General features: G+C 44.6%; 13 protein-coding genes across 28 annotated transcripts; 5 read left to right on the forward strand and 8 right to left on the reverse strand.

The window, feature by feature from the left end:
• Window positions 1–1,757: 1,757 nt before the first annotated feature.
• On the reverse strand, window positions 1,758–197,901 carry LOC105182834 (single Ig IL-1-related receptor). Its single transcript, XM_025301198.1, has 7 exons — window positions 196,268–197,901; window positions 81,856–82,037; window positions 52,586–52,799; window positions 30,430–30,563; window positions 29,140–29,304; window positions 20,355–20,492; window positions 1,758–4,936 (listed from the first exon to the last, which is right to left on the reverse strand). Exons 1-7 carry the CDS (start codon window positions 196,483–196,485, stop codon window positions 4,485–4,487), a joined length of 1,503 nt encoding a protein of 500 aa, XP_025156983.1. The 5' UTR covers window positions 196,486–197,901; the 3' UTR covers window positions 1,758–4,484.
• LOC112589113 (uncharacterized) lies at window positions 50,996–103,472 on the forward strand. The gene is made up of 2 exons (XM_025301199.1): window positions 50,996–51,644; window positions 103,142–103,472. The coding sequence occupies exons 1-2, from the start codon at window positions 51,585–51,587 to the stop codon at window positions 103,391–103,393; spliced, it is 312 nt and encodes a 103-aa protein (XP_025156984.1). The 5' UTR covers window positions 50,996–51,584; the 3' UTR covers window positions 103,394–103,472.
• A 3,096-nt stretch (window positions 197,902–200,997) lies between the features above and the next one.
• LOC105182830 (probable cytosolic oligopeptidase A) lies at window positions 200,998–205,915 on the reverse strand. The gene is made up of 11 exons (XM_019841154.2): window positions 205,686–205,915; window positions 204,993–205,156; window positions 204,343–204,728; window positions 204,044–204,200; window positions 203,700–203,936; window positions 203,353–203,479; window positions 202,629–203,013; window positions 202,291–202,403; window positions 202,018–202,185; window positions 201,708–201,839; window positions 200,998–201,462 (listed from the first exon to the last, which is right to left on the reverse strand). The coding sequence occupies exons 1-11, from the start codon at window positions 205,769–205,771 to the stop codon at window positions 201,234–201,236; spliced, it is 2,184 nt and encodes a 727-aa protein (XP_019696713.1). The 5' UTR covers window positions 205,772–205,915; the 3' UTR covers window positions 200,998–201,233.
• A 681-nt stretch (window positions 205,916–206,596) lies between these two features.
• On the forward strand, window positions 206,597–208,934 carry LOC105182823 (transmembrane protein 64). Its single transcript, XM_011140538.3, has 4 exons — window positions 206,597–206,974; window positions 207,100–207,688; window positions 207,825–207,986; window positions 208,056–208,934. Exons 2-4 carry the CDS (start codon window positions 207,161–207,163, stop codon window positions 208,218–208,220), a joined length of 855 nt encoding a protein of 284 aa, XP_011138840.1. The 5' UTR covers window positions 206,597–206,974; window positions 207,100–207,160; the 3' UTR covers window positions 208,221–208,934.
• A 258-nt stretch (window positions 208,935–209,192) lies between these two features.
• On the reverse strand, window positions 209,193–215,127 carry muskelin (muskelin 1). The gene is made up of 12 exons (XM_011140526.3): window positions 215,039–215,127; window positions 214,757–214,826; window positions 214,532–214,674; window positions 214,237–214,441; window positions 213,961–214,153; window positions 213,647–213,882; window positions 212,962–213,242; window positions 212,539–212,713; window positions 212,232–212,435; window positions 211,971–212,162; window positions 211,642–211,884; window positions 209,193–211,157 (listed from the first exon to the last, which is right to left on the reverse strand). The coding sequence occupies exons 1-12, from the start codon at window positions 215,125–215,127 to the stop codon at window positions 210,918–210,920; spliced, it is 2,271 nt and encodes a 756-aa protein (XP_011138828.1). The 3' UTR covers window positions 209,193–210,917.
• A 355-nt stretch (window positions 215,128–215,482) lies between these two features.
• Window positions 215,483–220,183, forward strand: LOC105182793 (RUN domain-containing protein 1). 4 transcript variants are annotated; one of them, XM_011140497.3, is made up of 11 exons: window positions 215,483–215,576; window positions 215,687–215,762; window positions 215,865–216,052; window positions 216,442–216,535; window positions 216,610–216,777; window positions 217,338–217,518; window positions 217,606–217,700; window positions 217,795–218,586; window positions 218,673–218,770; window positions 218,936–219,030; window positions 219,097–220,183. In XM_011140497.3, the coding sequence occupies exons 2-11, from the start codon at window positions 215,760–215,762 to the stop codon at window positions 219,201–219,203; spliced, it is 1,821 nt and encodes a 606-aa protein (XP_011138799.1). In that variant the 5' UTR covers window positions 215,483–215,576; window positions 215,687–215,759; the 3' UTR covers window positions 219,204–220,183. The 4 variants fall into 4 exon arrangements, with proteins under 4 accessions (XP_011138799.1, XP_025156950.1, XP_011138791.1 ...); XM_025301165.1 differs by having other exon boundaries at window positions 215,868–216,052; XM_011140489.3 differs by lacking the exon at window positions 215,483–215,576 and having other exon boundaries at window positions 215,583–215,762.
• Window positions 220,184–221,792: 1,609 nt separating this feature from the next.
• Window positions 221,793–228,103, reverse strand: Nrk (Neurospecific receptor kinase). Of its 6 annotated transcripts, none has more exons than XR_003113281.1 (7): window positions 227,667–228,103; window positions 227,388–227,578; window positions 227,032–227,293; window positions 226,718–226,960; window positions 226,249–226,445; window positions 224,128–226,063; window positions 221,793–222,574 (listed from the first exon to the last, which is right to left on the reverse strand). XR_003113281.1 is itself a non-coding variant. In XM_019841230.2 (7 exons), the coding sequence occupies exons 1-6, from the start codon at window positions 227,728–227,730 to the stop codon at window positions 225,056–225,058; spliced, it is 1,965 nt and encodes a 654-aa protein (XP_019696789.1). In that variant the 5' UTR covers window positions 227,731–228,103; the 3' UTR covers window positions 221,793–224,342; window positions 225,023–225,055. The 6 variants fall into 6 exon arrangements, 4 of the variants coding, with proteins under 4 accessions (XP_019696789.1, XP_011138779.1, XP_025156948.1 ...); XR_003113282.1 differs by having other exon boundaries at window positions 221,793–222,382; window positions 222,460–226,063; XM_019841230.2 differs by having other exon boundaries at window positions 221,793–224,342; window positions 225,023–226,063.
• A 3,398-nt stretch (window positions 228,104–231,501) lies between these two features.
• Window positions 231,502–233,324, forward strand: LOC105182772 (tRNA methyltransferase 10 homolog A). Of its 2 annotated transcripts, none has more exons than XM_011140461.3 (5): window positions 231,502–231,734; window positions 231,900–232,209; window positions 232,280–232,426; window positions 232,491–232,602; window positions 232,688–233,324. In XM_011140461.3, the coding sequence occupies exons 1-5, from the start codon at window positions 231,595–231,597 to the stop codon at window positions 232,921–232,923; spliced, it is 945 nt and encodes a 314-aa protein (XP_011138763.1). In that variant the 5' UTR covers window positions 231,502–231,594; the 3' UTR covers window positions 232,924–233,324. The 2 variants fall into 2 exon arrangements, with proteins under 2 accessions (XP_011138763.1, XP_011138769.1); XM_011140467.3 differs by having other exon boundaries at window positions 231,503–231,734; window positions 232,491–232,596.
• A 473-nt stretch (window positions 233,325–233,797) lies between these two features.
• Window positions 233,798–239,640, reverse strand: LOC105182756 (uncharacterized). 5 transcript variants are annotated; one of them, XM_011140440.3, is made up of 7 exons: window positions 239,355–239,640; window positions 238,540–238,853; window positions 237,230–237,343; window positions 236,241–236,328; window positions 235,990–236,161; window positions 235,527–235,670; window positions 233,798–235,129 (listed from the first exon to the last, which is right to left on the reverse strand). In XM_011140440.3, the coding sequence occupies exons 2-7, from the start codon at window positions 238,851–238,853 to the stop codon at window positions 234,930–234,932; spliced, it is 1,032 nt and encodes a 343-aa protein (XP_011138742.1). In that variant the 5' UTR covers window positions 239,355–239,640; the 3' UTR covers window positions 233,798–234,929. The 5 variants fall into 5 exon arrangements, with proteins under 5 accessions (XP_011138742.1, XP_019696721.1, XP_011138733.1 ...); XM_019841162.2 differs by having other exon boundaries at window positions 236,241–236,316; window positions 238,540–239,620; XM_011140431.3 differs by having other exon boundaries at window positions 238,540–239,620.
• A 2,265-nt stretch (window positions 239,641–241,905) lies between these two features.
• mys (position-specific antigen beta subunit myospheroid) lies at window positions 241,906–247,229 on the reverse strand. Of its 3 annotated transcripts, none has more exons than XM_019841110.2 (10): window positions 246,849–247,229; window positions 246,346–246,526; window positions 245,933–246,242; window positions 245,619–245,847; window positions 245,449–245,533; window positions 244,684–245,331; window positions 244,239–244,550; window positions 243,693–243,893; window positions 243,054–243,557; window positions 241,906–242,751 (listed from the first exon to the last, which is right to left on the reverse strand). In XM_019841110.2, exons 1-10 carry the CDS (start codon window positions 246,878–246,880, stop codon window positions 242,686–242,688), a joined length of 2,568 nt encoding a protein of 855 aa, XP_019696669.1. In that variant the 5' UTR covers window positions 246,881–247,229; the 3' UTR covers window positions 241,906–242,685. The 3 variants fall into 3 exon arrangements, with proteins under 3 accessions (XP_019696669.1, XP_011138720.1, XP_011138711.1); XM_011140418.3 differs by having other exon boundaries at window positions 247,033–247,228; XM_011140409.3 differs by having other exon boundaries at window positions 246,744–246,932.
• Window positions 247,230–248,140: 911 nt separating this feature from the next.
• On the forward strand, window positions 248,141–275,194 carry DNAlig3 (DNA ligase 3). The gene is made up of 19 exons (XM_011140383.2): window positions 248,141–248,281; window positions 258,250–258,625; window positions 259,169–259,468; window positions 266,096–266,334; window positions 266,636–266,715; window positions 266,808–266,885; window positions 266,988–267,168; window positions 267,391–267,546; window positions 267,667–267,798; window positions 267,867–267,946; window positions 268,098–268,185; window positions 268,269–268,346; window positions 268,665–268,788; window positions 269,184–269,254; window positions 269,339–269,485; window positions 270,593–271,288; window positions 271,376–271,470; window positions 272,228–272,318; window positions 274,852–275,194. Exons 2-19 carry the CDS (start codon window positions 258,298–258,300, stop codon window positions 274,993–274,995), a joined length of 3,108 nt encoding a protein of 1,035 aa, XP_011138685.1. The 5' UTR covers window positions 248,141–248,281; window positions 258,250–258,297; the 3' UTR covers window positions 274,996–275,194.
• Window positions 250,320–256,150, reverse strand: LOC105182724 (uncharacterized). The gene is made up of 4 exons (XM_011140372.3): window positions 256,047–256,150; window positions 253,874–254,056; window positions 253,506–253,776; window positions 250,320–251,812 (listed from the first exon to the last, which is right to left on the reverse strand). The coding sequence occupies exons 2-4, from the start codon at window positions 254,033–254,035 to the stop codon at window positions 251,754–251,756; spliced, it is 492 nt and encodes a 163-aa protein (XP_011138674.1). The 5' UTR covers window positions 254,036–254,056; window positions 256,047–256,150; the 3' UTR covers window positions 250,320–251,753.
• A 271-nt stretch (window positions 275,195–275,465) lies between the features above and the next one.
• LOC105182736 (allatostatin C) lies at window positions 275,466–282,983 on the reverse strand. Its single transcript, XM_011140397.3, has 3 exons — window positions 282,742–282,983; window positions 280,479–280,611; window positions 275,466–276,555 (listed from the first exon to the last, which is right to left on the reverse strand). Exons 2-3 carry the CDS (start codon window positions 280,596–280,598, stop codon window positions 276,391–276,393), a joined length of 285 nt encoding a protein of 94 aa, XP_011138699.1. The 5' UTR covers window positions 280,599–280,611; window positions 282,742–282,983; the 3' UTR covers window positions 275,466–276,390.
• Window positions 282,984–288,358: the final 5,375 nt, after the last annotated feature.

Genomic DNA, 288,358 nt, shown 5'->3' on the forward strand with positions numbered 1-288,358 from the left:
TCATCTGGATACAAATTTATATTTCAATAATAACTTAATTCTGTTTTCGAGAGAAATGTTCTTTGTAATCCTGAGAAATTATTACTCAATTTTAACGATATTGTTCTCATTCAACATAATCGCATGCAACGTAATTCTTTTCTGTAATAATGTTTCTACAATTCTCAGGATATAAGATTAAGAAAGTCCCTTTTCGAGACGCGCCGTTCGCGACGTAGTTCTAATATCTATACTCTGCTTACTCGGCTCGCGATTATCCTAGCAAATGATCCTTGCTGGCATCCCGGCGAGACGAGTACACTAGTGTGTCGTAATACTGACAGTAAAGAGAATAATCGCTATAAATGTTAAAAATTAAGTTCACTTCCTCTCCCCCTCCGTCCCATTCACTGAGTGACAGTTCAATCGTCTCTCTAAGTTACAATTACAGCCACTGTTACGGTTATAATTACAGTTAACACTTACTCTCTACGCGCTTTATTCTTATTGTTACCGTCGCTTTTCCTTGGTATCACCTACGCGAACATACTTCTCTGGATTTTGTGCGGTGCGCTCAATTCAATTTCCCGGAGTGGGACCGACCGTCGTAGGTAAGTCGCAAAGTGATTAATTTAGGCGTGTAATTGCGACAGATACCCGATATTCAATTCATCGTTCACGCCGTTCACATTATATTGTACTTCCGCGTTCGATAAAATCGTTCGAGCGAGTCGTCCTCCCAGTTGAAAGATCGATCCTTGAGATCCACGAAAATTCGCGTCTACATGTGAAAATTAACTTATAATTCTAACCGCAGATTCTTAAATTTAGATTCTCTGAGAACGCGAAGTTCTTAAAGCGTGAATTTAGACAAACATTTAGAAGCTACAGTTTCAACCACAGAGGTGTTCCAATTTTGTATCAATAACGTGTTACGTATACGTTCGAAATGCAACGAAGCGTATAATGTAAACGAAACACGACAAAAGTATCGAACTTCTACAAATATACAATTTACACAAGAATAATGAATTCAAAATTCACGGATTTAAAAACGGATTTAATTTAATTATCGTCATTTATTATAAAACGCCAGAAACCTGGAATAACAGTCCAGTAGTCCGCGGGTTTAAAAACGAAACTTTCGTCACGCGCGCGTTGTAAGAGGAGTAAAAAAAGAAATCAACGAATCAAAGGGGAACTAAGACAAATTGAATTTGCAGAATCTTATTTGCGACTCCGAAACTTCGAGCATTTGACTGAACGTGAGCGAGACAACTTGTTTCTCTCTCTCTCTTTCCCTCTTTCCCTCCCTACTTAATATACGTAACAGAAAGTATCCGAAGAGGAAAGAAGGATCTCCGGGAAGCTTCTCCCACCGGGGAACGAATTGCTGCAACAATGGTTCAAGCAACATCTACCGATTGTGCGGGTGCATCGTGTCGCACACAAGGAGCGACACCAGCGACACGACAGACAGTCTCCGTCTATGCTTCACACGTATGTTCGTATATAAAACGGTATAAAACGCTTATGTATTAACGCACCGAGGCAGCTGACGTGTCCGGTCGTCGCGTCGAACAATATCCGGCGAGATCGCTCGCGCCGTTATCGCTCGGCGTCCGATAAACCGGATTTTAGAAGAGATTTCCCGTCGCGTGCGCGCGCGAGACGGAACGCGAGGTGCTCCACGAAACGCAATCTCATCGTGATTGCGTCGCGTCGCGCTGTGTTTGTGTGTGTGTGTGTGTGTGTGTGTGTATGTGTGTGTGTGTGTGTGTGTGTGTGTGTGTGTGTGTGTGTGTGTGTGTGTGTGTGTGTGTGTGTGTGTGTGTATTGGGCGTGTGCAATCGGATAACCCTTTAACCAGCGTTTACATGATCCATTAAGTAAAACGCGACGGTGCAGCGACTTCTTCCTCCTATCCCTATCTTTCTCTCTCTTTCTGTCTCTACTTTCCCCCCTTCTTCGCGCTCCGTACATCCGAAGCTACACGCTGCAAATCAGCGTCGAATATATATTCGCGTGTCTATATATAAATATAAAATATATATGAATACAAACGTCCCTCGACGCACTTAAGAAAAGAAAAATAAACGGAGGAAAAAAAATGGCGCGAGGTCTCCTCGGCGGGTTTCCGGCGGCGCTCTTGCGGAGCCGAGAGCCGAAGCGCGAAATCGCGCGAGAGAGTCACCTTCGCGCCACGATTAAAGGATTTTTTTTGCGGGAATTCTGCAACTTACGCAACGAAAGGAATTGCATAAATAACGCGTCTAGTTAAATAAATATACAGATTTGCGATATGTACAAAGTAGAGTGGCAAGTTGAAAAGAGGACACGACACGGCGACAGCGCAGTGCCGATGTGATAACGACACGTCGCTAATCAAACACTCGTCACGTTCGCGGAAAGGAAGACTGCGCATTTTTCCGTCTTTCGACTTCTCGTCCTCTCTCGGAACGGTTGGAATGCTCGGATGAGCGAACCGATCGTCGATCGCGGAAAGCATATTCGAATTCTCCTCTTTCACGCTTCTCTCTCTCTTTCTTCTCTCTGCCCTGTCCGTTTCTTCTCTCTCTTTCTTTTCTCTTCCTCGTCTTTGTTCTGTCCTGCTTTGAAAATCGCGCGAAGAATTGTACATTCAACTGCTTGTTGCGCGCAATCACACCGCCTCACCGCCCTCAGTCTTTTTACTCGCAGGATCGGCGCATACATCTCCGAGGATCCGAGAATTAAACATCCCCCCTCCCTCCTTCCAACCGTCGCTTGTCTCCTGACCAAGAGAGAATATCTCTCTCTCTCTCTCTCTCTCTCTCTCTCTCTCTCCCTCTCTCTCTCTCTCTCTCTCTCTCTCTCTCTCTCTCTCTCTCTCTCTCTTTCCCTCACCGTGCGCTTAATATCTGCTGCCCAAGTTTCTCGGAGCGAAATTTCGCTGAAAAAGGAGAGTGGTCACGCGGCACTTCACTCGAATTCGAGCGATTCTTTACTTATATGGAGCGAATCCTTCATTCTCAATAAGTAAGTACTTTCACTCGAAGTTGAAGAATGAGTATAATGCGTTCGCTCGGATCGATCGAAATATCCGCTCATATGGAGTCAGAATCCCCTCTCGGTTTCAGTGAAACAGTCACTCTTGTGATTTCGCGAGAGGCAGTATTTTCGCTATCGCTTCGGAGCGAAAGCACCGCCGCTTCTCACTCGTCTCGGACGAGATTTCACCCCAAAAAATTCACAAAATATCTGCTCGCAAATCCCTGCTGTGTATTATTTGCAGTGTAATATTTGCAAGTCTCCACACGGCCGATAAAAACACCGTCATCGCGAAGCGCAACGTTCGAAACGACCGAGCGAGAGTTGTTATTAAACAAACAGCCGTCCTTCCCCTCGCCCGTCGCCTTGTCGCCCTGATTCCTCATTAGCTTTCTCTCTGGAGTCGACTTCGCGATCGAATTTGCTCTCCGTCCACGACGACGCGATTCGCGAGGAAATCAGTCGCGACATGAGAACGCTCTTTGTCGCGGAGTACCTCTCCCTCTCTCTCTCTCTCTCTCTCTCTCTCTTCCTCGTCTGTACATATGTCTCACGCGATAATTCGAACCGCGAGAATCGAAGGAAAGATCGTTTGTGCACCTCGATTTCAACGTAGGCCTTTCAGCACAGCGTCATTCTCGTGCGCGTTCTTCGCTTGCGCGATTCGTTCGAAGGCGTGCACGCCTGCTGGAAATCGACATCAAGGACGCAGCTCGTTCTTCCGCAAGATCATCGGGTCGTCGGACCGAAGATCAGACTTACAAGTCCGAGATGGAGAGATAAAAGTTCCAGATACAAGCTCGATGTCGAAGCCGGGGGCGGAAAACGACAGGGCGATAATGTGAAGGAAATGAGGGGGGGGGGGCGGGTTGAAAACTGAGAACGAGGGAGGGGGATCAATGTTGATGAAGATATATATACGGAGAGCGAAACGGCTTTTTTGGGATTAGCGCTTTAAGAAGCTCTCGCGTCTCAAATTTCAATCATTCGGATCCAGGCCAAGCCGCGATCCGTGCGGAAGTCGAAGTATCAAGGACACGAGGATTCGCCTGTACTCATAGGACCCTCTCCTCGCGCGCCACCCAGCGGAGCCTTGTCGTCGTCGCCGTGATCGTCAAGAGATCGTTCGAATCGTCGGTTTCGCGTTTGTCCCGGGAAAGAAAAGCGAAGGAAAGGCGAAGAAGAATCGTCGTTAGGGACGGAGGGGGATCATCCGGCCGCAGGACACTCAAGTTGAAGCGTTGCCCTCGGGGGATGGGCAAGGAAGGAAGAGGGAGCTCTCAAGGTCAGGACGCGTAAAAGTTCTCACGCAGAGAAGCCGCGGGGATCGTCGGTCTCCTTCTCGCGGCTTCCGGCGAACAGGTGCAAGGAGGGAAGTTTCCCCTTCGTCCGCAGGTTCCGGCAGTGATCAGTGGTGGCGCGACGGCGACGGCAATGGCGTGATGGCGATGGCGTGGCGGCGAGAACGCGCGGCCCTAAACGAGGACCTCGAGGCTCTCGCGCGAGCGTGCCTTTTGCTGACCGCATTTACCATTGGCCTGCACTATCATCGCCACCGATTGGCAGCCGGTCTCGGACGCGACCGGCCGTATCGCCGGCATCGCCAGCCGCAGTTTGTACCAGAACTCGCGGCCGCCGTCGCCGCCGTCGGCGCCGTCCTTCCAGCGCAGGACCGTCAGGTGATCGAAGAAGACTCTGCCGTCCAGGATGCCGTCGCCGCGCTCTCGTCGCGATCGTTTCGCGATCGTCGCCGTGGTGCCCGGCATGCTCTGCAGCGCAACCACGATCGTGCGCGCCGGCAGCACCGACAGCTGCTTCAGCACCCCCGCGACGCTCGCGTCCGTCCAGACGTTGTCCAAGGACGCGGGGCTCAGCACCATGATGACGCGCCGGGCGGCATTCGCGTGCGAGCAGATCTCCAGGCTCCCTGCAACACGTGAGTGGTTTCTTTATGTCTCAAGGGTTTTGGTGTGGGGCCCTGCTGGTGGGGAACTCGGCGGAACGTTCACTCCGGAGACTTTGTTCAGCGAAATTTCATCGAGGAAACTGGTCGACATTACGCGTAAGAAGAATCACCGAAGTCCCGGGGATGAAAAGTGAATTTCAAGTGGCGACGTCCGAACGTCTCCATTAGGGGTTACGGCTAGCGAAACGGGACCGAATTATTAGGTGTGCAAATAAGTTCTCTATGTTGAAATTGGTTGCTTTATAAAACGTACTGAAACTCATTTCTCCCGCCATCTTGTATACGTAGCTCTGACATTCGTGTTTACACGATATAGGTTTCAGTTGTTTACAAGCTCTGTCGTTCAGTGTGTATCCAAATGTAAAGAGATGAATGTCAACAAGCAACATTTACGGCACTATATGTTATTTTGTTTTAAACTGGAAGAAAATGCAGCTGGAGCTACTAAGGTGATTAAGTTGGTTTCGGGTGAAAACGCAATAGGTTATGAAACAGTTAGAAAGTGATTTGCGAGATTTCGTGCGAAAAATGTTGGTGTTGGGCGTTTAATGGGATTGGAAGGGAATCATTCACTACAAACTTCTGAAACCTGGTGAAATTGCTACATCTGAACGATATCAAGCCCAGCTAGTCAAACTAAGAGACGCGCTTGAGGAAAAGAGAATATTTACGGGCAAAGGAACTCGAAAAGTGATTTTGCTTCATGACATGAAACCACCAAGTTTCTACCGCGAGGGCATCCGTAAGCAACCCGATAAGTGGCAAAAGACCATAGATAGCGATGATGAATATTTCAATTATTAAGCATTGTAACAAGTATGTTTTCAATAAACTTGAATTTTATCAAAAAACACAGAGAATTTATTTAGTATACCTAATACGATCGAGTGATTCCTTTGATCAGTTCATGTTTCTAAGCCCGGGTGGAGAGAGCCTTTCTCTCTCAAATAACTCTTTCAGTCACATTGACCAAAATCGAAAAGCCGATGCATCGTTTTCCCACGTCTCCGCGTGCGTATCAAACTGCGCGATACTAACTATTCCCCGATTAAAAAATTGACGAATAATATCTTATCAGCTATCAGAGACGCGAAATCGATTCTTGAAGGATGCACGTTCGTTTTTTATCGTGCGTGTAATTTACGATACGAGAGAAAGAAGGAGAAAGAAGGAAAGCGCGAATAAATCGTGAATTTCATCGAAAATGTCGGTCAGCGCGCTTTTTCGCCCACGTCGACGTTCGGTCCGATTACGAGACTTCGACTCGAATCAGCCAGCCAGCCAGCCAGCTAGCCAGCCAACGGGCCGATGCTGAATTTTGCACGTACACTCTTTTTTCGAGGGCACTCTGGAAATATTGTCCCGCCGGCAGGACGGCTGGATTTCACGGGCGATAAAGTGAAAGCAAACCGGCATTGGCGCGGCACCGGCGCACGAGCAATAAAAAGCCGGCCACCCGGTAATGTATGAGTTACCGCCCGGTACCACCGTGTATATTTCAGGCTCGATTGTGATGCAGGCGCGCGTTCACGTAGCTCGACAAAAACTGATCGACCGGATAGACGCCCCGGTGTGTTACGTCTCGTTGTTTCCGGAGGGAAACTTCGTTAACTGCACGAGTGAGACGTCGTGGACTGTCGTCGGATGTGTATGCACGGATATGTGTGCGAAGAACGAGCGTGCTTCCATTCGAATCGATTGAATTAAATCAGGTGTAAGATATGAGAAATTTAGTTGAGAGTGTAGTGTTTCGAATACACGATTTTATTAGTGGGAGACCTAAATCGATCTCACTTGACTTGCTCGACGTTCTCTCAATGATTTCTTTTGTAATTGTCGCATTACATTAAAATTGTACAAAATACCGATATGAGTATTCATTAAGGTGACTCAACTAATGTTGCCATTTTATTGTCTTTCATTGCCGAGGAAATGACTATATTTGAAGCGGCGTACATCATCATCATGATGTACGATGTTTTTCAAGTATCATTAAAATGCAAAATGATTCTTCACCAAGAATCTATCTCCGGTGATCCGCATTTATCTCCGGTGATTCGCATCACGGATCGGTCCGCGGATCCGTCAAGATCGGAGGCTCACTAATTTGTTACCTTCGTAAGGTGGAAACTTTCGGCAAGCCCTTCGCAAGCCGGGACGACCAGCCGAGTCGAGGAAAATTATAGCTTTGCTCGGACACGCGAAAGCAGAACTCGGACGCGAAAGATTCGTGGGATTGAACCGTTCGAACAGTTCCAGGTAAGAACACTTGTGTGGATTTCAACGGAACTAGCCTGTTCGATCCATTCGCAAAACTCCGAGAAGTCAGTCGTACAATTCGGTAAGATAAAAAGATACATGCAAGAACATCACGAGCAGAAAAAGCATCTTCCTAGTGGATTATATTCTCCTGATAATAAAGTGAGCAAAATGGGAAATCTTGAAACTACGAATTTTTCCGCCTGAAAGTCAGATTACTTCTTTAGGAATTATATTCCCCTCCGGGGAATTTTGAAACTTCGAATTTTCCTGCCTGGAAGACAGGTTACCTCTTTGCGGATTATATTCTCCTGATAATAAAATGGCAAAACGAGAAATCTTGAAAATCCGAATTTTCCCGCCTAAAAGTCAGAATACCTCTTCGCGGATTATATTCTCCTGATAATAGAATGGCAAAACGGGGAATCTTGAAACTCCGAATTTTCCTGCCTAAAAGTCAGAATACCTCTTCGCGAATTATATTCTCTTAATAATAGAATGGCAAAACGCGAAATCTTGAAACTCCGAATTTTCCCGCCTGGAAGTCACAATACCTCTTTGCGGATTATATTCTCCTGATAATAGAATGGCAAAACGAGGAATATTGAAACTCCGAATTTTCTCGCCTGGAAGTCAGAATACATCTTCGCGGATTATATTCTCCTGATAATAAAATGGCAAAACGAGAAATCTTGAAACTCCGAATCTTCTCGCCTGAAAGTCTGAATACCTCTTCGCGGATAATATTCTCCTAATAATAGAATGGCAAAACGAAAAATCTTGAAACTCCGAATTTTCTCGCCTGGAAGTTAGAATACCTCTTCGCGGATTATATTCTCCTAATAATAAAATGGCAAAACAGGGAATTTTGAAACTTCGAATTTTCCTGCCTCGTTGTCAGGTTACCTCTTTGCGGATTATATTCTCCTAATAACAAAATGGCAAAACGAGGAATCATGAAACTCCGAATTTTCCTGCCTGTATGTCAGGTTACCTCTTTGCGGATTATATTCTCCTAATAATAAAGTGGCAAAACGGGGAATTTTGAAACTTCGAATTTCCCGGCCTGGATGTCAGGTTACCTCTTTGCGGATTATATTCTCCTGATAATAAAATGGCAAAACGAGAAATCTTGAAACTTTGAATTTTCCCGCCTGGAAGTCAGAATACCTCTTCGCGGATTATATTCTCCTAATAACAGAATGGCAAAACGAGAAATCTTGAAGCCCCGAATTTTACTGCCTAAAAGTCAAAATACCTCTTCGCGAATTATATTCTCCTAATAATAGAATGGCAAAACGCTAAATCTTGAAACTCCGAATTTTCCCACCTGGAAGTCAGAATACCTCTTCGCAGATTATATTCTCCTAATAACAGAATGGCAAAACGAGAAATCTTGAAACTCCGAATTTTCCCACCTGGAAGTCAGAATACGTCTTCATGGGTGGAGGCCCTCTCGCTCCCGCGCATGGTTCGCGCCATGTGCGGGAGCGAAGAGGTGTGGGGGGAGGCGGCCTCCTTCTGCAAGGACATCATGTCCCGGAAGGAGGCCGCCGAGTGGGAGCGCCGCCCCTCCGACCGTCCTAGGAGACGGCGGAGGGGTCGGGCCTCCCCAGGTTTAGGGAGCGGGCCCGAGCTGGCGCCAGCCGAGGAGGAGCAACGATCTTCGGACAACCGAGGATCGCCTCCTCGGCCGCCTCGGGCCCGCATGCGGACGCGCGGGGGAGGGTTGTCGGGGGGAGGGGTGTAAACCCACCCTCGCCCTCCACCGGGCGTCGACGAGGTAGGGTAGGGGGAGCGGGGCCTTCTGGGAAAAGGTCTCGCTCCCCCGCCTCCTCCGGAGTGGAATCACTCACGAGGAGGGGGCGGGGAGGGAGGGTGGATGTCCCCTCTCTCCCATAAAGTACCGGAAGGCCAACCCGATCGGCAAGCCGATCGGGGCACCGCACCCGGACCTTCTTCGAGGAGAGGATCCACACGGGTGCGGTACTTGGGCGTGGGGCTCCGTGAGAGCCCTGGGGCCGGGGTGTTGGGGAGGGAATGATGGTGCAGTTCCCCCAAATCCCCCCATCTCGGTCCGACTGGTAGACATCCCGCAGGAGTTTTAGTGAGTAAGAGTCTCACATAACCCTCTGCCCCTCCCAGGGGGCGGAGGGTACCCATGATGGGTTTCTCCTGCGTTATCAAAAAAAAAAAAAAAAAGAATACCTCTTCGCGGATTATATTCTCCTAATAATAGAATGGCAAAACGGGGATTTTGAAACTTCGATCTTTCCGGCCTGGATGTCAGGTTACCTCTTTGCGGATTACATTCGCCTGATAATAAAATGGCAAAACGCGGAATATTGAAACTCCGAATCTTCTCGCCTGAAAGTCTGAATACCTCTTCGCGGATTATATTCTCCTGATGATAAAATGGCAAAACGAGGAATCTTGAAACTTCGAATTTTCCCGCATGGAAGTCAGAATACCTCTTCGCGGATTATATTCTCCTAATAATAGAATGGCAAAACGAGAAATCTTGAAACTCCGAATTTTCCCGCCTGAAAGTCAGAATACCTCTTCGCGAATTATATTCTCCTGATAATAAAATGGCAAAACAAGAAATCTTGAAACTCCCAATTTTCCCGCCTGAAAGTCAGAATCCCTCTTCGCGGATTATATTCTCCTAATAATAGAATGGCAAAACGGGGAATTTTGGAACTTCGAATTTTCCCGCCTGAAAGTCAGAGTACCTCTTCGCGAATTATATTCTCCTGATAATAAAATGGCAAAACGAGAAATCTTGAAACTCCCAATTTTCCCGCCTGAAAGTCAGAATCCCTCTTCGCGGATTATATTCTCCTAATAATAGAATGGCAAAACGGGGAATTTTGGAACTTCGAATTTTCCTGCCTGTATGTCAAGTTACCTCTTTGCGGATTATATTCTCCTAATAATAAAGTGGCAAACCAGGGAATTTTGAAACTTCGAATTTTCCGACCTGGATATCAGGTTACCTCTTTGCGGATTATATTCTCCTAATAATAAAATGGCAAAACGAGAAATTTTGAAACTTCGAATTTTCCGACCTGGATATCAGGTTACCTCTTTGCGGATTATATTCTCCTAATAACAAAATGGCAAAACGAGGAATCCTGAAACTCCGAATTTTCCCGCCTGAAAGTCAGAATACCTCTTCGCGAATTATATACTCCTTATAATAGAATGGCAAAACGGGGAATATTGAAACTTCGAATTTTCTGGCCTTAATGTCAGGTTACCTCTTTGCGGATTATATTCTCCTGATAATAAAATGGCAAAACGAGGAATATTGAAACTCCGAATTTTCTCGCCTGAAAATCAGAATACCTCTTCGCGGATTATATTCTTCTAATAATAGGATGGCAAAACAACAAATCTTGAAACTCCGAATTTTCCCGCCTGGAAGTCAGAATACCTCTTCACGGATTATATTCTCCTGATAATAAAATGGCAAAACGGGGATTTTGAAACTTCGAAATTTCCTGCCTGAAAGTCAGATTACCTCTTTGCGCATTATATTCTCCTAATAACAAAATGGCAAAACGGGGAATCTTGAAACTCCGAATTTTCTCGCCTGAAAGTCAAAATACTTCTTCGCGGATTATATTCTCCTAATAATAGGATGGCAAAACAAGAAATCTTGAAACTTCGAATTTTCCCGCCTGGAAGTCAGAATACTTCTTCGCGGATTATATTCTCCTAATAATAGGATGGCAAAACAGGAATTCTTGAAACTCCGAATTTTCGCGCCTGGAAGTCAGAATACCTCTTCGCGGATTATATTCTCCTGATAATAAAATGGCAAAACGAGGAATCTTGAAACTCCGAATTTTCCTGCCTGTATGTCAGGTTACCTCTTTGCGGATTATATTCTCCTAATAATAAAGTGGCAAACCGGGGAATTTTGAAACTTCGAATTTTCCGACCTGGATATCAGGTTACCTCTGTGCGGATTATATTCTCCTAATAATAAAATGGCAAAACGAGAAATCTTGAAACTCCGAATTTTCCTGCCTGGAAGTCAGAATACCTCTTCGCGGATTATATTCTCCTGATAATAAAATGGCAAAACAGGGATTTTGAAACTTCGAAATTTCCTGCCTGAAAGTCAGGTTATCTCTTTGCGCATTATATTCTCCTAATAACAAAATGGCAAAACGAGGAATCTTGAAACTCCGAATTTTCCCGCCTGAAAGTCAGAATACCTCTTCGCGAATTATATTCTCCTTATAATAGAATGGCAAAACGGGGAATATTGAAACTTCGAATTTTCTGGCCTTAATGTCAGGTTACCTCTTTGCGGATTATATTCTCCTGATAATAAAATAGCAAAACGAGGAATATTGAAACTCCGAATTTTCCCGCCTGGAAGTCAGAATACCTCTTCGCGGATTATATTCTCCTGATAATAAAATGGCAAAACGAGAAATCTTGAAACTTCGAATTTTCCCGCCTGCAAGTCAGAATACCTCTTCGCGGATTATATTCTCCTGATAATAAAATGGCAAAACGGGATTTTGAAACTTCGAAATTTCCTGCCTGAAAGTCAGAATACCTCTTCGCGAATTATATTCTCCTGATAATAAAATGGCAAAACGAGGAATCTTGAAACTCCGAATTTTCCTGCCTGAAAGTCAAAATACCTCTTCGCGGATTATATTCTCCTAATAATAGGATGGCAAAACAAGAAATCTTGAAACTCCGAATTTTCCCGCCTGGAAGTCAGAATACCTCTTCGCGGATTATATTCTCCTGATAATAAAATGGCAAAACGAGAAATCTTGAGACTTCGAATTTTCCCGCCTGCAAGTCAGAATACCTCTTCGCGGATTATATTCTCCTAATAATAGGATGGCAAAACAAGAATTCTTGAAACTCCGAATTTTCGCGCCTGGAAGTCAGAATACCTCTTTGCGGATTATATTCTCCTAATAATAGGATGGCAAAACGGGAAATTTTGAAACTTCGAATTTTCCTGCCTGAAAGTCAGGTTACCTCTTTACGGATTATATTCTCCTGATAATAAAATGGCAAAACGAGAAATCTTGAAACTCCGAATTTTCCTGCCTGGATGTCAGGTTACCTCTTTACGGATTATATTCTCCTGATAATAAAATGGCAAAACCAGAAATCTTGAAACTTCGTATTTTCCTGGCTAGAAGCTAGGATACCTCTCTGCGAATTATAGTTTCCTAATATAAATTTATAAGTTTCTGAAAATTTCAAATTCTGTGTTTCCGCAAATTTATATCAGGAAAATATAGTAAGCGAAAAGGTATTCAAAATAGACGTATGGGTGATATGTTGGGATGTAAATGAAATAAATGTATTATATTTTGATATATTTATTTTTTATGAGTGCAGTATGTTATAATACAATATAATATAAATAATAATATAATATAAAATAAATATAATATAATATGAAATATAATATAAAATAAAAATAATATAATATAATATCAAATAATATAAATAATAAAATATACAATATGAAATACAATATGACGATATGGTATATAATGTAATACAATATTGTATATAATAGTGTGTATAATTTAATATATAATTCGATATAATATATCAGTCGGGAAGCATAGATCTTTTAATTCTACATTAGGAAAAGAATTTAGTATCTCTAACAAAACTGTTTAGTTGTGGCATTTTTTAATAGCACTAGCACACTACAAACGCGCGCTACGCGCGCGTCATTTTAGCTTATTCATATTACTTCTAGTTCGGAATAAATATTATAAATCAAAATTAATCCCTGGAGTATAATATAAGTTCGATAATTTCCGACTCTAACATATGATGTATTAGGCGCATACAATTTGAAATTCCATGACACATATTTTCTGGATAGTAACGCGTAACCATATAACCAATGAAAATTTCGACGTTCAACATTTTTATCCCAGCCCATCTTAAGCTCTATCTCTTCCCCCCTTACTCTCTCTCTCTTTCCCTCTCTATCTTTCTCAGTCTCTCACTCTCTCTCTCTCTCTCTCTCTCTCTCTCTCTCTCTCTCTCTCTCTCTCTCTCTCACACTCTCTCCTTCAATCTCCTTCTCTCACACTCTCTCTCTCTCTTTCTCACACACTCCTTCTCCCTCTCACACACTCTCTCTCTCCCACACTCTCCTCTCTTGTACACTGACTCTCACTCTCCCTCGTACTTTCTCTCTCTTTCTCTCACACTCTCTCTCTCACACAATCTCTCTCACATACTCTCTCTCTCTCTCTCTCTCTCTCACACTCTCCCTCTCTCTCTCTCTCTTGCTCTCTCTCTCACACAATCTCTCTCACACAACCTCTGTCTCATACTCTCCCTCCCTCTCTTTCTCTCTCACACACTCAATCTCTCTCACACTCCCTCTCACTCTCTCCCCCCTCTCGCTCTTTCGCACTCACCCCCTCTCCCCCTTCCCCCTCTCTGGATGTTGAAACATGTTTTTCCTCTTTCTTTGTATACAATGATTTTGTATTTGTTCAGTTTTCTAATTTCCAAATGTATTTTGGAATGGAGTTACACTTATTTTTTTTTTATAAATTCTACGGGTAGAATTACGTGACGAACTTCTAGAATATTCTGGAATCTTTAAGAACTTTCTAGAATCTCTATCGTTGGCCGACGGTACAATCGTTGACCGGCTCGGTCGTCTCGCGCCGACGCCGCTGCCCCGCGGCCTCATTAGCTTTGCTACCATGATAATGGTCCCATGGACCATATATGGTATATGGTATGGAAAAATGATGGTCCCATGGACCATGTATAGTATATGGTATGGTACAAAAATGACGATCCATCGGCCATGTATGGTATATGGTATGGTGCCATCGACCATGTATGGTATATGGTATGGTATAAAAATGATGGTCCATCGGCCATGTATGGTATATGGTATGGTACAAAAATGATGGTCCCATCGACCATGTATGGTATATGGTATGGTACAAAAATGATGGTCCCATGGCTGATAGCAAAGCTAATGTGGCCGCGGTGCAGCGGCGCCGGCGCGAGGCGACCGAGCCGTGCGACGGCGACGCTACCTCGCGGTTGGTAGCGAAGCTAATGAAGCCGCGCGGCAGCGGCGCTGGCGCGAGGCGACCGAAACGGTCAACGATGTTGTACCGTCGGCCAACGATGGAGATTCTAGAAAGTTCTTGAAGATTCCAGAATATTCTAGGAGTTCGTGACGTAATTCTACCCGTAGAACTTATAAAAAGAAAATAAGTGTAACTCCATTCCAAAATACATTTCCAATTGATAATGCTCGGGTCGGTCGCCTCGCGCCGGCGACGCTGCGCCGCGGCCTCATTAGCTTTGCTACCAGCCACCAGCGAGGTGAATCCTCTGTTTTTCTCTCATTCTCTCACTCTGTATTTCTCACACTCTCACTCTTTCTCACATTCTCTCTCTCTCTCTCTCTCTCTCTCTCTCTCTCTCTCGTTATATTTATTACCATTACCCGAGAAAAGGAAATAAATTATAGCTTATTATTTTATGTTATATACTTGTTAATCTGATATATCCCCATTATTTTATTTTATAGCTTATTATTTTGTTATAAAATTGTTAACCTGGTATAACCCCGTTATTACTCCTTTCGTACAAACTGTCACTTGGCCGTCATTCACCGCAATGACAGCCGCAAACGGCACGAAGCCGGCTGCAATGCAACGTCGTCGTGACGACCAATCAGCGTTGCGGAAAAAAGGCTTCAATACTTCGAGAGATTCGAGAGATTTCGACTTTCGATTGACACGCACATTTTTGAAGAGGAACCAAATATTTTGTTTTATATAACAAAATAGTTAGTTGTCTCAACTAAATGTATTTTTCTGCTTTGTTCTCTTGACCAAATGATTTTATTCTTAGACTTCATATATAAAAATTAAGCATTTTAGTTATTTTATCCATAAAAATTATATAATAACGAAATATTATTTTACATAAACTAAAATAATGCCCAATGTATACTATTTTGTCTTTTTGTGCACTAAAATTTAGACTTTATATATTAAGAAAAAATTATAATATTTTTAACAAAATTCATATAGTTAATGCTTTTTGGTTGCTATAACAAAAGTATTGCCTTATACGAGCAAACCGTAATCAAGCAAGATATTTGTTTACAGGAACTAAACAGTTTTGTTGGGCATATTTTAAACAAATTATTTTGGTGTTACAACCAAATTTTGGTTCGCGCAACAATACATTTTTCCTAGCGTAGTACGCTCACGCTGACGATTCATCAAGTTTCGTTTCTGTCAGTCGTTTACATGTCAGTGAGATCTGGCCGATGTAAGATTTGATCCAGATAATAACTTCAGATCCATGCGAGAGGCGCGTCCGCCTGGAAATCCGGCGGACCGTGGCCGTGACACGCTTTGAAGGGGGTGAACTTTGTTCGCTTGAGCGTCTGTAGCCGGACATTATGAAATTTACCAGTCAAAGCCGGTCCCTTTTGCACATTTCCGCCGCCGCGGGCTCGGTTGCGGCCATCGCGCGATTCGCTGAATGTAAAGTCATAAGCCGTGCAATCGGGATATCGTAATTAGTGAGTAGGGAGATGTACACGGTGTGTGTATGCAGTATTATACTCTCTCGTTTCGATGCGGATTCGCATTCGGTTGCGCGAATATTATAGCCGCGATGTCTGATTTCACGCTCGCGCGCGTACGGTTAGTGGAGAACGATAAAATGTACTTTACGCTCGGTGCAATTGGTACAAATATGCACACATACATACATGTAGGGGGAAGATAGCGAGCCGGCTGGTAATCGGAGGATTGTAAATTGGCTTGTTAATGTTGCAGTTGTTGTTGTTGTTGTTGCTCCTACTGCAGCTGCAGCTGCAGTTACTGTTGGTTGTTGTTCAAGAGCAAAGCACATCGTAGAATCCAGGAAACGTATGAAGTTGGTCGGTGTTTGTTGCGCGACGCATGTACACAATGCGTTCTATACGTTTGGAGTGATTAGCCCGACATAGAACGATAAACCGGGTAGTAATCGTGATGCTACGGATCACTTTTGAAGTGGTAAGCGACGGTGAGTAAAGTGAGACTGGTCCGCTCGGCGAATCGCAGTATTCACCGCTCGATGACGGATGACGAGCTCTTCCTCGCGGACGATCGATGATCACTCTTTCTGCATCGTTCGTATTTCACCCTCGCGTTGATTTCATCATTTTTTTTTTTTTTTTTTGGATACAAGAGCCAGTCTGTATGTTAAGTTACGGATTTTGTATCTTGATTCCCGTTGAGACGATCGATAATCGCTCGTTACTTATATTGGATTGATTCTGAAAGCCTAAGACACACATACACATACTAAACACATACTAAAATACGTATTTTACTCACGTCAGCATAGTGAAATTTGTGAAGTTTTCCGTGTAATATTTCTACTTGGAGACTGTTTTGTTCGCATCGATATATTTCAATTTTTATAAGAAAAAAAGAAAATAAACCGTTGAATCAACCCAATATTATATTCATATTTTGCTTTCACCCCGTTCTGCGCCCTAATTTTGTCGAATAGAAAATAGTCCGCTTTATATACGGGTCGTGGACATTGTCGGAGTACCTTAATATCGACTCATACAACATGTTCCACCTTTGAAGGCTGTTAATTAATATTCAATCTACTCCGCTGCTCATCGATAGCCGGCAGTTCCTGCCGCTTTGAAGTCTTCGCGACCTGAGATTCACTACTTTGATATCATCAGATTATACCGAGCTCGCGCGGTGTATTAACGATGTATCAGTCCACGTTACATCTATCATCGCCGTTGACGCGACGACTATGCCACTCTCATATGGTCTCTCCTTCTCACACACACACACACACACAACATCCTCCTTTCTCAGTCTCTATGCTTCGGCAAGTTCGCGGCGCTGAAAACGAGGAGCTCGTGGTTGCACACGTGGCGGCTCCGCGGCGCGCACCTAATTCGATACCACGGCCGTCTCGGCGGAGACAAACGAGACACTCGCCGTCCGAGAAAGCGACCAACTTTCTAATTCAATTTGCCAAGTTGTACGTCGTGATTTCCCAACGAACCTGCTGGGATATCTCCATTACTTCCGGTCGCGACTCCGTCGCCGCAGCGCGGCGAATCATCCCTTGTTGACGATGACGATTCCTCCAGATCGGACTGGACTGGCTGGCTGGCTGGCTGGCTGGCTGGCTGACTGGCTGGCTGGCTGGCTGACTTGATTGGCTTTCCGCGCGCCGCTGGTTTCTTCCGTGACGGCCGGCGGGTGTTTCGCCAAGAGATTTCCTTTCGCGCGCTCGAACAAATTGCCCCGACAAACGGCCGCGTTCAAACCGGCGAAATGGCCGGTGGGCGCGTGAGCAGCGAAAAAAATTGCTGCGCCGTGCGACGGTTTCGGTGTGCATGTGCGTGCGCGCGCGCGCGTGTATTGCTACACAATTGGAGAGGCGGAACAAAAGGAGGCTCTCCGACCGGTGTTTAGATCGTTGTCTAGTTTCCTGTTGCACTCCGCGAAATGCGATCCGATTGTGCGCGCGCGCCTCATGATTCGGGGACCTTCGTAGGATCGTCGGTCGCACTCGTGCTTTCGCAATTTTCGAGGGAACTTTGAGGGAAACAGGTAAGGGATAAGTGCGTTTATTATATCGCTCTGGAGTCAGTTAATCCTCCAGCAAGAGGAAGCCTTACGGAGAGATCACGGAGTAGAAAAAGTAAAATAAAAAGGAAAAGAAAAGAAACGCAATCATACAGCGAAGACTTGGACGACAAGTATAAAAATAAATAGACCCTATAAAGTAGAATTATACGTTAGATATCTATGAGAGATTGCACCACCCAACGTAACGTTTAGTATCCCATGGAGAGTTTATATGGGATCCCCGGGAATTACAGCCAGGTCTGCGCTATCAATCTCTCTCGGAGAAGAAATTTACGGAGTTCTAGCTTAAACGCACTTCCAGTGCCTACACTTTTAATTGATGAGGGAAAGCCTGTTCCAAAAAGCAGCCGCCGTAGCTCTGGTAGTTAAATAGTATAGTATAGTAAAATAGTAGTTCTTGTACGGTAATTTCTGCGAGAAAAGGAGGGAGGCTGGGCAGAGAGCGAGAAAGGGAGAAAGGAGAAAGAAAAGGACATGCCACACGTGCATGTATCTCCGTGCAAAAATCGATCATCACGAGACAACGAAGATTAAAATAACTTTTTCGCAGCGCATCTTGCGGAAAATTAAAGAGGCAGAGGGCGACGGGGAGCCGTAAATAAAAATAATAAGATAAAAATAATACGCTCTCGGGGTGTATCTTCGAGTGCCGTTGCCCCTGACGAAATAAAACAATATTCTCCGGTTTTCCGCCGTCATTTGTACTTTTAATTCCCCGGGAGTTAAATTGAAGCTCTATTTAAATTGTGACAGGCGCGCGCTTTCGCGGCGGTCTCGATTTCAGCTCCGTGAAACGCGCACCCTCGCGCGAGATCCGCTTCCTCTCGTCGCCTCGCGGTCCAAGCACGTCGACGAGTTCCTCACGTGCTTCCCTCGTCCAGCTGCGAGTGCGAATCCACGGTCGTTCAGCTTCGGCCGTGTAATCCGCGCGCCCACGACGCGTTAATTAAATCATCCGATAGGACATAGGCGCGCGCGCGCCCGCTCGTTATACGCGCCTGCCTCTAATTTCAACCCTCGTCGCGTCTCGTCTCCGTGAGACCACCAAGATCGATCCGCGCGTTCTCGCACGTTCGCTGTGATTCAATCCGCCCGACGACACCGACGACGACGACGACGACGACGACGACGACACCACCGACGAGACTGATTGTCGGTCCGCTCGAATCGCCCCGCTCGCCGGCGGCTTTTATTTATACGTGATTCATAAACTCCAACCCCCTGTAAAATTACTTATCGACCCGTGCGCCTCGAGTGGAGCGGCGGCGGCGGCGGCCCGCTGTCGCAATTCGTGGCCCACATTCGTCGTTGAATATTTACCTCCCACCGGTGCTTATTTGCATGCCGCATGCGGGCCGCATCGCCGCGGGATGCGCCGCAAAATAAACCCCATAGGGATTCCATTGAGAGCGTCGCGCAGCTCTCGCAGTCCTTCTTTCTCTTCTCTTATCCTCCTGCCTCCTCCCTCCTCGCTACGTTGGCCCTCTTGCTCTCTTTTCTTCCGTCGTCGTCGTTGTTTCCTCTTTTCTCTCCTTCCCCCCTCCCACTCCCTCTCCCTCTTGTTGTGCTTCTCCGCTTTTTATACACACACACACACACATACACATTCTCTCCCTTTCTTTTTCCTCTTCTTTTTCCCTTTTCTTTTTAACCGGATTCACGTCGTCCTTCTTACATAACACGATAAGGATCTTCGCGTCGCCGCTACCGAATTGCACATACGGGGTGTCGCGAATTGAACACGCCCGGCACACATTTCGCCAGGTCGGCGCCAAGGCGAGGAAAAGTTCGGGGGACGCGTAAATTCGTAGGAAATTCGAAAGTTCGCGCGAGTACGAAGTTGCTCGATCCCCGACGATGCAGCGATCCGCCTCGTCGCGTGACTGAAGAACGGCGGTGCGTCGCCGCACCGCCGAAGGACGAAGAGAGATTCTCCTCGAGGGGACAGGACACTTTTCCGGATTTCCCCCGACGTCTCCTCGAGGGAACATTGCAGACATCGCGGAAAGATACAATATCGTAAATTTCACTTTCCTCTTCTGCAATTTGCAGCATTATTCGTCTATCGGGAGCGCGGTGAACTTTCGCCAAATCCAAGTCGCCGATTAATCTCGTCGGTTAAATTCCCGCGTCGACGTTAAAAATAGCGACACGAAGAACGGGGTGGGGTGGGGGAGGGAGGGTCAGGGGAGGGGCGGACAGGAGGATAGCTTTGTCTTCGTCAAAGAAAAGGCGGAAGGAGACTTCTCTCCTCACGGTACGGCACGACGAACGGTACTTCGGTATTCAGAGCGGTGGTCCCTCAAGGTGGTACTCCGCCAAGACTACGTAATTACACGATGACGGCGGCGAGGAGGAGAAAGGGGGGGAAGAGGAGGAGGAGGAGGAGGAGGACGAACGGGGTCGCAGCTAATTAGCGGGACGCGGGTACTTACAATTGTGATGCAGGTTGGTCAGCTCCAGCGGCGTGCACTTGTACCGATGCTTGGACTCCAGCTTGTATATCAGCTTGCCGATCACCAGGCTCGAGTCCTTCTCGTGGTAGCACACCAGCGCGTCGCAGTCCTTCCCGTCTGCAATGCACAGTCATGCGAGATCGTGATTGCGATGCAAAACAACACGTGCATTGATGCGCGCGCACACGCAGATAAACGCGAAGAAAAAGACGCGAGGAAACGGCTGTCCGAAAGGTGCTTAAAACCGCGTCCGAGAGGCGCTCTCCCCGAGAAACTCGGCGTAAAACGGACGTTCCGTGTCTAGGAGCGACAGGCCCCGCGAGACCGGCGAACGACTTCTTAAAGGCTTGTAAGTAGAACGAGAACCGTTACGGTCTCTTTCAGCCCCGGGGTTCTGAATCCGCGCTCCGTACGCGGTTACGATTATGAAAACGGCGATGGAGAAGAACAGCCAGTTAGCGTTTCTCCCGCTTATTAAACTCGCTGTTATTAAAAAGCGCAGCGGCGAGCCTCTACGATCACGCCGTCTCTGACCTCTCGCGTTGGGATTACACCGAGATTGTACCATCTACCAAATGGACCGCCACCCAGAAGACCCCTCTGAGTGCGCCTCCTCAGAGACGGAAAAAAACAGAAGATTGAAATAATAAAAATAAACGTAATGGTAACGACGAGAAGAACGACGATCAATTTCGCACCCCCACATTTCCCGCGCAGGACATAAAGTAAACGTCCCAATGTCCCAGTATCCGACCACTTTGAAGAAAAATATTTACCATTTATTTTAACAATGAATGAAAGTAATAATTATTGTAAAAAAAAAATTCCAATATTTGACAACTATTTATATCAAAACTATTCTTAATATTATATATCGTATTTTTTGTGACGACCTACACTAGGAAAAAAAATTTCGTATCTCTAACAAAACTGTTTAATTGAGGCATTTTTTAACAGCAACCAAATATGTTGTTTTATATAACAAAATATTTAGTTGTCTCAACTAAATGTATTTTTCTGCTTTGTTCTCTTTGGATCAAATGATTTTGTTCTTACACTTCATATATAAAAATTAAGCATTTTAATTATTTTATTCATAAAAATTACATAATAACGAAATCTTATTTTACATAAACTAAAATAATGCCCAATGGATACTATTTTGTCTGTCTGTGCACTAAAATTTAGAGTTTATATACTGAGAAAAAATTATAGTATTTTTAACAAAATTCATGTAGTTAAAGCTTTTTGGTTGCTATAACAAAAGTATTAAGTTATACGAACAAACCGTAATCAAACAAGATATTTGTTTGCAGGAACTAAACAATTTTGTTGGGCATATTTTAACCAAATTATTTTGTTGTTACAACAAAATTTTGGTTCGCGCAACAATACATTTTTCTTGGTGTACGCTTATTAAACATCCGGTTACTGCGACATTTACCTTAACATGCGTGTGATTCGCTCGAGGAAGAATGAATCGGAAATCAACACCGAGTCAACACCAAGAGAGAAAGACGCTCGGTATGACTCGTGTATGACGATAATTATAGTCGACGAACTCGTTTTTGTGGCAGGTATCGCCACTATGTGTACGTTAATGAGACAGCAACCTTGCAGCCGTATTGCTGCTGATACTTTTTCGTCAGGATAACAAGAAGAAATATACTTGGAGCGGGACAGCGCGACTGTAACTTTCGCTGGCTGTAATTTTATAAATTTTATAAACACCACCAATCTGCTCTCGATGTAAACGCAAAAGCGTCGGCGCTACCGACTGCAGAGAGAACAATCCTGTATCCACCTCCGTCATCCTCGGCGGTAATGCAACGTCGACGTCTTCGAGCATTGATCCTGAGGCTCGCCCGTCACGCTCATCGCGCACGCGGCAGGACAAATGAACCCCGCTTTTTAACCCCGCGATAAAAGGGGATGCGATCGCGACGTCCCGCGGGAAATTCGACGGGGCTTCTCGCGGCCGTTTTACGAATATACGAGGCTAATCCCAGAAGTACCTGACCTGACGTATAGATAGCGGTTGTTGTTTGAAAAGAATGACTATGGTAGAAAGTAGCAACCTTATAAAGCTTAAGTTTGAAGTTTGACGACGCTACGTTGTTTAGTATTTGTTTGGCAGCCATCAATAGTGAACGCTCTCAGTGAATTTGTAAACATGGAAAAAATTGGTCATCGTTATGTGATACAATACTTTCATTTGAAGGGCCTCAGTCCAACCAATATCAAAGCGGAGTTAGATTCTTCTCTGGGGGAGTCTGCTCCTTCGTTTACAACAGTAAAATATTGGGTGGCAGAGTTTAACCGAGGCCGTACACGAGCTGCCAAGACGAACATCGCAGTGATCGACCAAATGAGGTGACCACGCCAGAAATGGTGAAGAAAATCCACAAAATGGTATTGGATGACCGTCGACTGAAAGTGCGCGAGTTAGCAGACATGGTAGGCATTTCAAAAAGTGCTGTACATCGCATATTGACCGAAAATTTGGACATGAGAAAGCTGCGCGCAAGATGGGTGCCGCGATTGGCAACAAAAGCAGCGTCGTGAGGATGTTTCAATCGAGTGTTTGACGAAGTTTCGCCAGCAATAAAGCCAATTCATAACCATGGACGAAACATGGGCCCATCACTTCACGCCTGAGACGAAGGAACAGTCAAGACAATGGACCAAGGTGGCTTGATGGCTATTTTGAGGAGCTCGACGATTCCCACTATAAACAGGGTATCGAAGCTACTGAACATCGCTGGGAAAAGTGTATTGAGCTAAAAGGAGACTATGTAGAGAAATAAAGATATTTTTTCGCAAATTTTTCGTGTTTTCTCTGTTAGATCAGGTACTTCTGGGGACCGCCCTCGTAAAGCGGGAAATTCGGCGCTTCTCACGTACACGCGAGCCTCGGTACGGCCGAGAGAGGGAGTTCGCGGACGGGGGGGCCGCTAAGGAGGGCGACGAGGAGGGCGAAAGTGGGGGGATGGGTAATAATTCGCGCATTATCGCTTCCGTTTACTCGAAATTTATTCCGACGTAGTCGCGCGCGCAAACGGCGTAACCGTTCACTCCAGAAATAGATTAAATCGTTATCGCCGCGACCGCCATTATGCGCGCAAAGCGTCCCATAGAGATAAATAATGTGTGCCGTAATAGCGGCGGAGGCGCTTATATGACGCGTAACGCTCTCTCGCGCGCGGCCGATCGGCGGCGGTTAAGGAGATCGCCGCTTGCGACGCGCGTTTTCTTCTTCCTCCTTTTCGCTGTAATCTCGAGGTATTTATCAGATCACGCGCACGAGCGGAACGCATATCGAAAGACAATGTATGACGTCTGGGGGAAAAGCCGGGAAAGAGCAAAGATCAGATTGTCCGATCGGGCAAATTTCCACAACGGAGAGGGGGGGGCGGCGGGAGGGAATACTTGCAATGCAACGGTGTTGTCGAGTTATTCCGCGCGAAAAGAACGTAGCTTTGGCAGAAATTTTCGTCCTTCTTCGTTAACCGTGTTCGGGTCTTATTTGATCCGAATGTTCTTGAAGAATTCCAAGCACGGGCAATGCGCCCTCTCTCGTAACACCGATTTTGGTAATTTGTAGTAAGCACATTATTCGTCAAAACGTGGCCAAAACGTTACTGACGGTAGTCACAAGATCTCATATTAGCAGTACTTTAATATCGCGAGTATTTATTCTCAGAATGCTCGGGTCGAAAAAGGTCGGGAGGTTAATTTCTCGGATAAAATTTTCATAATTTCGGTAATCCGCCCTCCCACCTCCCCCTCTGTTTCTCTCCCTTTTAACTCGATCGGCGAGAACTTTCCACCTTTTTAATTTCCCCCTGAAAGAATTCCGTCGTGAGAGCGAGTTTTCACCGCAGTTCTCCGCGTAAACACGCATCTCAACTCGCGCTGCAACTCGCGCCACGGAGGGACGGGAAGTATTCGAGGCGGAAATGAAAGACAGAGAGGAAACGACGGAATGTCTTTGTGCGGGCTGGAAGAATGGGACGTAACAAGCGCGCCGCTTTATTAACTTCCAAAGCGAGCGAGGTGAGAATGCTGTCGGAGACCGAGCGAGCCATCGGCTCGCCGGTGTGTTCGCCGCAGCTGAGGTCCTCGGCCCTCCGCGAGGATCGATTATCGAACACGACTCGCGAAACATCGCTCCGTGTCCGAGGACGAACTTGGAAGCATCGAACGCCTCGGACGCCTGCATCGCAATTACAAACACGGACGACCGGCGTACGTCGCGGCTACCAGAATGACTCTCAAGACTCACCCCATTGAACCGTGTGACGAGTCGGGATTACTCCGGGAAAGCGAGTCGCTCGGCGGGAACCCGACTGCAACGCTCCCCCCCCCCCGCTCCCGTCCCCCAACGGCCGGCAGTCCCGTCTCGCACGTTTGACTCGAGACAAGCAAGGGGAGTCGAAGAAGAGAACGTCGAGCAGTCATCGTCGTCGAGTCGTCGTAGTCGTCGTCGGGCCCCAATTATCCAGGGCCGCAATTTGCGTAGCATTAGCCATGCAACGAGATATCATTAGCCGCGGCCGAAGCCGCGCTCCGGCCAGAAATGATACCGTCACGTCGAGGATCTCGCCGACGCCGGAGAAAATGAACCGACCGGCAGGCCCCTCGTCGTTCGCCTCGCTTTCGCGACCGGGCCCCTGCCTAATGGTGAAGCGCGCGTGAGAGAGAGAGAGAGAGAGAGAGAGAGAGAGAGAGAGAGAGAAAGAGAAAGAGAGGGATGTCTCGCGCGTTCCAGGAATCCGCCAGTAATCGTCGCAATTTTCTCCCAGGCCGCCGTATAAGACGGCGACGTCGTGGGACACTCTCTGCTCGTCGTGAGAGGCAGGGAGAGAGAAATCGAGCGCGACGTTTGCAAGGCAAAAGCTGGGCTTCCGCAAGCGAGACAAGAGGTAGGGTCTCCCGAAGAGACCCTTCGAGAGGCCCGCGAAGAAGAGCTTGTCAGTCGCAACGACGACCGTCTGTCGCGCAGACGCCAGCAAGGAACGGCGTTTCGGTGGGGTGTCTATCGGCGGCGGAAGGGGGTTTTGTCAACCTTCTGTACTCGTAATTATTCGCACCCGTGTCTGCGTGTCTTGAGGTTATGTAACCTTCTAAGAAGAAATAATCGAAACGCTCAATCAAGGTTCCTTAGCAGCACCTGCAACTGAGAGCGCGCGGCACGAGGGATTAAAAGTCGCAAAGTCCGAAGAAGGGGGAGGTCCAAGTGGGAAATACGATCTCAGAATGAATACGTATTCTCCCCCTACGTCGCAGGGATATATGATCTTCGGGACGCGTTTCAAAAATCACGGGGGAATAAAGAGACGAGAGAGAGAGAGAGAGAAAGGGAAATCCAACTGCGCCGAAACTGGATTCCCGAGGTTCGAAGAAAGAAACGCTATTCTGAGGGAGGCGATTTTGACAGAGGCGGGGGACGATTCCAATTCGCCTAAGTTACGAGCCTTTGTTGCGTCGAGCGATTCTGCTGCGGACGCCAAACCGCGCGCGCGCGCGCGGGAAACCGACGAAACACCCTCTTCTTCCTTCCTCCATCGCCATCTCCTTTTCACCACGCAAATTGCGCTCGTTCTACTCCGTGTCTTATCTATCTCCTTCCATCACTTTTAACGCATAGAGCGCGATTAAAGGTCGGCAATAGTCTCGTTTTAACTGCTGAGTGTCGTAATACGCAAGAAGAGAGCAAACGAGCGAGAAACAGAGAGGGAGAGGGAGTTTCGATGTAACGAGTTACGTCGTTTCACCATTCATATTACAGTATGTCTGAAATATTGAAGCACCTGGGAAGCGGCGGCATCGAGGTGGAGTCCGCGTAAAATCCTTTGAAAGTTCCTGCGCCCGGCAGGAATTAGCGTTACTTAAGTAAATTGCGAGAGCGGGAAGAATTAAAGTGCGATCGGCGGTGAACGAAAGAAGAAAAAACGAGAAAGTGTGTGTGTGAGAGAGAGAGAGAGAGAGAGAGAGAGAGAGAGAGGGGGGGGGAGAAAGCGGGGAAGAGGAAAGAAAAGGAAAGAAAAGGAAAAGAACGCAGCTCATTAAGCTCCAACTAAATCGAGGTTCCTATTTACGCAAACTCTTCCTCCGCAGAAACTCGTCCGGCGGCAATAAAACGACGCTGTCCCGTCTTTTGTACGTACAAAAATTTTCCTCCCGCTTTTCTTCCCTACCTCGCTGCTTTTAGAGGAATTAAAATTCGGCTGAATTCTAATTGCAGTGAAACTGAATGCAACACTTGCCAGCGAAGCTCTCCGCGCGTTATGCGGGGCTTTATCAATATCTCTCTTTTTCTCTTATAATTTCTAGTCTCTAAAACCCTTTAAATTTTTTCTACGTTTCTCTCTGCGAAATTACGTTCCTGTTTGAAAGCCTCGTTGTTAAATCTCAATTTTCGAAAAATCTTCTATCTTCCTGCGGGAGGAGGTCCTTCTCGGAAAAATTCGGGAAGTCTCTTTGAGAGGTTATGCCGAATTTTGTCGGTGCGAAAAAATCGGAAAGCCCGTTTTTCTCTCCCCTAAGCCGTTCGATAGTCTAACGTCTAAAAAATGATGTGGAATTTATTCCCGAGTAGAAATTTAAGGCGAGAGTTATCCAAGACAGCTTATAACGTGACCGGTGCACAGCGGTCATTAGCTCCCCGTATTGTATTTCCGGCGCGCCCTCGTTTTTTGACCTGCGTTCGGGTGAATCGGTATTTTTTTTGGAGGGTCTTTTCCCCAAGATATTATCTCCGGTATCCAGTTTAGTGACGAACTATTCTCGAGCGGTGTTCGGACGGTTTTTCACCGAGACTACAAAGAGAATTACGACACGTTCGTGTGGAAGATTGCCACGAAGTCGTTATTCAGCGATGCAAGAACATTTCGAACTGCTCCGCAAAAATCGCTGCCTGCATCTTCAATGAGGGGTTTGTATCTGTACGGTGGATTACGAATTGAGCATTTCTATCGGCATTTGACGCGCCACGACAGATTGGTCCTTTCTATATTCCAATGCATATTTATCTATGTAACAAAAATTTACTTTTACAAGTTATCTCGTTGTTTCGTAATAAATTTCTCGCCTGCTTAGAAAATAGTACTTAGATATTTAATTTAACCCTTTCAAATTTTTAATTCCCTTTAAATTATTACTTAATTCCTATTTTGGGGAGAAAACAAGACATAAATATATTCCAAATTATATTCTGAATTAGGATAAATTAATCACACATATATATGCACATACACACATCCTGAGTAATGTTCGTCGCCCGAAGTAAAATACTCATTGGTATTTTACAACTAGAAATTTAAAATAAAAGAGGAACTATTGCACGGTATTTCTCTCTTTTTCTTGCGAAATTACTGCAGGGTCCTTTTCTCTGTAACGCAAGCGACTAACTCCGTGGAGAAAATTCGTTTTTTTCAATTTGTAATACATAAGATGCCAGATAGTGCAGTTGACAGGAGGAAAGAGAAAGGACCTTGCAGGATCTTGAAACGCAAGCATCCAAGAAAGGATTACCAGAAGGACTCGACCAACCCTTTCTTCTCTCTATCAGCATTATTTAGATAAATCGGGGGATGAAGGTGGCGGAGGAGGTAGGTGAGACTGCAGGAAAGAAAGTCGGAAGGATTAAGGCGCAATCGACGGCGCAAGAGGGCGGAGAAAAAGGATCAAGGAACAGCCACTTTAATTTCCATGCTGGCGGAACGGAGTCGCAGGTACTCTCTACGGTAATTAAGAGTCGTAATTAAGTGGGCGAAAAAACGTCGCTGATAATTGCCGGCGACCTCCCCCCTCCCCCCTCACGCTGACCCGTCGTCTCACGTCGTCGCGGTGAATTTGTCGCTGCAAAAGAAAAAAAATGAGAACAAGGAAGAAGGAGGCGTCTTTCTTTGCCGGCTGCTTGGCGACACCAGCGAGGAGCGAATAACGGCGGAGACAAGGAGAGAGGGTAGGATCTTCGGTCTCCCATCGGGATCACCTTAGTCGCGGGATTAGAGAGAATCCTGTTGGATCCGCGCGACTTTGAGTTTTACGTCACGCCGTATACTCGTCACGGTGGCAATGAGATTCCCTCCGACGGCGTTTCCGGTGCCGCCAAATTGGCGAAGTTCGCGACGGAAGAAAATTGAGTCGCGAGCCTAGAAAATTAAATTCCCTCCCTTCTGCCTCCCCCCCTCTCTCTCTCTCTTCCTTGCTCTTCGCCCTTCGTCGTTCCTGCGATGTCATGGAATTTTTTTGGAATTCCGGAATTTTTCGGCCTCGCGAATTTTTTCCCGTCTCACGGCGGTGCGCCAGCTCGCTCCGTAATGGGATTCTTGTGTCTTGCGAATTTCAAGATCATGAGAGTTTTAAGTGCATACAAGAGCGACGAGGAAGGAGGGGTTTAATTCGCGTCGCATTGTATTCGCGTATCGTTGTGAGAATCGATCAACGTGCGTGACTTTGCGACGTTTTTGAGGATTACAGAGTCCTAACGCAAATTCCGAGCGATTGAACGAGCTGAATTCTTTATCCTAGGAAATTAAACACCGATCCTCGGTTCTCGGCAGCTTCCAGACCTACCGAGGGAAGTCCGAAGGAGAGTTTTTCTCCCCGGACTTCCCGGTCCTCCGGAAAATACAAATTTCCAAAGTAAATCAAAGTGAAGTAAATCAAAGATCCCAGAGATCGCGCAATTTGCCGGACTGCCGGCAATCAATCGACCGCCAATCCCGACCGGGTTGTTCGAAACTTATGCACTCACCGTTTTCCTCGAGACGACCGAACTTGTCTCTGTAAAGTAGCGCGAGCGGCAGCCAGCAGCGTGTATAAAACGCGACGACCGATACCAGCAGCACGACAACCAGCACCGCCAGCAGCAGCGTCTTCCGTTCCGAACCGTTCGGGAGGTGCAATACGAATTGCGGCTCTGTAACAGTCGAGAGGAAATACCTTGAAATTTTGCAGCTTCTCTGTCATATTGGGTGTTAATACGAGTGTTAATACGATTAAAAGTAACAATAATAGCGACATTATTAATAGTAACATTTAATTAGTTAAATTAATTTACATATACGATCATTGAAAAACTATTTTTCCTCCTTCTTCGGAAATTTATTGAAATATTTTTTTTCTGCTATTCGCGACAATTTTGTCGAGATTTAGTGGTAGAAATATGACAAAAAAAGCATAAAAGACTGAGTGAAACCCAATGAAATTATCCAACCCGGGAAATATTTCAAATTCGTTAAAAGACGGAAATTTCTCTCACGCGTAAAGATGAAGGGCGATTGCAACCCTTTTTTTGGATTTCTTTTTTCTAAAGTGCATCGACGTCGAGTGGGGAATTACGACGTAAACATCGCGCGTTCGTGTTATTAAATTTGGCGATAAATTAAATTTGTGTTCGATTTAAAAATGAAATTTTATCGATGCCGATGCCGTTCCGCGCCAATTTGTCCGAAACTAATTTGTATCAATTTCCGACGATACGTCGCGTATAATAATTAAAATCGATAAAAGTAAATCGCGCGCAACGGCGGTGCGCGGACACGCCAACCGTAGATATTTTCCGGACATTTCCGGCTATTATTAAAATGAATTCGTCGCTAGATTGTTTTCGCGCGAATAATGCATCGGGGTTAATTGGATGTATTTTCCGTAATTAACAATAACCGGAGCCTGGCTGTTGTAAACAACGCGTGAGATTATTTCACCTGCCGTCCGTATTCCATATTTAATTCCGATAAAGACTTTGATTTTCGGCATTAGATTAAAATAAAATAAACATATAAAGAAGGAAAACAGGCAGAAGAAAAGAGAAAAAACCTACGACAAAGAATAAAATATGAAATTAAGTGCGCTGAATTAACAATTGTACGTACAAGCATACATGTACAGGGTGACTAGAAAAGATCGAATCAACGTTGTCGAAACGCGAGATTTTCGGTTGGAGGCGTCGGTGTTATTTATTCGCGTAAAATTTTTAGCGCTCAGAGCGGATATATTCACGGCAGCGAGCGTGAAGCTGAAAATTTTATAAACTTACACTGACCTTGTTCATACACGTGAGCCGTCAATATGATATCCTCGTCGATGCTGTTGCTGATTATGCACTTGTACTCTCCGTAATCGGCGAAAAGTACGTTCTGGATCTCCAAGTAGGAACCGATTATCTGATTGTCCTCTCTGCAAAACAAACGCGCGCTTTCGTCCATTAAAACTGTATACACACGCTGCAACGCAGTCTCGGAAGAATTAAAAGTCGCTTTTAATTCTTCCAAGATTCACAGAATCGCTGGCATTTTGGCAGAAAGCTGAAGGTATTCGTATAACTAGTTTAGTTCTTATTATTAAGAATACTCGGCGACACATTTTCATCTGTCTCGACCGTACGCTTGATTCTCGTTAATCACAAACTTTTTAATTATGATCAACTTTTTTCAGAATTTACAACGACGCGAGAATCCCTTCGGGAGTGCCTTCCTGGATCCTCCCTGATCAACAAGTCAAATTATTCCTACGAGACAAAAGATAAACGAACTAGAAAATGCCGTGTAGAACTCGGCCGGTGTGTCGCATAGAACTCCCACGGAATCGCGGGAGAAATTTCGGCGCAGTTTTCGTCGCTCTGTCGCTCCTCGCTCGGATATTACGCGGCGCTTGAAAAAAAAAAAAAAAAAAAAAAAAAAACGCACGGTTGCATATTTATCGTACTTTGTTCGTTGCGGTCGCACATTCGCGAGCCGATGATGTTCGCTGAAACGTGCCCGCTCGTCGCTCGCTCGCTCACCAACGTGTGTACTTGTATTTCGCGACGTGTTGCTCGTTTTTGCGGTGCCGGGCGAGCCGCAGAAATAGAAAAAGGAAGGAACGCAAGGAAGCGAGAGAGAAAAAGGACCCTCGCGTTTCATTCGCGGCGCTTCCGCCGCGGCGGCTTGCGAAAAAGTCCCGCGTTCCGTTACACAATCATTTAACGCACGGAACATTTCGCCATGCTAATTTAATTACGAGCGACCGCGCGCGCTCGCGCCGCCAACGGGCGACTTATCCGCGCGCAATTAATTCCGGCCGCATAATTTCGTTCGTTCGTTCGTTCGTTCGTTCGTTTGTTCGGCCCTTTCGTGCCCGCTCGTTCCCTCTCCTTGTCCGTGGCGCGCGCGAATAACGCGGGCGCAGCAAACAAATAAATTTTCGACGTTTGGTGCACGAGCGAGACAGAGAGAGAGAGAGAGAGAGAGAGAAAGAGAGAGAGAAAGAAAGAGGGAGAGCGAGAGAAAGTGCGAGAGATATAGCATTACACTCCAATTAACAAGCAATATAACAGATTTCGTTCGGAGCGATAAGCGTTTAGCTGGAATAATTATTGGATTGTACAGCCGGATTATCATTGGATATTGTTCATGGTAAGGTAAATATCTCGGTGATGCCGAGGTGTAATTCCGCGTTTCTCTCCGAGAGCGTGAAAATGTTGAATTAAAGCACGGTTTTGTGCCCTTTCTCTCCCCTTGTTTCCCCCATCTCTGTCATCCCCCCCGAAGCGATATAAAAATAGAGGAATAAAACGGCGGACGGGATTTTTACGGCAACATGAATGAACAGAGGGAAACGTGCGCGCCCTACGTCCACGCGAACGGAGAAGACTTCTCTCGCGCGTTCAGAACTGCGGGAAATTGTATCGCGATTATAAAAAATAGACGAAACTGCGATCTTATTTCGCCGGCGGACTGAAACGCGCTGTTCACCATCCCGTAATTTCTCTTTCGAGAAAAAAACGAACTGCTTCTAAAGCGTTAAACGAGGAAGAGAGGAAGGAACAAAAAGGGAGGGGGAGAGAGAGGGAGAGAGAGAGAGAGAGAGAGAGGAAGAGAGCCAGAGAGAAGATACCAGTGCAATATCGGCCAAAAAGCGAACACGGTCGGTCGCGTGCATTTTTTATCCGGCTTTTATTACGGGCGTCACGACGCTTCACCTCGCGGCGTGTCGCAACGCACGCGCGCGCGCACGGCATCGTGCCGAATAATTAAAACGATCGGGTCGAAGTATGCAAATGCGCGAGCCGTGGCGCGCGTGACGAAGAACGGCGCAGAATGATATCCCCCTGTTTTAATAAATTTCCGGGCCTCTCGAAACGACGACGGCGCAGTGCGACGCGACGCGAAAAATATCGTCCGCGCCGCCGGAGAACGTGTAAATCACGACGAGGCGCGGGAGTGCTCCCGCGTCGCCCTCGATCACTCCCCTCCCCTCCGTCGCTCTGTACGTCCCTCTGTTCAATTGTAGAAATTGAAAACTATGTCGGACGTTATTTTGGCACATCGATCTGTTAACATCGCCGATTCGAGTGGAGAGGCACTCGTTGTGAAAAAAAAAAATAAAAAAAAAAGAGGAAAAGAGGGGAAATAAAATAAAATAAAAGGTCGAGGACTGTCGAAAACTTGTACTGACAGTGTACAAATATGTGTGTGTGTTGGTGTATGTGTGTGTGTGTGTGTGTGTGTGTGTGTGTGTGTCGATATCAAAATTAATTAGTGCGCCTTATAAATTTCAGTCTTTTTGTAATTGCAATTTCGCTTTGCCTTCGGTCGGTCGCCTCTTATCCGCGCACAGAGATGCGGTATCAAAGCCTTTTTGTACCGTCAATTTTATATAATCATTAATTTTATCCATTAATTTTATTCATCGTAATTGTAATTGTAATTGTAATTTTATCAATACCACTCTGATCCGTCAGATCCCGGCTCTGTCGCAGCCTCGTGTTATCAACAAAAATTTTATTTATCGCGTAATATGTCTAATTTTTTGCTTCCCCTCCCTCCCGCTTCCCCTTCTCTCTTCCTCTCTTCGCGAGATAAATCGCGAACTCGAAATTCACAAGCTCCCTCGCTTCCGCTCGTTCGATTTTCAGAACAGCGTTCGCTCGTTCGTTGATATTTAGCGGATCGAGCAGGGCGAGGGGCAAGAGGAAGAAGAGGAGGAGAAAGAGGAGGAGGAAGAGGCGGAGGGTACTCTCTCGTGAACGCGCGTGACGTTTATGGCTTCGCAATGACATTTATGAGAATCGTGCAGTTTGTACATCGCGAGAGCCGGCGCGCCGCGCTTTCTCCGTCTCTCGCAATTTAACAGCGCGGCCAAATAAATCGTGGCCGCGATACCCACGGCGTGGCACAGTCGATAGTATCGAGCGGAGCGGTAAAGCTGCGCGACCCTCGGTTCCGTCTGCTGTAACTGAGAGGTTCGAAATGCCACGGCTCCCGGATACCGTGTGTGTACACGGTGAGCGTTTTGTTCGTTCGTCGTCAAGTCCTCCTGAAAACGTGGCCCGTACATTCAGCTGACGCGCTTGGCACCGACTCTCCAGGCTGTGCTTCCGTATCGCAAGATGACACATAATATTCTATGTCGCAACATCCCGCTACCTTTCTTTTTATCCGTTTTAATATTTGCAGCGTTACAGCGTTGTTTCTTTTGTATTTTTATTGCGCGAAATGGAGAAGCGGGAAAACATGTTTAACGTCGGGCACGGCCACTCGACTCCCCAAGCTGCGTCGTCCTTGCTTCCCGTGCGTTGCGAAATAACACGTGTATAATGTCGCAAATATTATTTTGATATTTATTATTTTTTAATTTTTTCATATTATTTCAGCTGTTTTATTTATCGGCTTGATATTACTCTCCTTGTCCTTTTCTCCTTCCTTACATGTGATTTAACTTCAAACAGATCAGGTCAGCAAGACGCTTTTAACGTCGCAAAATTAAATTTCAAGGTACGGCACGTATCTCATTCTGTATCATAAACATCCTGATATTATCTTTTTTACCGATTAATATTTTCAAAGCCAGCGCGTTACACGTCTCTCGCGTTTTACACGTAACATTATATTTCAGCCAGAATATCGGGAAAGCGCGTTTATGTTTCGAAACTGCGGCTTGTATTTTGACCGCGAGTTTAACGTCAAACTTAACCGTTCGATTCCGCAGCTTTATTTGTCCCGCTTAACGGAGGTAGGCACTTACGATTCTGCTATTTCAGTACGACGAAATCGAATAACCGCGTTTAACATCCCGCTCGATAGTCGAATTTTCGACGAACTCGCGGCCGCAAATTGATCGTCTGAGTTTCACACGTCTCGCGACGGATTAAAAAGACAAAGAAAAAAACCGGAAAGAAAAGAAAGAAAAATACCGAACATCGTTGAAATACCGAGATCGTTGAAATAATACACGCGATTCGGAATGATCGCGGCTCGAGGTGATCGGGCTGTGTGCTTCTTCATGAGTTATCCGTTCCAGGTATTACGGCGGGCGATTTATTCGATTAGAGCGACCGCGTGTCATCGAGCCGTTTCTACGAATCGCTCTATAAATTCCGGGCCGTTAAGTTGATTAAAACTATCCTAATTGATGGGCATACGTCGAGTCTCTCTGTTCGCCGGCCCCCGCGAACTCTCTCACGCTAATCGATCGTGCAGTTGGTCGGTCGAGGGGAAAAACGAAACGACGCGCGGGGCGTAAAGAGATTCATTCTATCGCCTGGAGAGGAGAGGGGGAGAGAGAGAGAGAGAGAGAGCGCGTGTTGAAACATCAAAGAAAAATATTGAAATCGTCACACGCGCGGAGAGAGATCGGTATATATATATATATATATATGTCCATTAAAACAACGATATTATTATTTATTATTCCGCAAAGTGCCTCCTCCTCCGGTGGGAGGCTGAGCGCGCACCGTTAATATGCACGCACCCGCGAAAAATTTACAAAGGCGGTGATACCTTCACCGATTCACCAACGGTATTTCGTTATCGAAATAAATTAAACGAAGCCGCACGCCGCTCGCGCCCGTTTATTTCAGCGAGCTCGTCGCTCGATCGTGGGTAACGATTCGCCGGTGGAAAATGCCGCTCGCGACGAACGAGAGGCCCGCGATCACCTCGATCGGACAGAGCGATGATGCGGTGATGGAATAATAATAACAAAGGTGACTCGTCTTAACAATTGGCGATAAACGGCGGCCGATATGCGTGTGACAATTTGTTGCGATAACGACGGGTACTTCACGCGCCGTTCCTCGCCGTGCCGCTTATCGCAGTATCGTCGCGTTGCATGTGCGCTCCCTTCCCCCTCCATCAGATCAGATCAGTTCGCCGCAATTAACGGGCAATTGCCGCGGCGCAATTGTCGCAATTATTGCCCGATACGGTGCGAGCGAGCGAGGCGGTGTTTTTACTTAGAAAATTGCGCGTTATTTGCGCGCCAACGAGGCTCACGATCGGGGTGTGCTCGAATCGGACTCGATTCGCATCCAATTTTAGCGCATACATTCCGTCACTCTCTTTCCCGCTCTTTCTTGTCTGTTTGGCTCATCGATATAATTTTTCTATCGAGTAGCAGCGTTTATCGACTCGCATTTTCCGGAACATTCACAACCACGACTCGACGGCGGCGCTCGACGGCCATCGTGGGATCGACGCGTGCATTCGACGGTGAAGGAGAGGGAGGGGGGAGGATTCTACACACAGATATTTTTGTACGCGTTCCTGACAACTCTCGCATCTCTCGCGAATGGATGTGGTCGAGCTGCACATCTCGACGTCGACGTCGAACGCGAATAATTGCGCGATGATGGATCAAAATAGATACGACGATCCGTCGGGTGACGTACGGCTTGTCGCGAAAGCGCTCTGAGCGCGCACGTAATGTGATAACGTGTGTACAACATGTAATTTTACTCTTGCCACTTTCTTCTCCTTTACTTTCTCATCTGCCTATGTCATTTTTTCGATCGATCGCGCATAGCCGTTATGCGAAACGAAATTATCGGAAACGAAATTTACACATTACGCTCTTCAGAGATGGATTCATCAAAATCTCAGGAAAATTGTCCTATCATTAAGTCGATCAATGTTCAACATCCGTCAGTCGGGCAACGAGACCTTGCATATGTTGAATATTTATTCGCAGTAATATTCGTCATATCTTCGACCGACAATGTTTGAAGTGAAAAGGAGAAATTGGACGCGTCTAAACGTCCGCATATTCGTGCCAGAATCCTCGAGAAAGTCACAAATATACACGATATTTCCAGCCAAGTATGAAATATACTTGGCTGGAAATATCGGTGAAATATTCAATAAAAGAAAGAAAAAAAAATAAAGGAGAGAGGCGGCAGAGAAAAGACGCGTATGATATATCGACGATATCGTAAATCATTCGAAAGAAGAACGTAAGGACGACGACAAATAGAAAAGAAGGAGCACTCCATCGAGCGGTCGATCGGGGGGAAAGACCACGTCATGTGGGAGGCACGTGCGATTCTCGGTCGCGAAAGTAAATTGATCGTAGGACGTGTCGCGTGACGAATTAGTGTGTCTGTGGCCGGCAATTATTCACGCGCGAGAATACACGGTGACCGCACGCGATAATATTTCGCGATTAACGGCCGTGCGTTTAAATCCCATAAACTTTGACACCCGGAAACCCGGAGCACGCGTCGCCGCCGTCGCCGTCGAGGCTGATAACGCACCGCTAATTTAATCGCGCGTAATCGATCGGATTAGCGAGTGGAAATTCGATCGGTGAGTTGCAGAGTTACAGAGAATGTCTGACGAAATTCTATCGGCGGATTAACACGATGTGTTTTATTGAGCGCGACCGAGACTCGTCGTCGCCCTCGTCTACAAACGCTCGTCCAAATCCGAACACCGAGGAATTAGCGATAAGCGTTTATCCATCTGTCGGGGAAGCCGGTTCGGAATTGGTTTTGTGCCGAAAGCGAGGCTCCGAAAAGCGAGGTGCGCGATGGTCGCGAGATTGTTCAAGAATAGAGGCTTATTCTGCCAAACGGAGGAATTTAGGCGAATTAATCCACGTTCGGCGCTGACGGACTCTCGTCCTCTCTCCTCCTCCTCTCTTTTTCCGATTTTATTCGCGATTTTTCCAATTTCATTTCCTTGTCTTTAATTTCTCTATCTCGCCTCTATCCGTTAGTTAGTTTTTTCTCTCTTTTTTTTTTTTTCACCGATCAATCATGTATACGGTCTTTATCACGCGGGAATTTCTATTTAAAAATTCCCGAAGAATTGAATTTACCGCGAAATTCAATATCAGAGTCCGCACAGAAACACGATCGATTTCTAAGTGATCAAATCACGTCCGCCGATTTCTCTCGTCTTCGCTCGTCCGCTCCAGCCAGTTCTTTTCTCCGCGTGCCCAGAAATTGCAATTTCAATCTCGTTCTCTCCTTTTTTTTCTTCACGAACGCGCGCGCGAGTCGCGTTAATTTTCCTCCTGTTTTCGTCGCTCTCTCTCTCTCTCTCTCTCTCTCTCTCTCTCTCTCTCTCTCTCCCTCCTTCTCGCTACTCACCCTTTTTTGACCCTCTCCCAGCCATTAACGCGTCGAATCTCGTGCTGTTTGCGAGCCTTTTTCCCGTTCCCGGAAGGATTACGCAGCGCTTTTGCTACAAGCAATCGATAATCTCATCCTATTGAAGAGAAAAATAGTTTCGACGAGCGTAATCTACGAGCGGGGAGGAAGGACGGGAAGAATTGGCGGCTAAAGGGATGGGTATAGCGACGATACGAAACGTATAACGAATTTCACGAGAGACACCAGCCACGTGAAAAACGCGTACACCGACGGAAAATTACTTTCGCCAAAAATATCGGCCCGAATTCTCCGCTCAAGGCTTTTGCCCGCTCGTCGATTTTATTGCCGTCATTTCACCGTGGATTAAATTCTTCCCTGATATTATATACAAGTTGTGCTTCCGACCACTCGAAAGCAAGGTATTCGCATTCGCGTTGCAACTTTTCTCACCGGCCAAAATTATAAATAGTAACTATGCGATCAACGGAGATTCATTTTCGCCAATAAGAAGACATCGCTGACGAAATTAATTTCCGCCGATTGGAATATCTGGGAGAGAGAGAGAGAGAGAGAGAGAGAGAGAGAGAGAGAGAGGAGAAGAAAAAGAGAGAGAGAGAGAGAGAGAGAGAGCCTTAACATGGTTTCGCATCGCGAGTATATCTCGTGAAAAAGAAATTACACACGCGTAGGATTTATTCAGCGATCTTTCCGCCTCACCCACGTCGTTCCCATCACTACTCGAACAAGCGCGTTTCAATGTGCGCGCCAGCGCGCTTTATTTCGCCTGCCGTCTCCCATCGTTCCCTTTTTTCTTACTGTCGAGAAGCGGCATTAAATCTATTGTCGTGCTCGATGTACGTTGACAGAGTTTTAATTAAACTGCCCTGCCCGGCGCGTGTCCCGCCGTTCGCGACAGACTGATCTTCGACGTCTCGATTAATTAAGTCTTCTGCGGATTATCCGTCGAACACCTTATCGTCGCGTTACGCAACGGGCAACGGCGCGATGTTAACGCCGAAGTTATGCCGAAAGTACCGCAGGGACTTCAGCACTCTCCAGCGACACGTAGATTACAATCGTCCGCGGTCAACCTCCGATCGCTACATCGTCACGTTATTATCGCCATTATCTGTCATCATTATCGCCGGTACGCATCGCTATTAATGATTCATTATGTTCATTAAAATTTATACATTATCGTTATCCCCATTATCAGGACCGCGTTATCAAATCATTATGAGAGCGCAGACAGGCGCGATTTCCACGAAGCCCCCTCCCCACCTCCCGCCTCTGCTACTGCCCCCTCCTCGACCGTCTATCGCGCTTTATCATTATTTTTCATTCGAATCCGCTTATCTCGTCCTCCTCCTCCTCGAACAATCCTAAATCCACATCATCAAAGGACGGAGGATTACGCTTAAACTCACGCAGTCGCAAAACTACTCCTCTCCCCCTATTCGTCCCAACAGAACTTCCGTGGATGGAAAATCGCCATTTTACGGGAAAAAAAGGTCAAATGATACAGCTGGCGAAAATACGCGAGCGTCTCGTTCTCCCTAATAATTTCCGTTTCCCCATACACTATTTACTTGGATCCTACGCGTTATCGCAGACGCGACGTCGACGCGCGCGCGCGCGTTATCGATCCACGGAATAAATAAACTTATTCCATCAATCTACCACCTAAAAGCCCGCAAGGGTGGCAAAAGGGAGGGCTGAAAGAGAGGGGCAGAGGGGGGGGATAGGAGGGGTCCCATATCCAGGCTATCCCTTTCTCAAAGCTCAGGAGACGAGGGTCCGGCGCGACCGAATTACCGGCTGCTGCGAGTAGATACGACGCTTCGACGCCCGCCGCGCCGCCTCGCTCCCATAAATCTTGTCTTACCTAACCCAGCAGATAGAGATGAATTACTCGGTCCCGACGGCAGCGGCGGCGGCGGCGGCGGCGGCGGTGGCGGCGGCGGTGAGCGACGCGACGCGACGCGACGCGCGGGTCTATTAACGCAGATTGCATTCGAATGCAAATCGGAATGCGGATTATTTCCCCGCCGACACGCCGCGCCGCGACGCGCAACGGACGAATTGTCAGCGATTACAACGCGCGCGCGTGCACGGGAGGGAGGGAGGGAGAGAGAGAGAGAGAGAGAGCTGCGCTCTCGTAAACGGAGAGACGCGCGCTGAGATTTTCGCGACTGGCGCGTAATGTGCGATAAAATACAGCACAGCGAGATATAATTAAATCTGACATGTGTATGATACATACGAGTCGTATGAATAAATAAGGAAAAATATGATAACATTTAGCGCGCACATATCATAAAATATGGCGATATGAATATAACAATTGACGAAAATATGATAAATATGTAAACAACCATGGCGCACGTACGTAGAAATGCATCCCTATAATTTTTTATCATTACGATACGTATCTCGCGGGAATGTACTCGCGCAGAATGCTCGCTGAAATACAATAATCGAGCGCGAGATACGAGAGGCGCGTGCGATATCAGTATCGCTCGCGCGTAAACCCGCCGAGTTCGTCATTTTCTAAATGTGACACGCAGGATTACGCGTTCGGCTTCCGAGTACGGAAGCGTTTCCGTCACAGCGGGCATTCTCTGGAATCGAGCGAAATTGCGCGTTAATTCACACCTTTCGACGTAACAACGTTCGCCCTTGAGGAGAGATTAAGCGCGTGCGCGCGCGCTGATAATTGTATCTGGCAATTATTCTGCTCTCGTTATCAAACGGCCAGCAATCAACCGGTGATTATGGACGCGTCACGTTCCGCCGGCAATAATTCGCTGTCGCATTATTATTCATGTCTTTCCCGCAGAATTCCGCCCATTGAGAGCGTATCGCCTCGGCCGCTGCGCAGAGCGTCGCGGGGAAACACGTACATGTTTCCGCGGTAACATGTTGCACGGTAACAGACCGATGCGAGTTTCGAAGAAGGTTGATAACCACCGTCGGAAAATTCCGACCATTTGAGAAAATTGATCGGCTTCACCGATCATTCACCGATTCATATCAGCTCCTGCTCCCGCTATTTTTTATCTCTGATCCACCGGCGGCGCATTATGATGATCCAACAATGGAGTATAGTGCAATTTTTATTACTATTTTTATTGAATATTTTTTCTTGTTAATAATACACCAGGTGGTGTACGAGTATTTCATAAAAAGTCTCAGACTTCAGTCCGATAACGAGCGAGTTAAACTTTCACTTCGAATATCTCCAACTGTTACGCGATTTTACGTGCGCAGCGAGTGTTCCTCCGATTTAAGGAATTTCTGTCGCGATCCGAATGATATTACCGTGCAATAACTATAGAATCCGTAAAAAGATAATAAAATTCATTAGAACCCGCCCGATGGACTTCCAAGTAGCACGGTGCGACGCGATCGAGACCTTCGCCTTGATAAATAAGGATCGTTCCGGTCCAATCGCGCGTGATGTAGCAGACAGGACAAGTTTGGCAGGAGCTACAAATTTCGGTAGCTCTGTAGCTCATAGCGGTATCCCGAGCGCGAAGCCCATAAACTCGCGCCATTAATCATTTCGCCCGAGGAGAGTGCATATTACCGTGGGTTCTTAACCGATCGCTCCCGGTGATGAGTTATCGATATTACGTGCGACTCCTACCAACCGATACCGCCAGGGCGCTAGACGAGCGAGCTTTATGACCGAAATTTGTACGGGGTGACCTAACAAGACGTATGGCACTCTGGCGGAGCGGGATCCCCACTTCGCGAAGGACTCTGACAGCGGAGCAACTGCTTGAGCCGAGGTACAGGTCCGAGATTAAGAGCGAATCATTATTTCCTCTCAATCGTCGGATTCATCAGAAGGCACGCCTCTCTTCCTCCGTCCTTTGCTCTGTCGTTCTCGCCTGAGACGATCCTTGAGCGTTACTACATCGCAGACACTGAAGGACACCCGCGCGCGATGTGTCCTCTCAGGCACAATTCCGACACCGCGGTGATACATGTGACTTCACTCGTTCGGCACGCAGATCTTCATATCCTCTATCTGCCATGACTTAGACAAAGTAATTGCAAAACGGCGCTATCAACCGCCGACCAATCGCCAACTCACAATCCGGGATCGATGCGGTTTGTCAATTTTTCCCGTCGTTCCCGACTTATCCCACGGGAATAACTCAATATCATGTTACGCAATTTCTTCGTGGCCAGCCGGGGGAACGTAAGAGCGACAGTAAGAAAGAGAGAGAGAAAGGGGAGAGCTGAATCGCTTCCAAGTTTATCGTTATCGAGCAGCGTCGCAGAGGTGTTGCTTGTCGAGCCGCGAAAAGGCCGACCGTCCAGCCATGAGACGCGATTTCGCCGCTCCGACGCACAGCGATGCCTCTCGATGAAATTCTGACAAAAAATACTTATCGGTTTCCTATCGGGCTCTCTCTCCCTCTCTCTCTCTCTCTCTCTCTCTCTCGCCCAGGTAGTTGATACGGCGAGCGGGGGATTCAGGGTGATACACATTTTTGCCCGCTTTTATCCAAGATCAACTGTTAGCGCGCCTTGCGTGACGAAGAGAAGAGGAAAAGACGACGAAGGGGAAGGGGAAGAAGAAGAAGAAGAAAAAGAAGGAAAAAAAGGCTAAAGCAACAGGCGACAAAGAGAGTGTACTAATAAATGCTGACTAACAACGGATACACACGGTTAACGGGGTGACCGGGGTATCGCGCGAGTGGATCTTAATCTTAGTCGCGTGTAGCATTAGAAGCGTCGGTATGCCGAGTAATTAAACGTCTTTTTCGGTTACCGTCGTGCGCGGCGGCTGAATTCACTTAGCGGCGAGACAAGTTCGCGCGGGAGGACCCGACGCGACCCGGCAGAAAGAAGTTCCGGTGGGGCCGTAAATTTCTCGCGCAAAGCCGCATAAATTCTCGCGTCGCCGGCTAATCGAATAAATTAAACAATGACGCGGCTAATAATAATGTGCGGTAACACGGGCGAGAGCCGGGCAGCTCCCCGATGGCGAGTAGGTAGTGCTGCACCTTGTTATCGAAATGCCATCGATATTCCGGCAGCCTCGTTGGCCAACCGCCCGCGATGCGATTAATATCAATTTATGCTAATCGAGCTTATGGTACCTGCCCCGCGACACGAGTGGGAATATTATTCAACGGCTGTTCGTTTGCGCGTGTGAGAAAGAGACAGAATGAGGCATCATCAGCGAGGGAGAGAAGGAGAAGCGAGGGGGGGGGGGAGTGCAGAAGAATCGGCAGAAGAAGGGGGGAGGGAATTAGATAAACAATCGCCGCTGACAAGCGCGCGGTGGGAAAATAAAACCGCACTTGATGCAAATTTCGAGCGAAACAGATTATTCTATCGAGACGAGAGGCAAAGCTCTGAAAGCGGCGGGAGGTGAAAAACGGCAGGCAGGTCTTCCGGACGTGGACGGGAGAATAAATGGAAAATTATGCGCGAGAGAGACGTCGCGCTGCTATCGATCGAATCGCGATTCGAAATTATCATTATCGGCACTCGCGCCGATTGTGTGTGTGTGTGTGTGTGTGTGTGTGCGAGCGCGCGCAAGCGTGCATTAATTATCGAAATAATGTTTGTCAGGACGCGAAATGTTATACGCGCCGTAAAAGTGCCGCGCGGGAGAAAAGCCGTGCACAGCACTACTTTCGTTCGATGTAATAACAATCCAGTTCCGGCAACGGCGGTGCGTGTTTAATAATTACCGCGAAATTGCGCACACTCGCTGCTGGAACACGCGCGTGTTCCGTCACGTGAAAACGAGTGCGAAAAGCAAAAAGTTCCAGCTAACGGGAACAATAGCGCCAGCCGCCGTCAATGGACGGTCCAGATTTCCCGCGATTTACGCCGAAATCTCCCCCGGGCGCTCAGCACGTCGCGAATTTTTCAAGCCTCCACGGCGAGTTTAAAGCGACAAATACTCTGATCTACGTATCGTGTGTCTTGGAAGTCCAGTTGTCACCACTGCTCCAACTGCAGAGTTGCAGGGAGCGACAATTGTTTCGGTGTGTGTGTGTGTGTGTGTGTGTGTGTGTGTGTGGACGATTGCACAACCGGCAGGAAATTAAGAAGATATATGAAGACAAGCGCGTGCGATTCGCCCTCGGATTAATTTCCAAGCAGGCCTTCATCGTTTCATCAAGCTACGCTCGGCGGCATTTTTAGTCCGACCGTTACTAATTCGCATTTGCTACGCCTCAACTTTAATTATTATTACTTCGTTTTGTTTCTTCACGGCTGATTTTCCGCGATATTTTCTTTCGGATGAGATTTCATCGTATAACGGCGTGCGAAGATAAAATCCTCCCTCGGAAGTTATTGTCCCATCGCTAATTCACGCTAATTCAGGTATTAAATATTACCTCTTCGTGGAACGCGATTCTTTCGCCGGAGCTTTGATCGAAAACGTAATTGTGTAGAGAGAAGTCTGAGAGATCCGGAAAATGTAGGGCCCTCCCAGGGGAGCGAGCTCGACTTTGCCAGATTCAATCCGCAGCTCACTGCGGAGCAGAACACCCCGTATATACAACCAGGCGTCCTACCGCGACGATTCGGCAGATTTTTCAAACGTCACATCTCGCAAATGCCACTGGCACTTACGCTCATAAGGTTTCATTATGTGGCGCTTTCGCCGACGTGAACATATACGGACCGCCTTCTCGACCTTTCGCGAGATCGATGTCGCCCGGATCTCTTCGCTCGTCGGACTTTCCGCCATTTCTCTCGCGTGCGCAGGCAAAAGTGCGACGGCCAGAGAGGCACGTCAGCAATTTTCTTTCACCGCCCTGCGCTGAAGAATTGCACGATCCGAGCGAGTCGTTTAATTCATGTCGCCATTGCGACCGCCGGAAACGAACTCTGGAAGGACGCGAATTAATTATTCGACAGACACGACGCGCCGTTGCGGAGTTGCGGTGGCCATCGTTGATCGAAACGTCCAAGCGATCGCGATCGCGTGAGAGAGAGAGAGAGAGAGAGAGAGAGAGAGAGAGAGAGAGAGAGAGAGAGAGAGAGAGAGAGAAAAGAGCACGCAGAAGAAAAACTCACCCTACCTCCGGAAACGCGGTCTTGCGAAGATCACCGGCGAAGGGAGGATGCGCAGCGTCATCATCTTAGCGAATTCATCCGCTGCTTAATGAGCCGACTACATTACCCCTTCGGCACCCCCGCGCGTCGCAGCCACCCACGAGTGAGGCTCTTTTTCATGGAGAACCGCGAGAAGCACCATCCGCAAACACATCCTGATCGCCATTATCCTGGCAGTCCCTTCTGGCCGCTGGTACGGCAATCTTATCTAACCTAGGCTAGCCTGGCCTGATCCAACCGTACCTAACCTAAGTTAAGGAAACGTAGCCTAACCTGACTTAATCTGCGGACGACGTGGCTACTTAAAAATGGCGACGCGCCATCCGTCGTGTCCGATCCCGGCCGGCGGTCCACGAAAAAGGAGCGATCAAACAGAGACGGAGGGAGCGCGAGAGAAGGGACACGAGGGTATCATTAGAGTAATGACGGACCTCGCAAGGAGAGACCGCAGAAACAGAGGAGGATACCCGCGAGTTTCTTGCGAGCTTCGTCCCCTTCGTCATCCTCGTCTTCGTCGACAAAGTCGACGTCGTCGACTTCGTCTTAGCGTCTTGCGAAACACTTGCAGGAATAAATTACTCGCTCGGAACGACAGAAGCGGGTGCTGCAATAGCCCTATTTGACATTGTGTCTCACGCATACGAGGGAAACGCATCGGTAAGACGCGAGCGAAAGCGACAGCGGTGGCGGGGTTAATTGAATGGACGAGTGAGATCCGAGGGACCTGAGGACTTTGCGAGCTCGAAGGGGAGCCGAGGGGACGAGGAACTGTGCGAAGAATCTTCCTCCATTTCTTCCTGCGTGTATATACACAACGGGATTACTTTACGGGAAGGCTGGAGGAACAATCACGGTCCCGCCGGGAAGAAGACCGATCGCGAAGATGTGACTTCGAGTTCGCGAGTGATCCGCGGGTGATCCGAGAGTCCGAGAGAAGTGTACTCAGAGGATCTCGTATTTTCACTCGGGTCTGGAATTCGGAATTTGGCATGTCCCGACAGGTGTAAAAATACACGAAAATCGGGTCATCAAATATCAAGTCCCACGCCAATTCGCGCGCGCGCGCGCGCGTGTTCCCCGATCGACGAACGTGTATTTTAATCATGTTTTACGTCGGCAAATTTACATATTTACATTTAATACCCCGACATTTCTGTCCGAACGCTTCCCGCTCGAAAGCATGTTATTAATCTGTCCCGCGAATGCGCGCGTAGAATCCGAGTCGCGAGAGAACGTAAGAGCGTCGATCTGAGAAAACCGGCAGCCGCCTGATGCAACTCGAAGATAACCCGCGGCCGCAATCTGAGCCGTCAGGCCCGACGAAGAACCGCGAGAACTCGTGCCGGTCCCCCTCGCGATGCGAAATAATCCGTTTCGCCGATTCCACCCTGTCTCTATTTCTCTTTTTCTCTCTCTTCTTTTCTCTTCCTCTCATTCTGCCCCCTCCTTCCCGGCTGCTCTTGCTTCTCGATCGGGGGCCTCATCTGGCCGCAAGTCTGTCCCGCTGTTATTACGTGTATAATGTACCGCGCGGTGGGACTTGGCAAAAAGGCTAATCGACGGGCCCCGGAGGCGTGGTGCGGCCGGGGGCCTCCACGTCGTCGTCCCGCACGGGGACCAGCCGGGGCCCGACGGAGCGCGGCGGGGCGAAAACGCTTTCGCGGAACGGCGGGACCGACGACTACGACGACGGCGACGGCAGCGGGATGTCAATTGAAACGACGGGAACTCGACGATTTGCTTCCCTTCGTCCTTTTGCCAGGCTATGCAGTGTGTTCTGCGCTCGCTCGGGGGGGGAGGAGGGAAGTTGGGCCCTTTCAACACTCGCGTCGTCCGCTCGTCAAATTCCCCCTTCTGTTTCTTCACGAAATCTTCTTTTTGCACGAAACTTTTGCGGAACGCCCGTCTCGATGAATATTCGCGGATGCTGTTCGACAGAATGCGGAGTGACGAAATTTCGAAACGTTTCTCACACGCTGCCGATTTTTCATCTCCGCGAAAATACTGAAGACACTTCCGGACGTCTCCGTCGGCGTCAGACCGGCGGGATTGCCGAGTGTTTAAAATCGCGTTCTCTCGCGACGACGAAGGGGCTTTAATCGCGAGACGATTCCATCAGCTGAACGACTGCGATTCATTATCTCGCGCGAATAATCCCTCTCCGCGGGTCTTCGCTCCTTCCTCCCCCCCGTCCGACGTTGCCCTGCAGGCAACGTCACATTCCGCCGTAATCACTGGAAGAAAACGTAAATACATCCTCCTCCTCCTTCTCGCCTCGCTAAACGGTATAATTAAATCGGGACGGTGACAAATTAGCAATCAGCTCGACTCGCGAGAGACAGAGAGAGAACTTTCTTATTTAATAATAATATTAAATTTTCTTCTCCGTCTCTCTCGCGCGTTCTCCGTCGCACTTCGCGCGGGACGTGCAATAAGACGGGCGCGACCCAGTCTACCTTCTCTCAATTCCTCTCCTTCTCTCTTTCTGTTGGCAATCGGGCAACAATAACTTCTGAAAACTCGCTCCGCGATTTTTCTCCGTCCCGCCCGCGACTTATTCTAATTCTTCCGCATTCTCCGTCTCTCTCGTCCTCTCCCTTCCACTCCCCCGTACTTTCCGAATTTTACCTTTACAGCCATTTACACTCGCGCAGTTCCACTTCCGTTCTTTTTCTTCATTCTCTCTCCCCCCCCCACTCTCTCCCTCCCGTCACCCTACTGTACTCCGGACCTCTCGTTATCCGTCGTTTACTTTTCGCCGTAAATCGTCATGTAAGGGAAAGCTCGTTTTCGCGTCCAAAGGCGCGTGACGGTTCGCATTTCGCAAACAGGTCGGGCTACCGCCACACCACTTCTTCTTCGTTTCGGTTGCAGCCGACTGCACCCCGTCGCGCCGCGCCGCGCCGCGCCGCACCGCACCGCACCGCGCCGCGGCGCGTCGCGTCGCGCCACACTGTGCATCGCGTGACTGTTTAATCATGCTACATTGTCTCCATATGGCGTGGTCATGCAACATGCATGCGTGTCGCCGACGTTCGGTTGTCATAAACGTTGCCTACGGCTGCTCTCTCGGAGACTCTGTCTGCCTCTCTCCCTCGCCCTCTCGCTGTCTCACCTCGCGATCACATCTACCTGCCGCACTCCGCCGCGCAGAGTTGCAAGGTGGAAGAAGGTGGCCGAGGTGAGGGACGAAGGGGAAGGGTGGCCTGGGACGCACCGGACGCAGCGTCCGCTAATTGGGGGGCTGGTTTGCGGTTTCACAATTTCTCGACATTTTGTCGTGGGACATCCGCGAGAGCGCGCGCGCGCGCGCGCGCGCTCGCGTGCTCTCTCGTGAGAAACGCGGCAGGAATCGGCGCATCTGCGCCGCAAACACGATTACGCGGGCGAAATTGGGGAATTATCGCGGCACGCGGCTTAACCCCTGCCAATATCGTTCCGCGATACCCGCGGAGGTCCCGCGAGAGGATCGCGGTAATCGGGAATCGGTTACGGTAAATTGATCGCCGTGGAAATCGCACCGACCGTGGGGGACTTTTGCGCGGAGCGGGGACGCTCCGAGGAGAAGGAAGAAAGAGAACGGCGAGACAATATCAGTTAGGCTTGGCAAGAATTGGCGCGGCGCGAAGAAGATACCGTCGGCGGTTGCAGCTCGCGCGAGACGCGCCGGAGAATCGTCTCGAGACGCGATTGTTTATTTCGATCGAAATGCAAGCGATGTTTCGAGGATTCTCGCTGAGGAGGGCGAGTCGACTCGCGCAGTGATACTGGAGATCTCTCCGTTGGAACTGCCTCGATATTCACGGCGTTTCTCATTACCAGGTCTCTGCTACAGACTGGTTCGACAAAGTCTGCAACATAAATTCGCGTTGCAGATCCTCCGCTTTTAGCCGAGAAACATTTTCAAATCAGAGTGAAGAAACAGGATGAATCATTTGCGCGATATCGTGCGGAAAGCTTTTTTATACGAACTTTCTCCAAGAACAAACATGCGTTTCTCTTTCTTGGCGGTGCCAAGGAGGTGAAAGGAGACGCTGATAAGCCGCTCGATCACGAAGAGCACGTTAACGTTCTCTCTCTCTCTCTCTCTCTCTCTCTCTCTCTCTCTCTCTCTCTCTCTCTCTCTCTCTCTCATCGCATTCCTCGGCACGGCTTTATTTTATCGACTGCGTCGGATATGGCTGCCGACGCAGCTTCACCGGGGGTGTTAATTAAATTTAATAATCCGACCTCTGTGCGCGCGCGAATCTCCGGAATCTCCGACCCTTCTTCATATCCTTCCCTCCTGCTCTTTCCACCTGCCCCCTCCCCCCGCCCCGTTCCAACCGTCGGTCGGTCGGCAGGTCCTGAATGCACCTTCGCTTCCGTTTTCCGAATACGCGTTCTCGCCGTCCCACTTGTAAGTTAATTCGAGCCCTTATCTCAAGACAATGAGCGTCATCAATTCCCTCAAGTTCCTCCTCAAGAACGTGGAATTTCGACTCGCTCTTGGGAGGACGATCGAATTAACTCGAGAACGCGTCGGGTCCGCTTGTGAGGGTTCGATTTTCCCCTAACGAGCCAATATTTTCCGCGGAAATTCCGCGCGTAAATGTATGCACGCGCGTGTGTATCGAATTCGGAGCTCCAGCTCGGGAAGTGAAGACAAGGAATGAAACGTAGAAGAGGCGCGCGCGACGCGACGAAAAGACAATAACGAGTGGACAATAAATAATGAATGCACGAAGATTCAATTTTTTTTTCACAATGATACTTATAACTTCCCTCGCGATGGTTTTATATATTTATTATATTACTCGCACGTGTATTTTACTTTTCACTCGTTTTTTTTTCCATTTTTCCATTTTATTTTCGTATGGATTACATGAAAACATTACGTTTGCCGAGAATTATATTCGTTTTTATTCGCACCGAATATTTCTCTTGATCCTAAATGCGATTTTAAATGTCCTTCTTTCATTTTTCGTGATTATACGGGGAACACGTATTTTATTACGCATTCATATAAAACAAAAAAAAAACCCGAAAAAGGTATACATATTTAATTTCATTCTTTATTATTCGTGGTACTTGCACGGCGTTTTCGTCTTTTTGCCATTTATATCGCAAACTCTTGCGTATCATTTGTTACTTTTAGAATTTAAAATAGCGGGGGTTTCCGTTTTGTCTCTTCTCGTTCCTATCCTTCCTGTTTATTTCTAAGAAAATTTCCAAGTACTACTGTGTATGTGTATGTGTGTGTGCGCGCGTCTGACGGGTTATTGTTAAAATAAATCTTACTCCGCTCCGCTCCCTCTCTTCACGCTAACTCCCTTCGGCTTTTCCTACCTAACTCAATTTCCCCGTACCCGGTGTAAACCGCCGGCTCGCCGTTGATGTAAAGTCTAGTTTACGCGAACAACGACGTTCGGCCGGCGCGAGATGTACCGGCAGCAAATCCAACCACTAATTAAGGGACGCGGCGCGGCGCGGCGCGGTTCGCGCTCGGGGAATCCGGGCTCTCACCTTGAGACGAATGCGCTCGTTTCGCGAACGGCTATTCTTCGGCGAGTCCATTGAGAGCCCCGTCCGACGTGTACACGTACAACTACAAAAGTCATAACGATAACGGATTCTTATTGTCTCTCTCGCGCGCGCGCGCGCGAATCGTGAAAATAGCCTCGCAGGCACCGTATCCATCGCGTCGAAACGCTCGACAATTTTGGCATAACCCGGACAATTTCGGCAAACCTCGCCCGTTATTCGTTGACATTTCCAATTTGTTCGAGCGAAATACCGGTCGAATAGTGAACATTTCAAACTCCGAATTGGTGGTACGAGTTGGATGTATTCGATTGATAAAATTTTGTCTCATCAATTCGCCCATACACTCGCGTCGATTGAGAACTCAGAATTTCACTCTGAGAAATTTCAAGAGCGACATGACGGGTGAAATAAACGTTGCAAGTCGAGCATCGACATTCGCTTTATCACGGGAAGAGAGAGAGTGAAAATTTTCAAGACTATTACTCTCCGAAAGTTAATCAGAATTAATCGACGGAGCAATTGCGGTTCTTCAGATCCGTCTATCGCGTGCTTTAGAAAGAGAGAGAGAGAGAGAGAGAGAGAGGAGAGGAGGAGAGAGAGAGAGAGAGAGAGAGACGCGCAAGATCCCGCTGAAATCACGACGGTGAAACAAAGCCGAGCCCACGGTAAAAGCGCAAAGTCCACATTTCGAATCGAGCAGGCTCTTTCTCTCTGTCTCTCGGTGCTACGGAGGTATCCGCTGGAAATCTCCGTCGCCGAGGAATCGTGATTCAGGGATCGAACGACGAGAGCGAGCGAGCGAGTGGGCGGGCGAGCACGACGCCTCGGAGTCTGCGGCCCCCGAGGTGGATCCAATTATCCCGGAATAAAATTGCATTCGACGTAGGATCGTCCGCGCGCGTTGCATATACCACCGCCTCCTCCTCCTCGTCGTGCTCGTCTCGCTCCTCTCACTCCTTTTCGACGGGCCCGGGGAGTGTAATTTCGCTGTAATGTTGCCGGCGCGCAGCCGTGTTGTCGAGTCGGTGGTTTCGCTGTGCCGCGCCACGCCGCGCCGCGCGCCGTGTTTACCGTGGCGATGCACCGTGACGGTGCATCGTCGTGAAAATTGAGTTACGGGGGATGGAGTAGCTCTCCGCGCGACGACAGATACCTGTATACTCGCACGCGCGATGCGACGCCGCGTGGCGCGGAAGAATGGATCGCAACAGCCCGGCTGAATGTTCACGTTCGCCCGCCGCTTTCTACAGGAAGCCGCCGAGCTCTCTGCGTATACGCAGGTACGTATTTTCTCTCTCTCTCTCTCTCTCTCTCTCTCTCTCTTTGTTGATACCTGCTTGATGCATTGTGTATTCTCGAGTATGCCGCGAACACCGACGTCCCGCGGGCTTAAATTCGCTCTTACTTCCAAATCACCCAGAGAGCACCTCGAGTGATGCGCGCGCTCTCCCGATCGGAAAATGCAGATATACATCAAATACACATTCGCCGGAACCTTTTAACCTTCAACCTCGGCTCAAACTCGGAATCTTCCGCAAAAACTATCCCGCGAAGTTACGTCCTTTCGTTTCGCTTCTGTTAGAATATTAATCGCGCTTCTACCGAGTGTCTTAATGACAAGTTAAAATTTTCACTGAAGTCATCAAATTACCGAACGACGAGATGATAAAAGATATATAATAAAAGATATACAATAAACGAAGATGTAAAAAATTATAAAGCATTAATAAATATAAGATTCTTCAAAAATTTAACGAGGAGAAATCACGTAAAAGATATCAGAATAAAAATAAGGCAAGTAATAAAAGTGCAATTAAAGATAAGTCTTATGATATTGCGTATCTTTCACTCCGTTTCCACTGGTCTCCTACTTCGGCCGCGTAAGAAACTGTTTGTAGAAATTTGATCGAGACGAGAGATTTTCCGATGCACAATTGATCATGCCTTATGAAACACGGCGATCCAACGTGTCGTGCCAGAAATACCGTCCAACTTCATCCACGCGCTCTCGTCGTCGTCACGCGCGAACGACCGTTTTAATAGCTTCAATGATCCCTCAACAGCTTTCAACGGCCACTCCTCCGCCCTCCTCCGCTCCTCTGCTCCTCGTGCAACCGCTACCGCGCATTTCTCCGTCGCGATAGCATCGGGATCGTCGCCTCCGCGAGGTGAGCGATTAACTTCGGCGGCCGTCGTCATTGATCACTCTCGGATTACTCACCGGGACACTTGGTGCTGCGCTACTCTGTCGTCGGCGGGCAGGGTCACGTTGTTGCCGCTTTTCCACCAGGTGACGGAGTTCCTGGCGTCGGGCAGGTTCACCTTGCCCATGTAAGCCTCGCAGAAGAGTCTCGCGGTTCCCCTGAGAGGCACCAATTGGGAGGCCGGTCTGTACGTGGGCAACGGCTTGCCCGTGTAGATGCCGGATTCTTCATCTGCAATTCAGATCGCGCGCCTATGATGTGTATGACCGCGCCGATATGTAATTAATTTATACATTTATGCATTAATTCTAGCGCGCGCGCTTACACTAAGGCGGCGAATAGATGGATATAGGTTAGAGATTACCTATTACGCGGGAGAGGGGCCGCTCGTTTTTATTCGTCGTCGGGGATACAGGGGCTGCTTGATTTATCGCGTATTCAGTTGATTAACACCGGCGAGGCGGGGCGAGGCGGGGCGAGGCGAGGCGAGACGCGTTGCAACTCTCGACGCTTCTCTCTTCGATGCGGAAAACACGACGAGTTCGCGCGAGGATCAAGATCGCTTTTAATATCGCCGACGACCTCGCGCATTTACCCGCGCGGTCCGCATCGCCGTGAATCACCACGAGTGGCCTACATTATCATGAAATACGCCGACACCCCCGTTTATTGTGCCACATTTCATCCCGCGTGTTCATATCTAATGCGAAACTTTCGGCGCGGCGCGGGCGGTCTCTTCGTCTTCATAACACTCCTCTCAGCGAGCTCTCTTCGCTTCGACACAGGGTGTCGCCGAAAACGCTCGATCCGATTTTCCCCCTCGTCGAGTGCAACTCCCGTTGCAAAGCGCATCGCCCCGATATAATCCTCGGGAAATCTCGCGCAATAGCCAGTTTAATTAAACTTTAATTTCCTTTTTTCCGATTAAGTAATCAGAACTGTTCTCGTCTCGCTTGAGAAATAATTTAAATTTAATTAAAATCGGTTCAGTTCGCGCCTTGCGTTTTGATCTAAATTAATTCCCGAGAGGTATCTGTTTGATTATTATTAGTATTTTTATTGCGTAATTTATCCCAGCGCTTTGAGAGACAGATCCTCGCAGGTACAGACGCGAGGATAAAAATACATTTTGCGAAACATAATACCCTCCCTCCGAGGAAGGCTTTAAGAAGACTTGGCGACCTTTGCTAGCTCAGGCTACCTGCTGCGCGCACCGAACAGCGACACGCAGGTATAAAAGTAATTAAATTAATTAACGGAATTCACCCTCGCTACATGGGCAAGGTGGGAGCTTTGGAACGCGCTGTAGGATGCGGTATCAAAGTGCACGGGAGTGTGCAGACCGGGGCGCATCGAATGAAAGAAGCCGGCGGATAATGGATGGTGGATGGCAGAAGGTCACAGGTCGCTGGGTCGGAACGAGCGGCGAGAGAGGAAATGGAGACGGTGCATCGGGATGCCGCCGGGCGACGCCTGGGTAATTCAATCAGCACCGATGTGCGAAAAACTCCAAATCAAACAACTGTCTGTTAATTGAAGGAGCGAGCGAGCGAGCCAAGAGAACGCGCGCCACTCACACTCGTCCGTTGTGTTCGTCGTAATTGATTAATGCGAAGTCAAATCTCGCAGATACCGCGTCGCATCACCCGCTGCCACGGCCGAGCCGTTCAATTTTTCGTCGTCATATTACCGACAGACCGGTACTTCCCCCTCCCTCCCCTCGGAAGGTACGTGATATTAATATAATTTAAGCCAGTTCCGCAGCCAGTTGGAAGGACAAAGTGAAAAGTTTGCGAGGGCGACGAAGTAACGCGCGACTTGAGAGGTGTATTTTTTAATTATGCTCGTCCACGTGTGTGTGTGTGTGTGTGTGTGTGTGTGTGTGTGTGTGTTGGACAAACGGGACCAAGGCTCGTTAATCCCAGGACGAAAGTTTCTCCTCTCCGCGTATGTTAATAATAATAATAATAATACGTAAATACTTTGCATTCGTTATTATGCAAAAGATCGGCATATGTTCCTTCTTGAAGATCAAATGAATTCCTGCGAATTAAATAGATAGAGAATCCTCCAGAGTCCAATCAAATTCGTCCTCTCTCTCTCTCTCTCTAGCTCGCGGAGACGGAGACGGAGATCGGTCTGGACGAAGTATCGCAGCTTCCAAGTCCTGACGCGAACGATCCGTCGCCCTCGTTCCCGACTTATTCGCGGATCCAGGTTTAGTCGCGCCATCGCCGCAAGATCCACGTGAGCCGAGATAACCGGATGTATCGGCGGGTTCCGACCTCGTTTCGAAAAAGCGCCGCGCGCATTCAAACTATTTCGCCGCGCGTTAGTATGCGTCCGCGCGCGCTCCGCCGCATCCGGCATGCCGCATGCGGCATGCGGCATCCGGGCCGGCCGGATATTCGGGAACAAACAAACTGCTAACTAACCCCGGACTGTCGGGATTATGATACATAGGCCGCGGCGTGTCCATTGGCTGGCGCAGCCGCCATTTCGCTTTAAGCACGAGCATCCGCCGCGCTTCGGATCAGGTTGGGTAAGCTTGGGCTCGGATTAGGCTGGGTCGGGCTCGGGTAGGGTTAGGGTTATGCTTAGCTTGTGTTAGGTTAGGGTTAATATGCCGACGAGATCTGGAACGTGTCCAGCGGCTTCTTCCAATTCCGCCGCCTTATTCGCGCTATAGGCGCGATTCACATTGTGATTCGCGTGCTTGAAATCTCTCGGAAACAGAAGGCAAGCGGGGGAGAGGGGGGAGTTGGGACGTCACGTTGTCTCCTTGTCATGGAGGGAGGATATTTTATCTCGAAGGTGAAATCTTCTCCATTTATGAGCCTCCTTCATTTCGCCTTAGACGAGAACATCTGCCGGCCACGCGATTCGAATCAGGTTGGGTTTGCGATTGAATTAGGTTGGGTTTGAGTTAGGTTAGGTTGCGTTAGGTCCGGTTAATACAGTGGTACCAGCGCGATCTGGAACGTGTCCAGTAGCTTCTTCCAATTCGCCGTCTTACTCGCGCTACAGGGTGACTCGCATCGCGATTGGCGATCATCTCTGAGGGATGAAAGGGAAAAATTATTGGGACATTGTGTTCCCAAAAAACATTTTGGAATCTGTGAACGGGGTTGATAATCGAGTTCGCGCCAGTGGAAAGAGATAAGGGAAACTTGGCAGAGAGAAAGGAGAAAGAGAGGGAAAAAGAGAGCACACCTCACTTTTCTCGGCGACAATCTTGGCGACTCGCGCGTTGGACGAAGTGATTACGTGAAATATCTTCGTCAAAGACTGGTAGACGGGTTCAATTAGTCGGCAAGTAAACGGCGCTTAAATACGAACGCCTTAGGTAGAGATAAGTTAGGTTAGATTCGCAATTAATATCGCATAATCTCATCAGGACGACGACGGCGACGACGCTGTTCAACAAGCGCGAGGACTCAAGCGCCGTTAAATTTAGCGAGTGGCAGTGAGCGTCTTCAAAGCGGGCCGCCATTTTAAGTGCTGCAGGGCTGATCCTCGCGGCGAGGCTGCCGTAACGATTTAATTGCACCTCGCGGTAGGTAATTTTGCGAGAGATTAGGTTGGGATAGAACGTAAGTGAGCGCAGGCCGCGGGTCACGACGACGACGACGACGACGACGACGACGACGACGACGACGACGACGACGACGTAGACGACGTCGACAAAGACGAATCCCCGAATGCGCGTTTCCAAGATGGCTGTGGCTCGTCATACGGAAGGGACGGCGATTAATCTCGTAAAGCTCTCGCAGCTTTACGCCCGCGTCGATATTTATCGGGAACCGGCCAATTTGTGCTCGCCTAACAGCCTTGTCGCACCGTTCGTTCGCGCAAGGTTCGACCCGTCAGGTGATCCTTCGTGAAATATGGACATAACCTAACCTAATCCGACGCAATCTAACTCAATTTGACCCGATCTGACCGATACACGGCGTTTTATAAACGGGAAAATGAATGGAGACGACCGGCGAACGACAGGGTGTCGGTATTTACGGAATCACACGACGCGCCAAAATAAAAATAAATTAAATATTCAATCTTCACACTCGAAACTTCTTTCCCATTTTCCTCGGAAACTGCACGCTCGACAAGAGGAGGGAGCTGCAGGCGCGGATGCATTCCTCATCCAATTGGAAATGAATTTCTCCGCGGCGGCTCGTAAGACCCCGTGTGAAACTTTTGTAAAACGACATAATCAAGAAGGATCGTTGAGGAGATGTAACGAATTCCGACGCAAACAAAATATTTGCGTACAAATCAGCTGCAAGAATTGCAAAAGCTTTTTCTTCTCAACGAGTGTCGCGACGCGTTCGTATCCAATAGGAAAATGTTTTTCAGTAATTCCCGAAGGATAAATCTTCCTATCGAACACGCAATAACAAACGCGTCCTGAATCTCACGGAGGCAACGGAGCTCTCGTGATCGTGTAATTCCGCCGATCGACCGGTACGGTATGTGACGTATGTAAAGTTCGACAAAATAATTCAATCATCGAACTCATTTCCGCGCAGTCACTAACGACGCGACACAGGAATCACTGACCTGGCGTTCGTCATCTTCTCTTTCCATCTCGCGTCCATTCGCCGCGATCCTGAAGGAGACCACCGCTCCGTTCGCAACACGAGGGCCCCTTTTCCCAAAGGAAGATCTTTCACAGCGATTTCGAGGCCGCGTATTTCGAAGCTCTCGATCTGAGAGCAACGAGAGCGGAGCGGCTGTACGAGCGCGAAATTAACGCGAGGCGGCGAATCGCGTTCTGCACGGAGAAACGACGTAACGATCCGCGTAACTGCGACCCGATAATCGAGCGCAGCCGACTTGATTAAATCTCCTCCCTTCTCCACCTCCCTCCCTCCCTCTCTCTCTCTCTCTCTCTCTCTCTCTCTCTTTCCCCGCGTCCTCGCGCGCGAAGGTGAACCTTCTCTCTATTAGCTATTTCATCCTATCCCTATTTCTTGCCGTGACCCTACGTTTATGTGCGTCGTATGTACGTAATGCGAAGCTGAAAGGGATCCTGCCCGCACAGTATCCTTTCATCCCCGGATACAGAGCTCTCCGAGAGCGCTGCGAGAGGATACGCGGACGAACGGACGTTGTTGAGAATCGGCTGAGGCGAATATAATGCAGCGTCGTGCGCGCTGCGCTGGAGAAGTTCCGGACAAAAAGTCCGCGGCTAAAGCCTCAACATTTATCAGACCGCAACTCCCGACTGCACTCGGATATTCATTTCGTGCCTGGATATTCGTTGTTTATTTAATTCAACCTCTGTCGCAACGCGCGGCCACGCGCACACACGTGGAAGTGCGTAATACATTGTGACTGCCGTGATCACTCGGTCAATCCGTCATTGCGCGTCAAGCACATATCCTGACATATCATACGTTATAATACGTCAGACGCACGCCATGATATCATATATCGCCGTCTCGTCATCATATATCGCGTATCACCACAATATTTAGACGCGATGGGAACATTAGAGACCCACAGCTCAGCACCAACACGAGTTCAGGGCTGAGTAAGTGCCTACTATTGCTTCGTCGACGCTCAATGCATCGCAAAGGCGTACACGAGATCAAAGGCGCTTGGATTGAACGGACGACCGTCGTCGCTTCGATCTCGCGTTATTCTAATGATAAACTCGACGATAACTTTGGCCATTTCGTTCGTCAGCTGTCGCGGATGGACTGCCGCGAATACCGGCGGACAGGCACCGTTGAACCATTCGTAATGGTCAGAATTGAATTCTCGGCTCGCAGGGCTTCGCGCAGCCGGCTCGTGTAACACGGCTCTCCCTCTCTCCCCCTCCCTCCCTCTCTCTCTCTCTCTCTCTCTCTCTGTTCGTGTATGTTACACGGGACATTGTCGTTCCGGAGAAAGTGGCGATTCAAAAAGCGCCGCGCGCGGACGCTCTATCTACTCCCGGATATGTCTATTGCATACAATGTCCGCTGGAACCTCGCGGTTGCTCCGGACAGGCTCGTAATTTAGCGTGAAATACGTTTTCCAGCTGCCCGCTGCGGACCGCGTCCTCGCATCGTGTCGCTCGATGCACCGCGTCGTCTCGCGTTGCGCTGCGCTGCACTGCGCGCTGACGGCACGAACGCACGAACGAACGAACGAACGAACGAACGAACGAACGAGCGTTCGTTCTTGAACGTTGCGATATGCGTAGCACGTAGCATAATCTGCGGCGAGATAATACGATAGGGCCCGCCATCAAAGACGGACGCGCTCGCTCTCGCCCGAGTTACGTAGCGCGCGACTTTACGGCGCGCGTACGAGGAAGAGCCGAGCGGAAAATGCGGAGCGCGAGAGCGCTCCGGCGGGAGCGGCGGAGGAACTCGAGTAGAATGTGACCCGGTTACTTTGAATTAAAATACGAGGGGTTTATGCAGTTAATACATCACGGCTCGTTAAGCTCGTGCTATCCAAAGCGGAATTGCGCATTGTCAGACGAGGCCAGCGCGTGCGCGCACCGTTCCTTTGAGACGCGCTGAGCTTTCGGAGAGGCTCCGGAGCCCCCCGATGGGGATTTTATAACGTTAAATTCGCAGCAGCTCGCACCTGACATCTATCCATGCCGCGAGCGAGCCGCGTTCACACGTGTCTCCGATTTATTCTTCCGCGTGCGACCTTGAAAATTTCATCCCGCTGCCGGATAAATTTAGCCCCGATTTCGATATACTCCTTCCAAGAAGATCTCTCGGCCAGCGAGAAATGGAGAGACCGGAGAGAATAAAGTTAAAATTGGACGGTATCCTGGCTGGGTACTTCAACGGCACGTGATTCGACGACGGAATTGGAGACTCGTTAAAAGTCCATCGACGGATAAAGAGTTGAGGGGGAAAAAAGATTGGCGCAAACAATTTCGGCGACCGCTCGCCTATTGTTGTATCGCGGCACATGTGTGTGTGAATGAGTGTGTGTGTGTGTGTGTGTGAGCGCAACAATCCATCAGACGCGAAGTTCTGTCCGCTGTCTGTGTGCACAGCAATCTTTCGATCGCGAAGTCACCCCGGCGATCTTTAATACATCGAATCGCGGCGCGGCGATCGATCGCGGCCATTTGCAGTCCCGCCGATCGCGCCGATGATTCAACTTACATCGATCAGCAACATCGCCCGTCTATCTACGCTGACGCGTAAACGCGGCGGACAAAGAGAGCCCTTTTGCGTCGTGTGATGCATGTGAGAGAGCGTCACGTGTCGACGAAGTCGCGCACTTCGCCCGCCGGGGAGTCCTCCGCTCCGCGCGGCGCGGAGTGGAGCGGAGGACTCTCTCCGAGAACTTCCCCCGTGCGGTGCTGGCGACCGCAACGAAAAAAACCGCTGGCACGAAAGGTACGTCGTTATCGCTACGCCCGCCCGCGCGGTGTACGCATACGTTAAACCGGAAAGGTGCGGCGCGCACACCCCGATGAACGTCGAATTGATCTTTTCTCCTGGTGAGAATCCCGCAGCTGCCACCCCCCGTTTAGCCGTCAAGATGCGGTCTTATTTTCTTAGAACGAACCGCGAGAGGCGCGGCTGGCCGACGAAGTTAACGGGGAAATTTATTATCGATGTCTGTTAACGAGACAGAGGGGGAGCGAGAGAGGAAGAGGGGAAGACAGACGGAGACAGAGCGTGGTGGGTCGGGAAAGTCTCTCCCTCCCACTTTGTGCGATAAGTCACATCAAATGATAATTGAGAAAAGTATATAAGCATGATCAAGTGCATCAGGCACAAATATTTTCAATTGTAAAGGAAATATAAAAATGTATACAATGTTGTGTAAAGTTCTTTTCCACTCATAAGCGAATGGGGGAGGGGGGGTAGGGTTAAAAGGGAAAAGAGAAGGCGGAGGAACCTCACCGGCCGTGGGCAAGTTCGCCGCAGCGGGCGAAGAATCTAATCCGCGACATCGAGATCGGAGAGGAGCCACGCCCGATGAGAGATTATACCGACCTCGGTGGCTAATCTCCACCTGAATGGGGCGCACCTCTTGAGCAACACCGATAGGGCCTTAACGCCAGTCGAGAACTTGCTAACCCACTCGAGTGCCTCTCGCGCGCTCGGAAGTACGCGGACACGGAATTTCGATCGCAGCGAGTCACCCCCGCTGGGGTCTCGACGCGGCGGCGACTGCGAGGGGGCTGATATGGCGGCAGGACGGGGGAAGGAGGGGACAGGCAATGCAAACCGAAGTGACTCCGGAACCTTGTGGACCGGGAAAGTCTCTGGCCCCCTTCCACCCTCTTCCGCCAGTTGATCCGAAAGTTTTCCCAGGCCGCGCCGCAAACTATCGGCGAGGAAAAACAGAGGGTCGAACAAGCGAAGTTTCCGCCAATAAAACTGTCGTCGCGCGGGAAATCCGGGCGTGCCGCTGCCGCTTCCGTATCGGTTGTGTTTCTCTCGCGGCGACGAGACTACGGACGAAACTGTGAGGCTGTGAGAGGAATGGGGCCGAAAGGTGCGAAGGGTAAAGGGAGGGTTATTAGGCTTTGTAGAAAACGGCTGGAGGTTTGGACAATGACCTTAGCCTCCCTCGCGCGAGTTATTGAAATATATATATATATATATTAATTTAATAATTTTGAAATTTCCAAAGGTCGATAAGTTAACAAAAGTTAGGGTACTATTATAGTAATACATTCCTGATAGTAAATAAAGTAAAAATGTCTAATACTATTCTTTCTTTCGACGAATAGTTAGCGAGATATCGTAAGTTAAATGTTGAAAAAGTTGCCAAGTTTTCCTGGAATATTTCAAAAAAATTAGGCAAATAAAAAAATGTTTCAGACAGAAGTTGTTAAAATTAATTGGTAGAAAAAGAAGACATAGTAAAAAAAATTGGGCTTTCTATTTTAAAAAATTAAGTTGACCTTCAACTAATCTTGAAAATGCCCTCCAAATAAAAAAACTGATAATGCCATTCTCTTTCCCCTTCGAAATCATGGAACACGTGTTTCAGCTTTTTTTAATATCTTTCATAGTTTTCGAGATAATCAGCTGGAAAGTTTTCAAATGAACACCCTGTATATTGTATATTGTAGTATTTATCCGTCGCTACAAAGGTTCATGTTACGCACAGAGACGCCTCTTCTCTTTACTCTCGCGGAGATATTGCGATTTTTAGGGGTCCGGTTACTCAGGGAGGTGTTCCCGCAGGGTTTGAGGTTTCGAGCTTGCAACTTGAATCCACGTTCGGTGACGTCGTGCGTTTAATCTCGTGCGACAAATCGACGTTTTTGCGAGAGAAGCAAGCGGTTCCGCGAATCGCGTGTTTATTGCACGAGAGAATATAAGCGAAAAAAAGGCAAAAGTACTTCGCGCTTAAATGCACTTCAATCTCTCGTGAGAATGTTCTTAAGATCCACCAGAGCATCACGTTTCTTTTACACACACGTATACACACACACATTTCCGCCTTTGGCTCACCTCGAGCTTTTCTAAACTCGAAGAGGAACATACAAGAGCACGTTAATGGAATTCCCCGTGCGAGAAAGAACAACGAAAGCCATTTACATAAGGAGAGCCATAAGGATGGAATTTCAAGCAGGACGTCTTCGGTCCTCACGAGGATGTGAGGACACACAGGATACACCGGGACCCGATCCCCCAAGGAGCTTACAGCTTGTGGACACAAGATACCGCAAGTCGTGCATGTTATTCGTGAGCTCGTACAGACAGTCTCAAGGATCGCTGCACCGAGGACTCTGCTCGCTCTCGCAGGAAGAAACAATCACGTCCTCGGCAAATTTCGGATAAATCTCATCTCGAGATCTGAGAAACAAACGTTCCTCCCGTCACTCCCTCCGTCACTCTTTCTCCGTCAACAACGATCAGAGAGACTGCAGCCGCCTCGCTCACGCGAGCGTCGCAGCTGCCCGCGTTCGCGCACGAGTTGTTTCTGCAGGGACAGGTGTCGCGAGCAATTTTTCGCGGTCACGACATCAGGATTGTTGTCGTCCCCCGATGAATGCGCGGCAACAGTTCGCCGAACGCGCAAAATCGATCAGGGAGGTCGAACAGGCTCCGGACTCGAGGCTCAGTCCGATCACGTCCTCCGCTCGGTGCGGCCGAGGGATCAAGGACCTGCGGGAGGTGCACGACGCGATGTGGTTTCTCGAGGATTATCCTTCGTCCTGAGGGTACGACACCTGAGCGCGCGCAGGTGGACAGGTACGCGCAGCGCTATGCATTGTGCGCGCTGTGTCACACGCGCCGTGACAGCCGATATAACGCACGCATTTATTTCTCGAGAGAGAGAGAGAGAGAGAGAGAGAGAGAGAGAGAGAGAGATATATATATGTATTCACGTTTCTGACTTTTTCGCGTCGTCGGAAGAATCGGCGGATTTTCATAAAATTCCATTCCGTCACACGCCGCTTATATCCGGCGGATTTGCGATTTACGGGCGAGATATCTGATTTGGAGGTAGCTCCCGATGTTAATACCGCGTTGTTATTTGCATGTTATTATGCAACGCTTGCTCGTACGTACGTATATCATCCTCCTATGTACTGAGAGAAGAAATAGCTCGGAGATAAAAAGTACCTGGCGAATACTGATATTAAATTTACTCATGTGCATATTTTTACACTGAGAAAATATTTCCCCCCATCTCTCTTCGCAGTGTTTTATTAAATTGCTGTAGGATTATTTATAAAACCTCCAAGTACCATCTCTCCAGTGCCGGCTCGAAAGAGGCCAACTTTCCCCGCTCGGTTTTACTTTCAATAAGAATATTAATGTAAATTTTGAATTATAACTCAGCAACGCGACTAAAGTGACTCGGCGTCCTCCCGCGACTCTCTCTCTCTCTCTCTCTCTCTCTCTCTCTCTCGCACAGTCAGTTTCGTGCAGAGAGAAGAAACTAATTCGACCTACCTCTCACGAATACTCATTAGTCCCGCACTGCGCGCGGCTTCCCTTCTGTATTTCCTGCGATCAAATTTTTCACGACGATCAATATCTCACCGGAGTGCCGTGAGCCATCAGAGAGGTCGGCCGAAGACGTGCCTCTCGGACACGATGCGATCGAAATTAACGAGGTCGAGGCACGAGAAGGAGGGAGACGCGAGACGGAGGCTCGTAATGCTCGCAGGCTCCAGCCCGGAACGTATGAAGTCGTCGTACCTAAAGTGGCCCTCGGCGAATTATGGACCTCGCGAATTATGAAACGTTTACGGCGGGTCTCTCACGTCTCCCCTCTCTCTCTCTCTCTCTCTCTTCTCTTTGTCTTCGTCGTCATGATCGGCGTCGTCGTCGCCGTCGTCTCGCAGGGACCGGTGTGTTTTATTAGACGTATCGGAGCGCGCCGCACAAGAGCCCTCGGTGCAACGAGGTTAACGACCAATGGCCTCACGGGGACGTTAATCAATTAACCGCAGCGGCGCGACGTAACGAGGAAAGACGGGCAACATCCTCCGGTATTCTCCGGTAACCCGGTGGTATCCTACGGTAACCCATCATAGAGGTATAGCCCGAGCTGGGAATTTCCAGGCCGCGTATTTTCTTCACGACACGGCCGCAGCCACCACCATCACCATCACCATCACCATCGCCGCCGCCGTCGCCGTCGCCGCATCGCATTCGCATGGATATCGCCCGGCTCGGAATTCAATGAAATCTCGTGATACCGCGATGACTGTCGCGCGGAAGGAGATCGCGGGCTGACGGAGCTGCGAATGACGTAAATGATAACAATGATGGGGCGACAAACGACGGTTTCGTCGACGTAACGATCGCCCGTGACGACGAGCCAGGCGCCTCGCGATTACAGCGCTGTCGTAATAATGTTGTTTAACCCTTTAACGCCCGACCTTTTTATAAGTGTTTTAAGAATAAAATTTGAGTTCTTTTAAACTGAGCTTTTTTGAACTTATATTTACGAAAAACTACCTTTCCAATGTAAAGTAATGTAAAAGTAAAGTGTAAAGTAATAGTCTACTTCTGAACAAATAAATTTGTATTTTTTTTTTTGTAAATATAACGGTAAAAATGATAAACATGGACACACTCAGAGGTGGTTATCCAGATGGAAAAACTGTGAAACAATTACACGGAAAATCAGCATCAATCGTTTACTTCTGAATAATAGAATAGAGAGAATACAGAGAAAAATGAAGAGTAATCTATACGACATAACTCTGATAGTCAGTTTGACATTTTTGAACTGAAACTTTACTATATTTGTGAGTGAAGTTTATCATTCAGAGCGTCAAGCTTACTATTTCAGAAGAATATCTTACAGATCATCATTTAGATAGTCAATCGTCCCTTCATTTTTCGCCTATTTTCGCATAAAAAACTATAGGTCACCAGGTTTCACGAAAATAGGTTGATTTCTTTTCGTGTCCACCATATTGGATTCGCCATTTTGAATTTCTGTATTCCTTTAATTCTCACATTTTGCATCTGAGAAAGCTTCCAAGTGTATAAAATTATAACAGATACCAATCTATTCATTTATAGCGCACTTCTAGATCTCAGTAACAATGCTAACTATGCCTACTTGGAATTTGACAAAACATGTTATCATTAAAACTGAGCTAAAAACAGACTAAATCGAATTTACATACAATTTATATGCCATTTTTTAGAAGAAGAATTCACCTTTACAGTGGTGCAAAGAAAACGAAAATATCTCCTTCTTTCTCCTGACTAAGTTATGGATTCTTAAATGCGTTTCTGGTAACTATAGTTACCAGTAGGCGTTAAAGGGTTAAACGAAGGGCTGAGTCGCGCGTTTCGCGGTGTTCATTCGATCCCGCTTTCGAATTTGACTTCCCGATCTTGATCGCCACGTCGAACCGACGAACACCTCGCGAGTTCGAGCGATTATCTCGACTCGCGAGAGCGAGGCTATTCGTTCGACTTGAAAACATAGCACACGCGTCCTGACGGAGAAGTTTCTTCAAGAAGCCCGAGCTGTGCGACGACACTTGCGAGAGACACTTCCATTCTACAAACGAGACTCTACAGCAGTCGAGTAACAAGTATAACATAATACTCGTCGAGTAATTTAATAATGGCAACATAAATAATAGTAAATCAAATAAAAACCGTCCCGCCATTAAAATGCCGCAGGCCACACGTGGTGCGCCACGCGCGACTGTCCATTTGCCAGAACGCAATTATCCGCGGCCGCGGTGCGGATGAAAAACGCCCGAATTCAAAGCCCGCGGTAGGTAATCAATCGAAATGAACCGGAGCGCGAAACAAAGCACCTCGGCCGAGACCGGGGAGGGCCTCCGAAAATTCATCCGGTTCCGTTCCCCCGTCCGCTCTCCATCTCCGCCCCCCCCTCCCCCCCTCGTTATCCTGAACAGCCGGGCGAATAGCTAACAGCAGCTTCCGTCAAAACGGCGTCGACGTCGTTATCAAGGCTTATCTGCACGCGACGTGACGCTTCCTGCGAGGCGGGCCGATTAAACCGGGCCTTTATTGTCGGGGCGCCGTCAAAGTTTATCGCGCGTCGAGCGCGACAATGGCGCCGCCGAGCGCTATCGCGAGCCGTTTCGCGTGGCGAAGCCGGGCCGAGCACGTCGTTCCTGACGGCAACGTGCCGCCGGCCGTCGGCCGCCGGGGGTGCGCGGTGCATCGCGTATGACTACTCGCGCTCCGGATGATGATACGGGCGCGGGCTGACAGATAAGAAGCGGAGCGGGCGCCGCTCTCGGCAAAGAGATCGCCTATGCCGCCGGCCGGCCCTCAGCAAGCGCGGCTTCCTTCGCGAAAGAGAGCTGTGTGTTTCCGTTGTTCCCCACCTTGGCCGGTGAAAGCCTCGCAGCAGAGCGGCGTCCCCGCCGTTTCCGTGTTTTAATCGCGGGGAGCGTCGGTCGTAGGGATGCCGATTTTTTTTTAAACAGATCGATTTAGAGATCGATTCGAGTCACGGAGAGAAAGATCGATCTTCAAAAGATCGGTTTATAAAGAACTGATTGAAGAAAATCGATTTGAATCGGTACGCGTGTAGAGTGAACTCTACTCACTAAAGTATATTATCTGTCAAACTTCTACACTCTAAAATAGACTTCGTGTAATTCATATAGTTTAATATGAATTAAAGAAATTAAAATTTAATATGAATTAAAGAAATTAAAGATATGGGTATTCTTTTGGTGTGTGTTCTGTGTGTTCTGGGTGTGCGTGTGTGTGTGTGTGTGTGTGTGTGTGTGTGTGTGTGTGTGTGTGTGTGTGTGTGTGTGTGTGTGTGTGTGTGTGTGTGTGTGTGTGTGGCCAGAACAAAATAGAAAAAGATCTTTAAATCTTTGTGCTGAGGATTTAATTAGTTTGATTAAACGTCAATCAATAATTTTTAAACGTTTAAAGGTTATTAAATAAGAAATCACGTTTACTATTATATGCATATACATATGTATAGTATACAATGTATACTATTATATGGAGTGGAGCTGTGATTGGTTCGCGCGTTTCGTTCCGCTGAAAATTCCCGGACATCGGTCTAAAGGCAACATAATAATGTGCATTGTGCAACCATTGAGTGAATTCAAAAAGTTACAACTAGAAGAAGTAAAAGAAAAAAACTATATTATTATACTTATAGTAGAAACTGAAAAAATCGTGTTGGCGATTTTCAGAATTTATAGATCGATCCTTGAATCAATTCAGTTCCAGAAAGTCGACTTGAAATCGATCTTTTAGACTCCGATTAATCGATCTTCGATTAAGTCCATTTAAAATCAGCATCCCTAGTCAGTCGCAGCGCGAGCTGAGGCGCGATAGAAAGCGAGAGACGCAGAGCGCGAGTTCGTCGCGGAGGATCTGCGCTTGCATGCGCCATTAAGAGGACTGAATTAACTTCTGAAGTATCTAACTGACAAGTAGAGATGTGCGAACTATTCGAATTCGAATCGAATCGAATCTGATCGAATGTAATCTGATTCGATTCAAATCCGAATAATTCGAATAGAAATCAAATACATTATCGTTTGCGTACATCAGCTACAAAACCATCTGGTCCTGTGTATGTTTGAACCCTTAACTTGTAATTATTAACTTAATTATAAATTACTTTAAATATTTAAATATATATTTTACTTTAAGATGATACTGCAATATCAATATTCCCTTTCATATTAAAATCTTCCATCATTATTTGTATATTTAATAGTCGTGTTAAATTTTTTAACGATTCCATTCGATTTCATTCGATTCGATTCGAATTCGAATTTAAAAAATGAGATTCGATTCGACATAAAAATTCTGGATTCGCACATCTCTACTGACAAGGGACACCCGCGAAGTGTGTGTCTCCGATTTTGACGAAACTTGGCATATTTGTAGAATATGCTAAAAATGAAAGACCCATATTTTTTTTATCGGCAATGGTTCAGGTTTAAGGGGTGAAACTGCCTCTCAAAGTTTCATCCCCTCTATGCTATCTCCATAACTATCGCAGATAGGGAAAAACTTTTTAAACAAAAATTGTAAGGTTTTTTTTATGCCATATAATGCGGATGTTCCTTGTGAGTGTCGTCGAGTGTGAAAATAATCGAGGGAGTATTTCGAGAGAAAGGAGCATTGACTTCTCTTTTCTGCGAATTCGAGAATTCGGCTGGAGCCGAAAGATTCCGGAGAATTTTTGCCGTCAAATGTAATATTCTTTTCGGCATATCACACATGCCGTTAAATACTAAGTTGATTTCGGCGCTATTTCAAGTTTTAGGAAAATGGAGGAGAAATCGACGGCGAGATTAATGCGGAGAAATTATGTGCGCGAAGCGCACATAATTCTTCGACGTCGCTCGAGTTACATCGCTAGATATTACGATAATCTATTTTAATTTCATTAGGAAGTTATCGTAATTATATAACAATTATATACATAGCAATTATAGAGTAATTATATAGCAATTCGAAGAAAGGCCCTCCTGAGGAAAATTCAGCCGCGAGGAAAGTGCGGAGAAATTATTTTCCTGGCAAAATGTTACGCGCGTAATTCTCCGGAAGCGCTTGTTATTGCTCGAGCGACACATTACGTAATTAATAATTGTGTGACTGCTTGTTTTTTCCCTGCACACTCAGTCGACACCAGATTATGCGCTTAATTAATTTCAAGTGTAAAAAATGCAGAGAGCGCAGATGAAAAGAACAGACCTGAATAAAGAATCACCTGAGAAAAAGAATGAAAGACCGTAAGGCTGCGGGGGAGGGGGAGGGGGAGGGGGAGGGCGACAGGAAGAAAGAGAATTAAAAGGACTCTCGCGACGATTGATGGACTTTTACGATCGTCGTGGTTCACGTCGAGCTTCGAAGTTGGCGTGGCGAATAAATTTGTGTGAAAGCGTCGTGGCGATAAAATGGGGCACGGCGAGTGCGCGGAAAAATATCGCGTATGTAAAAATTGCGACAGGGTTGTACACGAAGGCAAAGGGTGAAAAGGTCGAGGGCGCGAAGGGGGGAGAGAAAGAGAGTGAGAGGACCGGCGTCACACTCGCCAGTGGTAATTCAGCGCCGGGATGTCGCCGAAGAAATATATCGCGTTTCGCTTTCTTTCCCCTCCTCTCTCTCTCTCTCTCTCTCTCTCTCTCTCTCTCTCTTTCGGCGCGTCGACAAATGGAAATTGCGACGGAGAGACGAAAGGGACTCGCTTAAACCCTTCGCACTCGCACCATTCGCAAATTAGAAACACGTATATACGGGGTGTACCGATCGTAAACGTATGAGGTATTTCTCAGAGAGAGATTTTCAATTCGAGAAACGTGTCTTGAATAGGCTTTCGCGCTCTTCTTCGCTTTCTCGTCGCGGCTTTTCAGAAGAAATCGCGATATATTTCCAAGAAGTTTGTCACGTGCAACTTTTAATACCGCCCTCAATCCTGCCGCGCGTTTTCATTACATTATGCGCTTTCGACGAGATTAACTTCCCCCCTCCCCGTTCCGAATTCTCATCGAACCAAGTGCGCGGAATTTTCATCCGATTATTTCGGAAGAGAATCCCGTCTCGCCTCGCTTGCCAACGCGACTCACTCTTTCATCGGACATTCCGCGTCTCAGAGCATCCGCGCGTCGCCGCGCATCGACCAGAAAATAATCGAGATAACGATCCCGGCAAATGTTGCCGACCACTTGCGCCGCAAGGATCTAAGGATCCCCCGTCGGCGAGGCACCGCTTCATCGCGGATTTTTCAGCAGCTCCGGTGCACGTTTGCGATTACACAACGTCTTCGGCGCATATCTCGCACGGAGGGAACTCGACCTGACGGTCGGGCGACGGGTGTGAGACGAGAAGCGGGCTCGAGAGACGAGGTGGTTTCACCGCGAGAGCGAAATAGCCCCACGCCACGAGCGTGTTAGCCCACGATGCACAGAGCGATGCACTAATTGCATCGCTCGCAGCATCATCATCGTCGTCGGTCGGAGCCGGCCGCAGCGTTTCCGCGGCGGATCGCACGAGCTCGCTCGCTCTCGTCTCGCGCGCTCGCCCGCTCGATGCAATTAGGCTTGAGATATTGCCCGGTACGAAGGCCTCCCTCCTCCTCCCCCCCCTCTGCCCTCAGCCCTAAATTGACGTACGGCTATTAATGTGGGTTATTAGAGCGATAAGCCGCGGGATTACCGGCTCCTCCTCGCCTGCATCCTGGAACACGCATGACTCCGCCACGTTTGCATCCGCCATCCGCCTCTCTGTTTTCAGAAACCGCGGGAGCGACGCGCGCGCGCGAGCACGGATGATCGACAATTTCCCCCTGCCTTCGCTGGCTTCCTTTCGCCACGAGTCTCGTCTCGGGCCTTTCAGAACTGTTCGTCAAATTTTCCTGCACCCGGCGTGTTTCATGAAAAAATCCACAGGCCTATTTAAACAATGACCCGCGGGGCCCGCGGGGAATCCCGATGTAACGGCGTTTTACGGCGATTCTCTCAAGTTTACGGTGAGATGGTGAGAGAGATCGTAAGGATAAATAGCGCCCACCTCTTAAAGTTCGCGCGTATCGTAAATCGAGTAACCAAGAGGCCGGCGGCGATAAAGCGGACGTCGCGTCGAGCTGTAAACCCTGCTGGCGGAGAGTGCAAATGGGGTTGCGAATGGAGGCGCTAACGGGAAAAGATCGGCGCGCACACAGCGACGGCGGAGCAGGCCGGCAGGTAGGTAGGTAGGTAGGGAGGGAGGGAGGGAGGGAGGGTGGTTTGACGCTCGTCGGAACGAGAAAGAAATTAAGAGAAGTGACGCGAAGGGGTGCGAGAGAAGTGAGACTCGCAGAGGGTGATCGCGTAAAAATTTATCGGGAGTCGTGCGACGGAGTTATGTCAACAGCGGGTACTTAACGCCCCGAGGAGAGTTGTTCACACCGTCGCAACGCCTTCTCTTCCGACCCGCGCCTCGCGATACCGTTCGTTCTGTGTGACGCTCGAAACGAGATGTGCTCTCGCGAGATTCCTCGCGATGTTGCATTTTTTATTTCCGCTTCCTTCATTCGGCGATTTGCGCTCAGTGATTATATTGCAGCGCTATGTACGCAGCGGCGTATCTGTGCGTATATGTACGTATTTATTTATTTCCCTTTTGATATATACGGGGTGATTCAAAACAACCTTCCATTATTAAAAGTATAAAATCCTGATAAAATTCTAAGACAACTTTTCCTCTTGCAAAATTTTGGCAAAAGCTTAGATTTCAAATTATTAACAAAAATAGTAGACCTATTGCGGGTCGGGTACGGGAGAAGTAGACAGGTGCGGCGCAACTCACCGTCAGACGTGGGCGCTAACGCGGAGTACCCGCAGCAATCAGCTGATCACACTACACATGTTATACACTAGCTACGTTCCACCAATATTCATTGCCAGCATAAAAATCTGTATTTTCTGTGACGTTAGGTGATTGTTATAACTGGCAAAAATTTTGGAAAGCAGCCAGGATTGTACGCGCACACACATGCAAGCACGTTCTCTCCGAGTCTTTCTGTCTCTTTCTCACTCATTCACTCGTATTCATTGCACGACCAATGCGAAGCGGCGGTCGTGCGTGGTGGGGGATGGACCGATGGACATCCCGCGACGATCGTATAAATGCGTTGAAACAATCGATGCGTTAATCAATAATCCTGCGGTTATTGGAAGCGTTTACATCAAGACGATATGGCAGCGTACACGAACGAAGAATATTATGACATGCTATTGACACTCGGAGCCTGTCACGGCCAGGTCGCCGCTGCTGCTCGAAGATACGCCGAGCTGTACCCCAACCGAGCAAGACATCCGTCGCACCACGTTACAGATACAAAATACAGATTTTTATGCTGGCAATGAATATTGGAACGTAGCTAGTGTATAAACATGTGTAGTGTGATCAGCTGATTGCTGCGGGTACTCCGCGTTAGCGCCCACGTCTGACGGTGAGTTGCGCCGCACCTGTCTACTTCTCCCGTACCCGACCCGCAATAGGTCTACTATTTTTGTTAATAATTTGAAATCTAAGCTTTTGCCAAAATTTTGCAAGAGGGAAAGTTGTTTTAGAATTTTATCAGGGTTTTATAAGGATTTTATAAGGATTTTATAAGGATTTTATAAGGTTGTTTTGAATCACCCTGTATATCGCGTTCTTGAGCCTCTCGCTTCGAAGGCATTTGACTTTCCATTCGTTTCCTTTGTGTGTGTGTGTGAGATACCTGCTTCCTGTATTATATACTCAAACTCCTTTTACTTTCTTGTAAGAATAATTTATTCTCCCGCCCGTACCTTTCTCCCCCCCCCTCTCTCTCTCTCTCTCTGACCTTTGCAATAATTTTTTCCGATTTATTTACGTAAATCGGATTATATAGAATATATTACATAAATTGCATCAGCGTGCTCCTCGCTAGCTTTGCAAATGTAACAGCGAGAGGGCACGCACGCTTGTGCACGCAAAAAAAGTGGAAATTATGCCTTTGAAATATTTCTACGTTTAGTACGTTTGGTAACGCCAAAAGCGACCCCTTTCGCCCAATTTAACTCAAGCACACGGTAAAGTTGCGTAACATTTGTGAAATTTTACAATAAAAAATATCTCGCCTCTTTAGCGCGCGCTTTAGTATTTACGGAAAATCGCATGCACGACGCGGTAAACGAATTCGAATTTACAAAAGGGAAATTCTGAATCGTTCCACAGTTTCCTCTGCTTCTCCTCTTCTGCTTCACATCTAGCTTCTAGGTGCATCGGTGCATCGTTGCGCGTATCCGGCTAATAAAGCGCAGCAGCAATTGCGATCCGCGTGCGCTTCCACGAAGGGAATTGATCGTGGATTCGCGGAACATCATCTATCTATCTACCTACGCGCACCTCGCGCGCAAAATGCGGGATTAAATCGACCCAATTCCCCGGCGCTGTAATTTACCGCGTAGAGCAGCGTCCGTAATACATGGGTTCATCTCTCTCTCTCTCTCCCTCTGTCGCGCGCGCGCGCGCGCGGACCGCAGCACGCGTGCCGCCCACCAGATTGTTGCGTACACGTACTCGCTTTGTTCCGTCCTGAGCAATGGCCCTTTGCAATATTTTCGGGGAATGAAAGAGAAAACCTGCCTCGGCGGTGAGAGAACCAAGGAAGTTTATAACCCCACCACCTCCCGCTGTAAAAATTCTTCAATAGCAGTCTGGAATTAATGACTTTACGTCAAACTTGCCTAATTTCTCCCATTTCTCCCTGTCTCTCCTCCGTCTGTAGAGACACAACCGCCTCTATAGAGATAGTGCTCTCTTCGTAAATATAAATAATATGCAGGCAACTACTCATGCAAATACAGTGTACATAAAGAGCTCTTTCGTAATACAAAAATAAAAAAAAGAAAAACAAATGCGATAAAAATTTAATACGAATATGGAAGTAGGGAGCTTTTCCCTGCGGGTCCGAATATAATGATGAGTAAAATTCTGTCGACGGCGAGAGAGACCCCTCCCGAGCAACAACGCCGAAGCATTAGAGACGGGGGGAAATTAGAGTAACCGCGAATTAATGCGCGATATATCGGCACGGTAATGAAAATTGCAACATCGAGATCTAATTGCAACGTCGAAGTCTAATATTGAAATATCGGAAACGGAATATTACATTTGACCCGGACCGGATAGATAGAACACGGGTAGAAACTTGCGACGCGCAGCAAATACACGCGGCCACAGTTATACCGCTATATTACGGATACTATACAATTTTGCGGTGTGCGAGAGATAATCTTGCGAATCAGCTTTCGGATGCTGCGCGCGTTCGGGACGCCTTTGTAACGACGCGAATCGATTCAGTTCTCGACGACAAAGAGACAGGGACAGGGAGCAAAGACAGAGAAAGGGAGGAAAGGAAGGAGGGAGGGAGCGAGGGAAGGAGGAAGGAAGGCCGAAACATGGCGAGAGAAAGAGCGAAATATTTCGCCGCGCGATCGCAATTTCGTGAAAATGGAAAATCAAATTCGCGGCTTGTCAGCGTGGGACTCGTCGGGAGCCCGTCGACGACGACGGAACGACAAGGGGCAGGAGGGGAGGGGGGAGGGCGGAGAATCGGGATGAGGGAGCGATTGAATTTCTGTTTCAGGGAATAATAACCAGGCGAGCACGCGCGCGGCGCGAATTTATGTGGTCGCGAACGGACTCGGAATGAACTGTAAATACTTGGCTGGAAAAATGGCAACACTCCACACACTCGACAGACAGTGATCGAAAACGCACTCGCGCTCTGTTTTGCATACGCGAAGGCGCGCGTCCGCGCGAATCGACACCGCCGAGGACAGCGACAACGAAAATTGTCCGCGGTGGAAACGCGACAATTTGATTGTCGGTCCCGTTGCCAATGTTGATCAACGCCGCGGCGAAATTAGTCGCCGTGACTCGCGATAATGCGCGCGAGTGTGGGCGCGATGAAAACGAGCGACTGTTATTCGCTCGCCGTGCCGTGGCGGTCGTCAACAAATATGTTTCTTTTCCCACCGAACGCGCGCGAGTTTAATTACACACGCAGCATTTAATAATCGTGTAAACGCCGATTACGCACGAGTGTCGGGTAGCGTTCGCGGAAAATCACACCGATTATCAAGAGTCTCTGGTGTTTTCGAATAATTTTTTCGGCCGACGTGTATTAATCGCAGATTCAGGGAGACCAGTGAAAATGACGGCGTGTCTAGTCAATATTTCAATCGATGCGACAAAATTATCGATGTATCATCGAAAGATGTAGCCGTGATTTCTAATATCGTCGTAAGATCGTTATTTACAATATCAATTGGGAAAAATATTGAAATTTCATGGCGATGAACACTGAATCTCTACGCCGCGGCCGGAGTATACGACGCGAGAGAGATTTGCTTATTCCTGGAACTGCAGGTCGTGCGGAAAATGATTTAAAGTGCGACAATGGTCGTATCGTACGGAATATCGCGACGGAGTGAGATATACTCGGCACGGGCGATAATCCAACGCGTTTATCGTCGGTGATAGTTGAACAGACGTCAAACGCACGGCGTCGCCTTTGTTTCGAGGAACCTCGATTAAAGTTTCCCCGAACGCGTTCCGTCGTTTAACGAGCGCTTTTAATGACGCCTCGAAGAAATAGGCCAGACAAAATAGTCGCTATAATGGCGATCCTGCGGCATTCCCATTTGCCATAGTGAGAGATGAACGGTGCAGCAACAAACGAACGAGGTGGGAATCAGGGCAGTCGTTAATATTCTTACCGCAGACACGCCATCGACAGATCGATCGGTAAATTGGGGAAGCGAGAGAAAAGTTAAAAATTAATTTCGGTTAAAAGTTAAAAATTAATTTCGGGAGAATAATGGAGTTTTTACACGAACACTTTTTCTCTTCCCAGCCCAGGATTCCTTTCGTTTTCGTTGCGACGGTGTATATAATTGTGTGTGTGTGTGTGTGTGTGTGTGATAAATATCTAACATATAATACGTAATAATAAAAATAATAATAATTCCCGATTCCTGAAAATTACTAATTATTGAAATATTGCGATAAAACAATAAAAAATAAGAAATTTGAGAGAGAGAGAGAGAGAGAGAGAGAGAGAGAGAATTAAAATATTGAAGAATAAATAGAATACGTAAAATGAGATCAAATACTAACACACAAGCGCGATAAAAAGTAAATTCGCACAGAACCTCCGAGGAATTTCAACGGTCGCGAAGAGAAATTTCTCCATAGAGTGTATGAAAAATTATCACGTCTCTTTCGAGAATTGTCTGTCAGAGAAATTCTCTTTCCCCGTCGTGGAAAGGAACAAATAAACGAGGCCACCTCTCGGCGTGTTTTGGTAGCGGGAGGAGGGCACCGAGAGAACACACCCTTTTTCGCAGTCGCTTTCGCGGAGATAATTCCAGACATTGTCCAGAGAGTCAAAGTGCGGCGCATGTGTGGCGCATCAGCGACCAGATGCAACGGTACATTCCGGCGAGTGCATTTTCCACGAAGGAGATTCGATTGGCCGTTCGTGGAAGCTGCTACCTACGCACCTCACGCGTAACGCACAGGAAAGAGGAAAAGAGAGACGGCGAGCGTGCGCGAGGGAGTGAAAGAGAGGCAGCGAGCAAGATCGGATCGCGCCAATTTTCCTGCTTCGCAATTTTCCGCGAAGCAACGACGGCGATAGCTTTCTCGACTCGTCTGACCGTGTAAGGAATTTATTCATTAGTCTGCCCCGCAGGGGATATACGGGAGGAAGCGTAAGCGATGCACTTTCGATTATCTCGCCTTGCCTATGGGTGTTGCCTGTGTGCTCACGTGTGTGTGTGTGTGTGTGTGTGTGTGTGTGTCTGTGTGTCGCACTCTACGATTTTTCCCTTAGCTTCCCGAGGACGACCGCCGCGTCCGACGGGCACAAGAATGGTTAATATTTCAACGACAGAGTGCTCGTGTTGAGTGAAGTCACGCGTGTGCATAATTTGCTTCGGTTCGACGAAGAGTGCGAGAGATTCGCGCAGTCGGTCGCGTAAATTTAATACACACATACGAGCGAAATTGTCCTCCGTGCAACAAGTTTTTTCACCGCGTACGAGTGCGTTAAACACGAATCCCCCCTCTTCGACTCGCCTCTTTGCACACGCGCGCGCGTTCGAAATCTCTTCCCGCCAAGACACTCGATGAGAGTTGACAATCTATTTTCCCTATTTTAGGGGAACGCGATCTTTCCCTCGGCCGCTCCTGTCAAGCTCCGACGTAAATGAAAGATAATTTATTCGCGGATAAAGCGGCGAAGAAACGTTTAACGCGCGGCAAGGGTTAAAACGCCGGCGGCTCGAAATTCCCTCGGACGACGACTTCTGGCAAGGCTTGCTAGGCGAGCAGTAAGTTGCCTGTATCGAACGGAACGAGGAAACGGTGGTGCACGAATGCGCGCTAAATCGAGGGGGTTTAGGAGCGTAGACGGCCGGATGCACGCGGTCGCTCCCCCCGATGAATATTAACTCGGCAATTCGCCGCTTTCGGCACTGCCCCCCCCCCGTTCCCAAACCTCGGAAAGACGACCGGGCGAATTTCCCAAAACGAGGGCGAGGGTAACCTCCCCTTCTTCTTCTTCTTCTTTTTCCTGCGCTCTTCCCCTTCTTCTTTCTCTTCTCCTGTCCCGACCTCTCACCCCCGTCTACCCTCCTTCGTTTACTTTCCCATTGAGTTCTAGTACGCGACCGCGACGATTTTCCACGATTATGCAACGAAATTTAACTTCTCGCTTCTCTCGCTCCTCGCTGAATAACCCGGATAACGGAAGCGAGCGCCTTTGAATTCCTCACATGTTGCTCTCTTCCACCCCTCCCTCATTCGTGCGTTGCTTTTACTCAACGTGTCGCGTCCCGCGTTGTTTAAGTTCACAACTTACATTCGAATTTTATAATTTGTAACGCGTAAATACGTCATTTCCCCCCCCCCTCTTTCTTCATGCAGTGTGCGTCTATGAATATTTAATATTATGTAAATATATTACTACTTGCGTCGGCGAAAGCATGAGAAATAACAAATTGGATTACGTAAAAAGAGAATCGATTAAAAAATTTAAAACGATTCACACGAAATTAAAACGAAGCTCGCATGAGAGAGACAAATAAGATGAAATTTATAGACTAAAATTTATATTATTTGCATCAAAAAGAGAAAAAGAAATAGACAGAGGAGGTTATGTGAATCCTGGAGTGAACGTGTATATGTATAAACATCTCTCACACATCCTCTCTCTCTCTCTCTCTCTCTCTCTCTCCTTCTCGTTATTTCTCTTTCCTTCCTGATTTTTCTATCAGAGTTCGAAAATTCGTCGACCACACCGTCAGGAATCCATACCGTCAGGCTCGTCGGCTTTTATTTTCTCCGAGATTGGAAAACTCCGTTGTCATAAAAATCGAGATGGACCATGCACGACACTTTTGTGCCGCTCGTTCCACGCCTCCCCCCGCCGGGTTTAACCCGCTCGTGGACGAAAAGCTCGCTCCGGAAAAGCGGCTGACTGCGCTCCCCCCGGACGGTCCTGCCTGCTCGAACCGGTCGGATCCGACGAGCGGCGAGCTTTAATTGAAATTCCGGGTCGATACATTGCGCAACACAGCGGCTCTGTTATCTCGAGTTATCGCGTCGCGGGATAAACGCACCCGTAACGACGACTTCCGCGAGAAAGCTCGGACCGGGCCGGCCGGCCGGCCGATAACAGGACCCGACGAAATTTTTCCGCTTAAAACGCGCGGTGATAACCGTATTTTTCGCGATACTCTTTTTCAGCGTACGCCCGTACGCGTTCTCGGCAGGATTATCTTCTATTGTTTCGAGGGATGCGATTGCATCGCTGTAACTTGGCAACGGCCAAATGCACGATTATTATTCGCCAAGTCGCAAGCTCCATGGCGAATTTCTTTCTCTCCGAGAGTGCGCTTCGTATCTTTTCAGGGGCGCGCTTTACGTTTTATAACTAGCAGTAATTAACTGGCAGCGAGCCGCTCGCGGGACACTTTTCTTTCGTTAAATAAAATCATGCGATATGTAATATCATCATTATGTTTTAGCAAAAAATTCCTCATTATAATACGACCTCGAGCGAAATAATTCTGTCACTGACTCTCGATCTCCAAAAGATAAGTGGATTGATCTTTTAATTGAAAACGTTCGTTAAATAATGGTGACCTTCGATATGTTGAGCGTTTGCATTGACCTTGATAATCGCTATAATAATGTTTGTTACACAATCATTAAAGAAAGAAACTTACAAAGTATCCATGCGTGTTTGCTCCGGAGAAAAATTGTTTCCCGGAGAAAAAAAAGAAAGAATCTCAAAAATCTCAACATGAATACCCCGCGTCACACGCGCGCGGACATTGTGTACCCTACAGGATAATGTTGACACGTGACAATATTACAACGAGCTTCTTTGACGCGGAACACGGTTATCGTTTCCTATCGGCGACGGCGATTGACATTTTGCAGCGCTTTCCGCGACAATTCGTCCCCTCATGGGGCATTTTCCGCCCCTTCCCTCTCTAGCCTCTTTTATTTTCGAATGGCGGGCTAGCGTCAAAAGCGATTCTTCAGTGAAATTATCCGTGGCTTTTGCGATTCTTTCTCCCTCGCAGCGACAGAGTCGGGCGAGCGAATCAAATCAGAGGCGAGTGCGCGCGCTTTTCCGATTTTTGTCATTGTGCGAACGTTTAACAAATTTCCAATCATTTCGCCCGAAGACGAACGTTTATTGGGAAACCTCGAGTCGTCCGATAAAGAGATTGAAGTGAAGTGACAACTTTTTCGAGAAAAGAAACATGTGTGTTCTTCTGAAACATGCGAAATCCGAGTCGAAATTTGTATGCCACATTAATCCTGCAAATTATGCCTAACTTGAAGAATTAATAAAGAATCTTTAATACTCTACAATCATTCTCGATCTACCTTGATGTGCTGCAAATGTCTGCCATTTTCTCGATATTGAAGAAGCTCAAAGAAGCGCTCGTTCAAGAGTTATTTAATATTCGATCGTCTCAATATTTTATTTTCGCGTGTAATATTTTGTTCTTGATTTTAACCGGCAATACATAAGTTGCGTAAATTATTCAACTGCACGTACAATGCATGACATAAGCAAATATCCAACAATGTAATCGAGATTTTAAGGTGCGTAATTTTTCTGTTTTTGTTTTCCTTCTGGCGTTGGAAATGTCCGTGAGATTTGTAGCTCTTAAAAGAGCTGATTGCAAAGACAAATATGACATTTATATGTCCAATAATGCTGTTTGACAATTGAAATTTAGAATTGAATTCCGTAGAACGACATGATTGAGCAAGAAAGTGAAAGAAGAGTGATCTAAGTAAGATGTTTGCAGATGTAAAAAAAGAATTACACTCGCGATTTGAGAAACATTATTGGACATAGACATCAGCATCACTCGCGAATATTAGATTCACGATTATTATATTAGATTCTAAAGTCGGTACTCACAGCTGCAAATTACTTGGAATCTCTTATCAAGAACATAATTACAAAGTTATATGAACCATTATAAGGCCGATTAGATTAAAATTTCTTTCGCGAAATAATGTAAAAAAAAAGTACCTGTTGATAGAAATCCATAAAACTACGATTGTTTATTAAATAACAACTAACTGCGAACGCTACGAATGCCGGCCTAAATTTCAACTCGATGATTTTTGGCGGTGAAGTTCGTCAAAAGCCCGGAAAATGAGAAACGGAAGAATCCCGTTTAATAAATAATTTCACATACGTTGGAAATATATGATGTATCGCTGCCTCCCCAGGATTCCCAGTATTCTGCGACCTCCTTCCTAGCTTTCCGATCTCGTATCCTGGCGCATCCTCGTCCTGACACTGACACTGACACTCGCGTAGATACGATTCGATCGAGGAAACACGTGTTAAGTAACGCGATGCCGATGAGAGACTGAGTATATATCCAAGGACCGACGCAATATTTTAATCACACGACGGGAATGATAACGATATACCGATACACTCAGCCCATGATGTGCGCGCATCGCTCGCCGGCTCGATAATGAAAACATCCAGAAAAACTCTCGACGCACGAAGGTAGATTCGAGCGCCTTCAACCTTCAAGGTCGGCGATATTTTGATAGCGCTGATTGTTGTCACCACTCTCGGCCGCGCAATGGTGGGGCGACAATTGCTATCGATTGCCGCGGGATATTTATGTCCCGTTTCATTATTTGGATATTGTCACGCGACGCGTACTTCGTCAATACCGACCGTTAAATTTACATGAACTTTTTAGCCCACTCTTGAAATATTTAATCAGACTCTGGATGGCATCACGTTGATTAACACGTATTTTTCCGATCAAGTCGTATTTACCCGAACGTCAGCGGCAGGAACTAATGTAGTATCCCAGGTGCCATGACAATGCAGCCAGAAATAGATTGTTGCACGGAAAAGCCAAAACGGAGGACGGAGATACATCATATATTTGCAGATGTATAAATATATATTTTATATACATACATTTCCAACGCCAGTACAAGAAATAAATAATAGAGAGATTACGAAGAAACGGAATTTATTTTATTTCTCTATTAATTAGAGAGAGAGAGAGAGAGAGAGAGAGAGAGAGAGAGAGAGAGAGAGAGAGAGAGAGAGAGAGACTTATCCATTAATCTTGAGTAAATTACTTAATATCTGCTTCTGGTACATATTCTATATTTGTAGTTGAGTAAGTAAATAATACATTTTTTACTGAAATTGAGAGTAAAAATTACCGCCTCAATGAAATATCGAGAGATACGTGAATAAAAAATAATTTTCAAACGGGTCTTTTTCAAGGATAATTCAATATGCATAAAATGGCATTATGCGCGATAGCATTGGGGGGGGGGAGGGGGGTAGGATAATAACCTAGTTATAGATTTTTCCAAATTCGATGGAATTTTTGTGCAAGTTTAATGTAAAATCGAAATTCAACTGAGGAAATTTTCAGATAATTCACATCCAGGCAGTTTTGCAAAAGTCAAATAGGTTGCAAAACTTCATGATAATAAATAAAGATATGACGATAATCAAAGTTAATGATATAAAATGAGAACAAAGGCATACACACAACAACGAATAATAATAATTAATAATAAACGAATAATAATTATAAATGAATAATAATAAATGAAATAAAATAATAAATGAATAAAGTGAAGATTCAGATTGGCGCAGAAGGGATCAAGACGGATCGACAGTTCTCGTAATCGTTCGCTATTAGCATAACGCGAGACTAACAGCCCCTCTCGGAAACGTGCTTCGAGCTTTTAATATAGGCTGATGGATGAATGCCATCAGCTTTATCCTAGAATGTCCTACTTACTGAGTACGGTGAGAGTGATGTCTCCCTCCAAAGTGGTTGTGTCGTTACGCGCCAGACAGGAGTATCGTCCTGCGTCCGAGGTTCTCATCTCCTGTGTGTAGATCGTTTGATTCGCGCTCTCCGGGTACAGGATAAAGTGGCTCGTGCTCCCCGGCCAAGGGTAGGCTCTATTATCCTTGTACCTGCGAAAAAAAGACACAGCAAAAACGTATTAAAAATTTATAATTTATTATTATATTTTTATATTGCGACATATTTTTGCGATGTTCGTGTATATATTTTCAATTCTTGTGTCAAAGATACAAAAGACTCTCCGCGATGACAGAGTTTCTTAATTGAGATATTTAGTCGGAAGTTTCTTTGAAATTTTCAGAATAAATACATCGCGCAAGACATAAGTAGAAAAAAAAACTCTGTCCTAATGTATCTCAAGAGAGAAACGTCAAAATTAAATTCAGACGGACGTCTCGAGAAGTTGCCACCAAATATAAACAGAATGATGATTTGATATACATTGTGGAATTTCTTCATTTTCGAAAGGGCATCGCCCGCGCGGGTAATTATAAATAAATATAACACGAAATAAGATATAATTAAACGGGAGAATGTAATCAAAAGGGCGGCAAGCGTCTTTAAAAAGAATGTTTCATATTTTATTTCTTAATCTTTTCTCTATTCAAGACAGCATATTTTCTTCCATAAATTACAACCTTCTGTGAAAAAAAAATGTCACTTTTATCTTCCCTATTTTCTGGGTTTAATCTTTCACGACGAAAAATAAGAACACGCGGCTGAATTTATCGGGTGGGAATTTTGAGAACGACAAAACAAGAAGACAAAATATATTTCAGGGGCGATAAATTATCAAAGAGGCGGTCGATCGCGTCTCGGAGTACGTCGCTCTCGAGAACAAGCCCGATATTTCCGGACGGGAATATCGATGGTTGTTCTTGAGAGCATTCGTTTCGCCGTAAAGATAAAAGTCGAGGGAACGAGCGCTCCTCGACAAACACTCGAAGGAAGAATCAGGAGCATTGAACCGTTCGCGAAAATAAATCTTCCGGACTATATTGCCGCCACAGCCGCGTTAATTTATCGCTGTTATTGCACCATCATCTACACCATTATGGTGAAATAACGCGTTTTGCCGTTAACGATGATCGCAACATTAATTATTCTTTATGCAGACACATTTGTCATCAATATGACACAGTGACATAAATAATGATAGAATATTGTATCATAATAAATATTTTACTTAATAATTCTGCATCTTTTCCTCTCTCTATTATTGATATACTGTTATTAATATATTGTAACATATATATGTGTATATATATATATATATACATATCTTTAATTTGTACGCACACACACACACACACACACACACACACACACACACACATATATATGTATAAAAGAAAATATTTATTTTTCGTTGATTAATTACTATCACAACATAATATGCAAACACCGCTAAAGAGTTACACTGCTAGAAAATGATACCATTATTTAGATTTAGTTAGTTATTTAGATTTTGTTACTCTAGTCCCATCGATTATTTTCTGAAAAAGAATACTTCACCGCGCGCGATTGTTATTGTTATCGTTTCAACGAGAACGAATGAACTTCCCCGAGAATCCCTTATCTTCAATTTCTCGCGACGATCGGATTTTCATCGCGATTTTTCATTCCGCGTCCGCTCGGCGCAATGAATGGCCCGTTACGAGGGAATTCTTTCCTCCCGCTGATGAAAGATCAAGGATTCGACGACGATGCGCGCTCCCGCGAGAGGCAAAGAAAACCCTCCACGTAATTCAATTTCTAGTGCACTACGCAAATCCACTTTCGTTTTGCCCGCGGATCAAAGAGACACCAGTCGCACGGGTCCTGCAAACTTGGGGTGAACGCCGGCGCGCTGCCCGCTAAGAGAGATCCTGAGAGAAGTTTCCGTCCTCGCGTCTTCCGAGTGTCGTCGCCGTCGCCGTCGCCGTCGCCGTCCCGGAAAAAGGATCTCTCATTCTTTAATTCTCCGATCTCTAAGTGGCTCCGGCTCTCCATTCTCGGATCCTGTTGCGCGTTAACCGCCAACTTGCCACGCGATTAGTTCCTCGCGTCTTTCGCTCTCCTGGTACTCGGTTTGATATTTTGAAACAAATATCTCGCCACCCCTTAATCCGCTAAAGACATACCCTTTATAATTAGAGAAGCGCGATCGACTCGTTTCTATTCTCAGGATAACGCCCTGACCTTCGTATTTCGGTTGATTGCAATTTCTCGGATTCGATCTCGGGCGCATCAATTATCAGGACTGCAATTTACCTTGAAAATTTGACGGATACGATCGTCCAAGTCAGACGTCTAACTCTCTATGATGGCTATCGTAACGTTTCAAGATTCAAGCATCTTCTCCTCTCAGTGGCCGCCGAATCCCGGCCTAGTTCGCGTCGGTAAACATTCAAAGCCACCATATGTGTGAAACTTTCATGTGAGATTTTCCCGTCGCCGTCGCGGTACGGATCGTCGTAAATAAAAGATCTTTTAATAAACCGAAGGAGACGACCCGTCGCACTTCGGGTTCGGCCGGAGCAGCGACATAGAAAGCAAGGACCAGCAATCTCGCGGCCGCCATTAAGAATTCCTTTATTAAAGCTCTTCCGGCATTGGCAGGACTTCTTTTACGAGCCTCTGTTACGGGTGGACTTTGAATAAGAATTTTTAATAAAGAGCGTTCCCTTCCCTCCCCCGTCGCTCTATCCGGTGACCCATCATCGGGCCGGCGACCGTTCGTCCCTCTTCGCCGAGATAATTTCGAACTAGTACAGATTCTAAGGAGAATTCTCCGTTCTGTAGCAAACTTCCGAAGGCTAATAAAGACACCGAGAAACATTCGAGGACCCGAGGACACGGGAAAAGTTCAAGACACTCACGGTGTGTTTCACAAAAGTGAAACACACCGCGCCAACGCGGAGTTGAAATATGAGAGACAGTGTAGAGTGAAATAAGATCCTTAAATTTTTCGCGACAACGAGCTAATATGCAAAACTAGCGCGATACGGGAAACTTGAGGACGCAGGATCAGAAAGAAAAATCGCACTTGAAATTGAAATTGAGTGTAAAAGTTGATTCAAGATTAATTAATTTCCGCAACCGACAATTTCAAGCGCAGCTTTTTCCTCTTATAATTCTTTTCTCCTAAAATCTTTATTTCGATCGATATCTTTAAAAGTAAAATAGGATATGATCGAAAATCTTCAAATTTTATATTTTGTATCATTGAATCTTAAAGATGTGCGATGAGCTTGCATCTTTTATTAAAGATTAAACGTTTTCAAGTGTTTAAATGTTCCATTCTTTTCGTATTTCGGGTATTTCTCTCTAATTTGTAAAAACTGACGTTTTTTTAATTTCAAAAATTTAAATGCGTAATGCATTTCACGATCGAGATGGTAGACGAAGATAATTTAGCCTCGCAAGTGGTAGGAAAATTGAGAACCGTCGAAACACCCGGACATAATTTGCAACGGGCGATTTGCAAAAATCACCGTTTAATTATTATTGTGCTCGCGAGAGTGCCTGGCGTTGTTATCGGATCGCGTATTATATTCAGCCGTTAAGCTCCATTTCCAATATGGAGCGCGCATCCTGAAAATGTTCGGTGATCACTGGCTGTCCTTAATAGCTGGAAATGTGGTTAGCTCGCGTAATTAAAGCGAATTTTATTCCGACGATCTATCCAGTCTCGCATTTGTAAAATAATCGCCCGGCATTTCCTTGCATTACGAGAGCACTTCGAGGATAATTAATTCACTATTGACACAATAAGAACTATGAAACGAGAATAAAGATCGATCGGATTACCAATGAAACGGTGATAACTCCAAAGTACGAGACACTTAATTAGAAAAGTAGATGTAACGAAACTACAATGTACAAAAATGAAACACTCGATTTAACGAGCGGGTCACACGAGAGATGCAGAAATGGAAAACAATTAACGGGAATTAAGAAATGCGAATCCAAATTGACGGAATTAAAGAGAGACGGAATAGAGAATAAATTAGAATGGATTGACGTTAATAGATGAGGGGAATTCGGTAAGACAGCAATTAAATCGACAGACAGTGTCTCCCGGACAGACGTGACGGTTCGTCTCAATTTTTCGAAGGTATTTCCGACAATTAACGCTTTATTACGGACGCAAAAGCAAGCGCCGTTCGTCACGATTCGTTTTGCAAGGACCCGATGACGCACGTCCGAGAAATAATCGACGTCCGCGCGCGTGCCGCGCGAGAAATAATTGCTCATTACTATCGTCGCATAAAAATCACGTCATCGTCGAAACGGCTTTTGTCCGTTCGATTGTACTCGCGCACCGGCTAACTTTCCGCCGGCTCATTGTTGCAATAATTGGCTGTTATCCTTTGTCCCATTCGACGTCCGCCGTAGCGCGCAATTATTTAGTTACATGTCGGGCGGAGTCCACACATTTTTTTACGTCGCCAAACACGAAATAAAAAAAAAGAGAAAAGAAAACGAAGAAGAGCGGGGAAAACAAAAGCCGCGCGAGAGCAAGTCGCAACGTTCAAGTCTCGCGTCCAACGATGGAAATCCCGCGGTGCGAATCTTATCGACAAGTTCGCCGTCGCGCTTATTTCCACCGTTAATTGCGCGAACACTTAATCGACGATCAAATTACTAAAGACACAGTGGAGAAACGTAATTTGAAGTGGACATTTCTTTTATCTCGTTTAATCTCTGTATTAACCGTGCGACCAATTTCCCAGATGCAATTAATCTCGCAATTAAATTTTTAATTGTGAATCAATTATATCTTACGCGTACACTCAGTGTCGCCTCCATTGATCGTACTCCAAAAGCTCGATTGCTAAAGACTCAATCGAGAAACTCGAAGTGGTGCAACGAGCGTGAGCTCGTTGAGATCAGCCGCGTTTTATCGAGCCGCGCGAGACGGACGCATAATTCATAGAGCCTCCGCGAGCCACGTAAATGGATCCATTAAATTGGCCCGAGAGCTTTAGCCGAGGCAGCGGTGCGCAAAATCGCGAATCGCGTATTACATAAATTAACAAGCATCGAGCCTGTCGGACGCCGTTCAAACGGCATCTCGAAACGGGCCGCACTGATGGCGGTTATTCGCGATTCGCAAACGCGAGTTGTGTTTCACGCACGATCGTGAATAATTCGCGATATCGCGCCGGCCAGCCGGAGGATCAAACAGCGCGGCGGAGATGACGACGTTAACAAACTCGGTAATCTCCTAGTCTGAAGGGAGAATTAATCGGCAAGAGATGTATACTCGTCTTCTCCGGAAAGAAAAATATTGTTTCCAAATAAGGAGGGAAGTAGCTTGTCAAACTTAAGTGGCCACGGATAAAGAAAGACAAACGAAATTCGGGAACGCGTCAGTTGCATTGCAGAATATAGCGAAAAACACTCATACAGTAAATCGTGAAATCAATTGTTTACCAATTAAGGTGAATTTAATTACCACACAGTCACTACAGTTATATTATGACCTGTCAAAGCAGATTGCTTAATCATTTGATCTCGAAGAGAAAATACCTCCGGATGAAAATATCTCTTGAAAATATCTCTGAGGAACATTAATTTTCTCAAAAGAGCTCGGCTTGATAAAGCCAAATGTCAAATATAGCGAAGGACGGAATAATTGATCAAATCAGTCTCTATTAGTCCCGAAAACAGGATGGTTGCCGAAGAAAATATCATCAACTCATTCGGAACGATCGATCGCTTCTTTTGGAAGCGCGAAAAGTTACGGACAGACAGTAGATGAAGAACAAAAACACATACTTGCGCGCGCGTGCACACCGCCGCCAAATAAAATGGTGCCAAAGTGTTGCGTGCTTCTGTGTTCAATGCGCTGCCGAAATTAATAAATAAATTAATCGATCGATTGTTGCGTGCGCGTTCATTAAGCGCGATTAATCTGCGCCGAGAACTCGCCGCAGATGCACTGCTATTTATCCCGATCGCGTTTAATTAATTTTCACATCAATTACGGCTGATCAATTTTTAATTAATAGGGAAGAACACAATAAACAATTACCAGATTCTTCCCTCAGATCACAAGATCTGAGAGAGAGACAAGACTTTTCTCTACCACGTTGAGAATGAATTTCTGAATTGAAAATGCAAATAGCTGTCCTCAGCCGCGTCGGCGAGATAAAAATTCGAGAGATATATACGGGATAGCGATAAAAGCGATAACGATTATAATTCCGCGAGGAGGAAGGAGGAGCAGAATTCCTCAACTAAACGTCGCGTGATATCAAGATAAACGTTGTCTCGCCGATCGCTTCGAGGCGTTTGAATTCGCGCGCGTGCGCGTATAAATCGTTCGCTTAAAGTTCCACGACGTCCGATTTACTTTCATTAAAATAGACGGGGCCAACAACGCAACGCCGCTAGTCATGAATTTCGTATCCACTTGCCGGATTTCGGCGGATTTGCACGCTAATTAAGGCGGGCGCGTCCGCTCGCTCGCGCACGCTTCCATATTTAACGCGGCCGCGCATCGACTAAATGTCACCGAATTTACCGTCGCACTGGCGCGGGTTTACACGCGACGAAACACGAATCTTCCGCGAACGCGCACGCGAGGCATCCAAAATATATTAACTCTGTGTCTCTGTCCCTCTCCCTCACTCTTCGTCGGTCGTACGACGCGGCGGCAGAACGCGACGAGCTCTCCGTTATCAGCTTATAAAACGACGCCAGTGTTGTGACATCAGTCGCGAAGGTGTTAATGAAATTTTCTCACGGAATGAGAACCGTCTGATGAGGAAAAGAGCGCGGTCGAATTCCGAGCGTCGAAATGCAAATCCCGAGACGAAAAAGAATGAACATTCTTCAGATGTAACACCGACCAGAGGAAATGATCGAGGAAATGAAAGAAGAAGAAAAAATGAGAAAGAACGAAAATGAAAACAAAAAATTGATCAAGATTGATTTTAAGAAGTAAAAAATTGCTCGATGAATTAAAATGAAAAATAAAGGAAGAGAGAGAGAGAGAGAGAGATCATGCAATGGACGAGAATCACTAATGCAGATAACACGTTACGGTTAGTCGATAATTAATTAAAATGGACATTAACGGGCGGGAATTGGAGACGCGCGGATTTTTATGTCTCACCTTGCATATCTCGCAGCGAGATCACCTTCCGTCCCAGTTCCCACGGAAATTCGCGCACTAATGAGCGCGAGGACCCGACCCGAGCATCCGGCGATCTATAAAGGGACTTATCCCGCTGCCGCTCGCGAACACCCGCGCTCGCCGCGAATTAATCTCGCCTAATCGTGGGAATAAAGGAGCGCGGGAGGATGGAGGAGGAGGAGGAGGAGGAGGAGGAGGAGGAGGAGGAGGAGGAGGAGAAGAGAAAGAAGATCGAGTGTCCGGATCGGGAGACGAATCTCCTCGCCGGACCGATGGACGCCGGTGTACCCCGGGGTCGCGCGAGTCCTTCGTCCTTCGTCCCTTGGCGAAGGAGGCGACCGTCATTTGTCCGTCCGCCCGCCCGGTGGTGGCTGCGAATGGCGGAAGCGAATGAGACATCGACCCGAGATTTGGAAAAAAAGCAGAGAGAAGGGGCGAGAAAAGAGGGCGAACGCGAGGGTTATGGAATAGACAGGAGGACGATTTCCTAATTTCAGATTCTCCCGCTGCGTCAGGATGACCGCCAGAAAGGGAGCCTCGTGTCCCTCGTACCGCCCGTCTGCGTCCCTTTCCCCGATCGTCGGCGCGCCGATGGCCGCGACAATTGGATTTCTGAAATTTGCGAGCACTCAGGACACACTTGGAGCACCGATTGGATTGGAAACTTGTAAATTTCCGCGAGAGCGCCATGCGCGCGGCGGGGAGCGCGCGAGTCGCGCGTAGTCGGGATTTTTAGCGGAGTTGTAGATTCCGGACGGTATGAGCTCTTCGGTATATCTTCGCGGAGCAACGGCGTGTTACCTCGGCGATTCGCCGGTAAGGACTATTCCGAACCGGCGCTTAAAATTTGACCGCGACTTCATTGGCGGCCGGAGGAAAGTGCACGTCGTTCGTGAACTCTCGTTGTTGCGAACGGCCGCGTCGATGATTTTCGCGGAGGATGGATGACGTGAAATTTCGCGACTCCCCGACGTTTCGGTTCTCGAGATGTCTTCGAGCGAAATTCCGCTCGAAAAGCAGAGCGGCGGTAGCAGAGTCACTCGGATTCGAGAGACCTTTCGCTCGCGCAGAGTGAGTTTCCCGTCCTGAATCGGCGAGCGAATATTTTCATTTGAAAGTAGAAGTAGAGTGAATCTGTGATGTGCTTCACCGTCGGGGGAACAAATTCACTCTAATTGATTGAAACATTCACACTCGCATGGATTATAAGAACCCATTCTCTCTCTCTCTCTCTCTCTCTCTCTCTCTCTCTCTCTGTCTCGCCCATTCCTTTCTCGCACTCTGAGCTTGAATTAAACATCCGCTCTTGCGTTGCCGAATGACGGATTTTTCGCTACCGCATCGAGTGAGTTTTTTCACCTGTTTCAAGAGATTTCAATAGAGATTTCACTCCACAAGAGGAATTAGGGAGTATCCTCCGAACGCTTCAGTACGAAAAATTAAATCGCCTCGATCGATTGGCTCATCATTCTAACCTCACAGGTTAGAAAACACAGCAAAATTCTCATAAAACTACCCTTACCAAGATATTCAAGATATTCAAGATAAAGAAGCGCAACGGAATAAGACGCTGATCGAAGTACCGCAAACGCGCATCGCGCTACCCCACGAATCCCCCCCCTCCCTCTCTTTCGTCTGCGGTGTTCCCGATACGGATGCTGCAGACGGGAAATGGAAGCCGAAAGCTGATATCGCGACTGGTATATCTCAGAGGGGGATGAAGGAGGAAGAGGAAGCGGATGGTTGGAAGAGGGATGGAGGAGGAGGAGGAGGAGGAGGAGCAGGAGGAGGAGGAGAAGGAGGAGGAGGAGGAGGAGGAGGAGGAGGAGGAGGAGGAGGAGGAGGTGAAGGAGGAGGAGGCGGCGGCGGCCAAGACGACATTTGCGTATTAAGAATCCCGGGCGTATATCGATTTCCCATAAGGACTTCTCCGAAGCCGTCGGCCGACGGGCTTACTTGGAAACGCGCGGCCACGTGGCCTCGAGGAATCGATTGCTTTATTACCGAGTAGAGGAGAGCGCGCGAGAGCGTGGAGGTGTACACGCGGCGCAGGCACGAATTTATCGCGAGCTCGGCGGCGCGGCGCGAGCTGGAGGGTTGCTTACTTGCTCGCTTGGTTGGGTCGAGTTGCCTTCCCGGCGATTCCGCGAACGCGATTAGGCGGGCTCAAGTCTGCCAGCCAGCCAGCCAGCCAGCCGGTCGACCGGCCGGCCGACCGGTCGGGAAAACGCCTTTGTGAAACAGCACACTCGGGGAAAATTCGCCGAACGTGAAGCCGTAAGCCACACATCGAGCTGTCCGAAGAGACCTTCCGCAAGGCCTTCGCGCGCTGCCGTAGTGCTATCGTATGGACAGTAAAGTCGAGCAGTTCTCGAAACGATCGGAGAACTCCCGACGTGCAGATTGATGTACGAGGGAAGAGGGAAAAAAGCACGGGCGAAAAGGCGGCGGAGGGAGGGAGGGAGGGAGGGAGGCAGGGTGCAAGAATCTACGGGTGCGGGTAGTGCCGTCGTAAAAATAGAACGTAGAAACTGGACGATTCGGTTCAACGTAGCTGGAAAAATGCACCCTTTCTCGTGCTGCAATCCGTCCTACAACCGCCCTTGCGCGCTTTCTCTCCCTCTCTCTCTCTCTCTCTCCCTCTCTTTCTCTATATAGATCGCACACGAACGACGATAACAAAGTTCGCGTAGTTCGCCTACGTAATGAGGTCAAATGTTACGAAAAGGAGAGAGAAAAAGAAAGAGAGAGAGAGAGAGAGAGAGAGAGAGAGAGAGAGAGAGAAAAAGAAAGAGAGAGAGAGAGAGAGAGAGAGAGAGAGAGAGAGAGAGACTTTACACACTTATATATATTGTCGGTAGACGGTTTCGATTTTTTATCCGGTCGGTCGTATCTGGTCGAGTCCGTTACGACCATTTATCTCGCTTCGGCTTAAAGGTGCAGCTGACTCACTCGGCAACGGTGAACGGTTTGGGAAAAGGAGGAGAAAAAGAGCACACGATAGCATTATCGCTTGACAAGCGACGCCGCAATTATTAACGCGCGTTACCGCGTAAGCGACGAGCGAAGTGACGAGAAAGACAGCCTTTGGATTCTTCAACGGACGCTCCCGATATAATCAAGTGAAGAATATCTAACGCGACTAACGCGACTGACCTGGAGATTCAGGCTAAAATCGAACCTATCTTCAAGCGTTCTCGATAACCGCAATCAGCTCCTCTCTTCACCTTCAGCATCGCGAGTAATCCCGCGCGCCAAATCCCACTTCACTCGGCGACTTACGACTATATCCTCTCGATCTCGTCTCCGACGTCTATAGTTAGCGGGACACGCAATTCTCAATTCCCGGATCGGGAGGGCATCCCCCAGCGCGCAACCCGTTCCCGTTTCGCTCCGATTCCGCGCTGCGGCGATCCTCCCTTCTCGCCCCTCTGCCGCCATGCCGTTTGACCCGCGACGCGAAGCCGCGTCACACGAGACGCACACGTCGACTCTGACGCGTGTAGAAAACAGGAACTTCTTCCGGGAAATATGCCCGCGCTCTCTCGCTTAGCAGTCTTATCGGAAAAATTCAGCCGGGGAAAGCGCGCGCGCGCGCGCGCGCGAACCCGATGGCGCCGGCTGTGGTCACTGCGGCGCTGGTTCGGCGGTGGTGAACGGTTGTCCGATTAACGGGGAAGCGACATCCGGAAGAGACGGGAGGTCAACCGGGCGGACGAGCGAGCGCGGTCGCGCAATTCCGGAAATTGAAAAGGACGCAGGTTCGGGTGAAAAGAGTTCTGTTATAAGTTCGGAGTAAACGCGGACGACACGGGACATACCTAGTTATCGATATATCTCGGACATCTTCCTACCGATATAGCGCGCAGATACTCTTCCTCTCCCACCTGCCTCAGCGCCTCCTCGCTCGACCTGGATTCTCGTTTCTCGCAAAACACAAGTGACATTGTTCGTCGAGATAATTCGGTCCTCAAACTGCAGGACGAGTTCCGAACCCGAAAAAGCGACCCCCCATAATTACCAGTCGTCGAAAATGAAATTTTATCGATCAAAGTTCTCGCGGCGGACTCTTTCTTCCGGGACGACTGGCACGTATCGATCGTTCGATCCCTGGGGACGAAATTACTACCACAGTGATATAATATTATCGCGTCGTTCCGCTCAGGTAGAAATAAAATGTTCCACATCGATTGTTCGTTCAAAGCGGATGATATCTCTGCCGAGTCGCGTGAGACTCTCAGAAACTGGGTGAATCATTCGTCGAGTTCGTTTAACGAATTACAACGTAATTCTCCTTCCTCGCCTCTCTTCTCGTTCATTTTCATTTTTGCTTTTAATTTGCTGTATGATCGAAAAATAAAAAGAATACGATAATTCAAAAAATTTCCTATATCGCAAAAAAGATTTAATTAAATAAATTAAATTTTACTCTCGATTAAATCGATTAATTTTTATTTAATTAAAAATTTAATGAAACTAAATATACGAAAAATTCATTGGAATTAAATAGAATTTATTGAGATTCAATGAGACATAAAATATTAAACATTTTTAATTTCTGAAATTATGAGATTATATATCCCCCCGTGTGTGTTAACTCGAGTCAAAAAAATTAATGAGTTTTTTCACCCGGATGACTTTTAAAAATAAAAGAATTTCTAATTTCATAATGCGCTCTCTCTCTGTATTTATCTTGATACTTTTCTTCATGCACATGTCTACGTTCTTGGAAGCTGCTAATTCTACAAGGGTCGTGGACGATCTGATGCACCTATCCACCTATCTACGTGTTTATCTACCTATCCACTTACCTACCTACCCATCTATATACCTATTTCTCTCTATTTCTCTCGCCGATTCCTTTCCGCGAAATCCCCCCAGAAAAGAAGTCGACTTGGAGCTCGTTGCGGGAGAGACGCGGTAGCTCTCCCGGTGAGCCAACCTGTGTGTGTGTGTGTGTGTGTGTGTGTGCGTGCCGGTCTTCTTGAATGCCAGGGCGTGGGCGTGCGCGCATCTCTATTTGGATAACTACGCTCCGCTTAGCTCGGAGCCAAGTCTGACGCGCGAGTCTTTCCGGGAAACTTTGCGCTTCGCCTTGACATCTATTCGGGGCTTCGGAGAAATTTCGAGCGGAAAATCGATCTCGCGACACACATGCTCATATTGTGCATGCATGTGACACGCGGCGCTGAGCCTTGACCGGGTGCACCACGTTCGGCTCCATTCGGAAGAATGGTGAACGTACGAGGGAGAGGAGGGGAAAAGCAAGGGTAGAGCAAACGGAAAACAAATGGAGAATAAACGCTGAACGTATGGGGAGGGGGGGGGAGGGAGAGGGCGGAGGGGAAGCAAACGGATGACGAGTAAATGAAAACAAAATAAATGGAGCGTAAGCGAAAAGCAAATGGGAAACGAGCGAGGGAAACAAATGGGGTGCTGGCTGGGGACAGACTGCGGACAAATGTAGAACGAACGAGAGATGAATGAGGAGTGCGAATGAAAAGTGCATCAAGTACGGGGCGGGTGCAAAATGCAAGGCAGAAGGAGCGACAAGTGGCGGGCAAGCGGAGAATACGCGCGGAGCGAGCGGAAGAACGGAAAATAAACTGCGAGACGCAGGCAGAAGACAGAGAGAACAAGTGAAGCATCGGTGCGGGAACAATATGGCGAACAAACGGAGGACAACAGTCGAGAGAGAGAGAGAGAGAGAGCAATCGCGTCCTATCACGTCGTGCGAGACAAAAGTCGAAGTGGGTATTCAGCGTCAAGGAGCGAGCATAAAAGGACTCACGTAAGAAAGACAGAGAGAGAGAGAGAGAGAGAGAGAGAGAGAGAGAGAGAGAGAGAGAGAGAGAGAGAGAGAATAAAACGCAATTACGGGTCTCCGCGAAGACGAGGAAGAATCCCAAGTGGCCGCGACTGAGAAAACCCGCGAATTCGCGAATTCCGCGTATCCTCGAACCGCAAAGGGCGGCGAGACGCACATAGCACCAGCACCAGCACCGAGGACCAATCAAAATTCGAGTTGCCGTTACGGAAGTTCGACGCGAATTCAATTTCCACGACGAGAGGCCAATTTATTTAACCACTGGCCGCCTCCCCCTTATCCGATCCGAAATTGGCCTATGGCCTCTGTTCTGCCTCCCCCCCCTCCTCCTTCGCCGCGAACCGCTTTCCTCGAAGCCCAAAACTCCCCCGGTTCTTTCTTGTGCCGTGATATACTAATTTGATCCTTCGTCCTGCCTCCTCCGCGGCTCCAATTACTTTCGTTCGGATGTGCCCTTTAAATTTGCGGGATATTAAGGGGAGAAGATGGGAGAGCGGGTGGTGGGAAAAAAATTCCCATCGCGTCATTATCTTGATCCGGCGAGGAAATTTATCCTCCCTCTTTCTCGCGCCCTTTCCCCCCGCCCCATTATCGTTACCCTCTGGTCGCGGCCAGAATACGACGACGACGACGACGACGGTGCCCCTCCGCCTAGTCCTCGGGGCTCATAATCATTCGGGATATTGTTGCATCGGCGTGTCTTGCGGCCAACTCGCCAATTATCTCACGCGAGACGAGCTCGCGTTACAAAAGTCGACCCGCCGCGGGATAATGCGCCGGCGATATTTCGTAATTCGCATCTCATCGTTAACTGCTAACTGCTGCTCACGGCGGGCTGAATCCCGCACGTGCGGATTGATAAGTAACAAGATACAGCATTAACGGGCCGCTTTAATACTGATGAAATGTTTTATCGATTATCCCTCGCGTTGCTTCTGTCACCGTTATTTTAATATATTTATCGCTGCAACAATGTTATTATCGTAATTCATTCTCATTCAACGGTTGTTACGTAAATGTCGCACACTCGCGTATCACGGAGAATATGAGCGCCAGTCTATTTCTCTCTCTCTCTCTCTCTCTCCCCTCTCACCTCCCCTCTCTCCCTCTCTATCTCTCATATCCGATATGCAGCGAAATATCGATATTAATAATAACATAAAATCCGCCAATGTAAATATTTATCGGGCGGCGACAGGGCCGTAAAAGTCACTTCATTTTACAACCGCTGCTGCAATGAAAGGGGATTTTATTTTTGCAAAAGACGGCAAGTACGATTTCAACGGGAGTCTCCCCTCTCCCCCTCCTCTTTCTCGCTCTCACGTTTCTATCTACTCGGTATAATTAATATAAAACCGAAAAAATCAAGCGGACCTTCGCTGAATAAAAACGAGCGTTGAAATATAGTCGGAGAAATAGAGGTGGTACAATTACAATGAGAGACGAGCGCGGCTCGTTTTTATCGCTCGATGCGCCAGTAACAAAGAACGAAGAGTGCACTCGGTACTATTGGTTAAAGTAGCGGTTCTCAAATTTCCAACTTTGACTCTGAAATCCGATAGATTCTCTCGCTTTTTCTTCACCGCTTAACCCCCCGAGCTCGAATTCGAGCTCGAACTCGACGGCAAAGCAATGAGCAATTCGGGGCAAAAAGTTCCTAACAATCTCGGAAAAATGTCACGAACTTCCTCCGACTAACCTTCACACAGTTATCGCAAGGGCATCGTTGCGAGGGTCGGTAATCGAATAAATGTCCGATTTTTAAATCAACTGAAAGCTCTCCGGTTCTTTTTCCAATTAACTCAATAATTTACTTTAAATTTTGATAAGTATATTAAAACTGCTAAAAATTATGCAGAGATAAATTGAAATGAATTTTTATGCCCGTAGAATTTTTTTGTGCGAGAATTAAAAATCTCAGAACGACTCCCCTCACCCCCCCAACGACTGTCTCCAATTTCTTCTCTTTTCCCTCGGACACTACACTCGTTGAAAATTCTCTCCAAGTTGCTCGGATTGAGAACCCGCGGATTAAAAGATCAGCTCAGACCGCCAACGGAACAATTCGATCGACGAGTCGTTCCGAAAGATACCGGCCAATCGTCATCGTTCTCCGATGTTATTTACCGAGACATCGTCCGACGATGGAACGGACGATTAAAATAATAAAATCTCCCACTCTCTCTCTCTCTCTCTCTCTCTCTTGAATAAAATGCGAAATCGATCGAGTCTCATCGAGCGCGATGGTCGTCCGCAGTCCGCCGTGCGTCTGATAAGATTGTTCTATTTCTTCTATCTCTTATTGTCGCGGCCCGAGAGCGCCTTCATCATCATCGTCGCGGATCGCGTACGCCGGTAATTGCTTGCCAATCGCGGAGAAAAATTGCCGACATCTCGATTCGCTTCGATTTTGTCTCTCTTCCTCCTCACCTCTCTCCTTACCGTCCTGATAAGCGCTCGAATCATCGTCGGGACGCCGTTAGCAGTGTGAAATTACAATTTCACGAGCAGTTTGTCGAGAAGTAAACGCGTTATAAACAAACAATGACAGACAATGTAAATACATAAATATATTATGAGTTTCAAATCAACGTGTGAAACTCGAAAGAAATTAAAAGAAAACAATATTTGCGCCTTTCTTCGAGGGATTCAGAATTTCTGGCGATTTGGTAGGTCAAGAATTCTTTCAGGATGCGTCAAGTCTCATTTCTCGCGCGTCACGATTCAGGTTTGGTCATTTCGCGGGAAAATTCGAAATCTCCAAGTACACACACTCGCGCGATATTCTCGCGCTGAGACCGCCGGCGACGAACGAGTGCGCTTCTTCGATTTCCTTGGAATTTACCTCGCATCGCGTTTCTCGCCGGCGCGGCGCGGCGACGTAACGCGAAGGGGTTAAGGTCGCGACCGACGTGCCGTGGCGGTTCGACCCACCGGCGATTGACGCGTGTGAGAGAGATGTGCGCGGAAACGTCTAGTCTATTTGCGTATAGTGTTTCAGGGGAAAAAAAGGGAATAGAAATCGAAGGTGGAAAAAACGGCCAACTTCGCGTTCGTTCGTTCGTTCGTTCGTTCGTTCGTTCATACATTCATTCGCCGGTTCCGATCGATCGCGCGTTCGCGCGCTCGACATGCTGTCGATGGACTTCCCAGAACACACGCGGCTGCGGTTGCAGTTGCACTTGCAATTGCAATTGCGGCGGCGATGGCTCGCGATGCCATCGTGTCGCGTTCACGAGCAATTCGCACCTGGACTTCCAGGTACACGTGGTCATAAGCGCCTCAACGTCCACCGCGTCGCGAACACTCTTCGTATCGCGCTCGTCGCCATGTGATAAAAAAAGAAAAGAAACGATAAAGCGGTCGTGATAAAAAAGGAAGAAAAATAATTTTTAACGATGAGCGGCGGCGGCGACGGCGGTTTCTGCGTTCGCGATCAACAGCCAGCGTGAACAGCCGATCAACGAATCTCAAGACGAACGCTCGAGGGGTAAAAACTGATTCAGCTTGCAAGAGGCCCCCTCCCCGCCCTCCTCCTCGCGAATCCGAACGCGGGGTTTACATCAAATGTACGGTGAACCGCGAGATCTCGCACATATCTCGTTTGATATTATTTTCGTGGATACGCTTCGGAAAAGTCTCCCTCTCTTTTTTCGATCTTTCCTTCGTTTCCTGCTTCGTCTTTTTATCGTGGCTCCAAGCGGAACGATATATCGCACACAGCCGACGAATTCGCGCATTCCGCTCGGCCGGAGATCGCTTAAAACTGTTGTACGGTAAAATCCGAAGAAAGTTCCGCGGTTAGCAACTCGCGCTTGTCACCGGAGAAAAGTTACACACGGTTCAAGCGGAGGCTTCTCTCTGTGACTCCCTCTCGCTCTCGCTCGCCCTCTCTATCTTTCATTCGTTCTCTTCTCAGTCGTTGCCTTTTTTCCAGTCGATTCCGTGAAGAGAAAAGTGGAAGATTAGCCCGCAGGTCGCTGCTGCGCTTCGAGATCGATTCGCGGTATGTAACTAAAGGCCGTTGTCTCACCTCCCTCCTCCTTCACCACACCGTCCTTTCACCCACTCCCTTGCCCCCTCACCGCCCTTCATCCGCTACATTCCTTTCTGGAGGTGCAACGATGCACTCTCTTGCGCGTTTCTCGCCGGTCGAAAGTGCGACTTCGCGCGGCCGGAAAACTCAACGCGTCTCTCGCCCGGGAAAAATTCCGCGCGCGGAGAGAAAAACGTGCAGAATTATGGTTATTCCCCCTCTCGCGAGGGGCGACTCCCCACTATATCCACTAGTTGTTTCAACATATACACTAGAAAAAATGTATTGTTGCGTGAAGCAAAATTTTGTTGTAACAACAAAATAATTTGGTTAAAATATGCCCGACAAAACTGTTTAGTCCCTGTAAACAAATATTCTTGTTTGATTACGGTTTGTTCGTGTAACGTAATACTTTTGTTAAAGCAACCAAGAAGCTTTAACTATATGAATTTTGTTAAAAATACTATAATTTTTTCTTAATATATAAAATCCAAATTTTAGTGCAGAGAAAGACAAAATAGAGTATCCATTGGGTATTATTTTAGTTTATGTAAAATAATATTTCGTTATTATGTAATTTTTATGGATAAAATAACTAAAATGCTTAATTTTTACACATGAAGTCTAAGAACAAAATCATTTGGTCCAAAGAGAACAAAGCAGAAAAATATATTTGGTTGAGACGACTGAATATTTTGTTATATAAAACAAGATATCTGGTTGCTGGTATCAAAAAATGCCTCAATTAAACAGTTTTGTTAGAGATGCTAAATCGTTTTTCCTAGTGTAGTGTAATTATTTTAAACAAAGAGAGATCTCACGGGGCTCTCGTGATAAACAACCGGGCGAGAATAATAAGAGCTATTCACGTTAATTCACTTTTTATCCAGTTATTTTAGCAGTGTCAATTATTTGAAGAAAAAGATAATAATAATAATAATAACAATAACAATAATAGGCAGGTGAAATTAACACCAGTGACACCACGCAGCGGCGGTGCAGCTGCTTCCTGGAAAAATGATTTTCCCCGACCGTAATTAGTTCGCTGTGCAATTACAGCCGCACAAATAGCAAGCGCTTTCTTCTCAGCGCACGTCCGCGTGTACGCCGCGGCGGCGTTCTCGCGGATGATCGATTCATCGCGCTGGGCTTTCCCGGGTGAGTTCGCCGAAGCGATAGCCACGTCGTCGTCGGCGACTTATGTTTCGTGCGACCGTTGAATTCGTCAATAGCGAGTCTCGGAAGAGCGAGCGAGAGAAAAGAAAGAAGAGCGAAAGAAACGCGCGGAATTCCGGAAAGAAGGGCAGCGCGCGCGCGCGCGCGCGCGTGATTAAAGAGCGCCCGCCCGAGAGGGGGAGCTTTAATGACATCTACTTAGTAATTATGCGAACGCTCATTAGCGAGTATATATAAAAAAGCTCCGCGTCCTGGCGGTGTCGGCCGCCGCCAAGGTGTCCTGTTCGCGAGTCCGCTCGGGGTATCAGGACGAGGCGCCCGGGGCGTCGAGCATTGTCATCGATCCGCCGTTATCCGGTATCGCGATTGGAATAATCGACTGACGCCAACCGTGACACGGAAGTCGGTCGACACGGACGTCGCCGGACACTCGACACCGCCGACAAATCCGCGAGCGATACTACGCAATCGCGTAGTAAATTAGCAGGGAGGCGACTTAGCGATCCGAGAAATGCGCCAACTCTCGCCAGCACTCGTCGCGATAAGTTTCGTGAGGAAATGCTTACTCCTGCTGCGAATGCTCGTTCCGATGGTTCTCATAAGATGGCAAGTTTTCATCGCTCTTACGAAGCTATGTACATTTTTCTTTCTCTTTCTCATAAAACACAACCACGTTGTAAAATAGTTGCTTAAATAGAGCTAAATAAGATTTGCTCGAAAGAAAGGATCGCGAGGATACCGACGACCGAATCCTTTCGCTCGTCTCGCTCGTTCTTTTTCTTCTCTCTCCCGTCCCCCTTGCCCGCGCACCTACTAACCTTCTCCCCGCCCCCCGCCAACGGCCACCGCGGAATCGACGAACCGCGACACGCAATTTTCCCGGCTTCACGCCCGTCGCGGAAACCGCGGTGGAACGGAATTTCCGGTCGCGCAAGAAGCCCCGCGCAAACACCGCCATTAAACGCGCGCCACGCAAAAACCCGCGACTTGCCTCCCCCCTCCTCTCTTTCTCTCCCTCTTCTTCGACCCCCTTCACGACTCGAGCCCCCTCATCAGCCCCCTCGAGAGGCGGATTTGCACGCTCGACCGGCCGGTTGCGAGATCACGCGCGGAGGAAGACAGCGACTCAGAACGCGAGAACGAAAAAGAGAGGGAGACCGAGGAAGGGGAGAAAGGAGAGTAAGGGGAGAGAGAACAGGTGCGATCCTTTCGCGATGGGAAAACGAGATCGCGAGAGATTACGTGGCGGCGACGGCGACGGTCACGTTGCGGCACGAGAAAAAAGAGACGGCGGCGGCGGCGGCGGGCGAAGGGAAGAAGGGCGAGAGGGAGGGTAAGTTGCGCGCGGCGTGGACGGAAAAGTGACGTCGCTAATTGGAGCGCAAAGCCGACCCCGTAATTGCGTGCGCTTCGCTTTGTTCTCACGTGAGAAACTCGCGGGTACATCTTGCTGCGCCGCTCTCTGACAAGACGGCGGGACAAGAGGATGATGAAGAAGAGGAGGAGAAGGAGGAGGAGGAGGAGGAGGAGGAGAAAAAAGTTCGCGAGATTCGAATGGAGGAGAGACGATTTTTGAGCTATCGGATTTCTCGAGTTTAGGACGGTGATGTTGTTAGAACCGCTTGGCATTTCTGCCAAAAAAGGACACATCGACAATCGCGCGTGAATTCCGATGGCTCTTCTGCTCGAGGAAGCTTCGCGATGGTGCGTTCTTTAACGTCCTGTATGCATAGCGCATACGCGCGAAATCAGACATGTTTCGTGTTTCATTCGTTTAACTCGACAGTCGTTAAACCGCGACGGAGAGGCGACTCCGGTTTATCCGGAAGCTGACGGGAGCGGTCGGAAAGTGTTTCAATGAAAATCTCCATTGCGCACCGCCCCGGAACAGAAGGACGTGTACGTCCTAGTCTAGTTGTCCTGGTTTTCCCTGCCTTCCTTCTGCTTTCCCGAGCTATCCCGAGAGCCGAGCAAGAATTTCACCGCGAAAGGACAAACGATTATTCTTGGCGTCCGCTGCGTAGAAAAAAGCAGCACGAACAAGAAGAGAGGAGTGGCAAAGGGAGGGAGGAGGACTGAGAGGGAGGAAGCTCTTTCCTTAGATAAACGATCGCTCTTTAGTCCTCGGCGCGATAAAGGCAAACGTCGCGGAAAATTCTTCCGAGATGGCCGGAGGACTTCGATCGTCAAGGTCAACGACGAATGCGTCGAGCGGTAAGGTCAATGCTTACTGGAGAAATAGATGCGAAAGTAGGAAATAGATGTGCAAGAAAAAATTGATTTTGAATAGCAGCAGCTGAATCTCTCAGCAGTTGATACGAACTTAGCTGAAATCGCTTCGTCGTCGTGAGAGCTGACAAGTAAACCTCGGCGAACGTCAGACGCCGATTTGTTTCCAATTTTCTATAGTTATTTTTTATGTCAAAATATAGAGAAATCTGTTATCATTTTTAGCTTAAATTAATCTTTCAATTTTTTTCGAAATTTCCGAAGTTTTCTGTCCGTTCTTGTTTCGTTCATTTCTTCATTTATTCATTTTTTTATCAAATTTTTACGTTAAAATGAGCTTTTTTAAAATTTGCTGGATAGTGAGCCCAACGTCGAATGTAGCGTAAAACTGAACACTTTTTCAACAATGACGTCGGCCATGTTAGATCCGTCATTTCGAATTTTACAAAATGGTTCTGATTCATAATCGGCGACATGTGTGTGCAAGTTTCAACAAATCGGATATATATATGTTTATGAAATATTGTTTTAAATATGTATAAAATATTGTACTTGTGCAAAACTTCAGAAATTTCGAAAAAAATTGAAAAAATTAATTTAAGCTGAAAATGATAACAGATTTCTTCATATTTGGACATAAAAAATAACTACAAAAAATTGGAAACAAATCGGCGTCTGACGTTCCTCGAGGTTTATTTGTGAGAGCAAGCTGCATTCACTGCGAAGCGACAACACACTTATCGGTGAAAAAATATTTAAATAAAATTAACTTTAAGATCTACTCTAGCGACATGTGAGTGATTGGTATTTGTTGCAGGTTGAAATTAAAAGCGCACGCTGGCGCGAGCAACACACGGCGCGTCTCAGCTGCCTCTTACTGATCCTTCCCCGGCACCGGGACATCAGGAACATCGAACCGAGCATCGGAATATTTCGAGCGCGGCTCGAGTCGTCGAACATGGCGGCCGCCGCGGACGATAGAATATCGTACATATCCGGAAGCAACATACATATGTACGGCCAGGAAGGATTATGCAGAGATGGAGGTCTTTTGTCCGCGTGGAAATAAGCGTGATGGTCCGCGACTCGCTTCCGATCGGAATCAGCTCGGGGTATCCTTCTGTCGGACGGACGATCCTTCGGCAAGAAAAGCCGAGGCGAGACGTGAGCCCGTCTCTCTCGAGTCGCGAAGATTTCGCCATCTGATTTCCAGGCCCTCCCCCCGCTTTTCCGGTGCGCGAGGATCAGGAAAACGGTGGCAGGGCAGGGGGCGGATGGAGGAGCGGCACAACGGAAATCTTCTTCTTCTTCTTCTTCTTTTAGCCGGGTGTAGTGAAGGTGAAGAATGGCGAGCTGGGCGAGAGAGGCTTTCGGGCTTAAAGCTACGCTCCTCGATGGACGGACGCGAAGGATCCGGTAACGTGCGAGGGGCGAGCAGCGATCTGAGGATCTTCGGCCCGCCGGCTGTCGGAAGGATACGGAAGGATTCGCGCGACCGAATGTTTAAGTGGCCGGGATCCGAGAAGCAGCAACCGAGTGGGTGCTCAAAAACGCGGCGGTCCGGTCCTACGAGAATTCGAGAAGCCGAGAAGGACCCGAAGATTCCGGAGATTTACGGAGATCCCCGCGGAAATTAGTTACTCCGGATTTATTTCGGAAACTCCGGTCCTCGGGAAATTGGATTTTGCGGCCGGTTCGAGTCTCTCACTTTAAGAATTCTCATTCCTAACCGTTTCGTTATTCAATCTTGAGTTTTGCACCTACGTTCTTTAATAAAGGCTCTATAATTACAACATCTCCCACTTCTCTCTCTCCCCCAATATATGTCTCACTCAAAGTTACCCAGGACGAATGAAAATGTGAAGAAGAAAGCAAAGATGCAAACAACGCCGCTCAAAGCCACAAGAATGGCTGTCTAGTTCAAACTTTGGGCGAATTTTCAATTCGCACGAGTCACTGTTTCAATTAATCAAAGTGAATTGATAGTGGAGTCCATTGAGATCCACTCTTCAACCTCGAGTGAAAATATTCGCTCAATAATTCAGAGTGGAAAACAATGAGAGCGAAAGATTGTTATGCTTTTCGAGAGGAATTCTAACCGAAAAAAAAAAAAAAAAATTGAAAAATAATACAATGATGTTAATAGAATTTCGTATTAATAATAATTTCAACGACGACAGATTCCCTTTATCCATCACGATTATCTTAAGGATTATAGTAACTATAACTATATATTATATACCGGTCACTGTATACACACGCAACTTCCGCTTGCAAATTTTTCCCAAGAGTATTTAACAATCGCCGCGCCGCGGCGCACTCGCTCGCAGAACAACTCGCGGCGAGAATCCTCGAACGCTCGATGGTATCTTTCGATTATCGTCCTCTTCAATCAGCCCGCCGACCAGAGTTTAAAGTATCACGCGTTGTTACCGACCCGCGCGAAAGGAAAAGAGGTCAAAGTTTGTTGAGCGCCGCTATTAATCGGCGTCGCGTCTGAAAGCCGAGGCGAGGAAAAGCGCCTTTTCGCGTCACGCAAACTCCGCCGTCTGATTTTTCCGCGGCGGCGTCCATTTTTCCAGCAGATGGATCGGCAGGCGGGGCTGGCAAAAGGGGAGAAGAGTGGGCGAAGGCGAAAGAAGAAGAAGAAGAAGAAGAAGAGAGAGAGAGAGAGAGAGAGGAGGGGGAGACAGAGGAGAACGGAAATCCTTCTTTTAGCTCGGTGCACGAGCGGTGAAGAATGACGGTGAGCTTTAGAGCTTAAAGCCGCGTTCCTCCGGACGCTTCTGCCGCCACGTCCAAAGCGAGATGGCGAACGCCGGAGGAAGAAGCGAGGGGCGAGGAGGACGGGAATATCCTTTCGGATCCTTTTAAGGTGCACACGGACACATGCGCGCTTATGAGCTACTGACGCACGTGAGGCTGCGAGATATTCGAAGCTTTGAGCTTCGAGCTTATTCATCCGCGATAAGTTTCGTTTGAAAATTATACAAGCTATTCATCCCGCTCTCTCGCTCTCTCTCTCTCTCTCTCTCTCTCGCTCCCGGTCTCTCTCGGTTTGCATCCGCGCCCATTATCGCGTCAACATTTAACCCTGTGTTGGCCTATGGCAGTGTTTGTTGCGAAATCCCACCGCAAATATTTATCTAAATTATCTGGATATTTTTTTGCAAGCAGCTAGTTTAGCCAGATATTTTTCGTCCTGACTTATCGATCCTTCACGGTTCCCGGTAAAAAAGTTTCAAGCACGATATGATATTTCGGGCAATTCTTCATTTCTTTTTCTCTTTCGTCTAAAAAATGTAAGGGAATTTAAAAGTGGAAGAGAGAACCAGCGGCTTAACGGTCAAGTTCTAGCGGATCCTTCGAGTACTTGCGACCGAATATATGTTCGCCGAAAATACTCGGGGGATCGATCGTTCCTGATGCTCAGGCGGCACTATCGAAAATGCGGCACGTTCCTTGCGATTTATATTTCACGGGTGCGAATGCAGCGACAAAAGTCGTGCTCGCCGAGCAAGTTAAGCGCATTAAGCGCGTTAAGCTTTAACAACAGGATCCAAGAAACCGAATATAGCGAGAAGTGATTCTGACGGTTAAACGTCTTCCTGCTTCTCCTGAGGTTTACGATATATCGTAGCTTTTAGAGACGCTTTTAGAGAGTCGTACAGGTTGCTCATAAATAATTTGCATCTCGGTCTCTCCGGACGACGCACAATTCAGATTTTATTCGCCTCTCGCCGAAATGACCGCTGACCCAAGATGGTGGCGCATGTAATTCGATGACGTAACGCGACCCACGAGGCGCTTCTCCTTTTAGTCAGCCCTGCACCTCCATTATCTTCGGATCAAAATATCACCGGATTGCATTTACGTGTGGCAAGTCAACGTCAATTCTACACATCCATCATGGGGCCAAAACGATATAATCACATCATCATGGTTCGTCGCTAAATTTGATGACCTCGTGACATTATTATTCTGCATTGATAATCGCGGGAAAATGATACTCGAGACTCGGGTGCAAGTAATCAGTTTATGTCTCAATTTGGTATATTCCCTCGAATTTTTATCACCGACGGAAACATGGAATATTCAAAGTTTTCGAAAAGTCGAGAGATCCGAGAACGAAATTAAATCCCAAACTCTAATCAGAGTCAACGAGCGTCTCGAATCTAAAGGGATCGGAAATCCTGACTTTTTATGTCAACCAACCAACGATCTTCGTCTCAATAATCGATATCCTACATGAAAAGACTGTCGGTGACGACAATCAAACGCGTCATCTACAAACACCGAACTCTGCCGAAGGCAGAGACACGCGGCTCTCACGAGAGAGCCCGCCGAGGCCGAGAGGAGATTCCAAAGTGAAAATCACAAAGCCCGTATTCGCCGTGCTCGAACGATCCGCCGTAATAAGTGCTCGGAGACACCTCGCGAAACTTCCGGTCCGATCTACAAAAGGATCGCGACATATAAGCACGGTTGAGAACAGAGACGATGTTGCATGCGCGCGCGCGCGCGCGCGAATATCGCGATCCCGAGTCGCGCGAGCGAAACACGCTCCGCCGCGCCGTGGGGGCTCTAATACGCGAATTTAGCAACCCCCTAAACAAGGGCGCAGATTCATAACCTCGGCGTGTAAGCCCGCATAAATGCGTTTCCCTGCTTCTAGCATATTGCCCGCAAAGTAAGGCCGATTAAATCACCGCGGGCGTATTGCGCAACGCATTAAACGCGCCCGGAAGACCGGCAAGAGGGAGGGGAGCGGCGGGGGTAAATACAGCGGGAGCCAAGCGAGGCGAGGAAGAGGAGGGTGAGAAAGTTTTTCTCAATTTCATGTAGCTGCGGCTCGGGTTAATCCGTTTTTGCCCACGAAAGAAGCTCGAGGCAAACACAAATGAATCATCGCTTCCGCCGCGTTGGATCGCACTGCGAGATTCGGCTTTGATATCCGACAGAGATAGCTGATTCGATTAATGTCGCGTAACGTCGCGGACGCGCGGTTTCCGGAGAGAAACGCGAAGGCGCGCGTGGCGCATGCGGTGCGCCGTTCGTAGAACGCTCGAGCGACGAAGAGAATCGCAATGGGCGATCGGCGGGAAATTGAAAAGAAAAACTCGGTGAAGCAGGTGCAGTGAGAAAAACTGTAAATGATGCACGAAAGAGGACAAAATAAATCCATGGTTTCAGGAAGATTAAATATACGTTCTTCGCGAGGATGTTTGATACAACTTTCGCGAGATGTGAGATGATACGATCGCAAATTATTGTGAGATATTAAAGAGGAAGTTTAAAGAGAGAAATTAGAGGAGTTCAAGCAGAGTCGGCAAATCGAACACTTTCCTGCAGAAAATTTTATAAATTTTAACTGTAGTAAGATCATTCTCGATGACTGACTTTAATTGCATTTAATATCTCGCAACAATTTGATGACATCAACTCACGCGAAAAAAATTGTAACAAGCATTCCTGGAGAATGTATATTTCATTTTTCTCAAAGCATGAATTTATTTTGTCCTCTTTTATGTATCATTAAGTGCAAATAATTGTCAATGATGGCATACAACTCCAGGTACGGCATCTGTAATAATCTTCTCTTTCAGTGAAGTAAAAAAAAAAGTTATTATTATTGATTAAAGTAATGTTATTATTATTATTATCGTTTTTCTTTTCGTTATTATCAGGTTCAATTCTTCTCAAATGAAACGTACCTCGTCTCTCATAAGTTTCCCGATAGGAGGATCGCCCGTATCCGACAGAATCCTGCGGACAAGTATATAGTCGACAATTGCGGAGCAATTGCGTGCAGTGTTCAGCCACATGTTCAGAAGCGAGATCCTGCGGGGCTTTCAAGGGTCGCTGCTTTTTTCCACCGGCTAAGGACCGCATTCCTCGTGTGCACGAAACGCGGAGGAGCCCCTAACGATCCATCGGTGGATCATTCGACGTTATCGCGCGGCTTTTGCTAATTGCGCGCTGCCCGGATACAAGCGGCGGGACATCCCCAAAAGGACCACGAAGAAAGGATCCGACCCGAGAAAGGATAAATCGGCGGTAGGATGTACAAATCGCGTTTGCCCGATAACCGATCCGGTTCGCCTCGGAGAAACTCCCCCCTATTTATTACGGTTGCTGCCGAGCAAATTGTTTCTTCGGCGGATTGCTTGTTTCGGGGCGTGCAATCTACTTTTTAGCCTCACAAAGTGGCCCGACGGCATCCTGTGCATCGCGACAAAGAAATATACAATCCAACAGGCGCATTTTTTATCGAGGCGAACTGTAATAATACCGGTGTTTCGCAACTCCCGCGGGTAATTTCCCGAAAGTGGAGCACATTTAATTGCGATTAAGCATGACCGGAAATAAAATACGAACTTTCCGCGCAAGAGAAGCAAAATACCGGTTTCATACCGGGAAAATTGCGCGAGCACATACTTTACACAATTAAAAATATGTACAATGGAATAAGATGAATATAATAGAAAGGTGCAACGAATTTATATCAAACACACGAAGGAAAATACAAAAGAAAAATTCACGATTTCAAGGCTGGAGAGGAGAAACCAAGAAGCGTCCAAGTCCTCGAGCGATTTCTCGAGCGATAATTACTCATTCAATTCGAGATTAACCTCTATCTCGTTACACCTTCGCGAGAATTAAATAATGCCAAATTACATCTTGCGGAAGTCCTCCGAAGATTATCGGAGATAAGCCCCCCCCTTCGCCCCCTCTCCCCCGAGTTGTGATCGAGTTTCTCAAGTGTTTCGTTCGGGCAACACATTAACACGCACCCCTCCGCTTTTAACACCCGCTATATCGTAGCGTCCGCGGCCCTCCTCTTTCATCCCTCCCCCCTTCCACCCTTCCGCCCCCTCTCCCTATATCCGTCGTTTATCCGAATATTCGCTTCTCAAGAGTAATGGCCGTTCTGTTTTAATATCGCTGGAACGAAACGCGTCGTAACAATCGCGTAAATATTGAATCATGGACGCGCCATTTGTCACCAATCCGCCGTATTATTTTCGCGTGTGTACACACGGGGCGTTCATCGCCGCGCCATAAATCACGAGAATCGCCGCTAAATGATATTCGTCCCGCCATTGTTTATCCGCGCGCGCGCGCGCGCGTTCGACTCGTCGAAATGTAACGGTGGCTTGCATAAATATGGAAATACTGTAACATTGAACCGCAGCGCACCGTCCACGCGTCGTTTCTTCATAATGTATTCCGCATCGCGTTGCGTTGCGCCGTGCGGCGCGCTGCACGCCAGCGATCCACGTCGCACGTTTGTATTTGTTCATTGATAATTTATCGGTAGTTCGTTATTAGCGACGCGGCGGCACCTCTTTCTCCTCCTCCTCCTCCTCTTTGCCTCCCTCGATAATTCTCTGCCTTTTCTCTCGTTCTTCTCTCTATTTTCGGTATTTCGTAATTCGCGTATGTATATGTACACCGCCCGTTCAAACGTCGTTATTTTCGGTCGTTTTCGGATTTGCAATTGCGGAGAGCTTCGTTAAACATCGGAATCGAAAAACCTTGGAATTGTGTCGGCGGGTTTTTCCCGCTCGCGGAAAACACGCCACCGTGGTTATTCGCCGAGATATCTGCGCGACTTGTTCGCGTGAGCGCCGTTGATTTTTATCTTTCGTCGTTTTTAAATGCACGTTTGCGGAACTTTGGTGAATTTCAAAGTGCCGAAACCTTGAAATTGTTGAGCTTTCGAGTTTACAAGTTCCCGGCGGGTCGAACGCTTCTGTGATTTTCGGAACGTCGACCACCTTTAAGCGCGTCGAAACTACGGAGACTTTGTGCTTTTGGAATTTTCAAACTTTGAACTTTCGAGACTCCCCCGCGAGATTGCGGACTTCAGGGCCGTTAGATAAAGTCGCAGTTTTTTTTAGAGCTTCGAATCTGCGGAATCTCGAGACTTTGAAACTTTAAAACTTTTTATTCTTCGTATTTCAGTACTAGAGCTTCATATTTGAATAAAGAGCGCGCCTGGACGATATGAATATGTCAAGTCGAAATTTTACTTCTACATTAATCCTGCAAATCCTGTCGAATTTGAGGGATCAATAAAGAACCTTGAAATATAATATTGTACAGATTACTGCCTAGTTATAAAAAAAATCGCAACTTATTGTCTTTTTTCCATAAAGGAGCTCGAAAAACGAAGCGCTCCTTCATGCATTATTTATAACCCGGGTATTTAATATTCGACGATAAGGTATAGATAGGTAAAAGAGAAGCAACATGCTTTTATTTTCATAAACTTTTTGCTTTTTCTGCCGACGTTGAAAATCTCCGCGAGATTAGTTGCACTTGAAAGAGCTGATAAAGATAAAAAGCCATAAAGATAAAGATAACAATTGTGCGTCCAATAATGCTGTTCGCCAATGAAAGCTTCAACATGGATTTGGTACAATGACGACGAGATATGAAACAAATGAAAAGAAATCTCTGGCGAATCGCAGACAAGACTGAAAATCACGGAGCATTGTTAGATGTAGAAATCAGCAGTTTCATGATATATATTAAATTCTAAGGCCGGTATTCATAGTTGTCAATTATTTAGGATTTCCTTTGATCGAGGATATAATTAATAACAATTAATAACAAACTCATGTTCACGGACCGTTATTCGACTATTTGGATCGATGTTTCTGGTGTGAAACAACATAATAAATACATGTTAATGAATAAGCGGAAATTCACGAAGCTATAATTACTTGTCTCATGATGATAACGAGCTATGAATGCCGGCGTGAATTTCGACTCGGGCATCCCTTTATTCCCGGCAAGTTCGTCAAACGCCTCCCTCGTACGACAAATAATTTGACGCACATTGACACGAAATAAAATATAATGTAATATAAAATATAAATAATATAAATAATATAAAATATAATGTATCGCTGACCGTGTCCCCGCGATTTTACATCCTCAGTTCTGGCTGCTCCGAATACTCCATCACCGCACTGACACTAACACACTAACACCGGCACTCGCGTAGACGCGATACGATTTAAAAAACGCGAATTAATGAATAACGCGATGCCGACGAGAGGTCGATTAAATAATTCAAAAGAGCCAAATGAAAATGGCGACTAACACGGCGGAATATTAATTGCTGCGAATGAAAATTTAGTTCTTTTTGCATATATTGCTGTTTAAATCATTTTCTTTTTTGTCTGCCTATCCGTAGTAGGTAATAATAACTCTTTTAACGCGTGCACACCGAAGGATACTTTCCGAAGGTAAATAAAAATTATTATTATTAATATTATTATTAACACGTGCTCCGCGTCGTGCACGTGCGTCGCACGTCGGCTCGAGACTTAACGATGCGGTCACGGACGAGTGATGCTCGACGGCATATGCGACGCGTGCGAGTACGAAAACAACGAGCAAAAACTGTGCTACGTCATCTCCCGCCGATCATCAGTGAAAAACGCGCGCTTCTGGCGGTCGAGGAATTCAAACAAGCCGACGCTTGTTTGGAAACATATCGAACGAAATTATGCATCGAACCCTCCCTCAAGCGACGATCGCTGAATTTCTCAGGCTCCGTTATATTCAATGTTTATCGAAATGAAGAATAAGGATTAAATGCTGATAGAATGTTGATACGTTCGCGCATTAAATAACTGTCAAAAAGAGAAAACAGTATTGTTCCAAGTGTCAATAAAACGGTGATAAGTAAACAGTCTGTAGCATCAAGAAGAGTCGATAGCGTGTATAGCGCAATAATTTGAGACTCTCCAATTTGGACAAAATCTACAGGATTAATGCGCAGATCTCGGGTGTAACGATTACAACAACAATATCGGCGCTACTCGCTGCGGAGTGAGCGATAAAGAACCGAATAAGAGGATAATTAATCAAACCGACTCCGGTGCATCGCGACCTCGTTGTTAAGTGGAATGAAAGATAGAAAAGAACGACGGAGAAGGGAGGAGGAGGAAGTCGAGACAGGAGAAGCCGGGAGAGGGAAGATTGATCGTCGTGTATCAAGGTGCTCTTCTCTAGAAAGTGAGCTTCGAAAACACAAATCCCTTTCTCGCTAAATCCAACGAGTCTCTCTCTCTCTCTCTCTCTCTCTCTCTCTCTCTCTCTCTCTCTCATTCTCTCTTTTCACCCGTCATCGTGTCGCCCTCGTTGTCTCGTCGTCTTTTTGCTCCCGTTTTGATCCCGAACAAACCAGGAGGATATTAAAAGGATACGAACGGGGGAACGCATCCCTCCCCTCTCACCTAGCTCGCCCCCCCCTGTCGATTCCACGGTATTTGCCGAGCGGGAAGCTCCTGCCGGAGCTTGCGCGTGGCGAAGTTGAGCTTATCCCGAAGTTGCCAACTTCTCGATCTTCGTTCTAGTTTATCTTAGTTCGTCGTGCGAAAAATAACGCGCTTTCACGCGTCAACTTGAGCTTTCAGAGAAAGCTCTGGTTGTTTGTAGATTTCAAGGAAATTAAGGATAATTGCTGCTTTCGATATCCGACTCATCAAGTAAGCCGCGTTTCGCTGACATTACTGCCGCTAATTTATGATAATTACCCCTTGATAATTACCTTTCCCTCCCTCTTCATTATCTATTTGTCTGCCCGGCAGCCCATCCATCTTTTTCTCCTTACTTATTCCGTGTTCGCAACTCCTCCCTTTCATATCATGTACATCGACACGCGCGTGATGCAAAGTTTAATTGACCATCCTGCCTGCTGGCGACCCCGAAGCTGGCGACTTGGCACGACTTGGAGTCACCACGCGCGAAATGAGCCCCTTCGTCAACCGCGACACGACCGAAGCGAGGCGCAGCGCGTGCGCCGCCTTCACCGAGAGCCTTCAAAATAATCCCTCCGTATGGAGGAATTACGTGAGGACTCTGCGCGATCGACGACGCAATCATCGAGGTGGATTGATTCCATTAATGAAAGCCGTCGTCATCCGCTATGGCCTCTCTCTCTCTCCCGGCGCAGCCGAGAAGTTCCGGCCCGATTTCTCACTCAATTATCGACTGTCGACGGTGACAGAAGTGACGCGACATAATCGCATTCCACAATTTCGAGCTGCCTCGAGAACTCCCAATAACTCCTCGACGCCGGGAGACGTTCAACTTTCGAGCCGGATAAAGCGAGTTTCCAGAAGCGCAACGTGAGGCGGAGCGCACGCTCTTTCGACGCCCCCGACGACGGCGACGCGACGGTGTCTCTCTCATCGAGAAGAGAAAATACACTTTGCGCTCGCCCTCTTCGACACGCTCTCTCTCTCTCTCTCTCTCTCTCTCTCTCTCTCTCTCTCTCTCTCTCTCTCTCTCTCTCTCTCTCTCTCTCTCTCTCTCTCTCTCTCTCTCTCTCTCTCTCTCTCTCTCTCTCGGCCAGCGATTATCGATATCGGCCGGGGGGCTGCGCGACGGAGGAAGCGACGAGCGGAAGGAGCAGTGGCGGCGGCGGCGCACTTCGGCGGATCGTTTCCTGCCAAAACTAATTCGGAAATTCGACCCTCCCATCGTTATCGTCCTCCTCTCATTATCGCCTCGTTATCATTCCGTTATCGCGCTTGTTATCGTCGCAGACACGCTTAACGTCGCTTAACCCCCCTACATTCGTTACGGTTGTTATGTTCGTTCCTATTACCGTTGTTTCTATTATCGTTTTTTTGTAAACAATGGTACTTTGATCGCTGTCATTTCTCGCTGGTCACACGTCGTTACGCTCGCTTCACATCTTTGATCACGGCCGCTGTCACGTGTGTGTGTGTATATATATATATATATATATATATATATATATATGTGTGTAACTTCATTTTGTCAGCGGTTATCGTATTTTATAGAAAGATATCTATCGCGTGTTACTGATATCTATAGGTTTTAGTGCTGCAATGTTTTAATATTCTAAAAAAAGTATTTAAAATTATATTCAGATAAAATTGTATTATGTTACAAAATTATAATGCATTACAAGGAATTTTAAATTTATGAATAATAGATAACACACAAGTAAATAATAAATAATAAATAAATTACAAAATAAATCATAAACTAATAAATAGAAAATAATAAATGAATTATAAAATAAATTATAAATAATAGATAAAATATATTTATAATTATATGTTATATTATATATAAAATATACTTGAAGATATATCAAAATTCTGACATTCTGATACATAGCTAGGATTTATATTACAAAGAGAATGTTCCGTCTTTTTAAACGAGCAGGTTCTCGAGATTCGCCGGCGGCAGGCGAAGATTTTTCCGCGCGACAAGTGCGGCCGTCACAAAGTGTTAGGATTGCGCTCGACATTATTTTCCTACATGTCCATTCTCACGGGGAGAACGATGAGGACAACGGCGTCTTTGTCGGGACACCGCGTCGTGTAATTTCGTGGGCGCGCGAGCGCGAACCCAGGATAGTTCGCTCCTTAGAAGGAATCTCCCCGACCATTTGGCCGCCATTTCGACGGCGGCCGAACTAGTTTCGCTCGTTTCGGAAGTTCTTCGCTCGAGTTATTGCGAGTTCTCGTAGCGTTCCGCGAGCCCCGGAATGCAATTATGTTGCATCACCTCCGCTCGCGCCCGGCTCGTTAGTCGATAATTGCATGGGAAATCCTGGAAAAGCTCCGCGGAAGAACCTCGTGCGCGAAAGTGAGTCTATTTTCAGCGTCCTCGCGACGTACCGCTTCTAAGTAACAATTAGCTACGCTCGACGCAACGCGCTTTGGTTTTCCCGGGAAAAACGCGTGTACCGAGGAGAGGAATGCAACGGTGCAAATTGCAAAGATTTCTGCTTGGATTTCTGCTCAGAGATACCGTCGCTCAGAATTTTGCCTCTTCGGTGATAATTAATCCACAACAATTAATCCAAAATTAAGTAGAGAATCACCGATAATCGCAATCCGAACATTCTCACCGGACAAACGAACAATCCTTTGTCTAGTTAATTCGCTTATCTCATAAATGCATGAAAGCGTTTCTCCGATGAGTATTATTGAAAAAAATCACTCAAAAATTACAAAAAAATGCTATTCGGTCGGCAATTAGTCGCTACCACACGAGATCTCAAATTATCGCGTTAAATTCCATTTGCTCGCCCACGCTTGAATCTCTCTCTCTCTCTCTCTCTCTCTCTCTCTCTCTCTCTCTCTCTCTCTCTCTCTCTCTCTCTATCTATCTATCTATCTATCTATCTCGCTCATCCCTTTCGTCACTTTCATCTGCAAGGCAAAGGACCTTCTCTCGACATTTCGTTTTCCACGATACGAACTTCTCTAAAAAAAAATGGACCTCTCGTCAAAGAACGGACTCACTCTCACTCTCTCTCTCTCTCTCTCTCTCTCTCTCTCTCTCTCTCTCTCTCTCTCTCTCTCTCTCTCTCTCTCTCTCTCTCTCTCTCTCTCTCTCTCTGTCTTTCCATATATTCGAAAGCGGTACGCCCGCCCGGAATTACGTCGCCTACGCGCCGCGTCGCATTTTAATTGGATAACCCGGTATATATATCGAGGGCGACATACGACCTCCTTAAATCCGCGCGGCGCCGACATCCCGAAATTTCCCGAAAATTACACACCTGCCGACGCTCTTATACAAGTCTACTTTAGCTTTAACACTCGCGCCTTTTCCACACGCTCCTATCCTTTTCCCTTTTCGCTTCTCTTTTCGTCTCCCTCTCTCTCTCTCTCTCTCTCTCTCTCTCTCTCTCTCTCTCTTTCTCCTTTCCCTCCTCCTTTTCCTTCTCCATGTGCAACGCGAGCACACGACTAGCTAGTTCATTTTGAATGCGGAAAGAGCGGTTAACAAACAGCTCCCTTTTACATCCGGTTCTCCGGCTAGATAAGGGCCGGCTCTTTGTCAGACATTATAACTCGATTCGCTTTACAGTCGTCCACGTCCTCCCGTGCTCCAGCACGTTCTTCTTCCTCATCCTCGTTTCCTCGCCCGCGAAAAGCCGAGAAGTACGTGTTTGGCTAAAGTCCGTCTCGCAAAATGCGCAGCGGGAACGAGAAAAATAATTTCCCCAAAACAAATATTATTCCCCGCGCGCGAGAATGTTATCGCTGTCGGGGGAATACATATATTACTCCTTTCATAGAGTAAATATTAATATCGCGTAACAAAAATTGTCGCACTATGTCGCACTATGATATATACGACATCGCGATGAGAATATCACCTGTACGTACAAATCTTCTATTTACCCGCGAGTTCTTCCCGCGCGCGCGCGCATACAACGCGGATATATTACTTCGCACGGCACGCTCGTTAATTCTGTACGTTAATTCCACCCGCGACGGGAATCACCGTCGTCGTCGTCGTCGTCGTCGTCGTCGTCGTCGTTGTTGTTTCGATGTGATTTCGCGCGTCGCAGAAATACAATATACCACCGTCGTGCGCGCATCGTATTTTTATTTGCTCCGTCGTGCGCTCACGCAATGCTCGTATAATAATCCTCCGCCGAACGCAAAAGACAAAGAAAGAGAGAGAGAGAGAGAGAGAGAGAGAGAGCACACGTCCGGTTGTGCCGCGTCGACTCCGCGATTTCGCGACGCGCAGGGCCCACGGCGAGTCGCAATTTCTGCCGGGCCGCGATAAATACACGTCGGCTTCGGGACGTCCTGTAAAAGCCCCGACGCGGATATTTACGCGCCGAAGATTGTGGCGGAAGTTACGAGCGCGAATTTCGTGCCGCGGCTCGTCGAATCCGATTTATTTCAGCGCTTCGCGGCCGGTGTTCATCGCCGGTCCGATGCGCGCGTCGCACTCGATGTATTGGCGAGTGTAATTCGTATCGGTCCGAGAGCGAACGGCTCGCCGGCGATTTGCGCGCGCCGCTTTTTGGAATACTTTCGACTCGCCACAGGGGATGGTCGACAGAGAAAAAAAAGGAAGGCCGCATGCCAGCCCTCGCGTACGCCTCGCGATCGTAATTGTCTTTTCGATATTGCTTTTGGTACTTGTACGAAATAATTATCAGCGTCCTGATCGTCATCATTGTCGTTGTCATTGTCATTATTATTGTTGCTATAAGCATTATAGGTTTACCCGAACGATTTTTATTCGATATATATTCGTGCATTTAAAGAAACCTAGAAATCGTAGGAGGAGCGTGAGAAGTGACAAATTTCAATATTTAACTCATGCCCCTCACATTATTGTTCTCTTTTTGAGACAGCTTTACCGTTCAAGATAAAGGTGATTGCGCCGCAAAGTGTTTCTTTCCGTTTCTTTTATTATCTCTCTTTCTTTTTTTGTTTGACGATAGTGCCGTATTTCATCGCTCGCGCGTCTACCTCAACCGCAGTAATCCGGAAATCCGGTTGTCCGCGGACAGAAGGGTCCGAGGAATCCGACAGGAGAATCCGAATAATCTCCTTCCAATTTATCGCGCCGATTTTTATTCCGATTTAACAGGAAATGCCAATCTGAGAGTTATCACGTCGGCGCGACGCCGTCACCCTTATGTTTCTCGTGAATCCGCGCGAACATTCGTCCCGAAACGACTGCCATTTCCCGCTCAGCGCGTTCACCCCCTTTGGGGGTGGGAGAAAGAGAGAGCGGGGGGGGGGAGGGAGAGAGTGAAATATTTTTCCCACAGCGAAGTCCAACGTATCTCGCGAATTTTCAAACGGATTCGTTTCGTTCTATGGGCTCCTTCTCTCCCTCTCCCTCTCTCTCTCTCTCTCTGGCGCTCCTTTTCGGCTTCCTAAATTCTCGCAACGGATCAAAAAAAAGGGAAAAACAGGCAAAATCCGAACAGCCGGAAATCTCGAAAAATTCGCCCGGGAAATCCGAGGGGCCGCCTCTCGTGCAGTACGTCACCCCCGTACGTGACGATTGCCCGTTTATTTTCAACGAGGGCTGTTTAATTCAAACCGTCACCCGGCACGCTCGACTAAATCCATTTTGGCGCAGAAAAAAAGTGATAGCGATCCCTTCCCTTCCAAATCCCCCTCCTCATCAACTCTTCCTCCTCCTCCTGCTCCTCTTTACTCCTCCTGTCGGTGACAACGATCGAATGAACGTTTTGGCCATTCGATGCAGCGAACGCGTGATCGAAAAGCATCGATCACGCAAAGGGCGAACGTTTCCGTGTGAAATTGCACTTTCGGACATTTTTTGGGGAAAATACGCGAGCGGACTCAAATAGGAAATATCTGCGATTTAATGTTACATTTCATAACGGTCGCGTTTGATCTTCCTCCGTTTCGAAAAGTCTTGCGTCATACAGATTAAATTTTACGAGAAATTCCGGTCTTGTTTACTCGCGATAATGCCCCCGGGATTGACTAATCATTTTCAAATCAATTTTATAACATTAATCCATCGGGGAGATTATTACACGAAAAAGACCTCTAAAATTTGAATAAATGGATGATTTTCTTTGATCGACCGGTTCTTTTTCCAATAACCGGAGTCTAACGTGCAAGATTAAACCTCTTTAATTTGTATAAGGATACACGAAATTTGTTGAACCAATTGCATAATAAATATTGAAAACTACAGAATATAAAAGATTAAAAAATTCATGATTAAGAAGGTATAAAAAAAGATACGAGGGGAAAACCTTTCCCAAGTTTGATTCAAGAGCGATAAAATTTTTTAAAGCGTACGAATAAATTTCCTATCGTCTTTTTTTTAATCAATTCACGACTGATTTGGTTAATTTTCCAACTAGGCAACTTGCAGATAACTCAATGACACACGGGCTAGTTTTGTCACGATCGCCTACATGAATTGAGTTGAGAAATTAATATAATAGGAATATAAAAAAAAAGCGAAGGGAGAGAGAGAGAGAGAGAGTCAGAAAGAAATACTTATACACGATTAATACGATAAGTTTTCGTATGCATCCGGACACAGGAAGACTTATCATCGTTATCGCATCCTTTCTTAACACAGTGCCATTCCCTCGACATATTCGACGTGGATTTGACATCGACATCTCTCGCTCGGCGTGATGCAATTTCCATTCGCCCGATACAGACGCAGAGCTGGATTCTTCCCTCAAGAGAGGGGAATTTGAATAAGCGAGATAAGTAGCGCGATTTCGCGGGAAATTCCTTCCGCGGGGGAATTGCGCGCAGGCCGAAGCGATACAATGAACGCGCCGCGTGACCGCGCAATGCGCCGTTTGTGCATTATAAAAATATTTCGTTCCATGTGCGCGCACACAAGAGAGAGAGAGAGAGGGGGGAGGGGAGAAAGAGTGAAAGAGAAAGACAGCCAGGATGTTCGATTGCGAAATGGAGAGGGAGGATTTTATCATTCCACGCGCGAAGCGGAATGCAGTTTACGGCGGCGGTGCAGTAATACTTATTGCGCGCACACACACACACACACACGCGCGCGCGCGCGCATGCGTATACGCACGTGTACGCTCACACATACACACGACCATTCGCTCCCGATTCCCGTGGGTTTCCCTCACTGCTTCCCCTTACTCGCTTTTCTATCTCTCCTTATCGTCGCTCGAATACACATGACCTCTCTCTCTCTCTCTCACACGCTCTCTCACGCTCTCTCCCGTTTCCCGATTCGTAAATAAGTTACGCGCACGTACATTCCCCCGTTTCCTGCCGCCACCATTGTTTACATGGCATGCAGCTGCGGCCGCACGTACGACGCAAAGGTGCAACCGATGTTTTTTTCCCCCTCTCCCCCCCCCTCACTCTGAGAGAGACGGACCGGCGAATTCGCGGTGTATCTCTCTCACGAAAGAATGTTCGCTCGCGAATGATGCTCGACTCGCGAGTGTCCTGTAACATCAACTGCGCGCAACGTTTCGCTTTCCCAGTCCCGGGGAACTCGCGATTTTGCTGAAGAACGAAGACGAAGGTGCGCGAGAGAACGTGCCGGGTCAGGACACATGGTCTAATTTAAACGTCGCCGAATGTGAGAGGAAAAACAGCGCAACGGGCTGAAGACGCGAGAACGTCGCACGGCGATCCTAATTAAAGCGCGCGCTCCTGAGAAGGGAAGAGAGCGAGAGACAGAGACAGAGAGAGAGAGAGAGAGAGAGAGAGAGAGAGAGAGAGAGAGAGAGAGACAGAGAGAGAGAGAGAGAGAGAGAGACAGAGAGAGAGAGAGAGAGAGAGGAGAGAGAGAGAGAGAGAGAGAGAGAGAGAGAGAGAGAGAGAGAGAGAGAGAGAGAGAGAGCATTACGTCTCTGTAATTCAAGCTCGGAATGATTGACGCGACATAAGCGGTGTATTATAACGCGGTTCCTTCCGCCTCTGTCGCGTATCGACAGAGAGAGAGAAAGCAGCGCGGCCCGTAAACTTGCTCGGTTGCAAATTGGCGGAGCCGTAATTAAAAGTTACAAGGGTGTTTACAAGCAGGCATCCTCCTTCTCGGAGCGATCCTGCTTCTCTTTCTCCTCTTCCTCTTCCTCCTTCTCCTCCTCCTCCTCTCTCATGCATATACGCACGACGTGTCGTACTCTCTTTCTCTCTCTCTCTCTCTCTCTCTCTCTCTCTCTCTCTCTCTCTCTCTCTCTCTCTCTCTCTCTCTCTCTCTCTCTCCTTCTTCGTATTCTCGCTCGCGCCATGCAAACGACGACGACGACGACGACGACGACGCGACTCGACATTAATTAAAGTCGATAACCAATTAATGCGTAACGAGTGCTCGAGCCGCTCGCGGACCCGCCGCCTGCGGCGGCGACATTTATTCGCTCGTAACACGCGATTCGTATGCTCGCGCGCGCGAGCCGCACGCGAGTCGCACATTGCGAAGGTTGCAACGCGTGTCCGGCCCGGGCGAGCGAGCGAGAACCAGTCCCGCGGGTTGAATATTAAAACGTAAAACAGCTCTCGCTTATTTTTCGAAACGATCCCGTCCGGAAGGCAGGTAGACTTGAAAATTACGGACCTCCCCACCGGCGGTCGCCGGAGGCGCCACCGAAACCGAGCTCGGTTATGACGGGCAAGAAAAGCGGCAATTGCGACACCTCGAAAGTCAATGGACTAATTAATCCTCAGGAGCGCGATGTCGGATAACAGTTCAGTCAGATCAAAGCCATTTCTCGCTAGTTAATTCTCCATTTCATCAATTAATTCCAAATCTAAGAATAATAATAATATATATAATTCGAGAATGAAGTCTCGTCGAGATATTTCGGGAGAAGTCACTGAATAGATTAAATTGAGATCTAAGGACTTAAAATTGGAAGAACAGATTCTCATCAGGGGAAGCCGGAGAGAATCGACGAACTAATTAATTAATATCGTGAAGTTCGATGACAAATCTCCGAGGTGGTTATTAATATTTAGCACGACTATTTCAGGTCTTCTATATCTTTGATTAACTTTTTTAAGTTTAACTATATCTTAATTTAACTTTTATAACTCTAAGTAGTCCAGAATCTGATTCAATAATGCAAGAGATTCAATAATGCAAGAGGTCAGAGTTGCCGCAAGAGACAACGATCTCTTCCTCGACAGCTGATTACCTTGAAAGATTTACCTACCGACCTGACGCGACGGCGGCGGTTCCGATTCACGATCAGATATCAGCTTCAGAATGCCAGCCTGTTCTACAGCCATTACAACAGCTGTGTGCTAATTGGATCGTTTAACTGTTAATTAAAATCTTGGCACACGGTCGTGGGGTGTCCAAGGGAGTGTCCGAGGACACCGACTGTTCGAGGAAGCTGGATTTGCCGCTCAGCGGGGCAGGCTCGTTTCACGCGACGCGGACCCTCCGTAATGCTTCTTCGCTCGTCGTAAAACTGCCGTCCGCGAGCGCTTTTCCCCGACTGGACGGCGGTTACCGGCGGACTTTACGATCGAACTTTCGGCGTTATAAGGCGCGGCATCAAACGAAACGAAGCTCTCCCGCGACGTTCATTTCCACCCTCCACCGTTCTTTCCCGTTTCGCCTAGAGAGAAAGAGCGAGAGAGAGAGAGAGAGAAAGGTGAGGAAGATCGGGAGTATAATAAAGTCCGCGGCGCGTACACTGAGAAAAAATTATATTAAAATTAAACAAATGTTTGTTCGAATACGACTGTGAATACACTTACTTAAATTTGGCAATTACTTTCTAAAGTTCGAGAAAAAAGTTTACACTCAGAGAGAACCTCCGGATTTCATTTTAGAAATTAGTCGCTTAATTTGAATAAATGTACTCACAGTGCGTACTCGAGCAAATATTTGTTTAATTTTAATATAATTTTTTCTCATTTTTCACAATCGCACCTGCGAACATTGTAGGGCCGCGCGCTCGCGGGTGTGTTTGTGAAACTGGCACGACATTCTTTAAATTTTAAAGAAACAATGATGGTTTTAGTAGCACTTTTTATACTTCCTAGAGTTCCTGATAGAAAATAAAAAGAGTTCTGCATTTTTGATACCAAAAAAGTAGCAAATGAAAAATTGTCGTGCCAACTTCGCGAATCTAGCACGACACTTCCTCCTCTAACCTATAAGAAATCAATAAATATCACTGCTTTTAGCAAGAGTTTTTGTTAGTTCTAATCGAGTTTCATCTCTCTATGTAATTAAAATAAACAAAATTTCAACAATTACGTTATTTACATAAACAACGTATATTGTACCTAGCACGACACTCGGAGAAAAGATGTCGTGCTGATAATTTCTAACGCATTTTTCGATATATATATATATATATCGACAGTTCTACATGAGTTCTAACAACTACGATCGTTTTTAGGCAAAATTCTAGTAGCCATCTATTTTTAAACAATTTTTTAATTTTCGGATCTAGCACGACACTCGGAGAAAATGTGTCGTGCTTATCATTTTTAGCGCATTTTTTTATATATATATCGACAGTTCTACATGAGTTGTAACAACTATGATCATTTTTGTGTCAAATTCTTTCGAGACTGATTTGATAGAGTCATTTTTTCTCATCTCGACGGAGCAAGAAAGTATATTGTAGGGTTTCAAAATTCCTTCCATCCTTATATCCGCCTCTGTTTTGGTTAATTATGATGTGTATAGTGTCGTGCCAAGTCCGAAAATTAAAAAATTATTTAAAAATAGCCACTAGAACTCTGTCTAAAAATGATCGTAGTTGTTAGAACTCATGTAGAACTGTCGATATATATCGAAAAATGCGCTAGAAATGATCAGCACGACTCTTCCTCTCCGAGTGTCGTGCTAGGTACAATATATGTTGTTTATGTAAATAACGTAATTAAAGTTGAAATTTTGTTAATTTTAATTACATACAGAGATGGAACTCGATCAGAACTAACGGGAACATTTGCTAAAAGCAGTGATATTTATTGATTTCTCGTAGATTAAAGGAGCAAGTGTCGTGTTAGAATCGCGAAGTTGGTTGGTACGACAATTTTTCATTTGTTATTTTTTGATATCAAAAATGCGGAACTCTTTTTCTTTTCTATCAGGAACTCTGTGAAAGTCCTGCTAGAACTATCATTGTTTCTTTAAAATTTAAAGAATGTCGTGCCATCTTCACAGACACCTCGCGAGTTTCGTCCGTTTGTTCGGTCGTCCAGCATCCAGCGAATAATCGACGTCCTTCCTTTATTGTCTGATGTTTCATTGCAGCCGGCGGTGAAGGCAGTTTCGCGTAAAAGCCGCACTGCTATCTGCGCATTTATGGCAACTTTTTAGCCGTGTGCCGCGAAATATGAGTTCGCCTGAATGGCGGCGAGAGCACTTGGAAAGTACGAGGACGCAACGCGCGAAAAGCGACTCGAGAAAAATGAAATCGGACAGAGATTACGTCGAAGCACGAAGAATGTACACAATAATTCGTAACAAACGTATAATTTTTAATCGAGTCCGAGTGAAAGACGCTTCGGTGAAAAGCGTCTTCCACGAAGGGAAGATTCGGGATTGATAAGATAATTAATAATCGATGATGGGGCACTTATGATTATTCGTCGGAAACTGATCGATTCTCGAGAATCCATTGGATGATTGCGTCGTAATTTAGATAGGGATTCTCCAGGGAATCGCCGGGGGAATAATAAAAATGATGGGAGAAGATGTTTAATGTGATATAAGAAGAGCCGAATATCGAGCCGGGAAACTAATGGAACCGTTTTCACGCATCGCGAACTATTCGCGTATCATAACGAAGAGAGAGAGAGAGAGAGAGAGATTCGGTCCGCCACGGAGATTAATTGATACGGGAGAAATGAACGTTCGCGCATTGCGAGTTCGACGGGGGGAAGATTCCCTAAGTTGAAGGGGAAAAAGTGGCCGGCGTCCCGATAATTAAGTTCCTGAAAGAATTAGCCGCGGGAGAGCGGCTCCTCAGAGGGCGTGCGCGTTCCCCTAATGAAAATTACGTAAAAGTTTTAACGCGAAAAAGATGGAGGCGTGCGCGTCCGTGATCCGATTACGGCGTTTCTATCGGGTGTAATCATTCACAAACTGCGACGTAAATTGAGGCAAAACTGAAGTGAGTTCGCGTGTAACTCTCTCGCCGGAAAATACAACGTGCGCGCGAGTGCACGCTACCGGGTGTCGCGGTAGAGCGAAAGCAGAGGTGAAGTCAAAAAATTTGAGGAGCGCGACATTGTTACGCGACGTAGACACGTCGGGACATACGTGCGGAACAAAAAAAGAAAAACTGAAAAAAGAAAACGAGACCTCTCTAAATTTCTCGCGGAATGAAATCTCACTCGAAACGTGTGAAAATTCACCTGAGGTGACAGTAAAATTGCTCGCACTCGGAACGGCAAGAGTGAATGCTTCACTCAAGCACTCGGCAGAGTGGATTCTCATTCCATACGGGTGAATGTTTTAGTCAATTAGAATGAGATTAGAATATGCAGGAAATACGCTGAAATTTTAGCGACTCGATTGTCACTCTATTTTTTCGAGTAAAATTGTGCTGTGCCAAAATTTAAAGAAGAAGCGTAAGAATAATTATTCAAATATTACCGGAATACGACGGACAATGAGCGTGAAAATGAGCTGAACATTTTACGAAGAGCGTGAAAGTGAGCTGAAAATATCACGAAAAGAAAAAAAAAAAGAAACGAAATGTGAGCAACGCGCGAACTTTATTAAAAACATTGAACGGCGCTGAACACAAACGCATGAAAAGCGGTGAAAAGCAGTACTTTCCCGGCGTCGAGTTTTTTTTTTCAGGATACCCCGTATACCGGATGATATAACTCGCGATATAACACGCGATGTACGGCGGAGAGACTAGCACGCTCATTACGCGTTAACAAAAATTAAAAATATAATCTTCAGCGGGGGCGAGAGATGAAAATAACTTACCGTGTATGCCAAGCTTACATAAACGCGAAAGCGCGGGCACGAAGGGGATAGAGAGAGACGGAGAATCAGGTGAGTTTCCTTAAAAGTATGATACTGCGTAGCCGCAGGAAGCAAAACACTCACCTGCAACATAAAGAGAAAGACCTTTTTAGTTTCAACAGAACACATTATTGCGAGAAAAATAGATGGGGAATTGTGTGACGAAATAATAGAGGACTAATTATCGTCCTTGAGCGAGAGAGAGAGAGAGAGAGAGAGAGAGAGAGAGGGAGAGAGAGAGAGAGAAAGCTGATGTATTATTATTCGAGAAACCACGACTCCAAGAGAGAGCCCTGGTTCCGTAACTACGAAAGTAATAATGATCCCTTGATAACTAATAGACGTGTAATTAAAAATTAATATTAATATTATTATATGGTAATATATAATATATATGATTAAAGTATTAGAATTAAAAAAATATACATATATACTTAATTCTATAAAAAATTCGGTAAGTTGCGGATTTAATAAACCAAAGCACCAAATAAAAAACCTCCGGATCCACCTGACCTGATTCAAAGATCCCAAGTGCACCCCAGAATATAGAATCAAAGACCCGAAATCTCCAAAATCTTCCGAATCTTTCGGACAAAGGAAGATTCCACATTCTTAAGACGCGCCGGCGAAGAGAAAAAAAGAAAAGATGCCAAACTTCTAAAAATTCCCCACCCGCCCCGAGATCTCCGCGGGCAGCAACTACCTGATCTATTTCTCGCCCCACGAAGCTACGATCCGAAGGAGATTCCGAGAGATTCAAGAGGCCCGAAGGCAGTATTAACAGAACCGTGCGAAATCTCTCGCTCGCGCCACCTCGCAGTTTCGCCCTGTTGCTTTTGCGCGAGCCCGCGATAACCGTAGGAACCGCACAATCGCGACTCTCCGGGCTTTTATCTCGACGCCCCGACATCATCGTCGCCGTCGTCGTCGTCGTCGTCGTCGTCGTCATCGCCGTCTCGTTATCCGCTTTTCAATCCCGACCTATTATCGTTCACAGCGGGACCGTTTTGCCAAGCAGGATACGCTCGCTAGTTCGCTAGCTCGCGTCTCGATATCCTTACAATCGCGACGACGGGCGGGTTGCGCCGAGTTCCTCTCGAGCTCGCGCCACCTCGCCGAGTACCAGTAATTTCCGCCCTTCGAGCAGAATTTCTGATACGAGGGAGCTGAGAGAGAGTAAGATGCGAGTGGAAGACGGCAGCGATTTCTCGCGCGTAATATTCGAAATATCGAGGCTCGTCGAACTCCGACGCCTCCCTTCATTGCCTCCGCGTCGAGACGGAGCAGATAGCGGCGGAAACCTCGCGTGACCGATCCGCGTTGGATGCTGAGAGACTGTCGATAAACGGGGTTGAAGAGCACGGCGGAGCGCTCTCGATACTTCCGGAAGAAGAGCGAGCGCGCCGCTCGAGAAGACGCGGTAGCTTCGACACGCGCGATATATCGGGAGAGAGGAGAAAGGTAAAATGTTACGACGAAGCGACGAAGTGAATTTCGAAAAAAAAAAGAAAAATTTCCGAGCGGAAGCGGAGATTCCGCATGGATGGAAAGTTTCACCAAGTTAATTAACCGTCGGATGAAGTGACAGTCGGGCGCACGCGCGCACGCGTACACAAGCGCGCGCGCGCACACATACACACACAGTCGCCACCGCGAGTTAATCTTCGTCCATAATGAAGTTTTGTCTCCACTTTCTTTCTTTTTTTTACATATCCCGTAGCAAACTTTTTATATCGAATTAACCGCACCCTTTTCGTCCATTCTTTCCCTTAGAAAATTGCACCAGCGAATTCTCCTGTTCGAGACCGAAGAAAGATACATTTTTACAGAGTAGACGAACAATACACCACGCGTACGTAAATCGCGCCTGCAAATATTAAATATCAAATACTGCGTATATACAAAAACAGCGCAGATATTAACGATACGAATATCGCCTTAATAATTTCGAGGTACGTCGTTGAACGACTGGCAATCAGGACCCCGCTCCCCCCGTTTTTGAAACCGGAGACTACAATGATCCATCTTGCCGCTGAAGAAAAGAAACGATCTATCTCACGACCCCTCCTGCCCTTTCAGAAACGGAAACTCTCCCACAGGCGTCATCTTTCCACGTGTGCATCAAGATGACGACATGCAGCTCGCGCTGCACCATCAGCAACAACAACAACAACGACGACGACGACGGAATCATTGCCGCGTATTGGAGTTTCCCGTTTTCTGCCTGACGTAAAAAAGGCAGAACGTCCTCCGTTGTCATCCTCGTCGTCGTCGTCGTCAGGAAATTTGATCACGTGTGCCGGCTGTCGGAACGACACCGTCGTTCGCGCACCGCCGTCTGCATACAAACCATCCTCCTCGCGCCTCGTCCCGCCCCCGACCGGCCAAGTCCTCGCCTAAGGGCCATTATTACCTGTCCTTTGAAAACAAACTGCCCCCCTCTTGCCACCCCTCTCTTATTCCCTGCTCACTCTCACTCTTCCCTTCGCGTCCCTTCCCGCCGCGCTTCTTAACCCTCATGGACTCTCCGCGATGTTACCGGTCCCCATCTGTCTGTGCTAACCCCATCTTCTCGTCCCCTCTCGCCCCTCTGAGTCCCTTTTACTCTCGCTCCCGTGGCTCGCCCCCCGCCTCTCGTCAAGTCTGTCCGCGGAGAAATATTTGTCGATAATTACGCGTGATCGATGGCTCTTCGATCGGGACCGTTCTGTCTTTCTCACTCACTCTCACTCTCACTCTCACTCTCTCTCTCTCCCTCTCTCATATACTTATTCTCTCCGAATCGTGCTCGACCCTACCCGTGCAGCATTATATACCCGGGACCCGGGGCGTCCTACTTTAGTAAATCAGGCGGGAAGTGTGGGCGGAGAAGGTGACGAAAGAATTAGTTAAGGCGAGGACGCGCACCCGGAGCGCGTCGTCGTAGTCGTAGTTATCGGACCCCGGTTTGTCCGGAGAGCCGTTTCTCGTCAGCATCGGGAGCGCGACGGGATGACTTCGACGTGACGAGACTCGCGGATGCGACTCGCGTCGCCGCATCGACGCGATAAAATTAGGTCTCGAGAGCGGCGCTCGTGCGCGCCGTATTAATTCGCCCGCCTCCCTCTCCGAGCTGGGGGAATAACGCCGCTTAATTTGGTCCACGTGGCCTCAACAACTGCGCGCTCCACAGAGAGAGAGAGAGAGAGAGAGAGAGAGAGAGAGAGAGAGAGAGAGAGAGAGAGAAAAGGGAGGGTGAGAAAGGAGCAGATCGTGACGCAATACCGATGTTCGTTAATCATTCAAATTGAGATAGCAAAGGACAGATCGCGGGAACACGTCGGCTATTTCGCGGCTGAATATAGTGGCGGTTGGCGGATTAAAAGGACGATAAAAAGGACGCGGACGAGCGGTACGCGCGCATTCTCGCACGTCCCGGACCTCTTCGATCGGCCGGTCCCTCCCTCTCCCCCGATCCACTCGACACACTCGCTCGCCGGGCGAAAACGAATCGAGGGAAGAACAACCCGCGAAACGCTCCTCGCGTAATTGGGCGACGACCGCGCTCGGTCGAGTGCCGAGTGTTGTTCCCGCGAGTACCAATTAAGCGAAATCCACCGTGGTTCCGCGTGAGGGCCCGTCGCGATCCGAACGTCAGAAGCCGATACTTTATATTCTCATTCGTTTACGTTAGTGTCCTCCGACGACAAGTGCTCGGACGACGATCTCGCTTCAACTCCTTGAAGTTTCGTTCGGCTACTCTCGAAGAAAGCAATTCCCGCAATTCCGCGGTAAACGGGGTTTTCGTTTGTAAGAGCACGTCGCAAGTCGATATTATTCTTCATCGCATACGCGGTGGAGCGACGCGACCACAAATACATCCGAACGACCGGCAGACGGTCTCGCTCGGACGCTTCGAATCGAGAAAATTCCATAATTTTGCGGAAAACGCGCGATATCGGGGAGAAAACACGGGACAACGCTGTCGCCGATGAAAAACAGATAGGTGGATAGAGAGGGAGAGAGAGAGAGAGAGAGGGAGGGAGGGAAGGAGGGAGAGGCAGGCCGGAGGAGCAAAATATCGTTTCCTCTCGAAAGCAAACTATCGACTGCCGCTCGCGAGGGTGCGGGAGGGCGAGAAAGGGGAGAGGAGGCCTTCAGCTGCTGACTCAGTTAGTTGGCAAATAAAGGACGACAAACTCGTCGTCGTCGTCATCGTCATCCGCTCGTTTGTCCGTCCTCCTTTCCGCACGACGAGAGACGACAATTTGCAGCAATAATTCCGGCGACCGTATCGGAAGCTGGAGTAACGACAAAAAGAGAAATCGGGAACGGATCATAATCCCTTCGCGGCGACGGCGACGACGGCGGCGGCGGCGGTGGCGGCGACGACGACGACGACGACGACGACGACGACGAAGACGACGACGACGACGGCGGCGAATCGGAAATAAAAACGACGGTTTCTATTGCGGACAGGAATGAGCGATACATCGATGTAGGAGGTAAACGGTAGCCGGGTACCGTTTCCTCTCGCTCGGCCAAGGATGGGACGGCATTCTCCCTCTTTCTTCCTCTACGCCTCTCCATCTCTGTCTTCCTCCGCATTTATCGAAACGGAAAACTCGCGAGTTTATTCGAGGGATTTGTACGAGGGGGCTATATACGCGTCGCTGTTTTCTTCTCTTTTCCTTTCGTTCTTTCTTCCTCTCTTTTTTCATTCCGTCTTTCTTCACCGTGTTATCCTTTCATCAGAAACTCGATGGTCGAGCAACAATGAGGTAATTGTTCAATCGAGCAATTATTTTCAATGAGCGATTCGCGACGGCGTGGGATCTCTTGATTTATGTTTGTTTGATTTATGTTGTGTGTAATGAGAGCGGGGCATGTTGAAAATCAACAAGAGGAATGCGGGAAATGACGGTGAGATTTAAACGCGAGCGAATCGCGGACAGACAGAAAGCGAGAGGGAGGGGACGCGCCAAGTATGAGACGCGAAAGACGCGAAACGCGAAGGATTAAAAACTCGTCCGTTCCGCGCGATATTCACGTTTCATGTACTTGTCGTCGTCACTGCCGTCCCTGTTACTCCTGTGTCTGTCGCTAACACACCGGCATTCAAATCTTGATAACAAAGATAATTGTTCTTATCCGCGCGGCGCCTGCCCGATGCAAGCAGTGCTGTCGATTAAAAAAAGTCACACCCGCTACATCACCACGCTGCACCCTGCCGTATGAACCAAACTAAATCCTCGTTCGCGATTATTGAGTAAAGAGACTTTGTTCATCCTTATTTTGAAGGTGTGCGTTATTAATAATTTCACGAACCGACTGATTTAATACAACAGGACGAGCGATTATCAGTCCGTATCAGTCAGATACGGCTTGACTACTAATATGAATATGGCCTTCTGCCTCTGATTAGTTCTCCTCGTTCGACGTGAATTTTATACGGACGAGCGCCGGCATTATATTTCGTTTATTCATTTTCGCGGAAGCCCATTTCGCTGGAACTAGATGAAAACGAATGGATTCGAATAAATTCCTGCTCTAAGGACGATTGATGCAGCTGATTTGGCAGAAGCCCGCTAGGTAGCAGGACTACGCCCCCCGTCCCGGGGTTCCACGCAGGGCCATCGCAGACGTCTTCATCCCGAGACAAAGATTGGCGACTCGTAACTTTCGCCGTGGAGCGAGCCATTGCCGGGCGGGATGTAAAAAAGGAGCGGCGCGAATAAGGCAGGAGGAAAAAAGGACCGGCGACGTCTGTCGTACAAATCTACGGAATCTGCCGGAACATTTGCTACCTGAAGAAGAAGAAGAAGAAGAAGAAGAAGAAGAAGAAGAAGAAGAAGACTACGACAACGAAGAAGGAGAGGAACGAGAAGAAGAGAAGAAGAACGGCGGAGCGGGGGGAGGGAGAGCAAGGGGGAGAAAGGTGCTCGAGGGTCTAGGAGTCCTGAAACGGAAAACAAAAGGAATTGGAACATAGATGGGCGGATCTCTCGGTGTCGAGCCGTTGAAATTCCGCCATGTACCGGGTGCTCGAAACCAGCCATTACATCGCCCGCGCAAATTAGAACACCTTCCCTTTCCCCGTCCCGTCGAACTCCGGCGACGGAATTCTCCACGACGGGTTCTCGCCGAGGGCAGCGAGCGAGGTGGAGGAAAGAAATTTCAGGAGTCGACATGGTCGCGCGCGCGCGCGTGCGATAGAACGGCAAAGCCGAGGAGGATCCAGGAGCAAGGATGTATAAAGACCGCTTCTCTCTCCCGGTCTCGGAAACTTTGCGAAATGTAATACCATGAGACTCTCGAATTTGCGGCGGTCCAACACTCGGCGGGATTCGAATTGCAAAATTTTTAATTCGGCGATATTTGAACGAGCGAAAACGCCCGAGATCTCGGCTCGGCGAGAGGACGCGCGCAGAAAAGTAGAACTCGCGAGATTTCCGCGAAAGTTCCGAGCCGATTAGGCGATGGACGTTCCTTCGAAAAATTCCCTCCCCGACTTCTGATGAAGCCGTTTGGAGCGAGCGAAGCGCCCCCTTCCCTCCCCTTAGCGGCACATCTTATTCATATTCGTACATCATTTGAAGCACGATTTAATGCTGTTGTATTTGTAATTTTCTCGGCATTATCCGTGCGATATCGAGAGATTCAGTCTCGCCCTATTTCATCGATTCCGGTCTTCTCTGCTAAATCCGAACTTCTAGCTACAATCACGGATCACGCGCCGTGCTGGTTAATAAACACGTCGCTTGTAATTAATTAACGGAAGCACATACGCAAACTACGCGTCTAGTTATTAAGGATAATCTCATTCGGTCCTGCGCATTATTCAGAACAACAGAGGATTCCGCAGGCGCATGAAAAGCTGCGCCCGCGCGAGTCTCGCGAGCAATTATCAAATTGACTCGCGAAAAACTCGAGAATGCAGAAGACATTTCGCTGGGTACTCACAAGTAAACCTCGGGGAACGTCAGATGCCGATTTGTTTCCAATCTTTTATAGTTATTTTTTATGTCAAGATATGAAGAAATCTGTTACCATGTTTAGCTTAAATTAATTTTTCCAATTTTTTCGAAATTTTTCAAGTTTCGCACAAGTACACTACTTTATATATATTTAAAACAATATTTCTTAAATATATATATATATCTGATTTGTTGAAACTTGCACACACATGTCGCCGATTATGAATCAGCATCATTTTGTAAAATTCAAAATGACGGATCTAATACGGCCGACGTCATTGTTGAAAAAGTGTTCAGTTTTACGCTACATTCGTCGTTGGGTAATCTTTCGGCTCACTATCCAGCAAACAAGCTCATTTTAACGTCAAGATCTGATAAAAAATGAACAAGAAATGAACAAAAAAAGAATGGACAGAAAACTTCGGAAATTTCGAAAAAATTGAAAAATTAATTTAAGCTAAAAATGATAACAGATTTCTTTATATTTTGACATTAAAAATAACTATAAAAAATTGGAAACAAATCGGCGTCTGACGTTCGCCGAGGTTTAATTGTCAGCGTCGTCGGAATTGAATTTTGTTACTTTCTTTTCGATCACACGCGGTTCTCCGAATTGGCGACGCTTCGGGAGCTTTTTGCTCGATCTTCCGGAAAGGTCGCCGCGAAAACCAAACGACAACATCGCGACACGACACCGCGGCGTGTTAAGGGTGGTTCAGGGGAGCTTTCGTATTGTTATTATTATTATTATTATTATTTCGCCAGTTGCATTCTCGCTTTTCCGCAGAACGACAAGAAAAGAGGAGCGAGCGTCGTAATAACGGCCGGATTTTCCGCGAGGCCAGCGTGATGGCTGCCAGCAATTTTCCAGCCACCGGCCGTATGTTTCCTCTTCGTTTTTCCCTCCCCTCTCCTTTTTCGCCCTTTTTCCCGCAGGCCGGACTCGTTGCCCGAAAGCGGAAACGGCGAGAATTTGGCCGTCGACGGGAGAAAACTGTTTCACCGGAGAAACCGACAAAGCGACGCGTTGTTGTAATGAATAGCGACGAACAACAAAGAGGAAGCGACTGGACCGGAAATGCGGGAGCGCGGGAGGAGGGAGGAACGCGAAGGAAAAAAGCGAGCGAGTGCGTAAGCAAGAGTAACAAGCGAAAATAAATAATAAAACACGCGAGACGAGAGAAGCAACAAGGGCTGCGATTTTTCCTCCAAAAATCGCATCATCGATAGTCGCGCGCGATTGCGAAGAGAAACGAGGAAGAATTCGCAGGTATATTATTAAGAAGACAAGTGCGAAAACCAGCGCGCGAAACGCGATCTCTCTCTTTCTCTCCCTCTCTAGCCTACTATGTCCGCCACTTGCAACTTATCGGCCTGGAGAGAAAGGAAACAAGTCGACAAAACGATAAACGTAATAACGGAGCGAGTTAGCCGAAAGCGATCGGAGGAACGAGGGGAACAAATGGCGTCCTCCTCTCGCGGTCGCTGAAAATCGGGACGCGTATCGTCGCGATTGCGACTATAACCCGAAATCGTGGCTGTACGGAAGGGAGGAGGGGGGGGGAGGACAACATAGTTATCGCGGCGACTGTGTTGCGCGCGATAGTTATGGCTAATGTGTGCGCAATTATGCAAATCGCCGCTCGCGCGCTTGTCCTTCCGCGTACGTCTCCGCGTACACGTGGAGGAAATGGGGGGGAGACACGTGTGTCGCCAGTCGCTACAGCGCGGTTGACGGTTACGCCTAGCAGTTATCCCTACGGGAAAAACCGTCGTCTGTTACATCCGCATAGCGTAAATGGCGAGCCGTGAAGTTCCGCTGCGGCCTTTTAGCGAACGATAACAATTTTCATACGATGCATTTTTTTCTCCTCTTTCCCTTTCAGAGGAGAAGCCACGACAGGTGCACAGTTGATTTAATTAAAGTGGCTCGTGCAATGCGCGTCGCGTCAAACGGAGGGGAAAAGAGATGGGTGTAAAGACAAAACAGATGAGAATATGATATGACAATGATATGATATGATGATATGATACGGAAAAGTAAGTTTAAAATTACAAGTCCGCGGAAACTTGACGAAAAAAAATTAAAAAGATTGTGAACTTTAAAAATTGAAAAAATCTCGAGGCAGATTGAATTGAACGAAGAACCTGAAGAGAAAAAACTGACCAAACGGGCAAATAAAAACGGGCAGATAACAATGCGGTGTGTGAAAAGATCAGAAATGAAAATTGCAAATTTATCAAGCAATAATACAATAATAAACGTACCGACTTGAGACGCTATCAAAATCTCAGAGTTTTGGCTTCTCCAAAAGAGTTCTCAAATAGTTATGGGCATAAAAAAGCATTTTCTAAAGAGTTCTGAGCGCTAGAAATAATAACGTTGTACGATTTTTAAATAAATTAATACTGCCCGAGCGCGTCGTATTTTGAGAGAATAGGGTGAGACGCTAGCCGAAATCTTGTAGTTCTCTCCCATCTAAAATACTTTGTATATTTCTCAATATACTACAGCATTTTGTAAAGAGTTCTGGGCATTCGTAACGTTGTATAATTTTTAAATAAATTAAGACTACTCGAGCGCGTGGTACTTTGAGAGAATATAGACGAGACGATAGACGAAATCTTGTAGCTCTTTTAATTTTAATTTTAATTTTAATTTATTTATTTAAAAATCGTACAACGTTGCTAAGCGCTCAGAACTCTTTAGAAAATGTTTCTTCATGCTCATAACTATTTGAGAACTCTTTTGGAAAGGCCAGAACTCTGAGATTTTAATAGCGTCTCAAGTTGGTGCGCTTATTACTGTATTATTGCTAAGCTTTACTTAATTATAATAATTCTTTTTTGCTTTCACAGAGCAGAATTCTTTACAGAATTATTGTGGAACTATATATCTTGCGAAATTTGACAATGTATGTGCACAGAATTCATGTAGAACAAAGTGATACGCAGCGTGAGCTTGGCAAAGCGATCTTCGATCCGGAGCCATTTTCTTGCGTTAATCAGCGGAATTATTTGTTTAACTTATCAACTTACCAAGAACTCTACAACTATTAAAAAGAACTATTAAATACAGAACTCTGAATAATTTTTGATTTTCCGCCAACCTCACACATACAAACTCATCGCTTCGACCGGTCGTAGATCCGTAGAAACCGTAAAAGAATTTCGACGAGTACGATGTGTATGGTCAAGTTCATCGCTCACAGGACAACGCGAATCGACTTCCTCCGTCGCTTCGCTACCACGCTTATTTCGCGTTCCATGAATAGCAAGAGGCAATCGGAATCGGCGAATGTCCGGCGATTTGCGGTCACGCCGCCCGTCACGTTCGATATGCAAATACGTAATATTGTCGCGTTTGCGCGACATGTGACATCACTAGTGATATCGTGAGTCCGGTCCGAGGATAAAACTCTCTTTCTCTCTCTCTCTCTATCTCTCTCTCTCTCTCTCTCTCTCCCTCTTCCTCCCTTGTGCCGGACGACGAGCACGAGTGAGACGAGGGGACGAGCGCGCGAACTAGGGATGATCGCCGCGAGGGCGATAAAAAGGCAATTAACGCTAATGAAAAGCTATTTAAAGTGCGTTCGCGGTGAGCGAAAAGATTGCCGGAACGATTCCGCCACTCTCTTTGTTGTCGTCCCGCCGCACGACATTATTTCCGATTGTCGATAATTAACAGACAGAACTCAATAATGGCGGGAAAGTCCTGACGGTGGCGATTCTTGTTTTCATTGTTATTTATCAATTAAGTACTGTTCCCAATGCTGTATTATTGTAGCAAGGGCTCTCTCTCTCTCTCTCTCTCTCTCTCTCTCTCTCTCTCTCTCTCTCGCTGTCAGGTGCCAAAAAAATTCCAGCACAACCAGCGATTTAACGACGCAGCGGTAAAATGTTTAACACGTCGCTCGAGTAATAATCACAATGTGTCTCATGGCGTCGCGTTTCACCAATGCGTAGCGCGCTAATAAATCGAAAACACGAACCAATAACCATAAATCGTAACGAGCAATAAACAAGAGCAAACAGGGAAAGAAAAACTCCCTCTCGCTCACACGAGCGCGTCAGTCTAATTTCAATAGCGAAATTCCGCGTCACGAAACGAATTTCGTTGCCCGCGCTCTCCCAATATTTGCGGATAACGGCAAACAGCGAAGACTAATAAGTAGCAGCGAGTAACAAATAGCAGTTTTACGTCGGGTCGATTAATGTCGCTGCGTCAACTCCGAGAGAATTCACATTTTGCATTATTACAAAGCTTCATAAAGTTTCGCCCGTCGTCGTCGTCGTCGTCGTCATTGTCGTCACCATCATCGGAGCAAAAAAGTATCACGGCGAAAGTGCTTCCGCGCGCGTGAATTATGATAATTCATAGTAAATATAACGACGGGACGAGGAGAGCTTGATCAAGTGATACCGCTTAATCTCGATTAGAGGACGAGCGATAAATCTCCGGCGCGACGGAAAAGTGCGGTCGTAAATACGGCGCGCGGCGCGACGGCTTTAAATAACAGTAACAACCAGGTGTGCGACTTTTTAACAATGTCGTCGCAAAAACCTGTTCACACTCGCTCGCTCGCTCGTTCGCGTAACGAAGTGGTCCCACATAGGTGTGAATCGTAAATCGTTTATGAGTGACTCAACGTGATCTCTCGAGGACCGTAGGCGAGTCTGTTCGTCGGAACTAACGCGGGATAATGAATTCAACTTTGCTCCACTTAACCTTCTTCCGCTTGAGATCCGCCCGAACTTTCCCGCCGCGAGTCGACTCGCGACTTTTTCCCTCCTCTGAATTCCTCGTCGACTCCTCTGCGGCGGAAAATCTCTTTTCCCGCATATTTTCCCCGTCGGGACAGCGACGAGTATCGCGAAGTCTTTCTAATTTTGCGAACGAAATCTTTGTTGTTTCTCCGTTCCCTCTCTCTCTCTCTCTCTCTCTCTCTCTCTCTCTCTCTCTCTCTCGCTCTCTTTCTTTTTTTATCGGAAAGAGAAATTTTCAATCTCACGCGAAAATTCATGAGAGGGATCACTCTCTCACAGAGTTCTATATCCGATTTTCGTGAGTATTCTTTCGCAAATCAATTGTGTTATTTTCATAGAATTTCTTTCTTTTTTTTCTCTTATCCACACATTTCCTCGATTTTCGCTTTCGTCGATATATTCGACTTTCCCTATCGCACGGGATTACAACATCATTTCCTCTATTGCACTTTCTATACAATTCTTCACAATAAAATTAAAAAGAGGAGAGAAAAGTCCGAGTTTCGCGCTGGGTATAGTTTCTCGATAAAATTTTTTTTGTTTTATCACAACCGAGCACAAATTTGTTCCCTGCGAAAAGGGATACTTAGAGAATTAGTCTCCGATCGTCGCCACGTGAAAACATCCTTCTCGTCTCTTTCTCTTTCTCTCGAGCGATTTCAATCGGCTGGCGCCTCTTAAAAATATCAGCTGACTCGGCGCGAACGAACTCGTATTTTCGCCGAAGGCAAACGAAGAGGAGAAGAAGAACCGTGAGCTGCGGGGAAGAGGGATGAGAGGGGACGGGATAGAGGTAGGATAGAGGAGAAGGATACCGCGGAAGTCCTGTCGCGGCTGTTTATCAAGGGCTTATCCGGCGGGGGGAGGAGGGGGGGGGGCCGAGGAGGATGCGCCTCTCTGCCCGTTCCTTTTTTTGCCTCGCCGAGCGTGACCCGCAAATGCAAATTCAGATCGCATTTATTCAGTCCGCCGGAAGCGCGCGCTGCAGTCGGCGACGGAAGGATGCGGAGCATTCTTACGTTCTGCGACCGTCGATAGAAGAGGACCCTTGGGTCCCAGGAATTCTCGGTCACGAGACAGGGTCTGCCCCCCTCTCTCCTTGCTTTCCCAGATCTCTCTTAATCGGAAACTCATTTTCGCGAATTTTCAAAGATGCGCTCCGCGACTCCGACTTTCTAAATTAATTTATTAATTAATTAAATTTCTCTTACTAATAACGCAGTAGCCGGCGGCAGTCGCGGCAGGAGCAGCGAGCAAATCCTTACGATCCGCGGATCACGTTTGCTCTTTAATTATTATATTTACAGCGCGCGCTAATTATCGTGACGCGCGCTTCGCCACGGGCGAACGCGGCGACGCGCGTCAAAGTGTCGATACATCCGCGGGAGCGGAGCTCCCGGCGAAAATACGCGTCTCGAGAAACAATTTCTTACGGGTATTCTCCGATAATCCTGTAGAGCTCTAACTTGCCTCGTGAGTTAACGCTGCCAGTTTTGCCCCGCGCACGGCGGAGATCAGCGAAACGAGCTGCATAATCTCGATCAATCGCAGCCGGCGCTTTTCCTCCTTCGTCTCCTCTTTCCTACCTTACCCCTCCATCCTCATCCCCTCCTCCTCCTCCTTCTCCTCCTCCTCCTCCTCTTCTCAGGAAGAGAAGGAGAGATGAGAGCAACTCACGGGGATGAACGTCTCTCTCCTCTTTGTTCGAGATCACGAGTCGGGGTTGGAGCCGCCGGATCCCGGAAGTTGCTTTGACTTCCAGACGAAGTTGCAGCCCGGCTCGAGATATTTTGAATTGAGATAAGAGAATCTCTCCCCTCACCGCTGCCCATCCTCTGCCACTCTCCCCATCAAAACCCTATTACTATCTCCCCCTCGGACGCGCCAATCTGCAGCTCGTTCAATGCACGGGTAGTTCCTTAACCCTTCGGTTGCGGTGGTCGTGCTCTGCGAAGTATCGCGGAATCAACGCGCTCTCCTGCAATCGCGGTTTTCACGTCCGGAGGAAAGCGAAAAAGAGAGGGAGGAAGATAGGCAGATTACTCTCTCTCTCTCTCTCTCTCTCTCTCTTTCTCTCTTCTATGCTCAGAGATTATACTCTTCTCTTCCTGATGAAGAGCGTTACGTCCTCCGACGAAGGTTAAGGAGGTCTTTCTAATTATGGGGAGGGAGGGGGGGAAGGGGGTGAAAGAAATTAATGTGCATTCCAATTGCCCGTGTAGTAATTGGACATCGAGAGAGCCCTAGCTAGATTTTTTTTTCGGAGGTAAAAAAAGTTTATTTCTCCCCGTCGCGGAAGACGTCCAATTACGATGGACATTCGATGGCGGACCACGGAGGGCGGGAGAGAGAGAGAGGGGGGCACGAGTGTATCGCAAATAGTATTTGCGGTTGCGCTCTTCCGAGCGGTGAAAGGTGAATACTTAACTGCGAAGATGCTCGAATCGAAGGCGGACGCGCTCGACGACGGCGGGAGTGTTTGGTAAATCGCACTCCTCTTCAGTCGCATCCGCCATCGATTTTCGATATATCGGCGGACGTATCTTCGTTAAGCGGCAGCGCATACAGAAACAATTTGTCGCGAACTTGCCCCGACTTGGACTTCAAACTGACGCGTTTCCGAGCGAAGTAAGTTTACTCTTTCCTCTGTGCTCTTTTTTCTTCTCCTCTCCTTTTCCTTCTTTTTCTTTTGTCTCGATTACTTTCTCGATATGCTTTCGTTCTTCTTGTTACCTTCTCCTCCCCTTTCCTTCCCTTCCCGTCTTAACAGTAGGGGAAAAGGGGGAGTAATCTTCGGATAAACTTCAAAAGCAGAAACTCGTTCTCTAATTACTTTTTCACGTTAACAGAACTCAAGAACGGAATTTAAGTCACGATTACTGGGATACCTGAATATAGAGGCTACGAGGTTGGAGATTTGATTGCCGAGTGCCCGAGTGTAATGGCTTCTCGAGCGTTTCGGAGTGAAAAATCCACTTTGGAAGTTCACCGTGGAGAAAGAGAGAGAGAGAGAGAGAGAGAGAATAGAGAGATTCGAAAAGAAAGACCACCCTCTCTCACCATGCGAGGACAAACAAATATAACCGACATTCTTTTTAACGTGAAATGTCGAAGCGGGCCATTTGAAAATTGAATTCGCCCCTGATATGACTCTGTGTTCGAACTCAAGCTAGACGTAATCACGTCACGGTCGATTTTGGACGCGCGAAGAGGAGAAAGGGGACGACCACCTCGCGGCGATCGTCGCGAATAAACCGCTGGCGGATCGTTTTCGCCGCGTCATTCGCGGCAGCCTCGAAAATTGCATTCAATCGCGAAATCATGCCGCTCTCGAGCCTCCTGCCCCCGCTCCCCGCGCTCACCCTTCCACTTCCAAGCGAAACAACAATTGTTATCTCCGTACCGCGGATAACGTTGTTCTCGCGAGAGGCGAAGAATCGCGCGGAGAATTCAATTATGCTCCGAGACGAAATGCGAATTGAAACGCTCGGCAATTTCGCAAAGTACGTGCTAGAGCGAGACGCGGCTCGGCCGAGGAGAGCGAGGAAGAAGGAAGAAGTAGCAAGAGGGCATGATAGATGTGATACCAAGGCGATGGAGGGACGAGAGACGCAGGAGAAAGGGAGAGCGAAAGCGAGAGCGAGAGCGAGAGCGAGAGAGAGAGAGAGAGAGAGAGACTTGTTCGGCAAACTTCATTTCCCGACTTTATGCTATTGAGAGACTGAAACAATGCGTCAAGAAGATTTAAAGCCATTGCGCGGAGCGTATTGTAATTAGTATTTCACGTCGACTCCTCCAGTTCTTCGCCCGCCGCGTCGCGTCCCTTTTCCGAATTCTCTCTCAGCCAGAGCTCTTCGGCGAAAGGTCGGAGGGAACGGAAGTATTTTTCTCTATCGACGTCTCCCCTTCGCCTTTTATCCGCACCGCCATCACGGCACAGCCGCGGTAGCACGCGTTGAGCTTTTCTTTTGTACTCCGCACGCGCTACCGCGAGAAAAAGCGAATGCGCGCTTCGCGAAGCGCGGCGACGCTCGTGCGCTACGGACGAACGGCAGAGGCGAGAAGGCAAGTTGCCCTCCTGATGCCCTCCGGACGCGGTTAGAGGAAAGCGAGCGAACAAATTGAATCACGGCTGATAGAGACGTAGGGCGCAACTGCGAGAGAAAATAGGAGAAACACGGGATTTATCATAGCTGGGCGCGTTGCGATAAGGAAGAGGGAAAGAGAATCTATCGCTGCTCCGACTAGTGGTGTGTGTGTATGTGTGTGTGTTGTATGTTTACTAATATTTTTGCCAAGTCTCTTTTATTTGTTAAATGCAGCGATTCCGTCGGGATAAGTTAGACGTGCGTATCGTTGCGCTCGCGCGCGCGCATCCGATACTGAGAGATACGTTATCTTTGATAACGAAGTATCGTGGAAGTTTCATTAATTGGAAATACCTCGATGAAAACCGTGCGCGTACGTTGCGTCGAACGAAAGCGTTGCGCGCGACCGTAGCCAGGCGGAAAATTTGCATAAAATTCCGCACGCCGTGCTTCCCAGTTCCTGCGCTCGCAGCGATCTTAATTAAAACACGTCGAGAGCTTTTATTTCCGTATTAATTTGCGAAGGCTTGAGGAAGAGCATCGCGATCTCACGTGCGTACGTGCGCCAATGAAAATTCTCCCGGCGAGTCGAACGCGCGCAATTCGATCCAGATATAACCAGCTCGACTTTCTTTCTCCCCTTTCCAAACTCGTCCCGACTGAGTTACTTCCTTTCTGCCGCGAGATGGAAAATGTCGGGAAATCAGAAACGTCGGATATTTCAAAAAAGGGAAGACGGAGAAAAGTCGGCGGAGAAACTAACCGAACGCTGAGAGTGCGCGCATCGGCGAATCCGCGACGCCGCAGGATCCGCGTCCGGCGATCCGCGAACTTTTCGCCGGAGCGCGCCGGACCGGCTCCGTCCGTTCTCGTCCTTAAACGCCATTAATTGGCCCGTCGGCAGTCAGGAAACCTAAGCCGAGCTCTCTCGGGGAGTTACTCCCCGCCGAAAATATGGATAAACCGCGCGCGCTTTGGGTAGCACTCGCCGGCGGTGGCGGCGGCGGAGCGGCCAACTTCGCTAACGAGACGACCAGTGGATCGATAACTGCCGAGTGACTTAATCGGCTTGCTCCGTTGTAACTAAGTTATCGGCCGCGCGTTAACGGGATTCCCATAGATTTTGTATAATAAGTATATCATATCGACATCGATATCATCAGCAGCGCTGGCGCGGTGTCCAATCGCGCTCGATCGCGAGCGTTCGCGGCGAACGAGCGTAGTTTTTTCCCCGAGAAATCAACGAGACGCGTCGAAGGGACGCAACAATGACACCTTGACGGCCGCGCTTATTCCGACGGAATCAAAATGTTCAGCCGCGGGAGAGCCGCGCGCGCTCGGACGATGCAACCGATGTGGGCGGAAACTTCCCCCGACAGCGCAAACTTCTGCTCAACGCTTCTCCTTATTCCCACTCGCACCCCTCGCGATCTGTGTCCATCTCGCAGAATGCGCCACCGATATTATCGCTCGCTCCCTCCCCCTCCATCGCGGCCCGCTCCTTTGCGAAAGAGCGCGGCTCTTCTCCGCGCGGATCACATCGAACAAGAGAATACTTTCACGCGCTATCGACATCGGGCGAAGTTGCGAAGTCGATTCTTCCGAAGTCGCGAGAGCAGCGCCAGCCGACCGTCGTCCGTTCACCTTCTCTCCCCGCCCCTCCCCGGGCCATTCAGCGCGCCCGGCCATGTCTGGCTCTTTTGTTCGACTTTGCTCGCGACAGCGAAGTCCCCGTCACTTCAACGCGCCGCGGCGAACGGGAAGACAGAAGAGGAGACGACGACGCGATGTCACAATAACGCGCAGTCGTCGCGAGAGAAAGCCGACCAGACTTTTCGCGACGCGTCGTCCTTCGGGGCGACGACGACTGCGAGACACGAAGAACTCGAGGAGATGCGTGAGAAAAAAGGCGCACGAGAGCATCCCGAGACGGGCCAGGGAGCCGTCGAGTACCGCCGTCATCCCGCAGGATTTATATCCGCAGCGGTGGCGATGACTCTAACCGATGATGAGGCGCACTCGCGGCACAGTTGGAGAAAATCTGAACCGTCGCCATTTTTTCATCTCCGTTGATTGTGCAAAAGCATCCAGGTGATTGTCAAATTATGGTGCAGTGAAGAACCGTCATTATAGAGGAGGACGCGTGAATCTTTTTCTCCTGTTTAGCTCTCTACCACGGTTCGATTATTTGGAACTGTATCTTACGTGAAACTTAATTGACACGTAACGGTAACATTGTAACGCCACTCATCGATGATGCGGAAAGTATAAGAAAGTATAATTCAAATAAATATATAAATAAATCTTCCTTAAAGAAATTCCCGAAGAAAATGCGCGTTACTCCGCGTGAAATAATTGTGAGCGAATTTCGCTCGAAGCGGAAAAATAAATGTCATTTTACCTTCGATGATCTGGAGTGAAATTTGCTTGAAATTTCAATCATTTTTATTTTCCGGGAAAAATTACCACATCTCTGCTCTCTAAAAGTGAATCAGTATATACCACTTGAAAAATTCAGTGGTATATTTAGCACTGACAATCAGCGCATTATCACACCGATTCACTTTTAGAGAGTGGCGTCCGGAATTGTCAAGTCGCAGTGCTTCCGGTGGAGATGAAATCGACGAGTTTAAGCGAGTCGACCTCGTCGCTCGATTCCTGCGTCTCTCGTTCTGCGCGCGACACGGTTATTATTTAGCGATAGTCGCTCGCCGGAGCGAGCGAGTATCGTTCTACTTACGAGGCGGCATTCATGCAGGCGGTGGCACGATTCTATGAATATCACGAGACGCGGCTCGATTTATGCGCTTCGGTTGCGGTTGCGAGTCGCGCCAAGTCGAGCGCGAATTCGTCGGCCTCATGGGGGAACGATTAAAATACCGCCAGGTAGATCATACGGGGTGTCTCGCGAAAATCTCACGTGGCAATTGATTGCATATCATTTACATAAAGCAGACACAAAATTAATGCGTAATTGCGTAAATCATGTCTTATTTCTTTTTCTGCCGAAACAATGTACGCATACGCACTTGTGGAATATCCGGGTTAAATTATCCGGCCTACGTCCTGATTATTAAGCGATGCGTACTTCAAGCAGAATTATTGTCTAATTGTCGAAATTTCCCAAAATCTCACTCGGAACGCGAATAAATGTTTAATTCAAAGCTCGAGCGAATGTTTAATCCGTATATGAGCGTGCGAGGATATTTCAATCGGTTAAAGTGAATTCGTTTTTTTTCCTGCAACGTGTTGCACTCGCTCTTTAATTTCGAATAAAAACACTCCGTGCTCGACTCGGGGCGGGGGGGGGGGGGGCAAAAATTCGCTCTGTACGAGTGGACGAGTCACTCGACGACTTCGGCTGCGTCACTCCGCTTCTCGTCGGGGAATTCTGCCGGGTGGAAAAATGTCGAGAGTTGGGTCGCGCCCGCCGCGTGCGCGATTCGTATTCATCATCAGATTCTCTATGTGGGCTCAAAGATCGCGCGGACACAGCTGACGATGGGATGTCTTCGTTGGCGCGCGCGAAATCCTCCCAACGAAATCATGATCCCGCGTTTGATTTGGAGTCGCGCGCAGAACGAGACGAGACGCAGGAGGGATCGACTCGCTTAAACTCGTCGATTTCATCTCTCCGCCGAAAGCACCGCAACTTGACAATTCCGGACGCCAGAGATGTGGTAATTTTTGCTAGGAAATAAAATTGATTGAAATTTTAAGCAAATCTCAAACGCGTCTCGCGCGAAGAGAACGCGCGTTTACGTATTAATCACGCGACCGGGCCGTCGTGAATATCGATGCAAAATGCGTCGGCCGTCGCATTGTCGATCGCTGCTGCGCCCGTCGATCTCTCCTGTCGATAGGTCGACCTCGCCGAGGACTTTGCCATTCGTAGCCCCGCGGCCAAATTTGCGGACAAAGCCGTCGTTTACTCGCTACTCCGCGCTCTATACAAGGTGAGCGGAACGTACGAAAAGTGCAGCTCATAATGCGGTCGCGCGCGAGTGCACGGGAAGCACGTAGCGCAAATTAATGGCGTGTGTGTGTGTGTGTGTGTGTGTGTGTGTGTGTGTGTGTGTGTGTGTGTGTGTGTGCGTGCGCGCGCGCGCGCGCGCGTACGTGTGCATTTGTTCTCGAAGAAATATATTTCCAGCAGCGGGGATTTTGCAATCCGCCCGAGATATATTCATGTTCACGCCGAGACGAAAAGACTACGGACGAAACGTCCGCGTCGACGTGAATTCAACGGGATCGCAAATTAAATGTTAGATATTACCGTACGTGAATAATACGGAGAAAAATTTAACCGCGAAATGTGCAGTATTACACGAATATCACACAAAACCGCCAACAATTCGCGCGTCCTGTTAATTATTTTTCGACCATATTACAATACCATTATCATCTGCGATAATGTAACTTTACGTAATAACGTGTTCACGAGAATGAGTCGCGACGGTCGCGTTTTCAATAACTTCGATCATTTTCAAACAGAACCGTCATTATTTCAACAATAATTCTCATTATAACTGGACGTATTTGTGTCATAATTGCAATTCAAACAACAACCATTTTAATCTATTATTTATGCTCTGTCAACGTTATTATTATAACATAATTAGCGCGGGCACACGTGTATGTTTGTGTGTGTGTGTGTATATATAAATGCGTGTATTCAACATGATTCTCCCTAAAATTTTTCGCAACCAACCACCTTCAAATATTACCTTTGCGCCTCGTAATCACCGATTAACGCGAGCGATTAATAATTCAGATTGCATATTTAATTTTTTAATTAATCCCCGCGACCGCGTCACTCGTTTAATGTGTATCCTATCTGCGATCGATCGTCCTGGATGATCAATTACCGGCACGGTAATCGCGGCAGCCGATAATCGTTCATCGCTTTTTTGCCGTGACCTTTCGGTTATCCCGAAACGAAAAAAAGAGAATACAGAGAGAGAGAGGGGGGGGGAGGGGGGGAGAAGGCGAATAAAAAAAAAAGGAAAATCAACGCTGTCACAGCGTCGCACCGCGACGTTGTAACGCTAACAATAATCCCCACAACAATGCCCCGCGCGATCCGCATTTGTGTCATAATGACAATGCAAGTAATAACATGCCCGCTCGTTGTCGTGATTACGGGACTCTCCCCGCCGATTAATCGCTCGAAATTCGCGCATCATGGAACTTTTATGGCTATGGGCTTCGCGACCCGGCGGCCAACAAAGGGCGATTATAACGCGGAAACGTTCGCTGTATGAAATTCCAGCGAGACTCGAAACGCACGAATATCGAAGCAGTGAGATACGTAAGGCGCGCATTGTCGATCAGCCCGTTGCGGCGAACGTGGTTCATGGGCGCTCGAAGGAATGCGAGCGTAGCTTTCTCTCCCTCCCCCCCTCTCTCTCTCTCTCTTCGCTCCTTGCCAGAGAGGGAGGAAAAGAGAGAGATTGCATCGAGAACAATTACAGCCACACGGCTGTTCTTAAAAACCCATCGTATCTCTTCCCCGGAGCAGCCGGATATGATCCTCGTCGAGGGGGAAAGAAGGGAGGGATAGCACGATGATAGAAACGATTCCGCCGCTTCGCTCACGACCGACGCGCAGACTTGTTCCTAACATCCACGTGAGAGAGAACGAGAGAAACCTCGAAGTTGCCCGAGTGTAAACTCGAAGGAGATTTCAGATCTCGGCTCGATGCGGCGCGTGATTAATATATATAATTTTCTTTTCATATTTTTCCCCGGCACACCCAGTTTCCCCAGGCATGTCTCTGTGCCCCTAATAAGAAGAATTCTAATATTGATCTGAGAATTTTCTCTAAGAGGGCTAGATAGATTCTCCGATAAAAAAATGTTCGTACAATAATTACGCCCTCTTAATAAAGGACCGAGCGATTCGTAAAACGATGATCTCAGCGTACTTTTAGATCGCGATTGGATCAAAATCGCGAGCGATGCCGTTCTAAGACGACGACCGATGTAAGTACCCCCCCGCCCCTCCGAATTTCACAAAGATGTTCTCTGAAATTCTGCACAATCTCGCGTGCCTATCGTACATCTCGATATTACGGATTTAAGATCACATTTCTCGCAATACTTTCACGGGCCTTCTTGCCAAAAGCCGTGCAATTTCAACAACCAAAGTAACGCGAAGGGAGCAAGAGAGAGAGAGAGAGAGAGAGAGAGGGGGGAAAAAATGGCGGCAGCGATGGTCTCGGAAATCCTCGGACCTGATCGTTATCATTTCATCGTACTTTTCCTCGAGTATGTCGCTCGCACGTACATAAGTCCGTCGTTACATCCCACTAAGACGACCCCCGTTGGCGCTCGGAGAGGTCGACCACCCCCCGACGCAATAGATGAACCGAGCAAGCGACCAACCAACCCCCGCGCATCCCCCGGGTTTAGTCTCGCGGCGGCATTGATAAGAGTCGTGCTCATCAAGCGCAGCGGTATCGTCGGTGTAAAACGCGATCCTCAACTCTCACCCCACCTAGCCAGCCCAACCCTTTCCCCCGCACTAAGTCACTCTTTGCACCACTTTTTCTCTCGCGCTCACTTAGAGCGCGTTTGCTCCCGCCTCCCCTCGGCCCCTCAGTCGTCTTTTTTTCAACGTCTGCGTGTCTCTCTCGCGGGAAATACGAGTGGCAACAACATTTCTCGTCCCTCCGCCTGTCTTCTTCGCTCGCCCCCCCCCTCCCTCGTCTCCTTCCTCCTCCGCTGCTTCACCCCTTGGGATTAGATTCCGCGATGGAGTTACAAAAGAGAATGCCAGCTGCGGCCGCGGAAAGTAGCGACGGCTACGACGCGCTCGCGCGATCGACGTGAGTTGCGACGCGATATATGCGTGTTAATTCGTGGGGGTGCATAGAGGTGAGCGGGGGTGGTAAATTACGAAAATTGTGTGTGACGCAAGATCTCGACGCGCGCGAGAGATCGAATGCAAATGCTCCCTCGGCTCGAGATAAATCGAAGCGAATGACGGCCGAGCGTCTTTCGCTGAACGCGTCTCTCGAAAAGCGAGCCGAGATAAATGAAGAAATTCCTCTCTCGCCGAGGCACAAATTAAAATACATCAACGCGAGTCAAAGTTGATTAACTCTTCCGACTCGGAGCTGAATCCAGCCAGAGGTGAATCGACGTTCTCTCGACTGGGGGCTGAAGTTCTTTCGTTTGCAAGCTTCGCGATTCGGGGCGGGAGGTTGAAGCGTATTAATTGAAGGATTCTTCCCCGAGATTCGAGAGATGAGCAAAAATCGACGGCCACGAAGCTTCGCTTCGATCCACCTAGCGGGAATCGCGGGATGAAAAGCCCGCGTGTAGATTAGAAGAGTCGGGGGGAATCGAGCCCGTCGCTGCGGCTCGCTGCGAGTGCTGGAAATGGAAACGGAAACGGATCGCGGGACGCGGAACGTGCGCGCCGAGAGGTCGCAATAAAACGCGCTCATTCTTTCGACAGTTAACTCGCAGTCTCTATCAATTAAGGTACTTTTAATAACGACGACGCCTTCGGTCGCTCGTTAACACACGTCGTCACGTTTTCTTCCCCTCCTGCCCCGGCAGCCCTGCGCCAAGCTCAAATTCACTAACTTCGTCTTTCTAATCCTATCTGTATTCTCGCGTTCCCAAGGAGGAAACTCACGCTTCCTGAAGGACCGACCGAGAGAGATCCAGCGTTTCCCCGTAATTTTCACGGCTAACAAGTAACCTTAACAAATTCTGAATTTCAACGCTAATTGTTACGAGAAAGAAATATTCTCCCTCAAGAGAGAATGAAAGAGAGAGAGAGAGAGAGAGAAACGAGAAACTGAACAAACATCTCGTAAACAAAGTTCCTGCTACGAGGAAAAAACTAATGAGAAACTTCGAATGTGAGCGACCAACTTCCAGATTAATGCTAAGCGATTCGATTAAAAATGCACGGAAGTAAAGATAGAGCTTTATCAACAGACGACAAAACGAGACGCTTTTGTCGCTAGACGGATGCACGCAGGTTTTCACGGGAATTTCAATTAAAATTTACAAATTGAGGAGCGCCCTGCTGAGCGATTTCCTCTCTCTCTCTCTCTCTCTCTCCCCTCGACAAATAAATTCGTTAATTTTCCGCTCGCGAATTCACCGGCTCTCTCTCTCTCTCTCTCTCTCTCTCTCTCTCTCTCTCTCTCTCTCTCTCTCTCTCTTTCCCTCTTTCCGACGCAGCCTCGTGAGAATGTTTATTACGAGCAGCTGTGCATCATCGCCGGATATTTACATATTTCAATTACCTCGCAGAGGCGAGTTCCGATTTATCGTAGCGGCGTGTTTTTCTTCGCCGGAAGTTCGGCCGCATCGCCGCGGGCGAACTTCCGAACTTTATCAGCCGTTACACGTTGCGCGAGCTCGCGAACTCGCGAGCTCGCAAGCTTTGCGCGCGACGCGGAACGTAAAGTGTGGGCTTTGCACGTAAATCGATCGTCGCCAAATCAACGAAGAGAGAGAGAGAGAGAGAGAGAGAGAGAGAGAGAGAGAGAGGGGGGGGGGAGAGAAGAAGAGAGCTCGTGAAAATTCACGGTGGATTTGTGTAGCCGCTCGCCGATAAGTTCGCCTCCTCGGCAACTTCCCGCCGTACAAACGGTGAATCCAGCCGCCAAGTTTGCGCGAGATCGCGCTTCGCTCCCGTTCGATGAGGAGATGGCACGCTGACTCCGAATTCATCGTAGCGACGCAAATATTTGTTTTACTCCGCTATTATCGCGTACGTTTGTTATAATAAATCATCGTCTCGCAGTGGAGAGCGCGGCCGATGACTCGCGGCGGGATTCATCGCGAGCTTGAAAACTGTTCTGTGACGGAGAAGTAATCTCTAAGGGAGTAACCTCGATTCAGTTTCATTTCGAGAGCTTCGACTGAGTGTCTTTTTCTCTCTTAACGAACTTAAACGAGATCGCGGTGCGGTAGTCGCGTGCGAATCCAATTCCCGTAACCTGCGCGCATTCATTTACCTCGTTACCCCTCCCTCCTTGTGGGGAATAGTTTCACTTTTTCAAACGTCACGAGTTCCACTTTTACGTATAAATAGATTATTTCCCCGCGAATTTTCGCTGACGCCTCCGGCGTCCTTCCCCTGTAAAATATCTTAGAATCACTTTTAATCCCTCTAAAAAAAACAGACAAATGCTGGGGAAGGGAGGAGGGGGAGGGGGAGTACACCAATTCCCGAGAGCCGCAAATTGGCTGAAACTTTCCGAGGGGCGACTATTAATGTTGCGCGAAAATTTGCACAGAGAGTAGTCGAGGCTGCAGCCCGAAACTGGCGCGCCTGTAGTGAAGAGAGGAAGGAGCCGAGATGACGAGAGAAAGCGCGCCTGCACGCGAGAGAGAGAGAGAGAGAGAGAGAGAGAGAGAGAGAGAGAGAGAGAGAGAGAGAGAGAGCAGCAAAGGTGTTTAACGCACTTAATTAGTTGGCGGGCACCGACCGGGATTAAGAAGTTTGCGAGATTATTAAGGATTAACGAGTTTGTAGTCGGGCCGGCCGCGCTCAATTATACGCGAAATTAACGAGCGCGATGGGAGGGGGTGAACGAGAGAGAGAGAGAGAGAGAGAGGGTGTAAGCGGGAGACAGAGCTTTTATGCGAAATATCACGCGAGCGCTCGCTCTCGATTTTAATGCGACCGCTCGGACTAGCGCGAATTAATTTTAATGGCGAGGAAACCGTGCGCGCTATTGCAAGTTAATATCGCGCGATGGCGATGGTAGTAGTGGTGGCGGTGGCGGTGGTGGCGGTGGTGGTGGTGGTGGTGGTGGTGATAGTGGCGGAGGTCACAGCGACGTTAACACACTTGTGTGTTATTAATCCAGTCGTGAAGGAAATGAATATAACTGGATGTTCTCGGCCCGGCTGTATTCAACTGCGGGAAATCGAGTGACGAGACACAGACAGTTTCAGACAATGTGACCTGTCCGACCTCGCGGCCTTGAATTTTTCATCACCATTCATATCTTACGATTTGCTAATTAACAGACTCCACGTCGCGCGTCCGTGAGGTTATTTTGCTTCCACGTTTCTTTTTTGACTAAACTAAAACTGATAAATTGGAAGAGAGAAAACGTAAGAATGAAGCAACGAACAACGAAGCGCAACCGCGTTTTAATCGGAGGGAACGGAACATCTGTGCTTCCGAACCGAATGTGCTTCATAAAGAAAGAAGCAGAAATTCTGTTTCTTTCACAAGCAAAACACGTCCGCCTCGTTCTCCATCACACTTTCCTCCACCAAACTTTCCTCTCTCCGTATATACGATGAGATCGCTGTGGTATATTTTTCAGCGTACATTTAGAAGGCTATTACGTTAGGTAGTCGAACATCGAAGATTCTGAGTGAGCCGCAAGAAATGATAACGCTATTAAACTTTCCGAGAGAGCGCAAATATCGGGCCTCGAGGCTTCGTCGAGGAATCTATCATTTCGGCCTGATACGATAAAGATAGTACGCCCTACATAATGACTTTCTTACTTCTCGTCGCTTCTCTTCGATCAACTTCCAGATAAATCTGAAAAATTGAATAAGTTTGACGAAAGAACGTCGATTCGCTCGCTCGCTCGCTCGCTCGCTCGCTCGCTCGCCGGCTGCGACGCGACGATACGGCACGGCATGTAACGCGGCACGTTTTCGGTGTAAACTTGTAATAGGATTTCCCGTTTAATCCATTCCCCGGACGTGCAAGCGGCTGTAATGCCGTGTTACACGCTAATATCCGATTATATGAGTTTCGTGACGATGCTATTTATGAAGCGAATCCGCGAAAGTCACACTCGGATTTCGCCGTCCGTTTTGTCGCAATTGTTCGCCGTCCCTTTAACTTCGCGGAGACCGACGCGGATCTGATCTCGTCGAGCTTACGCTCGTCGATGTTTTTTTTTTTTACATACCAATTAAAACAAAAGAAAGAAGAGAGAAAAGGAGAGAACGATTTCGCCGACGCGTCTGGCGAAATTTCGCGAAATTTTCTCAGCGTCGAGGAATTCAGAGTAATAATTTTTCGACGACTATTTTAGTCTTACACTTTCTTCTCCTCTCGGTTCCAAGTGTGATGCATTTATTTTTAAGTGCCAACAACAAAGAAGCGGTCTTCTTAATTATTGTTTTTATTTTTATATTGCACCGTTAGTTGCATAGTCCTTATATTCCTCGCGAATTTCATCCATTAAAAAATAAAAGATTCAACGTTTTCAGCGACTGTAACTTTTTCAACGTTGAAAAGCAATCATTTTTAAACGATCGTCTTAATCGTATATTCATTCCCTCCCCCCCTCTCTCTCTCCCTTTGTTCTTTCTTTCCACGCTTAAGACTTCGATCTGTATTTAAAAGGGAAAACAATTTCGTTAATTATCAATATTACGTTTACATTTCATTATATAGTCCTCTGTCGGTGATAATTAGCCGATTTCTTCCTCGTAAGAAAATCCCGTTTACTCCGCGAAAATGTCGCTCGCGCGCGCAAGCAGCGGTGTAACTCTTCGCGAATCGGAAAAGGGAGGAAAGAGCGAGAGCAGCGAGATCGTCACCTCGGGATCGGTCACGTCTCTTCAAGAACGGCGTTTACATCGATAGCCTGCCATGGCAAACAACAGCAACAGAATGCGCTCCCCTCTCCCTCCCTCCCTCCCTCCCTCACTCGCTCACTCGTATTCAGCGCGTCTCTGCGTCCCGTAGCCACCATAAATTTCTCGCCGGTTACGGACGCACACGCTCGTTCGCGTGTGAGCGCGCGGGACCAGCAGGAAAGTGCAAACAGGAACTGACGTAACCCGGATTCGATCCGGCCGTTCCCGTTAAATTACACCTTCTCCTGGCTGGTTACACGAGTACGTACATATGTACGACGTGTTGCCCAGGGCCGATACGCGACGTAAGGAGTTACGCTTTCCTTGCGCTTGCAACAACAACGATGTCGACGACGACGACGACGACGACGACGACGACGACGACGACGACGACGACGACGACGACGGCAATATTCAAGTAGGAAACGCAAAACGCGCATGATCATCGGGCCAAGCAAGGGATTAACCGGCTTATACGGTTAGACCCTCGAGTCTGACTCGAGATAAGATTTATTACTCTCAGGTCCGCCATTTTGGATCCGCCATTTTGAATTTGGCAACAACCTCAAATTTGAAATCGGCGCACGTTCGAAGACTATTATTCTAAAGCATGAAAGTAAATATTTTCCTCCGCAGAAAAAATTTAACCATTTTGATGCTAACTTCTGCCAGTAAATAGAACCGCAAGAGGGTTAATTTTAATCACGGTCGACTGGTCGCAAAGGAAAAACAAGCGTCGAGTTCAACATCGGCGTGCGGGAGCATCGACGACAATTAAATAATAAACGTCAAGTCCAACCCACAAAGTCTTTTCATTGTATCGCCGCAGGTCGCGTTAATATATGTATATACGCGCGTGAAATCCGCGAATGGGAACAATGTGCAGCTCGGCCGAAATCTAATATCCTTCGCGGCGGAACTTTCCGCGATATTTTCCGCACGTTCCGCCGATAAAATTTGCACGATCCGCCGCGGGGCGCCCCGCACTCGTAAATCCGATCCTGTCTAGAGGAGAATCGCCCTATATGTAATGTTGTCCGCTCGCCGCGCGCAGATACATCTAAATATGTACATATCTCAGATACCGTAAGATAGATCAAGATTGCCGAGGCTGCAGTGCTAACTTTGCGCCGTACGGCGCAAGTCAGCTCTCTCTCTCTCTCTCTCTCTCTCTCTCTCTCTCTCTCTCTCTCTCTCTCTCTCTCTCTCTCTCTCTCTCTCTCTCTCTCGCTCTCTTTCTCTCTCTCTCTCTCTTCGCGAAATATCGCGCCTGTGTAACGCTACGCCGTTTGCTCGCTCAACCATGCACTCTCGTCGATGTCTCACTTGTCAAAGAACATCGCGCGAAATGATCGCGGCGGGAGAGTCGACGAGAGACACTACGATCTCCGATTACCCGAAATAAAATGGAGAAATTTGGAGAAATCGCGGGAAAAAGAAATCGGGTGGAAAGAACCAGGTCTCGAGCTTGCACGCAAGTTTCGTGCAATCGTGTTGAAATGAAGAAAAAATGAGTCGAGTCAACAAGAAACCACGGTCTCCCTGCGGTTGCCTGAAATAAAATGAGAGAGAGAGAGAGAGAGAGAGAGAGAGAGAGAGTGAAAAAATTGCGTCAGGAAGAAATCGAGCAAAAAGAACCAAGGATCTCAGGGTTTCAGGCAAATTTCACGCCGCACACGAACCGCCGTCGAGCAGTCGAATTGAAGAAAAATCGTGTCAGACCTCGACGATCTGACATAGGAATTTCGACAGCAAAATTCAGCCAGCTGTAAATAGTCAGTAAAATTGGCGTGTATCTTATCTATAATGCGCTTGTTTCCTCAACTACCAAATTAACTTTCAACTGCACGATACGACTGATTCTAGCATCGGTTGGAGGATCAATTAAATCAGACGGTAATTGTTTACGGTCGCCACTTCAACCAGTTCTCGAGTTTGTTTTGCACAAAGGAGAAATCAAGTAAACACCCATCACCGTGTGAAATCGCTCTCGAATACCAGTCGGGACGCACGGATTCTTCCTCCTCACATTGTAATGCATACAATCGCGTCAACGTACAGCCGCCACCGTCGCCGCGGTTATCTCGCGAGCGATATTTTTTAGGTAATTTAAGACACACCGACGAGTATCGCCAACAAGGTACAGCTCGAACACCTCCGTCAGTCCAATCGCAGCATCCTTATGAGAGGACCCACTCGAAGAGGCCCGTTTACAAACGAGGTTGTCTGGATACAAATGACCTCCTTATCAGACAGTGTTATCAATAATCAGTCGCGGTATCATCCCTCGCAGCATCCTTCTCATGGGCGCGTCACGGGATCGCCCGCGTCTCAAGAAAGACAGAAGGAGATCCACGTGAAGAGGTAAGGACGGTGAGAGGGGTGGAAGGCAGGGGGTGAGGAGAGAGTGGATCGGCGAGTTGGAACAAAGGAAGCTCATAACTCGCCGTTGCTTTCTCGCAGCTTGATTATCTCGCCCTGAGAGGGGGGGAGAGAGAGAGAGAGAGAGAGAGAGAGAGAAAAAGAGAGAAAGAGAGCCGTTTGGTCCGCCGAGAAGGATCACTCGCCGTAGCGATACTCAACGCGATATTCGATTTTGCACGACTCAACGGCCCCGAGAAATCCGACCTAACCGGATATTCAATAGAGCTGAACGTAGGAATGCGCGCATTACTATGTATTACTGAATGTTATATTATTGCTCTGATATTATCCCATGTCGTTTTGGAATGTTTATTGTAACCTGTTTCTCGTTGGTCAGATACATACATAGTTGCGACATAATTGCAGTCTCTCGATACAATTGATGTTTACACGTGTCTCATCATAATCGCATCGCAACTTTTGTGTCCGCCTCGTCTCCTATTTTCTTACTGCTTATTTTCAACATCCCGGGAATTTTCATATTTCAATTCTCGACTTAATGGTTCGATTGATTGAATTGAAAGCCGATAGCCGACATTAGATATCTGATACTTAATATCCAATATTTCCAATCATCGGCAGGCATGCCGATGCCCTGAAATAAAGACATCTGACATTTGCGGCTATCATTACGCGGTGAAACAATTATAGCCGGGGAAATTATTTGTACGATATAAATGCTATTGTAACGACGATGACAACAACCTCACATGAATATCACACTACTGTAACTTCGTTGTTCTTTTCGTCGGAACAACGAAGAGGTACAACAATATTGGCGCCGAAAATGACTGTAATTCTCGCGAGATTACTCATCTTTTTTTCTCCCGGTATATTTTTGTCTCGCACAGCCGCGTAACGTGTTATTACAATCCCGTAAGACGCGAGAGCGTTCCAGCTGGTTGTTTTCGCATTAACGTCGGATCATCGCGTGGAAATGTCGGTAACGAGCGTCACCGAAATTTACGGTCGTTCCTACCTTCTGCGCGCTATTACGTAACGTTTATACCGGGCGGGCGCAAAACAAGAGGCGGCGGCGGTGGCTTACAGCAACGCGTTTACCAACGATGGCGGTTTACGGGCGCGTTCTAATTACCGCGAGTTCGCGAGTCGCGGCTGCATGACTAATACTTTCGGAAATTCGATTACTTCCCGAAAGGCCCGACGCGCGCGCACATTGCGATCTAATTAGCGCCGACTACGGCCGCTGTTTTTGGGAAGCAGTCAAGCGCCAGATGCGAGCGCGACGCAAATTGCGGGATGATCGTGATGATAAATTTACCGTAACGAGGAGACGGGGCTGTGATTTTGGGATTTAATTTACCTCGCAGGGTGTTGCGCGGATTTAACGGGCGAATCGGCGAATTAAGCGCTTCCTTACGGCAAATGTTGCAGATTTGGGAGTCGGGGACGCGCTCCGACGGTCACGAGATTTAAAAGGAAGCCAAACGAAAATGGAGGGAGAAAAGAAAAATCGACGACTGCAAAACCTCCGAGATCTGTGCCGCACTGATTTAAAACAATTCAGGCAATCGGATATACGAGAATCTTAAGAGCTAAAAGGTCATCCAAAGGCCGTCCAATCAAATATTAAGTTGACCCAAAAGTTCTTTTTCACAATTACTGATCGAAAATATCCATATGAATGAAGCAATTCTCTTTTTTCTATTTCCTCCCCTTGCCTTTTGAATGTCGTAATCAATTAAACAAGGTTTATACCAAAAACTTTATACCAAAAGTATCATTTTTTTCGAAAATATAACTAAATATTGCAAAGTTCAAAGGGCAGAGAGCGTTTTGGTACCTATTCAATTGCGAGATAAAGTTTCTTCTTTTATAAAAGTTATTTATTTGTTCGTAAAAAGAAATTTTATTTCACAACTGAATATCAAAAGAGACTCTCTGCTCTTTGCTCTTTGTAATATTTGATTATATTTTCGAAAAAAATGTATACTTTTGGTACAAAGTGTTGTTTGATTGATTTTTTTCTTATGAACAAATACAATAAATAAATAAATAACCTTTCAAGTAGAAATATACTGATAAATAAAGAGTGCATTCTTCGAAGAAAAGACTCGCGTGTGTATCAACCTAATAAAAAACGCGTGGATTAACACAGATTTGAAGAATTGCTCGAGGGCGATGCGGGAGTGAAGTATTCAGAGCTCAAAGGTTCATCAACGGCAATCAATGCGGGGAACTAATTGCTCGCGCGAAATTACGATCGGCGGAATTAATCGTCCCGCCCGATTAAGTTCTTTCGTTCAAGCGAACGAGACGGAGCTTCGATCACGCAACACCCGCTACACGCAACAATCTCACACACGCGCGCGCGCGTGAGTGCATCGCGCGAGGCATCGAAAGGGAAAGGGGTAACCACCTGTCTATAAAAAGAATCGCCGGATGTCCATGATGGAATACGCCGCTTCCGGTGGTGACCGCCGGTAGGTGGGCGCCGATATCAATCGCGAGCCTGCTCACGTGTTTACACGTGTTACGCACGTGTGCGTCTCGCGTTTCTAGGCTCCTCGCGCGCGCGCGGTTTGGTCGACCGCTTCGTTTTCCCAATTAAATCGAACACGTGTTCGACGAGCGTTATTGGCTGCCAGCGGGCGACATGAAATTATAACCGTACAATCGGTAATAACACACGCGCGCGATCAATTGTATTTCGCAGCTAGGATTTATTATTATCCGCCGATTATTCACGCGACGATTAGTAATCAACGACGATGTATAGTTAAACGGGCCTTTTAATCACCGCGTCACATTCCCGTCCCCGGGGATGCTTTCATGAATCTGTTATTTAAAACTTTAACGCTTCGAGTCTTCCGAGTCGTTGCGTTTTCTACGAGACATCTGAATTTTTACGGTAAATTCGCTTCCGCCCCAGACAAGATTGATTGCAACCGGAACGTAACGGAAGTTCAGCGGTATCGGTATTTGAAATCGATCAGCACTTTGAGTAATATAAACGGGTCCCGAAGGTTAAATATCGCACGTGATGTCGCGCGGAGGTGCGATATTTCATGCTGTCCGGAGTTCGCAGACATCTCTCGCTAATATAAGAGACAAACTCTCGAGGAGAAGTACGTTTTCACAAAAAAGAAAAGAAGAGAGAGAGAGAGAGAGAGGAAAAAGGCGTGACGTATCCATTTTTCGCGAAATCCGTCGAAGAGTTTTCAATTATCCAACGGATATTTATAAATTCAACGTGCCGAGCGCGTTTTCCAATTTTTGCGCATGGACTTTCGTTATACTTTATTAATTATGCGGCCACATTCTATCGGCAGTTTAAATATTTCCCGGCGGTTTTTCCAATCCCCTCACGCGCTCACGACGTTGAAAATAAAATGTCGAGCGGATGCGGCTAATTAATTACTCCACGTAAATACGAATTTGCAAAACCCAAAACGATATTAAGAGTTTAGCGCGAACGCTCGCTGCAAAATTGACGACCCGATTTAGCTATGCATATAAATATCGATCGATGAGATATTCATCGTGTGCTTAATGCTCGTTTTCTTCGCACGTGTGATTAGCCTCGTTAATTTCCTTTCGTTATTTAATTAATAATGTCTCGCGATGCAATTAATTATTTAGATTCGTCCCACCATCGACCCGGTTATTCGCGCCCATCTTTTCGACGCAAGTGCAATCCATATATAATTATGCATAAGTAAATTTTCACGTTGTGCATACTTAGAAATACTTAGGAAAAATAAATGTACGATTAATTTTTTTTAAACGATTTTACTCGCACAATATCGGCTCGATTAACTTTTCGGTTTCAACATTTCACTCTCGTTTCACGCCCCGCGCGAAATCGAATCGCGAGGCAAATCGTGCCGAGAGAAAGACCTCGCACTGATAATTGATTAAACGATTAAGATATAACGATACGTAATAAACATTATAATTCTCGTTTGTACACGGCGATTTCTACTTTGTGTTTATTTCACCGCCAAGCCAACATCGCGCTGTCATCTGAAAGCAACGAGTAAAGTTTCCACAACGGAAAAATCGTCGCGTCTCTCGAGGAATACAAATCCTATTACTGACGCGCGTCTATTTTTCTCTTTTTCTCTTTTACACGGACACCGTGTAGGAAGTGATACGACATCGACAGAAATTAAAGCCGCCATCCTCGGTGTGGCGAAATGGAAAAACTCACCGTATGCGGTATGCACCTCGCGAGGAAATCATGCGCTCGGGCGGGTTCTCTTAAAAAGTATGATAGCGTATAACCGCGCTACACAGAACACTCACCTGCAACATAATAAAAGAGATTGCTTAATTTCAGTGAAGAGGAGGAGCGTGTCGTATTAAAGCGGGTAAAATAACCGACGAATATAATGGCATAACGGCATAAACGTGGGTGTAATGAAGTCGCGTAACAAGTAAATAGCGAGTAAATAACAACATAATCATGATAAGAGTAATCAGTAATAACAATTAGTTAGCACTTAATAGCGCTTGATAGATAATAAATTAATAGTTAATTGGTGATGGCAGCTGATAGATAATAAACTAATAGCTTCGGTGTGGTATAACAATAATCCCTAATATAGATAATAAAACAGCACGATAATTAAAGAGGGAAATCAGAGAGGGAGGAAAAGATATTTTTAGCGGAAAATTTCGATAAAGTAGAGCGGTTCGATCAGAACTCTTTTCTACGATGAAAGAACCCAGTTTTGCGGCAACTGTGAATTATTCCGGCGCACAGCGCGTAACACAATAGGCATCAAAACCTTATTGTAGCCCTGTTTTCTTTTTCCTTTTTTTTTTCTTCTTTTTTTTATTTTACTTCCACCGCGCTTTTTTCCCTGCACTTTCCACCGCGCGGAATGAAACGCGCGGCTATGAGCTGCACGTTATTCCAGATAGAAGAGTGAATAAAAACAAGTGCAGAAAGTACGGCGTTAAAAAAAGAAGCTCCGGGCAGGTAAAAGGTTAAACTGAAGGAGTCCGACAGGGCGCGAGATCATTCGTCCTGGAGGATCCTCGTTGCCATCGGATCCTGAAATTGCAGCGTCGCCACTTTCAAGTGCCGCTCCGCTTTACGCTGCATGACGCTATTTTTATTTCGCATTTCGTCCGCAGAGGGAAAGTTAAAGGACCTCGAGGTGATTAAGGGCGCAAGGACGCGCCGTGGAGTTCCTCGCGGGGAAAAAAAAGGAGCCAACTCCTTCGGGTTAATTGCCGCGTCACTCGGCGTCCTAGTGTTTCACTCGTTATTATTTCGCAGCGTCTTCGGCGAGGCGTATTTGCGAGCAGAAAAAAAGAAAGCGAGATCCTGGGAGATATTTCTTCTTGAGAGATAAGATACTTTTTTCTTTCTCCCTCGCTCTCTTTCGACCAAAATTGTGTCGGAAGCCGAGGAGGAGAAATCAAGGAGCATATTTTTATCTTCGAATGAATGAAAAATATACCCGTCCGTTCCCGTTTTCCATTTAGATATTTCGTCTCCCGATGGGGGATACAGATGTAAATATGTAAATAAATTGTGTCCGATATGAACAAAGTAAAAAGCTATTTTAATTTCGGTAACAATAACTACCGGGCTAATCTTAAATCACAGTTATTTCTCTGCTTTGCGTATTCCATCTGCTACGAAATTGCTGCTGCATTCAACGATCCCGATCAAGAACAGAATATATTATACATTTATTCAGATAAGAACAAATTGTTATTCAAATTGCGACTAAAATCCCGAAACTTTAATCTTTCCTTAGCGAGGGCGTCGTCGTTTTTCTCCACCTCTCTCATTTTGTTTCTCTTTTTTCCTGCACTCTTTACTTATCTATGAACCATGCAGCTGCATCTCGGCGATTATTCTTTTAACGGGTCGCCGTGGCGGACTTTTTAACAAACCGTAACAGCAATTTAGATAATAGTTCGCCCTCGTATCTTAATGGCTCCTCGTCGGTCGCGTCAGAGGATCGCATTTTATAAGGCATCCTCCGTGAAATGAGAATTTCTCATATCTATCTGGCGAACGAACGCGAGCGAACGCGGACGAGCGCGCTCGCTCGCTCGCTTTCGCGCGCGCGCGCGCGAGAGAGAGAGAGAGAGAGAGAGAGAGAGAGGAGAGCTTTTAAATTAGAAATAAATTATTATCTCCATCTCCCTCCCCTGGGGCGACCCGGACCGACCGCTTCATCCTCCGACGGCTCGAATTTGCAGTGCATAATACTCGATTATAGGACGCTCAATGTTCATCGGATGTGTAATATGTCCCGTGTACGAGAACGGCAATTTGTTTCCCCATTTATTGGATCCTCACTGTAAACAGCCGCGGTTTTAGAGCAGAGGAGGCAGCAAAACTTGAATTTCAGAGAGAAAAACTATCTAACAAGATCACGTTATGATCTGTGATAAATTATTATTTTTCTATTGAGAATAAATTATTTCTACACTTTTTCTCTCGTAAAATTTGCAAGAGAATAAAACATAAATTTAAAAATAATAAAAAATAATATAAAACATAAATAAAACATAATTTTTAAAAGATTCAACGGAAGAAGAGGAGAGATATGTGATTTGTGATATTATTCAATTTCTATAGCCGGAATTATTATGAAATCGTTATTTTCTTTAAATTACTATATCCATTTTATATTTATATATCACTTTTATAATTTTTATATTGCAATTGTACTTATACAAAATTGTAGCCTAATTGTCTTAATTTGTCTTTTAACGTCTTTTAACTCGAGATCTACCGTTCTTACGAAAAAGAATTGACTTTCTCCTGCCGAGAGGGTTCCACGACTGGGAGAAACAAATAATCCCGAACCATTGTGTGTATGTGTGTGTGTGTGTGTGTGTGTGCGCGCGCGCGCGCGTGTGTATATTGATACTCGTTCGTAGCCACACAATATTTGCACCCTTGGCGCAGCCATCGATACCACTTACTTGCGAGCAAATACCTGCGCTCGAAGAAGGCGAGTGGCCGTTTGTTCTCCGACGGCAGCGTTAGCGTGCAGCCTGCAGGAGCAGAATACGGGAGGAAACGGGGAGAAGAAGGAAATAAGCACCTTCGGGCTCCACAGACCCGAATTATCTTTCGGGATTTCTCGAAGATGAGACGGCTTCAAGGGAAGAAGCCAGCCAGCCAGCCAGCGAGACGCGGGAGAATCATCCCGCCTTGCCTCCTCGTTCTCTCCCCTTTCTCTCTCCTCTTCTTTGTTCCGGCCAATTTCAACAACACCGCAGAGCGATCGAGCGTGATCGCCATATCGCAAAATCGGTACACCCATACACACAGAAGAAGACAGAGGGAAAGAAAAAAAAAGAGAATCCCGACCTATATTTCGTTACTTTGATCGATTTGACAAGGATTCGAGGAACGGAGAATATTCACTCACGGCTGGTTGACTGTTAAAAAGCCAGAATTCACGATTAAGCATATTTTTATAACAAACCGCTTTCGAGTCGATTCGATCCGACTATAATCCACCGAGGCATTAATTATAATGACCTATCGTAGTCGCTTGCGCGATTAGAGATTTTATATATGTATATGATTATTATTTATGTCCATGGATTATTAAATCGACATGTAAAATGAGGCATATAAAATTCAGATCAATTTTATGTAAATTCTGCACAAATATATTATATAACCGTTTCGTTTACATATTTCCGCCGCTGAAATGTTAATTTTGACATGCGCAACACAGATGAGTCGCACGAGGGGATGTTCGCGTTTACGTACACATTCGCTCGGAGATTCGCAAGAGATTCGACTCGAAGAGTCCCCGGCCTCGCTCGCTAGCTCGCTCTCGCTCGCCTTCGGATTCTTCGACGCGACCTTGAACGAACGCACCGGAGGTTGAAATCGTGACGACGGATGCTGCGCGAAATGCACGACGCCGGACCACCTTGTGTCGCCACGTTAACCTTTGACCGACGACATCGCGGTTACATGCAAACAATCCCGGTCGAACCTAAGGGTATATATGGCTTTTGCCGAGATTCCGCAGAACAAAGGGCTGCGGCAAACAAAGATTACAACAAGAATAGCCAACGTCGGACGTGATTATTTCGCGGTGGCGGTAATTTCGCGAGAAAAAACTCGCGGACCAACCGACGCGTCAAAGAAGTCACGAAGCTGTTGTTAACCAACTTCACCGTGACGTGGCTAATTGAGTGATTATGCAACGGCACAGTTTTCATGCTTAGAATAAATGCGAGAACAATGAAAATCTTTCAAATAACTGCACGAATAATTTCAGCGTCCGTTTTAATCCATTAGCTACTAGTTCGCTCGCGATGCCGTTTTTGTTTTTTTTTATTAAATAAAAATATTTAATATATACAATTTTTTATTTTTTTAATATATACAATTTTTTATTTTTACTTCCAGTATCTCCAATCTCCGGTCTCATGCTTTTAATTGAAATAGTTTTTATATCGATTCAAGAGCCCTTTTAGAACATCAATAGGCTGATCGTTCAATTATATATATAGTTTTCGAGATGGTTGTGTGTGGCCTTTAACGAATAAATTATAATGCCTGTTCCATTTCCGCAAACGATATCTCTCTCTAACTTGAACTTTCCAATTTCAATGTTCGTGCATCGCTGCTCGTCGATTACTTTCTCGAAAGCGGACAGAATAGTTCGCTTTATCGATAGCGTGGCAAATTTGTCGAAACTCGGGTTCCGAGTTGCCGTCTCGTCTCTGAGAAATTCCGAAAGATAATTTTCGTTCGCGAAGTCAGGGTACTTATTTTCCTCTCGGCCCCTCCTTCCTTTTCGCCGCGAGTGAATCTGCCCGCGAAGAGTATACAGGGTGCGCGCAAATTTGAAGACCCCAGGAACCAGGTCGCAAAATCCGCCTGTTCCGGAGATGGAGAGTTCACAGTTATTTCAGAACTCAATCTCAAAATCCGCGAAGAAGATGCTGCGAAATCGCGACGGTCTAGGATCCGAAGTTTCCAGCACCGGGGACTAGTCGAGACCGCGGGCTTGGAAAGCCCCAGCAGTGCTCGGAAGGTGCAAGCACGTGGAGGTCGCGGAATTCTAATATCGAATCCCGCTGAAATGACGAAGCGCGTCGATGGGACGGTCGGTACGAGTGCTGTGACGTCAGATGAAATATAACATCACGTGTACTCCCAATTCACAACATTTCATAAATAACGTATGAGAACGTGTGGAACCGATAGCGATAAGATGGGGGGGGAGGGGGAGAACATCCTTAAGTTCCAAAATATGGATCCAAAAATATAAGGAAGAAATAGAAACCGAATGCAAGAGTGCCATTCGGCACTCCCGGTATTACCGGGTCACCCTGTTGTGTGCGTGCATACGTGCGTGTATGCGTGTGTGCGTGCAAGTGTGTGTGTGTGTGTGTGTGTATTGCGTGTGTACGTGCGCTCCTGGCTCGCCGTGAGAACGAAACCACGACAAGACCGACGATACATTGAAAAATTATGAACGCGCCTCTCTCGCAGCTTAGTTTATTGTTCTACGAAGTGTATTCCATTTTTTGTACCTTATGCTGTGCTAAGAGAGCCGTACAAAGGAAACGTCGTCGTGGTTGCGTTAACACCCCGAGAGATAAGAATCGCGGAGAAAGGATTGTCCGACGCCCTCCCTCCCTCCCTCCCTCCTCCCTTACCGACGCGACGGGCCGGTCCCCGCATTCAGCCGCATTTCGCTGGAAATTACGCGCTTGCCGGAATAAATAAAAGGGAGTACAAGAGAAGAAGTTTATCGCGGGAAATTAACGAGGATTAATTAAAATCACTCCGGTTTTAACGAGAAATAATTCAAGATTTTTTCACGGGAACGACAGGACGAGACGAAACTATTCGCCGTTTTACTTAACCCCCTCCAGGTTACTTTGCTGTGATGTATAATTTAATATTCATCACGTAGTTTATTTAATATTCGATACATTATGATAATAACTCGGCGCGCTCGCCATGTTGCGACGCATCGTTACTTGCGTCGCTGCGATGAAATATTATACATATCGTTTTACGTAATCACACGAATAACATTTATCGCGAGAAAAATACTATTTGAATCGCAAATACTGCAGAGCCGCAGAGTCGCGACGCGAGATACAGCTGGCTGTTGCATAACATTCCCAACTTTTTACGGCCGAGAGCAGCGCAACCCGAGTGCAACGCGATTGCTGGGTTAAGTGGAACCGCCGCGTCCCGAGGAAAAGGGAAAGAGAGACACAGAGAGGAGGGTTAGGACGGGAGGAGGCGGTCAAAAGAGGGAGAACGAGCAAAAGAAGAGGCGGGGAGCACTCGGAGGGCCCAAAGGGCCTGGCCCGCCGCGCGCCGGCTCGCTTCGATTTCTTTTGCCGGGGCCTCTCGTGACTGCGAAGCGCCAGGATCGTGAGAAACGCCGTCGAGTCAAGTTTCGCCGAATATTCCGTCTGGGCCATCGCCCAACGACCCCGTCTCGCAAGTCCTCGGAACTGTGAGCGTGAACACTCGTGCCCTCCAATTTCAAGCTCATCGCATATCGGAACCTTATTCACTCAATTTTTACAAATTTCAAAGTTGCCAAATTGGCTGTTTTCAGGTCTCCATCGGACGCGCGCTCGACCCTTTCGGCGGAAGTGTATGACGTTGGTCCTTCATTTCCAAAGCTTGAAAAAGATCATTAAAGCGCGCGCCCTGTTTGTCCCCCCGAAGAGTTGCGGAGTTCTCGAGCAATTTTTCAAGTAAATCCGACATTTGAAGCAGTCAGAACGTTCTTAGAAGAAAGGGAGACTAACTTTCTCAACAACATCACATTATAATTATTTTGTGTCGTCGTATTACTTCACCTCCTGCTCCTGCTCCTGCTCCTGCTCCTTCTCCTCCACCTTCCTCTCCTTTCCGCGGGGAAGTGAGAAATCTGCGGGAACGGTAGTCGCGCACGGGGCAAGAAGGCACGATCATTGATCCCCGATCATTCTTATGCGACGGGAGAACTCCATCGAGGCTCGAAATGGCATGCGTAGGAGAGAATCGCGATTACGCACCTGTCACGTGCGCGCTCACCTGCCGCGCGCGCGGAATCGTAAATCCGCGAGGCATTGTTTCGCTACGAGGAACCCGCTCTTCATTCAGCGAAATCGTCAAAGCTGCCGGCGCCGTCGTCGCCGTCGCCGCTACGGCGTGATCTACCGCGCGACTTCGATTACCGGGCGCCGGAGGTACGTGACACTGTCACGAATACCACGGAGAGATTCGCGTCCCCTCCCCCCCCCGTCCCGTCCCCTCTGCCCTCGCGCCTCATCCAAGGCAATCGTAAGCATAATGGGAAATGTTGTCGGTGAATTCGCTGCGAGCGGATTTCGCGCGGACGATCCGTCCTAAGGCCGGAGGGCCTTAAATACACGTAGCCGTTGTTTGTCCGCGATGTTAACGTTGTGCGGTGACGGAAGGGAGGAGGAGGAGGCGGAAGTGGAAGTCCGACGATTAATACACGCGCGCGCACGTGTGCGCACAAAACGCGAATTTAATTCGAGACGATATTAACATGACCGCGCATTGACGTTGCGTCAAAGTCGAAATTAAAATCTTGCAATATTAATGCGCCCGCATTAAATTCCGCGATATCGCTCTATTATGTTGTCATAAATATTGCATTATCATAATTACGCCAGCAATGCGTCATCGATATATGCGCCACGAAACTCACGACGACGTGGTGATATGGCATTTAACTGTGCTTCGACCTAACGCGCGTCGCGAATATCGCCCAATTTTGCCGCCATTTTTATCACACCGAGCAACTCGCGTTTCAGCCTCCTAGGAGACACGCGAGATAAACAGCGAGAGTGAAGAGGAGGGTGCAAGAGGGAAGGAGTCGAGCCCGCGCTACGAAGGGCTGCTCGTGACCGATCTATCAATCTGGCCTAACGATATATTTATGCAACGCCAACAGCACATCACGGAGTGCTTTTATTAGCGGCGCCACGGCACACGCGACTCAGTCACGAAACGCGGATTCTCGCGCGTGCCGTCGCGCGCTCGCGCGTGTCTGTCGCGAATATCCCCTGTGCAGACGATAACGCGCAGAGGATAACGCGACATCGCCGAGCGAAGAAAAAAAGGCGGCAAAAGTTGGACGGATGAGAGCGCGGCACGCCGTCAACGAGAGCGAGGGCGTAATCAAACTTTGGACGTTCGGCAATATGGCGACGGCCATCGCGCGCTCGCACGTGATGCCTTCTTCGTTCAGCGAGATCTTACGGGGAAAAGCGGGAAAGCGAATGCTTTGAATTTTTGCGATAACACTAATGAAGTTGTAAAAGGAGTACGTGGTGCACGGTTACGGCGATTACGACCTCTTTCTCTCTCTCTCTCTCTCTTTCCCCCTCTGTCTCTCTTTCTCCCTCTCTTTCGCTCTTTCTGTGCCGCTGCCGCGAAGAAACGCGCGCTTGTTTGCGAATTCCGCGAGCGGACGACTGCGAGTCTTCGTAATCTCGATGTATGCACAGCGACGATATTTTCATCGTCGTTGCGCGCGCGGTTTGCGGTGCTACCGTTGATTGATTGAGAATTTGCTTATGCGGAACGAAGTTTGTCACTAGTCTTAGAGACTTAAATTAAGTTTTGCTTAAATGATGAACACCATGTTCTCGATTTAAAAAAATAATTAGGAATGATTTGATGTGTGGTATCCGAGTGAGTTCAGTCAACCGCGACTAATGAGGAGCTAAAAGTGACGAGAGGTTCGTCTAATGATAAATATATTCGAACGGAGTCGAGCAAAAGTGGCGTCTCGACTTTGCCCTCCAACCTTATCGCTCTTTTTCTCCAAAGGAAAAAAACGCTACTTCTGCTTATACAGGATGTTTACGACCACCCGTTCGCCCTGATTTTTTCGAAATCGCGACATTTTAGGGAAAAATTTCAGACAAAAATTGTATGGTTTAAAGGAGGATATAAAACAACTATATCAGTTTGTCTATAGATGGCGCGCCACTTTCGACATATTCACTGATCATTACTTTTCTTAAATGGAAACCTCAATTTTTTATTATAATCTTTTTCTTTTTTTATTATAATCTTTTTTATTATAATCTTTTTCTACCAATTAATTTGAACAACTTTTGTCTAAAACATTTTTTATTTGTCTGATATTTTTTGAGATATTTATGAAAAATTTGGCAACCTTTTCAATATTTGACTTACGATATCTCGCTAACTGTCGGGAGAAAAAGTGGTACGAAACATTTTTACTCGGTCTCAAGAATATATTACCTCTAGAATATAATATTCAAGAATAGTATTAAGAATATATAATATTAATGTCGAGTAAATGGAAGAGAAACACAGAATTATAATGATTAATTATAATGATACTGAATGTAACATCTCTGGCCAATGCAGGGAATCATCTGAATAATAAAAATCGTATAAAGACGATTCAAACAAAATGAAAAAAGATATACATACAACGTATGATTCTTGTTAACCTAAGATGACTCTTGCTGCTTAATAATATGTAATTGTCTCGACAGAGAGAATACGGATGTCTGAAGTGTCAGAAGGAAGTGATTCTCGCGTTCCAAACAACAATCAAGAACTTCCGTTTCGCAACTATATACGCACGCACACGCGTCTGCGCCAATGTGCACGTAATGATTTACCAGAATCATTTCTAATAAATACGGCTTGCGTAAGCAACCTTCGCGACGGTCGCGCAATTTTTTCTTCATGACTTCATTACGCGGGAATCCAGGCAGTATGCTCGGCGGTAGAATGGCGTAAGTTCGATTTGCTCGTTCGCCGCGCGCGATCGCCGTGTGTGTATAAACTTCTCGAAGCCGACCATTTTCGCCGGACCGTAAGAATGTGTTCCAGTGACTTAGCTGCGAGACTTCTCTCTCTCTCTCTCTCTCTCTCTCTCTCTCTCTCTCTCTCTCTCTCTCTCTCTCCCTCTCTCCCTCTCTCCCTCTCCCTTCCCTCTCATATCGCGGAAAATTACTTATCCGCGTTTTTCTCGTGCGCGAGATCGCCTATGCAAAGGTGTGCGTGCACGCGGTATTATGAGTCATGATACCTCGAATTGGTCGTATCTCGTTTACCGTGACGGATAGAGAAGAGTCGCGGAGGAAGAAGTCCAACGATTTAACGATTAACTTCCTACGACGTTACTTCCTTCGCAGGTGCGACGGCGCACCTGCACGCGCAATTGCATCTTTTTCTCCTAATGGAATCATACGTTTCTCTCCTTTCCGACAAATCGATCCTGAACGCGGCGTCCAGCGTTTCAAAAACACACAATGACACATTCGAAAGACGAAAATATATTGCAAATCTCTGCCCCATCGTCCTACTTGATGACAAAATTTCGTTACGAATTGTCGCGAAGAACAACGTTGCAACCGTTAACGCGATCCATTCAAAAATTAATCTCTCCAAATTCATTTTAAATGAAGAAAACAACGACGTTTGAAAGTTTCAAACGTCGTTGAATATATCAAAGTTCAAACTGTTACGGGGACTGGAGGGTCAAGTACTGAAAAATCGTGCTTTTGATAATATTTTGTGACGAACTGAATAAATGTGTGAAGAAAGAAAATTTTAGATATATTTATATAACATATAAAGAGTAGAAAAATGTTATTTATTAACAAATACTCATAATAAATATACGTCCACGTTAAATTTTAAACACGTTTTTCTCGAAATTTTATTGTTTAACTTTATGCAATGATTTTTCCGAAACTAAGCTTCGTATCGATTTAAAATTTTAAAGCAATAATATTTGTTCATCTGGCTCTCGGATGAATCATGGACAATACGTCAAAATATTTTATTTCGAGATATTAATTTTTTTATTGTAAAAGAATTGAAAAATTTGGATTCTTTCCTAATAATAGCTGCCATTTTGTTAATTTTGTTCGATTTTTTTTTTGTGTTTGTAGTGGTTCACCGGATAATTATAAGTCTCCTCAAGATTTCTAGCTAAAATTCGCTCTGAACGGACCATAGACAGCCGAGATATTACTTATTATATAAAAACGACAATTTGAAAAAAAAGGAGAGTATATTTCAGCTATATATATCGTATATTTGTATGAGTATTTGTTAATAAACAACACTTTTCTACTCTTCATATGTTGTATAAATATACCTAAAATTTTCATGCTTGCACATTTATTCAGTTCGTCACAAAATATTCACAAAAATAAGCACGATTTTTCAGCAATCTGACTCCAGTCTCCTTAAACTTCAACGAGCGGTGGTATCAATATCGGTCGCTTTCGGGACATAGAAATAATCATGTTATTAAAATAACATTCCCTATGTCTCCTCAGACAATCAAAATTAATAGACACCATTTTTCTTCTCGTTGCACTTCGATTTTGGACTAATTCTGTCTTAAGCTAATTGATACCTGCCAGGCGATGAAAGGGAAGAAAGGAGAAGAGAGTGCGAAAGAGTACTCGCTTTCAAATAAGCAAGTCATTTTGATGTTCCGAGGATTAGGCAGATTTCTCTCGACAACTGTGTGTGTGTGTATGTGTGTGTATGTGTGTGTGTGTGGAAACACGTGCGTGCGTATCGGTGGTACTCTCTCGCAGCCTCCGACGCTCGCATTCGGAAATCTTTGAGTCCTTGGATGTCGAGTCCATTCACCTTAGCCGTGTCACGCGAGATTAAAGCGAGACCACCGCGGCACGGCGAGGTAGGGTAAGACGAGAGCAAGCAGGATGAGATGAGGCGGGACGAAGGCGAAGCAATGCGTGGCGAGGCGAGGCGAGGCGAGGCGAGGCGAGGCGAGGCGAGGCGAGGCGAGATGAGGCGAGGCGAGCCGCATGGATCGCTTTAAACCGCGGGAGGATCGTTTCGCCTTTATTGTTGCGCTCGGTCGCACTTTTATCTCGCTGCAAGAACGCTCTCCCGACGATCTCCCTCGACCACCGACAATGTCGAACGCGGCCCGCAGCAACCCTTTTTTAGCGAAGTGCCGTTCGAACAATGGCGGAAGAGGGCCGCTGTTTGAAGACGGAGCGGAGAAGTTTGTATAAGTACGTTCTCGGCCGTGTACGGTTATTAAGTAGTATTTAAATTGCCTGGATAAACAGGTAAACGTCCAGCGGGGCAGCGGGAGAGAGAACGAAGCCGGGGGAGAGAGGGAGTATTCGTCAATATTTAACTTCCTATCTTCGCTCGAGTGATGAAAGTGAGAGCGATTCTCATCAAGCTCTCACGAGATCGCGATTTGAAAAGTGGAAATTGGAGGAGATGCATCTACGCGCACATCGAATTCTCCCCATTTGCAGTGTTTATAGCGTATTTTACGGAATGATAACATTCAACTGATCCGCTCGATACTCGTCTCGGCGTGCTTGTGTAAAAAAAAAAAAAAAAGAAAAAAAGAACCACCAAATCGATCTTGAGGTAAAAATGATACGGCCGAATTTATTAAATTCTCATTAACAAAACACGTTCACATCACGACAAAAATAAATCAATCGAGAGACAATAAAGAACGACGAAGTGACGCGCGCGCGGTCGGGTCGGTATCTCCGAATAAATGCAAACCATTAAATCACCGAACTTTGGCCACCATCCCTTCTTTTCCCGCGCGCGCGTCACACTGCAGTCACTCGCGGATATCGCCAGTGACATTCGCGTTTTGTTATTACGATAAATTCCGACGATCTCGCGGCGCGAAAACATTGCCCGCGCGAAAGGAGCGCGAAACGACACCGCCATATCTCGGCTCCACGCTCTCTTTCTCTCTCTGCCTGCCTCTCCCTCTCTCTCTCTCTCTCTCTTTCTCGTACGCTCGCGCACCAGCTCTGGCCGTAGCTCAACTTCCGTTATTTATTTCTGGGAACGCGAGAATGATTAATCGCGCGGCAGCAAACGGACCGATGTAACGAACTAACTCGCTCGCGATTTACAACTCTCGATATTACCATTCCAGCGAGTTCCTCTCGCCGAGTCGTTATTGCGTTTTTACTCCTCCCCTCCGCCTCCTAGCTTCCTTCGCTCCCCCTTACCCTTATCCTTCCTGTCTCACCTCACTTCACTTCACCTCACCGCACCTTGCCCGACCACCGATACTCCATTTTCCGCACACCCCGTCTCGCGGCGAACTTCGCCAAACTTCAATGAGCAAGGCGTATAAACACGGACATTCGTGCTTCTTCTTCCTCTTCGGGCCAAACTGCCCAAGTTTTACGGTTGAAAATTTACGAACTAGCCCCGCGCGCACTTTTCCGAAATGCAAACGCGACACACGTATTCCGTCGCTGCGGAATCTACCGGGTGTCTACCGCAAAAGCGACACTCTCGCGCGTTGTTCTTTGATGCGAATGAGAGCCGAGCGTCTGTGATTCTCGGGAGTAATTAACGACGGAAAATAAGAGCAGTAGGACGCAGGGAGGCCATTAATTTACGACCTTCGGCCGTAAAAGCAGCGAAATAAATCACCCGGAAAAAGGCAGCAAACTCATCGACTTTGTGCTTTTTTTTTCCTTTCTACTCGATTACCACGCGCGTTTACGTTTGTTTTGCCGGTTTCCAGCTGATCGCCTTTACACGGCGAATTAACCACCGCCGGTGGGTGGAAGGTCGGGTCGGGTCGGGTCGAGTCAGGTAACAAGTCCGACATGTTTGAGCTACAAGGATTGTCAAGTGACCTCTAAGCTCATGTCTAGACCTAAACGCTTTGACAGGCAACTTTTTCAAGACACGGCACGTGAGATAGGCGTGTAAAACTGTGTCAAACTTATATGCTCTTTGAAAACAAAGAGGGACACACACACCATCACCTGATTGTATTATTAGCAACAATTACGAGATCTAATGGTAAATAATTATCGTAAATGAGGAATTCAGTTCCGCTGAAAATCTCAGCTTTACATTTGTCGTAACAGACGAGGCTACCGAGAACTTACGTCACACGTGGATGGTAATCGTATATTTCTAACGCAGTCTCGATGACGAGCGGCCGAAATCGTCACTCGCGATATGATAACGGATTACCGCGGGACCTGATAACGAATCCGCGTGATGGATTTTCTGCTTTCAGATCTTCGGTGTAGCGACGCGTACGAGGGATTGCGGCACGAAAGGAGAGAAAGAAAGAGAGAGAGAGAGAGAGAGAGAGAGAGAGAGAGAAAGAGAGAGAGAGAGAGAGAGGTCTCGTGATCCCACAATTCGCGTGTTTACCGCTTTGCTGCTGCAAGCTGTGGAATTATGCATCCACGCTGCAACTTCGAGAAAGCGCGGGATTCCGCGCTCGTATAAACGTGAGGTTTCGTCCTAATCTGCCAACGAAATGTGTGCGGCTGGCATATACAGGGTGCGCCGAAAGGAACCTGTCGGGCCTCGTCGCAGAGCGGTGAATGTCATTCGAGTTAATTGCAAACAAGAGAGTGGCAATGGGGATTTATACGGACATATCGAGTCGAATAACAAATATATGAGAAATTCTCACTTTTATGTTTTCGTCCTCGTCAAGTTTTGCCTTGCCTTGCCTTGCCTTGCCTCGCCTCGTGCGTGCGCGAAGCATTTTATTCGTCACACTGTTAATAATGACAGGTTTTCGCACCGAATGCGGACAAGCTTATCAACTTCGGTCGAGCGTTACAAGAAAAGCAACTTTTACTATCTTCTTCGAAAGTTATTTATAACTTGACCTCGTATCATATAAGTAATATACAAGGAAAGGCACGATGCAAACGAATTCAACAGCCAAAACTGACACACGTGAGCCTCGCATTTTTTATTCAGTCTTGATCTTCTTTCGCCAAAGAGGAAGAAGATCAAAATCACTTTAAGTCACCGAGGTCGCTGAGAATAAATTCTTCCTGAAGAATCTCTTCCGCTCCGTGTCATTTGAATTTATCACACGCGCGCGGAAGTGTACAGATACGCAATATACACGAACGTAACCGCGGTGTTATCGCGGTGTTATTTATTATTTTTCGTCAATTCGTGATATCACCGGGGAACGATCCTCGGCGTCCGATAGATATCTCTTGGAGCACGCTGTATTAGGCAAACGCGCGAGTGCGCTAATATCCACATGTGTGTTGTGCATTGGCGACGATTGTGGCGCGGATGTTCATAAAGCCGCGAGCTATTAACCGTAACACAATGGGGCGTACCGAGGCGAACGCGCCGAAATTTCTACGCCATTCGGGCAAGCGAGGCCGAATAACGCGAAAATCTGCGCTCACGCGAGCGCGCGCGCGCACACTCAATTGAAAGGCCATTATTAGACCGGTCGCAATTTAGGGAGGCGAGCAAGCGAGCAAGCAAGCTATAACGATAAAACGCCGGAAACGACGCTCGTAGAATCTCGCCGAAATGTCTGACATCGGCGCGCATGGGAATTTATGCGGCTCGATACGTACGTTAAGGCATCCTTTAAACGCGCGTGCGAGGCATTGTACTATACTCCATACCGTAAGTCTCCTTACTGTTAGGTTCCTCGGAAATTTCTTTTGCTGATTTACTCAAGAATTTCTTCTTCCACATTCTTTTGTGGAACAAGAACAATTTTATTCTCTCGTTGTTGGATTAAATTATCACGCCCAAACTAACAAATCTCCTCCCTAAATGCGAGCATATTATTAACCATAGCTTATTCGAAGAAGCGGAAATAATGTGACAGAAAGCAGTAATCCCCGACACTGTAATAACTTTACCTTTAGTGTCCAAAAGCAAACGTGAGAACCGTTAGAAAATACCTATAGCTTATTTAGCGAAAAAGAAGAAGGCTGGTAAAAAATGCTAGTAAATAAATGCTAGTGTATAAAAAATACACTATAATTCAAATAACCCAATTTCACTGCGTGTTAAAGCTATTTTGCTGGCTATTAAATCTTGTCAGAAGAAGCAGTGGAATTCTCTTTATCGGTATTTTACAATTTGTCGAAGTTTTTCCGGTGAAACGGAGAAGCCAATAATTACTTCATGGTTCGTTTCTGCAAATTTGTCTCGCACGAACTGCTTCCTAGGAGGGACTATCGAAGTGCATGAGGATTCTTACTGAGCGGCGCGTTGATGATAATAAATCGTCCCGCAAAATCTCACTCGACGGGTATATTCGATCTGACTTTTTAACCTGTTCGCAAACACGAGTGACCGCAGTGAACAGCCCGTTCCTACAACCACCCGCTCCCCCAAGGACTCGCCACAGTTTCTTACTTGCACCATGACGATTGGCCGACAATGGGAAAAGTTAAAGCCGCGGTAACTGCGGAGTCGAAACTACGCGACGACGATTTCCGAACTTTCCAAACGTAATTCGAACTACGTTCCCGCAATAGTGCGCGCGCGATCGCGCCTTTACGGAACTGCTGTTACGTCGTCGTTAAGGGCGCGAAAGGCAATCCCGAGTGAATTAACCCTTCAGGTGCTCCCGTACCATATATTCCGCGGCAGGTCGCAGAAATTTTACGCGGTAAGTACCGTCGGTCCATTGATCGATGCCCCCATTTACTATCTCAAGTAACTTCATTAGCATAGATGGCTAATATTGAGACGACTGATCAATTTTAGGAGTTTTATACAGGATGTTCCACTTTGAATCCCCCAGGCAAATATCTCGAAAAATATGGAAAAAACGGAAAAATATTTCAGACAAAAGTTGCATGGTTTTAAGGGAGACATAAAACAACTGTGTATCAGTTTGTTTACAGATAACGTCACTTTCGAGATATTCACTGATCGTTACTTTTCTTAAATGAAAATTCCAATTTTTTATTATATCATATTTTTCTATCAATTAATTTGAACAACTTTTGTCTACAACATTTTTTCATTTGCCTAATATTTTTTGAGATATTTAAGGAAAACTTGGTAACTTTTTCAATATTTTACTTACGATATTTCGCTAACTTATTGTCGAAAGAAAAAATGGTACTAAACTTTTTTACTTTATTTAGTCTCGAGAATATATTGTTACGAGAGCATTCTGATTTTTGTTAATTTGATGATTTGGAAATTTCCAAAAGTTAGTAAGTTAACAAAAGTCAGGACGCTAAAACAATATATTCTTGAGATTAAATAGAGCAGAAAAGTCTAGTATCACTTTTTCTTCCGACAACTAGTTAGCGAGATATCGTGAGTTAAATATTGAAAAAGTTACCGAGTTTTCCTCAAATATCTCAAAAAATATTAGACAAATAAAAAAATGTTTTAGACAAAAATTATTCAAATTAATTGAAAAAAATAGTGTAATAAGAAATTCGGGTTTCCATTTAAAAAAAGTAATGATCAGTGAATATCTCGAAAATGGCGTCATCTGTAAACAAATTGATATAGTTATTTTATATCCCTCTGGGAAACCATACAACTTTTGTCTGAAACATTTTTCCGTATCTTCCATATTTCTCGAGATATTTGCCTGGGGGATTTAAAATGGGACATCCTGTACGAGAATTTATAACCAATGAAATTAAAGTTCCACTTTTGAGTCAGAATGAATCTTTGGCATCGATATTAGAAGAAATATAACATATAAAAAATATAAAACTGCAACAAAAATATGACATAGCACATGTAGTAAAATATCTTAATGATGAGTTTTATTGTAAAAATGTCCTATATGATTATTATGTACTAATGAATAGTCTAGAGAAGCTTCGATCTTTCGTTAAGGATAAAAGAAAAGAAAAAGAAAATATTTTGCGACACGGAAAGTGAGTTTAATCAAGAGACACCGTTTTCGCATAATTTAACGGAATAATATACCAATTTCCCACGGAACATATTGGAAGGTACAAGAGAAGACACGGCCATTACGTCTACGTCTACATTAAAAGTTCACGGAGACAGCTTTACGAGGCGACACCCTGTAATTACCTGCGGGCCAGTAATGATCTTCCCCCCGGTAAAAGTCAACCCATTTTTCAAAGCGCTTTACTCGCCAAAGGTAAGCTTCCTCGTCACTCATTAAAGCCCCGAAGATATCGATCCTACACGTCTCCGTGCCATTTCTACGAAACTCTTTTTCTCTTTTTTTTTCTTTTTAATTTCATTCTTTCTCTCCGTACTGTCTCTCGCCATCGTTAATTAACCAAATGAAATCTTTCATTTCTATCTTTGCATAAATTGTCCCAATTTCTTTTTTCCTAAATGTATTCTACCGTGTATGTGCGTGAATATGGATTCACGGAGAAATAATTTAACCCCTTTCAAGGAATCCGGCAGCTTTATAAGAAGAGCGATAAATATCCCGATATATCTCACCCACGTTTTACCTATTCTTCATCGCGCGAGGAAAAAAAGTGAAACACGGGACCTAGAAGATTAATAATGTCTGCATTCGGAGTTTTATCCAGTCCGTGGATAATGGAGTTCAGAAGATCGTGCGACATTTAAAATAACACACGTTGCCTCTTATGCGGGGCAGAGGTACGGGATATTCCGGAAGAAAATCGCGCCAAGGCATGGTCAAGAGGATTTTATTGTTTAAAGGAACAAAGAATCGCGAGGATAAAAGAAAATGCGCGTGCGCGGGTCTGGATTCAACATGCTCCAGGAATGAGATATCTGCACCTAAGGTGTCATGTAGAGTGTAAATATTTTATACGTACGAGCGCGAATTGTGTTATAATGTATTGCGCGAGAATTCGAAGAATCTTATTCACATTCGAGAAATATTTATTGCCATGCGGTCCAACCGTCAAACAATTCCACTTCAAGATTTCAACTATTGAAATCGTAATTCAGACTACGGCAAAATAACATTTTTAAGCAACGTAAAATTTTTATAAAGCCTTGAGCAAGAAAATAAAATTTTACATTCATCCGAAGGAATTTATTTTTGCAGGATCGTGTAAAAAATGATTTTTTCGAAAAAATAAAAACTTGAAATTTAAAAAAAAATCGCCTTCTATATTCTATCAACGGAAAATAATTACGAAAACGGTGTTGGATTGTTTTACTCTTCGATATAATTTATATTCTTAGATTTGCAGTCACGGCAAATATTAATATTAGACGTAACAGCGGTGATTCTCGCGTGTAATCGATTATGCGATTCGACTCGTGGAGTCAAACTCGGGAATCCGGATATTAACCTAACGTGTGCCAACGCTTGTCGAGGGATCGAGGAGGTAGGAAGGGATACAGAGCCGAGCTCATTATGGAGTTCTCCAAGTTATACAGTAAAGCGATCTGCGAGGATTATGTTCGCGAAGTAGTTCGGTCGAGAGAACGGACAGACGAACGGACGGACAGAGGAAATTAATATTCGATCAAGCGTGATACAAGGCGATTTGTGGCTCTGAATGTCTTAACAAAGAGAGAGGGGAGAAAGAGAGAGAGAGAGAGAGAGAGAGAGAACATGAAAGAGCGAAAAGGAAAAGATATATGATATTAACACTTTAACGTCCGCAACGTGTGACCAAGATTTTTTTGTCTGGCGCCAGTAGGTCTCGTGTAGATCCTATCGCCTGTCACCGGCGTTTTTCGAGAGATCGTAAAATGTCTTGTTTTACTAATCTCAATATCAATATTTAATATCAATATCTCAATATCTCGGCATTTGTTCGATAGCTTTACACGTGGCGACACCAACGTGGTGTCACCGGCATTTGCGTGAAAATTTTCACATGTCACCGGACGGCATAGTGTTAAAAAGAAAGTCTAAATTCTTCTAAAATTAATATATAATATATATATATATATATATATATATGTATACCGAGTGTTTCAGACCACCCGGGTCACCCGATTTTTTCGTTAACGCGACATTTTAGAGAAAAATATTTCAGACAAAAGTTGTAGGGTTTTAAAGGATCTATTTACTGACACTATGAATTTGACCTTGGGATAACCTTGAAAAGTCTAATCAAGATCAACATAAAAATCTGAAATGGAAACCGCGATTTTTTATTACACCGTCTTTTCCCCCCAATTAATTTGAACAACTTTTTTCTAAAATATTTTTTCATTTGCCTAATATTTTTTTAAATATTGAAGGGAAACTTAATAACTTTTTCAATATTTAACTTACGATATCTCGCTAACTAGTTGTCGGAAGAAAAAGTGGTACTAGACTTTTTTGCTCTATTTAGTCTCAAGAATATATTTTTATAATAGCGCCCTGACTTTTGTTAACTAGCTGAATTTTGGAAATTTCAAAATCATCAAATTAACCAAATTAGAGATATTGTGAGTTAAATATTGAAAAAGTTATCAAGTTCTTCTTAAATATCTCAAAAAATATTAGGTAAATAAAAAAATGTTTCAGACAAAAGTTGTTCAAATTAATTGCTAGAAAAAGATGATGTAATAAGAAATTAAGGTATCCATTTAAGATTTTTATGTTGATCTTGACTGGACTTTTCAAGGTTATCCCAAAGTCAAATTCATAGCGTCAGTAAATAGATCCTTTGAAGCCCTACAACTTTCGTCTGAAATATTTTTCTCTAAAATGTCGCGTTAACGAAAAAATCGGGTGACCCGGATGGTTTGAAACACTCGGTGTATGTATGTATGTATATATATATATATATATCACGTGCGAACGTACATAAAAATAAAACGAAAATATCACATAGCGGTGAATTAAATATAACGATGACACGATTCAAATTTCTCTTTGGATCCAAACTTTCTTTATCCAAATTCTCCTCATTCCGCAAATATCGTTGAAAAAGATCCATTTTCTTTTTTATAGTTTCATCGAACCCGATGCTATTTAAATCACCCGAATCGATAGAAGCCATCGTACAAAATTGCAGCATCTGCAAAAATCGCTATTTATCGGTCACGAGACAAATCGCCGGTTATACATTTCCGCGAGATTGATTTTGATGGGATTTTCGCGCGCCGAATATTTCGCGCGCACTTAGCGATGAAATTAATCTTTAATAATTCCCGTCGACGTTTTAACGGCAAACACGACGGCTTTTAGCGGCGGAATATTAAAACCCCTACTCCCCCCCCGCCCTCCGTTTTCCGCTAACATTCACTCTTCTATCTTCATTCGCTGGTTCATCATTCGCGGATTTATCACTCGCATCAGTCATGCGCGATGCTCCTCCCATTACTGCATCAGCTGTTCGTCCATGAGCTCGGATCGAACGATTTTTCCTTTTAACGACCTTCTCTCTCTCTCTCTCTCTCTCTCTCTCTCTCTCTCTCTCTCTCTCTCTCTCTCTCTCTCTCTCCTCGGATAAAGGCTTCGAAAGAAGGCACACCATTCAATGTTTCCCTCTTAATATTTGACAGAATATCATTTCGTCGAAATCAATCGAAATTTCACTTGAAATTCGGCATCGCGAGATAACGATTCATTTGATTCTAAATTATACGAATGCAATGAAAATTATCGTTGCGATTTAGGACAAACGTCGTAATCTCGGGACGATTGTAAGAGCATTGTAAGAGAATTTTACATAAATTTTAATCACAAAACAATTCCCTTCCATAATTAATATATAATTTAAAGAAAAATTTAAAATTAAAGAAAAAAATATGTTTTCCACATTGATGACTTAGTCTTTCTTGAAAAACTGAAATGACAAAAGTTTCCAGGCAGCAAGCACCTTCAGCTAGTAGGTAGTTTTCTGAAAATCAATAGGGATTTCCTGAACAAAGTAACCCAGTCCCGAAGCAGCGTAATTTCCACAACGAATTCCTGCGAAGGCAAATGTCGCCCGTCGAGTCTAACTACCTATTGTCTGTTGACACGGTGACTACTTTTCGAAATTCAGGATCCTTTAATCCTCGATGTCGCGCAACTCCGCATAATCTCGAGATGTTCGGCGCTAAAATACACAAGCTCGTCCCCGAGTAGATCAACGTCGAGTAATTCGGCAATTAAGCATTCAACTCGGTGCGTCATTCAAATCCGTAAAATCTGCTCAAAGTCAAGCCGAGTGAGAAAAACGACCTCCAAGCCGAATGCTTGAGCTTCCGGCGGAATCTAGATGCTGCAATGTATCCTGCGAGGATCCTCCCGTGGGATCCTCGAATTTCCGGGTATCCTCCATCGATCATCGACGCCCAAATAAAGTACGCGAGGTGCAGTGGAGAGACGCGCAAGGATAAACATCGACTACTACGCGGGCTCGACGTAAATCTATCGTGCACCTAAGGGTGAGAGAAACAGAGCTCCGACCTGGAGAAGATTCTATCCTACCGCCTGCTGCCTGTCTCTCTCCCTCGCCCTCTCCTCCGTCCTCAAACTTCACCTCGTCGTATGCACCTGCGTTTCTACATACACACGTATTTCCTTGTAAACGGTAACGTTCCCGGAACGAGCGACATCCTGCGCACACACACTCCCGGCGTCTTTCTTGCCCTCTCCCCCGGCCCCTTCGCGCCGTTCTCTTAGCTCGTCGTCTCTTATTAAACGACCCGTCTGATCGTAAAATCACTGTCCAGGCTCCCTTGTAAATTTCGGGACTCCTTTGCGGAGCGGAGCGGAGACGGCGGCGGCAGCGGCGCGACATGTATCTGCGCGCCGCGCCGCGCCGCGCCGAGGGAGCGAGCGAGCGGAGCCGCCGATTCGCTTTAACTCATCAATATTTAACTCGTGCATTATGCTAATGCGTTAATTTCGCCGATGTATCGCACACAAGCACTGAGCAGCGGCCCTTCAAAGCTGGGACCTGGCCGGGTTCAAAGACGACGCTCGAGTGCGCTCGCTTATTCGCGGAGCGGAGGCTCGATGCGATGCGATATGCACGTGCACGTTCGAGTCGCGATTGCGCGACTACGTTAATCGTCATTATCAATATTATATGTTAAAGCGATCACGTGTTGAACGCGCTCGGTAGCGGTGGTGACGGGTGCAGTGCGACAAATACAGAATTCACGAAGCATTTTTATTCCTCACGACCGCGAGGCGAGTCGCGAGGAATAAAACGCGATCGCGCGGCGCGCGTTCATGCACCGGGGACACCCGTTATACGGCTGGCCGAGAAACCGAGCCATGATCGCGGGAGGAAGTAGAAACGCATTATCAGCTTCTCGGAAGGCAGTTTTACCTGTACGTTACGCCGCTCGCGCTCGCGGTGCCGGTCACGCTTGTCAGAATTTGCACAATGGAGTCATGTATGACTGTCGCGTTGAAATGATATTTGGGACAAGGAACATAAATCGATATTGTCGAGGGGAGGGGGAGGTCGAGCGGCGGCGGCGGCGACGACGGAGCGAGTCGAATCTCAGAAAAGCCGGGTCGTTCTCTGCGGGACGAATTAAATATTCTCCAAACTGAATTCCGACTTTAGAGTAATGTTAATTAAATTCAATCGGGATTTTCGTCAGAGTGGTTTTCGTGGACCACAGCTCGGTGGTCCACGGATTTGATTCAACAGTCGGATGACTCAAGTGTAAATGAACGAGACGGATAAACTGTGATCGAGCGATACATTTCTCGAAACAGATCGTCACGATCTCGATTTCGAAGAGATCGAGATTCCGCTGTCGCATGTCGTATCACTGGACACCTTCAAATTCGCGGGAATCACAGTTTCCCGGCCGCAATAAAAGTCCGCTTAACATCATAAATTACTACGCGGAAATCAAATTGCGTTCCTCCGAGCGATAAAAGCACACGGACACACGGACACGGACGCGGTGCCGACCGAGAATGCGCCATTAATTTTCCGATCAATAATACGGAGCATATGCAATACACGTGTGCGGCATTACGTGGTATGCGCGCGCTTTCACAGCCGCATCCTCCTCCTCCTCCACCAGCTGCTCCTCCTCCTTCTCATACTACTACCACCGCCGCGCTCTTTACACAGAGCAGCGCGTTTTGAACGACGTGTGATTCGCGCTTTGCGTATTGCGACCGCGAGAAAAGAAACGGCAGTATTGTGCGATTCCTAGAATGCGATTTCACCCGCGAGACGACTGGAAAAGTTTCGCAGCGAACGGCTGCTCGATAAAGTTACGGCGGCGAAGTTAAGCGGAACTCGCGACGCGAAAAGGGATAATTTTCACCTCGCCTTTTCGACGTTGAAGACACACTTAGAGCGAGGCACGCGAATAATATCCTTCTTTCTGCGGAAGCTAAGCGCGCGAAATTTTGATAATAAAAGAATCTTTTGATATAAAAGAAGATCCCGCTGATCCCGCAAGATTTACTTCGGAGCGAATCGAAAATAGCGTCTCAAAGTCGCTCTTACATCGACAAATCCCGTTTTGTTCCCGTTTCGTTCCCAAAACTATTTCCAATCATTTTTAAATCTCCTCACGAGTCCCCGCGTCGACTGCCGCGCCAAATTAGAAACAAAACATTCTTCCGAGGAATGATAAAACGGTTTGTCTGTAAATTTAGGACAAATATTCTCGCGAGAAAACAAAGAGAGGAAAAAAAAGAGAGAGGGAGAGAGAAAGAGAGAAAGGAAATCGAAAATATTATCCGCAACATTTGGCAATGACGATTTCAGCGAATTCATAGCGCCGTTAATCCGCAATCAACTTTTACAATTGCGCGTATAGCACAAAACACTAGATATTTCTGCAATTTAATTTCAAAGTTTGGCGAAGAGGAAAAGCCCGGCCTTGATGTCGCACACTATCCACCGCGTACACACACGTTTCCCGGAACACCCTACGACACAGGAGGTAGCAACCCCGCCGCCGTTGGGTCATCGGCCACGGTTGCATCAATTATTAACGACGCAACCGGCGAGCTATAAGACAACTTTATAAACGATACCCGGAACAGAAGCATCGCTCGGAGTCATATGATTCCGGAAACCGTTTTTGCGCGTTGTCTCGAACGCCGATTAACAAATCCCACGTATCGCTCGCACGTGTATGTGTGCGCCTAACACATACGTAACACACCCGCGCACATGAATCCCGCGGTGCAACTTTCGCAACGTGCATCGGCCGCATAATGAGGCGCGCACCGCTCGGTCGCGCATTAAAAGAATGACCAATCGGATTCGCGCAGGAGCGAAAGTTCGCTCGGAAGTTCGCGATTTAAAACGTAGCGCACGAGTCGGGAATAAAGTTTCTCCGCCGCGAGAGATCCTCCTCCTCTCTCCGTGAAGGGGAGAGGATCTTTCTAATGAAAGCGAGCGCGAAGTTTTATGCAACGCAAAACGGCGGCGGCGCACTTGTACGTTCGTGAGATTTAATTGCGAGAGAGAGAGAGAGAGAGAGAGATGCACGCCCGCGCGCTCGTGAACGAGCAGGCGAGCGAGTTGTTGCGAACGCAAAATCAGAAAATTACCGTTTTAATAGTTGCTTTGCTTTTTAACGCAGAACGACAGGCGGACCGGCGCGCAAATTCGTCGCGTCGTCGAAATTATTGTCATTATTGTTATTACTCCTTACCGCTCTCATATCTACTGTTGTTGTAATGTTCTGTCTTTATTACATGCGAATGAAAGGAGGTTCTCGCGCGACGGACACGACGGACGTACGTCACGGAAAAAGCGGAATCCGTTCAAAACTCGCGTGAGTACATAATACACACGTGTGGAAATTCGCGGGGAGGGAATGTAAAAGAGTCGTAACGAGACCCGATTTGCCGCGGAATTCATAAAAAATTCACTCGCGTCTCACGCGCGCATCGTCGGCATTATATTCACGAGACGGTCGATGACGACGAGTTATTCTTCCGCAACAGAAATAGAAGTGAGTGCACTAATCACCCGCAGGTGCCGTCGTCTCTTCCATACGTTTTCCATCTCTAATTGGCAAAGCGTGACGCATGGTGCGCCGACTTCTCTGCTACTTTGACTAACGGTAAATCCGCCGCACGTCCGATCATCGACCACGGCTATGCAAATATATCGACGTGGAACTCGACGATTTCGCACCGCGTAACCGCGTCCGACTCTTCCGTCCGCGTACGTTTCCTTCCCGACTCAGCAATTGCACTCCCAATTGCACGTTACACCGAATATTAATTATTTCGTACTTTCACGCGTCGTGCTACACGCTATTCCATAGAATTTTTGTTCTTGGCTCTTGGATTTCTCTATTTCTACTTTTATAGTTTGTATGTAAAATTGTGTGTTTTCTTTTTAACGTACACAGTTAAAAACGTTTCGTACTTTGGTTTAAATTTTTTGTGTGTAGAAAGTTTTGTGTTAAATTTTTTATACAGTCGTGTGTTAATTTAACATATCGTTGCTTAGACTTTCTTGTGTTAAATTAAGATTAACTATTTTAATCAAGTGTTAAAATAACATTTTCAAATGTTGAAATAACACAATTTATATGTAAATGCATAAATTCTTGCTCTGACACATATTTTATATGTTAAAGTTAACATAACCTAAAATGTATTAATTTCTTCATTATAACAGTTATCATGTGTTATATTATATAAAGATTGGATTTTTAACACATAGATTATGTCAATCTAACATTTTCATTTCATCAAATCATAGATAATTACTTTTCCCAAATGTTGAAGTAACATTCATTGTATGTCGTAATTTAACACAAACTGTGATCTTCTTGACGGCATTCGAATGTTAAATTTTTGTGTCAATTTTTTACATATTATGCTATGTTACTTTTTAACATATTTGCTGTACGTTAAATTAACACATAAATGAGAGTGGATGATTTGAGACACATGAGATATGTTAAATTTAACACACATCGTTTCTTACTCGTATATCATATATTTCACGTTCTTAGAGAGTTAATCCGAAAATATTTCATGAGAGCTTTTATCTATCTATTTATCTCTCTCTTTCTCCCCATATCCATCTCTATCTATAGCTCGGCAGGTCCTAAAAATCCTCGATATCCCCTCTCGTTCTTTTTTCCAAGCCTTCCTCCTCCGGGCAGCCGGTATTTCTCCGCGTTTCCTGAAAGGCAGTAACTTGGCGTACGCGGAACATTTGCGGCCGAGATTTACAAGAATAGCGCTCTCGATCGGAGCAATACGTATATCTCGGAAACGCAATTTCCAACTCGCTGCGATATATACTTTGCATGCCGTTACGTGCGCGACCTTTTCTCCAAATCTCTGACCTATGAAAGTTTCACGCCACTCGTTCCGACACATATCTACGAACGAGATGCGCGCGCGCGCGCGCGCGCGATCTAGCGCATTCGATCCCGTATCGTACACATCGGGACATGATAACGAAAGCGCGACTCGAAACGTCGGCCGGAAATATCGAGATCGATGGGGATCCGGTTTTAACGACGCGGACGAAAATGGACGATGCGTGTTTCGTATTTGTGTGTTTGCGCCGAGGACGCTGTGCGTGCTTGGCATGTGTGCGTGTGTTTGCGCATGATGTTATTCGCCGCGTTACTCGATACCCAATAATCAACGACGACGGACGGTGTCCCGTGAATTTCTAGCAGTGTCATTAATTTTCGATGCCAATTTAACTTGCTAATTTGATCAAGTGATTACTTCATTATATCCGAAGAAGCCGTACGCGGCTGTAATTGCATTTGCATTTTTCATACTTCGTCGTACGCTTCGAAAAGAAGTCACGCGCGTCTGGAATTTGAAGAAAGACGAACTCACAGGTGGAATATTTATGAAATGGGAACGATTGCGAGGACTGTTTTCCCCGCCGTTCACATAAATATTATTATTCAGGCAAGTGACTAAAACTGACGAAGGATCGTTGAGTAATTTTTCAGGGTACAGTGGAAGGGAATATATATGAAAGCATTGGATATATTCAGAAATCCAAGGCTGTGACGAGTGCAAAAATTTTCAAATTTCCAGATTGAAAAATCTGTAGACTTAAAATGGCTCAATTATCCAAACTTTCCACGCGGATTTAAAATCCGAAAAGTCCGCTAACAACATATATCGTGACAACGAATATTCGCACCAATTAAACCTAATCTCGCAGCGACTGAACGAATCTTCAGGCGTTCATTCGTGCTTATCCATGGTATCAGAGACTCGGCAGAAATACGAGACACCCGTTGACGGAAGATACTTCATTTTCCTGTTCAATGCTCCCGTGATCTCTGGAAGACGAGAGAAACGAGGAAAGCACACGTTGACAGATGTCGCCGAGCGGCCCAGAGCTCAACGCATTTCTCGTCGGAATTCTCGTCGAAATGTCAAAAGATCCTCTTGTGGATTTTGTCACCCTCTCCCTCCCCCCTCTCTCTCTCTCTCCCGTTCATCCTCGCGGTCTCTGTCTCCCTACTCTCGCTGTCACTCTGTCCTTCATTTCCTTCTTGTTCCTCACGTTTCCCAATTTGGGACGATTTCTCCTCCTTACCCTTTATTCTGTCCCTTTGTTATCTACACAATGTTCCGAAACTATTTGTTCCAGCAATTACATTTGATCACGAAATTATGAAGAATGAAAATATCGTAGTCTTGGGTCACTGATATTTCTCTAAAATTATTGTTTATTTATCAATCGTTAAGCTAATGCGACAAATGTCAGGGCAAATCTTCAGAGCTTAGAATTCGCCTCCGAACAGCACCTTGCGTGCCATTTGGATTATTACCTCTTCTTGACTCTAGCGCACAAAAGATCGAATATATAGATTCCGTTTTATATGTGGAAAATGCAAAAAGAGATGCGACAGGAAAGTACCATCCTTCCACACAATTGGCAACGCGTTTTTCTCGCTTTCTCTCTCTCTCTCTCTCTCGCTTTCTCTCTCTCTCTCTCTCTCTCTCTCTCTCTCTCTCTCTCTCTCTCTCTGTCTCTCTGTCTCTCTGTCTGTCGAAAATTCCGACCGTCCATCGACATCCGAAGTGCAGCTCGAATTCGCAATGACCCAGAACAAAATTCGAGACTGCCGTCGCTCTTTCCTGCCCGTTCGGCGAACAGAACTTTGACGCACTTTTCCCCGTAGCGAAATCGCGCGATTACACTCTCTCTGAAGCTCGAAGATAAAACAGTCTTCTGCGAAAGACGCGAATTTCTCGCAAGCAATGCATACCGCATCTTTTCTTTTTCATAGACAATTTACGACGCGCGAGGCCTGATGGCCTGTCAGATATAAAAGATATAAAACTTAACTGATTAAGAATCATAATGATTCAAGAATTCATAAACACAATGCTCCTTCTCGTAAGAAGTTGAGAAAATTTAAACTAGAATTTAGAAAAATCGTCTGTTATATATTACATTATTATTACAAGAAACTATAAAATTCGTGATATTCTTGTACATTCTTCGAAATGTAAAATTTATATCAATTTGAAAATAAGCTTGTTCAATTTAATTTGGACGATACGAGTGTAACGATAGCTGTAACAGCAGTGTATAATGAATCTGCTTTAACCCTTTGAGGCACATATTTTTCAGAAGATCCGAATCACATAAAAATTTCGAAATTCAAGATGGCGGACGCAAAAATGAAAAATCGCGATAATTTCGGTGGCAATGGGTATTGTGGGCTTTTTGGAGTCGCTGATTACGAATCCGTTATCAGATTTTCAAAATTCCAGATGGCGGCCACAAATATGAAAAATCGCGATAATTTCGGTGACAATGAGTTTTGGACCTCGGATTCGTAATCAGCAACCTCGAAAACTAACCAAAGTACAATTTCAGCTAATCATATAAAAATTTTATGATCCGCTATCTTGAGTCCGCCATCTTGGAAAATTAATTTTGGAATTTGGACCTCAGATTCGTAATCAGCGACCCAAAAAACCCCCAAATCTTGATTTTGAGCAAAAAATTCACTCATGGTTCGTGGAAAATGATTTTTTTCTGTAAAAATGTGTATTTTTCACACTTTGTTTATTTATAATAAATGGACAATTTATTATAAATTTATGGCAGAACATTTTTCAACCTTTCATGTATGTTCCCATATCATATAAGAAGCTAAAAAACGCAAAAGACCCGACAAAAATCCCTCAAATATGAAGTATTTCACAAAAATGTGAGAATAAATAGGTGATAAGTATACTTACCACTATGCCTCAAGGGTTAATGCAGATTATAATTTCCTCGGGTCCTTAAAAAATGATTTGCACCGATGATACGCGCCGGACGCCCCGATATATTCCCGCGTAATAAAAATCTTTGTAAAATGCAGATCTCTGCATAATTAATTGCGACCGGCAAAGGTAGCCGCGCTGAATTAAATCTTTCTTTTCTCTTTTATCACTCGACTCGGACTTTCCAGCCGGCCGTCGCGAATTCATACGGCGTCAATTTGAGAGCTGCTGTTCTCATAAAAGTATTTCGCGCGTATACACATGCACACACACGAACGCAATATGCACGCCGATGCACGTCGGAAAAGAGGCGTCTCTGAAAACGGGGAAACGACTTTCCGCGAAGCGATTACCGTCTTCCGTTATTTCGAAATCGCGTCCTCGGCTCTGATCCTTTGCTCGACACGGCAGGATCATTATCCCTAATAACGCGAGTGTGTCATTCGGATGCTGGTACGAGGTAATGTTCGCGCACGATTGCGCAAGGTCACCGTGGACTGACACTTTAACCCTTTCGGCCCTGACGCGGATAGATAGGCACGTCCCGCAAATTGCAATCGGTGGAAACATGGCGCGCGCGCTTACTTCGCAACAATGCTGCAATTTGCGCGCTCGCCAAGTAGGAAGCGTAAGGGAATTGCGCACTTGCCATAAACCGCGGAACAACGTCTGTGTATTTGCGCGTTATTAATTTACGCGAGCGATGCTGGACCGAAGAATGAAAAGCAAAAAGAAAGAGCGCCGATAGTTTCGGAATCGATACGCGAGACGGACGACGATATCGGCACTTGTGACGTCCAATTCAAAATATATTTTTCAACTCGAGGACATCGAAATTCAAATTGAATATATTGAGACTTCATTAAACGCGCGTAACGAGATTGGAATTGTGTAAAAAACAGAAACCCGACAGAAAGTTACCTTCCGAATTTTTGCACGAACGCGAATCACGCTTGTATGTGTGCGCGCGCGCGCCACTTCGCTTTATATTTTAAACACCTTCGAATCAACTTCACACAATCAGATCACACAATCGAGAAGATACTTAAATATTCGCGACAACCGCTGCCGAAATCTACGAACCCGTGATGCAACAAACGAAAAATCACAACAGAATCTGTCGAGGTGAAAATCGCGAAAAGCAAATGGTCCGGATGGATCGCCGCAATCGCGAAAGCTTTCTCACACCTCTCGTATGGATTTTAAAAAAATAACAAAGCTTCGACCGAGAAGAAACAAAAAAGAAAAAGAAAAAAATTATGAAAATAAAGGAACAGGAGGGAGACAGGGAGAGACTTCTGTTACTTCTGGCGATTGTTTTGCCGGAATTTTATGCGCGCAGTATGCCGGCAAAAACGGTGGGTGAATGGCAAAATCCATATCGCATAAAAGCATTCTGTTTCGTTCCTTTTGTTCATTGCATTCGCGCGCAATTAACGAGCTTGCGCGAAAAATGCCTCGTGTGTGTTTCGCGATCATAATTCAGCCCTTTCAAATCCAACACCCGTCTACCGGCCCTCTTCTTGCCTCGGCCTGAACAACCCTCTATCGTCGCCCGAAAGAGAGATATGGTAGAACTAAAAGATATTTATGAACTTTCGAATCCCCCCCCCTCCCTGAAGAGAGGGGAAGAAAAAGATCCCTCGCTATCTTTCACGAAAATTCTATTTTTCAGGAGAGGGAGCGAGCTTTCGTCGAAAATTATGCTAAACGCGTCCAAATGAAATTTCTATTAAAAATTATATTTGCGACTAACCGAGGGGAAGATTACGCTTATTTAAATCACAGCTTCAAATTCCACAAAATCAACGTTTCTCTCTCTTGCTTGTTTTAACTTATTTCCTCGCAATTTCCGTCGATCTCTTCCACTTCCACAAAATCCTTAAAGTCCTGCGCGAGAACGGCACCACTCACTCCATTTGTGAAATTACATTCTATTTCCATTGGCGCGCGGTAAATCGCGCATTCGGAGTCGCTCAAAAACGCTCTAATCATATTTCAAGAGTCGCTGTTTCAAGCTCCGAGCAAACTCACGGATTCGGGAAACGCTCGTCATCTTGGTTTTTCATCCAGATGCTCACGAGACCTCCGCGATCGCCATTAAATCGAAAGACGGACGAGAAGAAGGAGAAAACGAGCGAAAGAAAAGAAGGAAAAAGGTCCAGAGAGACGCGGTCGACGAAAGCGGTTCGGCGAATCGCGGCTGCGTTTTTTTCCGTGAAATTTAATCAAGGCTATCCGTCCGCTATCCGATTTGATCCGGGCCGATCGGAGCTGATCCGAACGCGCCTAAGCATAATTTCGTGCGTGTTCATCGCCGACCTGCAGATGAACACGGTCGATAGAGACGTATCACACGAATGGGACGAGAAAAGGTCGAAGACGAAATGAAATAGAAGAGAGAGAGAGAGAGAGAGAGAGAGAGAGAGAGAGAGAGAGAGAGAACGAATAAGAAAGGCATAATCTGGAAATTCGGAGGAGCGAGGGGAAAATCGCAAAATTGGAAAAGCCCGGAAGACTTAATTTACGTTACGACACGGTGATATCTATGCTGGGTTTTTTATCGAACTTCTATCGGGCCGGTAGTATTTTGAGCGATCGGAGCCATTAAAATGCCAGCAGACAGCAGATGTTGATTAGCATAAAATATTGCTTGAAAGAATTTAAATAAATAATCCCGAGCAAAAGATTATCCCCAATAATAACCTCATAACTTGACGATACATCGACGGGAGAACTAAACTGTCCTATAATAACGTCAATCGAATGATCCAGCGACTACTCGACTTATAAGAATGTCACGCCGATATTAGCTGACAAAATTGCCCAAAATAGAACCGAACCGATAGTAACCTGCCGATTTAAGGGGATCGAACGATCAAAATAAAAATCCTAGAGAGAATCTCACGACACGCGAAAGACCGGATGAAATACCGCGGCACAGAGGGAAACGAACGTGCATATTCTCGGCGAAGAAGAGTGGAATTAAATAACCTGTTAATGACTCGATAATTAACGGTAGTACCCGACCATCCGTGCGTCGCGAATACGAAATTCGACGTAAAAGCCGTGCCGACGACGGGGAGACAACGGAGTCGTGCAATTGCGAGGGTAATTCGATCAATACGCGATGTTGATTTTCGCGACCGTGTGACTTTTCAGGAAAATACGTACTCCTGACGGTGGATGACGCGCACTCGCGCGCGAACACGCGAGGCACAAACGCACCGTTTGACACCTGGAAGAGCGTACTGCACCGACACACACGCCCGCCCGTCTTGGCACAATGGCCTCGTAAAGTCCCACTTTGTCCCCGGGATAATAAAGTTCCCGCGTGAGAGCGCGAAGGATCCTCCAGAAAGTCCTCGGGTGGTATTCCTTTGTTCGGTGCTTTGTGGTTACTCGACTCGGGGGGGTGGAGGAAACAGCGGCCAAAGCTTGTCACAACCCTCCGCGCGCACCCTCCTCGCCGCCCGAACCACCCGCCGCGTCTTACCCCGCCGCCGCCGCCCACGCCGCGCCGCCGGCCCTTCGCTATTCCCACCCTTCGTCGCGGCTTCCCGTTATTCCACTTTGTGAAGCGCGCCCCTCGATTTATCGCGGAATAAACAAGCGCTCCTACCCTAGCCCACCCTCCTCCCCTCCCCGCCGCCGCGCGACGTCCTGTAATTCGCGTTAAACTAGGACTGTCGCGACCCTCGGGAGATAGCGCATTGTAATTCGTAGGAAAATAGAGCCGGGTGTGTCGGAAAGAGGGTATCTCTCTCCCTCGAACTAAACGGGGAAGCGTCTAGTTCCTCGGGCACGGAGATTTTAGCGTTGCGCGAGTTTATTTATATCGAAGGTGATAATTAACGCAACTGATTAATGAACCTTGGGAGCGTTGGGAACAACAGATAATACGAAAATATTTATTGTTGTAGATACGAGGGAAAACTTCCGTGTTTTGAATCGAGATTCCTCATACTTTCTTATAATAGCTCGGATATTCTCTTTCAATACTATATAAAATTAAATTCTGCCCATTGTGTGTAGAACATTATACAGAACGTACGAATTTAATACAAATACACAAACTGTAATGTATACGAGCGAATTGTGAGGTGCTCGCGCGCGGCATTAAGTCATAAATTGCATTCGGCGTTTCTGAATTTCAGCCCTCGGGAGTTTCGCATTCTCAGATCGTAATAAAAATCTTCAAACTCTAATTCGCGCTTTCGCCGCGAAACTTTCCTCCCTTCGCGTCCTCGGAACCCGTTTACCTCTTTTCACCTCGCCTCAAAAAATTGCAGGGAAGAAAAAAAATATTCTCTCCTTCGCGGGAAGATTTTTCAGAAGATAAATTACGAAATTTCAGAAGAGGAGATCCTGACGTGCTTTAATTTCGCTCTCCTTCTCCCTGCCCATCGTCCGGACGTTATTTCACGATTTATCTCGAAAAAGGAATACGCGCGTCATATTTCCGCGTTAGACGAGCTCCTAATGTAAAACTGCCACGATGGGAATCCGGGTAAAGCGTCGTGAGCACGAAATAAAGATTTGCGCGAACGTCGAAACGATGGAATCCGGATTCACGAAACTTTTCGCGAATCAAGAGAGTGAGAGAGAGTGAAAGAGAGAGAGAGAGAAAGAGAGAGAGAGAGAGAGAGAGAGAGAAAGAGGGAGAAGTTTCCGCGTTTTCCGTCTTTGCGCGCGGAGATTTACAAGTCACGTACCGAGCGTCGTAAGCTTATAAATCTTTAATGCGCCGTCTTTCAGCGCGCGCCGGGAAATATTGCGCGAGCGATGAGAAAAATGTAGGTCAGAAGACGCGAAGAGCGGCGTGAGGATCCTTGAGATATATATATATATATACACATATATACACACACACACACATATATATACATACATAAGGAGCCACACAGGTACGAGGATCCGATTGTAACAGAAGTCTGAGGGCTGCGAGAAGAACGACGCGCACCGGGGCATGAAGAGGGTAAGCAGCGAGAATTTAAAGGGTATCAGAAACGAGTCAGGAGAGAAGGGGAGAAGGAGAGAAAGAGAAAAAGAGAAGAAGCTCAAAAGAGAGGAATTAAGGTCCCGATGTCCGAAGCATGTAAGGATTAGAGATTGCGAAAGTCCAAGAAGCTCTGAGGGATGCCGATGTGGAATTTTAGTATAAAGCTAATTCGCGAGCTTATTGGAATTTATACTGGCTTACGAGAAATCTCATCAATGTATCTTTTACTCCTTCATCTTCTGCATTCTCCCCTTGCATATATGCTTGTTATAGAATGATTCTAAAGTAATTCTTATTCGTAACTATCAACCTTTGCATCTACATTTGATTTTCATAAATGCTCGAGTTGTAAACAACTAAAATGTTCGCAAGATTTCCGCGATAAAAATACACGATAAAATCATTCATTTGCTTTTGTAAACTATACTTCAGAAAAGATTACATTTCAATACTTGATTATTAAGATATAAACATTTATTCTAATAATTGAAAATAAAATTTTGATGGAGAAGATGAAACGTTTAATAACTTTCGTGTTAAATTATATTCTTGTATTTATTTTAATCATCCCCCTCAATATAAAAATCTATAAAAATTTATAAAAATCTGGTCTAAAGCTTATATTTGATATCTGATATCATGAAAATTCATAAGATTTGTGGTCTATGAAATATTGAAAATGGCTAAGAAAAAGACACTCTCGCACTAAGGTGGATTTCAACAACTTGCATCACCCGATATACGTAAAACATATCGTATGTGTGAACAGGTTACCGCTATGTATCGCGCACGATAGCAGCGATAACAAAAGATGTCTACAAACGGGTACTTCAGGTATGAAGCGAATACTTTGCGCTAAAAGCAAAATGTCATTCGCATAATGCGGATGCTTCGGCTGACGGCCTTTGTGCCGAAAGCACTCGATTCGTTTTCATTCGCATTTATCACCTATCGAGTCGTACGCGAACAAAGGGGAAGCAAAATGCTCACAGAAAGCTGAAGAATGAGCAAAAGCATTTGTTCTCTATAAAAGAAGCTCAACTAAAAATAAATATACGTGAATATTCATTAGAAAAATATTAAAAAACGCAAGTGTGAACCAAAGAAACACCAAAGGAAAAGATACTTCTCGGCGCGACAAGAACTCTCGCACAAAAATTCGCAAGGATATTTTTTCTTTTAGCGGAATTAAATCGGGAATGCCCACATTTTTAAGTAGGTAAGAAATATTATAAGAATTGAAAAGAATAAAACAAAATCAAGGTTAAAATTGCTAAAGTAAAATTGAAGTTGGTAATCCCGGAAAGGTAATCTCGGAGATATAAGAATGTGTGTGTGTGTGTGTGTGTGTGTGTGTGTGTGTGTGTGTGTGCGCGCGACTTGTTTCCACATAAATCTCATTATAAATATCGTATTTAATCAAATGACCATAAGTAATCAATATTATTTTACGCATAATGTTAAACGAGAATTTTTCTATATCAGCAATAGTAAAAATACACAAAATTTTTAAGCAATATCTTATACACCAACTGAATGGGAAAAAGCTCGGGTGCAATATTTTCACTGAAACTAAACAAACGTGAATATTCATTGGAAAAATATGAAAAAACGCAAGTGTGAACCAAAATATGAATTTAGCAACTTATAAATTTAGATTGTGTTTCAACTCTTAAGTCAATTCCAACCAACAGATAAGTAACTTGCAAGTTAAAAAATCTTTAGAATATCTTGTCTACAAAAATTTCTTATTATCTTGAAAATTCTCAACAAATTTCAATACATGTGTCTCTTTATTACACGTACTTTCGCTACTTTTTACTGCTGCCTCTGCCTTAGTATTCGAATTTCAATCACGCTTTCATTATTTTATTACTGCTATATAGATCAGACCATTTTCTCATTTACATTTGTTTTACGTTTGTTACGCGACATCACACCTCAGCGCCCGAACTTTTGTTCCGCAAGGTGTACGGTATGGATCGGCAAAGGATCATAGTAAGTACTCACCATTCGATGCTCCTGTATCCCCTGAGGCAGCAGTGAAGGGCCTTGAACGCACCCACGTTGGCGTACTCCGTGGTAACGACCTCCTTCGTGAACGCCAAGCCACCCGGTAGATTGCCGAACTTGTACTTGGTGCAATAATCCTTCAGCTCGTTGCCGTGACCAATCGCCGACAGTATCGGGAGCGCGACGACGATCCGCAACGCGACCGACATTTTCATTTTCCCGTCCGTTATTCGCGTGCCGCACGATACGCCTAATTAATCACAGTCCGGCGGCACTGCTGTATCTCGTGCGGTTCGGCTGCCTCGATCGACGATGACAACAACGACCGTCCTTCATTACAAACCAAACAAACACTGTCCCCGAGCGTCGACCGGTCGCCGCGCGCTTCACGCTCTCGAATCTCACAACGGGACGCCAAGTTTTCGTCCGGGTGAGCGAGTGAGAAAGAGCAAGAGTGTAGGAAAGACGGTCGACGATTTTCGCCAATTCGAGACACTTCGGTCGTGTCAAAAGACTAACGGTTAACACGTTGGCAGTCCCACACGTTGCGCGTCGCGCTCTGCAAGATTTACCGCCAAGATTACGTCGGATTCACCGTTCACACAGTTCTCACGATGACTCATCGCACCAACATGCCATCGTATTTCGCGATTTGCGCCTTTCGACATCCGCGACAACGCCACTCGCCGTCGCCGTCGTCGTCGTAATGATGATGATGATGATGATGATGATAATGGTGGTGGCGGAAAACTCACGACAGGCCGCCGCGTCATGCGGCGAATCTCGCCCGGCACGACAAGGCGCGAGAATGGACGTGAACTCCGATAAGAAAGTATAGGTTATTTCGCTGCGTGAGACTTGTGGAAATCGAGCATTCACCTGTCGTCGAATCGGACGTGCAGCGTGCACGCTGCCAATCGGAGTGCGAGATGCTCGTACTACGGTGTCAAGTTATTGGCGGCGCGCGTATACTTTACTCTCGCGATTCAAACTCCGCGCGCGACGATCGCGATTCAAATTCCGCGAAAACACGGGACGCCATATTGCAGCTGGTAAATAATACTCGGACAAGCGTACACGGGCAGAGTTCACTTTCTCCCACGACACTCACCACCGGGCGGCGGGAGGATAATATCGGCTGTTTGCCATCAAACACGGCGCTTTGCAAGGCGCATTTACCTGGGAACGCCAAACACTTGGCGGAGCACGTCAGCGAGCGAGTGTTGCTGCTCTCTCTCGCTCTCACTCTCGCTTCTTGTCAGTCTCAACTGTCCGTCTCTCTCTCTCGTTCTTGCTCTCGGTTTCACGGCTCCGACTCCCGCTGTATCTTCTTCCGAGAGACGAGGTTCCCCGGTACGGTTAATATTTACACGAAGTCAGTCGTACAGACACGACGTGTATTAACGAACACGTGACGGCAAAACTGCTCTTCATCCTGTCGTGCGACAATGAAGGGAAACAGAGCGTAGAGACACCGCGCGATGCGATATATCGTACTGAGACATACCAAACTCTGCGGCCTCCGGCGACTCACTGACGCGCGCAGCGTACTTCCCCCACCGTTTTAAACGAGCCGCCTGTTGCCTCGCGCCACTTCGGCCGATTCCGCCGCCGCTCGACTTCGCGCCGCCGGCCGGCGGCGCGTGTTTACAGACGGCGTACGACGCGACAACCAAGCTCCGGTGACTTTGTTCTCTGTGAATAAACAAACGAACTTTCGCATTCTTCTCGGAAAACTAGATCGGACATGTATAACTGAGAGATAATCAATCTAAACACTTCCTAGGCAATGAGGATGTTTCGCAAAAGCACGCGCGTCGTGCAGACGATTTCGTTCCAATCATGAACGGCAGATTTCTCATGGACACTACTCAATGCTAGTATTATTCGCTAGACTGTCAATGAGAGCTTTTAAATTTGATTCTTTTGTATTTTTAAGTCTTGATCAAATTTAAAAATATACAACAACCAAATTCAAGAGCTAACGTTCGCTAAGCGTTCAACATGATTATATTATTGAATGCATACTTCGCGCGGCTTATCAGCATATTCTATTTAATTATAACTTCATATCAGTTTTAATTAACAAGTTGCGTTTGCGTTCTAATTACATACTGCGATTTTCTAATAAGAAGGGGCGGATTGATAAAATGCCGTTGAAACTGCCGTTCTCACGAATAAGCAAATCGATGGTAGTTGTGAAACAAATTGAACATAAACTCTAGTAAAATCTAGTTTGCAATCTATTTCTTTGAAAGCTATTATTGCAAGATATTCTGTCTGGTGATGATATAAAATCTTGATTTTCTAATGGCTGAGTTTCTACAGTCTTGTAAAGCCAAAATATACAATTAATTATAGGAAACCGAGAGGATAGAAGCAAAACATTCGTCCATGAATTGCATTGTCTAATAGAAGAAAAGTGAAATTTTAAATACGAAACTAGTAGTAGTGAAAAATCTCTGTCGGAGAAAACCGTTTTCTTTAATCTTACACATTTCTTTGATTCTTTTTATCAACCGCAATACTATGTTTGTAAATAGACTACGTTTAAAGACAACAGTAAATAACTGTTCTCGACTTTTAAATTTCTCGACTGTTTAAATTTCTCTTTTTTTATCAATTCTATGCAATAAAAACTTTTAAATTATTACATGTATTAAAGAAGACATATTCTTCACTGAAATAAGCAAGCTCTGAACACGCATTGAAGTCTTAAATGTAACTTAAATACAATTTGCAACATCCATCATGCCAAGGTATAAATTTTCTTTACACAATTATGTAATAATTACGTAATTTCGTAATTACATTTTCTCGATGAATCACAAAAACATACATTTCATAAACAACGTACAGTGTCTCGTAAGAGGATATAATGCGTCAGCGGAAACGTGGCTCTTCGAGACACCCGGTACAAGGCGACATAATACCGCGTGAGATGCCGGGATACTGGCGGAGGAACGCGCGTTGTCAGGCCTGAAGAAGCACGATCTCGGCCCTTCCATTCGACGAAATCTCCTTCGCGCTCTCGGCGCGATTAGACAGTCTGGTGTACTCGTTGCGCATTTGCAACATGCACTCTGCTGTCGCCAGGGTTGCATTCTGAGAACCGTTGCGGTCATTTCTCCTCGTCTCCGTTCCCCGCGACACAACGTAAAGTACGCGCTGCAACAACGACAGCGATGTCAGCGGATTGTATATCGACGTGTTTCCAAGTGCGAATAGCGAGTATTTTATTTTATTTTCTGTTCCTCGCGAAAGCATTATCTATCGACTTTTTTGCCGTGATCTACCCGCACCTGATAAGCAGACTCTTATCGATATTACGGCAGAATATGAGACGTTAAAGTTAGATTCGAAATAACAATGAAATACGATTGAAATCCAAACAACGTCAGTGTGAATTCTTCTCTGAAAAATTCCATTCGGGCATTTCGTATTTTGAAAATTCTCTCCGCTAATATTGTCTTAATTCTCGTTCAATCCACATGTTCCTGTTTTACTTTTTCATTCTTGTTTTCCGCAAAATTTTCGGCATGTGATTTAATCCTGTCTTTAAATCCTGTAAATAAAACGCATGAAATTAAAATATATTATCTTCGCTTGCGCACGCGTCGCTTATTGTCTCTACAATACTCAGAGATCTCACGTTCTAGCTAACTGCAAACGAGTGAATTTGATTGACAAGACGTATTGTATTTAATTAATGTCGCAAGGAACCATCGACATCGTAAATAAATCTATTTTACTATAAATAAGCGTGATTAATGATCTCATAAATAAATTTTGCACATGCGACGCCTGATAATGACGCAGCAAGACATTTAGTATTCATACGGAGAAGGTGACTCATAATCCTACCTACCTACCGCGCCGTAATATAACGGGTGGCAAAAGGATCGCGAACATCTGATGCCGTGTAATAATGAGTATCCGAGCGGAAAAGCCCAGCCTGTTTGCGACCATTAATCAAGTATTTCATCTTTGAACGAAAAGCAAAGTCTATACCATGTCCTGGATGAATGTACCGAGTATTCTTTCAGCCGTGTCAAATTATCATCTTTCGAAATGTTTCTCTCGTAAACGATCTGCGGTGCAAATAATTACAATATTATAACAGATCGTAAAGTAGCTTCTCGGAATTATGCATGTAAAACAGTCTCGCATAATTCAAGAAATTGCAATCTTCTAGTTGCAAAACAAACGCCAATAGCTTTCCGAGAAATTGATTTGCACAGTATCGAGTTACGCATACGCATTTTTTCCTCTCGTCTCTTTAATCGCGTCTTGATAATTTCGTTAGATCAAAATTTTTTTTCATTTGTCTCTCCGTGAAACTTATCGTAAGATATCACAGTTTACGATCAATGAACTCTATGTTACACCAAATAGATTAAACAAATAATTTTTGATGTTAATAATTTTTACATTTAATGATTCGCGATATCACCATCATCTAGCGGATGATCGTACGAGTTAACGGAAGCGCAAAAGCCTCAATTATTAACATACGTAAAAATAGGAATTGATCAATGTTAATAAAGGAACCGCGTTTATCGACAAATGACATCTAAAAATAAAACCACTCTTAGATCTTGGCGTAAATTCGACGATAAGTACACGTCGCATATTCAAAGTATATACCAAAATCATAGCATTTTTGGTTTCAGGTGGATGTGGTATTTATAGGTAACACATATAATTATATAATTGATTACATAATATAAATTGTCCTCAATATAAATCGATTTATATCATTACATAATATATATTACACAAATCGATTATACATATTACATAATATATTACATAATATATTATTACATTATACTGTGTTATATATTACATAATATAAATCGACTTTACATCGATCAATATCTCGGAATTTACTATATGAATCTAATTTATTATTCCTTTGCACCACTAATTATGGCAAAATCTATTCAATCATATAGTTACATCATTTGGCCTCTGTCACTCGCGTCAAGCCGGAATTATCAAGTAATGCCTGTGGACTTGGATCTCTGCCTCTGAATTTCCTGAAAATCTCAGCGGCAGGGTAATTGCCACCTAGAGCCAAGAATGTATTGCGAAATCTCGCACCTATTTCTTGTTGCTTTGACTTGTCAAACTTGACCTCCTGAAATGCTGTGTACAAGTCGGCGGCTATCATTTGCGACCAGGTCTTGCTGCAAATTAACAATCCTTCGAGTGTTTTAACCGACGTAACCGTACTTAAATACAATCATTATAAACGTTAATCATAATCATAAAAAGCACATAATCGTTAAATAAACACATAAGTAACAGTAATGTTAATAACGATAAACGGTAAAAAAACTTACTGAAGCACGGAGATTAAATACCGATCCCGAGAATGTTATATCCACACAAGGCAAATATTTATGACAACTTATGGAAACAGATTTCTTACCTAAAATATGCAGCTGCCCAACTGCCACTCCAGATGGCCTCGAAAGAGCAGACATGGACGTCTCTTCTCTCCAGTGGTAACGCAAAGTACTTCGGCCACAATTTTTTCATTATGGGTACCCAAAATGTTTCACTGTAATATTTTCAACATTTAAACACTTGTAATTAGCTGTAATTCAATATGAGTCACATCTGTTCAAAGTATAGGATAATTGAATTACGCTTAGCAGAAATTAAAAACAAAAATGTTTCATTTTTGTATTTCATTAAATTATCGAATTGAATTTAAAGTTAAGATTTTCCATATTTACCTGGAATGCAACTCTAGATCCAATTGCGAGAGATAAAGCTCCTTACACAGCTTGTAGCCGGCGAGATGTGATCTCATTTTCTTAATATCCTCAACAATCTCCATGGGCAATGGTTCTTTTGTTTCGTAATGCTCGGAGATCTTGCGTAGCACAAACGGCTCATACAACCTGTCGATGAAAATACATGAGATAAAATATACATTGAAATAATTTATCATAGACGCATCGAATCAATTCGTTAATTTTACATGCTCGTATGATTTTATTTCGTACCAATTTTCCATAAAGTAGTCGCAAATAAATACCGCATCCCAATCCACGAACGATAATCCGGCGATGTCCGAATACTCGACTGTAGTTAGTAAATGCTGCAGAGCATGTCCGAACTACAATGTTCAAAAAAGCGTGAAATTTAATTAGTTAATTAATTAAGCATATGAATGCCTAATTTTGATATAATATTTACTATGTGATATAATATGAACTGAATATGAAATTACATTAATATCGACCAATTAATTAAGTATATTAACTATATTTAACAATTAAATATATATACAAACTAAATTTATCAATTATAACTTTTTAGAAGTAAGATATAAGATACCTACCTTCTGAAAGAGAATTTGCACGTCCTTGAAAGAGAGCAACGAGGGTTTGTCGCCCATCGGTGGCGGAAAATTGAAAATCAAAGCAACTAGTGGATTGCTATCGCAAATTTTGCTCTTGCTCTTAATCGTGGATACCCATCCTGAGTCCTGCTCCTTGCGAAACTTATCTTCGCCTCTGGCGTAGGGGTCCAGATAGAAGTTTGCCATAGGAACAGTGCTAGATACATTCAAGTCAAACACGTCGAAGAACCGAACATCCTTATGCCAGATATCTGCCTTTTTATTTTCGACAATTTTCACATTGAAAAGCGTCTCGATATGTTCAAATAAGCCCGACAAAACGGTTGACAATGGGAAGTACGGCCTCAAAACACTATCTTCACAGCTGGAGAAAAGATATATAAATATAAATATAAATATATATATATATATATATATATATATATAATCGATAACAAGACTATTTACATTATCGTACTGTACATAATAATTATACATAATTTAAATTTAAGGTATAAGAAAAAAAGACAATTATATTATGTATCATTGTATCTTTTTCGAAATCATGCAATTTTATAAAATATCTAATTATTAATGTGATAAATAAATTTCTTAATCAATATAATAAAATATCTTATTTAAATGACACTTAAAAGTTATATGATATAGAACTTTTTATAAATATTTTTTTAAAGAATCTCTATATTGATACCGATTTACTTACTTATATAAAAAGCGACATTGTTTTCTGCTCCAGTATGCCACATCCCACACCCTTATAATATCTGTAAAGCCTCTATCCTTCGCAAAGTCTGTTAAATTTGCAATTTCTCGATCCTGTATAGGTCGCGCTTCGATAAAATATGAAACGATTATTATTAAAATATTAATCGGTCAATTAAGAATCAAGAATATCTCATTGTTAATAGATATAATAGATTAATATGTTAGATATGTTAGATATAATAAATATATCATAGTGTTATCTATCAAAAAGTGTATTGTACTTCTGTTATGATAAAATTGATATATTTATCTTTCATGACAATATAGTGCTAAAGAAAATCTTACCAGTACTTCGAAGAGTTTCCAATACGTTCTGCAAATTCTCCAAATTGCCAGCCATTTTCGTCTGCATACTCATCTCCGCGAAATGCTTGTATCCTAAACGCTGCGCTTGCTCGTTTCTTCTGCCTCGTATTTCTTCCAAAGTTACACTGGCCTGAACAGATTTTTCTTGATACGTGGAGCACCGAGTGACGTCGGCATCCCAGATTGTCGCCCTCAATTTACGATCAGGACAATGCTCTATAGATACAAGGAGAATTAATAAATGAAATTAAATATCAAGTGGTAGACAAGACAAAGCACTATCATTCAATTAACATATTCACGGAAATATAAAAAATACATGCCCATAAACGGTTCCATGATGTATGGTTTTAAGGTAATCTTCCATGGGCCTAAGAGAAACTGCTTGGGATCAAGTGCAATGGTTTTAAGAAAATCCTCTGGGAAGTCTTGTATGACGTCTTCATTTTGTATCGTGAGACTATAAACTCTTGTAACAGCCTAACAAAATCAATTTTAATGAAAATGGTTGCTAGACTTCTTCCAAAACATAGTTATATACATTGTAGACTTGAAAATAACATTACTATATTTATATATTTTATATTATAATTATGGGTACATTATAATTATGGATACAAACCTCATATTTTCCCTTATATTCCTTGACTTTGCGCCCTATATAATCCATATCATCTACAAACAGCTCATAGTCTTCACCTTTGAGTTGCAAACCATTTAATGTCCCTTCTAGTACATACTTGCTCAATACTCGTTTCTGGGAGTGCGTTAATTTTATGTCTTTATTCTCCAGGGCTTCCTTAAATACTCTATAGAATGATGCATTGTTAAATTTGCTAACTGCAGCTCTTGATGCACGCTCATGAATAAATACATAAGATTTTGTGGGCATCACACTTTGATTGCCAAAATATAAAGTCTTTGCTATGCCCCATGTAGTCTCTAAAGACAAGTATGCATCTTCAATTGTATGCAGTAAATCATTAAATATATCTAGATCTTTTGTTGCTACAAAAAATGATCAAAATTAGAGATTAAACAGAAATTATATTTTCTTTTTATTTAAAATGATATGATTATATTATTTTTATTACTTGGTTACTAACATAAAAAATATAAAAAAGATATTTTATATATAATATACTATATTTAAAATGAATATTTTTATTAACTTTGAAATAAAATATATTGATAAGTAGATAATCCAGTAAAATAATCATTGATTATTTTTAATTAATTATATATTATTTTATCTTGATATTATATACCTACATTCTATAACTTCTGCTAAGCTTTTCATCTTTTCTTCGAATTCTACAGTTTGCCTCCCAATAGCAGCAATACATTTTTCAATTGTAATAGTATTAAATTCAGGCAAATTGTTATTTTTTAACAATGGATTCTTCTCAGATGATTCATCGCCTATCTCTGGTAATCTTGACACAAAGAATAAATATTTTTAAGTTATATAAATTATATAGTATACATATGAACATAAATTCAATGACAAAGAAATTAGATGATAACATAAGATAAGGAAAAATATAAATGAGTAGAAAAAATATATATAATACTTTATAAATTAAAAAATTTTGTTTTATAAATTAACATAGTGTATGTAAATATATCAATATAAAAAAATAATGTAAAGAAATATACAAATTATATAAAATCGTACAAATTATACAATAACTAAATCTGATGCAAGAGATATATATAAGATGACAAATATACGCAAATAAACATTTAAAAATAAAGTTAGAGTTTTGCACAGTACAAATAGTGCATAAAATATATTAAAATTGAAGCTGATATTACGGAATAATAACAATTATATAAATACTACGAAGACTTTCGCATATAATAATAAAGGAAATGTAAAAATATCAATTGTAGAAAATATATATTTAAATGGAACCTAACCTCTACACAGAAAGAGAGAGAGAATCACGAGAGCGAACTTACAAGACTATGTATCCATGTCGTTTAGGTATTTTCAGAAAACTCTGCCGCGTTGATATAATTCTTCTCACACAGAAGGACACTGCCATTTTGCCATGCACATGAAAGTATTTTATAAACTAATCTCAAAAATTCATTATATTACTTTATCAAAAAGGATCGACCGCTCTGAAGTTTACGCAGCTAGGGATCCCCATAACTAACATTTGTTCGTTTCTTCTATACTGGCTGTACTGGTTAATTTGAAAGAATATAAATCAGGAAAATATAGGAAAGTTTAATAAGAGACGAATTGGAAAATATTATTGTAAATGAAGAAAAAATATTTTCTTACTTGTATTTTCGAAAATAATAATCAGTAGAATAACCATGTCGACATCATGGCGTTAAAAAAAATATTAGAACGTTTAGGATGGATTCGGAGAGATATTATTAGTGCTACCAACACAGACACTAGTAAAACTGTCGTGGAACTAATAGCGCGATAGCGATAGCGAACTTCGCGAACAGCAAAGAGTAGCATTTACATTACCGCGTTATAATGTTATTTTCGCAATTTAAACATCTCTGCAGTTAACATTACTCGAAGATTTATTTAAACGCAATGATTCGTAACATACATAAATGATAGTAAAATAAATAAATTGTACCACTACCAGTACTGTTTGACAATTATGTGTAGTGACAAATGTACAGTTCACAGCGTTTCGGTTGTTCACGGAAGGAATAACGTTTACAGCGTGTAATTATAGCATGCAACGCTATCATTAATGACGCTATCATTAATGATGGCAATTATTAGCGTTATCATCTACCTTCACAAATTGGGCGAAATCTATAGCTCTAAATAGCTCTAACGTCTTCCCGAACGCACCCTCAGTCTACACTTTTTGAATCAGTGCAGCCAGTACAAAGAAAAAGAACAAACCTCTCATGTCGCGACTAATCGCTGTTTACAACTGCATCACTGACAGTTAATCGGAGTCCCAGATCACGCTTTTTATAACGCGAAGAATATTAATGATTAACGGGAATCTAATACGCATATATGAAGCAATACATTTGCATCAAATCGCACATTCCTGCATAATTACGTTACGTACGTAACATTTTTAATTCCTTCATTGGATTCCTTTTCTCATTGTAGAGCAGCATATCATCGAATAATGCGTTTGAGAAGTGAGACTTTGTGACACGTTTAAACAGATTGAGATAAACTTGCACGCGTTCCGAGCAATTATGGACCGAAGCGCAAAGCTAACCGCATCGTTGATTGATGTGTGTATCGAAAGGTGAGGAACCACTTTCAACTTGGTCATTCAACCTTATATTTTTATCGTATCTTTGACGAAACGTATGCCCAAAGCAATAAACTATAATTTTCTTATAATCTCATGTATCAATTTTCACTTTCAAGCACGTCACAAGCCAGAGACGACTCGTTGATGTATCGTGAATGTTAGAAAAGCTCAACAAACATGGATATTATTAACATAGATGACGTGGAGACTGGAATGCGTTCTTCCAAGAGTTCGGGAATACCGTTCAATTGTATCAGCTCAAACTCGATATGCTATGTGGCAATTACAATTGCGACTCTGGCCTTTCTTGGTGCAATAGTCTTCGTCTGCAGGGACTATATCAAAGTACTCCTCTACTGGATTGAGCATCAGAATGCTTGGATCATCACAGTGATTTTCATAGCTCTGTTCACAGTAGTCTCGTTCCCGATCGTAATTGGTTATCTGTTCCTCATCGTCGCCAGCGGTTACTTGTTTGGCGTGGTGCGCGGCATGATGATTGTGATACTCTCTGCCAATCTCGGCATAGCTATAGCTCATTTCACTCTGGGCTTGCTCTCTACAAAGTTACCCATAGGCGCTCTTCTGCAGAGTGACACAGCCAGAGCAATACTCCGTGTTATCTCTGGACCTCAGGCTTTTAAGATTGTGCTATTTGCACGATTAACGCCAATTCCATTTGGTCTTCAGAATACTATCTTTGCGGTATGTATATTTCATATATTAAATAATTTCGGTCACAAGTCAAATCGTATCTTTATATATAACCAATATATATACATATACATGCTTATATAATATGTACATATATATATATATATATATGTTTGTGTGTGATTAGGTCAGTAATATAGGTGGTTTTCATTACCACATAGCGAGCGCGATCGGCTTGCTGCCTGCCCAGCTGGTCAACGTTTATTTGGGCAGCAGCCTGAGATCCATGCAGGATGTTTTGGAAGATAGGTCCACGGCAGCAACTGGCTATATAGTCTTTTGCTTCCAGGTACATTGTGTTCTTATTAACTTTCGCGAGTTAAGTTAGTGGTAATAAAATCTCTGTTCTCTTTTGCAGATATTAGTAGGAGTCTCACTAATGGTATATATTGTACAGAAGGCGCGAAAGGAGCTACAGCTAACTCTGTTCGAAGCCGACCTTGCGTCCATGTCCAATTCTTCTCATTATCTGATCGATGGTTTACCAGATTCCAAGTTAATCTTAACAAACTTAATCGCGTAATATTTCTGAATATCTAAGCAATATGACGGTCGCTCGTAATTTCGCTATGAACGACAGCCGATGTTCTTTTTCTCAATTTCTTACGATATCTTACGATATTCGTGTTATTTTTTATTGTTTAATCTAATATAAGCTTCTTCCCATAATATTTCCAGAAATGAGTGTCTCGCTAACTTATTTAGTGGTGCTTTTGAGAATTTAGGCTTTCGAATGTGATATGTACAACAATCTCATATCAGAGATAACACATGTCTTACCAAAGTTAATATACTTTAGAAACAGAAAATAGAAAACACTGAATAGTGCACGTTACTGTGAAAGAATGCACGTATATTTTGATAAAAATGATGAATGGTGAAACACAAGGCGACGGATCAGCGGATCAGTAATATAAAGCTTCCTTGCAAGAACAATTACTATAATTTATATACATATATGTTAATAATAGAGACTGAGAATTTATACTTTTTACATGTTATCGATTGTTCAATCTTCCGTTCTAAATGTGGACGTTGTGTCGATATCGAACGATATTGATGTTCAATGCATTTGTCCGTCTTCTCTTATGTGTATATATTGTATACATTATATATATATAACAGATTATATATATATAATCTATTATAAAGATAGTTATCTGTGTATATGATAATCTTAGAGAAAATGCATTTCTCTTGATAATGGTGATAAATAAAATTTGGCCTTCCAACTGAATTTGCCCAAATAAGTAAATAAGTTCCAAACTCGTAGTTTTCCATATATTTTTTATAAACTTTTATTATCTGACTAGAACTTCGGATATCATTCGTCGTTTTCGTGCCTCGCAGCTCGAAGGATTGATTTTGTGTATTCTTGTGTGTGTGTGTGTGTATGTGGGTGTGCGTGTAGATACGTACGTGTGTGTTGCGTGTAACACAGTTATTTCCTTTGAGCTTCGAGGCAAGTCTGGTTTTATCTGGTATATCTGAGGAATGGCGGCATTGTGTTGATTTATTCTAGCGAAAGCTTCATACACTTGTCTCTCTATACTTCGGTCATTCGTCTCTCTACATATCTCTCGCTCTCTCGTATCTTTTTGTACAATTCCATTATCTAACTTAGTACGTAATTGGAATCACATTATAAAAATCTTTGACGTTCCTTAAATCGTTACAATTATATGTACAAAGACACGCCTCTGGGATTTCTCAGCGGGTGCAATTTTGTTTCACCTACGCTCTGCAATGCATCTGCATATAATCGTCATTATATTCTCGCTTATACTTATCTCTTTCTTATTTCGTAACTTCCTACGCGAGAGACTGATTGCAGTTTTAGTGCAACACATCGCTATATACAAAATATCGGCCGTCAAACGGTAAAACGAGCGCACCGTAAGGCAATTACGATGGAAAGGAAAATCATGATAGCTGAAATATTATATTATATTTACATAGTGACGCAAACTCAGAATTCCCGAAGTATGCCGTAACTTGTGCGTAATTTCTATTGTGAAATATGTCGTAAATTAATGAATGTTGTTTATAACTGATAGGTGTGTAAAAATATATGTAGGAGAGAGGGGAGAAAAAAAAAGCTAGAAACATCATAAGAAATCGAAAAGGATTCAACTGCAACGTATCAGCTCGCAGTTAATACTTGCAGATGTAATACATTTTCAGATTCCATGTTTCATGCTTATTGTTAGAAGGAATTTCTGATGAGCGAACTTAATATCAAATTGCAAACGAAAAAGATAATGATAATTAGAACTATTGGTCGATTAAAAAGACATTTCATAAGAGAGAGAAAGGATCGACGGAACTGGGCGATATACATATGCACTGTTACCAGTTTGCCTCCACGAACATTATTAGACATAGCAATAAAATTCTTCTTTCGCAAATTTCCATCTGAAGAATTTGGCTGGCAAAGGGTTGTCTTATCGAAAGCTTCGTTGAAAATGGAAAAAAATTTGCTATGTTTTTGTAGTTCGTGATGGCTTGTAACACTCCACACGGATACAATTGCCCTCTCGATGTCACAAATTCTCTCAGCGCATTATTATCTAGTCTTACCTCAATAGTTCTTTCGATTTGTTCGATGAATATATATATTACTTTAGCAAACATAACAATAACTTCATGGCCGCGTTATAAACATATAAGTTACAGAATATAAGAGAGATTATAAAACCGATACAACTACTTATGCATTAGCTAACCAGTCAATGGTTAGAAAGCTATCGATATCACAAAGTTCATAGAAGAAGAAAGTCGATCTCAGATAATAATAGATAAAGTAACATATAGATTCTTTGTCCGGAAACTTTTATCCTCGAACAAACGCGATTTGCGAGAAAAAGAAAAAATCTAACAATAATATTGCGAATACATACACGTATACATAATAACGAAATAAATAAAATCATGTGAAAACAGTGGGCTGTCAAATAGAATATGAAAAATAACATTAACTAAACATCGTCTAGTTAACTTAATTAAGCCGTTTCCCGCGATTAGTAGTGAATCCAAAATAGAAAATTAATAAAAATAAAAAGCAAGTCATATCGTGACAAAGCTATCTTTAATCTTAAACAAAAATATAAGATCGCTTGGCAACAAGTGCTTTTGTCGGCAAGTGGCCGAAAATAATAAAAACAGAATAGAAGATGCAACATACGTCAGAACAATCCGTCGTCTCGCAGCTGCTGTTGCATTATAACGGCAAGAGATCGATCAGGTTTGCCCGCGGCTGGGCCAACGACTCAGGAAAGAATTTCGCAAGTTCGTCGTACAGTTCGGTTCTCAAATTATGTACGTTACGTGACTTCATACACTGTTGTTGCATCACGCCAGTGGCCAGATTACTCAGGATGTCGTTAGATGTATCCGGATAGGAAGTATTCACCAATGCAACGTTCCGCTCTCGGAATAAAACTGAAGTCAACGATTGAAACTGGAAAATAAGAAAACTCGTGTGACGTTCATCGTAATGTAAAACGTGTCAGGCATTACCACTACTCGACAAGGTAATTCTTGAAATTCAAAAGTCAAACTAAAAAATTTCAAGAATTAAAAGATTCTCATCAATATATTGACTGATTTTATATGTGGATAGACATATAAATATAACTATATATTTTATGTGTGTTAGAACTTTTTTCTTTCCTTTTTTTTTTTGAGACGTATTTCTTACATTTCAACTTGTGATTCTACAAATATCGAAGATTAATGAATGTTGATGCGGACTATTCCGCTTAAAATAATTCCATTACCTCTCGAAACACTAACACGATCTCGTAAATTATTTCGTATATAGATTTATGAATATTATATTGTTTTTCATATATAAATATTTATAAATATTACATTGTTTCGTATATATAAATATTTATAAATATTACATTGTTTCGTATATATAAATATTTACATATAATTACCTCTTTCGTTTGTTGCGCATCATTGTGATCGATAATCTCAAAGACTCTCGTCTGTAAATATTCGAGGGCTTCTATGCTGTTGCTCAGAGCAAGTTCCTGAAATTTGTGCTTCCTGATAATCAGCTTACACTTCTTCAGGATCTGTTCGTGCGTAGGACGGCGTAGCTCCAATTGCCAAAAATCGTCGAGTCTCAGGTTTGGAAAACAAGATCTGCCTGGATTACCACCAAATAGAAAATGAACCTATCGAGAAGACATCATACATTAGCATTCTGACTATTAAAAAATACCTCGGCTCAATGCCGTACAACAAATTTGTAGGAGTTTACCTTCCTAGTATGATCGTAAACAATCTGATGCGCGAATCGCGGGCACGGTTCGTAATCTTGCATCTTGCTCCAATACTTCTCGCCGGCGTTCTCGTTGCGGTATATGCAAGTCCATTTACTGCTCTGGATATTATATACCCAAAAGGAATTTTGCACATTATCGTCTCTCTTATCTTTGTCCTTGCTCAGACCCTACGAATACATTCACGTTAACATTCTAATGCTCATTGTATACATGTTTAATGACCGAGCGATACACACCGACAGCACGTAAATCTCGCCAAGCTTGGGATCGATAGTCGCTCTTTGTGTGTATCCAGCTGCCGGTACATGATTAGAGTCCTTCGTGCTAAACTCGCTCGGGCTTATAAACTCGATTTGATGCGTGTCCACTTCGTAAGTGAAAAAATCACTCAGATATTCTTTGCCTCGTTGGCCCGCGAATACGTATAATTTTCTCGACCCCTGAAAGAACCACAAGTATCTCTCATCGTGCTTACTCGGACATTTTTATAGCTCGAAAGATTAGAAAACGAGAATAACACGACGAAACGGAGGAGATACTAACCGGATGAAACAGCATGGAGTGACCAGCTCGAGATCGGTAGCCTGGTACGTCACGTGAGCTCTTATCAGCAGTATCACAGGCGAGCTTGTCCCAAGTTCCAGTCGGCACATGATAAGAATACAATCCCGAGAAAACTGGTTCTGATGATGTATGCATTATACTATGATCTTCTGGACTATAATTCGAAGAAATAATCAATTGGTTCGTGCAATAAGTAATTTCGGATGCGAAATCCAGACCAATGAATGCGAGGGATGACAGAGAGAATCGTAGAGATCAAAACGAATCGATTTCCTTATTTTGGAGGAATTCAAAACCATCCTTTTCGGCAGTGATTTTAATCTATCAAAATTGTCTTTCGAATATTCGAAATAGCCGCAATTTTATCAGAAACGTAAACGGTACCATTCTCGTGTAACTTACTTCGACGGAGTAACCAACACTCGTCCACCAAAAACATAGATGGTACGTTTTTCTACGTCCATCGTCATCTGATGGTCGAATATCAGCTGAGGTCCACCCACGGCTCCCGTGTCTTCTGTGATCAACGTCCACTTGTTGGACTCGATGTCGTAAACATAAAAGTCGCTTCTTAGATTTTCGCAGGTTCTGAATTGCGTGTCCAAGTACCTTCCAAGTGTGAACAGTTGCCGTCTTTTCGGGTCTAGGCACATTTTATGGCACGAGCGTGCGCATGGACCACCCTAAAAATGCCCGTTATATGTTACATGTAATAATTTATTACATAATTATAACTATCATATAACAATACCATTTGTGTAAATTTTATATTTGCCAATTCGCATATAATTATATAATTAAATCATTATATAATTATAGATATACACGTTACATGTATATCCCTTGGAAGAAAAAAGTTAATTTCTTTATTCAGCTTCCAGTCACAAACTCTTTAGAATTTATATACAATTCATAAAATTTTCAAATCTAAAAATTCTCTAAATTATGTAATTGCGTTTAATTTGGTTTTTTACCAATGGAATATGTTAGCAGTTAATTGATATAGTACAATCTTACGCGATTTTTATAATTGAAACCTCGGAATATTTTTCTTCCAAAAAGCGTAGATACACGACAATACACCAACCACTGCTTCAGTATCCTTGCATATGAGCGTCCATTTGCTGACCGCAATATCGTACGACCACAAGTCGGAAAGATCTTGGTTGCCGTCCCATCCGCCAAAAAGATAGAGTACCTCGGCCGTAGGATCAAGCACCATTTGATGACCTCCTCGCATCCCAGGCTTGGGATCGCTGGAAGTTATCTTCGTCCAACTTGCTCTATAAGTTTGAGCATTGATATAATCGTTTAAGAGCCCCACTAAAAAGCGCATTCAATGTATAAGCGTTACGGCTGCAGGTCAAGTTCAAAGAAGGTATGTGTGACAAAGGGACTTACCCATGACCGCATTATTGATGAAACGTTCTGCCTGTAAATGGTCGCCCTTTACGACTAGCAGATCATACAATGTCGATAATCGTGAATCTTCCAAATGAACCCCAGTGACTTTTTGCAAAGTCTCCACAATTTCTGGTTGTTCCAATCGTCGAAAATGTTTCATGCATAGTCTTATTATTTCCCTTTGTCGGTACTGCAATAACACAACCACATGTATATCATCTTTGTCTTATAGCTGGAAATATTCTGCTGGTTTTAACATCACAAAAATCTTACCATGTTAACCCATTCCAAGCAAGGTTTTACAATCATAGATTCGTCAGTGCCGACTAACTTGACATGCCATATAGAAAAATTAAAACTAGAACCCCATGATAGCAACGGAAGGATTTTGATATATCGGAGAGGCAAAAAATTTTCTTCAGATCCAACAGTGTGTTTAAGTTCGAATATTTCTGGCGTGGAATCATTCCTCAATCCACTGTAAATCCAAAATGTTTTAATATGTGTAGACCAGACAACAGAGAAAAAGTAACTCATTAATCCAGATAATCCAGAATAATCGACAAACCTATCAAGAAGCTCCGTCATATTTTCAATATCCAATCCACCATACACTTTAAATTTCTTCATGTTACATACATGGCTTTTCTCGTATTTGCCGAAAATAATAGATTTGACGATAGAAGGACGTTGCAGTTTGAGAATAATATACTGAAATACATGATCATACAAGGTAAACAACAAAATGCGAGAAAAGAGAAATTTGAGCACAATCGTGTACAGCAATCTTTACCTGCGGGTGACAATCAAGTTCAGAGGACCAACGTGATGTCTGATCCGACGGTTTGTCGACGAGAATATTCCTGAAACATAAATCGGTGCACACGAATTACGACGGGCGCCTTCCATTCGGATGATTTTAACGCGTTTATCGCTCGTGTCACGACTACACGAAAGTTTATCAGACACATCCCCCTCTTTTTTATAGGTTAAACAGCTTCAATCTGTCGACGACTGATCGTCCGACTGTTTCAACGTTGCGACAATGCAACGCAGGACCGGTGAAATCACTTACTCAGGCACGAAGGTGGAACAGAAGCTGGAGCACTTGTAAATCCTATACTCCAACGTTTTTTGAAAACTATTACTCTTATTTGACGCCATGTTATACAAATGACATAACCTTCAACATTTTAAAAGCATCGAGAGAACGAAAATGAACAGATGCAAGGATACGATCACATGAAGTTCGAAATAGCGGAACGAAAGAGAAACGGGAGAGGCAAGTGGTGGGGGGTTAACCAATCAGAGCAATTCTGTTCCGTTGTTTCATAGTGAAACAACCGAACGGAATTGCTATGATTCGTTAAACCCATTTCCCCTTTTCCGTTTCTCTTCCGTTCTGCTATGCCGAACTTCCTGGTGTATCTCCATCCATCTTCGAAAATGTACCAATCAGAACGCAGTATTTTCATCCAGCAAGCAATCCAGCACGAAAACAAGCACCGTGTGCCGCTGGCTTAACGAGTGTGTAAAGTCACAAACAGTCACAAAGTTGGCTGCAATGGCTGAGACGCAAGTTGCACTGCCGATGCACGGAATGTACGGACGCGGTAAGAAATCGCGTTAATCAGCTTTTGCATGGTCTGTACCTGTACCGCTCTTCTGACGTCTGACCTGTCTCGGTCATGTACACGTGCGCACTGATCAATTAATGATTTAGGCATGAAGGAGTCTGCGAGCTAAACACGCAATCCGGACCGTGTCCGAGGCGCCCGTCACGGAGTATACCTGTCATGGTAAGTAAATCACGACGCGAAATTATGCGGAATCGTTCGCGGGCGCGTACGTGACTGACAGAGCTTCTAAATCGATATGTTGTTCGTTACTGCTCGAACCAGAAGCAAAGTGAAGCGATCGGCGGCAAAGATAGGATGGACGACGAACGGCATAGGGTCTGTGAGATTGATGAAATCGAGAATTCCGACGAGAGTGACAGGCCGTCCGGTGAGAGGTGGGCTCCTGTCGGCGCGAACGACGGTGACAATGAATTCGCGGACGAATACAAATACGTCAATGCCATGGAGAAGTACGTCAGCGACTTATCTCTTTCCCTTTGTTAAATGTCAAGCTGAACATGAGCCTCTATAGTTCTATTGTTGGAAACTTGAGACACTCAATGTATAGAAGTACTTTTCAAAATGTAGCAAATATGCTTTTGTTAAAGAACAGTTTTACAAAATAACTAAAAGACACCGTTGAAACTACAATATTTCATATTCTGTGACTGATAAATAACCAAAAGAAACATAAAACTATTTGTAATGTGATAAAATAAATTGATATATAATTTGAAGAATATAGGCTATATAGTTGATTAAAATCAGTAAACAGGCTCTAAACAGCTGTTTTATTCATTTGCTGATTAAAACACTATGAATAACTATTATATATAAAATCAAATAATCTTATTGATAGTCTTACATATGATATGGAGAGAGTCAAGGTGCTGGAAGAGGAACAAGAGATGTTAAACTCATCTCTAATAGCATTAACTACTCATTTTGCTCAGGTATAATATGATTGAAAATATCTTTATAAACTTGCAATTACCTGTGTATACTGACACACTTGAACTTTCTATAGGTTCAGTTTCGTCTCCGACAAATTGTAGATGCACCAGCCAGTGAAAAGGAGACCTTGCTCAAAGAGTTAGAAGAATTTGCATTTAGGGGAATACCAGATGTACCAAATAACTTATTATTAGACAGCAGATCTATCACACCGGTTTCTCCTATATCCTGTGACCAAAGTGTAAGCTATATAGAGAACAAGTATTCTGCAGCTTTTCCACATAAACAAATTTTCAGCATTTAATTTTTTTTATTATCTGATATTCTCTTGCTACTTTATTAGCAGCATTTTTGCTTTGACTGTATATTTATTGTGTGAGCTTATGTATGCATGCTTACATATACGATGAAATATATCCTTTATAGTCATTTTTCATTTAATTTCTAAAATTTTTTATTACCTTTTCTTTATTTCCATATATTTCGTTAATTTTACCGTCTTTATGTTGCATATCTTTATATTTTTTATCCTTATACTATGGTTGAACGTGAAACAAAGATTTTTCCGTTTATTTTTTTCTATTCTTTCAATTTATTTTAGTACCTGCGCATCTCATCCTTTATTCCACGTGTGATTAATGAGGACAAGATCGCAGCGGATAAACACACGCTTACATACGCCTGTCACAATTTTCTAAATCTCTTTCGGCTACAGCACTTGAAAGACAGCAATGGAAATCACAAAGGAACACCTTTAATAGTAGCTAATTTAATCGCATCGACTTGTAACATAAACTGTAGGTGAACGGTGTAATCACCGATGCGGAGATCGAGTCTAAAATGGCATTGCAAAGAACGAAACAGAGAGAACTGATAAGTCAGCTGAAATCTCAATTGGAGGATCTGGAAAAGTACGCGTACGAGACAGGCGACGCTGATCTACCGCAGAGCGTTATTTTGGAAAGACAAAGTATTATAATTAGTAAGTCTTATATCACCGAACGTATTAATTTCTTCTCATTGAGTATCACGAAGCAATTCTAAGCGATGTTAAATTCAACGCTCGCAGGTCATTTGAAAGAGAAACTGAACTTCGATGTCGACGATTTGTGTAAATTGCCGGCGGACGACCTCAGATGGCAAGTCGATTACGCGATAAGTCAAGTACGTAGAGCACGATTCTGATTTGCGCGCTAAATATTGTGCTGTTCGAAGCGCAATTGCCACAATTGATACGTATCTATTACACACGTCACAGATTGTCAGCCCACTGAAGATGAAGGAACAATTAGTCTGTCAGTTAAAAACGCAGATTGCTGACTTGGAGCGTTTCATAAACTACCTTCAAGGAGAAGTCAGTACAGAAACTTTAGCGTGCACATGCGCATGTCCGGTGCACGCCGGCGGCTCGGGCTCGAGCACAGGCTCCGGCACTTCAGCTTCCTACGCCAAGCGGCACTTCAATAGGAAATCCATCGAAGAGGACAGCAACCGCACCAGGACACTCAACACTGTGCGGAAGGTGGTCGCGTTACTGCACATGTTCCTGATGTCGCAGCTGGGCTGCGGCAGCGAGCGCGTGCGTCGAAACTTCAAAAAGAACCCGGTGCACAACTGGCGAGACCTGCGCACCAGGTTGGACATTGCCGTGGAGCACGTGCTGGAGACGATCGCCGAGGCGCAACGGCATCCTGAGGAGGAGGACGACGACATCGACAACGAGAACGACTACACCTCAGATTCGGACTCCACGTCGCACGCGAACGCGAAGCTCACATCCGCGGTGAGGAAGCACTTCGCCGCCTCGATCCGGGATCTGATGCAGCACGGTCTGACGTCCGACGTGCTGCGCTCCACCAGCGTGGTGCCGTTCGTCGGCTGCTTCCCGCAGCGGAACGTCTCGTCGTCCAACTTCATGCACGCTTGGGAGCTGATACTCAAATACTACGAGATCAAGAACGGACGACGTTACAACTCCAGTCCGGCGCAGAAGCTCTCGCAGAGTTTCAACCTGGACCTCGCGGCTGGCAGAATAGCGTCCTCTAAACAAGTACGTTGAGTGTCTGTATATTTTGGCGGATACCGATATATAGAAATGTCAGTGTGTCTCTATGATTTCTCGTTTCTCTCGTCTAGAGCTTACTGACGACCATAGGTAACATCATCGCTTCCCACAGTCCGTACAAACGAAGCTACGACTCGCACTTCAAGGCATTCATATGCGCGGCTTTGAAGTGAGTACATGATTCAAACTCGCGATAAGGCTTGCGATTATAACTATTCGTTATAATTAATCGTGGTTATATAGTTTCTCATTACATGTATTACGCGACAGTTCATCAGTCGGTCGCTATATGTAGCTGTTTTTGGCCGATCGATTAACCATTATTTATTTACAGCGCGAATAAGCTCGTGGTATGGCTGAAACTGATCTTACAATGCCAATACCTTCTGGAGCATTATTATCTCTCGTGGAGCTACGTTGTAAAGACAGGTACATGTCGATATTGCAGTATAACAGTCTAACAAAAGTTTTGAACTATTGACATTTTCTGGATAGGTTTCCAAGATGCATTTCACACTTTGGATCGCCTCACCACTTACAAGTTCGACTTACCAGTGGACCTGGCTGTGCGACAGTTTCAAAACATCAAGGACGCGTTTTGATTGTAGCGTCTCAGCTGGTCTGTCGTTATTGTTTCGTGCAAATAACGATATAGGCAACGTAGAACGTATGTGTACTTTTAGTACTTTCTATAACACAAGCTACACAGAGTTATACAATCGAAAACAGTATATAGAATGAATCGCTGGAAATAGAACGCTGAAACGTACCTCCCTCTCTCTTGGACTCAAAAATGCAACAGAATTTCCGATCTAAGAGACAGAGACACTTGGCTCACCTATTTCACGGTGATTTACCTTCTTTGCATGTCAAGACATATGCCGAACGTGCGTCGAAATCATTGCACATCTCCAAGTATCAATATCAATATGCAAAAACATTCCTTTCTCAGTTCTTGAGTATTCGTTGTACCAAATGCATATAGAGTTGAATTGCAATAATTAATAGGTGTAATTATTTACTTTATAAGAGGCATCATCAGTATTGTATAGATCAGTTATAAGTGTACAAGCCTTGTTTCTCATCTATCGTGCACGACAGACACGATATCTATATATAGTCTGCAAACTTTAAGAGGGAAACTTGATTAGGATCTGTGATGTGTCTATATCCAGATGTTTTCCATCGCGGCACGCATATATAAACACAACGTTGCCTGTTGTTAATTAAAGAGACGGACTGAATCAAGTGAGGCTAGTCACCCTGAAGGAAACCTTCCGTATTTTGCACGTCGAACGCGAAGTCACATTTATGAGCGTGTTTAAGGGAGACATACCAAAAATATATATCACGATGTAACGCGACTAAAATTGTTGCACTGGACGCAGTTTGTATATCACAAGGCGTTTAATGTATATCTGTATGTATAAGGTAGCATATAAGAAAATAATGTAATATATATATATATATACACAAGACGCAAACCATCTGCTTTTTATAAGATGATGAATTATTTTAAGTTAGTTCCACAGATAGAGAGACACACTGCTGCGAAAAATATACTTACGATGCAAAATGTAAAGATATGGGTTTGTGCGATGATTTTATTCCTTAGTCACTTTTTCTTTACGTTATAATTTCAGGTACATTTAAATGTAAAGTTAAACATCTAATATGTGCGTATATTTAACGATTAATGAAACGCGTGTAACGGGGAGAGCAGTTCGAAGTAATATGAAATCGATCGTTTATTTTTTGTCAAGATTGTACATCGGCAAAAAGTCTCAGTAGAGGTACTTCCTTCTTCGACGTGGTTCGTGGTACAATTAGATCGATTATTGATTCAACGTGATATTCCACAATTAAGTAGTTTATTGGTAGAAATAGTATATAAAGGCAGTATTGTCGGCAGTACAGACTCGTGAAACGTTATCGGTTATTTACAAAAAATTGCTACACCGAATTTGCTTGGAAGAATTCACAGGTTACGTTATAAGTTCGGATAGTCGTATCCACATCGATGTTCGAGTAGGGTTTTACGTCGATATTGATAACGATAACGATGCAAATTTAATCGTCGATCAGCGATCACTCGCGGAAAAGAATCGTGCAACGAGATTCAAGAGTCACTGTTACATCTATTATATAGTCTACGATTACTCGTTGAATAGAAAATATTTATTAAAAAAAAATCATAAAACACGTATATAGCGTATAATGCAGACGATTCCCCATATAGATACGTTGCTTAACAATAAACATTTACTGGAATGTAATCAGACAGTGACGAGATACGATCAGTCGATTTGTTTCAGTCGGTTTCGCTAAAGTTACAACAAGTCGAACGAAGTAGCATACTATTCTCCCAACAAGCTAGCTACTGGATTGAAAAACGAGAACTATATAAATAAGAGATAACTAAATGTGGACGCAATTATCCTTATTTTTTCCACAGGGAACACTTCCCTATATACCCTGAACGCAGGGTACAACATAGAGCCTTTATTATAAACTACATTGGATTGAGTCATAAATAACATATAAATAAATAAATATAAAAAAATATAAAGGAACAGGAAATATAAACAGATATATAGTATGTTTATCAATTTTACGAATTAAATTATATCCGAATTACATTTAATTAAATGAGGATTTTCTTAAAGAAATGTTGAAACTTGTTTGAAAACAAGATATATTAATTTTAAAAGATATGTGAAGTTATACTTTAGATATATCAAAGATATTTCAAAAAAGACAAGCTGGCTATATTCTTGTAACTGTAACTATATTCTTCTCATCAAGACAAGCAAAAGTTTCTATAAACATAATGCACAAAACATTTAATTAAAATATTAACGTCAAGATTAAAAAAATTAATTTCAATGTTGATGTGGTACATACAATATATATTTAAATTTAATTAATTTCATAAAGTTAAAACAAATTTAAAAAGATGCTCAAATATCCACTGCGTGAAGCAATGCAGTTTTTTAAACCATGAACTGTCTTATGCAATCAAACATTGCTATTGCATATCGTCCATTTTATCCATTTTATATTCTTTTCTTTTGTTATTCGTTGTTAATCGAAATAGGGTAAACAATTGTCTTCAAATGGTTCCCAGCCAAAGTCAAGTTGATTTAATAATTTAAATAAATATTATATATATTATGTTAACATCAAAGTTAATTCTTTTATAATTTTGATTCGGCATTAACTTCTTAATTAAGCGTTATGTTTACAGGAATTGTTTTGTTTATCTTGATGACAAAAATATAACTACATATAGTCCACCCACTCTTTTAAAATACCCTATGTATATATACATATACAGGATGTACCAAAAATCTGGAAACGGTCGAATATTTCATAAACTATGCATTTTAGAAAGAAATGTTTCAGACAAAAGTTATTTGGTTCGAGGGGGGACATGAGATGGTGTCATTGGATTGATCTTGAGTGAACGTTCCAAGGTTATACGAAGTTCAACTTTGTTTTTTTAAATAGAATCCCCTATTTTTCATTACATATTCTTGTAGCTCATCTCGAGAGCTTTCCAAAACACTATAAATAAGTTATGTGTTATTGAGTATTTTCCGAGTTATGGGGCTTGAAAGTTACAATACCGCCGTTATTAGCCAAAGTGTACCGCAAAGTGGAGGTTGCACAATTGGATTTACACCTTTTGTGTATGTGTGTGTCAGCAGAGATAAGCAGCTACTTGTTCAAAGGATCTAACGTGATCACCATATCCTTGCATCATTCGCAGTAATTCTTTCTGAAAAGAATCGACAGAAGATTCAATGAATGCGGACCGTAGACTAGGGGAAGATTCAAATATCGAAATTATTATACTTTTCATAGTTCTTTTCCAATAAAAGTTTTGCTACATTAATCGTTCTGATTTGACCTGTAGTCGAACGTTTTCCTATCCTGAGTGAAATTTCAATGGCATCCAGAATGGTATTGTCTGAAAGAAAGAATTACTTTACTGATGATGCGAGGATACGGTGACCGCGTTAGATCCTATGAACAAGTAGTTGCTTTATTTAACAATATTTATCCAGATCGTGAACTGATTTCGAACGTGGTATTGTCGGACCATTCTTCATTAATGGGAATTTGAACGTGGCGATCTATTAGGAGCTATTGCAAAATGAAGTCATACCCGTTCTTGAAAATATGTTTAATGGAAACATAGAAAATATTTAGTTCCAACAAGATGGTGCAGGTCTACACTATGCACTATGCAGTAGTATAGTGTAGACCTGCACCATCTTGTTGTCTACGGCAACTTTTGGATAATACTTTTCCAAACCGATGGACAGGAAGACGTGGTCAAATAGAGTGGCCTGCTAGATCACCAGATCCTTCTCCTGTCGATTACTTTTTTTGGGAATATCTTAAAAACAATGTATACGAAACAAAACCTGTCAACCTTGCGGATCTTAGGGAACGTATAATACACCAAGTCGATCTTATCTCGGCAGAGATGAGACGAAATGTTTTAAATAATTTTTATCTACGGCTAGGCCATTGTCAAGCAGCAGACGGAGATCAATTTGAACACTTACTCAACTAAACCACACACCCTTACACACACACATATACACGCACGCACGCGCGCACACACATACACAGCAGAGCGTTTGGAGTCATTAAATACTACAGGATTGACGAACTGTGGGGTCCTTATCTCTGCTGTGACACACACACATACACAAGAGGTGTAAATCCAATCGTGCAACCTTCACGCGGTACACTTTGATTAATGCCGGCGGTATTGTAACTTTCCCTATAACTCGGAAAATACTCAATAAAACATAACTTATTTATAGTTAGTTAGTTTTGGAAAGTTCTCGAGATGAGCTATAAGAATATGTAATGAAAAATAGGGAGTCCTATTTAAAAAAACAAAGTTGAACTCCGTATAACCTTGGAATGTTCACTCAAAGTCAATCCAATGACACCATTTTATATCCCCCCTCGAACCAGATAATTTTTGTCTGAAACATTTCTTTTTAAAATGCATAGTTTATGAAATATTCGACTGTTTCCAGACTTTTGGTACACCCTGTATATATGTATATATGTATATATACATATATGTATTAAATTCCATTTTAAAAGATAAGATTAGTAAGATTAAGAATTAGTAAGATAACATAGTTAAAGTTACCTATGACTCGATCCAATATAATACACAATTCAACTACTCGTGTAAAAATCTTTACAAAGTACATTAGGCATTAAATAATAATAAATGGTATCAAAAAGATTACACGCGCTGCAAACGCTGAATACGTAATCTGAAATTGTAGTAGAGGTTTCGCAACACCGTTTTATCCTCGTGCTAGAACATCGCGTAACGCTGATGATCTCAGCATCTTAATTTATAACAACTCCACGGTGTGCACACACTCATTTAATGATTCGCTATTGCTTAACATTCCTCATAATTTTTCTCTCGTTAATTTCAGCACATTAAATAGGTCTCATTTATCTGTATCGTTTCTCACTTACTTTTTTTTGGTACAGCGAACGATCTAACAACCTAATGTCTAACAATGAAGGAGCCTCTAAATATCGAACGATCCGCTAGGTTTCATCGGCGTTTCGGAGGACAATTCCTCTGGATGGATCGTTCTAAGTAAAGAAGTCGCTTCAAAGTATTCAAAAGTCGGACCCGTGTTCACGCGAACTTTCTCAGTCACAACAATCCTAGGAATTATCTCGATCTGAAACACAGATGAAACTTCACGAAGATCATTCTGCGTAACGTCGCTAACTGTAAATGCACTTTTATAGCCACATCACTTTTACATATTTGTACAGACTCGGTAATATCTCACACATTGGAAAAGCGTTGCTTAATAACTCCGGATGCATAACTGGAAGCGTAATCGAACGTCAAGTGGAAACGAGCGAGTGAAAAACGATTTAGACTTGATAACACGATATCAAGAAAAAAAAGAAAGAAAGAAAAAAGAAGACGATGAGTGTGATTTCTGAGAATGAAAGAGTAGTATCATATGTCCCGATACAGACAGACGACCGTCTCAGAAGCAGCGATAAAATGCTCTCGAAGAAATATGAACGCATCGTGAAAATATCGCGTCTTCCGTCTCGCAAGTCTTCCACAAGTGTAATTGGTCCATTTCTCATTCCGCACGACGCGACACGTCCGAGCGAATCCAACTAAGAAGGCATTCCATGTCACATTTATAGTACAACACGAAGTTACTTACCTGAAAATGTATAAACATGAAGTGTAGTTACACGCACACACGCACACACAAGTGATGTCGCTTACTTTTAATCGACGATCTTAATCGATGAGGCGCCATTATCGAGAGAGATAGAGAAAGAGAGAGAGAAAGAGAGAGAGAGAGAGAGAGAGAGAAAGAGAGGCCGATACCATCATCGTCATCCTCATCATCAGCTTGATCCTTCACACGCGAATGCGTAGCGGGACGCTGTCCGACTTGTTCTCCGCCTCCAGTTCATGCTTGATGCCATCGAGAGTCTGGTAGATCGTACGGAAGGTAGGACGGTCAGACGGTCGCCGGTTCCAGCAGAGCTTCATCAGATAGTATATAGACTGAGGCGTATTGTCAGGGCAGCGTAATACATCGCCCTCCTTAATGTACTTGACCACTTCTTCGTGCGTCATCCCATAATACGGTTGCAGCGCGAAGCTGAAGATCTCCCAGAGACACACTGCGAACGCCCACACGTCAGATTCGACAGTATACTTGTTGTAAAGTATGCTTTCGAGCGGCATCCACCTCACAGGTATGGCGTCCTGTTCGTCACCTTTATAATAATCCTGCAGATAAATCTTCTGCGACAGCCCGAAATCCGCGATCTTCACGATCATTTGATCGTTTATCAGACAGTTCCGCGTGGCGAGATCGCGGTGTACAAATTTCCGGTCGGACAGATATACCATGCCGGATGCCACCTGCAACGCGATGTTGATCAGGTCCATGTGCGAGAGCCGCGAATCCATCGCGCTGCCGTCCTCACGGTCTTGCGTGCTACGGATGACGTAGCTACTCGGCGAGCAAGAGCGTAGAAACTCGTTCAGATCGCCGCGGCCCATGTACTCGAACAACAAGCACATGGGTCGCCCCAATGCACACACGCCGAGCAGCTTTACGATATTCGGGTGGTCAAATTCGGCAAGCAGACACGCCTCCCGCTCAAAGTCCACTAGTAAGTCATCCGACGCCTCCTCCTTCAGCATCTTCACAGCGACATTAGTGAACTCCTCGCCCAGCACCAGTCCTGGCGCTTTCGCTTGGAACACGCGGCCAAACGCACCTTGCCCCAAGTCACGAACGTAAATGATATTGTTCCGCGGGAACTCGAGCTTCTCCAGTTTCGGATTCAGCTGCGCGCTCGTCTTGTGATAGGCTTCGTTATTTGGCAATTTGTCCAGGTCAATGTTCACATCCTGTCATGTGTAAGAGAAGTGTATATTTTTAGTCATTATAACAATAACATACAAGGTATTTGGTGAAACGAATGAGATATAGAGATATAGAGAACGTAAAATGTTTCATGAGAAATTATTCTGCTTTACTTGTAGCATCTTGTGTATTGTAGCGGACGTGTAAATCTGATGAGAAAAATACATACTTGATTATCAGTCGGGTTGTAGCCCCGTTGGCGTTTGTGCAATTTTTGGCTTAGCATAATGAACAGGACAAAGAGAAATATGCCAACTACAATTGCGAAGCCCACGAACGACAGCATGAATATCATCGCTGGTGTGACCAACATTTCCATCTCTGGATCGTTCGGTTCACCTTCTAATACTTTACTTGTAACATTATCTGAGTGAGACATTAAACTTTGTTATTATTCAAAGATTACTCAATTCGACTAGTAATCATATTGAAAGTAATTAGAGATTATTAATTTGTATAATCTACTATATGTTTTTAATTCTCCTAATTTATATTGGAAGCATTCAATCTTTGAGTATCAAATGAGTATTCTAATATTTTTTATTACTTCCAATGCAATTAAAAAGATATGATTATTAAAATGGATTGTATGGTATACTGAAATGTTAAGTATATTTTTTATATCTTGTTATACTCACCACATACAGGAATATCGCAATGTTGCCAGCGTATTGAAGTATCAGTCGTGAAGCACCATGGCATTGGTTCGTCACCGCCCGCGTTTCTACAGTAATTCTCGCCGTAACGAATCTGCGGGAAGACATCAGGAGGCTTATCGTGGCTGTGTGGTATTTGTGCGCTCCATGATTGACAGTTCAGTCCGAATTTGGTTTTATTTATCTTCCCCATGTAAAATCTACCGTTACCTCTGATACAATCATCTACAAATTGATCATTCAATAAAATTAGTATACTTTATGTATTGTTGAATTATCTAAAGAAAGAAGCTTACAAGTTACATCCTCCTCATCCATGTCAGTCAGGTGCACGTGCGAGCACGCAGGCACCGTTTTATTTACTTTGGGCAAACTCTCACATTCAGGTAGCACAAAATGTCCACGTGAGCGAATGTAAATGTCTCGTTGCTTGTTGTCCTCGATAATAGCCCAGTCGGTGAAGCAAAACTGAAGACGTATGGCCATGCAATCTTCGTAACACAAAGGTAAACCTACTGACTCGTGACACAGAGGAAATGCATACATGCATAGCATTTTCTGTAAGAAGGAAATTAAATTCTTCGATTAATTCAAATGTTTCCTAACATGGTATAACCTAACAAGGTTAAATATATTCGAATATATAACTTACCTCTGCTGCTGAACGACATGGCTCCACAAGTCTTAGTATCAGTTCATCCCAAAGATCTGTAGTAATCTGTTCATTTAACAATCCACCAGGATTGTCCTTGGAATCATTGAACCATACTTTCCCAATACCAGCAAGATATTTTTTACAGATCTCTCCACTATATGGAGCACAGTAACCATGAGACTCTGATTCTAAAACAACAAGGAATATAATTTATGTATAAGTATAGATATAAATTATGTAGCTTATATGTTACTTATGATTTTTAAACATACGTACTTGCTTGTATGGAACTGAAACGCAGAAATATCGCTATCAAATAAACGATAGCCCAAAACACCATTATTTACAGTCATCTAAATTTACATATATATACATATATGCTTATATATATGTAAATCTATGTAAATATATACGTGTACGTTGTGGGTGTGCGTCGCAGAAAAAGAGTTCACATGTTTAACGAGAAATCGGCGTTTATAGGATTCGCGACATCCTCCTTCTTAAATATGCGTGGTTACATTGAGCCATGCTGACCGAACGACTGGATTACGACAGCCGTATTTTTCATAGAACGATATATTATGCCATTCCATACCGAGTGAAAAATCGTGTACATGAGGGTTGTATGCAATCTTAAATACTGATATTCCGGCGGCACCGATAGCTGATCAGATCATGGCGGTAAACTCGATCCGTTTAACATAAAAGCACCGACGAGACACTAATAAAGACTGGTAGTCTTATAAGAGTTAAAATCAGAGAGAAATCTGAGAGCGGCCACTGGGCCGGTTACGCCAGGACGCTTTTACTGACGCGCCCCCTGAAAAAATGTGTGCACACTACGCCCGTCCTGACGATAATGACAAAGCGTGCACGGTTCTTATTCTCTCTACTTCCTTAAGGAAGATAGTAAGATAAAAAAGCATAGACGATCAATCGCTCTCTGTCTTTGTCGCACCACGCCAATGATGAGCATACGCGCGGAAGGAGGAGGCGCGAGGCAAGTCAGTGGCAGATCTTATCGCTAAACTAGACTCTCTCCTGTCTTGCCCCCTTCACCTTCTCATCTTTCATGTAACGCATTATCCGCAATTCAAGAAGAAATATTTCAAGACCGCGCAGACAACTTCTAGCAATGATACAAAATGACGTTAATGGGGGGGGTGGCTTATTTTTATAATTTTTATATTCAATTTTATAATTTTCATATTCAGTTATGAGCATATGCGTTGTAAATATTAATATGCAATAATTATTATATTTTAATTATTATTATTAAATAATTTTATTAACGCTAATAATTCAAATTTATCCACCCCATATTGCTCTTTAATCCACCCGTTTTCGAAATGGGTTTGTACTTTGTATCTTGAGCAGACTTTATCTCTCATTAAAAAGAAACTAATATATATTTATCGAAAATTATAAACGTAACTAAACTCATTTTGTACTTATGAAACTATCATTGTAAAACATGCAAACTAAATTTCTTTGTCGTAAGTATTAACTATAAACATAAGCTGGCGTTACATCTTTCTTTTTCTAACGAAAATTAAAACAAACTTGTTTCGGATGCCATGCTGCCGTTTAATATAAAATAAAATTTGTTTTCTCTTGTTTCTTTTGCGCCTCCTTCGTGGAGTCCTAACGGTGGTCTCGTCCGCCACCTCTGCATCCGGGAACGGGTGCAGTGGATCATGTGGATGTGGATCATGTAAATCATGTGGATGTAGATCATGTGAATGTGGATCACATGAACGAGGTTGTGGATCATATGGATATGGATCATTTGGATCATGTTGATGTGGACCCTAACAGCACAGATATCCAGAGAACGTCCAGAGTACGTCTTAAGGACGTCCTGAGGATGTTTCTTCATCCTCAGGACGTACATAGGACGTCCCCAGGAGATCATGTGCTGTCTGGGGATCATGTGAATCATGTGGATCACGTGGATGTGGATGTCGATCATGTGGTTCATGTGGATGTGGATCATGTGGATTATGTGGATGTGGATCATGTGGATGTGGTTCATATGGAATATGTAGATGTGGATCACATAGCATCCACATGATCCACGTCCACATCCACATGATCCGCATCCACATCCATATGATCCACATCCACAGGATCCACATACACATGATCTACATCCACATGATCCACATCCACATGATCCACATCCACAAACACATCTACATCCACATCGTCCGCGTCCACATCCACATAATTTTTTTCGTTTCTTTGCGTTATTTATTGTTTTTCTGCACTTTTCTGCGCTTTTCACTGTTTTCTGCGCTTTATTGCGCTCTTCTGCGTTTCTCTGTATCCGCATCCACATGCACATCCTCATCCTCATCCACACCCTCATCCCTATCCGCAATCACATCCACATCCACATCATCCACATCCATGTTAATGATGTTCTTCTCTGCTACGACGCTTCTCCACTCATTCGTCTCAGCGCGCTCTCATTCGTCAGATTTGTATAATTAATAACTCGATAATTATTGCGAATTTCGCAAAGCGATATGGGACTTTTATGTTTGTCTTAACCCGATCTACCTTCACACTTCGGGTTGGCAGCTAATTACCGGACATCCTATATTTATACGATGTATGTCGTATATAATCTTTATGATATTAATCATACACAATCTCAATTTTTCTTTTCTTTTGCGCATATTAACATGTTAATTCATGTTACAAACGCATAACAATGTGCGAGATCATGCTTGTCAAGTACGCTATTATGGTTGTAGCACGGATATAAACCGTCTGAATGTGGATGTAGCACGGACTGCCACCATATGCAAGTTTTACCGCCGAGACCTGAAAGTGGATGTAGCATTGTAGTTCCTCTCTCAAAATGAATGTAGATGACGCCCTTTCCCAGTGCGGAAAGTCGGTGTCGCCGAAAACGCCGTGTTGGCCGCTCTCTGATATTTAAGCCAGCGGCACACGGTGCTTGTTTTCGTACTGGATTGCTTGCTGGATGAAAATACTGCGTTCTGATTGGTGCATTTCCATCCATCTTCGGAAATGTACCAATCACAATGCAATATTTTCCAGCAAGCAATCCAGCACGAAAACAAACACCGTGTGCCGCTGGCTTTAGAGAAATCTCCCCGAGCGCTAACGCCCTCTTAGGAATATCGTAGCTGGAATATGAAGCTGTAGTTCGAAATAAGTATAAATGGTAACAGATACGGGTTACGTTCGGGGAGCACGTAATTAGCGCTAACACATCATTCTATCTTTGTCGCTCATAAAATATGCAACAAGAATAGAACAACACGTTAGCACTATTTTGCGCTAATAGCGCGCTCCCCGAACGCAGCTATGGAGTAATGGAAAAAAGATATCGGAACATATCAAAAAGGTAACTAACATTGCGTTTTATTTAAATTAATGCTTTACGATCGGAGAATTTCCATTATCTTCAAAAAGAAATAGAAATCCTCTAAATATACGAACTTTTAATGTTAACTTCTCTGAATTGATGAGATCGACTGCGAGGTAAATCGCAATATGACGAATCGCGAGCACAACATTCTGACATGTAAATCGTATCTGCTGTGTATCATATTTACTAAGAAATATGATGCGTCGTTATCTACACCCGGCTTCCTAGAACTTTCGCTCTTTAAACCCTTAGAACTTTCGTCGTTCATCGTTCACCCTGATTTCTCGACTCAGCACTTTGGCTGCTCCATGGTTGCATTGATAGCAGCACTAATACTGACTCTAATGTTCACGTAGATACAAAGATGCACGTATGAAATAAAATAATATCTACGAGGGTCTAATTGATTAAAAGTTTAATCACCTGGAGAGATTAAAATAATCTATAACGCGTATATCACTTATCGGCACACACTGTAATGTCGTGAGTCAGCGCTCCAAATGATCTCCATCTTGAAACTCGTGCGATTAAATTCGATCGCTTGACGCGACGATCACTGGGACGGAATACGCAAAGAAATTTAAGCGATAAATAAATCAAACGATCATAACCAAGTGAAAATAAACAGCAATAGCAGATCGTTTAGAACTCTTGAATTTACGCGGTAAATCCGATAAAATTGACTGATATGCCATCTAACGTGCATCATGAAAAACCTGTTGCATTTAACATTGCTCAACGAGTTCAACTAAAATAAAGGAAAAGAATCACATTGAAGTTTGACGATTATCTAACAATATGGATAATGTAAATTCCACCGAAAATAACGAGACCGTAGTTGTAGATAAATTACTTGAATTACCGAGGAATTTGAGCAAGCGTCAGTTAAAGCAAGTGAAAAAAAGGGAAAAATGGCAGGAGTGGAAGGTTGAAAAAAGGTTAGAAAACACTGATATCTCATTTATTTTTTTTTTCTCCATCTCAAATTTCCAAAATAAATTTCCTTGTTTATAAGAGAAAGTCCTTACATTTGATTTCGATATGTCGTCATTTTATTACTGCAAGTTTATAATCAGCTTCTAACTGTATGTTTATCAGTGCAGATTGCGAGAGAAAGCTAAAGCGAGGGAGAAACGTGCCCACGCACGTGCGAATAATTTGCATTTAGGTCCGTCTAGAAAGCTTTTAAAAAGAAGTACCATGGCAGCTAGTTCTTGTAAGCTCACAGTAACCATCGATTTGTCGTACGATGATTTAATGATCGATAAAGACATCGCAAAGTTAACGAAACAGATATTAAGGTGCTATGCCTTAAATAGAAGGGCAATAGCTCCTTTGCAATTTTCTCTCTCCAGTTTTACCGGAAAATCAAGGGATGATATGGAGAAACACAATGGATATGAACATTGGGATGTATGTCAATATATTTTTGCGTCTTTCAAATTCAGCGAGACAAATATTTAAATATGAATGTAATTTGCAGGTTAACTTTCACACAAAGTCATATATAAATGTTTATCCCAAGGATAAGATTATATATCTCACAAGTGAGTCAGAGAATGTGATAGAACATTTAGATCATAGCTGTATATATGTCATAGGTGGTTTAGTTGATCATAATTCTCATAAGGTAAGATTTGAATGATTCAAATAATTCCCTATCGGCTGCTTCTACTGAAGTGTTCAAAATATAGGGTATATGTCACAAACTAGCAAATGAAGCAGGTGTTAGGCATGGGCGGTTACCATTAGACAAGTTCCTACAGATGAAAGCGAGAAAAGTATTGACTATAGATCATGGTATAAGCTGAGTACCAATATCTAGCAACAATGATAACATTCAATCATCGAAGCTTCAAAATTGATATAGAGTATCAAAATTTCTTTTTAGTTTTTGAGATATTACTGAGAATAACAGAGGGCAATACTTGGCAAGAGACGTTCTTGAAGGTACTGCCGGAGAGAAAGAACGCTCGACCGATCGTTCCCGAACAATCCGAAGATCAGGAAGAAACGTCGGACTTGAAATCTCTCGATACACGCGACATGGTGCTAGTAGACACAAAAGTTCCTGGCGAAGAGACCAAACAGCTCGACTGCGATAAGGAAATAAACGTCGTAAACTAGAATCCGCAGTCAACATAGTGAATAAAACTTCTGTATATAACAATGGCATATTTTTATATCGTTTGTTATATTTTCAAATATAGAGATACGTACACAAGAATAAGACGGCAAACATCAATTGGAAACGGGCTACAAAAATTCACGTAGACTCAACACTTCATCTCTACGATTTTTTCTCGCGCATTTTTACACATCTCACGAGTATCGTTACGGTGTGTATTTATTCATCGTTTCCGCTCAGCGTACAATGATCTTCCATTTCCTTAAACGCTAATACCTTAAATTACTTGTAACCTACTTACATTATACTTATCTTCCTACAATCGATCCTAATTATTCTCTTTTTCTCTCTTTTCCGCTCGTACATCAACACATAGTGAATAAACGTTTATGCATGTGAACATGTGTACACAGTTCGGCATGACAATCTTACTATATGAAGTTATATCATTTTATAAATAGCACAGCGTATAATTATATATAATTAATATATATATATATATATACATATAATTATACATATATAATTTGAGATAGTAGTATAGATTGTTCACAGGACGTTATAGGATTTTGCATAAATTAAGTATATGATTTTATATGTAAGGTTATTCTATGTCAATTTGTGTATATCCATCTCTTTCTTACACGTTATCGTGTGAAGAATTACTTTCTCTTAGCATTATCCTGACACAATTTTCTAAGATCATTTCTAAGATTCAGTTTGGTAAGATGTGGATGACAATCGCACGACGAAATTTATGAGCTCTAAGGAATCATTATTTGTCTTTTCACAAGTATAACATTTCCCCATCGACAAGGTCTTCGTCATTCGAAAATCAAGCTTTCAAGAAGCTGAATAAATATGCAACATACAGTGGAGAGAACCAGGCCATTTAGTGACATCGGATACATGATTCGAGATTAGGTTACTGTTTTTGATTAGGTACATTCATCTCTTATTCTATCGTTTATCTTATTTTTAGCTTATTTCTAGAGCTTTCATTTCCGGTCCCTTATCGTGCTTTTTTCTCGTGCCAATCCTCAATCTTTCTCTCGAAATCCTTGCTCATGTTCTGTACACTCAGGTATTTCTCCTATAATTTTCTCAGAATACATACGATAATACAATACACATTCTTATGCACTTAGCGTAAACGTCTCTTCACGCTATCTAGTGCAGTCCGTTGATCGTACCTCACGCATTCATATATCGTATGTTATATAATATAATACAATAAATGTAGTAATCTCGCTACTACATCTTACCCCGTTCATTATTGAGCTTTACTTGATCGACCGATTGATTATATGTTTGCTATTCGTTTTTATTTTCCTATGCTATAATGTTATCGCTAATTAACCGTCATAGGTTGGATTAAGCGCATGACTGACTTCAGATAAACCGTGTCTACACGTGTGCATATTTATTACATCGCAAATGTACATATTCCTATTATTGGTAAAATAATAAATATAATTGTAATACGAGTGTCAGGTGTCATACAATACACGTATCAGGTACACCTATCCGTCTAAATGAATGAAATTTGGTTTCATCGCATTTATATGATCGAGAATTACGTCGAGACTTTCTACACGCATATACACCGTTGTGTTACATTCGAGATTTAAAGCGAAATTATTCTCATTCATCATTAATTAGAATATATAAATAGAGACTAAAGTAACATTATAAAGTATTGGGCGAGTGCAAAAGTTTTCATAAGTTTCTCAAAGATGTGACTGACCCTATTTTGTGGCAGCATTTACAAATATATAAATGTATAACACGTTCAATAATAAAAATAAAACAACGATTATTGGGTAAAATGAATAAATCAAATTTAATGAAATTATTTAATTCATTTTCCTGTCACGAAATCCATCAAGACTTTTGCATTACCCAACAGTTTAAAGCAGAGATTATAAAGCTGAAATAGGCAATCAATCAAATCATATTACTATGTTTTAATTGTCGGCTGTTCGAGTTTCATCGCGAGCGTCTATTATGTCGAATTTTGTGACGTACACAATTTTCCGATTTCCTGTCGGTCAATTATCTCGAACTCGCTATCACTTTGACCGGTGCCGGAAGATGTGGAGCTCTTTTCCGAGAGCTCTAAATCCGAAAGCTCTAGACCGTCTGAACTGCCGTCCTCGTGCGAAGGCATTTTGCGACCTGCGAGGTCGCCATCGTTAAGAAACTCTGCAAATAAATAGTTAGAATAAATGCATTAAATTAAGAAACATTGCAAAAGAATATACTATGCTGATATATATGTATATATAAAGGAAAAGAAATGCATGTCAAGTGTCATATTTCTTCATCTGACAAATAGACATAAGAATTGCGTATATATGATAAAATATAAAGTTAGAGTGATATTACATGAATATCAATCTGCGCAGTAAGCCAACACCAGTTAGGACCGGTATAGACGCTAAACAAAGAGAGAGAGAGAACGATAAACATAGAAAAACGGAACCGGTTAGTTTTACACAAGTCATCGCGCGCAAGTTTCCTACAAACATCCTCAATAGTGAAATTGCTCGATTAATTTATCAAACACAACCTTTAATTTTGTTCAGATTTACGTATTCACCTTGTTCTTCGTTTTCTTTCGACGTCTTCGCCAATGCAGTCGTAGATGTTGCCGAGTACTCGCCAACGTCACCTGCTTCTGTTAGTATTTGGATATTTGTTTCGGTCGCAGCTGGTAAAAATTCCTCGATTTCACTGTCCGATTCTGGAAAAAAAAAAGAAGAAAATGAGACGTTAACAAATCCTTTAGCTTACGTTAGGATGCGTGTTGGCAAGCCATAATCATTTCACAAAATAATAAAAAAATATTTATTTCACATGTATAAAAAACTCAATAAAAAAATTAATTACTTTTATTACAATGCAATTTTCTACACAAATTAACCTGATTTTGGAGATTTTTGAAGTCGATGTTCTTAATTTAATTTCCCATGATTGAAATTTATTTTTATAAAATTAAGATAATTAAAAAAATATTAAGCTAGATTTCTCTTGCTTGTTGAAATTTAATCGTTTTCGATTACCTCTACGATTGCTTGGCGGAGGACACGCAGAAATCTTAGTAGGAGATATACATAGTGCCATTGATGGTACCAGTATGATAATCATGAAGATCATGTATTTGAGCAGCATGCCGTTCGTCATGTGGTCCAAAACTAATATAATCACAGACACAGAACAAGTTGCAATGCAAAACTGAAATTTTAATTCAAACGTGTGATTAACAATCGCAAAAAGCAATCATAGAACAACATCATTGACAGAGTGAATTTACCAAGCCCGGCTGCTTGTCCCGCAACCTTCCCATGTTGTGCAGCACCTCGTTGACTATCTGCTTGAATCGCAGGAATCTGGAATACATTCTGAAAATGCAGTTATTAATTTTACCTGATATTTTCATTTTTAATTCAATATCATATCTACTCAAATGTTCATTCATAATACAATCTATTTTAAACACGATTTTTTTTCTATATTTTTTCTCGAAGGAATAAATGAAGTGTTTTTTAACCCATTCGAGTCGAAAAGCTTCTTCTTTTGTCACTATATCATTTTCTTTACAGAGAGAGAAAGAAAGTGTGTGTTTATGTATGTGTGTGATACTTTATTTTTTATATTCTTTCTCATATTTTTTGACAAAATTTCGCATCGCAAGTTTTAGGCTCAAACATCAATGTAATGTTATGATAATTAAGTTTTGAATTTGTGTAAACTATTGCAATATTAAAAATAAATAAATATTAAACAATCAGAATAAAAAACATCAAAAATAACAATAAGATGAATATTGTATGATAAAATAATAGCGTAATAATAAAATATAAACTGTTTAACAATCTTATCTCCGACTAAATTATTAAGACAAATCTGATAATCCAAATTTTTTCATAAAAAATATTACTACGCAATACGTCATGTTTACATATCTGGGCGCTTTTATAAAATGTCCGGATATTTTTATATGATATCTCGACTTTTACATTTTTAATCTTGGTTCTGAATACTAAGCTCTGAGTCATCGAGCGAATATGTTTGTTCAATTCAAGCATATATTTTGCATTTTTTTTTGTCACTCTTTCTTCCTCCGTCTTTTCAAATACACATATATAATTTCAATTACGAAAAATGCTAGTGAATGGCGCTAAAACAAAGAAACTTAATGCTTAAATACGTAGATTTGATTCCAGATTCCAGAGTTCGCATGCATACCCTGCGACTCGATTCGCGTTTCGAATTGCGATTCATTGTTTTTCGAGAACTTACATTTCGATGTTGAAATCTTCATGTAAAATTGGATTGCATGTGTACCACAACGCTAAAAGCATAACAATGGCGGTACCCACAGTTAAGCCACGAAGTTGCAGCGTGAGGATAGTCCTTCAAGTAGACGAATGATTACGTTAAATGCAGGAACGCCGATACTGTGCGATACTCCACTCATTTACGTCGTCATATTTCGAAGACGCAATTCGTATCTCAGTCGATTCATTCAAAATTCATCAACAGCTGAATCGAACGAATAAACGAACAAACGTATCGCAAGAACAAAATAAAAGATCACCGTCCACGGAAGTCCTTTATAAGAAACCCTTCTCTTTATTCATACCGACAGGTTTGGAATTATTTAAAGTTTACGACGAAGCACGAAACACGTGAATGCGTTCCTTAACGTGTACTTACGAATCGGAGAGAACGTATCGCTCGGGAGCGTGATCAATGAAAAATCGAAACGCAAGTGAGCGCGTTTGAAAGTCCTGCGAGAGTGCGGGCGATCGTGCGTGCGTGTGCCGTGCGCAGACCTGCCAGCGCATGCGCCGTATGCGCGCAAAAATCAAGTGCGATCTTATCGCTACAAGATTTTTGTCGCCACAACGACAGGATACAGCTTTAACGCCGCGATACACTACGCACAATCACGCGATTGTAAACATATGTATATATATGTACATATATATATAAACGTATCGTGCTAATATCTCCACGGAGCATCCGTCCATCCGTTCGCGTAAGACGCGGCCTTGACCTACAAGGCAAAGTTACTTGTAAAACGTAAAACAGCTGTAACGCAACGCGTGACGTCACAGCAGGCGCGGCACGTCATTATACGAGAAATACAAAACATCGAGAAAGCGCGATATGCAGAAAGAGAACGCGCGTAAGTCGCGAGGACGCAACACAAACTGATAACCGTGATAAAGAGACGGCGAGGAGAGATAAGAATTGGAAAGGCGCGAGAGACGAGCATTTAATAATCGCCGCGCGCGCAGCTGAATCGTATGCGAAGTTCGCAGGAGGGTATCGACACGCCAGGAACTAGAATGAGAAAGAGAGAGGAAGGACAACGCGGGGAATGATCCTTAACGTGGAAACAAAGGAGAACCCGCGAGAGAACTCGCGGGTATTCTCCCTCTCTCTCTTCCTTTTCCTATTTTCCTTTCTCTTTCCTTCCATTCCTGTCTCTTGGAGCATATATATATGTGTGTGTGCGTGTGTGTGTGTGTACGTGCGTGTGTGCGTATGAGTGTGAGTGTGTATATACACACACAACTAGTGATATGTTATACAATACATACATAAATATTATGTGACCCATAAGGAAGAATCGAATGCCCTTGTACACGATATCATTGGATAATATCCTGTACAGCAAGACCCAGCACGAGTTGCGCTGGCACTCATTTCTCCACCACTGTTGCCAGGATTCCACCTTAGCATTCTGCGCGGAAGACGACGGGTCGGTGCCGACGGCTGCAGCGGGCTCGACGTGCGCAGACGACGCGGACGAAGGAGACGTAGAAGATGCGATGTCGTAGTAACCGCTTCCCATCCGTCGACAGAAACACAGGAATTCCGCGAACCGTTCCATCGTGGGACCAACTCGTCGCATCTAGTTTGTTACGAGGTCAGACTCGGTGGCCGTCGCTTAGCTGCACTCACGCGGCTCTGTCGCTCGTCGTCGTCGTCGTCGTCGTCGTCGTCCTAATTGACGTTCCGCGCGGGCATGGTACTCCGGTGAGGAAAAACCGCCGCACGGATATATTTATAGCGTACGTGACAATTGGGGGGTGGAGTTGGTAGTCGTTCGATAACGAGCACTACGAAACTCCGATGACGGTGGAATTCCTCCGCGAGGGTTTCCTTCTCGGCTGCGCCTTTGCTCTCGGCTCGAGAGTGGCCGAAGAGCGCGTGACCCCGAAGGGGAGAAGCGGGGTGCAGGGGTGTACAACGCGAATGAAGGAGCGAGGGAGAGCGAGAGCTCGTGAGAAAGGATTACACACCGACAGTAGCTATGACGACGACGACGACGATGATGATGATGATGATGACAACGACGACGATGACGACGACGACACGTGCGAGAGCGAAAAGACAAGTCGCAGGTACACACCTCCGACGGAAATACTCGTCGGAGCAGAAAGACAGCGCCCAGGCAACCAACACGCACACACCCCTGTGCGTTGGTGGTGTAGGTGGGTAACGCCGTCAATCCCTGTTATCTGCCACCCCGCGACGACACACGCAGCGGGCAACAATAGTTTCCGCGAGCTCCCGAGAACGCACCGCGCACAGCACCGATGAGTAAACGCGCAATTCCGTCGTCGTCGCAACCGTTGCGAGACGACCGATGATAATGTTACGTCGTTGTACACCGCGACCGATGACGCGCGATGGAGGCCGCGACTGACGTACCCTCTACTATTATTTCGCACGTCTGTCTCTAGTAGTACGGCGCTGATGGTTCCACTCTCTTTCGCTCTCGCTCGTTCACTCTCGTCTATTCCCCTCCTCCCCATCTGCTCCGAGACGCGCGTACACGTGACGATGGCAACGCGCACGCGAGCTGCATCCTATTTGGGATATATCTGTACCTGCCGTGCAGCTGTTTCATCTCGTTATCCAGCTTTCCTCTTTCTCTCCAGGTTCTTCCTCCCTTCATTCTGGGGGAAAGTGGATCTTTTTATCGTTTTGACTCTTTTAAGTGTTTAACGTTCGTCTCTCCCTTCGAGATTCTATACAATACTATGTGCCGGTTGTTCCAACTTCTTGGTAAGTTAACCAATAGTGAAATCGTATGTTTACTTTTGTTTTTCCTTCACTTTAAATGAAGACAGACATATGATTTAATTGTCAGTTAACTTACCAAGGAGTTGGAGCAACCTGCCTTATGTTCTCTATATCTCTCTCTTCTTTGAAGTCTATCTTTTTGTCTTCCTAATTTATAACTTTCAAATGAATGAAAATGTTTTTTATCTCCCCACTTCCTCGCAACGAATCCAATAATTTACAGCTCTCCAGATAGCAAGAATCGAAGTAGCGATAACAACCTGAGTCACTTGCAGAATTTTATCTTTCAAGAGAATCCCATGCTTTCATAGTTATACACATGTACACAACATCCACAATATCATCTTCGAGCATTCAAACGTCAACACCGTTCCTTTAGTTACGGTCTAATTTGCTTGGATTAGATAAGAGCTGCCAATGTTAATCTTAAACTAATTAAACTATCTAAGTGTTCTTTTCAGTCCTTACTCTGGCTTATCACTCTGGCAAGGTCAGTCTTCGAGTTTGCCGTAAGTATATACGATGCATAACACACACACACACATACACATATGTGTACATAGATGATATTACAGTATATTTACTAACACATCGTCTTTATTAATCCTCGCATAACGTTTACATCGAGGTCCGTTGAGTTTTGCGATTGATCGCACATGGAGTAACATAGATTACAACAATTCAAATTGGGCTAATATAAAAAAGTCAAAGAATAAGAGACATGATTAATAATGTGGTCAGTGATTTTGTCATCGCAAAAGTTATGGCTAAAATTATTATAAAAAAAAATTATAAAAAAAAAATTGTCGGTTCATGAGAGCAAAAACGCCACAATAGATAAATACAATAATAGCGCAATGGAACGATTCGATTACTACGCTTTTCTTCTGGCATAACAAAAGAAAACGATTTCACTATGCTATACATTGTAGTTCTTCGAGATATTGATGTCGTTTTGAGAGATTCCTGATAAAGAAGCTTATAGGATAAGCATTTCAGTTCTTTCTCTTTTATAAATATTGTCTTTTTGTTAGACAAAATATTGCTTCAAATAGATCGAAATCAGGTATGATTAAGCGTGATGACTCACACATTGAACTTATTTTTTTCAAAATTATCTGCTCTGTATAATCTAGAAAGTCCTGATATTCTCTCCTTACAGAAATTAGATAAAAATCTCGTAACCGGTTATATATAACTGGCTATGTAGTAATATTTACGTATGTGAAATAAAATATCTCTGATATATGTGTATCATATTATCATGCAGTTCAACTAACTTTTATAACACGGAATTAAAACTTACTTCTATGGGGCTCGGGCAGTACTTTATACATTTATACAATTTCCTATAAACACTTTCGAGTCTCCTTAGTCACTCAAAAAAAGAGAGATAAAATAATGTTTTACAATTAAAGCACAATTACATTAATAAGATAAAACATCCGATAATAAATGCAGTCAGATTTTGTTGCACGAAGCATAACGCTTCATGGATTGCACTAGTAAAAACAACGACATATATGTATACCTAGACTGAGCATTCAAAAGTTATTGCAAAAGCAACTATTTGGCAGAATAATTTTGCGGCAATAAGATATCTTTGAATATACCTCTCTTTTTTCTAATATAGCAATAAAATATGGACACATATAAATATATGTAACTTGAGTAAAATTTATAACAGATGATATTTATAAAAATTAAAATTTCTATATAAAATTTTTATAATGCTTTATAAAAATATATTTTTGTAAAATACTATAAAATGTGGCCCACTTCTGTTGGGAGCTTGATACTTCACTGGTTTTAATATAGATTAACATTAAAAACACTAACAAATTTATTTTTAGGAAAATATAAATAAATATAATTACACGGAATCTATATGAATGCTCGATCTAGATACATGTGTCGTTGAATAAAAGATATAATGGGAACTTCCCAACATATAGTCGACATAGTATGATATAATATCCATTTGTCTACTTGCTTGAAAGTACCCAGTATAGAAAGATCTTTGAATTATTTCGTGACAAAAAAAAAAGAAAAAAAAAAACAGCAACGAGATAATTATATCCGCTATTTTCTTCCCTTTTTCGACTTTCCAATTAACGAGTCGCCGATTTATGCTGCATACTCATCAGCATTACGAATATGTATATGTTTATATATGTTATAGAAAAAATGCAAAGGTAACTAAGAGGTTAATGTAAGCATATCATCGTCGTAATATTAAAGGCACTTGAATATCAAAATTAGCCTAAGTAGCGTGATCTTAAATCGTCGATCGTAATGAGACGTAACGTTACAACTTTGCAGTTGTGCCCATCAACAAAGGCGTCTGTAGTTTTTTTTTCTTTTTACGTACGCACGCGCAATACACAGTCTATGTTATATGGCAGTATTAAGTCGGTCTTTACAAATATCTCAACAATTAAAAATACCATATTAAATTAGATCCTTTAAATAATTATAAACGCTGAAATCTATCTTGTTATATATATTTACCACCGAAGCATTCACGCTTCGTTCGTGCGCTAAGTTCGAGATGATATCGCACCGTTGGTCGGCATATCTTGGTTGCGAACCGTTTAAGATCGTGTCGCCGCGATTCTTTCAGAAATTCCCTCGTTATCTTTGTCTCTCGAGTATTATTTTCCAACGTAGGTCGGATTCTTGAATGTGGAGGTTGCTTGCTTGTAGATCGGATTTTCGCCCTGTGCGTAAGGAAAATAAAAAAAATATTAGTTTTATTCATTTTTAATATAATACATATCATTAATCACTATTATAGACCAAATTTTACTTTTCTAACTTTTATGTCACATCTTTTTCTTTTAGTTAATTTCAAACAGAATAAAAAAATTTCATAGAGAATCTTGGTCCTGGACGCGTTAAAAGAAAATATTCAAGTCTAAAATCCTATTGTCAGTGTAAAGGTCAACTCTGTTTTATACTTAATTCTACATAAATTTTAAACTAATCTCAGTCTAATATGAAACATGACATATGACTATACCGTGTCCCATTTAGCCATCATTCTTTCCTTCTCGAATCGAGCGAACTCTCGTCGATCGTGTATCGTCGTCAGCAGCTTCCACAGCAGCAATAGCGCGAGACCAATCAGAACTATCGCCGCGATCACACCGAGTACGATGCCCAGCATGTAAACCTGCGGCGGGCACTCGCGATCATTCTGCGCGCGTACCTTTAAGCAGTTGGTCTCGTTGTAGTAGTACACGAAGTTGTACTTGCAATCGTCCTCGTCTGTGCCGAAGCACAGCACCTCGTCGTTATCCACGTCGACTATCACTGTTTCGACACCTTCGGGTACGAATTCCTTGCAGTTCTTCGCGCATTCCTCGGGATCGCTGTAGTTTCCGGTGCCGTACATTTGGCACTGCACGCAGCTCTTCAGTTCCTCACAGCGACTGGGGCAAGTCGGACATTTGTTACAATGCTTACCGGAATATCTTGTGTTGCCCTCCTCGTGGCAGATACATTCTCCACAGACGCAATCGCCCTTCAGGTAAACATGATAAAAAAGAAAGAATTTATTTTCGGTAAGATCAATACTATAGACGACGTCGTGGAACATCGCTGTTTTTATAATTATAAAGAATCAACGTGAACATAATTACACCGACGTTACACTTACATGACCGGAACACAACACGCCGTTTGTGGTGCCCGGCGCGATGCAAGAGTCGTTGGAGGATCTGCAATTGCAAGATGGTCCGGTCCAACCGGCGTTGCAAACGCATTGACCACATTCGCAGGTACCGTGATTGGAGCATAACTGACCCTGATCTCTATCACAGGAGAAGTTGTCGCACTCGCAAAAGTGCCCTGATATTATCTGCGAGAATCAAAATAGAAGTGAGTATTACTAAAATCCACATCGTACAATTAACACAATTAATAATTATATGATTATTGTCCTTTATTAATAAATAATTATTAATTTTTTGTTTTGCTCAATCAATTTCACAGATTTGATTTCATTCCACTTTATATATTCTAGCTTTACCTCCCTTGTTAATTTTAAATACTGTAATTCAAGATATATATTAATTTCTTTTTAAGTGGTAACTTTAGATACATATTAATCATAGTTTGAAATAATTATTACATCATATATTAAAGAGAAAATAAAGAACATCCGTTAAAATAAGCCCAGTTTTTTAAAATTGATTATACATACCTCTTCCGGATTTTCTCGTTCTTCACATTCGCACTGGCCGCAAGCACACGTTCCACGGCCGGAGCAGTCCACGAGGGTGGTGTTGTCGGGTCGGCACAATTGGAGGTGCTTGTCGAAGCCTGTCATTTCTTGATGCGGACTGCACTCGCAGTGTTTGCCGAAGAAGCCGTCGTAGCACTCGCAAACTCCGCATTTGAGTGTACCCACGCCATTACACTCGGGCGACCTTTCCTCGTACATGGGTCCTTCACGCTCACACTCGCAATCGCACAGCATCTCGAGATTCACCGTGAGAGTCTCGTTGATACCAACCTGCACAGAAATAACCGTTCAAATAGATCTGAGATCTATTAAAAAGTGTAGAGTGAAATTTGGTAAATAATTTAAAATAACCAAGAAAATCTCAATCGATTTCGTTTGCGCGACAATCACAACGCAGGCTTACTGGATAAATATCGAATTTCTGCTTCCATTCTGATCTATTGGCCGGACAGCTAGTAACCTCGATCTCCGCGATGAATTCAACCTTCGTGCCGACTTTTAAGCCGTCGCACTTGGACGTCTCTATCGCCGGTCCAGTGCCTAAGCAACTTGAGAAGTATTTGACTTTGACCGCGCTGCTAGCGGTGTCCTTCATTTCTACCGAGCTCGAAATAGCGTCATATTGCTCCCGGATCAGTTCCACGACGTTACTCGAGTCATCTGTGAGTTTTCCAGCAAATGAACCTTCCACATGCTTCGTCAATCGTTTATAGACATCGATCTGCTCCTCCGTGACTGCCCATATGATGTTGATCGCGTTCTGTTTCACCTTCAGATTGATCTGAGAGATGCTCGGGTAGTCTTGCAGAGATGAGTGAGTATACGTGCCATTTACATCCAAATGACACAGGCCATCGTTCGGCTTTATGATGCCACCTAGTTTACCGTCACCCGCATAATGGAAACCAGCATCAGTGGAGAACACCAGCAATCTGCGTGCTTTCTCACGCCAACCTATCTGATTTCTGCAAACTATGGCTTGCATGATGGCGTCGAAACCGCCTTCTGGTGCATCCAAGTTACCAGATACCGACGCGTTCCGTACTAATCCCTGTTGAGCAAGAACGCTACCTTGGAGAAATCGTCGTAGATGAACAGAACGTCTAGAATATTCTTTTGTATATTAATGTATTTTTAATATATTTATATATTACGTATATATTCGTACCGCGAAGTGACTTGTATCTTGTGATAGTGTCATAATGTTTTTGTACCCGTAAGGCGCCGCACAACCCTCGCATGGCTCGATAAGACTAAAATAGTAAAGGAAGCTTTAGTTTAATATGTGCAATATTGTCGAAATGATAGGTATTGTCTTCAGTTTTTATAAAAACTTACGATTTCGACATTGTGTTCACATAGGGCATCACAACTTTATCAACAAAGCTACCGAAGCCCAAGCGAAAATTACTCGTGATTTTACTCATACTTTCAACCAGCAACTGGCCCAAATCTGATAATTTCTGCTTGTCGTCTTCCATAGATTTACTCAAGTCCATCAGATAATAGAGATCAACGGGATAATCCTCTGCTTGAGAATAAGCAAAGGACATTCTATAAGCTTCATCTAAAACAAATCAATGGATTATTAACATTTTGTAAATAAAATGGCACAAAGTTTATAAACATTTTGCCAGAGGTGAGTAACTCACTTATTCGAAGCATCAAATTAACCTCCTGTGGCCACATTTGAACAGCCTCTTGTCTTCTGCTACTACTATCACTGGAACTTTCTTTGTGGAAGTGCGAAGAGGATGATGAACTAATGGATGAACCAGAATATGAGCCTTCAATGCTGTCATATCCTCCTCCAGCACCACCAGCAGCATAGCCACCTTTTGTTAAGTTACGGTGTCTCAACATGCTAAATAGATTATCCGGATTCCATGTATACTCAGGAGGACAAGTTGCAAATATTTTGGTGTTGATATTTGGAAGGAAGCACCTCTTTTCTGAGAATTTCTGCCAAAGTAAATCTTATTTGAAATTTATGTCAACTCTAATTATTATTAATGAGTCATGTAGAAAAAGGCAGATGTTTGAGATAAAATAAAAATATACTTACGGGTGCAGCACACCAAGCACAATGTGGAGTTTGTATACATTCATGGCACATTTGTTTACTAATACAAGGATTCATGCCTGTTAATCTCTCTGGGGGGCCGTAATTACCTTGGGCAAATACAGCTAATAGTACTCCTATTAACACCCCCACTATAACAAGCCATCTTGAGCTGCCGAACATCCTGCATTATAGACATATTTATAAACCTTCTGTTTCAACCAAAGATTATTTCTAAATAGACACAAGCAGATGGTTAAAGTGCATATAGTATTGAAATATGAAAAAGCTGTTCGGAACGAAAGTTTTGAAGAGAATAGACAGAAACGAAAAAACTAAACAAGATGTGGCGATTTTTTAAATGGACTAACGAAACGGGGGTAACACTCGAGAGCACGTACGATTTCGCTTTCATTTTTACAGGTCACCTTCGACGCGATTCTACGGTGAATGATCGCACGAAACAGCAGATTAAAAACTGCAGTCAAACTGCACGTTTCGGTTACCGCAGCTTATTCATACGCGGCGATGCCGTCATCTTTATATTTGCACAGGCAGCATCACGCTTCGAGTGACTAAACGTCGACGTCGTCGTCGTCGTCGTCGTCGTCGTCGACGTCGTCGCGTGCAACGTGAGCGATAAGCGAGCAATAATTCGTAAGAAGACGTCAACTGTTGGAAACGGCTTACTTATTGCGAGTACGAGAGCGGCGTGCCTGAATAGGTCTCTCTGATTCTACAGCATCACAAATGTTTGGTTTGATGTTTCTCTCTCCCTCGTCGCTCCCGGATCACCATAAATGGCAATCCATCAAACGAACATACCACCGTACACCGCGGCCGCAAGGAGTGTTCGCTCTTGCATCTCGCGTTTATCGCGGATTATACGCGATATGCCTTCGTCCGCTCGTTCATTGGTTCGAATTCAAGGTAGCACATCGCGCACGATCGATCGATTAGCTCGTTGCAACGGGCCTTGAGATTTGCGCTAACGAATCAAATTGTCGGAATGTTTCGTCGCTCTCATGTTGTCGCGCCTATGTGAATATTTACAGTTCTTACGTTAGCAGCACTGATTTACCGCTCTGATTTGGGGCGCTCTTGAGATATTTCGAAAATTCAAAATGTCTGAGGGACGAGTTGTAAGCGGATCGTTGCGTCGTTTATTGGCCAAATATCGCGAATATCAAAATCGTATTCGCATTATTTTTGTCGTGTGTGAAATGCAGATTGTGTTCTCATTGTGTGTGTGTGTGCGCGTGTAATAAGTATCGAATTTACGTCGCTCGTCTGGCCGGGACGTTGAGTGACATCGAAGAGGCAATGGAACGATGGGCGATGCGGCGTTTCGTCGTTGGTGTGACAAGAACGGTGAGTATTTCGCAGTCATGCGAAAGCAAATTGTACAATAGAATATATGAATTTTTACATATCGCTGATCACATTGGCCATTATCAGTTCATGCGAAATCACATGCATTGGATATGGCCCGTGAAAACGAAAATGGACAAAAGTTTCCGAATTGTAAAAAATGTCAGCCGGCGCATCTTTTTCAAGATGGTTCCGTTTTGTTACTGTTCGGACAAGTACGTTGCATACGCGCAAAAATGGCGCGGTAAAATCATATAGGATCTTTAAGCCCTAAACACAATGCCAGGCAACAGGAACAATAAGAATAAAAATAGACCAATCACAATCGACTATTACAAGAATAATCTATTGTGATCGGTCTATTTTTATTTTTATTGCCTGTTGCCTGACATTGTGTTTAGGGCTTTACTTTTACGATAGCAGTGCGACCACTACAAAATGGCAGTGAACGATTAGCGCGAGATATACCAAATTCGCCGTAACATATTATATCGTATTTATTGTTTTACCGAGTGTTTGAATTTAAGTTTGTACACTGTCGGCAAGGTGACATAAAAATCAGCGATTGGTAAGCGTTTTATACGGATCATCGGTTTCTACGATAAATACTATTATCGAATGAATTTTCGAAGGAAGCGACATGGAGCATGAAAATGTCAGTCCATTGGAGGTTATGTTATCGTAGTTAGGACATAATGTTGCTTTCAGGTTTGCTGGTTACGGAAGCTAGTGCTGTTTTATTTAGAGATCTGCTCCTTTTAGCTGTACCGCGTTGCATTTATTACACTCGGAACTAAATAGTTGTATATCGAGATGTTATATGAAGAAAGAAAATTGCGACTAGTGGAAAGTAGAAAAATGCAACAAAACAGTTTCGTAGTTTCTCGGTATAATTCCTAGCTGTAGTGCTCGTCTGTATATTTATATTCTTCTATAATACCTTATATAATTTCATATAATACTGCATAATTTTATATTATTCCGTTTAATTCTATATTATTTTGTATGTTACTATATTTTATGTCTATTGTATTATAATAGATTCTTATTTGATGTCTATTGTATTATAATAGATTCTTTATAAGTAATCTGCTAGTTGCAACATTTTTTCAAGGAGGAGATCAGTGAACGCGGAGTAACAATTGCGGAACCAAAAGTCTCTATCGATAAAGTAACTTTCTTCCGCCACTTTTTCCCGACAATTCCTATAGATGACGCGACAGTGCTCTTTCCTAATTTTTATACTCGCGTATGTTACAATACAGATATTACGTAGTTGTACTCGATATATATTACGGGAACGAATATTATTTATATAACATATACATACATTGCGTCGTATGATATAAAAAAATGAGTAAAATTCGTCAAATTTAACGTGAACAAGGTTCTCTCAGTGAAAAATCACAATAATTATTCGTGGTTACAATTAATTTAAAATATATTCATGAATATATTTCATAAAAATAATCAATTTTCGACGAAATTCGTTGTTCAAGGTTTTACTGAAATAAATCGTCAGGGACAAATAAATGAAGCTACGCGATGGTTTGATATATATTGTTTATTGTTAGCATCGTTACCACTTTTCGCGCGCAATACATGCGTGGATTCACACGGCAGGGTGAACGTCCGCTCGAGCTTCGAATCTTTTCTTTTTCTTTTTGTTTTTTTCTTTTTTCTCTTTTTTGGCGAACGAGTCGGAAGGTTTGAAAAATTCGGATCGACGCGACATTCGTCCGATTCTTTGCAGCAGAGGGAAAGGGAAGGAAGGAAGCGTGCGGTTTTGTGCGAATTAAAACGCGTGGCAGGGCGTGTACGCGATATACAAAATGACCTACAAAAGATATATGCAAAGCGCTAAATAAATATAAAGAACGACGCGTCAAGTTTCTCTCTGAGAAATGACATCACCCGGTACGACGATTCATAAATAACGAAGGAACGCGAGCGCTTTTCTGGATCCTTGCCCCAAATTCGCGTCGACTTCGTGACACCCGCGCGATTCGTTACGACCAATACGACGACTGATTTTCTCGTGTTGCGATAACAACGAAAGCAACGATGACTTTATTAAAATCCTCTCTCGCCAAAGTGATGGCCAATAATTGATAATTACATTATACAAGCACGCGCGACGCACGCACACTCGAGGAAGGATCCGGCGCGCGCGTTCCTTCGGCTTAACTAAATTAATGAATAATAATAATAATAACAATAATAATACCAATAATAATAATAATAATAATAATAAATATGCGTATACACATGCGAGATCGTAGGCCTACTTCGACAACTTCGATCGCGATCGATCGATTGTCGAAGCAGGATATGCCTACGTTATGCCTACGTTTTCTTCTTTCGTTCGCGGTCATGTATTTAGCAACACACGTTGCGATATATATCGCTTCTTATTATACGTTAGTTCGCGTAAACACAGCCGCGAGACTGCGTCTCCGTGCTAAATAAAATTTCTACGTCGCAAGCGCGCGCGCGTATGATGCGCGAGTGAGAAGCAAAAAGCCTCTTTCGTAATCTGTCTTCTTCGTTCGTCTCTCTTTACGCACTCTCGATGGTGTTTCTTCGCTGCCGCGCGGCTTAGTTAGTTAATTAAGCGATAGAACATGGGATCGTAAAGCGGTAAACTTCGACTCTGTTATATGGAGATGCATTCCGATATTCCTTGGATGCGCGGCAATTTCTTTTTTCCTCTCCTTTTTTTTGGAAGGATTTTTCTCGCGGTCACGCGCTACGAATCGCATTGATGCGTATCTAATCCGTTTGCCGAGCGATTAATATTGTTGACACGCAAACACATTTGACCGTTCGTCCGTGTTTATCTATTTGGAACAACGAAGTATGAAATATTTATCGCATTCGGAAACGTGACGTATCGGCATTTTTCCCGCGGTGCGTCACTGCGTATGCGACGTACACACGTAATTTCGCGCTATCGCGTGCATCGCACCGCGTTCGCGCCTTCGTGTTCGATTTTTCCTTTATACTGCAAATTTTCCACATGTCTCGTGTACGTTCCGTCGTTTGTTCCGCTTTTTCTCTCTCGACAGTTCTCGACTTCGAATTTATCAACGGGAATTTTTTTCTGTTTAGGACCGTACCGATAATCCGGAAAAGTTCGATCGCAATTTGCGCGTTCTCGAAAATTTTAAATGTTAATGCATATCACGTTGGTGATCTCGCTGGTTATCCGTTTCGCCCGATATGATTCGTCTAATATATTTGTTATCGCTGAAAACCCATTGTCGGACAGCCATAGCTCGCGCACCTTCTCCCTCGTCCGAACCAGTCGGACAGTGGCGTCTGCACGGCAGCCGAGGACGGTTCTGACATTTTGGCGAATTTTTTCAATTTTTTTCTTGTTTACACACACACGCACGCACACACACACATACACATGTACACGGAGCTGGCTCGTCGTTTCGCTCGCGTCCGATGATACCCGTTAAACGCTAACGGAAGAGGCTGATGAGGATCGACACTTGTTAATAGGAGCGCTCGAAAAAGCGATCGTCGCATATTTTTTTCCGTACTTTTCGACTCGAAATACCACGCCGCAAATTTTACGACATAGATTCACCGTATGGCGCATTCGCTTGTAATACTGGTAACAATTACTGTCCCGAAGGGGTAGCAAGGAGGAGCGATAATTTCCACGCTTGAGGACACATTTTTCTTTTTTGTTTTCTTTTTTAGCGCAAATTGCGTGTACTTTTCTCTCTTTCTTTTTTCATTCCTTCTTTTTGATTTTTTCTTCTCCCTTTCTCTCATTCTCTTTCCTTCCTCACGTTTCATCGATTTTCTCGTCAAGAAATTCGAACCGCGAATATTCGAGGCTTTAAAGTCCCAGCGGAGCTCGTCCTTGCTATCTTCCTCGCTTCAATTTTCAATTCACCGTTGCAAGCTATGTTTTATTATTGTGTTTTATCTTTACTGTGTTTCTTAAAGCACAATGAGACCTCTTCGGCCCGGTCCTCGTCATGCCGGCCCGCCTTTTCCAACTGTCGCGACTCGCCTCGTTTCTAGTGTGATTGCCTCTTACGTCCCATATTGCAGATCTTGAAGTGGCACAGCGACATGTCTGGAAAAATACGAATCGCGATTCGTTATTCGCGCGTTCGTTCCGCAGACACGTCGCGATGTGTGCGCGTAAAAGAAATTTTTCGGCAGCAGGGTGTCGTAAATGCTCGCGAGCAGTCGTTGGACTGTGACTTTTTGAGCAAAAAACATTGTGTTGTGTGTCATGTCGTATCACGTGTCACACGTCTGACACGCCGACATGCAGGCTATCCTCTACGCTCGATATTTTTATTTTAATGTCGGCTTCTCCGAACGATTCGCCGTCGATTTTCTCTTATCACGAAAACATTAAAGGGGGCCGCAATAAAAATGATAACAATGTTGATAGCTACGACAAGTGTAAAGGTCAGGAAATGAAACGTGTGAAAAACGAACGACTTAACGAGAAGTTCAAAAAGACGAAGAAACTAATTTATAATTTGTCGTGACTTTCCATTCCTTTCGTATCGTATTTTGTCATTAAAAGCCGATGTATCTCGCGAAAGTAAAGTTCATCTGACTTCGATTAAGAAATTTCACTTTACGATTTATATTATATCAATTTCGCAATTTAATTAAATTTATATCGTACCAACTTCGTGATTTAATTATATTTGTATATCGTATCAATTTCGAATTTAATTCTTTCTGTGATAATCGCAAAAGAACTCCGAGAGCATTGCTGCTGGACGATTTTCGCCATGGCGAGATCGACTCGACATTTTCGGACTCTAATCGTACGAGGAATTAATCGAGAGACGTGCGACGCGTGATGCGTCACGCGGCAATTGTTTCAATAAATCGTTTGATCCTCTTTGATCGAACGCAACTCCCTTTATATATATATATATATATATATATATATATATATTAATACGCGTATACTGTGCACAATCGGCCATATTAATGTTGTCGGTTGCCCTCGCGATCGCACAGAGAAAGAGATTTCATGACACCGATTCTTCCCGTGGCTTTGCAAAGTAAAGCAATTGAAGCATAATTAATGTTACCAATTTAACATGAACATACAAAGAGAGAACGTCCGAGACTCTCCTATTTTTCGCGCTTTCTTTGTAATGCGCAAACGAACTTCATTGTAGCTTCTGTTCAACGCTCTGTTATCTGCTTCCTTTCTGTCTTCTGCTTCCTTTTCTTATCTTAGTGCGCAGAAACAAGAAGATATGTTCGTTGTATCACCGATACAAATTTGTTCATTGAGAAAGCGAGAGCACCGTCCGAATGCATCCGATTGCATATGACAGTCGCAGGTACACGAGATCAGTATTGAAGGAGGAAGTTTTTGACAAAATAGTTCACGAGTTATCTGTAAGTCGAGAAAGCTGTCCGTTGTCTCGGACTTCTTTTAGAATTCGAATTAGATCATTGATTTTTCTAATTAGTTTCTCATTTCTCGCTCTAGTTGTAAGATATTCAAGTAGAACTATCGAGGAGGGTCTTGAAAGAAGTTTCTCGATTAGATGATTAAACATCTTTCGTCTATTTTTACATTTACGAGTACTGTACACCTCTGAGGGAGATTTATCTCATTTTTTCTCTCACGGAGAGCGTTATCAGCTCCGTGAGATCCAATTAACGACGAATTAACGAGCGTCCTCTGGAGAACTTAAACGATAACAGCGCGTACGCGGACGAATCGGCGTAACGGCGATTTTCTCTTCCTTGAGGAAGACACAAGTATTAGAAGGTATACTTACAAGTGACGCCGCTGTTTGGCTTCCGTTTGCCCGACGTCGGCTGCTGCTGACCGCGGTGGACCATCGCCGCGGGCACCGGCAGCGCTTCCGGCTCCGGTTCCGGCTCTGGTTCCGCTTCCTCCACAGGGTAGTCCGTCTGACCGCGTTGTTGTTCCATCGCTTTCGCCTGCAGCATCGCCTCGATATTTATCTGCTCGTCGGTGATCTCGTGCTCCTGCTCGACTACTCGATGCTTCTGCTCCGTCACTTGCTTCAGACGGTTCAGCAGCATCTACGAGGACGAGTCGAGTGAGTCGAATGGGGACGAATAGGGAGGCTGCTGCTCTTCCATGAGCGCGAGCACAGGACGAGATGAGATGTATACTCACGAGACTTTCTGGATCTCCCGCAACGAGATCCCCATACGTGAAGTCCGGTGCCAAGGGTAACGGTTGAGCGACTGCGGAGAACTTGTACCTGGTGGCGCAGGACAGCCAGACCAGTGCCAGCAGACGCAAGCTCGTTCCAATGGCGTTCACCCTCTCCGTCATTCCCGTCGTACCTCGTGCACTCTGCGAAGCAAAAACGTCCTGCGCCTTTAAAACGCATTGAACATACACAGGTGACGACACGCGTGCGCGAGTATCAAGAAATCTTTCGCTGCGCTTTCTTTTGCTGAATCAACGCCGATCGATCGATTTCCGCGAAAGAAACGAGGCTTTAGCTGCCTGGAAATTAATCGTGTCAAAAGAAAAAAAAAAACGTCACTCTCACGAATGAACCACCCTGAGAAAAAAGATTTGTTGAATTAATGTAACGATTTTAGATTCTCGACGGAATTCTGTCTGCAACAGGGTTTCTAGTTCTTAGGATCGAACAAGTCGGAAAGGTACAAAGACGAAGGGCGTGCGCGCGAGTCGCGTGTATTAATTCTCGCTACAAGTAATGACATTGATAGAGAGAAGAGGGAGAGAGAGAGAGAGAGAGAGAGAGAGAGAGAGAAAGAGGTAGGAGAAACATTGTCGTAGAGATAATATTATGCATTGTGACCTTTCGTACGTGGTTTCTCGCCGTGGTACGAGATAAGAGTATGCGCGTCATCCTCGCATTTACTCTGGAAACAGGACCTTCGGGTGCGAGCGGCGTTCGGATTCGGCTTTGTGTGATCGAGATGAAGACCAGACGAGACGAAAGCAGACAAATCGGGACAAACGGGCGAGTTTGCACGGTCTGAGCATTCGCCGCGCGTCAAGGGGTCATCGCGGATTATCCTTTCAGCGATGATAGACTCGTATCGGACTCGCGGCGGACGGTGTTCGTCACGTGATAACCGACAGAATCGTAATGAGACGAGCGGTGAATTATCGAAAACAAAATTGTCAGATGCGCAAGTGTCACGCATGTAACATGTACTTATAACAATAATGATAACAACAGCAAAAACGGAGTTGTGAACGGCGCGTATCTGCGGATAAGTGACGCGGCGCAATTGAGGATTTCGATTCCGTGCGAGGAGTAAAGAGAGTCCGTGTTTTGTTACATTGCGGGTCAAAATACCGGGGACAGCAACAACAGCGGCGATAATAATAATACAAGAATAATCATATGTAACAATGACATAACTATAAATGTAGTGACATTATAAAACAAATATTATAAAATAAGTGACAACTTTAAATGACAATATGTATAATAATAATGATAAAATAAATAGTTATATGATGAAGAAGAGTACGACTGAACGGAGCCTGTTGCGATCTCGTTGCATTGGCGAGCGAGACAGGTCGCGTTTAACGATAATTTATAGATTCTAAATCGATTTCGCCACAATTTTCAATGACCAGAGATAACGGCGATGATGACGATGCACACCACAAGAGCGCATGGCGCAAACAAAACGATTAGAAAGCAATTCGCGGATTCGTTGCGCGTAGAGGCTCGCAGAGGACTTGAAGCGTTGTCCGATTAATATTAGAAATGCTCTACAAAAGTGATACGCCGCGAGAACGTGTGATATCGCGAGCGTGATATCTAGCTCTGGTATTATTATGTCATCTGAATACAATTAGAAAAGTCAGCTGAGGATTCGTATAATGTTTAACCGGCAATTAATCGGCAAATCTCTTTTTGAAAGCAAGAAGAAAATTTAATGTATAATAATTTAATAATATTGTAATACTGTAATATTCCATGAGAATTAGCGAGAATTTCGCCCGGCACCTTTAGGAAAGAAGAATAATTGCTCTGCGATTAAAATTCCTTGTATTCTAATTTCTATCGCTTTTAACGAATCAAAGACGTCCGATGTCACATACAGTCGAGAGAGGGAGAGAGCTTATTTTCAGTTCATCCTAAGTCCACATTCTTTGACGATGCAAATCAGATGTTAAAAGTGTCACGAAGAGAACCCACCCCATCTCAAATCTCATATTAAGAAACAAGATTAATTACGCATGATATGCGTCACTTTAGGGAACATTTTTGCCACTTAATTGACTCAAACATGTGGATTCAGTGTGATGTCCGGAGGAAATAGGCTCTTCAACGCGCGATGTAACTTACTCTGGTGGAACTACGCGTTATCGTGCACCGTGAACGTGCGTACCGACTACCGTCTGCGTTGTCGACGAGTCGACACGTGGTGAAAGAGTGAGCAGAGAAGGGCTGCTGCACCCTCTATTATACCCGACGCGGAATCCGCCTCCACCCGCCGCGCCTCTATCCATCGCGCACTATCAAGGCACACCTCTCTTCATCTACCACCTGTAGGCGCGAGGCGATGCGGAAGAAGGTTGGCCGCGAGTCACCTTCTCCCTTGTGCCATTTCCGAAAACTAAGTGTTTCGCACGTTTCGGAACGTTTCATTTAACGAATGTTTAATTAACACGATCTCCCAGCACGATTCTCCGCTAAATTTCTCGATTTAACATTGAATCGGCGGGACTGAATGATAAAGATCGCTAAATAAATATTTTAATGATAAATATCTTTAATAATTAAAAATTTTCAAATAAATATATTAATGATAAATATTTTTTCGTAAAATGAACGTCGATCGCAACAAATGCGTATCAATTCGTAAATGTTCACCGTCGATTCAGGTTTTCATATTTGATAGCCGGCGGATTATCTCCAAGCATGCGAAAGCAATGCTTTACTCCAAACTTCCAAGTTTTCCGACGGTTTCCTTCTTTTCTTGCTCTGATCTCGTTCGAAACAGGTGCTTCGCCCTTCTACGATCTGTCGTAACGTTACTGTGGCTCATACGTGCACATCGTGGGAGATTATTATGCCGATGAGCGAATGTTTAAAATTAGATTAGCATGTTCGGTCCTACGTCGCAGGCTGGTGGTGGTGTAAGACCGTGATAAGGAGCCCACGCTTCTTATCGCCGCGCATATAGCGGGGAGGGCGATCGGTTAACGGCAGAGGGGACGGTTATCGAGATTCGGTGAAGATTTTTTACGACATGCAATAAAGCTCCTCTTTCGCTGCGGGATCATTCGATCCGCGAGTGAGGCGCAATTCTGAAATTATCTTGTCTTGTGCTTCACGATGTACTGATCGCTCATCACGACGTAGCGGCGCTACGTCGAGTCGTTCTTTATTATACGAGACGAGAGTCTCAATTTTTCATTTCGCTTAAAGCATTCGAAACGCACACTGAGAAAAATATCCGAAATATCCGATTGTTAATTTCGTTATCCGATCAAATATCCGGTGTATTTAATCGGATATTTGATCGGATAACAAAATTAACAATCGGATATTTCTGATATTTTTCTCCGTACAGAAATTCTCAAGAATCTCCAAGGCCTCGAAGATCTCGAATGTTGATAATCTTGAATGTTTTCAAAAAAGGTCTCTAAGAGGTCAATCACTGTCGTAATATAATCCATATGAGCGTATTTGTGTTTTCTTTATATCTGCATATATAGTTCACTATGATCCGTTATCAATAGCCACGCAAAATCCTCGGAACTGTCCGAAGATTCCTGGAGAATCCTTCAAGCATGCTCCTCTTTCGAAAGATATCGATTCCGTTTGTCGTACGATTTAAATGCTTGGGAAATCTTCAAGACAGAGACTCGAGCGTTCATTAGCAGTGTAAGCGACGCAATGAGCTCCCACTCAATCACCCCGCCATGCTGTCGGGAGATGTGTTTCCATGATATTCTGGGATCGATTCATTCGAGATTAACGAGAGCTTAATCTTATCGATACGTATAATCTCATAGTGCTTCGCCACGCTCACAGTTCTGCGCGGTTCTGCGACGCGAAAATTCAAATCAGACGATGAGACAAAGTTGCATTCTTGCGACGTAAATCTTCCACGAATTGTCCCACCGTCGTGTGTATGTATGTGTGTATGTGTGTGTGTGCATCGATTTAAAATAATTCACCTAATATTCTCCGTACACGCACATTTACTTACGTTATTCTTGTGTGCATGTATGCGTGAGTATTACAACGGCTTACGCAACTGCGACAGCCAACGCGCTTCACTTTGCGGCAGCTGGCTTGCGCAGAGATGCGAGCGAGAGACTGAGAGAGAGAGAGAGAGAGCTCGATTGTAAGTGAAACTAATGCAAAGCTTAATTACCGTACTCGAGGATATCGCGGGTTCGCGTCGGCGGATCTTTGGTTACGCGTCTTCAAATAGCGCAAGCATCTAAAAGAGCGGGCGGGCAAGGGAAGGGTGACAAAAGCGGAAGGAGATAAAATCCGATATAATGTGTAACGCACACATCGCGATTGATCAAAGGTGCATACAAAGGTGTCGGTCGGAGCCGATCGCAGCGGCAGGTGAAGGATGTCGAGCGATGTTGAAGAGGCGGAAGGGGAACAGGACAAATCCTTCGTGGTGGAGCGCGCCAAGAGCGGACGCGCCAAGTGCAAGAAGTGTAAATGCACGATCGAAAAGGACGAGTTGCGGATCGGGAAGCTCGTGGTGAGCTTCTTCGACGGCAAGCTGATGCCGGCATGGCACCACGTGACCTGCATCATCGAGGTGTTCGCCAAGCAGCGGGCCACGACCAAGCGAATCGAGGATCCTGAGAAGGACGTGAAGGGCTGGGAGCGATTGTCCGACGAGGACAAGCAGCTCGTCCTGGACAAACTGGAGGAGCTCGAGAGATCCTGTAATTATTTGCATGCACACGAGTGCCATGCTGAGCTTCGATTACCGATTGATAATCGGCGCGAAACTTCGTGCCACCCTCGCGCGATTTCCTCGCAATGATCGGGCTGAGAATCAATTAACTCTCTCGCCTCGATGGTGATAATCGTCGAGCTCTTTGTCGCGGATGTTATCTCGAGAACAGTTACGCGATCTACAGTTGGGCGGTAATCGTAGGCGAGAGGTCGCTCAAAGGTTTTCCGGCTTTCCCCTTCCTGCGAAACTTGCTCGACTTCTAATAAGTTTTCTCCCTCGCGCGAGTTTTACAACGGTAACTTTCGAAGAGCCCGATTTAGAAGGGACCGTCATGCTCGGAAAACTGGAAAAGTTCATCGATATCGCTGAAAGTTTACAGTATCACGTTATTCTACATTTCGCTCCGACGGAGTGATTTTCAACATAATGATGCGAGCGTGAAACGTCTTGTCACGTGTGACGATACTTTTAATTATCTATGTTGCATCCGCAGTCTTAAACATGTTGATCTTCTTTTTCTCCTCTCCAGCTCCGGCCAAGGATGCAAAGAAAACTGCAACACTGCGGAAAGCTGCGGGCGAATCCTCGCGGGCGGTAGCGAACAAAAATTCGAATCAGAAGGCTAAAAAGACCGCGACTATCGAAAAAGAGAAAAACGAGACTAAAGGGAAGGATGAATGCAAAGACGAGAGAGCAAAGGGCAAGGTACCGTCGAAGGATGACTCGTTCCGCGAATTCCGACGCGTGTGCAGCAATGTCGCCGACGTCGACGCTTATACCGACAAGACTGCGATCATCAGGAAGATGTTCACGCGGAGAACGCAGGGTGGTAAGTACCCTTGTAATGTTAATAACGGAATTAACAGTATGCAGACAAAGCAACTCGCATGCATTCACGTATATGCTGAAGAACGTTCGAATGGGGTAGTAATGAGCTGCTGAATCAAACGGAATCTTGGGAAGATCGTAGGCGCAAGCCGTTTACGTTATTTACGGTGCGCCTATTATTCAAACGCGTGTCGCAAATATTATAGTCGTGTTATTTGTACGGCGATTAATTCGAATGCGCTCGATTTGCGCATGCGATGCTATTTTGCTTCTGCGAGAAGGGATGAAATAGACAAAGTGAATATACACGAGTCGTGAATGCGAATAAATTTTCTTCTCTACGAGATTCACGCTCGGTTGGTTTAGTGGAAAATTCCGAGAAGAAGATAACTCTCTTTCTCTCCGATTGTGCCGTCTGAATTTTACATTTTCTATTTATTTCCGCGCGAGTGTATCGCTCTCTCTCTCTCTCTCTCTCTCTCTCTCTCTCTCTCTCTCTCTCTCTCTCTCTCTTTGATAGCGCGAATCGCGATATGCGGTGCCAGTTTGCGTTTTAGAGTTCGGACGAAAATGCAAGCAATATTGTCACATTGAAAAGAGCGCACGTCGTACTCGCCGCAAGCGTTGTATTGACGAGGTACAATCAATCAATTCGTCTGCACATTCGGTACATTTGGTAACGGTCGTGATAACTTCCGACGTGGAGGTTAACACCGATGTCAACAATGTTTTGCTAACCTTGATAAGCGAAAAGAAAACTTTGACAATTGCCAAATATCTCTATCTACTCCTTCATCATATCCTTATTCCTTTTTTTCTTCGTATGTTTCGTTTGAGAATTTCGTTTCAATGACGTTATTACAAAATCGCACGACGATCGAGCTCGACCACCCTCGATAGCGATAGAATAATTATGAGGGAAGATCGCGCTGCGTCTTATCATTGTTATTTTTTCTTCGCACAAAAGCGAGAGCGAAAGAATAATACATCCGCGTTGGAGCAGCAGGGGACATTTGGTAAGTGCTGTATTAATCAGAATTCTCGCGAGACGTCGGTGATTTTTGCGGACAGTTAGAAACGACGAGACGACAAGGGTCGGATCGGTCTGTCGGGTGAACAGACGCGAGAATGTTGCGCGATATCGAAATTTTTATTAACGATTCCACGTGTCAAATCCGCGATGGAAGATATCCATTATGAAAGGAACCTCTTGATACACGAAAAAATTCGCGAAATTTTACAGGATGATTACAGGAGGTAGATGCAATTTATTTCATCTTGAAAACACCTCTATGAATAATCAGATTCTTCAATCAGGAAAATATAACAAATGATATATCAAATGAAATATCAGATAACGAATAATGTATAAATAATAAGAAATAATGCGTTAAATTGGTAAAATTCATAAAATTAAGCAGAATTAAGGGACAAATATGAAGTTATTCTTGATATTTTTTCTCTTTTTTTATTATATGTTTAATTTTCTCAATATTTATGAGATGTACAACTTTTTTTGAATAACTTTTCCAAGACGGTAATCGTTTTGGAGTCCGCATACACTTCGACGACCTATGGTAAAATTATTTACAAGTCCAGCCGGAAACATGAATTAACTTGGCACTGATAACGGTAACGTTATGTATTTTTAGACAATCGTTGAAACTTCTGTCGAAATCGGTTTATATACGATAGCGATATTCTGCAATTATAACGTAGTCTCATCATCGAGTATCAAATTCTCTTATGATTTATGACGAGGGACTTTCCGACCGTTTCGGTGATTATCCAGATTGGTAAACGCAGATAAATAACGCTTGAAGAAAGGGGATCAGAACGAGTATCTTTCCGAACGATCGTACGGTACATATTTGTACCAGCTTATAAACGCCAGCGGTGATAGGCTGGTGCACGCAGATAGGGGGATTTAATACAAATAATTAGTCAGGGAAATAAATAAAATGTTAATGTCCCAAATGACTCATTATTTCGCGATACGACGGGAATTCACAAGAATCAGAAGGAAAAATTTTAATTCGTTTAATCTGTCCACAAATAATCATAATAATATTAAACATAACAATAAAATATCATATTAGAGTGGCTTCAACTTTTTTTCCTATAATATATGCTTGAATTTTTGTTGAGTTGGCGGTAATAACGAAATATCAGATAACAAATAATATGTAAATAATAATAAAAAATAATGCATCAAATAGATGATAAGCTAAAATCGACAAATATACACGACGATGTTATTCCAAATATCCATGAGAAAGCGTTAAACAAAAGCAAAGAAAAGTGCACGCAAATGCGCTTTGCGTCAGTTGTAAAAAGTAAAATGAAATAAAAAAAATGTACGACGGACATGTCAAACGGAGACAGTATGCAGGTGTCGAAGCGGGAAGACAAGGCAATCTTCAAGGCCAGGGATCACGCGCGAGAAAAAAGAAAAGAAAACGGGGAGAAGGGAAGAGGCAGGATAATATCGCTAACTTCCACGAGACAGAGGAATAAACCAGAATGAATCACGCATCGCCTCGTACGCGTTCGTCGTCGTCGCGTGCAATGCAAAGAAACAAAACGAGGGCGAAGAGGAGGAGAGACCAGTGCAGAGAAGTTGCGCGGGTCCGCGACTATTATATTAACCAATCCCATCAATGGGGATATCGAATGTGCTCGCTTCTCGTCTGCGTAAACACCACACAAGATCCACTTCTCTGACACCCCTTTGGTGGCCGCCGGTCGTTCCCTTTCGCATTGTTTTATTTCTCATTCCATTGCGATCTTTCGTGCCGTTATCGCTCTTCCTCGCGAGAATTCGCGTTCTTTTCGCGCAACTCTCTCTCTCTCTCTCTCTCTTTCGCGTGCGTACGCGTTTTCTCCGGGGGTGAAGGGGCGAGACCCGGGGGCGGCGGTTAGTAAATATGATACCGGAATCGGATACAAGGAAACCATTAATCACTCGAGCACGCGCGAATGGGATCCACACCGCGAGCGAGTGGTCGCCGCCGCCGCCGCCGCCACTTAATGGAAGATTTTTACGGGGTTATCTGGCCGGGCAACGAAAGAGAGAAAGAGAGACGAACAGATAGATAGACAGACAGACAGAGAAAGAGTGAGAGAGAGAGAGAGAGAGAGAGAGGGAGAAAGAGAGGAAAAGAACCGTTACAAAGCACCGTGAAATCCGCGGAAGCTCGTCCTGGAAGATCCGCGAGGGAAGCACGACCCTCGGTGCGAACGAATCGTAGACCCTGCAGAAACGTTGTCGTTGTGTGTCGGTGTGCCGACCTCCAGCAACGTCTACTAGCACGATCTAGTGTTCTCTCGGATTAGCCTTTCTAATCTAATCGATTTAATTATAAATCTCGCGCTGTGGAGTTTCGGGATTTGAAATCGATCGTCAGCATTTGTACTCTGTCGGAGTCGGCTAGATTGACCTTCACGAAAACTGTCTATACTCACTGTTGTTGTCGCAAGGGTTGAGATGATCCTCTCTCTCTTTCTCTCTCTCTTTCTCCCTACTCTGTACTCTATCTCGTTCTCTTTCCCTTTCGAGATCAAGCGTATCAGAGAGAATACGCTTTTCGTTTCCGATCCTTGGATTTCGAATCACTCCAATTGTCGATCGTTTGCGGGCTGGTGTTGTACAACACGCAGGCGGGTCGGTGAAATAGAAGCGCGAAGAAAAGATCGATCCGTCCTTATATACACATTCGATTCGCCGGAGATTAGTGATACTTAAGTAATCACCGAAGCAAAGAGAGAGAGAGAGAGAGAGAGACAGCCTCGTATTCCCGCGCGATATTTTTTTCTTTCTCTCTTTCTCGCCTTTCTCGACTCTTCCTCTCTGTTTCCCTCTTCCTTCGTTTGCTTGATTTTTGCTTTTTGTACACTTCGCGATCACTTGGGTTTTGCAACTATCGATTCTCGGCGACGAGGCCGCGTGTCTTATAAACTCGCACGTCCCCACCCCTAATCGCGCTTCTGCTCCTTCGGCGAACGTTCACGGCGAGCCCCTTCTCATCGTGAACGTTAGCCAGCTTGGCTCCAGACTATCTCCGCCTCTTTTCCTCTCGTTTCGTCTTTATCTCTCCACCTCCGTTCTCCTTCGTCCGCGGCTCTTGCCTCTCTCGCGGCCGGTCCAGCTAAAGCGTTATCATTCTCTATTTCCCTCTCTCCTCACGCGATCTCGCGGCCGCTCGTCGCCGCGGAGCTGAATGATCACGTTTTTTGCAGCTCAACCAATTACGATAGCGTTCGTGATATTACGATGTCGCGATATCGCGGCGATATTACGACGCGACGCGTTGCTCTACACTAGGGCAAGACGGACGCACTTGTTCGCATATCGTTCCCATGTGATTTACATCGACGACTTTTTTTATTTTTCTCCCGCTTGCTATATTATCTTTTTTCTCCCTGTCTCGAACGATGACACCGTCGATGAACGGCGAACGATGAACGGCGTTTCGGTGATGTATATGTCGCGCAGTCATCTCTCTTTCTCTCTCTCTCTCTCTCTCTCTCTCTCTCTCTTTCGTTTCGATATCTCTGTTCCGACGATAAAACTCGCCGCTTAAAACGACGTCCGACAGCGAGCTAACATTACCAATTTTATGGCCGATGAGCGACGCGCAAATAGTAAACTCGAGGAATTTATGCAAGCAGTTCGCACAATTATCGCATCGACAGTTATCGATGAAAGTGCAACTGGAGCACGTGGTACGCCAACGCGATCATTCAACTTCTTTCTCGGACATGACCGCTCGCGGAACTTTCGCCGACCGACAAATGGTACTGCGATTCTCGGATGACCTCATTCTTAATTTTGGGTTGTCGGCGTGGATGACGAAACGCCCACGACTTAACTCGAAACCGCCGGACCGGCTACGTCAATCGCAATTAATTAGATAATTGAAGTAGGAGAAGAAGCGAAGAGAGAATACGCACTTTTAACGCCTGCATCAGGAAGCGGAATTCAATTTCTGTCTGCAAAATGATATCTCTTTGATCACAAGTCCCGGTGAAATATTACTTAAGGGAAAAGCACTGTGTTGAACAGGAGGGGAGAAGAGTGACCCAAGGGTTAATTTGTCCGATCGAGTGTGAGAATTATCTCGCGTTTGACGAACGAACTTGCGTGACGTCGCGACCTGACGGAATTGTCGCGATACAAAAATCATCGAGAAGAGAGGGAGAGAGAAAGATAGGGCGGTTGAGTATCATGTGGAAACGATACGCGATATTCGTGTGTCCGAGCCGATGATTGCTATAATGATGACGGTGTCGGGTCGCGGGACCATGCGGCGCCTGTACGCTCGTGTAATCGTCGCTTTTTGCGACGCGCCTTGGCTCCGACGATATTTTTTTCGCGAAGGATCAAAGAGAAAAGTCGGCCGGGCGAAGGAGGTGAACGCAATCGCACGACGCGCGAAGAAACGGGGCTGCCGACTCGGATTCCCGGTTCTCTATTCTTGGGCACCATTATTTACGAATCACACGCGGTCGTGCCGTTTCGATCGAGCATAGAAGAGATAGAAAGAGAGAGAGAGAGAGAGAGAGAAAGAGAGAGAATCATCTCTTGTGTGCGCGTGAATCTTGCGTGCCATGATCCGCGTGTTAAAAATCATTTGCGTGTGTTCGCAACGGTACACGCGAGCAAACGCACTTTCAAAGACCCCGAAGAGAGAAAAAGAGAAAGATCCGCTTGTGTCGCGCGACGACCGCTCGAATCAACATCGATTGTCGGTGATAATGGATCTCGGATCGTGAGCATGTGTGCGGCTTAAAAGCCGCATACTTTGTGTTCAAATCTCGCAGACGGCTGCTCTATTTTCGCCGATGATGATGATGTTGAGGATCTCGAACGCAATTCATGCGAAATTCTTCGCGCATCGTCGTGTGCTTTTTCACGAGGAATTTATCTCAATTATGAACTAACGATTAATTATTGGTCGTTCGTTCGTTGTCGATGTAATTATCAAAATGCAGGCAAACCGGTTGTTGCCAGGCTGAGAAAAATCGGTCCGGCTTTAATCCAACAATAGCGTGCAATGGTTGCACGCTATATTACATAATTCTTATCGTTTTTATATTTTTTTTCCTGATGTCATGATTAAACCACTGTTAAAAGAGCGAGAGGGAAAGGGACTATATTGACAGATTTATCGGATGTTTAATAAATAAGTGCACGTTCGTAAACTGTATGTGTCCATCTAGATGTGGGATTCATGCGAGAGTTTGGGCGTGCGTCGTACGTTTTGTTGAATTGCCGAATATACTTATAGACATGCTGAAACGTCGTCCGTGTAAACTCAATCGCGAAACGTCGATTTCAGGTCGGACGATGAAAGGTTTCCTCTCGTAACCGATTTTCTGGCGCGTACAAACTTCATTTCAATTTCTTGATTGCTGGCATAAGTTTTGATACCGTCGATGGACGATGAATAAATAAATAAATATATCTCGAATTTTATCTCGACGAATGCACTATAAGTTAAGTTTAAATTAAAATTAAAATTTTTAACTGCACTTAATAAAAACTTTAAGTACGGTGCGACTTCATTTTTGAACCACTTTGAAGAACAGACAATTATTTTTTTTCTCTACTTGGTCTCTTCCCCAGACGGTTTTAGAGGCGACGTCGTACTCTGGTGTAAACTGTTGCTACCCGGCGCTGTAAAGAGAATTTACAATCTGCAGAGCAAGCAGCTCATAAAGCTGTTTGCGCGATTGTTGCTTCAGGATGAGGACTCGATGTTAGAGCATCTGGAGCAGGGCGACGTAGCTGAGACGATCAGTGTGTTCTTTGAGAACAGCGTCGCCGTGTCGCCTTGTGCCAAGAGTGTGTTGACGATCCAAGACGTAAGTCTCTGCGAAACTCGGTTAATCGCAAAGCGATCGAGAAAATAAACGAACCAGTCAATAGAAAAATGAGACATAAAATGAAATAAACGACAAAACAATTCGTTATATTACAAAACTATACAGAACATTAATTAATCTAACGAAGGAAGGATGCTAGAAATCCAAACTATAAATCTGACAAAGTTTACGTGCTTCTTTCTTTTCAAAATAATAAAGCAAAAAAAGAATAAAGACTGTCAACGAGAGAGGAGACCTGCTTCCGCTCTCCATGTTGGTTAATGAAATATTTTACGATTAGGTTGACCTTTTTTTGGAAAGACTGTCGCACCTAACCAAAGAAGAGGAACAAATCCAACATTTCCGAACTGTCATTGATAAGTAAGTCGATCGCGTTTAATTTGTCGCCACTTACTTCATCTCATCTGCATTTTCAATGTTTTACACGTTTCGATTTATCGTCATTATTCTAGATGCACCGCAAACGACCTCAAGATGATCGTGCGTCTGGTTAAGCACGATCTGCGTATCAATGCCGGTCCGAAACACATGTGAGTGTTTAACACCTGTACCTTTAACCCTAGTTTACCTCTACCAGCCGAATCAATGGTAATAATAATATATCGCTCGTACGTTATATTGCTTACGTTTAGTCTGGAAGGAATCCACGAGGACGCGTACAAGGCCTTTCAAATGTCACGTGATTTGGAAACGGTGGTACGGCGTTTTTGGCCTGATTTAAAGGATCAGGATAAATCATCTATCTCGGGCTCGCCCTCTTCAAGTTGCGATAAAGTAGCCCTTTCGCTAATGACGCCCGTCTTGCCTATGCTGGTACATCGTTATTGTTTTCATTTTCAGTATATTTATTATTTGGATATTATTTGGATAAGGAAGATTTATATTGCATTCAAAAGTTGAAGGCAAAAACAAAAGAAAAGTTGAGACACAAGATAGATAATAACAGATAATGTCTCATTAAGAAGTGACAAGTGCGAATCACTTAATCGATAATAATCCCACTTGTCGTTATCGTCCAATTAATGCAATTATTAGGCGGAAGCGTGCACATCCGTGGAAATGGCGATGCGAAAGTGCCCGAACGGGATGTTATCTGAGGTCAAATATGACGGCGAGCGCGTGCAGGTGCACAAGAGCGGCAACGAGTTTCGTTACTTTAGCAGATCTCTTAAGCCAGTCATGCCACATAAGGTAGATGATCAACATCAACGACAAAATCAAGAGAACGAAGCCAATATCACGATTCAATTTCTTTCGAACTCCGGCTTCTGAAAGTTGCTTTTCAGGTATTGGAATAATTAATTTTTTTAGGTAAATCTCTTCAAGGATTATATAGCGCGAGCATTTCCCGACGGTGACGATTTGATCCTCGATTCTGAGATCCTCATGGTTGATAATGAAACGGGCCAACCGTTGCCTTTCGGTACTTTAGGAATACACAAGGTAAAAAAAGAACGAGTCAGTTATATAAAAGTGATGATGATTAAATATCTCATTGAGCTTGTTTGCAGAAAGCCAAGTTCAAGAATGCTAACGTATGCCTGTTTGTATTCGATTGTTTGTATTACAACGGCGAAATACTAATGAATAAGTAAATATTGTATTTCAAAAATATTTTATGATGTGACTCTTTTTTGTTTTAATTATATATATATATATATATATATATATATGTATATTTAAATATGTGATAATTTTACATCCCAGATACAATTGATTTTTCCTCTCTTGTCCTTTTTCAGAACTATGTCGGAGCGTAGAAGAATCTTGAGAGACAGGATAACCGAGATACCGAACAGAATAATGCTGTCGGAAGTTCATGAAGTGCATGTAAAGAAAAAAGAAAAGATTTAATAATTTACATTTACGATACAAGTATCTTATTGCGGGTCACGATTCGTCTTTTGTTTCAGGATCCGCAGGATTTGACAAAAATGATTGTCAAAGTGTTGAAACAGGGTCTCGAGGGATTGGTTTTGAAAGATATCAATGTACGTATTGATCATTGAATATGCTCGAATATCATATAGACGATTATGAATAATAGAACTTCATGCTTAATGATAATTTAACGTTCACGAATAATAATTCATGGCGTTAATAAATAATCGCCGAGAATTATGTGAATGATCATTCGTTTTATTATTTTCAATCACATCGGAGATTATTTGTAATTTCCGGTAATCACGGATTTATCCAAATTCTTATGCCGCACTTTTTCTCGTGAATCTCTTTTCTTGCGAAACGTGCCGTCGTCTCATCCTTTTGAATCCTAAAGCGATATATATATTGAAAACGCGCTTCCACAGAGCAAATACGAGCCTGGAAAGCGACACTGGCTGAAGGTAAAAAAGGACTATTTGTGCGGCGGCGCGATGGCCGATAGCGCAGATCTCGTCGTACTTGGAGCATGGTACGGCACAGGCAACAAAGGTCCGTACCATCCGCGACATTTTATCAAATTGACGCAAGAGGTTTATCGTGCCTGTCAAATAAACTCGTCGAAAGCGAAAAACCGTGCGATAGTTCTTATCAATTGAGATAAGACTTCTTCGTTCTTTCGACGTATCTTCTTAATTTAAAAAGAAATGCTTACGGTTTCTTAGACAGTTTCTTTTTCTTATCAAGATTCGTCCACCTTATTGCCTCTTACTTTTTATTCTTTTTCTCAAAAGTGTTTTCCATACTGTTGTGAAATATTTTATTATGACAGTATTTTTCTCTTGTTTTTTTTAACTCAAAATATCGCTTTGCGCGCCAATTTCATAATTTCTGGGGTCTTCCTGTTATTTTGAAAGTATTTTTTTTTCGAATCCTAATTTTCACAGGTGGTATGATGTCGATCTTCTTAATGGGCTGCTACGACGAGAAGAGTGATAAGTGGTTGACTGTTACGAAAGTAAATATACATAATAGTTACGCTAAATTGACTTTCGGCTATTCGCGGGATAGAAATTACATCACGTCTCGTCATTCGCGGTAGGTCCACACCGGACATGACGATGCTACGTTGGCTGCGCTCCAGAACGAGCTCGACATGGTGAAAATAGGCAAGGACACGGAAAAACTGCCGGACTGGTTACTGGCGAAGAAACCCATGGTACCAGATTTTGTGGCGAAAGATCCCAAGGTAACTAATCTACTAATTAACCGAATTAACTTATTGGCGCCCAACGTTCCACTTTTGAGATGAAAATCTCATTACGGATAAAACTATTTTAATAGGAGTAATCTTGTTCAGAAATCCTCTCAGTATCTGAATTGAATTTTTCAATTTCCGTACATTGCAATATCAACTGTCTAACGATCTCGGTATTCGTACAAACCAATTTCAGGAGACAATTAGCGATTTAAATATTTTGCTTTATATTTACGATTTTCCATCACTTAAATCTCCCTATGATTACACAGGCCGACAAAATTTTACGAAACTCCAGACCCTGAGACCAGATTATACTTTCTCGAAGGTTTTCGGTCCGCTGAATCCGAATCCGGCAGCGGAATTGCTCCATCACATCAGGTTTTCGAGATATTCTAATCTGAAAGTGCAAAAAACAGATTTTCGAATTCGCCTTTTTTTGATCAATTATTTTTTGAGGTTAGGGACAAACCATGACCTGATGGTCATGGGGTTGAACCGACAACGAATTCGGATTCAGCTTCCCAAAAAACATATAATTACACAACTTTCACCTGCCGGATTAACTTCTTTTTGTTTTTGTAAGGTAGTAACGAAAACGCCAAACTAAAAAATTTCAAGAGACGATATCTCCAAGAAGAAATAAGATATATGAAAAATTCAAAATGCATTTTGAAGGCGAAGAGTAGTACTTTCAGATACTGTAACGAGTTTTGTAGAGAAAAATTAATTCACACAATTGTAATATAACCCCGAATATAGCGAAAAACTGTGTTTTTTGCACTTTCAGATTAGAATATCTCGAAAATCTGATGTGATGGAGCAATTCCGCTGCCGGATTCAGATTCAGCGGACCGAAAACCTTCGGGAAAGTATAGTCTTGTCTCAGGGTTTTAAAAATGTCGGCCTGTGTTATTTTTCTCCCTCTTTCTCTCTCTCTCTCTTCCCCTTTCTATATATATTTTTATACAAACACCATTTTGTGTTTTTTCTCTTTCTATTTTTCTTAACTCGCGTTTATTCGCATTAATCGCACTATTAAACACGAATATATGCGGCTACAGATGCCGTTAACTGTTTGATATTTGGGCCAAGTAGAAACAGCCGGTGTGGGAGATAACGGGGGCCGAGTTCACGAATCAAGGGGTGCACACCGCCGATGGCATCAGCATCCGATTTCCGCGAGTGACGCGTATCCGTCACGACAAGAATTGGTCCACGGCTACGACACTGAATGAGTTGCGCGAGCTCTTTCGAAAAAAGCCCGAATCGGTAGACTTTAGTCTTCTACTAGGATCATTGGACGTCAAGGATATCCTCACTAAAAAATCGTTCGGCTCGCCGGAAACGTCGCCTAGTCCCGAAAAAATGAAAAAGATAACGAGCTGGTTCGATGACGAACCGTCCACGAGTTCCGCGGCACTTAAATGCAAAATCAAAGAGGAGCCGCTGGACGTTTCCAAGGAATTCTCCAAGGGACAAAAAAGGGATAAGCACGATGACAGCTCCGACAGCATCGCGGGCGTCCGATCAGAGAGAAAAAGATTAAAAGTGGAGCGTGACATTAAAAAAGAAATAGAGGATCCTTCGTTAACAGTAGTCAAGACGAAGGAGAGAAAGAAGAAGAAAAATAAAAAGGAGGACGAGGAGAAGGAATCGGATTTAGTGGCGAGGCAGGCGAAGAAACAGAAGCCAGAGGAGGATCATTACGTTAATCAGCTGACTGGGGGAATGGACGCGGAAGAATCCTCCTCAGGAGAGACAAGTGTTTTTGATTCGGACGCCGAGAACGACGTAAGTAATGACGTATTATCGTTATAGGGTATCTCGGTTTGCTTGGAGCGACACTGGATACACCTCTACCGCGAGATTTCTTTTCAGGGATCCAACGCTGTTGTTCTAGAGGATGTTCGAGCGATTCTCGCACCCGGTTTCAACGATAACGCCAAGAAAGGCGTGCGGAAGCTGCTCAGAACGTATCCTCTTTTTTTCCGTCATTTTATAAGATGATAATTCACGCTCGGCTGTACTCGAATTACGCACGCAAATCGCGTTATCTTCGTGCGCTCGACATTTTATAAAAGCTCAATAATTTTACGAAGGTCGCGCGTTCGCGCGATAACTTCGTAAATGTTTATCGTCCCCATTTCTCCTCCCTCTCTCTCTCTCTCTCCCCTTTCCTCTTATTCTGTTAATCTCTCTATCGCCCTCTCAATTCTCCGATCGATTTATCGAAGTTCGTAGGGCAACATCATCTCCAGCGTTATGCTAATAAAGTGGCACAGAGTCGTAAAACGATGCGCGTCATAATCTTTGAGAATTCACAGTGAGAACGCCGCATAAGCGGCATCTCGAGCGTTTCAACGTTCATGCAATGTAATTAACGATCGACCGAGATACGCAGCACGCGGCGACTAAGCTACACACAGTATAGAAATCAGATCTCGTTTTTGCGGTCTGGTTGTACAACGGCCAGACGCGGAGCGTCTGACTCGCAGAGCATCTTCATCCCGCAAGGGATTGTCCACTACGTTAAAGGGTATCTGACTAAAACATTCCTCTGTTACCGTGTTTCCGCGAGACAAGGATGTTCATTTTTCTCGTTCTTGTGAAACGTTTTGCGAAACCTCCAACATATCTTCCACGGCCTCGACCCTTTGGCCCTCCAAGTGGACTTAAAGCCGAGCACACATAATGTCTAAACTGATACTTTCCTTAACAAGTCGGCATTAGACTCGGCGCTACGTTAGTGACGCACAAGAATAGATTCAACTCGACTCACGTCATCCACGCCCGCACGGAAATTCCGTCGACATACCTCGAGGTGAGTTTCTGAGTCATTCTCTAATAAAATGCACGTATGTCCCATCGCGAAACATGACTGTCGGAATGCAAAGGAAAAAACCACATATATCTTTCCCTTTCAAAATACATAATTTCCTCTCTTTTAAATTCTTTTCTAGCTTCATTTTGAAAAGTTCATCGTAAAACATTTACTGCGACTATCACATCGAGAATCAGGTTTTCTATTTGACTTCAAGCCGGAACCTTCTTTCATGTATTTATATTTCTCGCAGCCGCGTTTCAAAGGACTAATGGGCCTGATCGCTTAAATATTTGCAAAAGATCTTGGAAAAATTGGACGAGAGCAACGTTTAACACGTGTTCGCGGCGGAAGGATAGAGAAGGCAAGAGCAGAGGGCTGTAACTGGATTAACCGCGGTTAATACTACGGCCATTACTGTCTCCGCCCCAACGTTTAGCACTTTCCGTATCCTGGAAATTGCCAAGCCCAATTAATCGTCAGTGCCAATTACCGGCCGTCGTTTGCACGTCGTAATTTTCTCTCTTCTCTCGGCAAATATGGAAATATATGACGTATGGGATCTACTTAACGTCGCGATTTTGCGAGCTCCGTTTCCGCCGTTTGCGCCGAGCTCGAACGCGTCGATAATTCAGGTCGATTTCGTTCCGATTTCAGTACTTATCGTCCATATGTGTGTTTCAATAATAATCCAATAAAGCTCGTTCTTCTTTTTGTTGGTAGTAGAGAAAAATATATCCCGCAGAGATCAAAGTAACGAAAGTAAAATAGTTACACACACACACACACACACACACACGTGTGCATAAAATATTTTAAAATATATATCACACGAGTTGTATCAGTATAATTATCCGGGACAGAAGTAAAATGAAATGAAATCGATGAAATATAACGGTTCAATTCTCGTTGATTAAGAGATGACATCTCTGTGGAAATGCGGAGGTGAGAAAGGATGCTTCACTAGTAGTATTATAGTATATTGTTGCGCGAATTATATAAAAATAAGATCATATAAGATCTACAAGAACGAACGAACGAACAAACTTTTCAACCGTTACATGTTATTGGGTGTGTGAATATGACTCCGCCCTTTCCCAACAGATGTTGCTTTTAGTATTGTAAACGTGTACTAATAACTGGCAATATTTGTATTCGATAGTACTTCATGTCAACTTTCAAACGCACTACGTGAAATTTGGTTTAAGTGTAAGCAACAAGTGTTTAACCCTACTTGAAAATGTCGGTTTTCGTTCCAAACAAACATCATTTGCGGGAAGTATTATTACACTATTTTATTGCAAAGAAAAGTGCAGTGGAAACTTATCGTTTGCTTATGGAGATTTACGGTGATCATGCTCCATCTAATACAACTTGTAAGGAATGGTTTCGACGATTTCAAAGTAATGATTTTGGAACTGAGGACAGAGAACATGGGAAACCACCAAAAAAATTTGAAGATGCTGAATTGGAAGCATTATTGACAGAGGATTGTTGCCAAACTCAATCCGAATTGGCTGTAGCATTGAATGCTGAACGATCAACTGTTGCAAAACGTTTAAAAGCAATGGGAATAATTCAAAAAGTTGGTAACTGGGTTCCATATGATTTGAAAGAAAGAGACATCGAACGCCGAAAAACAATTTGTGAAATGCTGCTTCAAAGACAGCAAAGAAAAGGATTTTTGCATCGAATAGTCACGGGAGATGAAAAATGAATATATTATGAGAATCCTAAACGCCAAAAAGTTTGGATAAAGTCAGGTGAACCCGGCCCATCACAGCCAAAGAGAAATATTCACTGTGCCAAGGTTATGCTCTGTATTTGGTGGGATCAGAGAGGTGTTGTATATTATGAGTTGCTCGAACCCTCTGAAACTATTAAAGGAGAAGTTTACCGACGACAACTAATGCGTTTGAAGCGAGCCATGGAAGAAAAACGGCCAGAATGGGTGAATAGGCACAACAAATTAATTCTTCAGCATGATAATGCCAAACCGCATACCGCAGAAGTCGTGAAAAGATATTTAGATGGACAGGACTGGGAAGTGCTACTCCACCCGCCATATTCGCCAAACATAGCTCTTTCAGATTACTACTTATTCCGGACGATGCAGTCAGATCTTATGGGAGAACGGTTCAATTCATACGAAAGTATCCAAATTTGGCTTGATAATTGGATCAGCTCAAAAGACCAGGACTTCTTCAGGCAAGGAATACATAAATTACCTGAAAGATGGGCGAAGGTTGTAGCTGCAGATGGAGCATACTTTCAATAAACTTTTCTTTAATTTTCTAAACAAACAAATGTGTTTTATTTTAACAAAAAAGGGCGGAGTCATATTCACACACCCAATACATATTTTTCCAAAAAAGGCATCAAAATATTACACAACGAAAGCAAATGGTTTCTTTTCTCGTATGGTTGTCACACCGACAATGAAAGAAGATATTTCTCAAATTTGTCTGATGAATGTCGCTAATATCCGCTGAAACAGTATAGTTATAAGACCTCATTTTTTTTTATTTACAAGGATTTCACGGACTTCCCGAAGACCGTCAAACACGTGAACGTGTCCTGGTTGGAGGCTGCCGCGCGATCGGGCAAGCAAGACGAAAGCTCGTACGCGGTGCAGCTGGTGGGAGATTATTGCGAATGCCCCTGCACACATCGATAACCTAGCAGGAATAATTTATACATACCCATGTGACACGTTGCAAAGCGACATTGATTTTTTCCTTGTAATTAAAATTTAATAAAAGGGTCTCGTTATGAGATGCTTTTTTTCTCGTGATATTTATGTTGAAGGTACACGTTCCCAAGTGCACAATGGCATTGACCCATTAGACCGACCTATTAGTCCCTACCCTAGTTAGCCCCGTAGCGTTGCAGAGCGAGTGCAATTTTTCTGCGCCGTCGAAGTGGTTGAGATGAAACATTTGCCGCGTGTCTTGCTACTCGGTAATGTTTCCGCTCTGACATTTACGGTGGTTGCAAATAATTACACAATTTGACTTCTCTCATTGGTCTCCTCGCCCTTGACCGCCTCATGATTTCGCATCAACGCTCCTTTATCGTTGTTCTGTGACAGAACTAAATATCGCGATTTTGGGTGACGTTAAAATGCCCGCGTGTGACGAAAATACACGACTTGTCCAAATTATTTCTGAAAAGAGGTGGATTCTCTGTCTTTATAGTATTCCAAGATAAGAATCGTACGAACAGTTAAGAGTGAATAAAACTTGAGGGACGCCGTGTTCTTCGATTAAACGAATTAAGCGGATCCAATTCCGTAAGTGCCGCCGCGACGCGATCACGCTCGCGGAGGGAACCGTGCGTGCGTTTAACATCGCGGGTAACGTTAATTTAAAATTAATTCAACATAGAGCAAATGAGATTTTCACTCGTGCGTGCGCATGATCGACTTTATGTATTTTCAATGATCGAAGTCAATCAACGGGGGGAATGAGGAGGAAAGATATTTTTAATTGGGACAATTACGGTCGTTTAATAATTAACAGAGACACGGCACGCTAATATACATAAGCGAAACATCGACAACGAATGATTACATTAATTAAACATATCGATGTTACAAACAGCAAACCAAGGTATAGGACAGGCGAGTAGTGCAACGTGTAGTTCGGAAAAGAGAATATAATCAGACGTAGCAGACGTGCGTATGTTTTCTCTGATATGTAATTGCGTCTAACATATATCGTTAAATGTATCATTTTCTCCATCTCTTTTTCTGCACCACCACGCGCTATCCTATTCTAAAATTACTCAATCGCTTGTTCGCTCACTTTTTTACAGTGATTAAAACGTGTGAAAGAAAATCGTCGCAGAGGATTCGAAGACACAGCCGAAATAATTTTCGCAGCTACGTGGAATCGCGAAGAGAAAAGCTGCTTAAAATTGGAGAGAATCGCGAGGATATGGAGAAGGTTTCTGTTTTTTTCATCTTACATGATCTTCTTATGATTTTACACTCTCACACTTCCTCTCTCTCTCTCTCTCTCTCTCTCTCTCTCTCTCTCTCTCTTTCTCCCTCTCCCGCGGTCGCAAGCGCCTATTTACCGAAGCAAGACACCGCATTGAAGGCGCACTGCTTCCAGTAACTGCGTTTACGCTGTAAATCGCCGATGTCCAGTTGATTGCGTAGCCGCTTCACGATCTGCTTGGTGAAGAGGTAATTTATCAGGGCCGTCTCGATGTTGCCGTCGTCGTCCATCAGCTAGAACAATTACGAGCGTGCTACTTTTCCACCGCAGTAAGTAGATGTATATATACAAATAGAAGTTTCTTCTCTTCATTTTCTCGTTTTTAGTCTTCTTTTTGTGTAAGCTTAGCGCTTGCACAAAACGCGAATTACGCGACATGCGTCTTTCAATTTCAAATATTCGTTAGTGAGAATCATTGCAGTCGAACAATTAAACGAAATCAACCGCGTTCTAGTTCATTTCGCGCCGATTTCAGTCGTTCAGCCGAAGAAACAGTTGTTGGTCTGAAAAAATATGTAATTATCGATTGATTTCAACGAAGAGAGACATGAAAATCGTTGCAACGTTACACAATGGACGAGTGCTTTCTGTTTAGCGGCGCATTAATAGGACGTAAACGCGCGAGTTGTTTATTGTATGCGACAATCACGTTACACGTCCAGAACGATTGACATTTATTTCAGTTTTCCGTCGACAGTAAACGGCGAAATGGTTCAACGTAATTGCGTTCGGCCGTGCGACCGCCTCGCATCGTAATTCGCGCGTAAAGTAGACGGCGTGTTGATTAAACGAAATTGAGAATTAATGCGATAAACACACGGTCGAGCAAGCACGCGAATCGTTCTATGAAAGGAAAATACGCAGGGTATTCTCGGCAAGCGGTATTCTCACTAAAATATTGAAAATGAGGCAGCATTCCTAATTGTGAGGTTGCGGATAAGCGAGCGTGTTGCGAAATCGCAACAGTGAATTGTAAAGTGTCATAAAAAGAATTCGCGATTTCGCACGACTCGCATGTGTTCTCCGGTCTAAGGATTTACATACGTAATCGAAGGAGCGAGGTCGAAGAGTTCAGCAGCATACAGTATTTGCGAAAATGAACGAAAAGTGATTATTTGTCACATTTTGAAGAATCTACCCTCTCGGAAATGGAACAGACATTTTCGATGCGATGATGTAGATCAACTTTTCCGCTTAGAAGCAAGTTCAATATTTTCAGTGATATTCGATGATTTCTCAAGGTTTCAAACACAATAATCGAAGAGTGGAAATTTCATGAGACACTTTGCATATTTAATATTTCAAATAAAACATACATTATTATAATAACAATTTAGAATAGAAAATAATTTTCCAGTTATAATGAATATCATTGAATAATTATATAATGAAATTCTCTTAGCATATTTACATCATTTGATACATGAGTCATCTTTAGTGCTTGAAGCATTCACTCTTCGATCTCAGTCGGTCTTCCGACATGTGAAATAACTGGGAAGAGTCGACTTATGCAAAACGAAATTATGCGATTCCACGTGAAAACACGATCGAATCAGCCGTTCCTCAGCCCTGTATTTCGTCGATACCTCTTTTTTCGGATTAGAGTGCTAAAGACCGAGGCACGTTCGAGGAAGCTCGACAAGAGGCTCGCGAAGAAATAGTATGTAAGGAAAGAGCCGCAAGAATCCGATTGCCATTGACGGATTATCGATTATTGATTATCGGTTCAGTCAAGAAATTTATCGGAAGCCTCCTTGCGCCCCTACTTCCGCCGTTCGATCTTTCCGTACGCCTTTCGCGGAGATTTTGATTTACCCTTACGACGCAACGGTCTGTCGTTGCGATAATCGGCTTCGTCCCCATCTTCGAGGTGTCTCGAATAAAACGTAAACCGGCGGAATTATACACAGCAGAGTGACGGACGTCACTCGTTATTTTTCCTAAATATATTCTTTCTCACTGCCTGATTGACAGACGATTGGCTTTTCTTTTCTTTCTCTCTCTCTCTCTCTCTCTCTCTCTCTCTCTCTCTCAATTTGATGCTTAAAATTGCATGCAATTTGCAATTTAGGGACGTGCAGTTACGCAATGCACACGAGCTCGCGCACACGCGCTCGACGCAATTTCTTCGAACGTTTATTTCGCGTCGCAGATGGAAAGCTCGGGAGAGCATCAACATTTTCATAAAGCTCCCTTTATACCACCGTACTGTTTCGCCGGCGGAACCAGAGCGAGACGGCCAGCGCGGCCGCGAGTGGCGCAGTATTCTTTGGAGAATCAATTCAATAACAATGTGTACGCGATAAAAACAATGCGCGTTTTGTCGAATAAGGGTTGCGCGCGCGCGCGTGTGCTTCTAGCTTACGTGGCTACGACGTATCGGAGATTTTCCTTGAACATCGATGGCACGGAGACGACGTTGACGACGATGATCGACCGATTCGACACGTTCGAGTGCACGTCCATTTATTGTTGTTACGGAAAACGATATTTCGTTTCACCGACGCCGAATTTCCATACATCACTCACAGGCGCATGTGTGCGTGTCGACCTTAATTCGGCGACGCACCGCTTCGAGCCGATGATTATGCTTAGTTTTTCGCGGCTTTTCACGTGATTCCATTCGCGTTCCGCGATTGACGTCGGATGAGTTGGTATTTCTATCGAATACGGCAACTTGTAACGCGATGTACAAATTGAATTGAAACATTGCAATTTCACGGAAAACGAGACACAAGACACGGAACAAAACAAGTTACGCAATGCGCACACGAAATAAGAAGCGAAGGGAACGAAAAGAATCCTCTGCGCCGGAACGCACAGGATGCGAAGCGAGGATACAATTTTGTTCTTACGAAAAGGAGGAGTGACGATATGTACTTTTTTCTCTCTTTTCCTCTCTCTCTCTCTCTCTCTCTCTCTCTCTCGCTTCTCATATGACAAACTTTGATACCAACCTACCGTTATTACGTAACGTTCACGTAAAATACATTTGTAAGGGTGCCGGCTACTCGTCCGTTGGTCTTCGTCGTTGCTGTCGTCGTCTTCGCGGATTTCGTAATCGAGAAGCTTTAGAAGCTTTCTCACGCAGACATCTTCTTTCTGAATCGATCTCACTTTCGTCCCATTCGATTACAAAGCAACGTGGAGAACGGAAACGACAACGACAACAACGACGACGAGTCGTGCGGATTTGATTCGCAGCGCTATTTGACAGCTGTCACAGACTCCTGCTGCGTCTATTTTCCTCGCCAGTCCAGCTGAAGATCCTTCGAAGGGACATGAGAACGAACGGACGGTATGCGCTTTCTTGTATTTTATTTTATTTTATTTCGATCGTGCGTGGAAAAACTCTGACGAGATTTCGCGTGGATTTTCTTAACGACGGCTGAAGCGATTTCATGAATGATATCATACCGGGAAAAAACTCCACAGAGCGTTCACAAATTCGCGGTTTCGCGAAAATATAATAATCGACCAAGGCTGTGTTTGTCATTTCGGTCAATTTTCTGGATCTTAATTGCACAAATTGAAGAAGTCATTACATTAAAGAAAAGCAATTCCAAAGGTGCTTTCTCTTTCTTCTAAGAGAGTGCGCGCGCAATGGAGAATTTAAATGTCGTCCGCGACCACGCAAATTTGCATCGGTTTCATCATGCATCTAGAAACTTCAGTCCCTTTGTTAACTTGTCGCCGACTTTCTTGTTCCGGAGCTCTCTCATAGGGACGCGCGACCGTGACACTAAAGAACAAAAGTATCCCACACGGTCTCGTGTAACCGAATGCTACGGATTGTTCCTCCGTTGATTTTCCGGATCTCGAGTACACCGAACCGTTGACGTTGAAGATAAATAAAACCATTGACGTTGAAGATAAGTAAAATTGTTACAAGCTCTCTCATAAATCTCGACCACGTGCTCCCCTCGGAGGTTCGAACGAACAAATTTTTAAACCCTTATGTAGAACATCATAGCGTATGATATAACAATAAGGAAGATATGATGTAAGAAAGAGAAAATAATAAACGACAACATGAATATTCTAATCAGATAAATGCTCTTACAATCTCTATTAGGTTACATATAATAAGAATAATCGGTGTATCGGAGTATATCTCTATCTAACAAAAGGGTAGCTTTTCTCTCCTCATACTTACGTCCACGGCGTTCAGAATTCTTTCTTTATTATCTTTGTCTATAGCCGGCATTGCTCGTGACCACTCTGCGAAAACGAACAGCACCAACGCCAATGCAATCGCACTTCGTACCGATGGCATCTTGCTATCGCACCTGCGAAACGAGCGTAAAAACAATCGAATGAAAGAGTTGGGATTTCGAGGGAGCCGGTATGTCGGGAAATATTTCCTCAAAACTAATTTCGCTGTCGAGATCGTAAAAGCCTTCCGGCAAATTGAACGTCCACGAATCACTTGTTATCGTTACAAGCAGACGACGATCTGTCGTCGCGTGTGGTGTAAATAAAATGCGACAAGCCAACATAAAACGCGCGAGGAAACACGCGCGCGGATCGTCGAGTAAACGGATTCCGACTGTTGCTCCGACGATATAAAATAACGATTTTATGTTAACGTGGAAATAACGTGAAAGAGAGAGAGAGAGAGAGAGAGAGAGAAACGCATACATGACACGCATAACGACGTCGACGAGGTTCCTTCGTATGTCCAATCGAGACATGGCGTATCGACGAACGGGACGGGCCGCGTGTATCGGACGACGCAACGGGTTAGGTCGTGGTCGGGGGTGGATATAAATACAAGGGGGTCAGTTAAATGAAAAACGAAGCCCGCGCGTACGCGAAGCTCGTCCGTGGTCTGTTACACAATCCGCTAATTGGAGGGACAATCGACGCATTGTTGGCCACCGTGTGATCAGATAATTGTTGCGGCCGGCGCGTGAGCGGAGAAATTTGAATCACAAAGCTCGCGACCACGGTCCGCGCGAATTTAATTCATTAATTAGAAAGGTCATCGTGATAATTCGAGCGCACATCGAGCCAGCGGGTAACATGGCTCGCGCGCTCGTTGTTGTGGATATCGATACTCATACTTCCACTGATACCGCGAAAAATATAATAATTAGCGGAAGATAATGCAGCATTGGTCCGTAGGGAGGGATAAGATAGCTGAAAATTTCGCGCGCTTGAAAATCTCGAGAACACCAACACGAATTAACGTGCAGACGTGTTAACGTACCGAAATTTCGAAATTTTTCCGTAGGAACATTGTATTTGTTAGATTTTGTATAAAATGGGGAAGGAAGGAAATTTTTTCTTATATCAGTATATTAAACAAACACGAACATTCTGATGTATTGATCTCGAAACTTGCACTTCGCATCTTTCTTCTAGAAGCTTACGCGCGAAGCTTATCAACGCCTTTGTACATTTACGCGAGCAGCAGATTGCATTTATCTTTCTATCGGCGCAAATGTTATGTCGCGTTTATCAGATAAAGTTCAAAGCGACTTTACGCGAGAAATTGCAAGTGTAGTCTTTGTTAGTGAATGCAATAATCGGTAGAGCTTCTTTATGCGCTTTCACGTCTGAAAAGATTTCTATAATCCTCTTTTTAAAATGAAAGATCTTTATAATTCTCTCCCTACAATAAGAAGCTTATTATATTGGTCATTTGTACAACAAAACCAAACATAAAAATAATCATTTTATATCCAAAATTTAACAAATAATTTTCGTGATAATTACAAGTTATTGGTACATTTTTATTTATGTAATTTTATCAATTTGCAACTTTATCAAAGCTTCAGAGTTTCCGCGTCGATTTTCTGGATTTTCTTGATCAGACAGAATCGCGATTTCAAATCTGAAAAGAGAAAAAGTATCTCTTGTAACAGCTTACTGTTACTATAAATTCGTTCGTTTAATTATGATCTCGAATCAACGTCTTCTCGAATCAATCGCGAGTACTCGGTGGCGGGAATGACGTCTGACTGCACACGTCTTCTTCTACTGAAGCGGCGCGCGCTAACAAAGACAGGGGCGAGAAGTGATTACGGCACCTCTCGCAATTCTACAAGTTTCAATTTCAATTTGAAGAGAATATTCAAAAGTCGTGCACGATCGTTCGTACGATTTAAGTCTGTTCCCAAACACGCAGCGAAGAAACGCGTTGCAACCCTTCTGCTGTCGACTATATATCGTAATTATTTTCCTTCGCGCGGGGTCTCTTCTTGTGTCTAGCCGCCCACGTATAATACGTGCAGCGACTTTATTGCCGACGAGAGATCCAATTTATCTTCGTTTATTCTATGTCTGTCTATCCGTCTGCCCAACTCAACAAGAAGGGAACACTGCGTTAGGTAGCGTGAATCGCAATCGAGGACGAGGCAATAGAGATGTAGATGAAAACGCGCGGGAATTCAGGAGAACGTGAAAGCTCGTACCTCGTGTCGACCGTTGGTACCGGCTGTCGTGCCCTCGTCGTCGCCCTCGGCCTCACGAAGAATGAACGGTGGAAGAAAGGGTGATGGCGATGATAGACGCTGATGATCGTGACGAGTTGATGATCGAGAGATGATCGAGACAATCCTGAACTCTCTGTTCTCGTCTGCCTGGTCTCTCGCTAGTGAGGAGGAGCGTCGCCTTGATGTCTCCACGACAGAGTGACCGAGCTTGGAGCACGCGACCACTTTATACCCCGTCACGCTGTCGTTGGCGGATGGTGGCGGTAGCGGAAACCCACCCTCGCACCCTCTCTCTCTCTCTCTCTCTCTCTCTCTCTCTCTCTCTCTCTCTCTCTCTCTCTCTCTCTCTCCCCCCCCCCTCTATCTCCCTTTCTCTTTCTCTTTCTCTTTCTCCAGAGTATACGTCTGTCTTTCCTACGGGATCCACGCGTGCACAACACGTAGATCTCCTGCGAGGTCACGCAGTCCTTTCCGCAGGACTTCGTATTTCCTCGACAGATCTCGCGTTTTCTTCGCTGCCTTCCCGTGACATGTTCATCGACGTTCACCGCGTTAATCGTCATGAACTCGGAGTTAAATGACAGTGACGGTGGAGGTCGAGGTGTCGCGATGACACAGTAAGGACGACGAAGATCGACGAAGGCTAGCTTTCGTTAACTTTCTCTGAAGATTCGCCGAAGATTTCCGCAATTCCGATATCTCACGCGAATGATCGATTGCGCTATGTATATATTCGCTCTGTTCGCAGAAAACACGCAGCACTTTTGCCTCCGTTACGATTTAGTCGGCTTTTTTCTAGGTATCTTAACGATTACACTCCCGTTTACCCCGAGGGAAAAAGAAACGAAGGAGAAGAGGAGAAGATAGAGGAAAGTTTGGAAATTACGTGGATGTACACGCGAACAGAATTACGACGGAAAATTACAGAAAAGACCAAGCGCGACTGCGCTCGCAGTCAGGAGGAATGTGGTCAGCTAATTACGAACACTGGCATAGGTCTGGCCATTACTCTGTTTCAGTAGTATCGCGAATCCTGTAATACGCTGAGAACACGTTAATCATTAATTCGCTCGGGAGTGCTTACGTTAACTCGACCGCGTCGAGGTGTTATATCGCCACCTTCGCTGTTTCTCCCCCGCCGTCCCTCCGTCTCTCTCTCTCTCTCTCTCTCTCTCTCTCTCTCTCTCTCTCTCTCTCTCTCTCTCTCTCTCTCTCTCTCTCTCTGTCTCTTTCTCTCTCTCCTTCTCCCTCTCTATATTTGCTCGTTTTTAGAAACTCACTAAGAAAAATACGACAGCATTATACTCGGTGTGCACAACACGACTCGACTTGAGCGAAGATACACGCGAGAACGTATAACAGAGCTATTTGATATTCATTTCATGAGATTTCTCCCCTTGCTTATATTTAAAGATTTTTTCTCTGGGCGGGACAAAAGCCGAGGGTCACTTATCGCGCTCTTCCAGCTCCTAACATTACGTATACCCTTGTAATCAAATCTGAAATTAGAATCCCGTTAAAGTCTGCGATCATCCGGAAAACACGATTTCTTCGCAGCCTTGCTGGAGCTTTAATTAGCGAAGTACTCATCCTTTTAATCACTCATCAACCGAAAACCTCGACATCCTCGAGACGTTGAAAACAAGTCAACCGTGAAGTACATCAGGGGACTCGTTGTTTTGAAATTGAGGTCGTCGTGGAATATTTAATGTTTGTAATCCGTGATTATCGCAATGGCCACACTCATGCGTGAATGTAGCCGCGACAAGTTGACTGACGAGAAACAAGGAATGCTTCCCGGTTTTATAGATTACACGTTGACATAACCGAAGTGATATGATCAACGTGTCCGATTATTGTAATATATCTCACGACGGAAGCGATGCAACAAAGGAATTGTCCTCTATGCAGGATACTATCAAGATCGTTTCGGACGATGCGGGACATCGAGCTTTGCACCGCTTTAAGCTCGACAAAGTAACGCGATCCTGCGGATTCGGAATTCTGTTCCTCACATCTTACATAAAATCGCACATATCTCTTGGCGCATAATCGCATAATTAATTAACCTTTTGCCTCATATTGATAAATATTTCATTATGACTCTATCCAGGTACTCGCGAAGCAGGTGCAGGATGCTCTGGAAGTGGCGTCGGCGGAAGCCAAGATGCGTCATCACGAGATGATCGATATTCATCCTACTGAATGCGAAATAATGCGATTGCAGGATTTCTATTTTAACCGAATGAAAGAGGCTGCCGAAAAAGCACCCGTTACTGGCCTGCTTCCGGTAGGTCGCATTACAAAATTTGTTACTATCGATTAACCGCACATATAATGCTCATTTACTTAAGCTATCTGATTTTTGGGAAGCTGCACTTTCCATTAAATATCCTCTCATGATAATGAACGCAACGATCTTTTTAGTTAAAGTGTGAAAAATGGGATATTATCGTTTCTGCGATTTATTTCCTTTACTTTTATTTATCTTTGATTCGTCTCACCGACTGATGCAATTTTCGAAGAACATGTAATTTTTTGAAATCTTTGTATAAATTAAATTTTTTCTATATTCTCTCTCTCTCTCTCTCTCTCTCTCTCTCTCTCTTTCTCTCTGACTCTAATTACTCTAATTTCTCTAATATATGTTCAAATCGATTGTATTGAAAGGTTTAGGGAGAGCTTACTTATTAACAGCGATATTGATCGCTTTCTAATCAAACTTTCGTTTTGATTTCACACATCGTCACCAATCGCTCGAATGTGCCGTTCGTTGGTGGCAGGAATGGGAAGAGAGAATTCGCGAGTTAGCGGGCTGGTCGCGGTTGCGTGGCAAGTATGCGGATATCCTAGAGGAGCAGATGCAGGAGACGAAAGAGCATTACTACGAGGCGATGCGACGCGTGGCGATATGTCGAATAATAGCCATTGAATGTGAGGAGGAGAAGGAGGAGGAGGAGGAGGACGTGACGCCGTACAAGCATCCTGGCCGCACCGAGTTGATGGCGAAATTTCTGCGGAATCGCTGCACGCTCGCCAAACAATATCACTTGTCGCATAGACTTATCAGAAGCATCGTCGCGAAGGCGCAGCTGCTGCTGCCGGAGGTGCTCTGCGACGTCGGGCGGTATCGCGGGCTCAACTTCCTCGGTCTCGACAGGTACAACACTGTTGCTTTTTACCGAGCTATTAATTCGAATGACCGAATAATCGGTACTCCGAGACGATGGTGATAATTATCATTTACCGATGAGGCGATATATCGCTCCCACCTCATTTCATCTTTCTCTTTATCATGTTTCGTTTCTTGTAATTTTTTTCAGTCTCACTCTCACCCATTGCGCTGTCGTCCAACGGACTGCTGACCTTTATTTATTCTTTACAACGTATTGTAACGCGACGATGAGACGTCTTGTATAATTCTCAACAACCTGCAATTTCAACTGATCTTTTATCTCATCTTTATCCCCTTCTCCCTTCTCAATTAGGAGTAGAAACTTCCAATTTTATCCTGGCTGGTATGTCAACTTTCTAACAAATTTCGGATGTGCAAGCACATGGCGCGGTACTCGGAATCTTTCGTCGCGAATAATCGATCCCCCGTTCTTGAATAAAATGCTGACTTTTTTTTTTTTACAAAGTGACAAGTCTTTTGACGAGACATTAATAAACAAATAAATAATTGCATCGGGCAGATTCTTGGACTCGGTTGAGGCGGACCTGAAGAAGAGCGCGCATGTGATCATCGCATCCTACTACAGCGGTATTGTGCGGATGGTCTCTCAGCGTCGCAACATCCAGGACGTCGCGACGGGTGTATTGCTGCGCTTCCTCAGATGCGCCACGCGGCTGCTTGGCCTGCAGATAGTGAGCCGCACGATCGACACTATTGAGCATCTGCTGAAAGTCCTCGGTGACCTCACGGCGATACCTTTGCTCCGGGTAAACCTAGCCTGCCAGCTAAGCCAGTTAAAGCCGCTCGACAACTCGAACTTGTTTATCACATGTCTTTAGCGATGATTACAATGAGCGAATTTATCGCAGCTCGAGTTGAAGTGCGAGAAGAACGATTTGTTCGTGAACCCGCGGCTCCCGGAATTGCACGAGCTCTTCCACGATCTTCTGGACGATATAGCGCGCCTCGCGCGACATTTGCCGCCGTTGGAGTCATGGGCGCGAATCAGAGGACGCGTCATTGGCGACGGGAAAATCTCGACGAGGAACGAGGAGGACACGTTGTCGTTTGCTACTCCGCCGGACTGGTACCTGGACGAAGCGCACCTACGCTTGGAACGAGTCCTACGAGAAACCTTCCAGCCTTTGAGTGACTATGTGGAAGGATTGCGGCTGCGGTTCAGCGACATTTACGGGACGGACGCGCGCCGCGATGCGGTCGAGCGAACGGAAAAGGAACGCTCCCTCGAGGAATGCGTTGCGCAAGTCGAGGACTTCAATCGTCGGATACGCGAGATCAACGGTATGGTGAGTACAGTTTGTTTCCCACGAGTTTCCAACGAGTTTGGCACCGAGCTTGACTCCGATAGACTCTCCGTTTCTCTTTGACCTTCGTGGGCTCGGCGGTTGATCTATGTAATTAACTGCGCGAGCGAAAAGACTCCTTTTAATTCCTTGCGTTTCACCATTCATAGAATCTGTCTGAACTAAATCTTATTTAATGTCATTTAAATCGAAAATACATATCACGTTAGTTTCAGGACTAATTTGTAACCTGGGAGGTACCATTTTTTAGTGTTTTATATAATAAATTTGATTTCACAATAAATTTTAGATAGCTACGACACTCTTAATACGTAAAGATTCCTAACACGTTGAAATAAATCAACAATTGATCGGGAAATTTAACATATTATTATTTCCAATATTGTGTTCGCAACTGCTATTCCCGACGATATTTCTTCAAACCATTTTTGTGACACAAAAAAGCGCGAAACTGCGAACGAAATAACGTTCAGTTAACAAATCAAGCAAGTTTTCCCGCGATCGGATCAACGGAACCAACGTGTTAAGCATTAAGTCGCAGAGAAAATCCGATCACCTAGCACAAGTGCATAGGTGATCGTCCGTGTGTACGGGAAGCCTCCCTTCAACGCTTCCATCGGAAACAACGAGAACGATACAACAAGAGGATACGTTGCAGCCCGACAACGAGTACCTGTCGACAATGTGTCTGCATCAAGCCGCCGTCAAACGCGGTCTCACTTCTTACGCGAACGAGCTGCGTGCACTCGTCATAGACGAGCTTATCAAGCGTCACTGGAATTATAATGTTGAGATATGCAACACTTTCGAGAAGCTGAGGGACCGAGCGTTGGACGTTCCACGCACCACGAAGGAATTGCTGGAACTCGGTGAGCTTTCTCTCCCGCTTCTCTGTGTATCATTCTCTGTTAGAGGCGCTTGTTACATTAACACGATGCAGCGGTTAGGCTCTCTATTTCTATTGCCTCTTTCCATCAGGTCTTGCTTCGAGTAAAGCTGCCTCTTCAGGATCTCGCCGAAAAGGATTTAGAATCTCTCTTCCTTCTTACGCGTACACTTTTCCGAAGATTATAGTCATTGCTTTATTCGTAGTCAT

Source organism: Harpegnathos saltator, unplaced genomic scaffold (genome assembly GCF_003227715.2).
Source record: "Harpegnathos saltator strain DR-91 unplaced genomic scaffold, Hsal_v8.6 scaffold403, whole genome shotgun sequence".
NCBI lineage: Eukaryota > Metazoa > Arthropoda > Insecta > Hymenoptera > Formicidae > Harpegnathos > Harpegnathos saltator.

Excerpts from the sequence above, each read along its gene's own strand:
- LOC105182830 (XM_019841154.2), bottom strand. The coding sequence starts at position 205,771 with ATGGCAGTGTCCTTCTGTGTGAGAAGAATTATATCAACGCGGCAGAGT. Across the intron at positions 205,157-205,685 it reads CGACATGGATACATAGTCTT|ATTACCAGAGATAGGCGATG; the intron begins GTAAGTTCGCTC and ends CTTTGTGTCAAG. Across the intron at positions 204,729-204,992 it reads CTTAGCAGAAGTTATAGAAT|CAACAAAAGATCTAGATATA; the intron begins GTAGGTATATAA and ends CATTTTTTGTAG.
- LOC112589113 (XM_025301199.1), top strand. The coding sequence starts at position 51,585 with ATGTTCACGTTCGCCCGCCGCTTTCTACAGGAAGCCGCCGAGCTCTCT. Across the intron at positions 51,645-103,141 it reads AGCTCTCTGCGTATACGCAG|GTTGAAATTAAAAGCGCACG; the intron begins GTACGTATTTTC and ends TATTTGTTGCAG.
- LOC105182724 (XM_011140372.3), bottom strand. The coding sequence starts at position 254,035 with ATGACGGAGAGGGTGAACGCCATTGGAACGAGCTTGCGTCTGCTGGCA. Across the intron at positions 253,777-253,873 it reads CGGGAGATCCAGAAAGTCTC|ATGCTGCTGAACCGTCTGAA; the intron begins GTGAGTATACAT and ends TCGTCCTCGTAG. Across the intron at positions 251,813-253,505 it reads GCCAAACAGCGGCGTCACTT|ACATGTCGCTGTGCCACTTC; the intron begins GTAAGTATACCT and ends GTATTTTTCCAG.
- muskelin (XM_011140526.3), bottom strand. The coding sequence starts at position 215,127 with ATGGCGTCAAATAAGAGTAATAGTTTTCAAAAAACGTTGGAGTATAGG. Across the intron at positions 214,675-214,756 it reads AACTTGATTGTCACCCGCAG|TATATTATTCTCAAACTGCA; the intron begins GTAAAGATTGCT and ends CATGTATTTCAG. Across the intron at positions 213,883-213,960 it reads CATCAATAATGCGGTCATGG|TGGGGCTCTTAAACGATTAT; the intron begins GTAAGTCCCTTT and ends TGCGCTTTTTAG.
- LOC105182793 (XM_011140497.3), top strand. Across the intron at positions 216,778-217,337 it reads CTATATCCTGTGACCAAAGT|GTGAACGGTGTAATCACCGA; the intron begins GTAAGCTATATA and ends CATAAACTGTAG. Across the intron at positions 217,701-217,794 it reads TCGATTACGCGATAAGTCAA|ATTGTCAGCCCACTGAAGAT; the intron begins GTACGTAGAGCA and ends CACACGTCACAG.
- Nrk (XM_019841230.2), bottom strand. The coding sequence starts at position 227,730 with ATGGTGTTTTGGGCTATCGTTTATTTGATAGCGATATTTCTGCGTTTC. Across the intron at positions 227,579-227,666 it reads TTTCAGTTCCATACAAGCAA|AATCAGAGTCTCATGGTTAC; the intron begins GTACGTATGTTT and ends TTGTTGTTTTAG. Across the intron at positions 226,446-226,717 it reads TTGCGATATTCCTGTATGTG|ATAATGTTACAAGTAAAGTA; the intron begins GTGAGTATAACA and ends TGTCTCACTCAG.
- DNAlig3 (XM_011140383.2), top strand. The coding sequence starts at position 258,298 with ATGTCGAGCGATGTTGAAGAGGCGGAAGGGGAACAGGACAAATCCTTC. Across the intron at positions 259,469-266,095 it reads CACGCGGAGAACGCAGGGTG|ACGGTTTTAGAGGCGACGTC; the intron begins GTAAGTACCCTT and ends TCTCTTCCCCAG. Across the intron at positions 266,886-266,987 it reads AATGCCGGTCCGAAACACAT|TCTGGAAGGAATCCACGAGG; the intron begins GTGAGTGTTTAA and ends GCTTACGTTTAG.
- LOC105182736 (XM_011140397.3), bottom strand. The coding sequence starts at position 280,598 with ATGCCATCGGTACGAAGTGCGATTGCATTGGCGTTGGTGCTGTTCGTT. Across the intron at positions 276,556-280,478 it reads GAATTCTGAACGCCGTGGAC|CTGATGGACGACGACGGCAA; the intron begins GTAAGTATGAGG and ends TAATTGTTCTAG.
- LOC105182756 (XM_011140440.3), bottom strand. The coding sequence starts at position 238,853 with ATGCGACGAGTTGGTCCCACGATGGAACGGTTCGCGGAATTCCTGTGT. Across the intron at positions 237,344-238,539 it reads ATGGGTCACATAATATTTAT|GACTATCCTCACGCTGCAAC; the intron begins GTATGTATTGTA and ends GTCTACTTGAAG. Across the intron at positions 236,329-237,229 it reads GAAGATTTCAACATCGAAAT|AATGTATTCCAGATTCCTGC; the intron begins GTAAGTTCTCGA and ends CTGCATTTTCAG.
- LOC105182823 (XM_011140538.3), top strand. The coding sequence starts at position 207,161 with ATGGATATTATTAACATAGATGACGTGGAGACTGGAATGCGTTCTTCC. Across the intron at positions 207,689-207,824 it reads TTCAGAATACTATCTTTGCG|GTCAGTAATATAGGTGGTTT; the intron begins GTATGTATATTT and ends GTGTGTGATTAG. Across the intron at positions 207,987-208,055 it reads ATATAGTCTTTTGCTTCCAG|ATATTAGTAGGAGTCTCACT; the intron begins GTACATTGTGTT and ends TCTCTTTTGCAG.
- LOC105182834 (XM_025301198.1), bottom strand. The coding sequence starts at position 196,485 with ATGAAAATGTCGGTCGCGTTGCGGATCGTCGTCGCGCTCCCGATACTG. Across the intron at positions 29,305-30,429 it reads GGCTCACGTGTATGAACAAG|AGCCGCAATTCGTATTGCAC; the intron begins GTCAGTGTAAGT and ends CGACTGTTACAG. Across the intron at positions 4,937-20,354 it reads GACCAACCTGCATCACAATT|GGAGCCTGGAGATCTGCTCG; the intron begins GTAAGTACCCGC and ends CACGTGTTGCAG.
- mys (XM_019841110.2), bottom strand. The coding sequence starts at position 246,880 with ATGACGGCATCGCCGCGTATGAATAAGCTGCG. Across the intron at positions 246,527-246,848 it reads CCGCGTATGAATAAGCTGCG|GATGTTCGGCAGCTCAAGAT; the intron begins GTAACCGAAACG and ends TCTATAATGCAG. Across the intron at positions 244,551-244,683 it reads AGAAATTCGATATTTATCCA|GTTGGTATCAACGAGACTCT; the intron begins GTAAGCCTGCGT and ends ATTTCTGTGCAG.
- LOC105182772 (XM_011140461.3), top strand. The coding sequence starts at position 231,595 with ATGGATAATGTAAATTCCACCGAAAATAACGAGACCGTAGTTGTAGAT. Across the intron at positions 232,210-232,279 it reads ATGGATATGAACATTGGGAT|GTTAACTTTCACACAAAGTC; the intron begins GTATGTCAATAT and ends TGTAATTTGCAG. Across the intron at positions 232,427-232,490 it reads TTGATCATAATTCTCATAAG|GGTATATGTCACAAACTAGC; the intron begins GTAAGATTTGAA and ends TTCAAAATATAG.